Source organism: Ochotona princeps, chromosome 8 (genome assembly GCF_030435755.1).
Source record: "Ochotona princeps isolate mOchPri1 chromosome 8, mOchPri1.hap1, whole genome shotgun sequence".
NCBI classification, from domain to species: domain Eukaryota; kingdom Metazoa; phylum Chordata; class Mammalia; order Lagomorpha; family Ochotonidae; genus Ochotona; species Ochotona princeps.
Genome location: NC_080839.1, coordinates 68,726,496 through 69,014,853, shown reverse-complemented (window position 1 = coordinate 69,014,853; position 288,358 = coordinate 68,726,496). Strand labels below are relative to the sequence as shown.

At 45.5% G+C, this 288,358-nt stretch overlaps 3 protein-coding genes and 1 long non-coding RNA gene across 5 annotated transcripts; 2 read left to right on the top strand and 2 right to left on the bottom strand.

The window, feature by feature from the left end:
* Positions 1-8,430: 8,430 nt before the first annotated feature.
* Positions 8,431-31,753, bottom strand: HS1BP3 (HCLS1 binding protein 3). Its single transcript, XM_058668224.1, has 7 exons — positions 31,639-31,753; positions 27,292-27,457; positions 24,187-24,394; positions 21,215-21,449; positions 14,352-14,527; positions 13,423-13,558; positions 8,431-9,968 (listed from the first exon to the last, which is right to left on the bottom strand). The coding sequence occupies exons 1-7, from the start codon at positions 31,668-31,670 to the stop codon at positions 9,704-9,706; spliced, it is 1,218 nt and encodes a 405-aa protein (XP_058524207.1). The 5' UTR covers positions 31,671-31,753; the 3' UTR covers positions 8,431-9,703.
* An 11,626-nt stretch (positions 31,754-43,379) lies between these two features.
* On the top strand, positions 43,380-47,728 carry GDF7 (growth differentiation factor 7). The gene is made up of 2 exons (XM_004582855.2): positions 43,380-43,858; positions 46,336-47,728. The coding sequence occupies exons 1-2, from the start codon at positions 43,477-43,479 to the stop codon at positions 47,301-47,303; spliced, it is 1,350 nt and encodes a 449-aa protein (XP_004582912.2). The 5' UTR covers positions 43,380-43,476; the 3' UTR covers positions 47,304-47,728.
* Positions 47,729-60,072: 12,344 nt separating this feature from the next.
* On the bottom strand, positions 60,073-172,346 carry LDAH (lipid droplet associated hydrolase). 2 transcript variants are annotated; one of them, XM_004582629.4, is made up of 7 exons: positions 172,216-172,346; positions 158,360-158,512; positions 157,840-157,980; positions 144,133-144,302; positions 97,551-97,785; positions 79,917-79,999; positions 60,073-60,762 (listed from the first exon to the last, which is right to left on the bottom strand). In XM_004582629.4, the coding sequence occupies exons 2-7, from the start codon at positions 158,508-158,510 to the stop codon at positions 60,571-60,573; spliced, it is 972 nt and encodes a 323-aa protein (XP_004582686.1). In that variant the 5' UTR covers positions 158,511-158,512; positions 172,216-172,346; the 3' UTR covers positions 60,073-60,570. The 2 variants fall into 2 exon arrangements, with proteins under 2 accessions (XP_004582686.1, XP_058524206.1); XM_058668223.1 differs by lacking the exon at positions 172,216-172,346 and adding an exon at positions 161,981-162,097.
* Positions 172,347-172,490: 144 nt separating this feature from the next.
* Positions 172,491-186,214, top strand: LOC131481035 (uncharacterized). The gene is made up of 3 exons (XR_009246001.1): positions 172,491-172,661; positions 174,573-174,691; positions 186,117-186,214. It is a non-coding gene; the product is annotated as an uncharacterized LOC131481035 (long non-coding RNA).
* The last annotated feature ends 102,144 nt before the right edge of the window (positions 186,215-288,358 follow it).

Genomic DNA, 288,358 nt, shown 5'->3' with positions numbered 1-288,358 from the left:
AAGCCCTGCTTCGGGAGCTGCCAGAACGCTGACACACGTGGGCCTTGACTTCTCATGGAGCTTGCTGCAACTTACCTCCTTCAACTATGACCCCTTGGATTTTATGGGTCTGGGAAGGTTCTAGCAAGCAGGGGCTCCACGAGTTTCTGCTCCGGGAGCCCGAGAGGTGGCTGCTCACACATCTGTGGTCATTTCACTGCAGCTTTCTGGACCACACCCTGCAGCCCGCTTCTTACTTCCTGCAGAGGCACCTGCTTTCCACACTCACCCTGGGTCTGCACCTGTTAACAAATGACAGCAAGTCGGTTCCAGGCTCCAGAGGTACAGGGCCCTGCCTGCTGGGTTAATTCTCTGGGGGGATTTGGGGGGCATTTCCTGAGGCCTGCAGTGTGCCAGACCCTGCTCCTGTCTCGGGTACTGAGTCCCAGACACACACCATGAGCTGGACATCACTTCCCTTTTGACCAAGAACAGAAGATGTGCCAGGGGTCTTGAGAAGTTGAGCAGGTGGCAGTGGAACCCAGGCTGTCTGGCCCAGAAGCAGCGGTTCCGGTCAGAAACCAAGCAGGTCCCAGAGGTGACCACACCCACTCATTGTCCCAGAGGGCCAGACCTCTGGGGTCTGGGTTTGCAGGATGTTTTTGGGCCTGGCCTCGCTATGCCAGCCAGTGTCTGGCTCCTGGCCCAGTCCCTTCGCTCCTCACTGCTGGGCTGTTCTCTGTAGTCCAGGCTCCTGGCAGGTGACCACCCTGCATGCGGCAGGGGCAGTGGGGAGGGGGTGCTGTAGGAGGAACTGCAGCCTCTGTTGGAAGAAGAGGAGCCAGCATTCTGGATGTTCCCAGTTCTGGGCCTTGTGTCTGTCCCTTGGGATGCCTTTTGTGGCCAAGAAAGATGAAACAGATGTCCTGGCAGAGGCTTCGAATGTTCCCTGCCAAGGCAAGGGAAGATTTCTCCCCAGCTTCAGCGCAGCCGAGAACGACAAACCCAGTCCGTGCTTTCACAGGAAAGGCACAGGCACGCGCGCGCACACACATACATACACACACACACACACACACAGGCTTCCTGCAGCTCCTGGCAGCCCGTCCTTGCCTGCTCAGGATCTCCGCATCTACAACAGCAACTTCCGCTTGCTCCTCAGCCTCATCCTCCACACGCCCTCGACTTCCCGTATCACCCGCTGCTCCACAGCCCCCGTGACTCCACGGTCTGGCCAGCTGGCAGGCATGGCCACCTGCTTCCCCAGGCTTGTCCTCCTCCTGCCATTTTGACCATGGTCAAGTGCCTGTTTGAGTGAGATCATGCACTTCTGCAACATTGAACAATCATCACCACTGCCGACTTCCGGAACACCCTCACCCCAAAGGGGACACCCAGACCCTCAGGCAGTGCCCTTCCACCCCTACTTCCCCAGGCCCTGCAGCTCCCTGTCTGTGGCTCTGCCTGCCCCAGCTGTTTGATGTTGGTGCCGGTCTGCAGACACATGGCCTGCTGTGCTGGCCCTTGGGCTCAGCTTCACGCCTTCTGGGCCCAGCCCGCTGTGGGGTGTGTCAGTGCTCTGCCTACTGCTGCTTACGCCTGTGCCCCAGGCTGGAGCATCTCTCCCTGCACAGCTCTACTGCTTTTGGCTGAATCACTCAGCAGCTGGTGGGGTTTGAGCTATTTGCCTCCTTGAGCCCCTGTGAATAGGGCCACCATGAATTGTCTCTCTCTATTTAAGTCCTCAACTCATGTGCCTGTATAATATGCATGGGGTTGCCAGGTTACATTGTAATTCAGGGTAACATTTTGAGGAACCACCATGTTGGTTTCCATAGTAATTAAACCACTTTCCACTGCTACCAGCAACTATTTCTCCACATTCCTAATCATGTCTTTCGCTATCTCCATGCCACTTTTTAAAAAAAGATTTATTTGTTTTTATTGGAAAGGCAGATGAGATTTTTTTACAGAGAGAAAGCTCTTTCATCTGCTGGTTCACTCTCCAAATGGCTGCAATGGCTGGAACTGGATTGATCCAAAGCCAGGAGGCAGGAGCTTCTTTCTGATCTCCCACATGGGTGCAGAGTCCCAAGGCCCCGGCTGCTCTACTCATAAGCTCCCTGCTTGTGGCCTGGAAAAGTAGCAGAGGATGGCTCAAAGCCTTGGGACACTGTACTTAGGTGGGAGATCTGGAGGAGGCTCCTGGCTGCTGGTTTCAAATTGGCTCAGCTCTGGCCATTGCAATCACTTGGGGAGTGAACCAGCTGATGGAAGATCTTTCTGTTCTCCTTCCCTCTATGAACTTGCATCTCCAATAAAAATAAATAAGTCTTAAAAACATTGATGTTTAAAAAATATTTGTATCTATTTGGGCCCGGTGTGATAGTGTAGTGGTTAAAGTCCTCACCTTGCACGGGTCCCATATGGTCGCCAGTTCTAATCCCGGCAGCCCTGCTTCCCATCCAGCTCTCTGCTTGTGGCCTGGGAAAGCAGTCACGGAACACCCAAAGCCTTGGGACCCTGCACCTGCATGGGAGACCTGGAGGAAGCTCCTGGCTTCGGATTGGCTCAGCTCTGGCCATTGCAGTTACTTGGGGAGTGAATCATCTGACAGAGGATCTTCCTCTCTGTATATCTGACTTCCCAATAAAAATAAGCCTTTAAAAAAATAAAAACTATTTGTATCTATTTAACTGGGAAGAATTACTGAGAAAGAGAGTGTCCATCCACTGGTTCACTCCCCAGAGCTGAGCCCGTCTGAAGCTGGGGCAAGGAGCTTGTTCGGGATCGCGCACATGGGCAAGGGACCTCAGGACCTGAGCCATCCTCCACTGCTTTCCCAAGCCATCAACAGGGCACTGGATTGGAAGTAGGACTCGAACTGGAGCCCATATGGGATGTCGTTGCTAGAGGATTAGTTTGCTACACCACTGTGCCAGCCTCTCCTCATTTTTAAAGTACTATTTTAGGCTCACAGCAAAATTGAGCACAAAATACAATCCACATCCACCCCTTGTCCCACCCATGCACAGCTGGGACCTCCATCACATGCAGAGTCCACGGTCGACCCTGCGGCTCCCCTTGGGTGTCTCCTTCCCCAGGTTTGAACAAACGTCTGACACCATGGTCACACCACTGCAGTGTCGGAGTAGTTGCGTGGCCAAGAGTCCTTGAGGCTTCCGGTGAATGGCTGCCCAGCCACTAGCCAACACTGGATTTTTCCCTTCTCCGCAGCTTCGGTGATCACACAGCACTTTTCCCGGCAGCCTTGCTTCCTGGACATTTGGAAGGGGAGTTCTCCGTGGGTGTGGGGGAACCGTTAGGGTTCCTGCTCTGTGATCCTCCAGTTTAGGCAGGTGGCTGTGGGGTTTTTTGTGAAGGAAGTGGCAGGCGGTGCATAGGGCTGCCTGCAGCCTCTCTGTGTGAGTGGTCCCTCCCTGGGGCCTGGCCAGCTGTGACCCGAAACAATAGGTCAGGGCCAGGAGAGGGAGGGTGGTATGTTTATTTCCCCATCTCCATGGCGCTGGGCAAGCACAGTGGGGTTGGGCACTACTTCCCACTTGTTGAAAGGCTGCTGTCTAGCACGTTCCTTCTACCTCCCTCCCACAGTCCTCCACGGCTCCCTGACATGGAGTCCCTCCTCCATCACACATCTGTGAGCCTCCCAGACCCCCTGGATGGGTCTGGAGGGCCTTTGTCCTACCCCCACTCCACAGCGGAGTGTGCCAAGCTGGCCCCATCACACCGGCTGCTCAGGGGACACAGCGGGACTAAGGAAGTGGGGGAAGGCATCTGGGGACCCTGCCTCTCCTGCATCGCTCCCAACTCAGCAGGGCACTGCGGTTCCGTGTGCCCTCCTTATCAGAGGAAGAGGGGGAGCCCCGAGCCCCAAGAGTTCCTGTTAGCACAAGAGACCGATGGCCAACAGATCCACAGAAATTTACTCACAATGGAAAGGACTCCAAAAAATCACAGAAAATATGTCTTATAAAAAAAAAAGAAACAAAACCCACTATGTGTGGATTTCAAAAAATTTTCACACCAAAATAAATTTGCCTTTTACTTCTGTTTTCCCCCCACACTCTTGAAGTAGCCTCATATACGATTTGTATGACCCCCCAACGGTCATGATGGCCAGGGCAGGGTCAGCTGAAGCCAGGAGTCAGGAGCCTCTTCCAGGTCTCTCACGTGGGTACAGGTGCCTGAAGTGCTGGACCATCCTCCACTGCTTTCACAGGCCACAAGCAGGGAACTGGATCAGAGGTGGAGTACCCAGGACTAGCACTGACACCTGGGATGCTGGCACTGTAGCACAGAATTATTTTGCTATGCCATTGTGCTGTGCCCTAATTACAGCACTTTACCAATATCAATTCTCTGATGATGAGGCAGGGACAACTGTTCCGCTTTTCTTACAAGGAAGGAACTGAAATCCAGAGAGGTTAGGCATCTGGCCTGGGGCCACACAGCCAGGCGGCCACGGATGCAGGCTCTGGCGTCCACGTAGAGCCACTGCATTCTGCTACCCACTGCTTTGCTTCTTCTACAGTCGTTACATTTTCCCCGTAGTTTTATTTAATAAGTTGTAGCTCACAGCATTTGTGCATTTTACATGGACATTTGAAGGACTTCAGTGAACTTTCAGAAGTGGGCAAGCTTCTGATTGCCCTCGTGCCCATCCCTACCCATGCCTGTCACCACTGGCTCCAACGCCCAGCCCAGTGGACTCTGCGCTTTGCTGAGTGGGGCGGCCTCCCTCGGTGAGGATTCGGGGTGGGATGTGATGCTGAGGCACACACCCCTACTTTCCCGTCCCAGGCTACTCAGCGGCCACTGTGTGACCAGACCACGCTCGCTCATCCCCTCGCCAGCTGGGCGACTCAGTTGCGTCCAGTTTCTGGCCGTGAGCACAGCTGCTGAGAGCATCTGTGCAGAAAGCTACACGAGGACCCAGACCCACGAGACATTCACTTTGCTGAGAATCATTTGGGAATCCCGGCGTGGTTTTTTCATGATCTACATCTCCCGTGAGTTTTTGGGAAGATTCAGCGAGTGTTTCCCTTTTTCCTTGGGTCTATATCTAAGAGTGGAATTGCTGGGGTGTATGGCTAATTTACATTCCATTTCTTAAACACCAGCCACACTGATTTATTTTTCAACTAAAAGTACAGCTCCATTTTCCAGTGTCATGCCCTGGGTTTGTAGAGCCCCAGACTTGGTTTGAACTCCAGACCAAACCAGGCCATGGCAGGCAGGCGCTGAGCCCCCTGGCTGCTGCCATTCACTCAGAAGCAGGTGCCCAAGTCATCAGCTGTTCTACTCTCCCTTCTGAAAGACCTCGCCCTCAAGGACCTGGGGCACTTGTGAGGGGATGTGTGCCAATGGGGTCTCCAACCAAAAGAAAACCCAGGAGGACACATGTGGAACCCTCAAGAGTCCTCTCTCCGAGGCCACGAAGACCTTGGGTTTCCCTGGAGCTTTGCCGACCTCCTCACAGGCCTAGTGGGAGGACGATGGGGGAGATGGCGAGGGCAGCCACAGTGGCCAGCTTCCTGGGAAAGCAGCCCAGTCAAGGCTGTGAGCAGCAGGTGTCAAACGCCTTCCCAGAAGCTGCACCGCCCTGCAGGAAACCAGGAAACCAGGCTGCTGCCCCACTGTTAGCCAGGACAGCTCTGCATTCCGGGCTCCACTTGGCACCCCATGCTGCTCTGTAAAGCTACTTCACCAGGCTGCAACTTCTGATTGACAGGCTCTGCAACCTCAGGACGCAAACACCGGAAGGCATCCAGCCATGTTTCTTCCTGATAGCGCCCCCTTCAGGCAGGGCATGAGCATGCAGGCAACTGCCCATCAAGAGGCCCAGAGTTTGGCAGGACAGGATGGGATGCTGTCTGGGTCAGTTCACTCCTGAATGCCAGGCAGGTCTGCAGTTTCACCTTCAAAGCCACCTGGAACAGGTGAAGATTGTTTTCTTTGGAAATGGGGGTCAGTGTAGATAGAATTGAAGCACCATGAGATTAGGGCAGATCTAGAACTGCGACTGATGCTATAAGATGGGGGTGTGACACAGAGACACGGAGGAGAAGAAGGGAGCAGAACAAGCCCAGGACCACCATGGGTCCCATCAAGCACCGGAAGCCAGGGGGGGCAAGCCTGGCCTCCCTGCCCCCAGGGCCTTCCAAGGGACCACAGCCCAGCCCGCACCTTCACCTGACTTCCAACTCCAGAACCGTGGGAGAATCTGTTTCTGGCATTTGAAGCCACTCAGCTTGCATAGCTTTGTCCTAGAAGCACTAAGAAACGAATGCCAGGCCCAAAACCTGAGGCCTGAGTGCTGGCAGGCGGTAGAGAGAAAGGATTGCACACAGAGAGGGCTGCATGGAGGAGGCGGCGGCCAGAGGCCAACCTGGAAGGAGAGGTGGGTATTTGCACTGTGAGTCACAGCACATTCCCTAGATTGCAATCTGTGCTCAGTACCTGGGCTGGAAGCCAGGCTGCGCTCAAGTCACTTCGCATCAGTGACCAGCTAGCCAGTCCTGGCCAGGCTCCCTCTGTGGGCAGTGACAACGACCCACCTGCTGAAACACCTGCAGGCACAAGGACTTCAGGACTACCTGCCCCCTCCCACGAGCCCAAGTGCACCTCCTCACTTAGCACTGTAAAAACACAGGCACAAGCAGTCCCAGCTGGACCTGAACCCAGCTCCTTCCAGGTCCATGGAGCTTACCGGTGCTTTACCCACCACCCCAGCCCTGCTCAGCTTCCTCCAACCGCAAGGCCTGCTTCAGAGGAAGCAGCAGATGGCAGTTTGTAGAACCATCGGAGCCTGGCACTCACAGCTTGGCACTCACAGAATTGCCTGTTCTGGCCAGTCAGCACCCTCAGAGACAAGGAGCACTGGGAGGCACCTGCTGTCCAGCCAGGGCCACTGTCCGGAGGACATGATGGTAGCCCTGCTGGGCCTCCTCTATTCCAGCATGTGCTGAGCTGAGTTGCTGCTGACCTAGGAAACTAATACTGGCTGCTCTATCCACAGCCCAAAGTTGTTGCCCACCAGGGAACAGAAGCCACAGGGCCCAAAGAGCTGCTGGACTTTGCCCGCTCTTCTGTATCCGGCACGAGGGCTTGCACCTCAGGGTCATTCAGTAGGCAGACACACGACACTGACAAGCTCATGGGTCCCTACAGTTGGACAGGTGGACGCTTCGCAGTAGAGCCCACAACACGGGCCCAGCCAGGACCCGCCCCAACTCGGGGGCTTTCCAGGAGAACTGGCCTGAGTTTATGGCTTCCTGAGAGGACAATGGTGGGAGGGGAGGAGGGAGCGTGGGACGCCAGCCACAGACGGCACATCCTGTTCACAGCCTCGCAGCAGGCTTAAAAACAAACAAGTGTTACTGTCCCAGATGAAGCTGAAAACTAATAAACCGTCAGCTGCAGGCTCTCGGGCAGGGCGGTCACTTCCACAACAGCCCAGCCACGCATTCCAGGGGCCCAGACCCGAGCCCAGGAAACGGTGCAGGAGCCAGGCCAGTGCTGGGGCAGAGAAGCAGGAAGAGAGGACTGGGGTGACAACAGATGTCCTGGCAGTGCAGTCACCAGGCACTGGGCCCCTGGCTCGGGACATACATGGACAAAACTGCCCAGTGCCCTCCCTCTCCTACTCAGCAGCAGCCTGGGAGGTGGAGGCACGGCTCTGGTTGCATCCATGGTTTTGTTTAAAAATGTATTTATTTTGTTAAAAACATTTAATTCAAAAGGCAGAAAGGGTGGGTGTGGGTTGAGCAGAGAGAGAAAAAAAGAGCAAAAGAGAGAAAATCTTTGTTGGTTTACTCCCCAACCACTAGAGCTGGTCAGACTGAAAACCAGGCACCTGGACCTCAGTTGGATCTCCCACATGGGTGGCAGGGATCAGAACGTGAGGTTTCCCTGGGTGCACATGAGCAGGAAGCTGGGTCAGCAACCGGAGCTGGGACTCCAATCAGGCACTTGGCTATGGGATGGGGCACTTCTGGCGACAGCTGAAGTGCTGCCCCAAGCACCTGCCCTGACCCCACGGTTTTCAAGGACAACCCCTTTTGGTCCCTCAGCTCAGGCACAGGACTGCACGGGATGACTGGGTCAACTGATAGGACAGCATCCCATGGGCTTGTGGCAACAAACTACAACTGGAAAATGCGTCTTTGGGGAGCACACGCTTCACCCACATGTCAAGAGCACACGGCACGGAGGAGGATGGGCCCACGGCAGGGGGACCCAGCAGAGGCCCAGGCCCTGTACCAACACCCTGCTTCTTTGTTACATCATCCAGTGCCGCTGGGAGGTGGGAGGGGAGAGAAGGGGAGGCTGAGGGAGAGCTGGGGTCAGAACCAGGGGGGTGGCCTCTTGTGGAGTGAGCCAAAGTGTGGGGCCTCAGGCTGGATGCTGGGAGGTGAGAGGTGAGGGAGTAGCGGCCTGGGTGGTTGCTGCCCTCAAGCCAGCTCCAACCCTGGGAGGGGCACCCTGAGTCCAGGGAAGACAGGCGGGGCAGGAGTCAACTCCACTCCTAGACCTCTGATATCCTCTCGCTCTGGGCAGGTGACAGGGGACAGCTCAGACTCAGGACTCCCAGTCCTGCAGGTCCTGGCCCAGGGAGGTCCTGTGTGACCTAGGGGCTCCTTGGGGCTGGCTCTGGGATTGCAGGGTGGCAGGTCAACAGCTGCGTTTCATTAAAAGTCAGTGTTGTATGTGAAGAACATACCCATGAAGGTATGCTGAGGGCCTCCTGAGCATGTATGGTGGTGCCCAAGCCTGTGGGCTGGGCTCTGGGGGCCTGGGAAACGTTTAAGGCATTGGCCTGCCTGGCACAAGGCCCCAGGACAACCCTGGGGACAGGTTACCCAGCAAGTCTAGGACCCTGGACCAGGAGGCCTTGGAGCAGAAGCCTGAGGGTATTCTGTCCCCTTGGTGGCAGGAGGGTCCCAGAGCAGGAAGCCCATCCCCAGGCCCAGGCCGAGCTACGGGGAGTGCCACAGGCTGCTCCGCTGCAGGGGGCAGTGGCAGGTGTTGGCTCTGTGCACAGAGGCCCAAGAAGGCTGTGGGCTGGGTCTGAGGAGGCCAGTGGCTGGCCAGGCCCTTCCTGAGAGAGGAAGAGGGGGAAAGGGGAGGGCCTGGCAGGAATTCCACTCATCCCCTTAGTAACTGTATTTGGAACAGGAGCAGTTCGTATTAACATGGCCAATGGCTGGGCTCCCTGCCCAGAGGCCCTCTCCTGGGAGGCTCTGGCAGGGGCTGCAGGCCTCCAGCAGCCATCCTGAGCAGACTCCAGTCTGGCCTGGCACAGAGACCTCCCAAATCCTGCCCCAGGTCCAAGCCAGCCTCCCTTACACTGGGTTAGCAAAATCAGAGGGCACAGGTGGGCAGATCTCCCTGTTTGTAGGACACCCTCCTAGGGTTACCCATTTTCCAATTTCAGCTCATCCTGGGGGCCGGGCTCCCGGCTCCTTTCCAGGTCCACGTGGACTGGAACAGGGTAGCCTTCCCTCCTGCAGTGAGCTTTGCTGTCTACACCTGCCAGGTTCCACCCAGACCTCCACCCGGGAGAAAGAGAGCAACGTGGCAGAGGGTCCTAGGGCTCAGGGTTCCCTCCCCTGGGAGAAGTCCTGGCCTGCCAAGGGTGCCTCCCCACTCACACTGGCATCCACAGCAGGGTCACCAGACCAGGTCCAGCATCAGGTGGGGGTCAGAAGAGGCTGGGGGCCTCCTGGGCCGAGGTGTCATGGTCCTGGATGTATTGCAAGATGTCCATCTCGTCCATGGCGTGGACCTGCGGCTGCTGCTTCGGCAGCTCTGCCATGGCTTCCAGCGGACGTGCTGTGGGGGGCACAGCTGGTTTCCTGGGTAGTGCTGGCTTAGCTGCCACCGGCGGCTTGGGCTTTGGCTGGGGCTTGGGCTTGGGCTGGGGGTCAGCCCCCAGGTTCAGAATCTGGTCCAAGTCCTCTTCAACCCTGAGGGACCAAGGGGAGTAGTGCTGAGCATCATCATCCTCCACCAAAACAGTAAGACCCCCAGAAATGCCACTCCCTGCGTGGGTGCTGGGCCTACCCTGGAGAGGAGCCAAAAGGCAATACCCATCTCCTCTCTCCCCTGTAGCATCCAGCCCCTCATCACCTCCAGAGGGATGCTCCTTTGGCAAGCCCACTGCAAAGGCGCTGGCCCCTGCAGCCCCATCAGAAACAACTACCACTGAGACTGTGGGTGGCTCTGTGCCTGGTGCCTTGGATGCATGATCTTCTTCACCCTCACGGCCCCTGGCAGACAGGAAGAGGAGCCGTGGGGGACAGTGCATGGCAGTGCCTGAGTCCTGGGGTCCAGACTCCAAAGCCGAGGTCTCAGCCAGCCCAAGTGCAGCCAGAGAGAACCTGAAGGAGGGGTGCCGAGCCACTGAGGCACCAAGGCTCTGACATGGCCCCTTGGTGGGCAGGACCACAGGCCATGGCATGGTGCTGGTCCCTGGTACAGACTGGCAGGAAGGGATGCTCCGCCCATGGCCCACACTCTAGCAGGGGGAGCTCTTGGTAGCGGCAGATGCATGGTGAAAGTCACACAGCCCACTACACCCCCCAGCCACGGGATCCCTGCCACAGCCAGGGGTGTCCACGTGCCTTGACTCATTTCATCTCAAAACACCTGTCAGTCTCATTTCACAGATGTGCAAACTAAGGCACAAGGTGGTGCCCCACAGCCAGAAAAATCAGGAATGTGGCCCCTGTGTGGCAGGTGTATACGGCATCTACACAGCGGCCAGCTGCAGGCCAAGCTTCTCCTTGTGTCTCATGGTACCAACACCTGCCACACTGGGGCATATGAGGGAGGGCTCGGGCACGGAAGGCGGATGTCCTAAGGGCCACTTGGCCATTGCAAGTGTCACATTTGTCATCTGCAACACAAGCAGGGCGGCCCCGCCTGGCACAGAGGCACAGCCCTGCCTGGCACAACCGGTTCCTCTTCTGCACCTGTGACTCCATCACCCCTGGTCCTCCATCTCCTCTGCCTGGGCCTCAGTCTTCTTGTCTATCAAGTGGGGCTGGCTCTTGCTCTGCCAGACTCCCAGGATCTCCTGTCTGGATCAGCTCAGTCAAGAATGGAGAGAGTTGTTGCACCCGCTTTCTGGGGGTGCAGGGAAGGCTCCCTGCTGGGAGCGGGGGCTGCACAAAACATGGTAAGATTTTAAGGAGTGACCACCTCGATTGTCCATGTGGAGCACACTGGCCCAGTAAGGCTGAAAAGGGCCTGAGGAGTAGCTACAGGAGTCCAGAGAAGGGGCTGGCCTTCACAGAGGGTCGGTGGATAGGGTGGGTGGGGGTTAGTGCACAGTAGTCTGGGCCAGCTTCCTGGGAGCTTGCGCCCAGCAGGAAGTGGGAGCGGGAGCGAGCTGGGAATCTGGAGGTGGAAAGGGAGCTGTGGGAGGAGGCAGGCAGGCTTCCTGCCCAAGCCAGGCATCCCAGGGCAGCATGGATGCTGGAAAGGCTGGCAGGGGGCAGGATAGAGGGGGTGTCTTTCAACAGAATGGCCCTGGTTCTGCAAGACCTGGAAGAGGTTGTGTGCATGGTGGTGGTGAGGGGTGGTGCTTGACACAGCTTCCCAGCGGGGCTGTCTCCCAGTGCTGCTCCAGCTGTTGAAGCCAGCCCTGTCTGCTCCCCCAGTGTCCTGCACAGCCCTCCTGAGAGAATCCAGAGCCCTCGTGGGCAGCAGGGAAATGGACATGAGTGTCCTTCTGGTCCAGAGGCAGCCCAGCCTAGGCCACCAGCCCACCTCAGGTTCCACTGCATTCAGGAGGCCAGGCTGATCCTGAAACCCCAGTTGTGCCTTCAGTCTCTCTGTGCAGGGACAGGTACCACTTGTCCCTGCATCCTCCCTTGGAAAAGTTCAAATTGTCCTCAAACAGAGGCCCTTGCCGAAACAAAGTGGCAGCCTGTGGCATGTGGCAGAGTCCAGCATGACACTGCTTGGTGCAGCAGCAAGTCCCCAGGAGACCAGAACGGAAGCTGCAACTGCTTGGAGGTGGGTGCAAGTGGGTGACACCCTGCGACCCCCCTTTCTGAGCACCCTGCTACCCCTGGGCTCCATGGGTCAGGGCTAACAACAGGTTCCATGGACGCCAAGGCCATGGCTCTTCTTTAGCCAGGTCTAGCTGGGGAGAGGTCAACTGGTGAGGTGCCAAGTTCAAAGTCAGCAGTTGGCCGGTATGGCTGGAGTCATGCTCAGCACCACCGTACACTGCCTGAGGATAGCCAAGGCCATGGCCAGCGATGCAGTGAGTGCAGATTTGGAAGCCCAAGCCACTGGGGAGGCTTTCATTACAGGGAGCTGACCACTGCTGGCCTGGTCACAGGCTCCAGCTCTCAACAAGTGGCTTCCGCACTGCAAGATGTCTGTGAACAGAAGGGGTATGGGGGAGATTTGCCAGGTGTGCTGTGGGAGGTTCCTGGGGCCCAGTGAGTACCTGAAGTGCCAAGTGGCACCACAGGACAGCCAGCACCGTGCTCACCATGCGTGTCCCTGACCCACCCAGCCTCAGGACCCCCTTGCAGGTTGCTGTCAATGCTGCACTGCATGGACATAGAGTAAGTGATGCCACAAAGACCCCACGTGCACAGCCCCACAGGCACCAGTGCATGCTGGCCCTGCCACCCCCCGGGGCTGGCCCCCACAGCCGCTTCCCTGTGCCTTGGTTTCTCCCCTCCCCACTCACCCCCCAACAATACTCCCTGATTACTCCCTGACTGCCAAGCGTCAGGGGTGAGGCCATGTGGAAGCGGGAGATGCCAGAGGCCTTGGGGACACAGTGACTTAGGCTCATTAGCCCAAAGCTGCTGATGAGGGGAACAGGGGACCGCTTCCTGGGACTGCATGCGTGGGGCTCCTGAGGCTGAGCTTCTGGTCAGTCGGGTGCCCCTGCAGCCTGGGGACATGCACACACAGAAGCAGGGAGAACCTGCAGCCTCTTCTCCCCAGATTCCCAGAATCCCCCACAGGGAGGAGGGGCCAGCACAGGGCAGGGACATGGCAGCTCAGCCATCATTCCCCACTCTCTCTCTTGCAACTTCCTCCCTGTTCGTGCTCCACAGCCCACCCCTGATGAACAGGCCACTGCACATGACATCTGTGCTTTGCTCCCTCAGGAGATCCGTGTGCCACCAAGACTTGCTCAGCCTAGTGACACTTGGCCCTGCCATTATGTCGCTTCATGATCCTTTGTATAAACTGTGGTGTGCGTGAAACTCACTCTCTCTAGCTGGAACTGGCCAGGCTGCTCCAGGGTGAGCTCCTCCTAGAGCCGCACCCCACTTCTGGGCCACGCAGAGGCACCACCTCCTCCCCGCAAGGCCACTGAGACCCCCTGCAGCAGCAGGACAGGCAATGGGTCCTTAGCTCTTCTGGAGCCGGGACTGGCAGTACCTGAACAGCTCCTCCGTGGCAGCCCCAAGGCCCAGGCCAGATGTGAGCACTCCTCTCTCCCAGGCAGCTGGCAGCAGTAACGGGTCACCCAGGGGGACAGCCCCGCCAAGGTCAGGATCCTCAAACAGCTTCAGGGCTGCGGGTGGAGGCAGCGGCAGAGTAGTAAGAGGGAGTCCTGGACTGGCCTCGGTGCCAGGTGCAGGGTCAAGCTAGCCGCGCTTGGCTTCACAGGGCACCCAGGAGACTGCGTGAGAAATCCAGAAAAGCAGGGGCAGCTGGGATAGGAGGAGGATAAGCAGGGGACGATGGCTCGCTGAGGGCCAGGAACCCCTGCCCTCCACCACCTGCTCCAGTTCCCTCTGCCTTTTGTGCCCCCTTGTTCAGTGCAGCCAGGCCCCCCCCAAGGTTGCTCTGCCTTTTAGTGCCAGCCACTGAGTTCACCCAGTACCAGGGTACAGGGCTGCAGGGGCACAGACACGGCTCCCACCACACTCCCTGCCTCCCAGCAGCCTGGACTCCCCCAGCCCATCTGCCTGCACTGCTCACAGCTTCCCCCACAACACTAATTGTGGCCTATGTTCAGAGACCCCAGAAACCTTGGCCCAGCTCAAGTGCAGCCCCGCCCTGCAGCGCCTCCACCAGGATGTCTGTCACAGTGCCCCAAGGAGGGACTGGTGCTTGGGTTCAGCTTTGCTCTCACCTCCGGCTCCTGAACCATTGGCATGTGACGACCTGGGTCCCCACAGCACCCTGAGACCTTCAGCCTGGACAGGAGACCTGTATTCAGTTTGTTCTTGGGGCCCAGCCACTCCAGATGGAAGCCAGGCAACACAGAGGGCTGTCTCTCCCACGGCAGAGTGTAGCTCTCAAATGTTCCACGCAGTGGGGAAGCTTCTGAGGCCGAGCAGGACACACCCCAGGGTACTTACGGTCTGTGCTGGGCTCCTCCTCTGCAAGGCCCCGGGGGGAAAGCTTCTTGCCCGGGTTGAAGAGCTCCTGGTCAGGGTCCACCTCCTCATCAAAGAGGGTGAGCCGGGGCCGGGGCCGGGCCGAGGGCTGGGCTGTCGCCATGTTCCCCTTAGTGTGCTTCTTGGGCTTCTTGGAGCTGGGCACAGACAAAACTCAAGGTGGGGATTTCCTCACAGGAGCTCAGGAGGCCTGCCCAGCCCAACCAGGCACCCAGCCTCAATGGGGGCCTGCAGGACACTGAGGGTTCGCGAAGCCCAGGACCGTGGCAGGGCTCAGGAAGGCCTGGAGGGGCCTGAACAGGGCAGCCTAGAGAGATCAGCAAGGCTGTCCTCAGAGGGCCAGCCAGCAGTCTGCAGCAGGCAGGCCTGAACCTGGGCCAAAAAGGGACTTACCAGTGATCTGCTGACATGGTGCTGAGACCCTGGCTCTGGGCGGTGGCCACGGTCGAGAAGAGCCACGAAAAGCGAGCACCTGGCCTCAACCTTGACCGCTCGGCCTACTGCACGGAGGACACGCTCTGTTTCCCAAGAAAGGGGAGGCTGCCTGGTCCCAGCCTGCAGGGGCCAGCACAGAGAGCCACACTCCACAGCCACTTGGTGATGGGGTACATGTGGTCAGGCCTGGGCCCAAGGGCAGAAAGTAACAGGTGCATCCCTTTAGCCCCTTACCGGCTCCTTGGAATCATGTGGTCACTGTCTTCCTAGCAGATACTTTGGTTCTGCCAGGCAGTCCTCCTTCAGAGGGGCCCTCTGGGAGTCAGCTCCCCTTTGGTCCTGTTATGGAGGGAGTTCTGGGGCAGAGAAGTGGGTGTGGCTGCCATGCTGGGTATTCATGGTCCATTGTGAGCAATACAGCCTATAAGCCAGTAAATGAGTGAACAAGCATGGCTGTGCTTTTAACAAACTGAGCCAATCTCTGCTTTTGATGCCCACATCAGCCATGCAAGGTTCCTGCACAGAAAAAGAAGCTTCTTACTGGAAACTGAACTCCACATGCCCGTCTGCCTGGCGGGCCGTTCCACTGGACTGAGGTCACCGTCTGAGCTCATGCTGGCAACACTGTGTGGCCAAACCGGGCTGAGCCTGGCGCTGCCCTCAGTGTAACACAGATTAAGCTATGGTGGAAAAATATCCAGCGTGGGTGCAGAGGGCGGGCTGCTTAGGAGGCAGCTTTCCCACAGTCCCGACTCCAGACTGTGGGGGACAACCAGGCGTGCTGGCCTCCTGCCGCTGCTGCAGGATGGCTGTGGGACAGAACAACCTGGCCAGGCCCCACAACTTGCTGCGGGAGAGAATGGCAGGTTAGAGCTGTGGAGTATCCGCCGGGGCAGGCTGGGAACGGGGCACAGGCAAGTGTACTCAGGGCTCTGTGCTCTGGCCTGTCCCCTGTGATGTGTCATGAGCAGGCAGGGTGGCGAGGGACGATTCTCGGCAGGGACAAAGCACAGGGACCTGAGGCACAAGCCTGTAAGGAATGCCCAGCCCTCAGCAGAATGTCACGTTCAGAGGGGCTGTGAGCCACATGGTCAGCCCAGGGGCTCAGGAGCTCTGCCCGCTGCCTCTCTGTCCCTGAATTATCCACCACAGCCTCCCTCTGTTTGGGCCCTGTTTCTGGATCCAGCAGGGAGAGCAGTGGTAAGGGCTGGAGGCAGCCCCAGGTGCACCAGCACCTGGACTGCAGGCCCAGTAGGGCAACTTCATGACCCCCTTCCACCCAAAGCTTCATCCCCATGCTCCCCAATACCCAGGTCAACATCAAGCAGGCCCCACCCATGGCTCCTGCACAGCAAAACCACATCCTACGTAGCCACTGGGCCCTATGGGGCAGCCTGCTCGCAGCTGTTGCCATTCAACACCAGCCGTCTAGGAACAAAGGCAGTGAGACAGAAAATGGCTGCAAGCTGTCTCCAGGGAGGCCATGCGCATCTCCACACAGGACTTTGGGCCCTGCTAGCACAAGCCAAGCCTAGCTTTGCAATGAGGCGAAGTCCTTGTCTTTTTCCCTGGAGACATCTGATATAAAGTACATGGCTGTCACGTGGGGCTGCTTGAGAAGCATGTGCGCACACACACAGACACACACACACAGAGACACACACACACAGACACACACACACAGACACACACAGACACATACACACACAGACACACACAGACACACACATACACACACACAGACACACACACATACACACACAGACACACACAGACACACACACAGACACACACAGACACATACACACACAGACACACACAGACACACACACAGACACACACAGACACACACACAGACACACACAGAGCAGCCCACTCCAAACAGCCAGGGTACTGCAGCCAACCTGGTCTAAGAACTAAAGGGAGGGCCTCCTGGAGGCAGTGATGGCCTGGCATGCAGCAAATTCGAAGGCTAAAGGCAGAAGCATGGGTGTTTCAGACAGGCGGGCCCACCAGTCACTCTCCAAGAAGTCCTGACTTGGGTATCGATGGGCATGAGTGCCCCCGCAAGCCTCCCAGGATCTCTCAGATGTAAGGCAGGGGCGGCATTGGGATGGGGAGGGCACAGTGGGCTCAGATCCTTGTGGCAGCTTTTTTGGTGCCCTGTCTGTGGGAGCAGAGCCTTATGTGGGGTCAGACAAGGCCCAAGTAAACGTGCCCATCGGCCGTGACAGGGACGGTGACGGGGGCAGAAAGACCCACCCAGGGTGACGCTGGTCTCCGACCTCAGTGACAGGGTCACAGACTGCATCCGCAAGGCCCCTCACTCAGGCCTCCAAGCCTCGGCTTTGCCTCGCTCTCTGCCCCTTCTCCTCCTCTCCTGCTACATCGCCCCACACCGACCAGAAACAAAGCGCTCACCGACGTGACCACAGGCAGGAAGGCCCACAATGATGACACTCTGGTCAGCAGGGGCACAGCGGCATTAAGCATAGCGTGCAGCAAACACGCCTGCAGCTCCTGCTTTCTGGGGTACACCAGGGCTCCCCTGAACTTAGGATGCTCACAGACCTCCAGCTCTCCTGCCAGGAGGGTCTGTCAGGAGATGGAGGCGCAAGTTGTGCCGCACTCCACAGGCAGCACACGGGGAGAGAGGCACCGGCTACTGAGGCTGACAGCTCCGAAGCTCCTACAGGCCAAGCAGGGGCCCCACTCCGTGCGGTGTAGGCATGCTCTGGTAACAGTGATCGGAGGACAGGCAGAGGCTTGTGATGATGCCAGGGAGGACATGGCCAGGCCAATAGCAGGGCAGGAGGAGGAGGAGGGTGTGAGGGCAAGTTGGCACGACCCACAGGGCAGGGGGGACTGTGGCCCTTGCCAAGGGGTGAGCAGAGGACAGGGCTGCAGGCAAGTCAGAGGCAACCTACAGGCCATGGGCTTCATGGAACGGACTTCCTTACCTGGTCAGTAGGAAACAGCAGGCCAGCCAGCACCGCTGTGCAAGCTCCAGGGGGAGCAGGAGGTGGGGACAGGAGGTAAAGGACGGGCCCTGCACAGCCCTCTCTGAGGCGCCACGCGGCGGTAGGCTGTAGCAAGTACAGACGGGGCTGCCAGTCTCCACGCTTCCCTTTGGGCATCTCTGAGACTGGTGGGATCTGACTTCTGGGGCTTTTAAACATGAACTTGCATGGGAACTGCCCCAGAGTCCAGGCAGTCGGAGAGGCCCAAGAATCCCAGCTGGTCTAGGGGAGGCCCGGGGGCCGGCAGGCAAACTGGGACATCAGAGAGGACCCCCGTTCCAGGAGCGATGGCAGTGCCATTAGCCAAGAGGAGGGAGCTCCTGACACCTTGGGGACCACCTCACTGTGGTTAACAAATCTAGAGGCATCCCAAACAACAGCCCCATTCTGCAGCAACCCTTCCATCCAAACACAGGGAAGAAGATATTTTTATAGAAGACCACATGCTATTTTAAGGACAATTAAGCAAAACCTATATGTTAAAAAAAAAATAAACATGCAACAGCACAGCTTTGCAAAGACACATCTAAGTGTTACCACTGAGGCCACAGGAAGGCCACCCCTTTGAGGGGATTTGGGGAGCCTGGCTGAGGTGTGTTCACGCGGAAGCCAGCCATCCCGGGGCGCTCAGGGACCCGGAGATGGCTCCTGTGGTCAGAGAAGTGGCAGGGCGACAAGGAGGGCAGGGGAGGCCTTGGCCAGGTGGAGTTTAGAGGAGCAGAGGGGCTTTGTCCGAAAGGAGTCAGCTCTCCTTCTAGACCTTTCCTGGGGTCCCCAGGAAGCAGGAGTACCGAGCAATGGGGTATGCATCCGGGAGAAGCTGTACACAGCACACACGCGTGCACTCACACTCACACATGTCCCTCCTGTTCCTGTAGCGGCCGGGCCTTGCCCTTGCAGACGGGGACCTCAGCGAGCAGTCCAGACACTCAGGAAGGCACGGTCTGCACAGCCTAGCACCCAGACTACAAACAGGGGAGTCACAGAACAGCACCCCCTGCACTGCTCAGCCCCCAACACCTGACCCCAGCACCAAGACGGGCTCGCTCGGAGGGCACACGGCCTTTGCCCCGTGTCCCCGTTTCCACATTAACAGGCACCACGGTCTGGCAGAGTGTGGTCAGCAGAAGACTGACCAATGAGAAAAGAACTTCAGCTTTCTCAGAACCGTGAGGTCCCTGATATGGGAAGCTAAACACAAAACCAGTATCCAACCAGGGAGGCGCTGACCAGGGAGCACTAAGCGAGGAGGCCGAGCAGACAGCAGCCCCCAGGCAGCTCCATGTCTGCAGTCGGCAGGATGGCACAGGGACAGAGGAAGATCCCGGTGAACGCAGGCAGCGGCAGTGTCGAAAGGGCCCAGGTAAGGTTTTCCCAACCTCTGAGTGCTGTTTAAAGAGGAGTCACGGCCCCCATTTCCCCCCCTCAATCCAAGCCAGGCTGGAAAGACAAAGGAACACAGGCCCTGCTTTGTGTGGGCAACTCCCACCCTTTCAGGCGATTCTGCAGTGGAGCCACATCGCCTCACTGTGGCCATGACCAGGAACGACCGGCACCTGACGTGCGGATACTGCCTGCTCCAGAACCAGGCCAGGATAGGGTGCAGTCACAGCTGGGGATGAAGGCTGCTGCATCTGCAGGGGAACTTGGGGTGTAGGATGGAAAAGGATGCATGCAGAACGTAGGTGGCTGGGTGGATCCCCTGCAAAGAGCAGGCTGCTGCCCACCTAATGGGGCCTGGACCCACCTAGTGAGTGCAGGGGGGCCCACGAGGAAACCTGCTCTGAACCTTCTGCCCTTGCTGTTTCCATCTGTGAAAGGGGGACACCTGCGGGGCCCTGCTACCTGGGAATGTGGGTGAGCTACCTGGCTGCAAAGCTCCTACTACATGAAACGAGGGTAAGGCCAAAGTCAGCCTCCCAACTTCCATTTCCCAAGCAGCATCCATGATGGATCCCAGGGGCAGCCTACTAATGCCCACCTTCTCCAAAAGGTGAAACAGAATAGACACCCCCCGGCTCACTGCTGTGGGGAAGCTTCCCCAGGAGCTCTGGACACATGTGTGCACAAGCATGTCCTGGGTCATGGCATACCTTACAATTCATACTGAGAGTCATGGCAAGAACATCTCAGAACTGCTGACTCGAGGGTTAAACAGCACCAAGCGAGTAAATGCTAGCCCAGTGCCCTGAAATTAGTAAGCTTGCAAGCACAGCACCTGTTACTCCTGAAAAATGTAAGAACTCCAGGCAAGTCCAGGGTCCTGTACAAACATGGCCAGGAGAGGGTCTTGGCCCTTGCGACAAAGCTTTCCTAGGGTTCAGGAATGAGGCTCAGCTGGTGTATGGGGCTTGGAGCTGGTGGCAGGTGGTCCCAAGCCAGTGGGCACATTCCCGACCATGTGGATCACTACCAGACCCCATGGGAAATTCAAGGAGACCCAGGCCAACCCCAAAGAGCATTTTCCTACCCCAAAAAGGAGCCGTTTTGCTCAGAGCATCTTGCAGTCTGAGGCTGACACCAGGCCGCCTCCATTTGGCACTGTGAGTGGTTACTTGGAGCAACCGGAGCAGAAAGGCAAATGCCTCTCCCTTAGCAAAATAAAGTTGGAGAGGGGTCGCGCAGTGGACAAGGCCTCTCCCCACATTGGTCCACCATCCTAGCTGCCTCTCCTTCAGGCCTAAGCCCTCCTCCAGAGGAGGAACCTAGTCTTGGGATCGACTGTGTGCCAAGGTGCTCCAGGACACCGCTCTCCGTCCTCCCCTGGCCCCCTGCAGCCTCCAACTCCAACCACGGCAAGAGAAGGAGCAGGAGCGGAGGCAAGCAGGGCTAGCCACGGGGTTTGTGCCTGCAGGTGTGAATGTATGCAGGTGTACGAGTACAAATGTGTATGTGATATGTGAAGGGGACCCAGTACACTGGCCAGGGCACCCCAACGCATGGCCTCCTGGTATCACGTGCAGTGAGCACCAACAGTACAAGTCTCCTGTAGCCACAAGATTCCTGAGGCCCTACATCCACCCTGCAGGGATGCAGGGCCGGGCCAATCCTCCAGCTTCCCAGGCACGAGTGCCCCGGCTGGAGAACCAGACTTCCTGGGAGAGGGGCCCAGGCCACAGGGCTATCCGGGGGCAGCTCTGCCAGGCCTTAGTACCAGGGGTGGGTAGGGGGATAGCCTGTGACCAGGGAGGGGCAGACAAGGACACAGCACTTCCAAGGGCATGTGGAGAGCAAGCCTTCTATCCCGGCAAGCCAGGATCCTAACCCTCAGGGAGCAGGTGGCCCAGGACAGGGGGAGGGTGCTGAGGCCTGTGTGCAGGAAGCTGGTATATAATCAGGAGGGTGTCCTGGCAAGGAGGGGAGACCTACCGCAGGATGCCTAGGGGATCCAGTGCCTCCTCCTCCTCCTCTTCCTCTTCTGCTTCCAGAGCCTTGTCTGTCTCCTTGCCCTTCAGGCCCAGGTTGGCTGGTCCCTCGCCTGCTGTTTGTTCCTGCGGCTCAAAGAAGTCAAATGCCTCCTCCTGGCCCCTGGCCTGGCTGTCAGCATTGTTCAGGATTGAGAACTCTCTGCTGGGCAGCCCCGCGGCCCCTGGCGATCTGGTCCCTGCAGAGGAAGACAAATGGGGTGCTTGATGCCCTCCGTACCTTGCCAGACGGCACCCTCCCTTGCTGGGTGTACAGCCCCAGAACCCCTGCAGCTTCCTAGGATCACCATCTGCCTGAGCCGAGGAGGGGGGCACAGGTGGACGGGAGGTGATGGGGTGGGTGATATGGCTGACAGCAGTAGCGAAGCCCAGATCAGAGCAGTCACAAACAGGAGCTTCCCAATAAGACAGAGGCAATGCTCCAGGAATGCTGCCAGCATGCCCACTGAGCTAGTGGTGGTGCCAAGCAGCTAGCATCCAGGGCAACTCCAACAGGCTGACATTTCAGAGCCCTGTGACAGCTGTGGGGCATGGCAAGGAGCTCTACCAGCCCCACCATGGGCAGGGACTGGCTCCATGATTCTATGTGGTTAGAGCGGCAAGGGCTGAGTGCACAGCGAGCACAGGGAAGGTCCCAGAACAAGTTGTGGTCACTCTGCTGCCAAGTGACTGAAATCAGCACTTCCCTGTAACCCATAGCCAGGTGTCCATGATGAGGTCAGCAAACAGCAAGTATCCAGAAACTTCCACAGCAGCCTGGTATGGCCACACACACACACACTCACACACCCAAGAACAGATGTCTCTGTGAAGTGGTAGGGCCAGTCCCACCCATAGAGTGCTTGAGACCCACCGGCTGTGACGTCCTGTTCATCCCCTCCCAGGGCCTGGGCAGTGTCCTGCCAGGCACCCACTTTCTAAAGCATTCGCCCCACACTGAAAAGCTTGGAGTGCACGGAGTGCAGGCTGCTGACAGCTCTACATTTTCAGTTCCACGTAAGGAACGTCTCTCGCAGAACCTGGGAGACAGTGATTGTACCTGCTGGAGAGGTGAGGACCCCAAGGGCAGGACAGAATGGTTGTGCTGCTGCACCCCCCAGCCCTCTCCCTCTGGAACACCGGCGAAGTCCTCCTGGGGACAGGCAGGAAGAGCAGGGAAGCCTGGGTGAGGGCACAGAGCAGCCCGGGCTCTGCGACCCTGTCCTGCCCAAGCCTTCTGTGGATTCACTGCCTTGGCTTTTATTCCCTACATGTTTCATAAAAAGTGTCTGTTGCATGGAGTTGGCTTCGTGATGCAGTGGAAGAGCAGTGCTGGTTCGAGTCCTGGCTGCTCTACTTCCTATCCAGCTCCCTGCTCAAGGCCTGGGAAAGCAGTGGAGGATGGCTCCAGTCGCTGGGCTCCTGCACCCACGTGGGAGAGCTGGAGGAAGCTCCTGACTCCTGGGTTTGTCCTAAGCTCACCCTGGATGTTGTCGCGTTCGGGGAGTGACCCAGAATATGTAAGCTCTTCTTGTCCTTCTCAGCCTCTTAAATAAGTAAGTAAATATTCTTTACAAAAACAAAAATGGGTTCATTTGCTCTCAACTTTCTCTACAAATCCTTGCTGGCCTTGGAGCTGGGAGGCTCTCAGTAGTCGACCAAGAGTTTCAATGAAAGCACTGCTCTAAAGTGAGACAGTCAGCCAGGGCTGGTCCTGGCCAAAGCCAGGAGGCTGCAGCTCATGCACGTGTGCCCTCTGTCTGGTGTCGCTTTATCCAGGAGCTCCTCCGTGTCCCAGCACCTCCTTCAGCAAGTGCAAGTGTCTCAGGTGCCCAGGGTTCATGTCCTGTGCAGAACAGTCCCCTGAGGACCGGAGCCCCAGAAAAAATCCTGTTCCACTTTCATTTCTATCCTCCCGGAGTGGGCAGCGCCTCCCTGCAGCCAAGGCTGACCAGGAGGGGTGCCTTAAATGCACAGGAAACGGCCGGCCCATGAGGCAGAATCGCCCAGTCATTATGAACAAGGCGCTGGGAACACGCTGAGCCCAGATCCCAGCCAAGCTGCCCGCTCACTGTGTGACTTTGAATAAGCCACTGTATGTCTCTGTGACTCGGTCACTGCCACCTCAGAAAGGCGACAATCAGAGTGGCCACTCCCTGGGATGATTGGGATGGGCCGGGGAGTTTCAACACCAGCTTCTGCTGGGAGTTGAAAACAGGCAGATGCACTCAGTGTGAAAGCAAGTGGGGGGATACCACATGGACCAACAGAGATAGAGGGCAGGAACACAACGAGGTGTGTACTGTGTGAACCCCCTCCATTGTACACAGGCACACACACACACACACACGTAAAAGGACATTCTGTAACACTCAAGGGCCTTGTGGCAGCACAGTGGGTTAAACTTCCATAGCAGAGTGTTGGTTCAAATCTGGGCTGCTCTGCTTCCAATCCAGCTCCTTGGAAATGAACCTGGGAAAGCAGCAGCGGATGGCCCAAGTGCTTGCAAGGCCTGTGCTTGGTCCCCACGTGAGAGTTTGCATCCACCACTGACTGCGTAAGAGCCCGTTCTAGGCACCCCACTTGTGAGCTTACTCATGGCATGCTCACCACCCCTCACGGGCTTCCAGGTAAGACTGAAAAGAGAAGAGGGGGAAGTTGTGCGCGTGCGCAAACATGCGTGTGCACACACAGGCCGCAGCGCCGTCACGACAGTGCTGGCCCGGAAAGCTGCGGTGTGGTCACTCCTTGCAAGACGTCCTAAGTTAAACACATGTGACCCCCCAGACCACAGGCCCTGGAAGTCTTCTCTGCCACAATGAGGCCTACAGGTGTCAGGGCCAGTGACCCAGGCAGCCAGCCGAGGGTCACCTCACCCAGCCCGGGGCAGAGAGGCTGGGGAGGCCTCGGGGATGGGCGACAGGGCCCAAGGGCTACCTAAGAATTCCAGCAGCTCTGGGCTGCTGGCCAACTCAGCATCCTCAGAGATGCGGCGCAGGATCTCATCAAACATGGCTCTCCTCTCCCGGATGTCCGCCTCTCCAACGAACAGCACCTTCCTGGGCAGCGGGGGAAGGCTGGCAGCCGCGGGGCGGGCACTCAGCTTCTGGTAAAACTCCTCAATCTCGCTGTACTTCTTGGAGACCTGGAATGGGAGGGGCAGGCTGTTACCTGAGTGAGCAGTAAGATGAACAACACCTGTTACCCCACCAGACACCACCCCCCCAGCAGCATGCCCAGGCCAGCTGCTCCTCTCCACGTTCCGGTTCCCTGCCTCAGTTTCCCTCCTAGTCAATACTGAAAGCCCCAGGAGTCCAAAAGAAAGATGTGACAATGGTATGATTCTAGGCACAGACTCCGGCATGCGGCCCCTGCCTGGCCTGCAGGCCACCACTGTCACCGTGTCCTTCCTAGACCTCCTGGGCATGCTCAGCAGGCCCTCGGCACATCTTCCTGCAGCAGCCTCGTCACCATTCCCCACCAGCCAGCGGCATCTTCCCACGCCGCCACACAGTGCAGCCAGACATAGCCAGAGCAGGTTGCAGCCTGGCCCACGGCAGCCTTTGCACACTGGAACCATGAAGAAGCCAGCCAGGCTCCGGCTGCCACCAGGAGATAGTATTGTGTACCTTGGGCTGACTGCCAGCCCTGCCTCAGCCTCTCTCCACATCTCCTAAGGAGCCAAGGGCTCGCAGGTCCATGCCTCCAGCTCTTGCTGTGTGCTTGGTCTGCTGAATGGGGACAACAGGACAGATCTCGGTGGCACAGGGGGTGGCAGCCATGGCACAGGTGTTCCAGTGACAAGGACAGCCACTGCTCTGTGTGTCCCCACCATGCCCCGAGCCCCTGACTCCCAGCTCCTCTGGCCTCGCCACTCTCTGTGGCAGGGCAGGGGTGAAGCACGGATGACTGAGAGGTCAGGTGTGCCCGTGCTCTGGGCTCAGGAAGAACCAGTGACTCTTGGCATGGGCTATGCACACAGCGTACACACTCGTCTAACCGGCGCTGTCCCCTGCGCTCACAGGCACTGCAGCAGCAGTCAGCTGGGACAGGAGCTGCAGCATACCGCTGTTGACCTGGGAACAGTCCTGCAAGCCAGGCCAGCGATGTTTTTATGGGGATTGGCAGCGTGGGCTCCACCTGGTCCTGAGCAAGCAGTGAGCAGGCAGAGATGGTGGCTGAGCGACCCCTGTTGGCCTGAACTGCTCCAAGCAGGCTGTTTCCACAGAGCCCATTAAAGCCAGGGCTGGCTGGGAGAGGAAGCTGAAGTTCTCACATGGCTCAACATTCATCCTCACGGTCCACCCAGGGCCTCTCAGCAGCAAGCAAAGGTCAAGAGAGAGAAACTGCGTATGAAGGGAACGAGGGAGAGTCTCGCACTGATCTGTTGCCCCGGTGTGCCAGCTCTGCTGGCTCCAGGCAGATGGCAAGGGCCACAGAAGCCCCCTGCACAGCAGCACATGCCGGGGCATTCACCAGGCTCATGGCACCGGCACTACCCGGACCCGGCTCAACTCCAGGGGTGGCAATTAACCACATGTTCATGCTAAAGCATTTCCATCTCCTTAAAGGGGACAGGTAAAGTGTTCATTCATTCTTTCAGCTAAGGCAGGACATATGAGAGGGAGTTCAAGTGTAGGCGACAGCCGCAGAGTGCATTTTCCTCAACCCCTGCAAGTGCTTTGGGACATGCCAGCAGCACAGCCAGCATGGCCAGCGCTGCAGGATGGGGGGCTGGCCCCGCGCTCCCCAGTCCCCAGAGTGCAGGGGGGCGGTGGGAATCAGCCTTCTTCCTCTTCGGCTCCTCCCCCTGAAGCCATGGGGGTGCTGACCTCCCTGCTAAGCCCAGGCTGTGCAGGGCAGAGGCCCCTCGGAGCCCGCCTGGACCTCACCTGCAGGGACAGCTCCGTTCTTGCTGACTGCAGAAGCCGCAGTCACCAAAGAACAGCACTGCCACTTGCACACGGATCTGCGTCCCACAGTCTTTTAGGACACTGTGTCATTTTTAATAAATCACCAAAGTCAGGCAATTCACTGTTCCCCTTTTTGGCTTCGGCTGCTGGGAGATTCAGAGCCAATGGTGTGCAGCCCTGCAGGAGGCACTCCTCTGCCTCCTTGCCCACTGACCCCACAGGGGTCCGGCTCTCATTCTCCTGCCCCAGTGGCACACTTCTCCTCCCCAGCCTCCTCTCCACCCTCCATGTCGGTTCTCCAGGCAACTCCATCCACCACCAGGCTTGGAGTATCACCTCCTTGCTGAGGCTTCGAGCCTTAGGCCTGACTCATCCTGAGCTCCAGCCATGTGGAGGGGGACCCTTCACACACACCACATCCCCCGTCGGATCTGCTCTCCGGTCGCCCAGCATCCTTTGGTGGAAGCAGTAGGTTAGATGCATGCCATTTACCCTGTGCCACCCTCCGCTGGTGCCCACATCCTTGCCGGCCACAGGTGTTCTGCTCCAAGCCCTCCACCTGGCGGCAGGGTGGGGGCGGGGGTTGTGACTGTCCCAACCTTATAACTGCGTTCCCTACCCTCAGCCTTGTTCCTTCCAATCCAGCTCTACTCTCCAGCCAGACTGGCAAAGGGGACCACGTCACTTCCCTACTTAAAGTTCCTCCTTGGTTGCAGGACAAGTCCAGGCATGCCCGGGATGCTGCCAGTTATCTAGCCTCACCTTCTGCTTCACGTCGGGACCACAAATGCACCTGCTCAGAGCTCCTGATGCAAAGCCCTGTGGCAGTGGCCACGCGTCTGAGCCACTGCGCCCCCTGCTGGACACTCTTCTCGGGCTCCAGTCCGACCTGCTCAGAGCTCACTCTTCCCCGGAAGGTCAGCGCCATCTCTCCACACGGAGAGTCTGCCATGTGCATTGGTCACTGACCCCATCTCTTCGCAAGTCTATATGTGGACTGCGGGCATCTGAGGCCCACCCATGTGACACAGTCTGACCCTCGGGAAGCGCGCAACATTGCTCACACTCTCTTGAGCAGCAGCTGCCCCCTGGGGCCCCTGGGTCAAACACAACCCCCTCCCCAACTCACCAAAAACTGGACAACATCGTCAGGCTTGTGCTTAGCCAACTTGAACGCCGCCAGCCGGGTCACCACGAGGATCTGGTACTCCACATGACCGGACATCATCTTGCCGCGCACCTCCTGGTGCTGGGGCACGCTCAGGTCGAGGCCCGTGTGGACATTCTGGACACGCCTGCCAATGGGAAAGACAGAAATCCTAGTTCAGGTCCCAGTCATGGGCTTCCTGAAGCCCACAGGACCTGGTCACTGTGCAGCCACCGGCCCTGCTACTTGCTGCCCCCTTAGGAGGCTTGCAAAGGCCTGGACCTTCCTTGTCTTTGGGCTGCTTCGGGACCAAGGTGAGCTCTCCGCATGAACAGATAGAGGTAGGGATGGATCCGGGGTCTTGCACACATCAGAAGTCTCACAGACTCTGAGGTGGTCCTGGGCCTGCATGGAGAATGCTAGGATAAAACACACCAGGGAAATAGGGAAGACAGGCCTCTTCAGTCAGCCAGAGGGCAACAGAGGTGCCAGGAGCCAGGGAGATCAGGGCAGGCCAGGACAGGCCCTGTGGGTGAGGTTGCAGGAGACAGCTATGCTGGTTCCCCATCTGGGCAGGCTGGGAGGGCACACATGCTAGAGTGCAGCTCTGCGCAAGAACTAAGGCAAGAAGCAGCTCAGACCAGACCAGGTTATAGTACCTACCGGCATAGGTGTGGCTCAGATCTGGGGGAGGGCCAGTTTATAACACCCACGGGCAGATCTGAGAACCAGGATAGGGTGCAAGACAGGCAGGTATGGTCGCAGCACCAGCCAGTTCACATTAGGGCCGGAACTGGGTACTGACTGCACCAGGATAGGTGGCTGTACCTGCCAGTATGAACTGGAACAGGGGTAGACTAGGCAAGGCTACAACACTGCCAGTAAATGCTGAGGTGAGACAGGCTACACTAGACTGGGCCATAGCATCCACCAGTACAAGCGAGACTGGGTGTGTGTATGTGTATAAGCAAGCCCAGTAGGGAAGCAGTGGGGACGCCCCTGCTGGGCCACTGCTCTTGCCAGTGAGCGTGAGAGCTGGAACTGGGGGCAGACCAGGCCAGGCAGGGCTATAACATCTGTTGGCCTACATGTGAACTGGGTTAAGGAGAGAGCCAGGCTGGGCTACCCGACTGTATCCACTGGTACAGGCATGAGCCAGAGTAAGGGCAGGAGGGTTGGACTTCGCTGCAGCATCAGCTGGCAAGTGCTGGGACTAGGGGCAAATCCTGTTGAGCTAGACTGAAGAACCATCTGGAGAGTGCAAGATCTGGGACAAGAAATGGATCCAGTGGGGAGGCTTTGGGCACCCCTCGAATGGGCTGTAACTCCCACTGTGAGCAAAAGAACCAAGACTGGGGTGGGTCTAGCTGGAGAGGCAGTGGCACCCACTGGCATGAGTGTGGGTTGGAGGGTGGAGTTGGCTGGGATGAATTAGGCTTCAATGTCCAATGATATATACAAGATCTGAACGGGATATGGGACATACCTGACCAGTCCACTGTACATGTTGGCAGGCACAGGAACCAGAGCTGGGAGCCAGTCCAGTGGGGGTTACTGGGGGTCACTCTGACTGGGCTGCAGCTCTCCCTGGTGTGTGTGGGAGCCGAACATGTGGTAGGTGGGGCGAAGCTGGGCCTCAGCACCCACTGGCTTGCAGAAGGGCTGAACAAACTGACCAACTACCCCAGTGAAGCTTGACAGCAAACTTCTGGGCAAATGGAGACTGAGACGGACTATGTCAGCCAACTGACCTTGGACTTGGAAGGATTTCCTCATCCTTGGAGTGGCGATATCACTAGCATCCCACACTATTGAAACCACTTGAACAGAACTCTCAGAACATGCTCCAAATGGGGACCTTGGGATGATAGGGTGGCTCTTCCCCATCCCCAGGTACTGAGGTGGTTGGAAGGCTCATTGTATACCTCCTCCCCTCCCCCCACCCCGGATACAGGAAGAAGAAAAAGAAAACAGGTAAACAGTGGTCTCACCCACTTTCCCCTGGTCCTTAACCTTTTCCACCCTGATCAACTATGTCACCATCATCATCATCATAAAAAAAAAAGGTACAGCTCTAGGGACTGCTCAGTGCAACTCCCACAGGCTGAGCTAGGCAGTGCACAAAGCCACCAAGAAAGGCTTCTCTGAGAAGACCGGGGCTGCGTCCCCCATCCCACACCAGGGCATGTGTAGGCTGCGTCCCCCATCCCACACCAGGGCGTGTGTAGGCTGCATCCCCCATCCCACACCAGGGCATGTGTAGGCTGCGTCCCTATCCCCATCCCACACCAGGGCATGTGTAGGCTGCGTCCCCCATCCCACACCAGGGCGTGCATGTGAGATTTCCGAATCTCACACCCCAGCAGGAAGCACCTGTCGCTGAGACACTCTCTCGCCTCTCCCTTGCCTTTGAAGCACGTTAGTGTTTTCTGCTTTTGTGATTACTGCCTTGCTTGCTCGGCTGGGGGCTGTGTGAACTCCAGGCCTGACAGTCTATGTGACACCTGGCAAGTCAAGTAGGCAGAGCACTGCTCAAGGAGCAGACCCCCTGGTGTGCATGTTGGATAAAAGTTGCTCACCACCCTCTAGCCCACCAGTTTGTACTTTTTGAAAGCTGCTTGCTTCAAACCCACCAACTTGCTCCTTTCAAAAGTTAACAGTTAAACTGACCAATCATGACCGTGGAATTGTGTGGAATTGGCCTGAAATGTATAAAAACCCTGTGCTGCTGAACCTCAGCCCTTTTTTTCTGCCCCTTCTGCCCTGTCTCCTGCTGCTGCTTCAGCTGCTGCCCCTCCCCTGTCCCGCTGGGCAGGCGTGAGGCTGGGAACCTAGGCCAGCCTGAATAAACCGCCCTTATGTGTTTGCATCAACTTCAAACTCCTGATGATTTTCTGAGGATCTCAAAATCTGGGTGCAACACCTTCCCCAGCCATTCTTGCTCAGCCTTCCTGAGTGGTCCCCCCATTCTTGCCCACAGCTCCTGCCTCTGACCTTGTCATTTGAGGCATGGCTCCCCAGGTAATCACACCCCGGTTCAAGGCTTTCAAGATCATTAGCAGGTGGATGGCTCCTAAACTCCAGTTAGTGCAGACCTTTGCCGCCATGCTCGCTTGGAACTGGATCCTGAAAATGAACATATCCAGACCAACACCACTGCCGCTTCCTCTTACACTTGCCCCCTGCCATCTCCCAGCCCCTCACTCTTGGAGTAACACAGGACAAGAGCCTTTCACTCACTGACACTTCTGTAGTCCCCATCAGCGAAGGGGAAAGCTGAATCTACAGAACCCGCCAAGAACCCAGTCCCCTGCCACCCCATGGAGTCTTGCAGGACCCCCTGATGGCTCTGCCTGGCCACAACCCAGGTCCACACAGCAGCCAAAGGATGTCACTGCAGCTCCCACAGCCACCTGTCTGCTCACCTGTCCCCTGCTCTCAGGCCCACCTGCTCACCTGACAAACTCCCCCTGCCCTGATCCTCACCCTCAGGCTCTTGCTGTCTTCTCTGCCACATTCATTCCACTCCCGCCACAGCATCTTTTGGGGGGCCTCTTCACTCAGCGAAGAGCCAAGAGGGAGTGGGTGCTGGAAGCCAACTGACCATACAAGCAAACCCCCATACCTACTGTCACCTGACAGTCACCTGGGTGAGTAACACAGCTGTGCACAACACACTGGCTTGCCAGCAGGTTTCTGAGCAAGTGTGGGGCACACACCAGCACACCAAGTAAATCCCTTCACAGCTTTTAACACCCAAGGCCTTTCCTGCCTTGCCAGGATGTGTCTTCCCGCAGTGCCCTCCAGATCACACCTCGGGTACACACACACTGCCTGCCACTGCCCTGAGGCTTGGGCTGTGCAGCCTCCAGCACGACACACAGGGGTTGGGGCTGAGGGAGGGAGCGCTGTGTTCCCATGGCAACCTCAACTTTTTGCCGGCCCTTGGCACCTGCAGCCTCCTTCCCCTTTCCCTCCTGCCCGGCACCCCGCACCAGCCGGGCACTCGCGGAGCGCTGCAAGGTGCTGTGGGTGTGTCTGGATTCCGGGAACCTTAAAGCACAGAAGTCAGAGACTCCCTCTAGCCTGCGCAGAAGCCGCTCGTTCCCGGTCTTCCACCGGGTTCTGAGCGCGCTCTTGACCCTCTGGGAACCTCGGTTTCTTTATCCCATACACTGGGCGCCGCGCCACCTCTCCCGCAGGACGGCGGAGGGGGCAGGGGCGCGGGGCGCGGGCTCTGGGCCTCGGCCGCCGGCGTCTGCCCCTCGGCCCAGGCGCTCCTGGCCTCCGAGCTGCCCGAGGGCGGCGCGGCGATGGGGTCCCGCTCACCTGGAGGTGACGAGCACCGCCGGGGACTGCATGGCGGCAGCGGGCGGGGCGCGCGGTCACGGGATCCGGCGTTGCAGCGGCGCCTTGTCCCCGCCCCGCTCCCGGCGGCCCCGCGCCTGGACTGAGGCGTGGCCCACGCCGCCCTGCGCCCGCCTGTGGTCCGCCCCGCCGGGGTTCCTCCTGCAACTTGGCTGCTCTGCTCTGTCGCCTGTGTGTTGTCGCTAGCTGGGCCCCTCTCCCTCTTGGCCTGTTTTTTCCCTCTGCAAAGCGCTGCGACTTTAAGAAGTTCCAGGGAGGTAAAGCAAAACGTTTATTTTGGTGCTAAAACAGAAAAATAAGAACCATGTGCATCATTTTTTGTTGACGTTAAGAAGACCCCGTTATATGCACCAACATAGTTGTATCTTTTCATTCTGTGTAACACTTGGGAGCACCAGGGTGCAGAGGCCCAGGAAAAGCCAGGCTGCCCCCAATCCATAGTCCTCCCCCTGGGGCTTAGCGGTGGGTCAACGCTTGGGGCAGCGCTGGCCACCAGGCTCTGCTCCTACTCCCCGCTTGCCGCCACCACCACCATCATCATCACCACCACTGGCTTTCTCCAATGTCGCTCCTGAATGGAGGCATCCATTCACACGCCTTACTGATTTGTTTCGAATGTGCCTCTGGAACAGAAGAGCAACAGTGGAGGTCAACCAGTGAATGGATGAGTCCCCAGGAGACTAAGGGTGGTGGGCGAGCACTGAGACCTGCGACAGGTGTGGCTCGGCCCCTCCCTGCCAGTGGCTGTATGCTAGCCCCCCTCTCTACAGCTGGGCAGCAGGAGGGTTAGGGTTAGGGTTAGGGTTAAGAGCAGGTTGCTGTAGGGGATTTGTTTGGGGGCTTGGGGCCACGGGGCCTCTGATGCTGGGCTTCAGGAGGTGGACCAGGCCTGGACTCCCAGATTTGGATGTGAAGGGTAGGAGAAAGGCATCCCACCCCCACCCCCTGAGCCAGGGGAGGAGACGGGGTGGGGAACCAGCGGCAAGTAGGGTCCCCCTCCCCCAGCGTTGCTGGAGCTGAGTGCTCACCCGCTGCTGGTGCCTGGGCAGCACGTGGGGGTGGGTCTCACCCTAGTTCTGGGGCTAGCAATTCCCTGAGAAAGACAGCCCCCATTGCGAGCACCCTGTGGGCCCTGCACAGCCCTCTAGGGCTCCAGCGCCTAATTGTAGACCATGCCCAGAATGTGGGCTCTACATCTGATCTGATCTAATTTGCTTCCTGCTGCACTGGAAGAGCCCCTCCCACGGCCAAGATCCCGGTAACACACACCACAATGAACACGTTCCTTTCTGTCCCTCCCTTTCCTGCAGCCCTGGGAGCTTGGCTCCAGGCCTCCTCCACCAGGGCGGTGGCTGGGCTGCAGGGATGGCGTGGTGTATGGGAGGGGCTGGCAGACCCCCGGGGAACGAATGACTGCACCCGAACAGCTCTGTGGCTTCTGGGGCGCTGTGGGTCAGGGCTGGTTGGGGGAGGGCACATAACGCACTCAGCCTGGTTGGAGAATTCCTGCAGGAGGCGGGACTGAGCCCTGAGGACAGGCTGGTGTCTCCCGTTAAGCCTTGGTCTTCACACGGATGAAATGAGTAGATGAGAAAGCAGTTGCTGTGTAGTGAACATGAAATGAAACAGGCAGGCTCTGCAGAGCAGGTAGCCCGGAGCTGTTCCTCTCTGCCTTCCTCTTGTTTTTCCTCAAAAGAGGCTCCGAAGGTAAAACCTCAAGGCAAACCCAACAGTGTAAAAGCAGGACTCACTTCCTGTGTGTCTGCCGCAGCTCAAGGTGTCCTTGCCTGCCCTTTACCAGTGCTGTCCCGGGGGGATTGGTGTAGAGGAATCCCAGGGCTGGGCAGAATGTAACCACCACCTTCAGGTAAGCCCCAGGACAACCGCAGCCCATCTGGCCATCATAAATTCCCCCAAAGCACAGCATCACTGACCAATCGAAGGAAGGTCAAGGTCCACTGACCAACCAGGAACTTGCACAGGAGTTGATCACCCATCTCTCAGCCCTGTTTGGAGCCCGGGAATTAAGCGCTAGCTGCCCAGCTCCTTGCTCTGTGCTTTGCAATAAGCACCTACTTCCTTTCACCACCCCAATGTCTGTGACTGGCTTTTTGCACACGTGGCAAATGGTCCCAGGTTGACGATCCTACAGTAATGAGTCCAACCAGTGGTATTCAGCAACAAGCCCATCTGAGCCCTTGGGGTTAGAACGGGCCATGGGGGCCCAACGCAATAGCGTAGTGGCTAAAGTCCTCACCTTGCATGAGCCGGGATCCCATATGGGCTCCAGTTCTAATCCTGGCGGCCACGCTTCCCATCCAGCTCCCTGCCTGTGGCCTGGGAAAGCAATTGAGGACGGCCCAAAGCCTTGGGACCCTGCACCAGCATGGGAGACCTGGAGGAAAGTTCCTGGCTCCTGGCTCAGCTCCAGCTGTTGTGCGGCTTGGGGAATTTGTAATTCGAATATCCCACCCTGGACCCGGCGTCATTTCCTCTTCCTCACAGCTCATGAAATTCACACCGGTCTAGCCATCCACTAATCAGATGTAACCTGACATTCCACCTGAGAATCCACCCCTGCAGTCGCCAATCCCCTGGGGCCTGCCCTCAGTCCCTCCCAATCCCCACCCCCCACACACACCTTGCAGACAAGCCCCCAGGTGCGGCTCTCCTCCTTCTAGCCTCCCTTCCCCTTCCGCTTTTCCCCGCTGATCTTCACCTCCTCCCACCTCCGCCCTTCCTGCCCCACTGGAATAAGCCTCCTAAGACACCTCATTGCGTTTGGTGACGGTAAAGAACCAGGTTGCGGGAATTAGCTGCGCGTAGTATCGTAGTATCATATGAACTAGAACTCAAACTGTTTTAAATAACTAACAGAATTAACGGAAGATCTTCCTCTGTCTCTCCTCCTCTCTGTATATCTGCCTTTCCAGTAACAATAAATAAATCTTAAAAAAAGGGGGGGCCATGGGACATAATTCTGACCATTTCTAAAAAGTCCCTGCAGAGGGCTTTGCTTGCTAGGACAAACACTTTGCCCTTTCCTGGTCTTTCTGGAAATGGGATAGAATGCTGGAGACACGGCAACCACTTTGTGAGCCTGAGGCATGAGCAGCAGCTTGAGCTCAGTGGCTGAGGTGTCCCCGGGAGCCTGCAGCCTTGCAGCGCCTGGTTCGAGTCCCGTCTCTACGTCTCAGCTTCCTGCTAGGACAACAGCTTGGGAGTTAGCAGGCTAAAGGACCTGGGTCCCTTCCACTCATTTCGGGGACCTGATGGGTAGCATCCCTGGCTCCTGGCTTTGGCTAGGCCAGGTGGGGGTTGAGGAGTGAACCAGCAGATGGAATATTTCTCTCTTCCTCGTCCTCTGCCTTTCAAATAAAATGAGAACAGATAAATTACTTAATTTGAAAGATATTAGGAGAGAAGCAATAACAAAATGGCTCCATCTCCAAACCCTTTGATGGCAGGGAGGGGGCGGGCCAGAGGGCATTCCTGATGAGGTGGTGCTGGGGGCAGGAGGCAGCTAACCCGGAGGCCGGAACACAGCAGGTTTGGAGATGGGCAGGGGTTACATACGCCCCGACCTACATCACCAAGCAGGGAGCCCCTGCGCTGCTGGATCCCACTGAACAATTCCCTGCAATTGTCTCCCCGATTCTATCCTCTGACTTGAGAGATTCTATTCTTGGCCTGAGGCATCTCTGTCCTTCTGTCTCCAGGGTGAAACGGGCATGCCTTTATTTTGGTATCTGAGAATGAAGACCCCCGTGAGGTATGTACTGGAATCAAAGCCGAGGAGGCGTGCGGGATTCCAGAGGAAGGCGGGACAGAGACAGACACAGTTCCATGGCGTGATTTTGCCTGCCCCTTCCCCTGTCTCCTACCTGTATCCCAGCGTCACCACTGCAGGCAGCCTCCCACGCTGTGCCCGCACATCTAACACAAGCTTATATATATAATTAATTACGTTGCATTATGTGACACAGTTTCATAGGCTCTGGGATTCCTCCAACCCCTCCCCATACCCTCCCCCCCCCCCATGGTGGATTCCTCCACCTTGTTGCTGTATTACAGTTCAAATTCAGCCAAGATTCTTTCATTGCAAACATATACCAAGCATAGAGTCCAGCATCTTATTGTCCAGGTAAATTAATCAGTTTCTTGGGGAGACCATCTCTGGTCTGAAGGCAGAGCTGGCAGAATATTATCCCAATCACTTTAAAGCCACAACATAACATCGACGACAATTTACAACATTATGGAATTAATTGGCATGGTATTGAGTAACCAATATGTTTAAAAAATGCAAGTTCTTAACCACATCCTGTGACTACTTCATTGACATTTCAATTTTAGTTTATATACTACCGGCTTCCATACACCTTAAAATGGCTATAGGGTACTATTCAGCTGTCTCATGTCTATTTTCATTTTAGTATTTAGCAGTTTATTGTGTTGAAGCATAATTTTGCTGGACTTGGCAGATTTTAGGATAGTCTAAACTGGGTTATAACTCTAACAAGGCACATGTCAACAATTGAGGTGCAGAACAGTTTTAGGAGGGGTGTGCAGAGAAATCTTCAATACCTTAATGAGGAGTAACTAATCTTTGTGTCCCACCTAGTGAGGTATGTGTGAGTCCACGCTGACCATTTCCTGTCTGGTTCTAAGCTTTCCTTGTTGTTCTCTGTCTATCTATTCTGATGTGTGTGTGTGTGTGTGTGTGTGTGTGTGTGTGTGTGTGCGTGTGTAACACAAGCTTCTAGCAGACATGTAGAGACCCACAAGGAAGCTCCACCCTAACTTATCTTGTCTTTAATATATGAAATGCCATGTGATCATGTCCAGTTTTCACTATTACAGCCATTTTTGCACAATTCCCTGTGATTTGTCTTTGTGCAAGCATATCTATAAATTCAATTTCTGCACGAACTCTTGAATCCAAGGATCTGCTGCTTTCAAATGTTGATGTGGGAGCCAGTGCAGTGGCACAGTAGGTGATGTCTTTGCCTGCAGCACTGGCATTCGATAGAGGCACCAGTTCAAGTCCTGGCTGCTCCGCTTCTGATCTATCTCCTTGCTTGCAGCCTGAAAAAGCATCAGAAGATGGCTCAGGGGCTTGGGCTCCTGTACTCACAAGGGAGACTTGGAGGAGACCCCTGCTCCTGGCTTCAGCTCAGCTCAGCTCTGGCATTGTGACCATTGCGGAGTGAACCAGCGGCTGAAGGATCTCTCTCTGACTCTCCTTCTCTGATAATCTGCCTTTCAAATAGTACAAACTTTAAAAATCTTTAAAAAGTGCTATCTCACTACACCTGCATTGATTTTCTGGTTGCTTCCCTTCCCAGGCCCCTTCCCCTCACAGTCTGGTGACTTTGACCCTGACTGGGTGTTTCCAGTAAACCTTCTGATTGTGTCCCCAAGGGGACAACCGTTTAGGTTAAAGTCCCATCACTCTTTATCCAAGCCACGGATGAGGTCTAGGCAGCCAGATGCCGGCCGAGCTGCTGTGCGGCATAAGCCATGTTATTTCAAGGTGGGTCGGCTGCCTGGGAGAAGGTGGGGGACACATGGGGTTGCCGTGGCCAGGGGCCTAGCCTCATGTGGAATGGAGGACCAGAGACACCCTCCCCCCAACTCACCTATCCCAGGCTCCTGGTCAGCCCAGCCACATGCCCCCACTACAGGAACCTCAAACTCGGGGCTGGCGGACACACCTTCTGCCCCTCCCACTGGCACCTGGTTCTGAGTCCTGGTTCTCCCAGCCTTTGGGTTCCTCGTCATTTTGTATCCAGAACAGAAACCCCAGCTCTTTGACCAAGATGGGAGGGCCCAATTTTCCAAACAGCACATCTTCTGTTCCTCAAGTTTTGTCTTTTGTGTCATGTGTCCACTGAGGTCTCCAAGAACAGCCAAGGGGCCCGAGCTCTAGAGTGCTCAGAATATAACCATCCTTTGGTTTCTGGGGGACACTGGCTCTGGGACTCCCTTTTGGTACCCAAATCCAGGGATGGTCAGGTCCTTGACACGAAATGACATGGTATTTGCATTTAACCACATAATCCTCCTACACACGTCAAGTAACCTGTAGATAATACCTAACACAATGTAAATGCATTGCGAGCAGTAGTTAAACCCTATTGTTTAGGAAATAGTGACAACAAAAATAGCAGGATCTGCCGAGTGTAGAAGTGGCTTCCCCTTCTCCCCATTATTATTTTCCACTGGTGGTTAGATGACTCCCAGGGTATAGTAACCTTGGTTATAAAGAACCAACAGGGCCTGGCATGATAGCCTAGTGGTTAAAGTCCTCACCTTGCGTGCGCTAGGATCCCATATGGTCGCTGGTTCTAATCCCAGTGGCCCGCTTCCCATTCCAGCTCCCTGCTTGTGGCCTGGGAAAGCAGTCGAGGATGGTCCAAAGCCTTGGGACCCTGCATCCGCGAAGGGAGACCCTGAAGAGCTCCTGACTCCTGGCTTTGGATTGGCTCAGCACCAGCCATTGTAGTCACTTGGTCCTCTCTGTCTCTCCTCCTCTCTGTATATCCGCCTTTCCAACAAAAATAAATCTAAAAAAAAAATAAAGAAAGAAAGAACCAACGGCACTATCTCACAATGGGTGAGTCCAAAGAGGAGAAATACAGACAAGACTGGAGGGACAGGTCACATTAACCAGCCCTCCAATTAAATTAGATAAGCCAGAACCCACCTGGCCAACAAGAAAAATGCCATTTGTTAAGCCAAGGGCTGTCACAATCTTTACTTGCTGTATTTCTTGTGCCTTCCTGTCCACTGCTGACAGGCATGCATCCTTGTCTGCACTGCTGAAGACACAGGATGATGGAGGATAACTAACTGCCTCTGGTTCTCAGAGCAGGTGCATTCCAAGGATGGCTTGGAAACTGGGTCCTTTGGTGTCTTCTTCCTGGCCCCAACGGAGACACGTGATCCTTGTATTATCCTCTCCTAGGTCACCTTACAGCCCCAGGAAGGCTTGTTCACCTACGAAGTCCTGGGAACTCATTCCTGAGTTCTTTCCCTAACTGTTCAGGTCTAATTCCAGCCAGCAAGTTCAGTCACACTGCAATGCTGTTACAAGTAGTGGCCAGCAGATGGCAGTGGCTCTCAGTGTTCCTCTGAAAAGCTTGCCCAACTCTTTCCCCTTCTTCTTGGCTAATTCCCCTTCCCGGTCCCATGGCCTGGGGTACAGGAGCAGGCCAGGTCCAGTGGCCTGGGGCCAGAGTTACAGCGACCCCATTGTGGATGCCACAGCTGTTGCTCGGGGCAACAGGGGCCCAGGACAGCCATGGGTTGAACATGGGAAATTCCTTGAGCCTGAGGAATCCCAGCTCAGGGCATGGCAGGGGGCCCACTGCAATCCTCCCAGCCCCACAGACAGGACCAGTACATCTTTGGTCCAGCCAGTGGGACTCCCACAGGCAGGGGCAGCTGTCCTGGCTCCCCTTGGGAGCCCTCACCCAGAGCCCTGTAGAGCCCTGTTCACTCTGCTACCCTCTTCACCTCTGAGACCATGGTGGGTCCAGATGGAGAAGTGACCCCTGGCTGGGTGCCCTCAGTGGACTGAAAGCCAGGCAGAGCAGACAGCGGGGAGGCAGGGTTGGCAGCCTCGGGCCTCTTGACTTTGTAGTGCAGTGGAGCCTCAGGGGCCCAGCAGCTGCAAAGTGGACAGTGTGGAGGCCGATCCTCACCCTGCCTCACCTCTAGGGTGCCCTAGGTAGAACCCAGCATCCCACAGGGGGAGCCCCGGCCCTGTATGGGCTGAGAGGCCAGGTGGCAGACGTGGCTTCCTGTGGGGTGGCAAGCAGGCCATCTCCAAGAGATCCTTGAGATCTGCTGTGAGCAGACATGGAGGGGGGGGCAGCAGGTGTCCAGCTGCGGCAAGGAGAGCCTGCGCAAGGCCTGAGTGAGGTTCACCAGGATGGCAGAGACACACCCTGCAAGAAAGGAATCGCTGAACAAGGCGGGCTCTATCAAATGCCACCCTGGGAGAGAGCACCCCAAACCCTCAGGGATACGAGCGCAGCCTAGGCAGAACTGGTCTGGACCCAGGCGGACCATGGTCTGGACCCAGGCGGGCCATGGTCTGGACCCAGGTGGGCCATGCAAGTCAGCCTGAGTGAGTCCCAGACTGCTTCTGGGTCCCAGGAGTGTGTGACCTGCATTGGGATTGTGGTATGCAGAGAAAGCCGCTGGAGTCACAGGAGAGGGCTGGACAGCCAAGTGTGGAGCCCCCCCTCACCTCTTCTCTCTTCCAGGAACACAGGTTCTGGGGGTTCAGGGGGCTGTCAGAGGGGTGGAGGACCCCAGTTGGATCATGGGGCCCTGGTGCGTTGAGTGCTGTTCCTTCCATCTGTGCCCCCCACAAGATGGAAGGATCCCCACGCTGTGGAACTCGGTTTCTGCATCTCCAGGCTGGGAGTGTCACCTCTCTCCTGATCAACCTTTGGACCAACAGTTCCCTGCACCCCAGGAAGGATGCACCCAAGCAGGACTGAGCTGTGCTGGACAGCAGGCCAGCAAGAGCCACCTGCTCCCAGGAGGGCTTGAGCTGCACGGAGCAAGGGGTAGTGAGCTCCTGGTGTCACCTGCCCCGTTTTCACTGCAGACAGCGGATGCTCAGCCACAACCCTCAGGAAGTCCTGGGCAGGGCTCCTGGCAGCCTGGGTCATGGGCAGGCCCTGCTGCTGGTCGGAGAGACTGCATGCCAGGACAGGTGGTGTGAGCTCCATGCTGGCAGCAGTGGCAGAAAGCAGTCCTCTGGGAGCATGTCTCATTTCCCCTGGGGCCTGGAAGTTCACTTCTCTGCCGAGTGAGGGGGTAGGTGTTTGGCCAGGCTGTTGGAAGAATTCACACTGGGGTACTTGGAGACTTAGCTAGGGCTCCCTACTACAGCTTCCCACTAGTGCAAACCCTGGGGGTAGCAGGTGATAGTTCAAGTAGTTGGGTGCCTGGTCACCCACATAAAGACCTCGGCTGAGTTCCCAGCTCTCTGCCTCAGTCCAGCAGACCCTGGTCATTGCAGCCATTTGGGGGAACAATCCAGGAAGATGGGAGCCCTCGATCTCTCCTGTCTCCTTCTTCTCTAATAAATACAAATAAAAAATCGAAGTAATCATGGTTTTTTATGTTAGTTTTCTCAGAGGTCCAGAGGCAAGGCAGACGCCAGAACCAGGACAGGGACGCGCGTGCTTCCCCTGGCACCCGCATCTCTCGAGATAGCCAGTTGGCGATGCAGGCTTTGCCGCTCAGCCGGGGACTCTGGATAAACTGCTGAGTTTCTTGGAGACTCAACTTTCCTTGCCTATAAAATGGGAATGATGCCTCCTCTGTACTGGCCAGGGTAGTTACAACAGATTGGCCCCCCCAAGGGCTGACACCGCCTCCTCCTGGTACTTAAGGGTTAAGACAGGGACCCCGACACAGCGCCAGCAGCCGTCCTTCCTGGGCTTGGCCCCAGTGTGTACTCTGCAGGTCAAAAAGCCCCCAGGCCTGATTCCCCCACTTTTTTCGGAGTCACCTGACAGCACACTGGGTGGACTGTTCGCCATCTCTTCTGCCCACAGAAATGCGCTGTGTGTGTGTCCTGGGAGAGCAGCTGGTAGTGTTGACACAAACGAAGGAATTAAGGACTGGATGAAGCAACTAAAGAACAAATGCCCTTCCATTACAGGTGCCAAGGGACAGGTAGGGGAGGGACTGGCTGGGCACGCCCAGCTGGTGGACAGTGGCTCCAGCAACCATCCACTCCCAGCACTGTTCCAGAGCTTCCCGTACACAAGCAACCTCTCTGGACCACTGGGCACAGGGGGAGCCCAGGGAGCTTCCGCTGCACCAGCCTGCTCTCTGGGCCGCTAGCCACAGGTGAGGACATTCAGTCTTAGCGTAGCAGGGTGGTGGACAGCAGGAGCCCCGGAAGGGACGCCACCCCGGTCACTCATCCCTCCACTGTCCAGGCTGTCTTGTAACCCACGCCTGTCGCCTGCTGTGCCAAACCGCGCTCATACCTACTGTTTCTCCCGCAGGTACAGCTGCGGAAACTCAAATCCAGACAAAGGTAGAGGTCCCAAGTGCCACCTAGAGCCAGGCGCGAGTGGCTGCAGCGCAAAAGGGGTGAGCGAGACTATGGAAGGTCACTAGGGCGACAAGACGCGTGCCAGCCGGCCTGCGGGGATTCCTGCAGACGCCAGCACCAGGACAGGGACGCGCGTGACCAAAGCATTGCGCCACACGCCTCAAACTCTGTGCCAACGGCAGGGCGGGCTAAGGCTGTGGGCTCAATCTGGCACACCACGGCCACGCCCCCGGGGCGCCCGCCCTGAGCACCCGGAGCCCCTGGGGTCGCAGGCTGCAGCCTGGCCAGGGATCAGTCCTTAGCATCCCTGCCTCTCTCACCTTTCTCCTGCGCGCACTGGACCCTCCCTAGGGTCAGCCTGACTTCTCCTTCCAGCCCCAAACCTCTCCCAGGACTGAGCGGTCCGCAGCTCAGTTCGCAGCTACCGACTGGGAGGGCGCCGCATTCCAGCAGGGGTCCCCAAATGCTAGACCTTAAGGAGGATTTCGCTAGGGACTATGTGGCGGTGCCCCCGGGGACTCAGGGCCCAGGTGTTTCCCTCCACGCCCTTGCCAGCTCCCACAGCTCCTCCTTCCCGCTCTGTGGGTCAGCGCGCCAGGATCCCACGGCTCTGGATCCGGGGCGTCCGGTTACACTGACCCCTCTCAAAGAACTCACGATAGCTCCAGGGACAGCTCCAGGGTCTAGATCCGCACGCGTTTATCCCACTTAAGGGCCCTCCTCCAGGGTGCGCGTAATGTCCGCGCGTGGACTCTAGAACCGAGGCGCGGGTGTCCAAGATGATCAGACATCGACCTGACTCCCGCCCCCTCCCTCGGCCCTGCACATCCTGGCTCCCACGCCACCCCACGACTCGGCACCCAATGGGGGCCGCGAACGCGCGCCGAGGCCTCACCCCCGCGGGGCCTCCAGTTCACCGCGCTGCGCACGCACTGCTTGCCGGCTCTGGGAGAAACGAGTCCGGGGGCGCCACCTGGGGGCTTCAGCCATTGCAGAGCGTAAGGGCATCGGGTGGCTGCGAGTGGGCGCTCCGAGGGCGGGCAGGAGGACTCCACCTGCGGCCGCGGTCGAACACGGAGCTCCAGTGTGAGGCAGTCCTCTGGTCACCTCAGGGCTGCTGGCGCTGTGGCCGATATCCTCGAAGAGTTTGGTCCCGGCTGTAGCGCAAATTCCACGTCCACGCTTTCCTCCCAGACGGCCGGACCTTCTTCCAGTTTCTCGCCCGCCCGGCCTCGCTTGCGAGTCCCCTCCCCTGCCGTGGTCGCGCGGGGAGCGGCCTTGGGGGCGCCCCTCGCTCCCCCGGCGGCCTCTCGGGGCGCGCCGGCCACGGGCTCGCGGCGTGAGCGGCCTTTCCACGGCCCCACCTCGGGCGTCCCCAGCCCCCCGCGGGGCCGGGGCGTCCCCACCAGGGAGTGGGCTGGCAGCCGGGCGCCCGCGGGCGTGGGGACGGGGGGCGCACGGGGAGGCGGCTCGCGCCCTGGGCTCGCCTGAGGCCCGCGGAGGGGGCGCGGCGCTGCCCAGAGAGCCTTCAGCAGGGGGCGCTGCTCCAGGCGCCGGGCGGGGGTGGGGTGGGAGAAGAAGGGAGGGGGGGGCCGCGGCTCGCCGCGCACACTTCCCCCATTATTAAACACTATGTTCAAAAGGCGCCGGGGGACTTCCCGGAGCCACGGAGCCCGCGCCGCCCGGCCGCCCGGCCCTCGGAGCCCATGGACCTGAGCGCCGCCGCCGCGCTGTGCCTCTGGCTGCTGAGCGCCTGCCGCCCTCGCGACGGGCTCGAAGCGGCTGCTGTGCTGCGGGCGGCGGGGGCAGGGCCGGCCCGGAGCCCGCGGGGTGGCGGCGGAGGCGGGCGGACCCTCGGCCCGGCTGCGGGCGCCTCGGCCGTCCCGGGCGCCGCGGTGCCCGGGGCCCGCGTTGCGCGCCGCGCCGCCGGCTCTAACTTCAGGAACGGCTCGGTGGTGCCGCACCACTTCATGATGTCGCTCTACCGGAGCCTGGCAGGGAAGGCTCAGGCCGGAGTGGCCGCCGCCTCCGTCTCGGGCCACAGCCGCGCCGACACCATCACCGGCTTTGCAGACCGGGCCATCCAAGGTACTTAATGAACTCTTGCCCCGCGCCAGCCCATCCCGTCGGGTCCTGGGCTAAGACCAGCATTCCCGGAGCCGGGCTCCGACTGCATCCCATTCAGGACCGCAGTCCCCGCCGTCCCTAGCCTCAGTGGTTAGCAAAGCACCTCGCTGCGGCCAGCGCCCCCGGACTGGACCTGCCGCGCCTGGACTGTGGCGCGCGGGGAGAGCGCGGCGTCTTACACCCGCCCCGGCTCCCGAAGGCTAAGCGAATCCCTTGCCCGGCCCCGGTGGCCAGCGGGTCCCCGCTTTCTCTTGTGGGAGGATCTGGAGTTGCCCAGGGCCCAGAGCTCTCAGAGAAGAGGGGCAGGAGTGGGAACTTTGGAGGGTCGCGCTGAGAAAGTGATCAGCCGCACTGATAGTGACGGGGGCTGCTTCCTTGAAGTTCCCAGACTCTGATGTGGGGGTCACATCAATTAGGGGTAGCCCAGGGCAATCGGGCAGAGGCCAGCGTCTGGCTGGATGGCTAGGAGAATCTGGTGGCATCAGTAGGTATGAGGGGCCCTGCTCAGCAGGCTGCGGCTGGGTAGGTACGGCTGGTTTGTGGAGGTATGCAGGCTGCTGTTCCTGCCCTGGGCCCCTGGGAGAGCCCGAGGCGCAGGCCCCGTGTGTGGGCAGGCTTGGACGGTGGGGAGAGACCCTGCCGCTCTGGGCCCTCCAAAGGTAGGACATGGGTGAGGCCGCATGATGTTTGCTGTGTGTCATCTGGATTTTATTAATTTCCATTGAAGCCATTATAGCGAACAGATAGGGAAATTTTAACTAATTTCAGGAGGAAATGCAAGTAATTTCGGCCTTAATTCTGTCCAGCCAGCGACCCAGCAGGGAAGACGGGAGGGAAAGAAAGGCACATCCAGCTGGAAATAAGCGCTGGGGGTCTGAAACAGACTGCATGGCGGGCCACGAACCGCCTGCACATCTCGGGTTCCAGCCCTGGAAGGCTGCAGGGGGCATGCCTAGACCAAACTGTCCGCCCTGTCACCACCGCATTGGTGATGCCGCCTCATCTTGAAATTCTGGGCCCAAACGAGCCCATGGTTCCCCTAGGCCTGCTAAGCATTCTCCCAGGGTCTGACACTCGCTGGGATGCTCGCTGGGAAGGCCTGGTCGTGGCGCACAGGGTCCCTCAAGGCCTTAGCCCCAGGCTGCCATCCCAGCTCCCAGCTGCAAGCCAAGGGGGTGTGTGGCGTCCCAGATAAGGCATCTCCTTTGGGGGAGTGGGTCTCTCCAGGTTGCAGGGGTACTAAGGCCTATGCCGGGGAGCCCCACCTGCCTGGCAGAGCTGGGGAGCCCACCTCTCCTTTCTGCCTCTGTGGATGGATGCAGTGACCACTGGTGGGGCAGCGAGAGGTTCAGGCGCTTCAGGGTTGCTGCCAAGGAAGGAGGTAGTGAGTCCTGGGAGAAGCCAGGGGCAGGGAGTGCTGCTGAGCCTCACCCTGGGCGCCAGTGGCTGCACCCAGACCTGGAACCCCAGGCACGGGGTTTCCTCCAAGAGCCAATCCCCTGCTGGTGGTGGTGCGGGTGGGGGGGAGTCTGAAATCTTTCGAGTTTGGGGAAAAACGAAACCATATGATCTCCTTCAAAGGGAGTTCCTTATCTGTTGTTTGGTGGAATTTTAGCTTTATCCCCCTCAGGAGCCCCCAAAGGGGGAAAAACATGCCTCCTGGTCAGAAATAAAAATCCAAGCCCCAGAAAAGTCACAACGGAGCGAAGGCCCCTGGAGGCGGGACCCCCGTTGCACTCCAAGCAGCACTGCCTGGAGCCCTGGGAGCTGTGTGGGCTGCACGAGCCTGGGGTGCTCCCTTGCGACCAGCGGTGCTCATGGCTGAGAACGTGCAGGAGCCCGGCCCCCATCTGGGCCTCCGCTCCCCCAGGGCTCACTGGAGGGTCCCTACAACCTAGTGCGTGGATGTCCTTCCTTGTGGACACTCACAGGGCCCGGTGCTTGGCAGGGAAGGTGAGGCCGGGGTCGTGGAGGTGGGGGCAGGCAGGCAGCAGAGGAGCAAAGAGCTGTCGGGCCTCGAGCCTTCTCGCTTAGCACAGCCCAGACTGGGCAAGTGAACTTAGTGCCGCGCGGGACCTCAGCCAGGGGCGCGCGACTCCGGATGCCCGTGCCTGCTGGAGGCCCTCTGACTCCATCTCGGCAAACCCAAGGCTAGCAGGCAAGAGCCGTGGCCTAAAGTCGTGGTCCCAGGTGCAGAGTGAACCTGTGGTCCCGCGGCCAGGGCGATTTGTGGATGTCTGGTTGTCTCGTTGGCGAGACGTCTGACAACCTGAGCTCCGGGGCAGGCTGCGGCTATCTCGCGGAGACAGACACCAGGCCTTATTCCGGCTAAGCGCGCACGCAGCTGGGCCATTTGTCCCAAGAGGCTCCACTGTGGGGGAGTGCGGACTTCGCTCTCATGCTTTTTTTTTTTCTCTGTCTCCGCCGGTCCCTTGCAGACGACTCGGCAGCCGAGAGCGGCCAGAGCTTCGTGTTTGACGTGTCCAGCCTTCCCAACGCCGACGAGGTGGTGGGCGCCGAGTTGCGGGTGCTGCGCCGCGAGTCCCTGGAGCCCGGGCACAGCATCGCGACTCGGCCGCCGCCACTGCTGCTGCTGTCCACGTGCCCGGGCGCCACCCGCGCCCCGCGCCTGCTGCACTCGCGGACCGCAGAGCCCCTGGACCGAGCGCGCTGGGAGGTGTTCGACGTGGGCGACGCCGTGCGGGACCACCACCGGGAAGCGCGAGCCACCCGCGCCTTCTGTCTCCTCTTGCACGCCGTGGCGGGTCCGGGAAAGAGCCCGCTCGCCGTGCGGCTGCTGGGCTTCGGCTGGCGCAGCGGCGGAGGCGCAGCGGCCGAGGAGGAACGAGCCTTGCTGGTCGTCTCCTCCCGCACACAGAGGAAGGAGAGCCTGTTCCGGGAGATCCGCGCCCAGGCCCGAGCGCTCGGGGCCTCTTTGGCCGCGGAGCCGCCGCCGGACCCGGGACCCGGCGCCGGGTCATCCAGGGTGGTTCTGGGTGGTCGCAGGCGACGGCGGACGGCGCTGACCGGGACGCGCGGACCGCAGGGCAGCGGCGGGGGCGCGGGCCGGGGCCACGGGCGCAGGGGCAGGAGCCGCTGTAGCCGGAAGCCGCTGCATGTCGACTTCAAGGAGCTGGGCTGGGACGACTGGATCATCGCACCGCTGGACTACGAGGCGTACCACTGCGAGGGCGTTTGCGACTTCCCGCTGCGCTCGCACCTGGAGCCCACCAACCACGCCATCATTCAGACGTTGCTCAACTCCATGGCGCCCGAGGCGGCGCCGGCCTCCTGCTGCGTGCCCGCACGCCTCAGCCCCATTAGCATCTTGTACATCGACGCCGCCAACAACGTGGTCTACAAACAATACGAAGACATGGTGGTGGAGGCATGCGGCTGCAGGTAGCGTGCGGGTCGCCGACGGGGCAGCCGCGCTGCTGAGGACACCCGCTGGAGAGCGGATCGGGCCGGGCCGGTGGCCCCCAGTGGGCATCGGACCCTGGCCCCCCGCACCAACCGCTTGGAGGAGCGCACGCGTTCGCACTGACACACACTCGCTCACGCACTTGCGGTGGACCGCGCCTGGCGGCCTAAGGAGAGCTGGTCCGCAGCTGCCAGAAGGCGCGGCCACGCATGTTTTTCCGAACGGATCTCCGTTGCACCCAGAGTCCCATTTTGGGGAGAGGAAGGTGTTGGTGTGGATGTGGCAGTCACAGGCACTAAATCGGGTAGAAACGGGTTAGGTAGGGGAGCTCCAGGGTGGGTGCACGAGAGGGGCACGCAATTGCGTTTTTGTTTGTGGTGGGGCGTGGAGTGGCGGAGTTCTACCCGGGGCTTGTGAGGGATGTAGGGATGTGCGGTGGCATGGACGCGTGTGTTTGGGAAGGAAGCCCTGAGGACTACATTTTTTTTCCCCTTTGAACTTTCGGCGGTAGACTTTCTGTCTGAAAGGATGGGTTCGGAACTTCAAAAGTACCTGCCACCGTCCGCCCCCCCTCCCCTTAAAAAATCGATTCCAATTGGGAATGAGCTGGAATGGAAGGGGTACTTTTTCTTTTAGGAAGGAAGTGGAAATGGAGGGCTTTCTAAGGACTTGCGCTGGGGGTGAGGTGGTCACTGCCAAGCAGAAGCTCTCCAGCTGGTCAGGGACAGGTGGTTCTGTGGGGGAAGAGGGCAAAGGCTGGGAATGGGGAGGGGAGGGCACTGTCGCCTCTCCTTAGAGACCCGCCCCAGCAGGGGGCCGCAGGCTGGGCTTGGGGGAGGGGAGTTAGGCCCAGCCCCCACCGAGTGGCGTGCTGGCGCTCAGCGATCTAGTCGGCCTAGGCTTTCACAGGCGTTGGCTGCAGTGCCATAGTGCGTTGTTTTTTTTTTTCGGTCAGGATGAGCGCCACCCAAGAATGCTTATGGATAGACGTTTGAGTCTATCAAACCCATATTCCAGACCTTCGGAGCAGGAGCAAAGCTTGCTTGCTGGCACTTCAGGCTCAGCCTTGGAGTGGGGAGTAGGGACGCCTGTACTCCCCCTCGCTCCCCGCGTGTTTCCCCCACAGTTTTACAGGTGGTGGGATTTTTCTGGCCGTGCAGTGCTGTATTTGATTGGCAATGCTGGGATCCCTTTGTGGCCCTCTGTGAGTGGCTGGGAGAGGCACCTGTTCTGCCTTGCACACCGGTCTTTGAGCACCGTGCTGGGTACTTCCTTTTAATGCTTTGCTGGGCTTTCTCCCCAGGCATCTTTCAGTAGGGTTAGTCCTACTTTGTCCTGGCTGCTGAGATCCAGGAACTTTTATACGCATTTTAGTTCTTAGTGATGACACTTTGGAGCGAGACCAGAGACTTACATGTAGCCAGTTTGTTTAAGCACCCCTCTTGAGTCCCTTCTTATCCATGAAATTATATACAGTTATTTTAAAAAGTCTCCCTCTTGAGGTGTGAATTTATAGGCCAGTAGCTATAAATAACGAGAATATGAAAAGGTGTCTAAAGGCTAAATTTAAAAAAAAAGTGACCACTTGGTACAGTTTTATCTTATTCCAATGAGTTGGGCAAAGAGGTGATTCCCAAATTAGAGGTCTGCTATTTTTCTTCTGGCTAAAGGGCAATTTATAAGAGTGATTGCTCTTGTACTTGGCCATAATGAATAATTTGAAAGATGACAACAAAATATTAAAAATAATGCAGCCTCAGAATGTTCCAAAGAGGAAGTGAATAAAAACTGCAGCTCGATGTGATTTTGAAGAAATTCTAGCGGATCTCCTATCCTGGGGCAAAAGATCATTTTGATACTTTATTAGCAACTAGGGAAAGCAAATTTGAGGACGAAGAGAGGTCATGATTTTAGCCCCTGTATTTTACAAATGCAGGAAAAAAAAATCCCCTTGCTCTGGCACTTCATGGTGGCATTCATGATGCTCCAGGATGTAGGAAGTGGGCTTGAGGCCAGGCTGCACCGGGCTCGGGCTCGTTCCCTGGCTGGCCCTGAGGCTTTTGGCATGTCTGTGGTCCGCTGAACCAAGGCATTGCTTGGCACTTCCCAGTGTTGGAGCTGGTGGGGCCAACAGAGGCTGGGGTGCCCCACTCTAGCTCTGCCCCACTCTCTGGCCTTGGATCCGATTCACCAAGTGAACAGGTGAAACTCACCCAGCTGTTCAGGAAGGCATTGTGTTGGCATGCTTGGTCTCCTGCGGCACTCCCTGGGCTGCAGGCAGTGGAGTATGGGTCTGGGCCGTCCAACGCGAGCCTGGCAGTCCCCCACCGGAATGTCCAGTCCCTGCTGATGGCAGACAGGCAAGCATCATGTGTGGCGTGATCAAGTGAAGCTGGCCACCCCTGTCTGAGGTCACCAAGGCATACCTACTGAAGCACATAGGTTTTTCCATTTTGCTGGGAGCACTGAGTTGAGACCAACCGAACCAATATTTCCTGTGAGTGAATGGGGTTTGGCATCCCTGCTTGGGGAGCTTGGGGCAGGCCAGTTGGGGCCCTAGGGGTCAGCTACTGGGTCTGCCAGACACCAAGATAGCCTGGGCAGCCCCTCCAGGAAGCCAGGGTTCTGGGGTCCCTGTATTGGCAGAAGGGCGTTGCCATGACTCCCAGGGACCACCTGGTGGAACTCTAGCTTCTTGTACTGCTGCTCTGGGTCTTCCACAGGAGGTGATGTTGTTGTCTTAGCTCAGGGGGCTCATTTATGGTCTCCCCTTTCACCAAGCTTTCTTGGCATCTTACCTAAAGTGCCTTGGGTGCGGATTGTGTATGAGTGCAGTGGAGGCCCACAGACTGTGTTCCTGGTCACGAGAGGTGATGGGAAGAGACACCCCCGCAGATGGAAGGAGTGTCATTCCCATCCTACCTGTTCTTTTCCTGGCAGCGAGAATTCTGACGCGCAGCAGAAAATAACCAGGGACTACACACTGATTGTCCTGCTGCAGCAGAAACACACACTGAATTCTTTCCAAAAGCAGAGTGTGTGTGCAAAACAAGCCCATGCTCCAAGTCTGCTCCTGCAGAAAAGCCAGGGGAAGGAGGAGAGAGGGCTGCAGCTGGCTCGGGCCTGTGGGGAGCCCTGCAGGTTCCCATGAGAGCATGGCCTCTCGGGGGTGTGGGCCTCTGCTTAGCTGGAAAGCAGGGCCCTCTCACTGGGCCCTGGGCCAGGGGGCCTGCAGCAGGGTGGGCGGGAAGGTCACGACTTTCCAAGCAGCACTCCTGAGCAGGAGCTAAGGGCCTTCATTTGCCCCTCAGGGAGCATCTGGATTGAGGAAGGAAGAGAGCAAGGGCTGAGCTGACACAGCCCCTCGCAGCCAGTTACAAACCCCGGGGGAGTGCATGGACAGCAACGCTGTGCCTGCCTGCGTGGGCTGCTGTGTCTGTGCCTCCTGCTGGCTTCTACCTGCCCCCCTTCTGCCTGCCCCCCGAGAATGCCTCCCTTTCCAGCCCAGCTGGCCCCAGGCCCATCTGGAGGGAGGTCGTGCCAGTGTGCTGGGCTGCACAGGATGGCCTGAGAAAAGTCATGGGCAGTTACCTCCTTGCTGCCACTTTGAGGTCTGCCCTTCACAAATGAAGACCCAAGGGCTTTAGGGTTCTCCTCTGCCAAGTTCAAAGGCAGAGTAAATGGGCCTGTTGCTAGCCCAGCCCCAGAGCCCCAGCTCTTAGTGTTACAGCTCTTGGCACGGATGTGTATGTGTCCCTCTTATCCCTGGGCTCGTTGGTGCATCTGGGGCAAGGCAAGATCAGGACTGGGAGCAGGGGTTGAGGCTTGGCCCACCCAAGCCAAGAGCTGTGCTGTCTCTGGTGCAGGGGCACTGGCAAGGCAGCTGGAGGGTACTAAATAGAGCCACATGTGGATTGAACCTGAGCTGGGAGAAGTTGCCACCTGCCGCAGTGCTTCTATAGGGGTGACAGAGAAAGAGCAGGCTGGGCCTTGCTGGCAACCACACAAGGACCTGGGGAGGAATCAGAAACCCGACCAAGAAGAGAAGCATGTCTATCCCAAGGAGGACTGCTCTGTTAGGTCCCCATCAAGTCCTCACTTCCATACCCTGCCTATCCCAGCTTGCCACGGGCAGGGCAGTGGGAGCTGAGTTTTCTTCCTCCTTTTGTGCTGTTCTGAACTTTGACCCCTCCCCAGATGGGCACAGATAGGCCAGGCAAAATAGGGCTGCAGGTGAGGAGAGCCTGTTCCTTCCCAGAGGGGCCCTGCTTCTGTGTGAGGAGTCCCCTATGCAGACCAAGGCTGCAGGGAGAAGGCAGGGGTGGGATTTGGCCAGGCAGCGATGGGGTGGGGGCGTTTTTTGTCAATGGCGGCAGGCACAGATGTGCACCTGGGTTGGCAGGGATGGGGTTGAGGACCGAGGTCACAGACAACTCAGGCCTGTGTCCAGCAGTGGCCTGAGCCTCCTGGGGCACGTGGCTGCAGAATGGAGCCTGCCTCTGGGTCCAAGACTGCTCCTGGCTAAGTCTTGCTCGTAAAAGCGCTGCTGAGTCAGGAGGAAAGCCAAGGCTTCCAAACACACAGGCCACAGAACTGTGCCTTGAGGGGCTGCTGGCCACCCTCGCCAAAAGTGGGAGGAGGAGTTCGGTGGAGGTGAGTCTGGGAAGCGGTGACCAGGTGTGTCAGGGCCTTGCTTTGTCTGCAACTTGGGTGCTGAGTGACAGCTGCTGCCTCCGGCTTGTTCCTTTACAGCCAATTTTTCAGTGTGAGGGCCTGTGAGAGTGACAGCCAGCTTTCTGTTTAGCAAATGACATGGCAGCATGGACAGAAAGTAAGTTCCAGGAGAAGCAGGCTTGCTGGCTGGGAGATGCGAGAGTGTTCCCAGCCAGAAACACACACTCCCATAGGGGACTTTCCCTGGCATTCTCTGCTCCAGCTACATCATGGATTAAATGTGAGCATCCTTGGAGGGATTTTACTTCGGCGTTTCACTGTGCAGAGTCATGCAAGCAGCTTGTCTATTCTTTGACTAAGAATCATAATTGGGTCACTTTCAGTTTTCAAGCCAGAAGTACTGTACCCACCCCCAAAGCAAAGTTAACACTTTGGGGGGTGGGCAATAATTAGCACACCGACTACAGCAAAAGACAGTGGGGAGTCTGAAAAGTTTGGGAAGTTTTTTTGTTTTTTTCTCTACTTGAGTAGAGCGACCGCCCCTCTCCCAGTTGGGCTCCGGTGCTAGCTTGGGACATGCTACCTAAGGCAGGCCCTGAGTGACCAGCAACCTTCTGCATGCATTGAGTAGCCTATGGCTGAAGAGGCAGATTTATTCTGATTCCAATACTGTGATTTTAAGAAAATGGCCAAACTCAAACTGATGGTAATGCCGTCAAGGTTCAATTACACGCCATTCCCTCTGTGACTCAAGACAAAATTATCTGGGGGTGGGCGAGGAAAGAAGGTGCTTTCATTTTGCTACAACACCCACTGCTTCTAAGTTGGCCGGGGGTGGGGGTGCAGGAGGGCGAGGCAAGGGGATGGAGGAGGGAGAGAGAGAGGTTTTAACTCATTTAATGCAGCCTGAAATCCTCTTTGTGATCTTCCAGCTCAGACTTGGCCAGGGCAGAGCTCTGGAGCAGGCAGGCTGCAGACCGGGCCTTTCGGCTGCCCAGCCAGCAGGGAACCCTTCAAGGGCAGGTATAAGTCCACGTGTATAATATGTATTCTGAAATTTACATAGATTGTACATATTGAAATGTAAATGACCTGTAAAACAGCAATTTTTTTTTACTATTATATAGCAGAATATATTTGTTAAACAGGCTGGTATACTCCTCATTAATCATTTTAATATTTTGTACAGATAAGTTGATTAAATATTTTATGCATAAGATGACTCACGACTGGTCTTTGGAGATGAATGTTTTGGCTTGGTCTAGTCCTGTTGTCCCTCAGCTGAGTGCCACCGTCAGCCATCATGGCATTAGAAATGTACGCCCTGAGAGGGGAGCTGGCTTTTCCATCCTGAAGCCCCAAGGCTCTCAGACATGAGCTGTGGAGGAGGGGACTCAGGCCTGGAGCTGCTGCCTCCTGGGTCATGGTGACAGGCACAAAGTTATGTAGGCCGCTGCATGCAGATCCGGGCTGTGTGAAGTCACTGCGCAAGAAGGAAAAGATCCAGCCTGAGGGCAAAGAAGCTGAGGCCCTACACAGTGGGAGACAATGGATCATTTTGGCCAAAGCACTGTAACTGCTCTGGAGTGGGCGTTGTCCTTCTGAAGCCTCTTGGAGGCTCCTTTCACACAGACCAGAAAGTGGGAGAGCCCATCTCTGAAGGCCGGTCCTGTGGTGGAGCCCTGCTGGAGCAATTTCTCCTGCAAGGCCAATGGCATGTTCCCCACCACAAAGTCCACCTGGCACCTTTATGACATGTGCAGAGACAACCCCGCTCAGTGACAATGTGCCTGAGGTTTTACTGCATCTCCCCAGGATGGCCAGGGCTGACCACAGGGGCCTCCATGGCTTTCCTAACTCTCACACCCGATTTTCCTACAGATGCAGAGAAAGTGGTTCCATCTCTTCCTAAGTTTTCTGAGAGAGGATGTGAGGCAGAGCAGTAGCTATGGGGAAGTACAGTCAAACCTCTGTAGAGTGATGGTGGCATGGGTCCCCTGGAAACCCAGCGTTCCCGTGTCTCTGTTAGCCCAAATCTCTGGCTCTGTGTCTATGGTGAATGCCATGTCATGAAACTTATGCTTTCTGCTCCTAAACTTTATTCCTGTTTAATGAAGGGGTCTGTTAGGAAGAAAAATAGTGTTCCCTTTTCAACTTCATTGGCACATCAAATAGCAGCAAATGGTGTCATTTTGGTGACCCTTAATGGAAAAGCATGACATCACGCTTTGTTGGCAATCATCTTCAGTCAGTTCTTCATTTTCTCATTTCTCAGTCTCTGTTGGATCTAGTCCAGCATTCTATGCTGAGAGGATTACATAGTCAGTGGAGAAGGGGGAGCTACAGGGAGTCAGGGATGGCATTCAAAACTTTACCCCATTTTCCAGACACTGATGCGAGCAAGCATGCAGTGGCTGATGCTGAAAGGAGAACACATCTGTCACACTTCCTTGCTGGCCTTGGAAAGTCCAGGTCTGCCCCTGGTGCTTGCTCTTCTTCAAGCAGGCCGAGGCTATGATACTTCTAGGCTCTGTTCTCGGAGGCAGTGCTCCTGTACCCTGGGAAGTCTACACTCAGCCGCTTGGAGGGGACAGCGATCTGGCGAGAACCCCGTCTACTGTGACGTGTCGCCAGTGCTCTGGCTGCCGCTGGTGGGGCTGTGGGTGTCTGCGGGGTTCTAATGACCTGCAGGTGTGCAGCCCTAAAGCAGTGGCCAGTAGGAGGAAGCCCAGATGTTCTGCAGAGCCTGAGCAGGGTGGATTTGCAGAGGCGGAATGCTAGTCCCTCTGTGAGGGAAGGCGACCGTGCAGGTGCACCCGCATCTCCTGGCGGTAATGGATGTCCAGTCACAGGGCCACATTCTCAGTTCAGGCAAGAGGAATGTTCCTGTAGACTTCCTCAGCAAGGAAATCCATCCCACCACGGAGAGGTCAGCACAGGCCCTTTTAGCCAGAGTGCTGGAGGAATGCAATTCAAAATGAGAAACTCTGCTGTCCCCAAGCACCGTCACGTGCATTGTTGCATAAAATTCCCACTTGGGGTGCTGCATGAGGTTAGCGCTCCACAAATAATAAACCACATATTTGGTAGTTGCTAATACCCAAACCCCAGAGGCTTGCTAATCTGGATGAATGGAACTAACAGTTGTAGCCATACCAGATGAGATGAATGGGTCACGGGGTACAGTGGCCTTGCTTCGAGGCAATCCTCTGGTGCCAGAGCCAGCAGTCAATCAATGCCCTTGACTCTGTGGCTCAGGCAAGAAGAATTCTACTAAGGAAAAGTGCAAAGGGTAAAAGAGTGTGTGTCCATGGCCATGCTTCCGTGGACATAGCCGGTCTGAGGAAGTGGTGGAATTGTGATCCTTTGATAGTTTGATGATGTGGATTGCTTGCCTTGATTCAGGCAATTGTACTTACAGATGGATCCATGAAGCAGGCCAGTTCCCCTAACCCCGGGAGTCACAAAGTCACAAAATTTTCATGTGATGGCCAGGAAGAGGAGCAGACTGGCTTAGCAGAATTCCTGCAGAGACACGGCCAGGTGGTCACGGCAGCTTGTAGGAAGGGAGGGAGGGGCTGCTGTGGGGACCAGTTGTTTGTGTGGGGGGGTGAGGTTGAGTCTGGGCACTGACAACGCTGGAGCAGGAATTCCCAAGGACTGTTGGTGCAGAGGAGGGAAGAAGTTGCCACATGCTGGGTGAGCACCCCTGGCTCTGAAATAGCTAGAGGGGACAAGAGCAAGAGCAACTCAGCACTCCCTCCCGGCATGCACCTCTCCTCCCATCAAGCCCTACCTGATGCAGCTTTCTCCTCTGAAAACTGTTCCTGTTGCAATCATCTTTAAGCTGCTCAGTTGTTACCAGCTGTCCTTGGCCAGCCAGTTGGGTCCTCGTGTATCCTTCCTGCCTTTGCTAGTCCTGGTTCTGGCTGGGCTTGCCCACTGTGGCCTCCAGGAGGCAGCATGGTGCAGCACAGAGAAGGGATGAAGTGAAGCTCTGGAGTAGATTGCCAGTAGCCATGAGATCTCTGGCTTTTTCCTTTGCTGCTCAGTGATAACCTGTGGAATGGGGATAGTGAGCATCCCCCAGGTTGGGGAGAAGGTTGTGACACTGATGGTGCAAGCATCTTCTTGATTCTTTCTTCTTTGTTCCAAACTCACCAAGTTCTGTCGTGGGAAAGCGTTCTCTTCCACGCTACCCAGGAGCTTACTGTGCCCAGAACTGTGGCAATGCAGAGTGTCTTCTGACCTCAGCCCTGTCACCTGGAGGCTCTCATGGTATCAAGCATGGCGACACCAGCCTTCTCTGGCAGTGCCCATGTCCTGTAGCCACTCTGCTGTTGCAGCAGTGTGACCACTTACCTACCTTTCTGTGGGTCCAATTAGAAGCCTCAGTCTGCTTGGAAAGCAAATAGAACACTGAGAAACGCTTTTCTGCCCTCAGCACTCTGGCAGGGGGGTTCTATTGCAAGCCTCCAAGACAATGTTTACAAAGCACGCTTTGTCCCAGACTTTGACCTCTCCTTGTGCTCTCCCCGAAAGGGAGGGAGCAGGCCCAGTGGTCCCTTGCTCTTGTCTCTTGCAAGAGAAGGCTCAAACCAGCTGAGAAATGCCATTGCTCCCCATATCTCTTTGAAGTGAACTCCACAGGTAGCCTGGGTTGGCAGGCAGAAGGCAAAGCCAAGTATGCGAGTGCTGACTGCCCAAGAGAAGGAAATGCCAGTCTGCAAGGAGCAAGTTACAGGCTGGGGAAAACCATGCAGAAACAAGCTCCTGCACAGCACCAGAGAGAATGGATGGTAATGGCAACACAAGTTTGCTATCCCTTTCCTTTAGGTACTATTCCACAGAGCATCCACTGTAAGCCAGGCAGGATGCTATTTATCTCCAGCGAAAACAAAGCAAAAGCCCATGCAAAAATCCACACAACAGAGGCAGGTACTGATACCCAGCTTGGCAGAGGAAGCTACTTAGTGGTTGCTCTTTACTTCTTGCCTGCACCTCTAGTTGGCCCTTCTTTTGTCCTTCACTTTCCAGCCCTCGTTCAGGCCATGCTTGTCCTCTGAGGCCCGCAGGAGGAGCCAAGGAAGGAGAGCAATGAGGGTGTATTTAAAATTTTTAGAAACTCAGAAACCATTGCAAACTTCTAAGTACAAAAAACATGATTTTCCTGTGAACCACTTGGGCGTCACCTGATCTGAAGGTCCATTGCCCCCAGCTGCTCTGGTAGTTTCTGAACAAACAGGTGTATCCAACTTACTCACAGCAGCATCACTGAAATCAGAACACTGATGTTGGTGTTTTGCCCTAAGCTCATCTTCAGACTCCATTCAGCTACTCCAGTGGCCCCAATGACTTCTTCTGTAGCAAAGACATTCCAATCCAGCAGCAGACTTGTGTTGTTTCTCCAGTCTCCTCTAACGGGGTGTCACACTAAGTAGGAGGAAGGGAAATCTAGCCTTTGCAGGTCGCTGGCTCACCCAGGGTTGGAGTGAAGTAGACGGTGGTGGGAAGGGTTGTTGGTGGTGGGTGGGAAGTGCTGGTGGAGGAGGTTCTGGGTAGGAGGGGTTGTTGTTGGTGGTGCTGGGTGGAGGGGTTGGTGGTGGTGGTACTGGGTGGAGGGGTTGTTGGATGCTGGCAGATTCAGGTGTGAAGTCCCTTGAGGCTCAGGATGCTGTCCTTGGAGATTCGCATGGCCCAGAAAGACCATGGGCCTGGGTCAAGGCCCCAACTTTCCTTTGCCAGTTGCACTAGAGAACTCTGTAAGAAGTTCAATGTTTGACAGAGATGGGCCATGTTGCTGAATGAGACAGACAGGTAGAACTGCTTTTGGAAAATGGATTTTATCCACTGTTTGTCCATTATAGTCTTTTGTAGCTCCTAATGAAATAAATGAACTTTAGACTTCTGAAATCCAATTTTTCCCTCTATAAAAGATGCCACGAGAATGTGCATTTTTACTTTTTTTTTTTTTTTTTTTTTTTTTTTTTTTTTTTTTTAGCAAGGATTATTATCTGTATTGGAAAGGCAGATTGAGAGAAAGATCTTCCATCCGCTGGTTTACTCTGCAAGTGGCTGCAATAGCTGGAGCTGAGCTGATCAGAAGTCAGGAGCCAGGAGCTTCTTCCAGATCTGCCATGTTGGGTGCAGGGTCCTAAGGACTTGGGCCATCCTCTACTGCTTTCCAAGGCCACAAGCAGGGAGCTGGGTGGGAAGTGAAGTAGCCGGGACACGAACTGGTGCCCATATGGGATCCTGGCATGTGCAAGTAGAGGATTTTAAGCATTTGAACCACTGTTCCAGGATCACCTTTTCACTTTTGCAGATTGTCTGGAGCCTGACTTAGAGACCTGCTCAAATTATATCCCCCTTTTCCCATCTCACATGCCCCTGTTCAAACATGCAGAGACTGGGCAAGATAAGGCATGAGGGCTGAGAAAATATTTATTTTAAAAATCATATGGTGGCTCAGATGATTAACAGGAATCTTTGTTAGAAAAACAAAAATAAGATAGTTTCATGTGAACAGATTTTTGAATTACTGAGTAAAGTAGAGTAACACTATTTGAATAATAGATCTAGTGGCCCCTAGAGGCCCACGTGTAGGAGATTTGATTCCCAAAGTCTTCTGTCAGTAGCTAATGGACTAAGGGTGGACACTTGATCTAATTATGGCTTATTTATAATTTGTTATTATTCTAATTTAGGTCACTGGGGTGTGCCCTTGGAAGGGGCAGATACGAGGGTTGGCCGTAAGGCTGAGTGGGGCCTCGTGGCTCTCTATTTCCTGGCTCACTGCAGGTGATCTTCCCTCTGGACGCGTTCCGCCTCTAGTGTCCACATTAGATACCAGACCAATGAGGCTACCACAAGTGAGAACAAACCTTTTTAAGTTAGCTGCTCTCAGGTGTTTTGGTTAAGGCAATAAGAGAGCTGACTCATACAATGTCTAAGAGAAAAGGTGGGCGTGTTACTCTCAGGACTTGCCTGTAGGCTTGGATGGAGCACTGCTGAGCAGCTCCTGTGTGCAAGGTGCTCTGAGCTGAGAATCTCCTGGCTTCTAACATCACATCTCCAGAACATCTCACACAGATGCCGGGAAGGACTTTGCATGCTGCCCAGAGCCTGGGCCTGTCTCTCTACTGGCTCTGGCTCTCAGGCTGACAGCATTCCTTGTCTAGAGCACTGCTTTTCTCCTCAGGGAAGACTGTTCTGATGTGGAAGCCATGGCAAAGGGCGATAACTCATTCAACACTGAGGAGTTGCTGGCATATGAGGATGGAATCTTTCATTAGGGGCTTTAGGTTTTGAGAAGGAGGCCAACATCTCATGGCTCTTAGGATGATAAGTCCATGAGGGACCTCCTCTCAGAGAACATGGAATGTTTCTGATCAAGCATCAGCTTGATCATGGCCAGTGGAATTCACTGATTCCTGAGGTCTTGGGATTCAGTCACTGTGGGGAAGGTAACTGTACTGTCAGCCCACCTAGACAACACGCTGCGTCTCTCTAGACCTCGGGGTGGACTGAAATGAATTCACATAACAGATATGGCTAATGCAGAGACAGAGAATTAATCTAAGGTAATGTTTCACTACTCAGCAATTAATATAAAATACCCTTTCAAGAATTATTTACTTTTCGGAAGAAAAGGATCACAGAGTCAGTAAGAATGCTATCCTCCTTGGCCAGCACACACTCGGCTCCCTGCTGGTCTTGACAGAGTTTTACTGTAAGAAATTATGGGCGGAGAACTGCATGGTGGCACGCACGGCCTGAGTCGGGAGCAGCCAGTGCAAGAACAGAAGCCTGCAGGGAGCTTACAGCCTGCCAGGTTGAAGCTCAGCACAGAGCCTTCAGTCTGTTCCATGATAGGAAACATAGTTGGGATCCTTCGGTAACTCTTTGTATTCTAGAGAGTTGAGCAAAATTATGTCTGGCAAACTTTATTCTATGCCTAACGTGGGTAGATCAGGCAGTCACTGCAATGAGCTCTGCCGAGCTGTGCAGCTGGTCTGAGCTGATCATCTTTTGTCCTTAGTGGAGACCGAGGGCCACTGCAGCATCTGCCCCTGCTGTTTTCTGCTCTTGGGACATGCATGCCTCTTTATCATGATTTCCTACCCTGCAAATACCTAGCTCTATTTCACATTCACTGAATTAGCTCACATTTTCTGTGCGTATTTCACAATTTTCTCCACAAGAGCCTATTCTGCTTTGTAACTCAGTCTAAATAACTACATCTAGAGTTTTCTTTTGGCTGTGAAAATTCTGCCTACCAAAATATACCTCAGGCTGTCACGGGGCAGCTTGCACAAATACGAAACCTTGTTGGGGTCACTATGTTCCTTGGATCTTGGAAATGGCGTTACCCCCATGGAACCGCCATCAACAGTCCTCACTTCAGTCTGAAGTGTTTGGAACTGCGAACCAGCAGTCTGGAAGTCAAGAGGTTCTCAATCTATCTTTTTTCCTAACATTATATATCAAAACCTGACAGTTGCTGATTAAGTATGTATAGGATACCCTGTGCTTCAGCACTGGATGGAGGTGCTTATCGTCAGTATTGCACACATTACAATTTGGATAGATCATCCCCAAGCCAGTCGGCCACCATGGTGGCCATTTCCTTGCTAAAGCTGATGATAAAAGCATGGGGAATGTTTTTCTCGCAGAGTCGAATATCTCCTTCTGGAAAATCTTTCTTGATGTCGTCATAGTACTCTTTTGGACACCAGCGATCTGTAGTACCATAGTAAAATGTAAGCTACAAGAAAAGACAAAGAAATTTAATTAGCAAACACCTTTCCCTTCTTACAGAGATACGATGAGTGGTTGGCAGGCCATGGCCCAGGCTCCCACCACAGAGTGGCCCTCCCAAGGCAGGCAGCCAGCCAGGCTTCATGGTTTCCAGGGGGATATTAGGAGAAATCTGATGGAAGGAAACTCATCAAGGGGGACTTGTGTATGACATAATTCACTAAAGGAACTCACCAGTGCATTGAGGATGCCAGAGAGAAGGCAACTGAGGACGAGGAAGAGAGCTACTGAGTCATGGTCATTGAATGGCTAAAGGATCATTTAACACACTTAACTAGCTAGCTGTTCTACAGTGATGGAATGGTAGGCCCGCGGCCATGCTGGCTGAATGAACATAATGATGAATTGGATACTCAGGAGTTTCAATGCAGCTGACCAAAGGGGATCAGCCTCCATGCAGCCGTATGGCCCTGCTGACTCTAACAGTGAGCAGGCTGAAGGCAGGCAGCCTCTTCTGAGGCTGAGCGCCTCACTAGACATCTTCTACCGTGACCTGCACTGAGCACACACACACATACATACACACATGCATACACATATGTGTATGTATACGAAGGCATCTTGAAAAGTTCGTGAAAAATGTGTATTATGAAAACTATGCATGGGTGGGTCTCAGGACGGGGCGTCTCATGCCTGGATCCCAGATGCTGGCTACCACGTGCACATGGTGAGCTGTCCCCGGGTTGGCCAGTGTGCCATTTGGTGCCAGGCTCCACCTGCTGGCCACCTGGCCAGGACCTCTGGGGTTTTGGTTCTTTGAATGGCTGCTTAGGTAGCTCCAGGTTGAACCCACTGTGCTTCTGGGACGTGAATCAATCCTAAAGATTCCCAATGACAGTAACTCTTCCTCTGAAGAACTTGTAATCACTGAAAAATGCTGACCACCAAACACCAGTCCATGCAAAAGCTATGGCTCGGGGCTTGTCCAGCAGAATCATATCCTATTATCTGACATGATGACGGATCAGAAGGGTCACATTGTGCAAGGCCATTACATTAACTAGCACTCGAGAACCATATCCGGTGGTAGATTCTGTGAAGGATTTGGGGGCCAAACCCTGTGGAAATTCTAGCTTCACTGGTTAGCTCAAGAGTTGGGGTGGTAATGGACTAAGCTAGGTGTGACCAAGGAGCCTGTCATCAATCACAGGTAAAGGAACCGACAACAGTCTGGACTGGTCAAGGCAGCAGCACCCGAATGTGCATCCTGAATAGGGTGTGGGGTGGGCCAGGCTGCAACGTTCACCAGCTCAAACAAGGCCAAATGGAAGGCCAGACTTCGCCAGAACCTGGCCTAAAACCCAATGGCATGTATGAGAACTGGGTCTGGGAGTGAATTAAGTGGGAGGAACTTGCGAAACTCCCCTGGCGAGTCATAGCTCCCGCTGGTGAACATGTGGTCCAGACCTGGGGGTCGGACAAGCTGGGCATAGTAGCTCCAACAGCTGGCTAAGTGTCAATTGGTAATGGAACAGGGTGGACCAGGCAGGACTGAGCAAACCTTAGCCCACAAGCGATACTAGAGACCAGGATGGAGTACAGGTCATGCCGAGCTAGGCTCCTGCACTTACTGGTCTGCATGAGCCAGGAATGCTAAGCCAGTGTCTAAGGCAGAAGTCGGGACAGGTGAGGGGCTGAGCCAAGCTGAGTCAGAGCAACCACTGGCAGGCATGTGATCTATGGTCGCGAACAGGCCCGGTTGGGGAGCTAAGGGGACAACCCTAGCTGGGTTGATGTTCCCACCAAGGGGTGCATGGGGAGGGATGGGGGCTGCGTTCTGATCTGGATACGATTGTAGTCTCCCTTGGCACAAGTGTGGAGTGTGATTGGATGTACCGAGCCGGGCCAGATTCCAACACCCTCTGGTGTCCTGGAGGACCAGGGTCGATGTGGGATGGACTAGGCTAGGTCTCAACCCCTACTGAGCCATGTGTGAGCCATATGTGGGTATGGACAAGCCATGGCTGGGCCGAAACATCCAACAGCAAGGACCAGTTTGGGTTGAAGGCCAGTCAGGAAAAGCCACTGTTCCTGCGAGGACAGGAGGTGAACTGAGTAGGACTGGCTCATGGACCCCCTGGTATGCACAAAATCTGGCATTGGGAGAGGTTCTGATGGAGGAGCCTGGGCAACTCCTCTGGCAGGACACAGACCCGGCAGGTAAGTGCAAGAAACATGATAGGAAACAGCCCAGAACAGGCCATGGAAGGTTACCCACTGGCATACATTTGGCAGGAGTCGGGAGCAGACCAGGCTGAATCAGTTCACGTCATCCATTGGCAAATCCGAGCACCAGAACAGTGTGGGTCAAGTGGGGTTCGGTTGTGACAAAAACCAGTGCACAATACGGAATGCCAAGGTGAGGTTGCCTGTACCAGATGTGACCGCAGCACCCAACCAGCACGCGTGAGAACCAGGAATGGAGGGGGCAGAGCCGGAAGGGGGAACTGGGGGGGGTGTCCCTTGCTGGATAGCTACTTCCACTGGAGAGTGTGAGCTGGGATGGGGGCAGACCAGACTAAGCAGGGCTGTAACACCTGTGCGCCTCATGTGGACTAGTTCAGGGAAAAGCCAGGCTGATCATTCCTACTGGTGTAAACAAAATTCAAGTGGGTGAGGGTTGTTGGGGCTTAGCCACAGCATCAGCTGGCAGAAGCTGGCACTGGGGTCTATGTCTGTCAAGTCAAATCACAGAACCACCTGGAGAGTGCATAATCCGGGAGTGGGAGAGGCCTGGGAGGGAAATAGTGGGCTCCTCCCTCTTGGGTTACCACTCCCCATGGGAGGGCATGAAAACTAGGACAGGGGCTGGGGTGGCTAGACAGACACCCAACAGCATCTGTGTGGGCTGTATAGTGGAGCTGGTTAGATGGAACTAAGCTTTAATACCCATTGACATGTACGAGAGCCGAATGGGGTGTGGGACAGACTGGACTACTGCTACACATACTGGCAAACTAGGGTAGGGGGCGGGCCTGGTGGGGGTTATTGTAGGTTGCTCCGACTAAGCTGCAGCTCCCACTGGTTTATGCGAGGGCCGAGTATGTGCTGGGCAGAACAAGGCTGGACTGCAACACCTACTGGTTCCAGTGGAAGTTGGGGCTGAAAACAGAACCAACCCAGCAATTGCAACCACCAGCTGATTGGGGCGATGGACTGTGCCGGGCCCTGCACCTGCTAGTACATACAAGAATCTGGTCTGAGAACAACTCAGACAAAGTTTCTTTGGAGATCTCCCCAATCGAAATGCTGGACTCAGAACCCTAACTAAGATAAGACAGAAGACAGAACAAGTCAATCAACCATCTCAGCTATATGTTGGCAGCGAAATACAGGGCAAACGGAGACTCTATGATGGACTATGTCAATCAGTGGATTCTTCAAAGACCTCATCGTGCTTGGAGTGGCAAGATTGGCAGCGATTCATAACTGTTGAACCATCAAAACCACTTGAGCAAGACCCTCGGAGCATGCCCTACATCCGGGACCTGGGTGGGTGGGAAACTGGGTGGGCCTTCTCCCTTAATATCCCCCTTTAAACATGAAGGAAACAATATGGAAATAATAGTCTTACCCACTTTCATTCCTCTAGCCCTTGAACCTTTTTACCCTAATTAACTATGTAAAGATTGTAAAAAAATATAATAAAAAAAAGAAAACTATGCATGGATTTCAGATTTTTCTGTACAAAAACATTTAAAAATTTTCAGCAATTTTCATATGTTTGAAAGGCAGAGAGACAGTGACAGAGACTTTCATCTGCTGGTTCACTCTTTAAGTGTCTGCAACAGCTGAAGCTGAGCCAGGCTGAAGCCAGGAGCCAGAAATTTCATCTGGCTCTTCCACGTGGGTGATCGGGGCCCAAGCACTTGCATTATCATCCACTGCTCCCAGGGTGCACACTGGCAGGGAGTCGGAACTGGAAGCTGTCACAGGGGTTGTGTGGCATGGCAGGTAAAGCTGCAGCTTTTGACACTGCATCCCACATGGAAGCCAGTCTGAGGCTGCTCTACTTCCAATCCAGGTCCTTGCTAATGGCCTGGCTCTCTGCACCGACATGGAGACCCAGAAGACACTCCTAATTCCTGGCTTTGGCCTGGCACTAGCCAGGTTACTGCAGCCTCTGGGAGTGAACTGGAAGGTCTCTTTCTAATTCTGTCTTTCAAATAATAAATATATCTTGAGGAAAAAAAAAAGGCAGTGGGGGCAGTACTTGAACCTAGGTACTCCAATGAGGAATAGGGGTGTTCCAAGTGGCTTCTTAACTTCAGATTAAAACATTGTTTTTACTTATTTTAGGGCCCAATGTGAAATCCTTGCCTTGCATGAGCTGGGATCCCATATTGATATCAGTTCTTATCCCAGCTGCTCCACATCCTGTCCAGCTCCCTGCTTGTGACCTGGGAAAGCAGTAGAGGATGACCTAAAGCCTTGGGACCCTGCACCCGTGTGGGAGACCTAGAAGAAACTCCTGGCTCCTATCTTCAGATTGGCTCAGCTATGGTCATTGCGGTCACTTGGGGAGTGGGTGAAAGATCTTTTTGTCTCTCCTTTTCTGTGAATCTGCCTTTCCAACAAAAATAAAATAAATCTCGGGCCCAGCGGCGTGGCCTAGTGGCTAAAATCCTCGCCTTGAATGCACCAGGAGCCCATATGGGCGCCGGTTCTAATCCCGACAGCTCCACTTCCCATCCAGCTCCCTGCTTGTGGCCTGGGAAAGCAGTTGAGGACGGCCCAAGGCTTTGGGACCCTGCACCCGCGTGGGAGACCCAGAAGAGGTTCCTGGTTCCCGGCATTGGATTGGCGCGCACCGGCCGTTGCGGCTCACTTGGGGAGTGAAACAACGGATGGAAGATCTTCCTCTCTGTCTCTCCTCCTCTCTGTATATCTGACTTTGTAATAAAAAAATAAAATAAATCTTAATAAAAAGTAAATTTTTAAGATTTATTTTATTTTTTTTAAAAGATTTTATTGTTATTGGAAAGCCGGATATACAGAGAGGAGGAGAGACAGAGAGGAAGATCTTCCAGCCGATGATTCACTCCCCAAGTGAGTGCAACGGCCGGTGTTGCGCCGATCTGAAGCCGGGAACCAGGAACCTCTTCCAGGTCTCCCACGCGGGTACAGAGTCCCAAAGCTTTGGGCCGTCCTTGACTGCTTTCCCAGGCCACAAGCAGGGAGCTGGATGGGAAGTGGAGCTGTCGGGATTAGAACCGGCGCCCATATGGGCTCCTGGTGTGTTCAAGGTGAGGACTTTAGCTGCTAGGCCATGCTGCCAGGCCCAAATTTACTTATTTTTAAAACAGTTATATAGAGAGAAGGACAGACACATACAGAGAGTGAAAGAGAGAGTGAGAGGTAATTCCCATCTACTTGTTCATTGCCCAAATGGCTGCAACAACCAGAGCTGTGCCAGGCCAAAGTCAGGATCTAAAAGCTTTCTCCGGGTTCCCCACGTGAGTGGCAGAGGCCCAAGAACTTGGGTCATCTGCTGCTTTCCTAGATTAGCAGAAGCACAGAAGCAGAGCAAATGAGACTGCAACTGGTACTCATATGGGCTGCTGGTACTTACGCCATGGTGCCAACCCCCAGGTTTATTTTTTTATTCCTAATACCTGTTATTATTGTTTAACACTGTGCCCATTTCCAGTCTTCAACTGGTCAGTTCAATTACTTGTAGCTTCCCATAACTTACCAAATTTGCTTATTCAAATGCTTAATCACTTATTAGTCTGTTCAGTAAATGACTATTGAGTATCTATTTTTTTAAGATTTACTTATTTTTATTGGAAAGGCAGATTTATAGAAAAGGAAAGACAGAGTGAAAGATCTATGTGCTGGCTCACTCCGCAAACATGACAACAGCCAGAGCTGAGCTGATCCGAAGCCAGGGGTCAAGAGTTTCCTCCAGGTCTCCTGCATGGGTGCAAGGGTCCTAAGGCTTTGGGCCGTCCTCTACTGCCTTCTCAGGCCACAAACAGGGAGCTGGATGGGAAGTGAAACATCTGGGATACAAATCAGCTCCCAAAGGTGAGGACTTAGTCACTAGGCTATTGCACCAGGCCCTGAGTATCTACTTTGTTAGGAAGCTGGAAAACTGTCTTGAGAGGAGATTCGAGAGCCCAGAAGAGGGTCAACGGCTGAGAAGAAGCAGAGGGCAGGGAAGGGTCCTCATGGTGGAGAGGCCAAGTGGAGTCTATAACATGGGGGAGCAGACTAAGCAAAGTCAAAGGCATGAAAGAGGGAGGCCTATAGTAGAACTGCAATTAACAGCAAATGGCTGGAATACTGGGGTATTCTAGTACATAAACAAACCTGGGTGGTGGAGCAGACGGAGATGGGGTAGCAGACAGCTCTCCTCTGTCTATGTTAGGGAAGCTGCACATCATTTTGAAATCCACAGGTGCAGTGCCTCGAGCAGGTAGTCGATCAGGGAAATTACTCTGCTACAAGTGGCAGTGTATGGGATGGGAGAAGGAAGGTAAGGGCAACTGGTCCTAATGCCTACTGGATAGAATCACTATATCCACTGCTGTCAAATCCCACGGCAGGGCAGGTGAGACTGCGCTCCTAAAGTCACTGCTTATAAGATAATAGCATTGTGACTTAATCAGTGTTGGAAGAGGTGACTAGTTCAAAAACACTTTACAGAGGAAAATAATTCACGGAGTACTACAGACAGTACTGATTAACGACTAAGCCTTGAGTGGCAGACTTACTTCTGGCTTACATCAGAGACTTCTCCGGCTGTCACCTGGGGTTCAACCAGCTTTGAAAGCTGCACAGGACCTGGGACTTACAGATCTACCACTTCAGTCATTCTTCCCAATTCCTGTTTTGACCTACTCCAAGCACTCTTGGGCACTCCTGAGTCCCTTAAAGCCCAAATTCACTCTGTCATGGTTCTAAGCAGTATAACTTCTGGTTCCTGCAGAGCAGAAGAGCCCAGCAGTTGCCCGGTCTTCCTTCTGCTCTCAGCTCGTTTGCTAGCGATGATCTCACAACCAGCGGCCAACTAGTCTGGCCAATCACAGGAAAGTACACTTCCCCTGTTCTCTAACTACTCTGCCCTAGCTTCCCGGGAAATCCTGCTGACAGAAACTGCTATCTGCAGGTATGGTGAGTCACTTTATTTTCTCTAAATTACTCCTCCATACCTATGCCATTAGGAATCTCTCACATTATAATCGGGGGCAGGTATGGGTATTTTAACATCCCATGTTACAGCGACTGGGTTCAGGTCTTGTCTCTGGCCCTTGATTCCAGTTTCCTGCCAGTGTGCACTTGGAGGTGCAGCTGGCACCTGGCCCTGCCCCTGTGTGCCTTTGGGGAGTAAACCAGAAGATGGCATCTGTCATTTTAAGGATTTATTATTCAGTTACTTGAAACGCAGAATTCGAGAGAGGGAGACACAGAGAAATATTCCATCTGCTGGTTCATCCTCCAAATGGCAGGTGTTGGGCCAGGCTGAAGCCAGGAGCTAGAAGTTTCTCCCAAGTATTCCACATGAGTGCATGCTTGGGTCGTCTTCTGCTGCTTTTCCAGGAGCATTACTAGGGAGCTGGCTCAGAAGTGGAACAGCTGGGATTTGAACCAATGCCCATGATGCTGGCTTCACAGAGGCTTCATTGTGCTATGCCACAATGTTGGACTTGGGCAGGCCCCTTGGTAGATACTTCTTCTAATAGAAAACAATAAATAATAATTCAGGAGGTAGCATATTCAATACTTATCACGTATATTCTCAAAGAGTCTGAATGGTGTCAAGAAGTTTGGAAGTTCAGACATCAAGCCCCTCTGGTGTCTTCCTCTTTCCCAGGGTATGATCATGCAAGATGCTGGGAAGCCACCTTGGGGCACACACTCTCACCAATGCTTGGGATAGAGAGGAAATCCCGTGAAAACTGTAACGTACAAGGTCAGCTACAAGGACACCTTTGGGTTTCAAGACACAAATCATATCCAAGTAGTTACGGGACTTCCAGTGTACACCACATGTACCGGGAGCCTCAACAGGAAGTGGTACCACCTCAAGATGCAGAAAACTGAGGAACCCAGAGTCCCATGTCCGTGACTTTTCTTTTTACTTTTGTTTTATTTCTTTCTCCTTCTTCTTCTATTCTTTTTTTAAAAAAGATTTTACCTGTTTTTATTTGAAAGGCAGAATTACAGAGAGGAAACAAGAGGGGGAAGAGGAGAGAGCAGAGAGACGGAGTAAAAGAGAGACTCTTCCATCCTCAAATGGCCACAAGGCCAGAGCTGAGCCAATCCGAAGCCAGGAGCCAGGAGCCTCCTCTGAATCCCCCACACGGGTGCAGGGTCCCAAGGCCTTGGGCCATCCTCAACTGCTTTCCCAGGTCACAAACAGGGAGCCGGATTGGAAGCAGGGCTGCTGGGACACGAGCTGGGGCCCACATGGGATCCCAGTGCACGCAAGATCAGGAACCTAGATACTAGGCTACTGTGTTGGGCCCTGGCTTTTTTTTTTTTGATTCTCCATGACCAGTAGCCACTTACAGTGGGCTGGATTTGGGAGGCCCTACCTACCTATTTGATAGAAATGTCAACTTTTGAAAGTTTGGTTTTAAAGTTTCTTCTTTCAGCTGTATTCACTGAAGGGCTCTCTGAAAACCTTGGCTTGCAAGCAAAACACACGGTTATCTGATGCCTTTATGTACACTGGCTCCAGACACTTCCTGTCCCCCCCGTAGATTATAAATCACAGGCAACAGATCTACCAGAGGACTCTGCACCTATAACTGTAAGCAGGAAAGTGAAAAAGTATGAGGTGTGTGGAGGTAGTGGTGGGGGCGGGAAAGGACAGGTGAAGTCGAAAGAAACAGAATCGACTAGTTATCCAAACATGTGCTTAAGATGCAAGCTCTTACTACGCTGGTATGTAAAAACGAATCATGAAGGAAGCAGAGAACAGCATGCCAAGCTTGTGTCATACACTTTCGACCTGTTCACACACTCTGTCCAGGCAGCAAAACTCAGAGGAAGGTGTTTTACCCCTGTGTAACAGAAAGAGAGACTGAGGCTTCGTGAAATTACCTTGCTTCAGCTGAAGCAATGGACGAACTGCAAAGCTGGGTCATGAACCCAGAGATAACCTCCCCCAGCAGCACCTTTCACTAGCATTTATAATTTGCAGGGAGTGGATCGATGTTACTAAGACATGTTGTGAAAATGAGCGAAGATCTACGGAGTACGATGATGAGGGACAGCCTGAGTGTCCTTGCTGTGGAGTACCCCTGAGGTGCCGCATGGCATGGGCTGAGAATTGCTCCGAAAATGCCAGTCATTCACCAAGACTGCCAAGCCACCAGCAGCATATTACCATGCAAAGGTTTAGGAGAAAGGAAACTATCTCCTGGAGTCCACTTCTCCTGAGCTTCTGTTTTGTGACTCTGAGCTGACACAAAGCACACGTGATTGAGAGGGACATTTTTTTCCCCGAAATTGTTGTCACGTTAAGTAGCCCATTCTTTTCTATTAGAAACAAAATTTAATGTTCTCACTTCTTTTAGATTGTGAGGCCCAGGACGGTGCTGTTGTTTTGCCTCTTGTGTTTTCTATAGGAAAGTGGTATAATGGTTACTACAGACTCTGTTCCTTTTTTTTTTTTTTTAAGATTTATTTATTTTTATTGGAAAGGTGGATATAGAGAGGAGGAGAGACAGAGAGGAAGATCTTCCATCCAATGATTCACTCTTCAAATGGCCGCTACAGTTGGAGCTGAGCCAATCTGAAGCCAGGAGCCTCCTCCCGGTCTCCCACGCGGGTGCAGGGTGCCCAGGCTTTGGGCCATCCTCAACTGCTTTCCCAGGCCACAAGCAGGGAGCTGGATGGGAAGTGGGGCTGCCAGGATTAGAACCGACGCCCATATGGGATCCTGATACATTGAAGGCAAGGACCTTAACTGCTAGGCTATTGCTCTGGGCCCAAACTCTGTTCCTAAATGCATTTCCCCCCACTGTTCAGTGTGCCCCTTAAGACAGGGGGGAAGAACTTCTGGCCTGCAGGGCATTAAGATCCAGGAAATCATGTGGTCTGGTCTTGCCAAAGCTGGCTCTGTGGCTTAGTGTGTTAGGTTGTGGCACAGAGAATTAGGCTGCTGTATGCAGTGCTGGCATCTCACATGGAATGTCAGTTTGAGTAATGGCTACTCCCCTTCGCATTCAGCTCCCTGCTGCTAATGCACTCAGAAAAGCAGCAAGGGAGAGTCCAAGTACTTGGGCCCCTAAAGCCATGTGGGAGACCTGGAAGAAACTCCTGGCTTCAGACTGGTCCACTTCCAGCCATTGCGGCCACACAGCCATCTGGGGAGTGAACCAACAGATGAAGATTCTCTTTGGCTTTGTTTCTCCTTTTCTTTCTCATAACTCTGCCTTACAAACAAACCTCTTTAAAAAAAAGAAAGAAAAAGAAAAAAGAAAAGTTAATAAATCTGTGTCAGGATAATTTTCAAGTTGGTATTTTTGCATGACTCTGTGAATGATACTGTAATTACCCAAATGGCCCTTGGTGGAGAAAAGGTTCCCCACCCCTGCCAGTTCCAATGGGAGACATGTCACTCTTAAAATGTACCTGCAAACTGTATAGCTGGATCTCATACAGAAGCCACATTTGCCGTTTCTCCTTTTAAACAATTATTCATTTGAGACAGGGAGGGGGCAAGAGAGAAGCGTGCACCCTCCTGACTCCTGGTTCCCCCAAACACCTGTAACGGCTGAGGCCCACCCAGAGCCACGGACCCAGTGTCTGAACATCGCTGGTGCCTCCCAGGGTGCGTAATGGCAGGAGGCTGAGACTGGGCGCTGAGCAAAGCTCAAACTCGGACACTCTGACATGTGGACATCCCAAATAGCACCTCGGCCACTAGGCCACCTCCATGTTTACCTTTTCTTCTGTTTCCACCCTGGCCCCTTTTCTTTTTGGTCTATCAACAGGCAACTCTGAGAGCCACAATGAGCTTCTATGTCTCCCTGGCCGAGAGTCAAAGATCCTTAGGCCTTGACTTTGCAACCTTAGAGGAAACCTCTTCTGCAATACAAGCATCTCCTTTTAGTTATTTCAACATTTACTCCTTTGCGGACACAAACAGCCAACAAGCTGAAAGTTTCACTGGGGGGAACTCCTGTGATGCCAACATTCCTTATGAACTTCAGTTCAAGTCTCCACTGCACCACTTCTGATCCAGCTTCCCGTTGGCGTGCTTGGAAAAGCAGTGGAGGATGGTCCAAGTGCTTGGGTCCCTGTACCCAAATGGATGTTCTCACTGTTGCTATCATTTGGGGGAGTGAACCTGTGGATGGAATATCCATCTCTCTCTGTTACCCTCTGTTACTCTGTCTTCCGAACACATAAATGAGTTAAAGAAACTCATTGTAGTTTTTCTGGACTTTTTTCTGGAACTTGCAAAACTGCTGAAGAAAGGGAGAGTTTAGAACATTTAAATTCTAATTTATCTTGTTTCTTTTCTTGTACCTTTCTCATTTTTTTTTTTTTTGAAAATAAGAGTTAAGCTCCTCTAGGACTGAAGGAAGTGGGTGAGAACAGAGATGAAGCCACAAAGGCAAGCCCTTAAAAAGAAGGAGTTGCCCCCAGAGCCCCCACCTAGCCCATTTCCCACAGCTGGAAGAGCCAACTGCTCCAAAGAGTGGGGGTCCTTTCTTTCTAGCCTGGCCAACAGGCAAGGGACAGGACCATTTAGTGACATCCGCCCTCATCTCTTTCTTACATGGGACTGTAGCAAGAAGCTGACCCAGGGCACTGGCTTCCCCCCAGGCAGCTGAGCAGGAAGCACTTAGAGCCGGTGCACACTCCTAGGTTCTGTTCTGGTTTGACACTACAAGAGAGTAGTGGGAGTGCTGTAAAGATCTTAAGTGAGAGAAGGTCAAGTCCAACTCATCAGAATTCTTTGCTTTACTATTAGATCCAAGTTTTGATGAAAATGAATCGCTACTGTATCTTCCCTCATTATGGCTGTTTTATCACAGGTTCCTATGGCACCTTACAGGAAGTGGTGGCTGTGACCTAGAAAGGGACTGGGGCATTCCAGGGTCCCCTGTCCACATACTTCCCATCACTAACATCTGCTATGACAGAAGGAAATTATCTGGGAAGGGTGGAGGTGTGAGCAGGAAGTTAGGCAAATAGTCCTTAAAGAGACATAGTGAGGCAGTAGCTAACTTTGTAACAGTCACAATGAACATCACTGAGTGCTTAGTACATGCCTGACACTCGGACACTTGCGTAAGGTCTGAATTTAAAGGTACGAATTATAGTATCCATTTTTAGAACTGAATGATAATAAGCCATTTTATTGGGGAGGTCCAGCAACTTAAGTAAGGTCATGTTACCAACCAAATGGAAGAGTCAGAGTGGGAACCGAGGCTGTGACTCAGAACGTTGCTCCCCACACACTCAGCTTGGTCCTTTCCATCAGGTACCGACTGAACTCAACGGTATGTTACTGCAACTGCCTCGAATGAAGCTCTCAAGGTCAAAGTGAATGAGATAAAAACAAACCTATGTATTTCCAGGATGCTTATGACATGCTGGACAGGCTTCAAGTTAAACAGGCAGAACTAACAGAATCTGTTTCAGATGGAGCCTTGGCGGAAAGGCAGCCCTGGTTAGCTGGTCCAGGGAGCACTTCCTACGCTTCACCAAGCAGGGCGTGTGCATGTCAGAAGGATTTGCATGCCCAAATCAGCAAACAACTACACAAGGTCTGCTCCTAAAGGTGGCTTGCACCCCTAAGATGGACCAAGACAGGGCCAAAGTAAGGGTTCCTGCTTCTAGGGACACACTGGAGTCATGGCCTGGCCCTCCAGGGCAGGGCCAGCGCCCCCTCTGCCACTGCCCAGCTTCCTCTGACTGCTGCAGCCACGTGTCCTCCCTTGGAACAAGTCCAGATTCCTATGGGCCAATAGTGATGCTCAGGCTCACTCTGGCAGTAGCACACACCAGCTGTTTCCATAGGCCAGGGCCAAAGATGGTCATGGCAGTTTAGAATTTCCCTCCTCAGTGAGTTTGAAATGAAAACTTCAAGTTTATAAACCCAACACTAATTCACTTTTCCATGAATGAGACAGGCATCCCCTTGTAACTTAGAACAATGACAGACCGAGGCAATGCTGACCTCCTATTTGCCATGGACACACCAGGTGCCTCCTGAAGTGCTGCAGACCCCAGAGCCCCCAGACACATTGGGACTGGGGTGGGGGAAATGTGCAGCTGATTGGGTTCCCTTGACTTATTCCTTCCTGCTCGTGTTCCCACCCCTTCCTCTCCATTCCCATCTTATTAACCAGCTCCTTTTCTCCCTACCCAAACACTTGAGTTGGTTTCCCAAGGATCAATCTTTGGATGCCTTTGCTCCTTACACTGAGATTTCCTGACATATCCTCATCCACGGCCATGGCTTCTACTTCAGCCTCAACCACCGCACATCAGAATTGAGTCAAGACTACTCATCCCAGCTGTCAGTCATGTGCCTGCTGGGATATCCCAAAGCTATCTCGAAGGCAAGGACCTAAAACAACGGCTTTCTCAACTACCTCCCACAACTTACTGCTTCATCTCCATCAGCATCTCCTACCTTGTTAGCAAACCAGATACAGAGAAATCGTCTTAGATCACTCCATCCCCATTCACTGATAGCCTGCTAATGCCTTTGATGCTACTTCTTACATCTTTTACAAAAATTAATTTACTTTTGTTTCCCATTATACTGTTTTGTAGGTATAGGGCTTCCCCCTTTCCTCCTCCCCCTCCTCCACCTCACCCCCATTTTCCTCTCTATTTTACAACTGCATAGTCCTACAGCTGCAGCCAGTTTCAGCCTTCTGCTACTTACTATGTGTCATGACACTGCTGGCATAGGCAATGGTGGGGAATCTAGTATCTTGTTGTCAATGTATATTTAAGTTTCAATGGGGGGGTCCTTCTTTTATTCAGGATTACTATCCCTTAAGCCTTTATACCCCAAATCTACTGCCCTAATTATTACTATTTTTTAAAGATTTACTTATTTTTATTTGAAAGGCAGATTTACGGAGAAAAGGCGAGGAAGAGAGAGAGAGAGAGAGAGAGAGAAAGAGAGAGAGAGAGAGAGAAAGTGTTAGTTCTTCCATCCATTGGTTCACTCCCCAAATTGCCACAATGGCAGGAACTGAGTCAATCTGAAGCCAGAAGCCAGAAGCGTCTCTCTAGGTCGCTCATGTGGGCATAGGAGTCCAAGGATCTGAGCCCTCCACCTCTGCTATCCCAGGTAAGCAGGCAGCTGGATAGGAAGTGGAGCATCCAGGACTCAAACTGGCACTCACATGGGATACCAGTGCTGCAGGCAGTGGGTTAGCCTGTTATGCCACTGCATCAGTCCCTACTGCCTTAAAGCCAATGAAAACCTCATAAATAATTTCCCCACCTAAATTTTAATTCATTCTCAATATTTTGACACATATTCCCCCAGAAGACTGGACATGAACAGTTGGCATATGTTGTGACTCATTGGAGACTGTCTCGTGGCTATCAGCCTCCTGGCTATCTCCTTGATTATTTCCACAATCTCCTCAGTGCAGCATTTCATGGCCTCTTGTCCTCAGACCTGCGGCCACATCACAATACCATGAGACTTCACCTTTTCTGGCTTTCCTATTGCTGAAACTTTTCACTTGGGCATCTATAGATCCATGAATACTCGTGAAACTAGAGTTGAGAGATGGGGAATGTTCTGGAAAAAAAAAAGAATATTTATACTTTTATTTTTGTTAATTTTTTAAAAGATTTACTTATTTTACTGCAAAGTCAGATTTATAGAGATGAGGAGAGACAGACAGGAAGATCTTCCATCCAATGATTCATTCCCACGTGAGTACAACGGCCAGTGCTGCGCCGATCCAAAGCCAGGAGCCAGGAACTTCCTCCAGGTCTCCCACGCAGGTACAGGGTTCCAAGGCTTTGGCTGTCCTCGACTGCTTTCCCGGGCCAAAGGCAGGGAGCTGGATGGGAAGTGGGGATGCTGGGATTAGAACCAGCGCCCATATGGGATCCCGGTGCGTGCAAGATGAGGACTTCAGCTGCTAGGCCACTGTGCTGGGCCCTTTGTTAATTTTTAACTAAAACATATTATTTTCTACTACTATGAATACAAGCAACAAACCATAGAACAAGGGTACTTTAAAAGTCTATAGGAGGGTTCTGGCGCCATGGCCTAGAGGCTAAAGTCATCACCTTGAACGTGCCAGGATCCCATATGGCCCAGCTTCCCATCCAGCTCCGTTTGTGGCCTAGGAAAGCAGTCAAGGATGGCCCAAAGCCTTGGGACCCTGCACCTGCTTGGGAAACCAAGAAAAGTCTCTGGGCTCCTGGCTTCTGATTGGCTCAGCTCTAGCCATTGTGGCCTCTTGGGGAGTGAATCACTGGAGGGAAGATCTTCCTCTCTGCTCTGTTTCTCTTTCTCTTTGCATATCTGACATTCCAATAAAAAATTTAAAATACCCTAAAAAATTCAATGTGTATAGTTTATGCATTTAAAAACATTACTCTGAGAAGGGGGTCTTTATGAAAGAGCTAAAGAGATTCACAATATAAAAAGGGCTTAGAATCTATACTCTAGTGACTTTCCTATTTCTACCCGTCCAGATAGTGTGTATCCATTTTTTCCAGGCATCATGGATTATGCTATGTCCTGGGGAAATCAGGTTGAGAAAAAACAGTTCATCATCCTCACTGTGGAGAGAGGGGAGGGCCAAGGGTTAAGCCCTTAGTGATAGATGCATTTTATAACTCTATGGGAACAGAGGGAAATCTAACCAGAATTAGAGGCTGGAACAGGCCTCCTGGAGAAGACAGTGTAGCCACTTTTAAAGGAAAAGTAGGATGTAGTCAAGTAAAAAAACCAGCAATCTATCCAACAGTGGAACTTTCTTCTGGAAACAACCAGGAGGTGGATATATTTGCTTCAGGTAAAGGAACTAAATAAATCCAACCACTTAGAATGTGTGTGGACTTAAGAAAGAGGACAATCAGGGGCTGGTATGTTGGCTCAAATGGCTAATTGTTCACCTTTAAGCACGATATCCAAGCAAGTTCTGGCTGCTCCAATTCCCATCCAGCTCCCTGCTTATGACCAGGGAAAGCAGTAGAGGACAGCACAGTGCCTTGGGACCCTGAACCCATGTGGGAGACCTGGAGGAGGCTCCTGGCACCTGGTTTTGGATTGGTTCAACTCCAGCCATTCATTGCAGCTATTTGGGGAATGAGCCAGTGGATGGAAGATCTTTCTCACTTTCTCTTGTTCTCTCTATAAATCTGCCTTTCCAATAAAAATAAATAAATCTTTTTTAAAAAGCCTAGATTTTTCAGAGTTAAAAAGGTTCACTGTCCTCAATGAAAATCTTTCTTTATGTGCCCAATGGGAACCCACTGGTAGAAAACTCGAACTTTGAACCCAAGCGTGCTGATTATACTGACAGTTTTCTTTTCTTTTTTTCTTTTTTGACAGCTTTCTAGGGAAGGAGAAAATATAAGAAAGTCATCTGCATGATCTAATGAAAAGGCTATTTTAATACTAGCATTCCTGTGGCTTCCTGGTTGGATAGTCCAAAGATACATTTTTAGCCACTGTTTTAGATTGAATAAGATGCACAAAATAATTTTCCAACAAAACATGTGGCTCAAAATCTCCTCACATGGGACAGCTCTAGATGGGTACGGAGCTTCTGAATGCCTCTTCATGAGCAGAAGTGAACACATCAGGAATACTTCTAATCTTGGGAACTGGTTTCCAGGTTGGGCTGGAAGGCAGAAGGGCATGCCCACCAGCTTCCTGGAGCAATATGTCCTGTGAAGTTTCTTTATTTTCTCAAGCAGACTGGGACATATTATGTTGATTCAACTTTTACCAATATTAAATTACAGCATGCTTCCTCTTTTTCATTGCAGAAACAAAACATTGCAATAAACTTCCCGTTTCTCTGTACCTAGTTTCACTTAGCAATTAGAATTGCATTATACTAGTAGAGAGCTCAAATTTAGCTGGTAGAAATGATAATCAATTAACTGCAAGATAGGTTTGCATCATTACACGAAACAATACTGTGTTTCCTCAAATTCTACATGTACACCTGCTGCTATCTTACAAAGAAAACTGTTTCCTGGAGTTGGAAAAGCTTACTGCTGTGACTGCGTTAATACCAATCTTGAAATGTCTGCCATCCACCATTATACCTGTATGTTTATCCTAGAAAAGTTTCAGTAAACTTACAGTCCTGACACAGTTACCAGGAACAGACCTCTATCTGGGAATGATTACACTGACATATGGATTTAACTTAGCACAGGAATAAGTTAGCACCTTGCTTTGACCTTTTTCTGAGCACAATGTACAAGTAGAATCCAGAATGATGAGCATTTTATAGCAGCTGGCTTCCACAGGTGGTAAGACAGGCTCTGTCACAGGATGTGTCCAGTCATTCAGCAAGTGTAAATTTTGAAAGTGTGCATCTGCCAGTCTTATTATTAACTGGGAAAAGTCAGTTGTTTTATGAACTTCCAACACAGAGAACTTAAATGTATTCCTGAAACAGATTCACTTATTATTTAACTGAAAAATATGTTTTCCTTGTACAACCCTCAATGAGTGGAGGCACTGGAAAGCCTGAAGAGAAGGTCCTCACAAAGCCCCAGCCTTCCCCATTCAGCAGGTGAAGGCATCCTTCAGATTTCAAAATTTCCATCTCCAGACAATTAATGCTTAAGAAATATGATGGCCAGGCAGGCATTGTGCCACAAGACATCTGCATCCTGCATTGGAATGCCTGGTTGGAGTCCTGGCTACTCTGGGCTTCCAGTCCAGCTTCCTGCTGATGTGCCTGAGAGTGATGACGGCCCACGTACAAGACCTGGAAGGAGTACCTGGATCCTTTGGGTATTTGGGTGAAGAGTCAGCAAGTAGCACATCTTTTTCTCTTGTCCTTTCTTTATTATGCAGGGCAGGGAAGGGAAGCGAAAGAAAAGGAAGGGAAGGAGAGATAGAAAAAGAAAGGGAAAGGAAGGAAAAAAAAAAAAGGAAAGGCAAAGAGAAGAAAGGGAGGGAATGAGTGAAGGAAAGAAGGAAAGAAGGAAGGAAAGAGAGAAGGGCATGCTAAAATAAAAAGAAAAATAAAACAAAAGCCCAGAAATGACAAAGACTGTCATTTTCAAACTTCTTCTCTGGGTGTATTATTTTCAATATTCTGAAACAATTTCTTGCCTTACAGTTCTTTTACTGGGCAGTTTAGACATCTGGATTAACACTGCAGGTGAGATTAAGACAACATGTTAGCATTCAGGAAGCGATTCCTAAGTCAGCTGGGGTTTACGCGCACTTGACAGCTCGGCCACTCATCCTGGCACACCCAGCCAAAGCCAATGTTCAGTACCGACGCAAGAACAACACAAGGCACATTGGAAATTTGCAGTTTCTGGTAACTACACAAAAAATGTATAAAGGAATAGGTGAAATTATTTTACTAATATATTTAATGTATCTAAAATATTATTTTGATACATAATCAATATGAAGTATTGGTGAAACATTTTACTTTCTTTATACTGAGTTTTTTTTTTTTTTAAACCATCTCAATTCAAACCAGTCACAAGTAATCCCATGTGGCTGGTGGCTGCAGGACTGGTCAGTGCCACTCCATCCTCCACAGGATGGAGAGACAAACGATGCCAGCAGAGCCAACACAATCACCCAACTGTAGGGTGTTTAGACTTATTATCATTTCATTTATATGTCAATGCAACTCACTTATTTTATAGATATTACAGAAAATCTCAGTACCAAGGCTACAGACACTAAAATGCATGCACAAAATGGAAAAATATTGATTCCAAAAAGAAATTTAACAAAAACAGGCGGCAAAATATACACCACCAGGCCATTGGCTTTACCTTAAAACATAACCTGAACTTGAAGTAGAATTCTGTCTGACTCTATGAACTCCTGAGGCATTACAGATCTAAGTCAGTTCTAATGATTTGTCTTCAGTGAACATTTCTGCCCTTCAACTTAGATATACTGTAGTCCCTAAAGTGACTTACCTTAGGCAAATTTTCCTTTATGATTTCATTGTCTCTCTTCACAACTTCCATCATTTCTTGGCCTCCAAGGTAGACAACATTAGCTATAAGAAAAGATAAGCGAAGTCACTTAGTAATAATCATAAGAGACATAGTTGTAAAATTAGTTTTTGGTAAATTCACAGTCCTGTCTTTTCTTTTGGCCATGTGTCATTTGATACACTGGTAACACCAAGCAAGGCAGGCAGCCAGGCGGCGTGTATAGTCTAGACGTGAGTATGTCCTACGAAAGCATCTTCTTTCAACCTCACCTGAGTCCCCTGTAGCTAAGTTTAGAGGTTCAGTAATGTAACACAGGTAACACAGCAATGATAGCATAATGGAATTAACCAACACACGCTATTGTGGCTTAAGGATGAGAAGTTCAGATTGTTTTGGATTGAACATGTAAACCAACACAGTCACTAACATGAAATTATATAGGCAGGTGTTTTTATTCATTTATTTATTTTAAAGAAAACATCTGAAACAAATGCTTACTTTGCAGGGGTAGGGGACCTTTTTTTTCTTGCCAAGGGCTATCTGGATATTTATAACATCATTTGTGGGCCACACAAAATTATCAACTTAAAAATTTGCCTGCAGTGGATGTATTGGGTTTCCAGTAACACATCTGCAGTTGCCTTGGCAGAGCTGCATCAGATGATTTCTTGGTCTGCATTTTGGATAATTTCCCACCCCTGAAGGACAGCTAAAAGTTGTTAACAATTTTTCATTTTATTTGAAAAAGAGTGTGTCTGTGAGAGAGAGAATCTTCAATGTACTGGTTTACTCCCCAAATGTCCACAACAGTCAGGGCCAGGGCAGGCTTGAGGACAGGAGCCTAGAATTTCATTCAAGTTGCCCATGTGGGTTGGCGGGTTCCAAGTACCAGAGCCACATCCTCTTCCCAGGGTGGCATAGTGGGTAGCTGAGTCAGAGGCAGAGGATCTGGGATTCACACCAGCCATTCTGGCATGAGATGCAGGTGTCCCAAAATGGCTGCAATGGCTGGACCTGGGCTAATCTGGAGCCAGGACCTAGGAGTTTTTCCTGGGTCTCCTGTGTAGGTTCAGGATACCAAGGCTTTAGGCCTTCCTCTTCTGCTTTCCCAGGCCATCAGCAGGGAGTTGGATGGGAAGCAGAGTAGCCAGGACACAAACCAATGCCCATATGGGATGCTGGCACTGCAAGGCAGAGGATTAGCTAGTTGAGCCATGGTGCTGGCCTCACAGGTCTCCTTTTTAGGTTTTTCAATCTTACGAAAAGAACCTTTCTTTTGGTTTACAGATCGGAGGATACCTGGCCACTACATGTGTAATGCAAGATGGTAGAGGTAGGAATGAATGATTGTAATTAGACTTTGTTGCTTCCTTACTTATAGTGGCATTTTGAGTCTCAAGTTTTTAGGGCATTCTTCAGGGGTAGTAGATGTGTTGTTTAGCTATATTTGCTATTTTCTAAATCAGTGTGTACAAGTGACTTTCCTGTGATGATGGAGACATGCATGGGTGGGAGCAGCGGGTAGGTTTTTCCAGGCTGATGCACCTGTCAGTGCACAGGAAAGTCAGGTCTGAGGATAAGCCTAACAGGAGGTCTTTCCCACCAGACTGCTCTACAAACATTACATGGACATGTGGTCCAGCCTTGGAGCACATGTTGGAAGGTTGGGCCAAATCCATTGCCAAATTCTATGTAAAGATGAACAATGTGCCCAGATACACATGGAAGACAGCATGGCCAGCTACTTTAATTCAACAGCAGATCTCAAGTATCTCACCATAAAGAAGAAAACGGGGCAGACTGAACACAATAGGGCAATTTCTCCAGCAAGTACCTAAGCCTGTGGACACACTGAGACAGACATGGACATCCAACAGGCATTAGAAGTAATTTCTCCACCTCTCACACAGTGAAGCCAATAGCATCTCAGAGCATTCACAACTACCTGAGTAACATTCTCAGGGCATTCTGCCTTTTGTGAGTTTCCTAGGATGACATTGGGGAAACATCTTTGTCCCCTGGTGCTGATGTGATTTGGTGGCAGGAAGAGGTGCAACATCTCATGGTCACGAGGGATGATGGAGACTTTTCCCTTACTCACCCTCTCCCAACCCACTCCTGGACCTCTCCACCCTGGTCGGTAGCCCACAAGGGTCTGAAATTCCCTCTATTAAAAATAATAAAAATGATTCCAAAAAATGAGCAAAGGATTAGAACAGGCAATGTCTCTAAAGGAGAATATGAAATAGTTAATAAGTTAATAAAAATAAGTTAATAAGGTAATAGAGAGAATAAGTTAATTAAAAACAAAAACAACGAGTCATGAAGGAAAGGCAGTCAAATCAAAATGAGATCACATGCCCCATCTACCAGGATGGCGAGAGGGCCCAGTGGCTAACTCCTCAGGCCTTGAACTTGCCAGGATCCCATGAGGGATGGTTTGTGTCCCAGCTACTCACTTCCCATCTAGCTCCCTGCCTGTGACCTGGGAAGACAGTGGAGGATGACCCAAAGCCTTGGGACTCCGCATTTGCACAGGACACCTGGAGGAAGCTCCTGGCTCCTGGTTTCAGACATTCTGAGCTCCAGCTGTTGAGGCCACTTGGGGAGTGAACCAGCTGATGCAATATCTTTCTATCTCTCCTTTTCTGTAAATCTTCCTTTAAAAGAAAATCAAATAAATCTTTAAAAAAAGATGAATAATAACCAGTATTGACAGGGATGTGCAGCAACTGGAACTCTTTTACTTTGTTGGTGAAATAGTAAAACTGGTACAGTCAGCTCCTCAACAGGTTAACTATAGAGTTACCAGACACCCAGAATTTCTACTTATAGATGAATATATACCCTTCCAAATTTAAAACATAAGTCCACGCAAAACTTGTATATGTAAATGTTTACAGAAATATTATTCATAGCAGTCCAAGCTTGGAAACAATCTGTATGTCCATCAATTAATGAGTGGAAATGTAAAATGTGATATAACTATATAAAGGAACAATATTCAACACTAAAAAGTTATGAAGTACTGGCATATTAAAACATAAACGAACCCTGAAAAACTATCCTAAGTAAAAGAAGTAAGTCACAGGGACTGGCGTGATGGGTTAATTGGCTAATCACGTGCCTGTAAACTGGTATCCCATACAGGTGCCAGTTTGAGTCCCGGCTACCATGCTTCTCATCCAGCTCCCTGCTTATGGCCTGGGAAAGCAGCAGAGGACAGCGTAAGGCCTTGAGACCCTGTACCTGTGTGGGAGACCTAGAAATAAACTCTTGGCTCCTGGCTTCAGATCAGCTCAGCTCTTACCATGGTGGCCATGTGAGGAGTGAACCAGCGGATGAAAGATCCTTGTCTCTCCTTCTCTCTATAAATCTTCATTTCCAATAAAAATAAAGTAAATCTTAACAAAAGTGAGTCATAACACAAACATGTCAAAATTTGTGATACATGGCCAAAGCAATACTTAGAGAAAGTCATACCATTAAAAACCAGTGTTACAGAAGAAAATGAATGCAAAACAATAGCCTCAGTTTTCATTTTAAGAAACCAGAAAGAACAATTAACTCCAAAATAAAGCTAAAAGAAATGATAAAGGTCAGAGTGAAAATTAATAAAATTCAATAAAGAAAGTAAGAAAATAAATGAAACAAAAAGTTTTTAAATAAGACAATGAGGGCCTGGCGCCGAGGTCTAGTGGCTAGAGTCCTCGCCTTGAACGTGTCGGGAGCCCATATGGGCACCGGTTCTAATCCTGGCAGCTCCACTTCCCATTCAGCTCCCTGCTTGTGGCCTGGGAAAGCAGTTGAGGACGGCCCAAGGCTTTGGGACCCTGCACCCATGTGGGAGACCTGGAAAAAGTTCCTGGCTCCTGGCTTCGGACTGGTGCAGCTTCGGTCGTTGTGGTCAGCTGGGGAGTGAATCATTGGACGGAAGATCTTCCTCTCTGTCTCTCCTCCTCTCTGTATATCTGACTTTGTAGTGAACATAAAATAAATCCTATAAAAAATAAATAAGACAATAAAATTGCTAAACATTTAGCTAGAATGATTAGGCAAAATAATGTAAGAAAATAGAAGACATCACAATGTCAAGATGGAGAGAAGTTAACTCCTGTAGATTACATAGATATTAAAAGGATAACTGGGTGACTCTGTGGACAAATTTATGCCAACAAGGAATCTGGATGAAACGGGAAGTCTACAAGAAGACACATGCTTTATGCTTATTAAAAAAAGAAACAAGTAACCTGAAAAGTTTTATATCTGTCAAAGAAATTTAATTTATAATGGAAAGTGTTTTCACAAAGAAAACGTCAGGCCTTTGTGATTTTAGTGCTCATTTTACAAAATATTTTAAAAAATGGGAAAGAAAGAATCCTGATGCTACATAACCTCTTCCAGAAATAACACCACAGAGAGAGGGATATTTGATCTGACAAAGGTAGCATTTTAGAACAGTGGAAAAAAGGGGGCTAGTGGTGGGCAGAATTCCAAGTTGACTTGTAAGTATTCCTTATTCCCCTTTCTTAGGAGCATGCGTGGAACCTGTGAGGATGACACAGCACTCTCATGATAGGATACATTATCGGGCAAGGGAGGGAGCTCCCGGGAAGACGTTCACTCCCACGAGTCCCAGCTCAGTGTTTTCTTCGGGTGGTGATAGCAGAGCAAGGTAAAGATTTGAAGCTCTGCTGCTGGCTTGAAGATGGAAGGGATCTGACTGGCCCTGAGGAGTAGCAGTGGACTTCTGGTTTAGAGCCAGCAAGAAAGTGAGGACCTTACGGTAAGGTCACAGGAGCCCTCTGTTCTGACAATAGTGAGAATGAGCTCAGGAAGTAGATTTCCTTGCTAAGCCCCCAGACAAGAACTCAGTGAAACTGCCAACTTGAGTTCCACATGGACTTCTGACCCACAGCCTGGGAGCCAATGAATGGGTGCTATTTTAAACTACTGAATTAGTGACTTGTTACTCAGCAACAGAAAATGGATACCTAGTCTTTCACCACATGATTACTGGGTCAACTGGATATTCATAGGGAGAAGAAAACAAAAGCTTAACTCCCACCTTGTCCTTTACATAAACAGTCAGTCTCAGGTGAGCGGCAGATCTTAACATCAAAGGCAAAAGAATTAAATTTTCAGGCAACAATAGGAGAATATTTGATCACCTTAGGTGTTAAGATTTTGGTATACCACTGATTTCTTCAAAAACACTATCCACAAAAACAGATAAATTGAATTACATTAAAATTAGGACTTTTTTTATTCAGCAAAAGACAATATTCGTGAAGAAGTAAGCCGCTGAATGGAAGACTAGTGTGATGTGACAAAGGTGCTGGTATCTAGAACGTATTTGTAAAACACCTATAAACCCATGAGAAATGGCCATGCAACCAAGTATCAAAATGGGCAACAGACCTGAGCAGAAATCTCCAAAGATAATCAAACTATAAAAGGTACTCAACATCATTTCATGGTACTATAGATTTGAAAGTCTGAAACTCTTGGGATATAATCATGCTAGCATGCCAAATAGGCTTCTAGATAAGTTAACTGCACAAGATATGGTCAGTTTTAAATTTTTGTCCTTTTCTACCTTTATAAAAGAAAAATATTATCAAAAATTTTAGTTTTTTATATGAGGATAAATTATCTCAAAATACACTGAAATAACTTAACACACACACAATGAGGTTCTACCACTATATACCTACAGAACTAATAAAAATAAGAAACAGTTTCAATTGTTGGCAGATAAATGGAGCAGCATAAACTGTATCATAATACTGATGAGAGTATAAATTGGTACAACCACTTTAGAAACCATATCTGATAACATTTAGATAACATCTGAAGTTGAACATGTAAACACTTCATTTTCTTTTCTAGATAAAATCTTAACAAAAATATGCACGTAAGTTCACTGAGACAAACATAAAAATGTTTTTGACTGTTCTTTATAATAGTTCCAAATATCCATCAACAGAACAAATACATTGTAGGTCGCATAAATTCATCCAATAGTAAAGATGAAGGAATTAAAGCTGTCTGCCATTACATGGATGATCACTACAAATACAATAATGAGGGAAAGTCAGACATAAAAGAATACAGATAAAATAATAATTGTGGTATAAAGTTCAAAATCAGGAAGTCAGGAGAGTGGTTACATTCAACAAAAGGAGAAAGACAGACTGACAGGGACATAGGGAGGCTTCTGAAACACAGGCATGGTGATTCCCGAGTGAAGTGTTGGCTAAGGGAAGTGTGTTTTGTGATAGTTCAGGGAGGTACTTTTCTGTCATTGTGAAATTGAAAAAAAATCCTAAAATCTCACATAATTTATAAGGAGTCATCTATTTCTGATAATACATTTTTAATCATGGGGTGTGCTCCATTTCAGCTTTATCCCAGCCCTTATTATTTTTCTGGGAATTTCCCATCTCAGTCTACTTTTAAAACAGGAAAAAAAAAAAGCCACAACAACATACCAGTTTGATTTCCAGTAACTGCTCTAAGGAAGACATCTTTGTCATTCCTCAGAAATGCTCATGATATAACACAGTGGGTAGAAATAATAATACCAGATAGAAGCGTAATTTCCTAAGTGGAAAACACATTTCTCTTGGCAATGGTTTGTCAACAGCATTCCTGGAAACCCAGCAGAATTTCAACGTTTCAAGCACCACAGTGAAGGAAATGTCTAGCAGCGAGAGATATGGAAACAAAAACACAAGGGAAAGGGAATGACGTGGACGAATGTTAATTATTTATTTTTGTTTCATTAAAAAATCTAAATATAATGTAAAAAGGGGACTGAGGAGCCTCCTGTTCTGTTTTATTATCATCTTCTGAAATGCTTAATGCTCAAATATTACAGTAAAGCTTCCACTTACAGCGAAATACCTGAAAGCTTTGAAATCAAAATAAGGCTAAAACTGGAAGACCTCAGGGAATTCAAGTCACAGGTCATACGTTATCAATGATTTCTTGCAGGACAATAATTACAACAGAAGGTTGCCTCGTAATCCACCTGTCATCTATCATTTTTTTTAAAAATTACTCATTTATTTCTTTGAAAGGCACAGAGACACAGGGAGGGAGACAGAGATCATTCATTTGTCGGGTTACTCCTCAAAATACCCCCAGCTGGGCCTGGACTGGACCAAGGCATGGAGCAGGGGATACAATCCAGCTCTCTCACATGGGCGAAAAGACACAATCACTTGAGCCATTACTGATTGCCTCCCAGGGTGTGCCTGAGAATGAAGCTGAAACTGGGAGAGCACCCAGGACCTGACCCTATGCACAACCCTACAAGGAGGTGGAGAATCTCAAGTGATGTGTTGACCACTAGGTCAACAGCCTTCCTCCTACCACCTATCTTGATGCCATTGTGCATGCCAGAAGAAATTTTCATTCATCTCCAAGTCAAAACTCATTTATCTCCTCCATTATTTTCTTTAAGATGTATTTTGTTGTTTTGGAAAGTCAGATATACAGAGAGGAGGAAAGACAGAGAGGAAGATCTTTCATCTGATGATTCACTCCCCAACTGGCCAAAGGCTGGAGCTGTACTGATCCGAAGTCAGGAGCCAGGAGTTTCTTCCAGGTCTCCCACATGGGTTCAGGGTCCCAAGGATTTGGGCCGTCCTTGACTGCTTTCCCAGGGCACATGCAGGGAGCTGGATGGGAAGTGGAGCTGCCGGGATCAGAACCGGCGCCCACATGGGATCCTGGCACACGCAAGGTGAGGACTTGAGCCACTAGGCTACCATGTCAGGTCCCATTACATTTTTTTTTTAAAAGATTTGTTATTTTTCTTTTTTTAAAAGATTTATTTATTTTTATTACAAAGTCAGATATACAGAGAGGAGAGACAGAGAGGAAGATCTTCCGTCCAATGATTCACTCCCCAAGTGAGTGCAACAGCCGGAGCTGAGCCGATCCGAAGCCGGGAACCTGGAACCTCTTCCGGGTCTCCCACATGGGTGCAGGGTCCCAAAGCATTGGGCCGTCCTTGACTGCTTTCCCATATGGGCGCCGGTTCTAAACCCGGCTGCTCCACTTCCCATCCAGCTTCCTGCTTGTGGTCTGGAAAAGCAGTTGAGGATGACCCAAAGCCTTGGGACCCTGCACCCATGTGGGAGACCTGGAGGAAGCGCTTGGCTCCTGGCTCTGGATTGGCTCAGTTCCAATGGTAGTGGCCACTTGGGGAATGAATGATCGGCTGGAAGATCTTCCTCTCTGTCTCTCCTCCTCTATGTATATCTGCCTTTCCAATAAAAATAAATAAATCTTTTTAAAAAAAGGTGAAGTAGAGTAGCTTCTGTGAAAAAAAGTGGGATGAGTCATTATAGACAAGAGGACAAGTCTAGAAGATTCTACTGAGAATGGAGAAAAGTAGCCCCCATAAGCATTAATCACAGCAATGAGGGGCAGTAGAGAGGCAAGGAAAACTACAGTTGATAATAAACTAGAATACTTTCAGGAGACATGGGAATAGTTTTCTAAAGTACAACTTGCGGATGAGAAGCCAAGTTGGTCCACAGTTTTGGTGGCTAACAAGGATTTCACAGGAGAATGCTTTGGTTGGTTGTTTTTGTCATGACATTGGGAGGGAAGGCTGTAGGTGCTGAAACAAAGAGAACTACTGAGACAAAGTGAATGACTGATGGTGGGCATGATTTAATAAGAAAGGTGAGTGTTGGAGGCAGGAAATCTACCAGATGTTCTAGCTTAGTCTGATATAATAATAAAGAGTTCATGGAAAATGCATGTTACAAAAAACTGCATGAATTTCAAAGTCATTCGGCATTAAATAAAATTATTTATCGGTTTTAATGATTTATTCACTTACTTGCAAGGCAGGGGTGGAGGTGTGAGGACAGTGAGTTCTCTCATCTACTCACTCCCCTAATTCCTGTAACAGTCCTCAGACAGGGCCAAAGCTGGCTGTCAGGAACTCAATGGAGACCTCCAATGTGGGTGGCAGGAAAAGGACGATGGCAGCCATCAGTGCTGTCCACCAGGGTGTGCACTGGCAGGAAGCCAGTCAGAGCCAGGAACTTACCCCTGGTCCCGTACTATGGAATGTGGATAGCACAACCAGTGTCTTAACTACTAAGCTCAACACCTGTTGCCAAACTTACTTTTAATTCCATTTTTCCACAATCATTTTGAAGCAGTTCTATATTATTTCTAGACATTCTGAGTTTCTTTAAAAGGATTACATTCTGTATGTCCAAAATATAACAAGATATTGACAAGGAAAACTCAGTCTTTTTTAAAAAGCAGCCATTCAAGACTTGCTGGACAGAGAATCTGCCACCTCCATGATGGCAGTGAGTGTGGAGAGGAAACACACAGAGTTGAAACAATGAGAAGTTTAAATTTCCTCTAAAATAGTGGATAGAATAAACTCAGGAATGGAGATAGGCTGTATTATGTATAAGTTTTTCTAGACATGATTTGAAAAAGGCCTGTCATATTAGGGTAAAAAGCTGTAGACCTGGTCTAAGGCTGTCTTGCCAGGGCTAATGAAGCCCAAACGCATCCTGGAGCAACATGGCTTTGGTAGATTTTAGCTATGGTGAACAGAGAGCAAATGTAACCTTTTCAGCTAGGCGTCTGGTAGGTGATTAAGTCTGTGGACCCAAGCTACTATGTCTGAGAACATAGTAGTAGGGACATGGCAGATGTGTTATAAACACCCAAAATCCAACACCCAAAAGTCCTTTACTTTCCTTGCCTTCCTCCACCAAGACATAGGAAAGTCAGAACATACAACGACTCTTTGTCCTTTACAGTGAAGGATGTGCCTCGAACAGCTACTGATCTACAGGATGATATGCCTGGAGGAGTACCATTTTCATTAAGTCAGAGCTTCATCAGGAACGAAGCTGTTGCTCCCCCTCCAGTACAATTCTTTTTGTTTGAATGTCAGTCATGAGACCTGGAGTTGCAGAAGCTAATATGCAATCTTATTTTTAAAAAAGATTTATTTTATTTTTATTGGAAAGGCAGATATACAGAGAGGAGGAGAGACAGAGAGGAAGATATTCTGTCTGCTGAGTCACTTCCCAAGTGGCTGCAATTACCGGAGCTAAGCTGATCCAAAGTTAGGAGCCAGGAGTTTCTTCTGGGTCTCCCATGCAGGTGGGTCCCAAGGCTTGAGGCCATGTTCAACTGTCTTCCCAGGCCACAAGCAAGGAGATGGATGGAACGTGGGTCTGCCGGAACCAGAACCAGCACCCACATAGGATCCCGGCGTGTTTAAGGCGAGGACTTTGGCTACTAGGCCACCATGCCAGGCCCTAACATGTGATCTGGAGATGACAAGAATGAAGATAAAGGCCTATTTGCTAAGGACAATGGAGTGGAGATTCAGAAAGAAAGTACATCCTTGATGAGGCTGCTGACATATCATTGACCTATGCCCAGGTTTCTTAGTGCATAAGAGACATGGACTCCTATTTGTCCTGGCTTCTGTAACTTAGTTTTGTGTTGTCCATAGTCAAACATAACCCTAGCTGATAAAAATGAACAAAGTTCTGGCCTTTTTTCTGGGTGACATGCAGTTAGCCAAAGTGAAACACTCAAGGCGTTGTGTAATTTTAAGAGATTTTAAGAATTTTAAGAAATTTTAAGAATTTTAAGAAAAATGACTTTTTAAACTGGCAGGTAATTTAAAAGTAAAACTAAAAATTTATTTAGAGGCAGGTGTTTGGTGCAGTGGTTAAGGTGCTACTTGGGGTACCTGCATCTCCTATGGAAATGCCTACATGAGATCTAGCTTCCTGCTTCTGGGTACTCAGGGACACAGCAGGTATAGGCAGGGACCCAACACGTTCACTACATGGGTCCTGGTCACCCACATGGGGGACCAAGGAGGGTTCTGGGTTCCTTTTCTGGTCTGGTTCATCCATGACTATTCAGGACATTTGGGGAGTAAATCAGTGAATGTAAGATTTCCCTCTGTGTTTCTGAGTTTCAAATAAAATGAAGAATAAGCAAATAGAAGTAAATGTATTACTTAAGGAAATTAGGAAAAATAGTAAAATATTCACTATATATTTCAGTAAGACATTTATTGGGCCATTTAAGTCTAAGAGAAGCTGTCCTAGTACCATATTGAATCACCTTTTGTTCCAAATCCTAATATTGCTTCCCTGCTCCCACTGAAAAAAAAAATCTATCCTTTCATTCCTTAACTCTAGCCTATATTTGTACAGATGAATAATGACTGTAGTTAGGTTTTACAGTCAGATTTTCACAAGCTACTCACATGCAAAACAGAATATGTAGCACAGTAGCATAGAAATCTCACTGCATCTCATGAATTCATACTATTTAAAAAGCTACTCTGGGATTGAGTTTAAAAATATTCTGAGAAGACACTTGTGATTCATTAGTGAAATTTATGTTGTCAGCTCGTTAAATAGTTCAATTTATTTCATATAAGTATAAATAATTAAAAAATGTATTGCTACCCTGATTAAGGAAAGGAAAGACTCTGAACGTTTCTTCTACAGGAACACATTCAACAAAGCAATGCAACCCACCAGCAATTCCCTATTCTCTGTGCTATGTTTTTCTAGTTAGGTAACTGAAAGGAATTAAAACATCAACCTGGCCCAACCAATGAAAAGACCCTAGAATATTTTACAAAGTTAATTATTTTGACCTGTGATACTGTTGAGTTAAAATATATTTTCTTTCAGCTTTGATCAGAAAACCTAATTTAGCTGTCTTGGTGAAGTATTTCTCATGAAATGGAAGAACAGCCACTCTAAAGAAAATAGGTAGTAGGCAACAGTTCAGATTTAAAATTAAAGTTGAAATTTCATGTATGGTCTTAAAAAAAACTAACTCTCTTAAGACAACGTAATTACACAAATGACTCTGATGCACACTGGCGATGTGCATGCTGTTGACGCTTCCAATGGGTACTAGCTGACTAAGGGCTGCTATTCTCTGACTGCTCGGCAGGGTGGGAGGGTGCACTTCCTCACACCTGAACGGAATGCCAATGCCAGAGCCCTAGAACCTGCAGGAAGGGATGTGCCATCTTTGTTCAACAGGCTGCAGTATTTGAAATACTTGAATTTTTCTGAGCTTACAACAACAACAACAAAAAATGTGTGTATAAACAAAAGGATACAGGAAATCAGTTTTTTTATCTAGATAAGGCAGGATTTATTATCCATTACTTGGACTAGGAAACTTCCTCCCTTTGTTTCCCTAAGATTTCTACTGAAGCACAGACATTACATAACGTACAAACACTGCAAGGCTTCCTAAAGCCAGGCCGGCAAGTTAAGGCCATTGTCTGGATGACAGTCAAAGCCATGGAGACGCAGGCCCGAGGGGGGAAGAGTCCAGCCCAACCAATGGGACCATGGTGAATGATCTCTGACCTGTACTGTGCTTCCCCCTTGATGACTTCTCTCTCTGTGTCACCTGAAACCACACCACTGCCCAGGTAGCTGGTATGAATTATGGTTACCCTCTTTCTTGGGGCATGACCTCTGACAGAACTCCCTGGTCTCCTGTAAGTTAGGTCTTCCATTAGGAGGCATGATGTTCTCTCTCAGCTGGAACCTTCTGCAGAGTAAGCAGGGGACTAGGACTCAGGAATAGCCAAGGAAAGCAGGAGCAAAGATCTTCTGTGATGGCTGCTGCAGCAGGAGGCAGGGTGTCCTTGGAAATCCTAAGCAGGTGGGAAGAGGCTGGGTAAGATAATTAAAATGTTTGGTTACTGGATATGGTAGGTCACTACTAGGAGAGTGAACTAAACACCAAGTAGGGAAAGAAGCAAGAACCCCAAGAAGGAAAGAATATAGGTAATTCTTGCCTACTTTCCCTTTAGCCAAAGTTGCAAAGATTAAGTGCCTACTGGGAAGAAACCAGAGACTCCTGAAGTAATGGTTAACAGATATGAGAAAGCCATTTCTAGAGGCACAGGATTAGGAGACATGAGAAAGACATGATGTTAGAAACCAAAGGGTTGTGCTCCCAACGTGTGCCCAAGTTGGCTGCCGGGAAGGAAATGTGGCTGAATGTTCAGTCTGGTTTATAGTCTATTTTGCACAAGGTGTAACATGACTCTTAAGGTTCTGGGCTAAAGAAAGCCAGGGTTCCTCAAGCAACAATGTAGCCTGAAGGCTCCTACAGGGAAGACTGTGTCAAGCTCCCTGCTGTCTGCACTTGAGGCTACTGGACAAAAACAGCAAATCCATCACTGCAACAAAAGGAAGAGAAATAACTGCCTGTACCCTTTATGCAGGTTCTCCTAATGGTAGCATCTTGCAAAATTATGGTATAATATTATCAATCAGACATTGATGCTGGCATTCATGAAGGTAAGAATTGCATCACTGCAAGGATCTCTCGATTTTAGTTCTTCTTACTTTCTCATCCACTTCCAGTCTTAATTCATGCAACCACTAATCTGTTCTTCATGTCTGTATTTTCATCATTTCAAGAATGCATAAATGCAATCATACACTGTGTAACCTTCAGAGATTTTTTTTCCCATTAAGAATTAATTCTCTGGAGATTAATCCCAGCTGGCTGAGTGTATTAATAATGTCTTTTTATTGCTGAATGTTACTCTATGGTATGGTTCTTTGGTTTGTTCAACTGTTTAACCATTGAAAGGCATCTCGTTGTTTCCAGTTAGGGGCTATTATGAACAAAGATGCTTGAACATTGATGTACAAGTTTTTGTGTGAATGCAAATTTTAATTTTCAAGGATGCAGGTCTAGGAGTGAAATTGGTAACATGGTAGTTGCAAATTTAGCTTTTGTAGGATCTGCCAAACTGTTTTCCAGAAGGGGTATGCCATCTTACCAGGTACAAGGTCTGAATGATCCAGTTTCTGCATTCTTAACAGCACCGCTGTTGCTAGTTTTGAATTTAGCTACTCTGACAGGTATTTAATGATAATCTCATTATAATCTTCATTTGCATTTTATAATAGTTAATCATATTGAACACCTTTTCCTGGGCTTATTACTGCTTGACAAATTGTCTATTTAAGTTCAAGTTTTTAATTCCATTTTCTAATTGGATGGTTTGGCTTTTTATTATAGCTTAAGCATCTCTAATCCATGCTGAAACTTGGAAAGCTTACAAATTTGGAATATTTGAGTTTTCCGATTTTTGGATTGGGAAGCTGGGAAAAGTCTAATGCAAATATTCTAAGGTTTGAAGTACTTCTGGCCCAAGCATTTAGGATAAGGGACATTCAACCTGTATTGAGGTATAAGAGCAGATAGTACATTCTACAGAAACACTTCTTTGACAGGCATGTGTTCTGTAAATATTTTTGAACATTTTTATTAATTGTTGCTGAAGTATGTTCATAATGGTTGCTTTAAACTTTGTCAGATGATTCTAGCATCTGTCATTTTGGTGTTGGCATCTATCATCTTTTTCCACTGAAATTGAGATTTTCTTGGACAAGCAATTATTAGCTAAGAATGGGACACTTCAGATATTATAAGACTCTGGATCTTCAAATTTCTTGTTTTTCCTTTTTCTTTGAAGACACTGCTCTGGAAGGAGAAGGTGGTACATCTCACCACTGCCCACAGGGTGAGAGTCCTTGCTGCTTCTGCACGAGAACTCAGGCTGACATCACGGGCTAGGTGTGGCAGCTCCATGACTGTTGGGCTGAGGTGAAAATCCCAATTATCTCCTCATCCCTGTCTCGATAGTACACCAGCAGGTGGGGACCTCATTGCTGCTGGCTAGGCGGAGTGAGATGCCACTTACTATGAGACCTTTGCAGATGGGGGGACAGGAGGCCACAGTTTTTACTATGGTATACAGCAGGAGTACAGCAGTTACTGTCTAACAATTTTAGAAGGTGTAGGAGATCAGAATATGGCACACCCGAATATGGCTGCAGGTGTCTGAAACATGCCACCCTCAAAATATGCCTCTTTTTAGCCAAAGGGTTATTTTAAGCTAAATTCTTATTTTGAAAAACTGCAGACACAGGGAAAAGTTCAAAAGAGTAGGAATTTGCCTCTGCAAGGAAAATTCATATCTACAAAGGAAATCTCCACATTGCCTTCATTTCTGTACCAGGAGGAGCAGGCTGCTTCACAATCAATAGACACCAGCAAGGGAGGAGACACCAACTTAGATTTGCTAAACACACCTTGCCCTGTTTGCCTTTTTCTTCCTCCCCACCTTGCAGTACTGGCCTGCCCAGCCCTCTTTCTGCCTTGTTTTGGGTAAAGACAGTGTTGAAGCCTCAACTTTTCCTGGAAGCCATTCTGGGGTTTACTCACTTTTCTGGGTATCTCCCAGGTATATGTGAGCTACAAGAGAATATGGTTTCATGTTCTCTTATTAATCATTTTGTTACAGGATCTGTCCCAAATAAACACTGTGAAGGATGCACAGAAAACAATTTTTTTTTCTTCCCCTACAAAGGCTGCCCCTTTTCCTGGCCCTTTGGTTACAGGTAGTGGGCTTGTGTGTGTGTGTGTGTGTGTGTGTGTGTGTGTTTCTGGGTTGCCAGTGCCATGTCTAGGATACATGTGGCAACAAGAAACCTAGGGAACTTACTGTTAAGTCGCTCCCTGGATCTCCAGGTTGCTAAGCAGTCTACAGTCTGTACTCTTGCTCCAGAACTTCTATGTCTGTTTGATATGGGATTTTCAGTATGTAGCAAGGGAAATCAGGAAAAGTACATTCACTCCACCTTCCCCAAAGCAGAAATCCCATTTAGGAGACTGGTATTTGTTTTGTTTTGTTTTCAAAATCCATTTGATGAGTTAAAAGGGGGTGGGGGAACCTTGTTGATTTCATCAACAGCTGGCAATCCAGGAGGGTAAGTGATGACTCCGAGGCCACGGACTAAGTCCAGGGCAGAATTGAAATGGGAATCAGGGTTTCTGTCGCTTTCACCTCCTAAGTCATTCCTTTCTGATACTGTGCAGGCAGGATGCAGAACATCTCTCCCTCCCACCACTGTGGCTGTCTGTGACTGTCCACAGGCTTGCTTCTGCTCTCCTTATCGCATCCCTTTCTACTGCTATGCAAAACCTGTAACAAACAGTGGGACGTGGAGACAGCATGGAGAAAATTATTCACAAACAGAAAAGATACTGAGCCTTATCTCTGATGTCTTTCTGTGACTACATATTGAGAAAAAACTAAGGAAATCTGAAGCTGTGTAACTACAATAGGCAGGGTTATGACAAGTTCCTAGATTTTACTATGCCCCAGATCTTGCAGCATTTTTAATACAGATAAGTTTTGTAAACCTAATTCCTGAATCCTGGATTTCTCCTTAAGTAGTGTAAAAAGATAACAGCAGCACGGCAAAAAAAAAAAAAAAATTAATATTGTGGAAGACTGCCTGATTTGATCATCACCCACTGTCACTGTAACTTTGCACAAATCATTTGTTTGCATTTCTATTTCTCCTTCAGAGATACACATCCAGTAACAACATCTAAATCTTACTTCTTCTGAAGAATCTGAAACCTGAAACACTGCCACCAGCTGGGGTTGCAATTAATATTGTTGTATCAATAACAACAGATACAGACTGTCACATGTTTGACAGTTCCATAACTGCATTCAAGCCTAGAACAATCTTTTTCTTTATGGGAAATTATTTTGCTCCAATTGTATAGGCTAAGAAACTAGGATTATTTTATTATAAAAGCCATTTATAAATATAGAATAAAGTGGTATTATAAAAATATATTATATTTAAAAACACCTTGTAGAGCCAAAAAGTAAACTGGCAAAAACATTCTCTGGCATAAGCACCCAGTACTAAACTGCACTGCCATTTCACCACAGTAATGCTTGCTTTTATAATTTAACACCCCTTCCCAACACTTAAAGGAAGAAAATAAAAGCAGTCTACACAGACACAATGGCTCTGGTTTCCTTGGGCTGAATTCCGCAAAAACACTGAACAAGCTGCATCTTGATTCTGGTGAGGCCCCCATCCACGCTGTGTCCTATGCAAAGCAGAAGCATTTCTCACCATCCTGAAGCTAGAAGGGAGAACTGGAAGCATTAGGTAAAATATCAGCTTGATAAGCTTTCTCTCTCTCTCTCTTTTTTTCTATGCAGAACAAATTCCTCCTCTTTATTTAAAATTTTCATTCTTTCTCATCTTAAACTCTTTGCTTTTTTGGGTGGTGTGGGCATTCAACCTGGTTCAGCTGCAGGCTGATGCCCACACCCTACATCAGAGCTTAGGTTGGAGTCTTGGCTACGCTTCCGACTGCAGCTTTCTGCAACGGTGCTCACTGTGAGGCAGCAGGTGATGGGTCCAGTGATCGGGTCCCTGTCTCCTAGATGGGAGACCTGGTTTGCATTCCAGGCTCCTAGCTTCAGTCTTGCCCAGCCTTCATTGCTGCAGGCCTTCTGAGGAGTGAATTATCAGGTGTGAATTCTGTTTTTCTATCTGCCTCTTAAATAAATAAGTAAAAATTAAAAAAAAAAATTCCAGTGATGAAAACAAATAATTACCTGTTTTATATTTACCTACTGCTTGAGATTATTCTGTAAATATTTTGACACAAAAACAAACGTATACATTTAAAAATCATTTAAGATGTGCTTACCAATGCAGAACGGTTCTAATATATTCATCTGTACAAATTCATTTTTCACGTTCATTGCTTGAAGGCTCATTCTGCATACCATGGACTTGATTGTCTCAGGACATGGTTTAAGTAATAAGTAGCTAATAAAATAGAGAGCATATCGAAACCAGCACAAAAGTGGAGTGGCAATCCTGCCATTGGGTGACTCAGACATTCGCTCAATTGTTGGAAAGAGCAGCAAGGCACGGATTACCTACAAGAAAGAAACAGACTTAGATTACCTTATTTATTCCTTCTACAGAACACTGAAAAAAATGGCTAGACTTTAGAATATGGCTAGAACTCTGTTCAGACTGGGAAAAACCATCACCTACTACCCTCCTGGAGCCAATAAGAATCTCTACAGCAAATGAGGAGATCCCCTTGATGCAGGCAAGCAGGAAGCCAATGAGGAGGAGCTGAGATCTATAGCAGCCTCATCTGCTTTCCTCAACACCCCACTTAGCAAAACTCCTGCTTAGAACTGGTGCTGGCCAAAATGGTCTTGCAATGATCTTCAGCTACTCTTATCATGCACTTGACACATGGCACTTCAGAGATTTCCAAAAAAAGGCAAGGAAATGGGTGGCACTCCAATTGAGAAAATCCAGTATGGTGTTGGCTCTTAGATCTTAGCAATATCTTGTCTTTCTAAACCCAAACACAGACTGTCTATGCACTTATTTAGTTCTTCCTCGATTTTGTTCATTAGAAGTTCATAGTTTTCCCTCGTACAGTGCTCTTATATATATTTTTACATCTGTACCTAAGCATTTCATTTTGGAGGGGGTGTGCTAATATGAATACTGCTACATCTTTATTTTTAAAGATTCATTTATTTATTTTTATTGGAAAGGCAGATATACAGAGGAGGAGAGACAGAGAGGAAGATCCTCCATCCAATGATTCACTGCCCAAGTGGCCGCAAAGCCGGAGATGAGCCGATCTGAAGCCAGGAGCCTGGACCCTCTTCTGGGTCTCCCACACAGGTGCAGTGTCCCAAAGCTTTGGGCTGTCCTCAACTGCTTTTCCAGGCCACAAGCAGGGAGCGGGATGGAAAGCAGGGCTGCTGGGATTAGAAGCAGTGCCCACATTGGATCCTGGAGCGTTCAAGGCAAGGACTTTAGCCGCTAGGCTACCATACTGGGCCCCTAAGTCTTTCTTTTCTTTTTTTTTAAATAAGAAACATTCCAGCAGTCTAGAATTTAAAAAAAATATTTATTTATTTTTATTGGAAATTCAGATATACAGAGAGGAGAAAAGACAAGAAGATCTTACGTCTGATGAGTCACTGACCCAGTGGCCACAAAGGCTGGAGTTGTGCCAATCTGAAGCCAGGAGCCTGGAGATTCTTCCAGGTCTCCTAAGTGGGCGCTTTGGGCCATCCTCATCTGCTTTCCCAGGCCACAAGCAGGGAGCAGAATGGGAAGTGGGGCAACCAGGACACGTATCAGCACCTATATGGGGATCCCGGCACGTGCAAGGTGAAGACTTCAGCCACCAGGCAACTGTGCCAGGCACAAATACTACTAAGTTTTAAGCTTCATATTTCACATCTTTATTACTGGTAAATAAGAAAATTACTGACTTTTGTATGTTAAGCTTGTATCCTACAACCTTGATGTACCTGCTCTTTCTTGGGTTTCATTTTACTGATTGATTTGAAAGTTATAGCACATATACACAGACACAGACACACACACACACAGAGGAGGAAAAAAGAGAAAGAAAGAGAAAAATAATTTTTTTTGTTGTTTGTTTGAAAGGCAGAGTTATAGAGAGAAGGACACAGAGAGCGCCTCCATTCACTGGTTCACTCCTTAAATGGCTGCAACAGCAGGAGCCAGGAGCTTCTTCCAGGTCTCCCACATTGGTACACAGGAACCCAAGGCATTGGGCTACTATGCCAAAGGTTCAGGCTTGGCCTCCTACTCTGCCATGGCGCTGGATCTGGAGAGAGAATCTTTGATTCACTGTCTTACTCCCCAAATGGGCTGAAACAGTCAGGACTTGGGCAAGTGAATGTAAGGAAACAGGAATTCTACTTAGATTTCCCAGAAGGTGGCGGGAAGTTCCCTCAGAAACAGAGAAGCTGGGACTTGAATGGGCAGGTAAATACAGGTTGAAAGCACTGCATGCTGCGCCTTACCTTGATGTGCCCCATGTAATGGCTAGCTATTTCTAGGATTCCTTATTGTTAATTCTGTAGATTTTCTACATAGACAGTAATGTTAAGCTCAAAGAAAATCTTATCTCTTCCTTCCCAATCTGTATTTCTTTGGTTTTTCTTTTCTTACTTAATGGCATCAGCAAGAACTCCCAATATGATGCTGAAAAGGACTGGTCAGGGAAGACATCCCTACCTTCTTCCTGATCTTAATGGAAAAACTGAGTTTCTAGCATTAAGTCTACTGTTACCTGCAGAGTTCTTCCTTTTCTTTTTTTTTTTTAAGATTTGTTTATTTTTATTGGAAAGTCAGATATACAGAGAGGAGGCGAGACAGAAAGGAATATCTTCTGTCCAGTGATTCACTCTCCAAGTGACTGCAAAGGCCGAAGTTGAGCCAATCCGAAGCCAGGAGCCAAAAGGTTCATCTTCTGGGTCTCCCACATGGGCACAGGGTCCCAAAGGTTTGGGCCATCCTCGACTGCTTTCCCAGGCCACGAGCAGGGAATTGGATGGGAAGTGGGGCTGCTGGGATTAGAACCAGCGCCCATACGGGATCCTGGTACGTACAAGGTGATGACTTTAGCTGCTAGGCCACGCCGCCAGGCCCCTCTTCTTCTTTTTTTTTTTTTAAGGGTGCTTATGAAGTTGATAATGTTTCCTCTATTTCTAGTCTACTAGAATAGATGAGAATAAAGACAGAAATAAACTAGGTTTAAACATCAACTAGTATTAAAAAACTGGTGAGTTTATTTAACAATCATAAATGGGTTTTGCTAAACACTTTTTTGCATATATTGATAGGATAATGTGATTTTTTTGCTTTAGTTTATTGATGTCATAAATTATAGAATTTTGCTTTTAAAATTCTGAATTACTAAGCTTGTCAATTATAGTTGTGTATATTTATGGGATCTAAAATGACATGATTTAGAAATTAGGTCAGAATAATTAGATCAGCCTAATCAACCTCAAAGAACTTTTTTTTGTGGGAACCTCTGAAATTTACTCCTCAGGGACTGTCAAATGTATAACACCCTAATGTTAACTATGTTCTCCATTATATGCAATATATTCCAGGGGAGGAAAAACACTTATTCCCTCAGTGTAACTGAGGCTTTCTATTCTATGACATCTTCTTTCCGTTTTCTCCATATCCCTTTCACTCAGTCTCTGGCTGCTATTGCTTTACTCTGTTACTTGTTTTAGATCCCACGCACAAGAGAGAATCTATGGCACTGGCCTTTTTGTGCTCGACTTACTTCACCGAGCATACAGTTCTCTGGTTCTATGAATGCTGAAATTGACAAAATTTCTATTTGAAAAAGCCTAACAGCATTGTACTGGACAGTAGACTATATTTTATTTATCCATTTCTCCATTGGTAGATACCTGGATATAGATCATAAACTCATATCTTCATAAAGAAAAGACCATTGAAGAATGAGTAAGTGAAAATAAAATAAAAAATATTATTTTTTATATCCATAAGTGATCTAACAGGTAAATTACATTCAAAACAATAACAACAATGTTTTTTTATGTACACACATGTACATCTTATGTATATGATATACTGAAGTGAAATTATGAGAACAACAGTGTAAAGAATGGGCAGGACTGAAGATTATTGTATTATCACAATGATAGTGTTATTTGGAAATGTTTGGACTGGTTATTAACATAGTTTGTAGGAAGAAAAAAGAAATTAACCACACCATGAAGTTAAATAAGATGCTACTGAATGATTAATGTGTTGCTGAAGAAATGAAAAAAAAAATCAAGAACCTTCTTGAATAAAACGGTGCTATTGTATGATCTATGAGTCATTGAATCATTTAATCAGAAGAAACTGTTTTGAAGAGATGAAAGTAACAAAAACAAAAACATCAAAATCCATGATATATAGCTTCCGCTGAGTTTTGTTGGTGAAATATGTCTCTTTTAGACATAGCATTAGCTATAAGACCTACATGAAGTCTGACTGGACAAGAAAAGCCAGTAAAGGAATCTTCCCTTTTGGAAATCATTTTGGCGTGAAATCTGTCATGCACAGACCAAGAATGGGATCAGCAGTGGATTCCCAGCACTTTTTCCATACACTTTTCTAGCTTAACAAAGGAGAAAGATTGCTGATTCAGCAGTAACTACTGAGGACACTGGGCAAGCAAGCCGTATAGCACAAGCATGGAATTACAGCTTATCTTAAACTGCAGGAAGTCTGGAACAATTCACTTAAAGACTTTCAGTGCCCCCAAAGCTGTGAAACACAAACCTCCCTGAACTTGACTTCCACATACAAGGTACATGCCACCTGCTCATGTTTGCGTTTTGTTCAAAGACACTCTCCAGGATTGCCGTCCATGGGTCAAAGCCAATGTGACTGGTGTTATTTTTTTTTAAAAGATTTTATTGTTATTGGAAAGCCAGATATACAGAGAGGAGAAGAGACAGAGAAGAAGATCTTCCATCCGATGATTCACTCTGCAAGTGAGCCGCAATGGGCCGGTACATGCCAATCCGATGCCGGGAACCTGGAACCTCTTCTGGGTCTCCCACGCTGGTGCAAGGTCCCAAAGCTTTACGCCGTCCTCGACTGCCTTCCCAGGCCACAAGCAGGGAGCTGGATGGGAAGTGGAGCTGCCGGGATTAGAACCAGCGCCCATATGGGATCCCGGGGCTTTCAAGGCGAGGACTTTAGCTGCTAGGCCATGCCGCCGGGTGTTACTCTTATAGATAAGGTATATACCCTTCGGACTGGCAAAAGAATAAGAAGTCTGATGATGTCAAATAGTGAAGAAGTGAATCAAGAGAAACTCTGAAACTATCACAGAATTCATCAAATACGCCCTCTTCTGTTTTGGAAAGCAGTCACCTTAGGTATCCGGAGTTAACAGACAAAATACTTCATGCAATGTTTAATGTTAACAGTCTGACTTAAGGATGTGATATTTCACTTGGATACCCAGCAGGATGCTTGAGTGAGAGGTAGAAATGATGAAATATTTCAGCACTTGGAGTGCTGTGACAAACATTGATTTATACTTTCAAATTCAGAATTCTTCCCCTATCTCTTAGGAAATTCCAATATAATTAGTCTTTTATTCTTGGTATTCTTCCAATATCACGAGCCCTTTTATTTGTTATGCTACAATTGAAACGGGTGGATTTATACAAAGCAATATCTGGTACTAAGAGAAGAAGGGTTTCTTTCTGCCCTGCTGAGGCCTGCCCAGTAAAGGGCTAGGGCAGAAGTACCTTCCTCATTGCACAGGAAGTGCCGTCCCTCTGGGATGAAGAGCAGGCTTCTTGGCAGCTGCTGAGGGGGCAGCAAAGACAATGACAAAGTTGACTTCTCAGCTTTAGCTGGGTTCTGGTTGGTTAGTCCCACCTGGAGCTGTGGAAAATGAAGCCGGGCAGGCTGCAGGTAATAGTCACTACAGTCTCCTTGGCAGCTGATATTCTGCAATAACAGCTAGAAAGCCTGGCGGTTTTGGCTTTCACATTTAGCTAAAACTGATTTCCACCTATGGTGTGAAGTATGGGTCCAATTTAATTTTTATCCATATGGAAACCCAATTGTCCCAGCTCTATTAACTGCAGAGATTGCCCCTGCATGCTTTTCTGTGGTGACTGCTGCTGTAAATCCTGAGTGTATGCTGGTGGACGTGTGTCAGGACTTTCTCCTCTCCCCACTGGCCTACACTGCTAACTCTGTGCCAGGAACACACACTTCTTACTTTCTGAGGCTTCATTATATATCTGGGTTCTGGGTAGACTTCATCTTGTTCTTCAAGAATGTCTTGTATATACTCAGATACATTTTATAAAAAGCTTGGAACTGGCTATTCAAGTTCCATATTTATTTTACGATTCGGACTGAAATTGTATTGTAGTTAGCAAAAATCTTTACAATCTATGGATATGCGATAATTCCTTATTGTAAATCTTCCTTAATGTCTCTAAAGACATTTTATATATTTTCCTTGTAGTCATGATGTGTAACTTGTCAGATCATCAAGTTTTTCTTATTATTTTTTATTACAAAATACATTAAAAAAATTCACTTCCTAAATGGCAGCTGCTGATCTATATAACATAAGTGATATTTTCAGGTTGAGTTTGTACTTAGCAAATGCACGAAAAATCTGTTATTAGTAGTAATACCTGTCTGTAGATTCCTTTGGATTTTCTAGGTACACACTCAACATCATCTACAAATAATAGTATGGTTTCTTTCTTTTCAATCTTTTATTTCTTTTTATTTCCTTACTGAGCAAGTGAGAACTTTAAATAAAATACTAAATGTAAATCATTCTTGATCTCAGAGGAAAAATTTCTATATAATCACTTGAATTAACTAGCATAATAAAGCAAGTAGATAAGACTTACCCTAGATACACTTTATCAGATTTTTAAAACCTCGTTTGTTAATTGTTCATTGTAATCATAAAGGGTTGGGGCTGGGCAGGCTAATGCTCTGATCTGTAATGCCACCATCCGCATGGGTGCTGGTTCGCATCCTGGCTGCTCCACTTCCCATCCAGCTCCATGTTGAGGGTCTGGGGGAAAGCTGCAGAAAATGGTCAAGTCTTTGGGACCCTGTACCCACATGGGAGACCTGAAAAGGAGCTCCTAGCTTTGGATTAGCTTAGTTCTGGCTGTAGCGGCCATTTGGGAAGTGACCCAGTGATGCAAGGCCTTTTCTCTCCTTCTTTCTCTTTAAAATATGCTTTTTAGAAAAAGAAAATCAAGAACCTTTTTGAAGAAAATGATGCTACTGTATGACTTATGAGACACTGAAGAATTTAATGAGAAAGAGTTATGAAGAAATGAAACTAAAAAAAAACATTCACTTCTTCAGAGACACATTAGTCATTCTGTAGCATGTTACTTAACTTCATGGTATTGTTAATTTCTTTTTTCTTCCTGTAATTGATTTTGTATTGTGGCTTTTCATTTAAGGGGATGTATAGTAACTGCGTAACGGACACAATCATATCCAGATGTAAGGATACAATGTAGTATGCATCTCTACTTCCAGACCAAAGAGGGACTCCCAATGAAACTGTTTACTATATCTTGACAATAGGATGCTAGACTCTGCCCATTGTCCATGCCCGCACTGATGGACATATGACTATTTATGAAGACCTATACTATAGTAATAATATAGGTGAATTCAGTGAGGGGAGAGAGGACTGGAAAGAGGTAAGGGAAATCCCAGGGCCTATGGAACTGTATCATAAATAATAATAAAATAATAACAATAATAAAAAGTAAAAATATAAAAAAGCAAAAAATTTGCATTTTAAAAATACACATTTCTTAAAAAGAAAGAAATCATAGAGATGCTTTTTTACATATATGTAGATGGTCATGAATTTTACTAATTTTATATATTAATATAGTGAACAACACCATATTGAGCTGTTTTTTTTTTTTTTGTAGGGAGATGTTTAGCCTTTATTTGGGGTTCCCTGAGGTGGAGGGACAGGAGGAAGACCGTGGAGGTGGACCTGGGGGTAAACATCTGGGTAAAGGCCGTGGGAGTCTTGGCATTCCAGGTGATCTCAAGTAGTGGAGGAGTCCCTGGAGGTGAATTAACAGGAAGGCCAGTAGGGGGTTCAGAAGGTCCAGAAGGCGGAGCAAGTGGTGGTCCAAGAGGAGGGTATGCTGGTTTGGGAGTGCCTGTAGAGACGCTTGGTGGCGCCGGTTTATTTTTTCACCTCCTAGGCAGCAGTCCACAAATAAGACTATTGGCCCAATGCACCAAGTTTGCCCATGAACAGGGACTTGAAAGTAGATAGAAAGTACAACTGACATAGTGACTTTTTAATGTGTCCCTACCCTTCCAATCTCAAGATAAACCACTTTCATATATGTGCTTTTAGTATTCTATTATATTTGGTTTCTAATATGATTTTTATACAATGATGAGTGAGTCTAGTATGTAACCTCCTTGTGTTATGTTTAAGTTTGGACATAAAATTTTTTGCCAGTTTGAAAACCTGAATTGGAAATCATGTCCCTCTTCTTTCTCATTCTTTGGAAGACTTTGTAATAATAGAGTAATTTATTCCCAGACTATTTCAGAGACCTTATCAATACAGTCATCTGAATCTGGATTTTAATTTTTAGGAAGAATTTTTCTACTGATTGATTCAAAGCAGTAAAGCCTTTGATTTCTTCTTGAATCTGTATTCATATTATTTTTTCAAAGAAATTTGTCCATTTCATTTACATCTCCAAATTTATTGGCATTAAGTTATTTACAGTATCCTGATGTTTTACTTTAATCTTTACACCACTAGCAGTGATGTTATCTCTCTGGTTTCTGATGCAAGTATTAATACTTGGTGCAGTAAACTTTTTATTAGTAGTAATTTTATAATTAGTAAGTAACTGTCCTCATCTCTAAAAAGGTTTCTTTCTTTCTGGCTTTTGTCTAATGTAACTTGTAGCCTTCTTTTGATTAGATTTTGAAAGGTATAATAATCTTTCCAACTTTTTTATTTTCCTTCTACCATTTTATACATAGATGATATAGTTGTGCCTTTCTCCTCTATTTATTCATTTATTTTTAAAGATTTATTTATTTTTATTACAAAGTCAGATATAGAGAGGAGGATCTTCCGTCCAATGATTCACTTCCCAAGTGAGCGCAATGGCCGGTGCTGCGCCGATCCGAATCCAGGAGGCAGGAACTTCCTCCAGGTCTCCCACACAGCAGCAGGGTCCCGAGGCCTTGGGCTATCCTCAACTGCTTTCCCAGGCCACAAGCAGGGAGTTGGATGGGAAGTGGAGCTGCTGGGATTAGAACTGGCACCCATATGGGATCCAGGTGCGTTCAAGGCGCCAACATTAGCCGTTAGGCCACGCTGCCGGGCCCCCTTTTATCCTCTATTTAAATCTGATAATCTATTTAAAAAAAATTTATTTATTTTACTTGGAAAGACAGATTTATGGCAAGAAAGAGAGACAGATGGAAAGATCTTCTATCTGCTGGTTCACTCCCCAAGAGGCTGCAATTGTGAAAGCTGTGTTGATTTGAAGCTAGGGGTCAGGAGTTTCTTTCGGGTTTCCCACGTGGGTGCAAGGTTGTAAGGCTTTGGGCCATCTTCTATTGCTTTCCCAGGCCACAGGCAGGGAACTGTTGGGAAGTGGAGCAGCTGGGACACCAACTGGTATCCATATGTGATCCTTGTGCTTGCAAGGTGAGGATTTAGCCATTGAGCCATTGTGCCGGGCCTATCAATCATTTTTAAAAACATAATTCAATAATTTAAATACATTCTCATATAAACTAACTGTTAGCATTTTGGATCTAAATCTGAAATGAGTATGTAAAACCTTATTCAGCACTAACATTTTTCCAGATTCCTCCTTCCCATTTTGTCTTCTTTCTTACCATCTTTATAATAGGAAAGGTATAAAATAATAAAATAATGCTAATCTACAAATATGATGCAACACATTATTAAAACAATGGGCAAAACCCATATGCTCACGTTATGGATACATAAAAGCATTAGGCAGGGGCCTGGTGTGGTAGCCTGCAGCTGGAGTCCTTGCCTTGCATGCGCTGGGATCCCATATGGGCACCGGTTCTTTTCCCAGTGGCCCTGCTTCCCATCCAGCTCCCTGCTTATGGCTTAGGAAAAGCAGTTGAGGATGGCAAGCCTTGGGACCCTGTGCCTGTGTGGGAGACCTAGAAGAGGCTCCGGGCTCCTGACTTTGGATTGGCACAGTTCTGGCCGATGCAGCTGCTTGGGGAGTGAATCAACGGACAGAGGATCTTCCTCTCTGCATATCTGACTGTCCAGTAAAAATAAAATTTAAAAAGCATCTGGCAAAATCCAGCATGCTTTCATGGGAAAAACCCCATAACAAATTGCACCTAAAGTAATAAAAGCTGTAACTGACTAATCCACAGCCAATACTATATTCAATACTGAAATACTGAAAGCTTTTTCTGAGATCATAAATGTGATAAACCTGTTCCCTCACCACTTGTAGTTAACACAGTACTGCAAGTTCCAGCCAGAGCAATTAGGCAAGAAAAAGAAGTAATCCATTTGGATGGAGAAGTTGTTCCATATGAAGACAACATGATAATTATAACTAAGAAGTGATCAGTAATGTTTGTATACACGAACTATATGAAAAAGAAATCAAGAATTCAATCCCATTTATAATAGCCACTAAGATAAAATAATAAGCAACAATTTAAGGAGGTGAAAAACCTTCAGACAAATTATAAAATACTGCTGAAAGAAAATAAAGAAGACACAAGTAAATAGAAAGATATTCTGTGTTCAAGAATTGGAAAAATACTGTTAAGATGTCCATAATACCTAAAGTAATCCATAGATTCAAGGCAATCCCTATCAAAGTTCCAATGATCTGTTTTCATAGAAAAAGAAAAAACCCAACATGTAAGAATTACAGAAGATCTTGGATAGTCAAAGGAATCTTGAGTAAAAAGAACAAAGCTGGGGGCATTATATTACCTAACCTCAAAGTGTAATATGAAGCTATAGTAATTGAAACAGCATGATATTTGCATCAAAATAGTTTCCCAGACCTATATAGAACAGACATTCCAGAAGTGACACCACTTATGGCTAAATGATGTTCAGCAAAGGTGCCAAGAACAGACAATGAGAAAAAAAAATCTCTTTCATGAAAGAGGTTGGCACAAACGGATATACATGCCAAACAATGAAATGTAACCCCTTTCCCACACCATACATAAAAATCAACTCAAAATGGATTGAAGATTTGAATGTACTACCTAAAACTGTGAAATCTCCAGAAGAAAACATAGGAGAAAAAAACTCTAGGACACTGGTCAGGGAAATCCTTTCTTTGGGATATGATTCAAAGGTATGGGAAACAGAAGTAAAAGTAGACAAATGGGATTATATAAGAAGCTTGTACATGGCAAAGGGAAATAGACAGAGAATTGGAGAAGATATTTTCAATTAATATATCTGATAAGGGGCTAATATCCTAAATATGTAAAAAAATTAAAGTAACTCCATAGCAAGAGCAAAATGATACAATGATTAAAAATTGAGCAAAGGACCTAAATAGACATATCTCAAAGGAAGACAAATTAGTGGTCAACAAATACATATGAAAAAATCCTGTATCATTAATCACCAGAGGAGAGCAAATGAAACTGACAATGTAACATCACCTCCCACATACTGGTAAAAACAGATGCAAGGTAAGAGCTAGCAAGAAAAGGGAGAAAGGGAGCCCTCATATGTTGGGAATGTACACTGGAACAGCTGTGACACCTACTACAAAGAACAGTGTGGAGGTTCCACAAAAAAATAAAAACCAGAACTTCCATATGATCCAGCAATCCCAGCACAAAGCAAATGACAGAACATGCTGAAGAGATATCTGCACCGTCATGTTCACTACAGCTCTATTCATAATATATCAAACATGGAAACAACTGCGGTGCCCACCAACAGGTGAACGGGCAAATGTGGTGTGTGTGTGAATGTATACATGCATACACAAATGGAGTCCTATCCAGTGTTTAAAAAGAAGAACATTCTGACATTTACAACAACATGGATGAAGCTGGAATACTTCAAGTTACATGAAATAAGTGAAGGTAAATAACACGATTTCACTTATGTGTGGAATCTAACAAGTTGTACAGAATAGAAGTAGAATGGATACTAGAGACTGGGGCTTTAAGTGGGGATGAGGAGATAATGGTCAAAGAACATACAATTTTAGTCAGGGGGAGAAAATTAAAGAGATTCACTATAAAATATGGTAACTGTCACTAATCAACGTATTCTAAAAAATTACTAACAGTAGATTTAAATGTTCTTATCACATAAAATGTAACTCATAAGGTAACGCACATGCCAATTAGCTCAGTTTGGCCATTCTATGACATGTATATGTACATGTATATGTATATGCATATGTATATGTATATATTTCAAAATAAGCTGTATAAAATAAAAGCCAATGCATTTATTAATAAACAGAACATAATTAATACTAAACATAAAATGTTATGATTAAGTAAAACATACATTAAGTCATGGCCAGCATGGTGGTATATCATACTAATCCTCTAACCATGGCCGCTGGCATGTAATATGGGTGCCAGTTTGTGTCCTGGTTGCCTCACTTCTAATATAGGCCATCTGCCTATGGCCTGGGAAAGCTGTGGAGATGGCCTGGGGCCTTGGGTTCTTGTACCCGTGTGGGCTCCCCAGCTTCAGACCAGCTCATCTCTGGCCTTAGCAGCCATTTGGAGAGTGAACCAGTGGATGTAAGATTCTTTCCCTGTTTCTCCCTCTCTCCCTAATTCTGACTTTCAAGTAAAATAGATAAATCTTAAAAAAATACATTAAGTCATCATAAGTAGTATGCAATAATTATTCAACACTACTTACAACTTAAGCAATAAATAACTGATAAAACACATTAGAGGGAGTCTTCAAAGAATTTATGGAAAATGCTTAATATGAAAAAACTATGAGTGGATCTGCAATTTTTTTTACATTAAAACAAACTCATCTTTTAATTCTATTCTCAAATTCATGTTGCAATCACAGAGGAAACAGCAGAGATGATGTGGCGTCTACCAGATTTTGGACTTCACTGAGTGAGCTGGGGAGTCTCTGAAGGATTTTGAAAATAATAATAACATATTTAACTTCCATTTATAAGGGATTGTTCTAGTTGTTGTATTGTTAATACTGCCATGGAAGCATTAAATCAATGTTTTCACACAGGAAGAAAATGATAATTATGAATACCAGAAAGGCAAAAATTTTATTTATAGCTTATATTTAAAACATTTTAAAATGTTTGATGAGGTCCCAATTGTTTATTTTGGTCTTAATTTCTACTGCATCTGGAGTCTTTTTTAGGAAGTGAGGGCCTACCCCTAAGTGTTCCAGTGTGTTTCCAACATTTTCTTCCAAAAGTTTGAAAGTTTCTGGATGTAGGTTTAGATCTGTTATCCATTTAGATCTGATCTTAGTGTATGGTGAGAGATGTGGATCTATTTTTTTGTTTCTGCAGGCTATCAACCAGTTGTCCCAACAGCATTTATTGAACAGACCTTCCCATTTGCCTGGATTGTCGTTTGTCTTTTTGTCAAAGATTATTTGGCTGTATCTGTGTGGGTTTCCTTCTGGCGTTTCTATTCTGCTCCATTGATCTTCCTCTCTATCTTTGTGCCAGTACCACGCTGTTTTGATAACCACTGCCCTATAGTATGTCCAGAGGTCCGGAACTGTGATTCCCCCTGCTAACTTCCTGTTCTTCAGGATAGTTCTAGCTATCCGTGGTTTTTTGTGCTTCCAGATGAACCTTTGGATCATTGTTTCCAGTTCCATGAAGAATGTTTTGGGCAATTTGATTGGGATTGCGTTGAATGTATATATTGCTTTTGGCAGTATAGACATTCTGTACAGCTAGAGAAACAATCAACAAAGTAAAAAGGCAACCCACAGAATGGGAGAAGATCTTCGCACACGACATAGGTGATAGAGGGCTGATCTCCAGAATATACAAAGAGCTACAAAACAACCAAAATGCCAAAACAAACAAGCCACTCAAGAAATGGGCACGGGAAATGGGCAAACACTTCACAAAGGAACAGCTGTGGTTATGCAACAAGGTGGAGGAATCCACCATGGTGGGAGGGTTTGGGGAGGGGTGGGGAGAACCCAAGTATCTATGTAACTGTGTCACATAATACAATGTAATTACTGAAGTTAAATAATAAATAATTAAAAAAAAAAAAAAAAGGAACAAACCCAAATGGCAAATAAGCATATGAAAAAATGCTCAAGTTCCCTGGCAATAAGGGAAATCCAAATTAAAACATCAATGAGGTACCACCTAACGCCAGTAAGACTGGCCCACATGAATAAAAGCACCAACGACACTTGTTGGCGAGGTTGCGGGGAAAAGGGAACCCTACTCCACTGCTGGTGGGGCTGCAGGCTGGTACAGCCTCTATGGAAATCAGTATGGAGAATATTCAAACAACTCAAATTCAACATACCGTATGATCCAGCAATAGCACTCCTAGGAATATATCCAGAACACTTGTTTTATGAGAAACCAACATGCACTCCTATGCTCATAGCAGCACAATCAGTAATTGCAAAAACATGGAAACAACCAAAATGCCCATCAACAGAGGATTGGATAAGAAAGCTATGGTTCATCTACTCCATGGAATACTACTCAGCTATTAAAAAAAACAAAATGCAGTTCTTTGTGGCCAAATGGACCAAACTGGAAACCATAATGCTAAGGGAAATGAGCCAATCCCAAAAGGTTAAATACCACATGTTTGCCTTGATTTAAGATGATATGATGTTATGTATAACATGTTATGTTTTGAATGTTATATGTTGTGTATAAACTAAAATTGAAGTATAGGTGAGGTGGTCACAGAAGGTGGCTGGGAACTCGCATTTACTTTTAACATATTGGTTACTCATTACTATGTCAATTAATTCCATAATGATGTAAATTTTTGCTGATGGTATGTTGGAGCTTTCAATTGACTGGGATGATACTCTGCTGGCTCTGTCTTCAGACCAGAGAGGGTATACCTAAGAAGCCGTTGAACTTGACGGGACAATAAGATACTGGACTCTATGTTTGGTATACGCTTGCAATGGGGAAATCTCAACTGAACTTGAGCTGTGGTTATGCAACAAGGTGGAGGAATCCACCATGGTGGGAGGGTTTGGGGAGGGGTGGGGAGAACCCAAGTATCTATGTAACTGTGTCACATAATACAATGTAATTACTGAAGTTAAATAATAAATAATTAAAAAAAATAAAACATTTTAAAATGTGCAAAAATAATAGCTAAATGAAATAGTAAATGAAATATATCACATTTATGTAAAAAGAACTTTAAGACTTGGCAGGGTAGTTCTTCGTTCTACTGTTTTCTTTTTTCTTTTAATTAATGTTAATTACTTGTAAGGGAGAGATTGCAATTATTTGAAAGGCAGAGTTAGAGAGAGGGAGAGACCAACTGAGATCTCCCATCTGCTGGTTCACTCCCCAGATGGCTGCTAATGCCTCGGCAGAAGCCAGGAACCAAGCACTCCATCATGGTTTCCCAAATAAGTGCAGGGGCCCAAACTCCTGGATCATCCTCAACTGCTTTCCCTGGCTACTTACAGCGAGCTGGATTGGACATGGAACAGTTGGGACATAAACCAGAGCTAATATGGGAAGTCGTTGTGACTATAACCTGCAATGCCACAATTCTGGCCACTTTTCTAAAGCAAAACAAATATAAACACCCCTATTAAATCAATGTATTGATTCCATCCTGATTAAAATACTACAAGTTTATACTTATTTTGGAATTTGACAAATTATGTTAATGTTCAACTAGAAAACAAAATGTACTAATAACCCAGGGATTAAAAGATAAATGGCAGGGCTCTAGTGAGTATTATGCATATCAGGAAGTTATAATAGTTAAAACTCTTTGGTATGAAACAGATCACATAACTAAATGGGACACAGAAAAAGAGAGACTGAAAACAGATCTAAGTAGATCTAGAAGTTAAATTTATGATAAAGGCATCCGTGGGGATAAAAGAGTCACTTGGCAAATGAAATTGGGAAAGCTGGAAAGCATAAACTGCAAAATTCCAGTATTTTCTGTCTACAAAATACTGGAATTGAGCGCTCATGATTGGAAGTGGTCACACAAATTAAGACACATCCTTCAATGGAATACATCAGGTCATAATGAAACACGAAGCGGGTTTGTATTAAGTTAATAACAAAAGAGGTATAAGTTCCACTTCTCCTTTGAAATCAGCTTGTGAATAAAAAGGAGGTGATGATCTCCAAACAAGACATTCTAAACAGAAGAGCACAGAGATACTTTTGCTTAATTTTAGGTTTCTCAACCACATGTCTGAAGTGAGCCTTGGAATACTGTTCTCATTATTTAATGAAATCTCTGCTAACCAGAATTCAACTACTCAATGCTCAAATTTGTTCTTCCTCCTCAGACAACTTAAACAAAATACTAATAAATAGCCAAGTCAACTACTCATCTCAGGAGATGATGTCAAGTTGGCGTATCTATTCCCAACTCCCTCAGTCTCTGCATTTATAGCATCACCGTAAATAAGATAAAATACTGAGACCTAGGTAGGGCTCTAGGAAAGTAAAATTAAATTAGGTCCCATGGAACTCTGTGAATGCAAATATGCCAAAGCACACTAGAAACATTTTAAACAGCAAAGTTAAAAATAATTTTTTTGGGATGTGGAGGCAGATGGTAAATCTATAGTTAAAAAGTATAGTTAACCAGAAACCAATGAAAGGAAAACTGTTTTCCAAGAGGTCTGATCATTGAGTCCTGCATGGTAACTCATTGTTAATTTCAGTTTCAAGTTTATGCAGTTAGAAATAAGGGAGCTTCGTTGTGTTTACTAAAAAGTCCTTAAAGATTTAAAGAGTGGCCATGCGGCCCGGGTGCGAGGGTCCCTGCCACGATTCCAGCCTAACACAGCCAAGCTTTCCACCACCTGCGCAGGTACATGGGGTGCGAGGCTCTCGGGCAGCTTTCCGATTTGCCGGGGTCCTGGTCTGATGGCCTCCTTTTGGGGCGGGAAGGTTGTCCCAGGACCCTGAGAAGCGGGTTGGGAACGCCTCTGAGCCGCCATGCCAGGGGCTGGAGTAGGGGAGGAGCTAGCTAGCACGATCCAGGCGGGGGCCCAAGCAGCTTGGCCCCGGGCCGCCATGTGGCCCGGGTGCGAGGGTCCCTGCCACGATTCCAGCCTAACACAGCCAAGCTTTCCACCACCTGCGCAGGTACATGGGGTGCGAGGCTCTCGGGCAGCTTTCCGATTTGCCGGGGTCCTGGTCTGATGGCCTCCTTTTGGGGCGGGAAGGTTGTCCCAGGACCCTGAGAAGCGGGTTGGGAACGCCTCTGAGCCGCCATGCCAGGGGCTGGAGTAGGGGAGGAGCTAGCTAGCACGATCCAGGCGGGGGCCCAAGCAGCTTGGCCCCGGGCCGCCATGTGGCCCGGGTGCGAGGGTCCCTGCCACGATTCCAGCCTAACACAGCCAAGCTTTCCACCACCTGCGCAGGTACATGGGGTGCGAGGCTCTCGGGCAGCTTTCCGATTTGCCGGGGTCCTGGTCTGATGGCCTCCTTTTGGGGCGGGAAGGTTGTCCCAGGACCCTGAGAAGCGGGTTGGGAACGCCTCTGAGCCGCCATGCCAGGGGCTGGAGTAGGGGAGGAGCTAGCTAGCACGATCCAGGCGGGGGCCCAAGCAGCTTGGCCCCGGGCCGCCATGTGGCCCGGGTGCGAGGGTCCCTGCCACGATTCCAGCCTAACACAGCCAAGCTTTCCACCACCTGCGCAGGTACATGGGGTGCGAGGCTCTCGGGCAGCTTTCCGATTTGCCGGGGTCCTGGTCTGATGGCCTCCTTTTGGGGCGGGAAGGTTGTCCCAGGACCCTGAGAAGCGGGTTGGGAACGCCTCTGAGCCGCCATGCCAGGGGCTGGAGTAGGGGAGGAGCTAGCTAGCACGATCCAGGCGGGGGCCCAAGCAGCTTGGCCCCGGGCCGCCATGTGGCCCGGGTGCGAGGGTCCCTGCCACGATTCCAGCCTAACACAGCCAAGCTTTCCACCACCTGCGCAGGTACATGGGGTGCGAGGCTCTCGGGCAGCTTTCCGATTTGCCGGGGTCCTGGTCTGATGGCCTCCTTTTGGGGCAGGAAGGTTGTCCCAGGACCCTGAGAAGCGGGTTGGGAACGCCTCTGAGCCGCCATGCCAGGGGCTGGAGTAGGGGAGGAGCTAGCTAGCACGATCCAGGCGGGGGCCCAAGCAGCTTGGCCCCGGGCCGCCATGTGGCCCGGGTGCGAGGGTCCCTGCCACGATTCCAGCCTAACACAGCCAAGCTTTCCACCACCTGCGCAGGTACATGGGGTGCGAGGCTCTCGGGCAGCTTTCCGATTTGCCGGGGTCCTGGTCTGATGGCCTCCTTTTGGGGCAGGAAGGTTGTCCCAGGACCCTGAGAAGCGGGTTGGGAACGCCTCTGAGCCGCCATGCCAGGGGCTGGAGTAGGGGAGGAGCTAGCTAGCACGATCCAGGCGGGGGCCCAAGCAGCTTGGCCCCGGGCCGCCATGTGGCCCGGGTGCGAGGGTCCCTGCCACGATTCCAGCCTAACACAGCCAAGCTTTCCACCACCTGCGCAGGTACATGGGGTGCGAGGCTCTCGGGCAGCTTTCCGATTTGCCGGGGTCCTGGTCTGATGGCCTCCTTTTGGGGCAGGAAGGTTGTCCCAGGACCCTGAGAAGCGGGTTGGGAACGCCTCTGAGCCGCCATGCCAGGGGCTGGAGTAGGGGAGGAGCTAGCTAGCACGATCCAGGCGGGGGCCCAAGCAGCTTGGCCCCGGGCCGCCATGTGGCCCGGGTGCAAGGGTCCCTGCCACGATTCCAGCCTAACACAGCCAAGCTTTCCACCACCTGCGCAGGTACATGGGGTGCGAGGCTCTCGGGCAGCTTTCCGATTTGCCGGGGTCCTGGTCTGATGGCCTCCTTTTGGGGCAGGAAGGTTGTCCCAGGACCCTGAGAAGCGGGTTGGGAACGCCTCTGAGCCGCCATGCCAGGGGCTGGAGTAGGGGAGGAGCTAGCTAGCACGATCCAGGCGGGGGCCCAAGCAGCTTGGCCCCGGGCCGCCATGTGGCCCGGGTGCAAGGGTCCCTGCCACGATTCCAGCCTAACACAGCCAAGCTTTCCACCACCTGCGCAGGTACATGGGGTGCGAGGCTCTCGGGCAGCTTTCCGATTTGCCGGGGTCCTGGTCTGATGGCCTCCTTTTGGGGCAGGAAGGTTGTCCCAGGACCCTGAGAAGCGGGTTGGGAACGCCTCTGAGCCGCCATGCCAGGGGCTGGAGTAGGGGAGGAGCTAGCTAGCACGATCCAGGCGGGGGCCCAAGCAGCTTGGCCCCGGGCCGCCATGTGGCCCGGGTGCAAGGGTCCCTGCCACGATTCCAGCCTAACACAGCCAAGCTTTCCACCACCTGCGCAGGTACATGGGGTGCGAGGCTCTCGGGCAGCTTTCCGATTTGCCGGGGTCCTGGTCTGATGGCCTCCTTTTGGGGCAGGAAGGTTGTCCCAGGACCCTGAGAAGCGGGTTGGGAACGCCTCTGAGCCGCCATGCCAGGGGCTGGAGTAGGGGAGGAGCTAGCTAGCACGATCCAGGCGGGGGCCCAAGCAGCTTGGCCCCGGGCCGCCATGTGGCCCGGGTGCAAGGGTCCCTGCCACGATTCCAGCCTAACACAGCCAAGCTTTCCACCACCTGCGCAGGTACATGGGGTGCGAGGCTCTCGGGCAGCTTTCCGATTTGCCGGGGTCCTGGTCTGATGGCCTCCTTTTGGGGCAGGAAGGTTGTCCCAGGACCCTGAGAAGCGGGTTGGGAACGCCTCTGAGCCGCCATGCCAGGGGCTGGAGTAGGGGAGGAGCTAGCTAGCACGATCCAGGCGGGGGCCCAAGCAGCTTGGCCCCGGGCCGCCATGTGGCCCGGGTGCAAGGGTCCCTGCCACGATTCCAGCCTAACACAGCCAAGCTTTCCACCACCTGCGCAGGTACATGGGGTGCGAGGCTCTCGGGCGGCCAGTGCGCCATTTGGCGCCAGGCTTCGCCTGCTGGCCGCCCGGCCAGGAAGTTCTGGAATTTGGTTTCTCTGATATGCTGCATGAGACGCTCCGTGCTGAACCCACAGTACTCTGAGAATATGTATTAGTCCTTAAGCTTTTCAAAGGCATTTAATCTTCCTCTGAAGAACCTGTAGTCACTTTATAGTGCCGATCGCCAACAACAGCTCACTTAAAAGGCAAAATTCCGGGCTTTTCCAGCAGGATGCCTCATTACCTGATAGGATGAGGGATCAGCAGAGGGGTCACAGAAGGCATTACTATGACACTGACTGGCATTCAAGAACCATACTCGGGGCTAGAATGTGTAAGGCATACGTGGACCAATCCCCTGACACTCTGACCCCATTGGACGGTTTAGAAGGGCCGGTGGAGTCTATGCAGGAGGCATGACACTCTATAGGACGCTCTGGGCTGACCAGAGCAACCTCTGGCATAGTTAACACTGGCTGGCAACAGGCCTGGTTGGAGAGCGTGGTGGAGGCCTTGGCTGCGTGGAGCCTACCACTAAGGGGCACAGGAACTGGAGGGAGGCTGAGTTCTGGTCGGGTCACAGTTGTAATCCCTTGGCACAAATATCAATTCGGCTTTGACGCACCATGCCGGATTAGACCACAGCACAGTTTGGTGCTCCGGAGGACCAGGATAGACGTTGGACGGGCTCAGCTAGGCCTCAACCCCATCTGAGCCATATATGAGATATGCGTGGGTATGGACGAGCCGTGGCTGGGCTGAAACTCTCAACAACAGGAACCAGAATGGATTGAAGAGCGGAGCTGGCCGAAGGACCTGCTGGAATGCGTGAAGCCCGACACCATGAAGGAGTCGGAGGGAGGAACCTGAACAGATCCTCTGACAGGACACTGACTCTACAAATAAACGCAAGAAGCATGGAGGTAAATAACCCAGAAGAGGCTTTGGAATGTGACCCACTGGAATACACTTGGCTCGGGTTGGGGCAGACCAGGCTGAGTCGGTTCACGTCATCCACTGGCAAGCCCAAGTGCTGAAACTGTGTGGGGGCCTGGCCGGGTTTGGTTGCGATAAAAAAAAAAAAAAAAAAAAAAAAAAAAAAAAAAAAACAGTATAAAACACAAAATGCCAAGGTGAAATGGCCTGTGCTAGCAGGGATTGCAACACCCGACCAGCACTCCTCCCACTGGTTTAGGTGAGGGACGAGAGTGTGATGGGCAGAGCCGGGGAGAGATGCGATACTCATTGGTTCCAATAGAGGTCGGGGCTCAGAAGAGAACCAACCCAGGGGTTAAAACCATCAGCTGATCGGAGTGATGGACGGTGGCGGGCACTGTGCTTACTAGTAGTACATGTAGGAGCCTGGACTGGGAATGCCTCAAAGTTTTTTTTAGGGGGATTCCCCTGAACAAAATGGAGGAATCAAAGCATTAATCAAAAAAAGATGGAAAATGGAGTAGATGAATCAACCACCTCAGCTTTATGCTTGCAGCAGAAAACTGGACAAGGGGAAACCCTAAGACGGACTATGTCAATCAGTGGACTCTGCACCAGCCTCATCATACCTGGACTGTTGCTGATGATATGTTGGAGCTTCTAATTGATCGAGGTGACGCTCTGCTGGCTCTGCCTACAAACCTGAGAGGGCCTCCCTAAGAGGCCGTTGAACTTGAACTGGACAAGTGGGATGCTGGACTCTGTATGGTGTAAACTTTTAATTAGGGAATCTCAACGGAACTTGAGCTGTGGTTATGCATCAAGGTGAAGGAATTCATGATGGGGGAAGGGTTTGGGGTGAAGGGGGGGGGAATCCCAGTCATGTAATGCAATGTAATTAATGAATAAATGAATATTAAAGAAAAAAAAAAAAGATTTAAAGAGTGTAAGTGGCTAATGCAGTTACTGAAAAACTAAAAAAAAGTACCACACAGATTCCATACTAGTTATGCAACCCTATATAAGGAATTTCAGACTGATCAAATCAGCTGGCAGAAACAGGAAATAATACATTACTTTTATAAATGATCCTTTACTGTGACCCTTGTTAAACAAAACTGCATGCAGGGGAAACTAAAAATACATAGGCAACCACAAGGTTATATTTGCTTGATCTGTATCAGTAACAAATTGAAAATTAAGTGCATTCTGAAATCATGGGAATGGACCAAAAACAATAAGGAAGTTCTAATGCAGACTCTGAATGGCTCATTGCCTCTGAAAAATAGGAGACCGAAGACTGCGTATCACAACTAATACTTAGCTTACCATATTGGTTTTCCTCTCTTGCCTCTGGAGATCACCAGCTATTATCTGATGCATGCAACATAGTTTCCTGAGATATCAATGATAATTTCAATTAAACTCCCAGTCTAAATTTGCCATGCTAAGTCATAGTAACAGAAGTTGCTTTTATGTTTCACATAGAAACTTACTGGTGAAAAAAAAAAAGAAAAAGAAAACTCACCCAGGTCAAAGAAGTGTATCTGATTTTATAACACAGCTGTGCAGAGATTTCCACATCTGTATACATGACACATTTTCTTATGTTTCTCTCATTAAAGAAAGGGCTCCCAGGTCTTTTCCAGAGCAATTCTTTCTGCTCTAAGAAAACATTTTCACATATTTCACATTCTCCTTTGAAAGCTTCCAGAGCGATCTTGATAATGAAGTACAACTGAATAGTTCAGGAAAGTCAATATGCACACGGGCTTTCCATACTGGATGTCTTTATGGGGGAGGGGTGCACACAGTCTTTTGATGTTTAATTTTCTTAAATTAAATAACTTTCCAAAAATGCCATCTAGAAACAGTCGAGGCATGGTCATAAGGAATGGCTTGTGAGCTGTTTCTTTATATGGGCTGTCCTGCTCAGGCAAGGTGCAAATCCAAAAAGTCCTTCCTCAGTATATGAATTAGATAGCTTATATGAATGCATCCACTTTGTGTGTGTGTGTGTGTGTGTGCGTGTGTGCGCAAGATCAACACTGATGCCTGTAAGTGACCACAAAGTCAAGTCATGACAAATGGTATTCAGATATTATCAAAAGAACTGTTACTCTCCCCCTTTTGTTTATGAGGTTAATCCACTTGTTAAAATAATGGCAGGGTGCTTCCCCATTGTACAAGTGGAAAACAAAAAAACATAATATACTATACTTCTTTGTATATGATTGCCAACATCGTTAAAGTACATCTCAGTGACCATGCAAGATAAATTAGCTTTCAAAGATAAATGTGGTAGCTAGTTGCCAAAATACACCCAGCCATAAATCTAGTTTAACTTATGCATTCTCCCTATAAGACCCATTTTCCTCTCCTGACAATTGAACTGGACACATAACTCTATTCAGCTTACTGGATAAGTATCCAGTTTGTAAACTGCAACTGTTGTGATATTTTAGTCATTAAGAACTTGCAATTTTGAGATCTTACAGCCTATCTTGAAACTCGGACACTCAGTAAGATAGTATTATATTCCACATAGGGGGAATTTTTAGACTAAGAGTAGTAGTGACAGCCTACTAGTTCCTAGGTCCCACACTATCTCCCTTAATACACACAACAATCCTATGAAATAAACTCTTCATTCCATTGATTAGAACACTGAGGTTCAATTATAAAATGACCAAGACTTCACAGCTCTTGCCACTGGTCATCATATATTCTAGTTACATACAAAACAATTTCTTTGGAGTCAATTACCTTATGATTGAACCAATCACGGCCACTGTTGTCAGACATGAGTGAGTCTTTACAATGGCATCTACTCATTTAGCTTAAGAAATAAATAGCTCTGCGTCCTAAGACGTAAAGTATGAGATTCTTCAATTACTGATTACTAGGACAAAACTATGCCATTTGAGTAGGTTTTGGCTAAGACAGTATTTAAGACACTGAGTTCTCTCTTTTTTTTTTTTTTCCAAGATTATATCTAACAGTGATGTAATTATTCTTTTTTTTTTTTGGCTTTCCCTGCCCCCCCCCACTTTTTTTTTTTAATTAATATTTAGCATTATATGACAGTTTCATAGGCTTTGGGAATCCCCCTCCCCCTCCCCTCCCCCCTGGTGGATTCCTCCACCTTGATGCAGCATTACAGTTCAAATTCAATCAAGATTCTTTCCTTGCAAACATATATTAAGCATGGAGTCCAGCTACTTGTTGTCCAGATGGGTTGAACAGTTTCTTGGGGAGACCATTTCTGGTCCGAAGTCAGAGCTGGTATAATATCATCACAGTCAATTAAGAGTCCCAATATAACATCAACAGCAATTTGCAATATTATGGAATTGACATAGTTTTGAGTAACCAGTATGTTAAAGAAAAAAAAAAAAAAAAGAACAAAATAACAAAAAAACAAGTCCTAACCACAACCTATGATTAGCTCATTTACATCTCAATTTTAGTTTATATACAGGACCGGACCGGCTGCTATATACCCCGAAAAGCCCACTGGGTACCATTCAGCTGTCTCATGTCTATTTCATTTTAGTATTTAGCCATTTGTTGTGTTGAAGTATAATTTTGTTGATCTTGGCAGATTTTGGGATAATCCAGACTGGCTTTTAACTCTAAAAAGATATTTGTCGACATTTAAGGTGCAGAACATTTTTTTTTTTTTTTAGGGGGGGGTGTGCAGGGAAATCCTCAACACCATGGTGAGGAGTGACCAATCTTTGAAGACACTGAGTTCTCTTACCATTTCTCATTCATGTGAATTAAACTTTCTGGGGGAGAGATTTTTTTCTATATTTTAATGGCCTCAATGTAAAACTTTTTTTTTCAATTTTATGCATGTTGTTAATTATAAGCAATACTTGTATATTTGCAGAAAACGTGATTTTATAAATACCTGAAACTTAGTTTCACAATCTTCCTACACCTCTTACTTCTCATCAAGATATTATAATTTCACATACTTTATTTTAAGTGAAAAACGCTCTCCAGGACTTAAAATCTCTTGGAATCTATTTCATTTGAGCCATTCAGATTCAAAATCACTAAGAATTCCTTCAGGAAAATAATGCTGCTCAACGGCTCATAGCAGACTGTTCTTCACAATTGTTGCTTATGCAGCACCTGTTACATTTTACTTAGCATAAAATGGGCATGAAATCTCATTTCTTTTGTGACTAGGACCTCTGAAAAGTGCCTGAGAAAAAAGAACTTTTGATCAGCATGTACTAAGCACCTACCTGCTTGAGCAAAGTGCTAGTCACGATACACAGAAATCAGTAAAAGTTCTTTTCCATCTAACACTGCTGAAAGACTGTGAAACATGCACCTTGCAGTTCCATACACTGAGATACTGTTTTTATGGTTGTCTAAGATGAGGTTGTCTTCTTCCCAGATTCTCAGACCTGGACAGTGACAATCCAGAGGCACATACCTAGTGCAGAGCATCAGGTAACAACAGATTGCTGCCACAGAAACTACCCCCATTAGTTTGACTTTCTTGGGGATAGTGTTGTGGCACAGCGTGTTAAGCTGCTACCTGTGATGCTGGTATCCACATGAGCACTGGTCCAAGTTCAGACTACACACCACTTCCAATCCAACTCACCACTAAATGTACCCACAGAAGCAGACAATGATGGCCCACGTGCCTGGACTCCTGCCTTCCATGTGGGAGGACTGGATGGAATTCTAAGTTGCTGGCTTCATTCTGAACCAGCCTTTGGCCATATGTGGGATGCTGGTGTTGTAGGCAAAGGATTAGTTTGCTATACACACCAATGTGTAGGCCTCAAATTATCATTGGCAACGTTTTTCAAGTGGTAGATTTGTTACTCTATTTTATCTGAAAAAAGCAGGTCCATCAAGAGGGCCATTAAAACTGCATAGAACAGAGACTGCAACTTGGGGAATACAAGCAGTTCACAGGTTAGTGGTCAGGCCCCAGTGAGTGAAGAAACAGCATGAATCCCCAAGCAGCTGACAATGAAACAGTTAAGGATCTGTCCTGTTCAGTTCGGTACAAATAATGATGTCTCCAAATACATTCTTGTTTATTTCCCTCGCATAGGTCCTGGATGGGGGTATTCATCTTTCTACTGATTCCCAATCCCAGGTGCCCTGTGGGGGCAGTGTCCCTGTGTAGGATACCACGGTCTTGTGGGCTCGGGGATCACCACTGGAGTGGGTTTCTAAGTCTGATCTCTGCCTCACTGGTCTCCTGGGCTCCGCTTCTGCCCAGCGCAGAGGAAGGCCTGGTGCCGTGTAGAAGAGCCTCCGTTTCCCTCACAGGTCTGGATAGCACATTACCCAAAAGAGCACAAGCTTTAAACGGGGAAGCACATACTCTCTTCCCAGTGCAAATCTGTCTCAGCAATCAAAGAATCCATCCAACTAGCAGAACGGATGCTTTGCAAATGCAATGCATACAGGGAAAGTTCATGCTAAGGTATTAAGCAATCTACCACCATTAGATCAAAGCAAACTAATTTTAAAATAATTGTGATATTCTCAATTAAGTTCCACTTCAGTTTAAGGAACAAGTATACCCTTTATTTTCAATACTGTGCAATCTATATGGGGAAGAGTCCCAGGATACAGTTTCTATTAGCAGAACACAGTCACTGCAAGAATGATGACATTCTTTTTTTTTTAATTTATTTTAAAGATTTATTTTATTTTTATTACAAAGTCAGATATACTGAGAGGAGGAGAGATAGAGAGGAAGTGGAGCTGCCGGGATTAGAACCAGCGGCCATATGGGATCAAGGCGAGGACCTGAGCCACCAGGCCACGCCACCGAGCCCAAGAATGATGACATTCTATAGGTCAGTGCTTGTGACTGCTTCAAGCTAGTCCAAGAGATCACTGGCTTCCGACTTTTATGGTAAAGACGCTTCCTTTCGCCCTTTGAAAAACTGCTCAGAAGCGAGCAGGCTGGGAAATAAACCTAACTTCCATCTTGGAACATACTGAGGAGACATCTATAACAGCCAGCTACAATACAGTCTCAGGCCAACCAAAAGCTCCTCCCAGTGCTTATCCAAGAAGTTAAACAATGAGAACCATTTGTGCATTGATCTTGGGGGTAAAAATGATGTTTTCTCAGGACCTAAATTAATATATGTGTTTCCAAAATATTAAGTTCCACTAAAACAGACATAATTGCTTCAGTGATTAATGGTCCTCCTCCTGGATTGTGCCTTTACAGGAGTGATGGTGTTGGGGTCGTAACACTTCAGCATATAATAATTCACCCCATCAGCAGAATATTTTACTCTGCCAGAGTTAAATACCCCATAACTCTACCACGCTAACATTTGGGGTCCTTAAAAAAAAAGTGGACTTGTATCTAAACACTCCACAATGAAGGCCAGAAGTGCAACTGCCAAAAAGCTCAGCCCTCCCAAAGAGAGCCTCCAGATGTAACTTTACATACAACCTGAGGCATAAATAATAAACAACAGACTGACAAGCATTAAAATAAAGCATCTACTGTTGACAAAAGCAAAATGAATATAAAAGAAACTCAGAGCAAAAGATGATGAAGAACCAGAAGTAATTACAGCATGCTTGGAGATTAAAAAAAAATGACATTGGGCCCGGTGGCGTGGCATAGTGGCTAAAGTCCTCACCTTGAAAGCCCCGGGATCCCATATGGGCGCCAGTTCTAATCCCGGCAGCCCCACTTCCCATCCAGCTCCCTGCTTGTGGCCTGGGAAAGCAGTTGAGGACGGCCCAAGGCCTTGGGACCCTGCTGCTGTGTGGGAGACCCGGAGGAGGTTCCAGGTTCCCAGCATCGGATCCGCGCATTGGCCCGTTGCGGCTCACTTGGGGAGTGAATCATCGGATGGAAGATCTTCCTCTCTGTCTCTCCTCCTCTGTGTATATCTGGCTGTAATAAAATGAATAAATCTTTAAAAAAAATGACATTAATGCAGGGTGAGGTATGAAAAAAACATGCAAGTTCAGTTTAGACTAATGATTACACTAGCATCACTCACAGTGGAATGCCTGGGTTCTAGCCCCGGCTCCTGCTCCCAACTCCGGATTCCACCTACTGCAAAGACTCTGGAAAGCAATGGTCATGGCTGAAGTAATTGGGTCCTTGATTTCCACATGGGAAATCTGGATTGAGTTAGCAGCTCCTTGCTTCAGCCCAGCTCTAGCCATTGCAGCATCTGTAGAGCGAACCAGCCAATGGGGGTTCTTACTCCTCTATCTCTATGTCTTAAATAAATAATATTTTTAAAAATAAAAACTTCAATTAAAAAATGAAGTGAAAATTTGAAAGTGAAAGAAACCCATTGAAATATGCCTTTGTCTACTTTTCTGTTGGCAACCGGGACACATTAATGCAAGTTTCAATTTTATGCTTCCTCATCTCTTTACAAAAAAGTTTTAAAAAACCTAAATTATTTAAAGATTTATGTTATATATTTAAAAGGCAACGTGACAGGGAATGAGATAGACAAAGAGGGATACAGAGAAGGAGAGGGAGAATAAGGAAGGGAGAATGAAGGAGGAGGAGGGAGAAAAGAGAGTGAGACAGTTGAGAGAGAGAGAGAGAAGGAGAGAGACAGGGAGAGAGATAGAGAGGGAGCGAGAGAGAAAAGGAGAGAGAGAGAGAGAGAGAGAGGAGGAGAGGGGGGAGAGAGAGAGAAGGAGATGGGGGGGAGAGAGAATGAGAAAGAGAGAGAGAGAGAGATCCTCCATCTGTTGGTTCGTTCTCCAAATGACTGCAGCAGTCAGGGCTAGGGCAGAGCAAAGCTGGGGTCGGGAACTCCTCCCCAGTCTCCTCTGAGGACGGAAGAAAGCAGGTATTTGGGTCATCATTTGCTGCTTCCCAAGCACATCAGCAGGAAGATGGCTCAAAAGTGTGCAGTAGTGGGAACATGAAGCACCCATAGGAAGGGCTGTGGATATCCCAAGTAGCAACTTCATTTTTTTGTACCACTAGGCTTGCTCAGAATTTTTTTTTTTTTACCCAACATTAAAATGTGAAGTCCATATTCGTGTTAGGTTGATTCAGCCACTGTCCACCTTTTCTAAGCGTAGTCAAATCCTGTATAATTGTTCAAATAAAGGTGTCTAGAATAAACCCAATGGAAATAAAAATATCAGTGACTGATTGGATGTATTTTCAAACATAGACATCTGTATGTAGCCATCTGGATTTTACAATATACAAAATAAATTCAAGCAGGTGATTTAATGGCAGGTTTCACCCATGCATTTGTTTGCCAGGTGGGAGGGTATATTTAAGTGTGTCTGCTGGACAGAGGATATGGTGGGAGAATGTGGGAGAGGCAAAGATGTGGAAAACACACACACACAGTAAAAGTAGTACAAGTTTTCCATTCTTAACTGTCTACAGCCTTTCACATTAATTGCAGCTACAACATATTACTGTCACGGGTTAAAGAACAATTTGCACTTATGGCTAAAAACACAGATTGAATTTACTCGCATTTACCTCCGTGTCTCTCAAAATCTAACTACAAGAAAAGTAAGAAATTAAATAGATATAAACTCACTAGAATTCGGCTGAAAAGAAGCCAAAGAGTTTTTAGTTGGGACACACACAAAGGAAGAGACGGAAGGACAACTGAAGGAGCAGGGCCTCCACAAGAGGATAAAATAAAAAGAATGGTTCATTCACAATGCTGAAGTAGGAGGATGAGCCCCAAGGCACAAAACACAATACTATTTCACCTAAAAAATCTTTCATTTTTCATTCTGAATCGAAACTGATCAAGGTTACCAAAGACTTCTACATCACTGAATCCAGTCAATTCTGAGTCTCATCTATTGTAAGCTATATAATGCTTCTGACAAGAGTTGATGTCTTGACACATTTATTTCAGTTGGTTCCAAGGATCCCACTTTCACTTGATGTTCTCGCTCACTTTTCTGGTCTCTATTCTGCAATCTCTTTGACAGCGGACATGTCAGACTATTTTTATCCAACTTTCTACTCTACATTTTCATTTGAGCTATCTAAAGAACATCTCAAGATTAGTATTTTAAAACTAAATTTCCAATCTTCCACAAACCAGTCCACACAATCTTAACTCAGCTGATGGCAGCTCACCCCTACTCTTGCTCAGTCCAAGATTTTTTTGTGTGTTATTCTTAGTGTTCTCTCTATCTCTTCCTCCCTCTATAGAATCAATCCCTTTTTCTCATCCTGACTGTTATGTCCAGGGGTCTAATCCACATGCTCACCTGAATTACTGCAATTGCCTCACAGCTGGCTTCCCTGCTTCTATTTTTGTTCCCATGTTGTCTATTCCAAACACAGTGTCCAGAATGGTCTTTCTAAAGTCTAAAATGTCCCTGTCCTGTTTATTTAAACTGAAAGCTAAACCTGTTAGATGACTATCCTATTACTCCATATGTTATTCACATTCACACTGGCCCCTATGCAAATTTCTTGCCTTCAAGCTTTTGTAATTTCTATTCCTTGGAATCCTATTGTTCAGTAAGACCTGTAGCTAATTCCACCTCCAGCAACTCACTTGTCAATACAATTTAATGGCTATTCTGCATAAAAGTATAGTCTACAATAGTAGCCTGGATGAAGGAGTCCCCAGTGGCCAGATATGAAACAATGTCATCATCAACATAATTAGCAGAGAAAAAAATTAGGTACTTTTAAAAATAAACCAGAAGTTGAGAAATCTGTGATGACAAACACATAATACGCACATAAATGAGAGAAAGGAGGGCTCTTACTGAGCACACATGGAAAGAATACTGGAGTCAGAAAGCCATTTTATAGTCATTACAGTGAATACTGAGCCAGGCCAGGACAAACAATGGGGATAAAATTTGGGGAAATCTCTGAAGAAGAGCAGGATACCTATAGATGTGCCACTCCAATGACACTCCAAGGACTTAGACAGGAATTAACCTCAATCTAACTGTAAGCAAATATGAGACAACCACAAGGTCAAGGATGTTCTTTTCTTATTTTTAAATTAAGGGACTATATTCTTCAAAATGTCAGTTTTATTTAGAATACAAAGGAATGTTATTGAAATGTTTCAGGCTAAAATAGAATAAAGAGAAGCCAATTCAATGTGATGTTTAGTTATAGAATGGGTACTACACAGGAGAGAGAACTGCTGTAAGAGACAATGACATGGAAGGTAGTGAAAAGTATCAAGTCAACAGTATATTTACGGATGTTGGTAACTATTCTGTGGCTAGGTATGAGAAAATCTCTATTCTAGGAATAACACATTTAAGATATGTATTGAAGCATTAAGGGGTCATGATACGCTTAGTATACCCCAAAATAGTTCAGTAATAAGTGCTATGTGTATACATGCCTGCATGCATGTCTACAGAAGAAAACATTAAAGCAAATAAAATATTAATGGGAAAATTTGAATAAAGTATATATTCTTTTCACTCTCATTTTTCCTTAAACTTTTCAAGTACTTCCAAATGAAATGTTAAAGCAATCACTTGGAGTCCACCACTGCCCTCTATTCCCTACTCAAGGCAGTTTCAATCCACTTTATCTTGTTATACTGTTTTTTTTTTTTTAAATCAAGGTAGTACTACCTTGTGAACATAAAAATGTATGCATCTTTATACTTCTGTCTTCCTCCCTCAGGAGATGATAAATTCTGTGAAGTTTTTTCTCTTATTTTGTTGACAGATGCATCTATGAATGAAAACTATGAAAGAAAAAGGAATATACAGAAAATGAACAGAAAATAAGAAATTCCTTAGAAACTATCTGTATGAATGCTGAAATCAAGTTTAATTAGATGATCTGGAAACTGGAAAACAAAATCAAATATTCCAGATTTCTCCTCAAAACACTTAAAAACAAAAGATGGATGGAAATGAAATAAATGAAGAATGGGAAATAAAGTAAAGCAACAGAATTATTCCTTTAAGCATAGTATTGAGCAATGAGAAGGTAAGAGACAGAAAAAATAGAAGAGACATTCTTAGTTTATAAATATGCCATTTTCAGATTAAAAATAATAGTATGAGAACTACTATCAAAATATGAGGGATAAATTAAAGATACTAACCCATCCCAGAGAACAAAACAGTTCTAACAGAGTGAAGAATTCAAAAGGACACACTTGTCAAGAGCAGAGCTGCAAGAATTTAAAGCTAGGCCACGGCTGATAACTGTGTGGACGTGGGTGGGGTTGATGGACCGTTACCATAGAGCAATCTTCCCACCAACAACAATGAGAAAATCCGGGGAAATACTTTCAAGGGTTTCTTTGAAAACATTAAGGGATAGGGAATCTGAAGGGCCAAAATCCTAGGGAAAAAGGAACTCAGAAGAGTGTTGAAATACCCTTCTTAGGTATTTGTTGATTTGTGAGCTTCTAAGAATGCAGGCTTGGGGAACAACACTTGTGGCAAGGTGCCCTAGGTTTTCAGCGGGAACTATGGGCATGTTAAGTAATGATGAGCTACAGACAGACTTCTGGATCCATAGCTTTTCAACAAGAGATCTTAGGGGATTTGTCAACCTCTCTAACTCATGACCCCAATTCCTTAAAATAAATCTCCTGAATGTATATACATCTCATTGGTTCTGTTTTTCTTGGACTTCCTAATATGCAAGGATGTTGATGAACAAGCCCATATTACTACAACAGAGTGGGACAAGGCAAAATGAGAAATGCAACCATACAAGATTTTGATACTGGAATTATCAGACATTTATTTTCAATTCAAATAAGTCATCTGCAAATTTTGAGGAATAAAAGTTACTTTAAATATTATTAATGGTACAAAGAAGAATAAAATCAGATATGGCTTAAAATAATATGATCAAGAAATTAAGCAGAAAGACAGTAAATTTTAGGAATTAGTAACTAAAGTTAAAAAATAAAGTGGAAATTTCATAAGCAAAGGAGAACAGAAATTGAGACTTTCCTAGATGAATTTTAAGAAGTTTATACACAGTTCTGTTGAGGACTAGTGAACTTGAATATAGGCCAAAAGAAGCAAGGAGAATTTAAAAAAGGGTTACTGTAGCCAAATCATATCTTAATTTTTTAAAAAAAGCTAATCAACAAAAATTAGGTCAATACACACTTCATAGACCACAAGATGGCAAACAAATATTACAAAAAACAGTATTACGAGGAAAAGGCATAGTAAAAGCAACCAGGAAGAACTGGAAAGAGCATGTAGCAGCTCCTATTTGAGATGACCTGAAAACAGAAGGCATCACGTGCTGAGGACAAAACAGAAAGGAAGTGGTTCAGCAATGGCACAAGATGGGAAAGTGCAAAGCTGACCACAAGAAATTACAATTAGGATAAAGCCCTAGGTCTGGGATGACAAGTAGGAGATAAACTGAGGCCACCTGTCCTCAAATGACCTTGAGAATTCACCAGCATCCATACAATGAGAACCTGTTCCTACATTTTTACAAAATCCCTTGTGAATCAGTACAACCAACACTAACACAATGCCAATGTCCTCAGAGGCTGTCTCCTTTGCTGAAGGGCACAAAAGCGTCCTAGATTATGAACGAAGAAAAGGCTGAGTCTCAAACCCATAATTCAGCTGACTGCAGAACTGAGGTGTAAATTATAATTATTTGTTGACACAGGGTTTCTGGACTGTCTGTAATCATTCATGCACACTCTCTATCCCTCTGATGCTGCAGGATGAGTTACTGCCTGGTTTTCCAGGGAGAGACTACCAGAAATGATGCTGGCTTCTCTTTCATCCACTCACCAACATACTTCCCTGATAAATGACAACCTTGCTTCTTTAAAACCAAACACGATTAATCTGAATTGGCCTGCAAGCAAGAACTCAAAATACCTATTTACTCCTGTGGGTACTCCTTTCTTTTAGTGCTTTCTAGGATCTTTCTCCTTCAGGGAATTTGTGTGTGTGTGTGTGTGTTGTACACTGTATAATGTTTACAGATTTTCTACACAAGCAAGAAATTACTAAAACAAGCTCACACATTCTGGATCGCCATGTTAGGGAGCCTTTTCCTTTCTTAAAGGTCAAATTCATATTTTTCAACTCCACAAATAAACTGGAAAAGAAGCTTCTGGCTGGATTAAACAATAGCCACAAAAAGGACATTTCACAGTATTTTGATCATGTTTCCACTGTCCTCATTTCTTCTGAGTGTTACGCTCCACCTGTTGTGACAGCATGAGTTTTCTCTTCTGTGAACAAGTCTTAGGTATGGCAAGGTGCAATCTCTATTTCCCAGGTCTGAAACCAAGCAATTGCAAGGGTCACAAAAATAAAAGCTTGTCTTGTGGTGAGTCACTCACTCCTACGCCACCATCTGATGATGTCCTACTATTGTGAACCTCACAATCAGAAAACATTGCGTATGACTGTATTTTTCATGTAAGGCCTATTTTGACCTCACATTTGGATGAGTGATGCTAATCCTAACACACGACCTTATTAGGATATCAAAGTAATGAAGCAGGCCATAAAAAGACGTAACTAACAGCAACCCAAATTATTTTTGGGGGGAAGAGAAAGGCAGTACTAATACAAACTGCAAGGAAGATGAAAACATAGTTAGATAGCCAGAGGGTGGAACAGTAGGTAAAACGAGATAGGAAGAGGAAGAGAGCAGGCTCATCAGCTAGACCAGCTATTCCTAACAAAGAAGCTGAAACTGACACTACCACTACTCCCTTAGGGGTAGATTCTCTCGAAGAAAAAGCAAAGGTTTGCTATTATTTTTAAACATTCCTCTTTTTATACTACTACTCTGTAACAAACTACTAAAAATAAAAAACTTGTCAGGTTTTAATGCAGAAATAGAATTTGCCTTAAAAACAGGCTGAGCATTACTAATTCAAAAACCCCAAACCCCAAATGCTCCCAAATCCAAGGGTTTATGAGCACTGAAGGCATTTCACACTCCATATTTTCAGATCAGAGATGCTTAATTTGTAAAATCTATGCAAACATCCCAAAATCTGTAAAACTCCCAAATCTGAAACATCTGGTTCCAAGTATTTTAGACAAGGAATAACCATCCTGTATTTAGTTGTCATTTTGTTTGTCTATAGTCTACATTGTGCCCAAAAGGTTGGTAAGTTGGGACCCAGCGCAGGGCCTGGCAGCTAGTCCTCGTCTTGAATGCGCCGGGAACCCATATGGGCACCAGTTCTAATCCCGGGCACCCCACTTCCCATCCAGCTCCCTTTGAAAAAAAAAAAAAGGTTGGTAAGTTAATGTTATTGTGCCAGGATAGGGACTGATCTTGACAACAAAATATGAGTTATAAAGATTTCTTCTGGACCAGTTTTCTGTTTAGTCACCTAGCTTAAAAATTATGACAATTAAATAACTATAATAATGCCTCTACTGGAGATTTACAAAGCAAAAAATAAACAGGAAAATAGCCACCCTTAAATTTGCCACTGAAACACAAGAGTGATTTTTTCCAAACTTTTCCATATATGGTGTTTTCTGATCTAGTGATATTCACAAATTCTCTCCAAATTTTCATATCTTCCTTAATATGATATAATTAACTTCTGTGTATTATCTTTTTTTTTAAAGATTTATTCATTTTATTACAAAGTCAGATATACAGAGAGGAGGAGAGACAGAGAGGAAGATCTTCCATCTGATGATTCACTCCCCAAGTGAGTCGCAACAGGCCGATGCGCGCCGATCCAAAGCTGGGAACCTGGAACCTCTTCCGGGTCTCCCACGCGGGTGCAGGGTCCCAATGCCTTGGGCCGTCCTTGACTGCTTTCCCAGGCCACAAGCAGGGAGCTGGATGGGAAGTGGAGCTGCCGGGATTAGAACTGGTGCCCATATGGGATCCCGGGGCTTTCAAGGCGAGGACTTTAGCCGCTAGGCCATGCCACCGGGCCCGTATTATCTTTTTTTTAAAAAGATTTATTTATTTTTATTGGAAAGGCAGATATACATAGAGGTGGAGAGACAGAGAGGAAGATCTTCTGTCCAATGATTCACTCTCCAAGTGGCCGCAAAGGCCAGAGCTGCACCAATCCGAAGCCAGGAGCCAGGAGCCTCCTCCAGGTCTCCCACGTGGGTTCAGGATCCCAAGGCTTTGGACCATCCTCGACTGCCTTCCCAGGCCACAAGCAGGGAGCTGGATGGGAAGTGGAGCTGCCAGGATTAGAATCGGCGCCCATCTGGGATTCTGGTGCGTTTAGGGCGAGGACTTTAGCTGCTAGGCCACGGTGCCGGGCCCTATTATGTCTTTTGAAAATTTTAATGGTTACATTTTACATGCTCTACTTAACTTGTCCTTTAGAGTTGGACATTTATATATTTTCAACGTTTGAATAAGTGCTTTCTGTGTCTTTGAGATTATTTTCCTAATACAGATATCAAGAAAATAATTAATAGGTTAAAGGGGCAGCAACTCTTTTTATGAGTTTCACTTTTTCTGCTAATATCTGATCACTGTAGAAAAGAAGAAACAAGAGTCCTCACTTTGACTCAGCTTCCACCTGTTAGCCACCACAGGTAATTACTATCAGTTACCTGGCCACCTGTTCAACTTTCTAAAAAGACATGCAGACGTATACACACACATGCAGCTAAACTTGCAAGTTCTGCAATAATAGCAGTTAATTTTGATAAATGTTGAGTTATAGTCACCAGCCATTAGTTAAGTGCTACTATTGAAGGACTATTACAGGCTAGTTAATTAAGCACCGTGTCACTCTGTACGAGGTATGCATTTTTGTATGTATTTTCTTAGCTAGTTCAGAGGATCACCTGTTTGTGCCTTTTGCATCTGCAGCTGAAATTCTGACGTTCTTTGAGGAATTTCTACAAATTCTGGTTTTTTTTTTTGGTAAAATTTTAAAAATTCACTTTCTTTATTTGAAAGGTACAATGACAGAGTTAACAGGAAGAGACAGAGCAAGAGAGACCTTGTAACCATTGGTTCATTCCCTGAATGGCCAAAACTGTCAGGGCTGGGCCAGGCCAAAGGAGCCTGGAACTCAAGACTGGTTTCTTATGTGGGTGGCAGAGGCCTAAGCATTTGGGCCACCATCTGCTACTCCCCCAGGTACATTAGCAGGGAGCTCAATCTTTCAACTGCTTCAATTCCCTTAGACTATGTCTAAAATCCAGTCCTTATAGATTGGAAAACCAGTGATAAAGGGTCTCAACGGGCTAGTGATTACTGTAACCAGGATAATGTTCTCAAAATTAGTTTAAGTGCCCTATACTACTTCAGTGCCTAAAGACACAAAAATATACACAATGGAGTTGGTGGGAATGTAGAAGGCCACTCCAATGTGAGGTAGACTGAGAACCTGGACACACAACAGCAGAGCTTAAGTCAGCTTTAATCAACAGATCCAGTATTCTTCATGTTGAAATCTTTGAATTCACAATTTAAATAAATAAATTATAACGAAATACACTGTCATATTCCTGGTCTGACCCTGATAACTCAAGGAAATGAGAAAATACTTAAGAATTTTGCTGTCAGTCTGAACAAGCTGGAGACAGCATCTTTACCCAAGGGACATTCTGTGCCGCACAGTCATAGGTAGACACCCCAAGGCTTATTAACACAAAAAAGTTTTCCTCCAGAGGAGTTGCTTAATATTAATATTTTTGCTTCAGAGAGATGACACGAGGAGACACAGTTGACATGTCATAGAAAAACCAAGGTCACACTTAGCTGTTCACAGTGTTTCAATATGCTGTATGTTCTAAGCTTCTGGAAAGCTCAGCTGGGTGGTTCCCAAGCAGTACATGCATTAGAATTACCCACAGTGTTGGTTCAACATTGCTTAGTTGGCCCCACCCTAAAGCATCTTATCCAGCGGGTCTGAATAGGACCTGAGAACTTACATTTTAAACAAGATCTTAGGTGATGATGGTATGTCCTGGCTGAGTTATGGCTGACATACCTCAACTAGTGCATAGTGTCCTCCCAACAGGCAGTAGGCACAATGTCTCTCTAGTCAGCTCACTTCATTGGCCGTATTTGTCTCTTTAGAAACACTTCATTAACTCACAGTCAGAATAAGGGAAATTTTCTACATATTTAGCCGTGTATCAAGGACACACACATATTAACATGGATCAATATTAAATGAAAAGTGCTCAGAAATTTTCAGGTGAAATACATTAAAGTTCTAAGCAATAACATGCATGAAGAATGCACTATTATGAACCCCTGCTTTCACTTTCTTGCAGCTTTCCAAAATATCAGCCCTTTGTGGTGAAATTTTCCATGCTTGGTCTCAGCCCAAAGGTGATTTTTAAAAAAAGTTTGAGAATATTAAATAGTTTTTGAGTTATGAGAAGATGAAAAAAAATCCCACACAATTTTTCCACTTTGAAAGCAATTTCTGGATTTTTTTTTTTAAAAACATGCAGATAACTAAAAAAATAGCTAAAGTTGAAAAGTTGAAAGTTTCCATGTGATTAATTTTCAGCAACATATTCTCCTGGATAACTTATAAAATATAACGTGTGTGTGTGTATACAACACAAATAAACACAGATACTAAAGCAATGCATTAGTGATTGCAAAAATAGGATTAAATATACTCAATTCAAACTTTTTTGGATTTACTGCTTTCTGAAAGGGAGAGCTTAACTCAGGTGCTGCCTTCCTGACCCCTGGGCCTTCCACACACCAGGGTTTATCTCTTTCTTCCCCGTGACTCAGGAAACTAACGTCCTTTCATTTCTCCCATTTCTTTCCAAGCTCTCCCCTCTCACCAAAAGCATTTACCCGTTTCCCACAATAATCAGCTCGGTATATCTGAGGAATCAAATACTGAAGAAATAGCAATATAAATCTTAAATTCAGGTCACATAGGCTTTGATGGTTTGTGAAAGTAACTAACTATATTTATAGCCTTTCTAATTGACTGGAAAGCAGATAACGGGAAATTTAAGAAACAGAATACAGAGTCCTGGAGTTCTGGCCCTTAATAATAATTCACAGTGATACATAACTTCTTGGAACTTCCTTCTCATCTATAACATGGGAAATGGTAGCTGTTGAATGACTTGTTGCCTGTGCACCTGTTCTTTAGATTTCAAATGAATATAAGGTACAATTACTATTAGTTGTGATAATAACATTAATTAAAAATTCATTCTGGTTTCTAGACTGAAATGATTAAGTATAATCACATATGATTACTACTTACCAAGGCTGGAGGGTGAGTAGGGAGAGACACATTTTTTTTAAAGATTTATTTTTTAATTTTTATTACAAAGTCATATATACAGAGAGGAGTAGTGACAGCGAGGAAGATCTTCCATCCAATGATTCACTGTCCAAGTAACTGCAAAGGCCAGTGCTGCGCCGATCCGAAGCCTGGAGCCAGGAGCCTCTTTTGAGTCTCCCACGCGGGTGCAGGGTCCTAAGGCTTTGGACCATCCTCAACTGCTTTCCCAGGCCACAAGCAGGGAGCTGGATGGGAAGTGGGGCTGCCGGGATTAGAACTGATGCCCCTGATATTAGAACCAGCGCCCATGTGTGATCTCAGTGAGTTCAAGGCAAGGACTTTAACCATTAGGCCACCACGCTGGGCCCGGAAGACACTTTTATAAAGACAAAATATTGTCTTTAAGGTCTTCTGTGATCCTCCAGTTATTAATACTGGAAGCCTGAGATTCTCATTGTCATGCAGAGGCATCTCCCGCCATATAGCATAGCATCTCCTGCCATTTAACATAGCATCTTCTGCTATATAACATAGCATCTCCAAACTTAGAGCTTACTGCTATTCTGTCTAGCTGTTCTGTGAGCAAGGAATTCAAACAGGGATTAGCTGAATGGTTTTCTGCTCCATATGGCATTGGTTAGGACCACTGACTGACTTGGCTGTATTCAGTGGCAGATGCGCTGGAAGGCCCATGGTTTTACTCATATGTTTGGTGTCTCACAATCCTGCTCTGTGGTCTCTGTGGCCTTTCTCACAGCCACACAGGGTAGTTGGGTTTCTCACACAGCAGTTGGCTTGCAAGAGGGAGCAAAGAGAAACTCCTAGTCCATTTAAGGCTGGACTTAGGAGCATGGGAACATAATCTCCCTCACATCTTATTGGTGAAAACAAGCCATGTGGCTTAATTTGCTAGTCTTACACTTGTGAAAATTTTCAAGGCTCTTAGCTCTAATTATGATGTGTAGTGAGTCTAAAATATTGAGTGTTGAGACTGGTATTGTGGCATAACAGGTTAAGCTGCCACCTGTGACACAGGCATCCTTTGGGTACCAGTTCATGTCCCAGCTGCTCCACTTCCAATCTAGCTCCCTGCTAATGTACCTGGGAAAGCAGCAGAAAATGGCCCAAGAGTTTGGGTCAGTGCACTCATTTGGAAAACCCAGAGGAAGTTTCTGACTCCTGTCTCTCTCAGCCCTGGCCACTGAAGCCATATTGGTAAGTGCACCAGTAGATGGAAAATCTCTGTCACTTCACCCCACTCCTATGTAACTCTGATTTTCAAATACATAACTCTTTAAAAAATATAAAACTTTGAGTGTCTATAAAATTTCAAACCCTTTTGAAGGATCCTTAAAAGAAACAAAAGGAAAATATAAAGGTTCTGAATAATAAAAACACTCACATATTTAATTTTGTCAATTTTACTCCTGTATCTATCATTAGGACCAGTTCATTTTAATTTAAATTATAACACAATCATCTGTTTTCTCTATCCATAGCAAATGAACAGCAATACACTAGAAGTAGGAAGGAAATGTAACACCTAACACTGAGAGAGAACACAGAAAACTGTAACAAAGAAACATGAGAAAATTTTGAAAAATAGGAAAGTACTATCACCTAACAAGTTTCAGGGCAAAGACCCAAATTTATTTTTTTAAGATATATGTATTTTTTAAATTGAAAAGTCAGATATGCAGAAAGGAGGAGGAGAGATAACGAGGAAGATCTTCCTTCTGCTGATTCACTCCCTCAAGTGACTGCAACGGCCAGTCCAAAGCCAGGAGTCAGGAGCTTCTTCAGGGTCTCTCACGTGGGTGCAGCGTCCCAAGGCTTTGGACTGTCCTCCACTGCTTTCCCAGGCCACAGGCAGGGAACTGGATGGGAAGTGTAGCAGCCAGCACACGAACCAATGCCACACAGAATCCTAGTGCATGCAATGCACTTGGCTCTCAAAATGGGGTTATTATGGCTAGCCTTAAATAACTATGAAAAAGAAAATCCCTCTGTCATCAATATACATTGTTGAAGAAGTCATAGAAGTGCACTTTAGGTAGATTTTAAAATCTAAGTAGATAAAGTACTTTTACATGAAAGAAATGGATTTCACCCTTTATTTTAGAGGGATTTTTGCCAACAAAGGAGTTTCTTGTTATGATGCATTTTCCCTGAGGAATGGCAATGTAAAAAATGAACTTTGTGAAGAGTATGGTATCTCTGGAAGCAGAGGACGTGTTGTTAAATGCTAACTAAAGTTGAGAGGAAAATAAAAGCTAGGGCTGGTTATGGCACTGGTATCCCACATGGGTGCCAACTGGAGTCCTGCCTGCTCCACTGCTGACTCAATTCTTTTAAAGAGCCTGGCAAAACAGTACAGGATGGCCCAGATCGTTGGGTCCCTGCATCCAGGTGGCAAACCTGGAAGAAACGCTTGGCTCCTGGCTTGGGACAGGCCCAGCTTAGGCCGTTGGTGGCAATCTGGGAAACCAGCAGATGAAGGCTTCTCTGTCTCTCCCTCTCTGTAACTGTGCCTTTCAGGGAAATAAAACAAATCTTAGAAAAGAGAAAAAAGGAAAAGAAAAGAAAGAAAACTGAACTACTTGAAATTTATCCCAAGTACAGCTCCCAGGTAAATCCCAATCTTGAACTTCATGCAAACAAATTTGTTGGCAAAATCAGCACATTTTTATAAAAGATTTACTTTTTTTTTATTGGAAGGTCAGAATTACAGAGAGGAGGAGAGACAGACAGGAAGATATTCTATCCGCTGATTCACTCCCTAAGGGGCTGCAACAGCTGGAGTTAAGCTAATCCAAAGCCAGGCGCCAGGATTTTCTCCGGGGTCTCCCTTATGGGTGCAGGGTGCCTGGCTTTAAGCTATCCTCTACTGCTTTCCCAGGCCACCAGCAGGGAGGTCGATGGGAAGTGGAGCAGCTAGGACATGAACCAGCACCCACATGGGATCCTAGCATGTGCAAGTTGAGGACTTCAGCCACTAGGCTACTGTGCCAGGCCCCAGACTGCACATTTTAAACACAGAGTACTGATGATTAAAGAGGATTCCAGATATTGAGAATCCACATCATGACCAATTCCATCCCCCTTACACTGAGAGGGCATTTTTGGGTCTCCTCCCTCTTTAGCAGCAACACGAATCTCACCCCACTGCAGGGACACCCCATCACCGCTGTGGGTCCTACTAGCACTCCAAGGCTCGAAGAACCACCAGATAACCTCTGAGATTCTCTTCACACCCCAGCTAACAAGTGCATTTCATCCTGGGAGTCAGACAGAGCCAAGATCATCTCCTGATATGATACCTTTCTCTGATTTTCCCACCTATAAAACACAAGGTGGGGCTAGACTCTCTAAAGCTCATCTCAGTTTTAAGATCCTGTGAGTCTAAAAGCAACTATGTTTATTAACGCAATTTGTGATAGCTAATAATGAGCTGTTTTGACTTAAAATTCCCTGCTCTGCATAGTACCGTAACTAAAGAATTTCTATAATTGTGTCAACCCTGTTTAAAGAACTAAATTTGAATACTAGATTTTTAAAGAGAATTATTTTTTCAGGGTGTTAAAATATAGATTAGACAACATATCTGACATATGTAATAAATTTCCTAAATGAATTACGGTCAGAGTTACCTATAATTAGTTACAAAACTACTTCTAAGAACTGGATCAAAATAAAATTAAACAAACCAGCTACTAAACTACACATATGTCCTCAAAATCGTATGGGAGTCAAAAATTCCAGTAAAAATAACAGAAGAGATGGAAACACAAGTTTCTTATTATCACACTTCATACGTTATAAAACATAACAGCTAACTTGTTTTTGGCAAAATGATTAGGGATTGCAACACTCTGGCTTGCACAAACTTATTTGATTGTTACATATAACTTAAATGGAGCATGTCATGCTAACTTGAGGCATGCAGGCCCTGTGTTATCATAAAGTAGCCCAGAAGACACTGAAATTTCAACACTCCGGCAGGGATCACACCCCAATATTAACTGGTCCAGGTGTTTGATGGTGGTGGTGGAAGGGGGCAGAGTTGTGAGCGTGAGAGGCAAATGTCAACAATGTAGTTAACTGAAACCAGACAAAGTGTTTGGATAGCAGAAGAAAAATCACACAGATGGTCACCTTCCCCCACAAAGTGACCTTTATGAGCAATTTATTGCACACATTTTCTAGAATATACCTATTTTCAGAAGATAAAACATAGTTTCACGTGTCTCTCTGAAAACTGTATAATCACAGTACAAATTATGTCTCCTCAACAGACAAGGTTAAGCTCATGTTTCATCTTTTACACCCCTTTTCACCACTATTCCTGCAAGGGCAAGAACACCTGAAAGCATGGCAATAATTGGAAGGTTCTCAAGTTGAAGAAGCTGAATGGAGGCAGATCAGACTTAACATGTACTTCTTTCTAACAGACTTTGTGAATGCAAGCCCAAAAAGAAAGATGCTCAAAACAAACGTTTTGAACAACTTTTCAAGCATAAACAAAGAAAAACCAAAACGACAGAGCTGTGATTAGGCTAATAGACTGTGACAACTCCTAAATGAAACATTTTTTTCCTTATGTTTACAGAATAGCAATGCTATTACCAAATATACAAGTATAGTTTTTAAGATTTTTAAAGCTTTAAAACAACTGGAATAATTAAGAACTCCAAGTTATATTTCCTAATACCTTGTTACGGCTCACAATGGCTCTCATCTCCTAGTTCCATTCCATCCCCTTGTGTTTGGGTTGGATCCAATGAACTGATTCCAAAAGAAAAGAATACAGCAAAAGTGATGAGACACCACTTCTGTTGTTAGGTCACGGTCTGTGACTTCTATTTTGCTAGTTGGCTCTCTCTGGCTCTTCTGCCAGGCTTGCTCTGACGAAGCAAGTGAGAAAGGTTGACATGTTAAAGAGGGTAACCTCAACCCAACTGCCAGAGACAAACTAAGGCCCTCAGTCCATCAGTCCTTGAACTGAATCCTGATCACAATCTTGTGAGTAAGCTGGAAGCACATGTGACTCAATTCAAGTTCTCAGATGAGACCGCAGTCCTGGAAGACACCTTGATTAGAATCTTGTGGGAGGTCCTAAAGAAGAGGACTCAAACTGTGGCCAGAAACTGAGAGAACACATAGACACTGTTTTCCACTATTAGGTTTTGGAGGAACTGAATACTCAGCAGTACATAACAAAACGATAGGTAATCTAATGACTGTGTTGATGATTCAAATGTCATTTCCATAAAAATAATTAGTTACACAACACTTCAACGTTTTAGACATCACTCTTTGGAAAACAACGACAACACTTACTTGAAAGACAACATACAGCCAAAGAGAGCCAGACAGATGGAGGCACAGTTATCTCCCATCCACTGCTGTGTTCTCAACTTTCCCCACAACTGGGGCAGGACCAGGCTGAAGAAAGTAGCCAGGAATTCAGTTTGAGTTTCCCACTTGAGTGTCAGAGACTCCGCTACCTGAGCCATCATCACCTGCTCCCAGGGTACCCGCTGGCAGGGAAGATGCAAGCAAGAGCAGAGCTGGCACTTAAACCTAGACACTCTGACAAGGGACACAGGTGTCCTAAGTACATCTTAACCACTCTGCCTCGTGCCCAGTCCTCAGGTACAATTCTTATATAGCATTGCTCGCAATAACCTTATGAAGAACATGCTATTGTCTCTATTTTACAGATTAAGAAACTGAGGTACAGACTCTGTAACTTGTCCAATGTCAAAGACAAAGAATGACAGTGAGTATTTGAACTTTGGTGTTTTCACTCTAAAAGCCAAGCTTACACAGACTCTACAAGTAGAACCAGTAAGAGGCAGGGCTGGACACTAGAGGCACCACAGCCCTAGAGGAGAGCTTTCCAATTTTAGTATATGTGCTGCTGACGAGAGTACCCTAGAGGAGATCTTGGAGCACAAAAGCAATTAGAAGTTATGCAAAATGCTCGGGCCCGGTGGCATGGCCTAGCGCCTGAAGTCCTCGCCTTGAAAGCCCCGGGATCCCATATGGGCGCCGGTTCTAATCCCAGCAGCCCCACTTCCCATCCAGCTCCCTGCTTGTGGCCTGGGAAAGCAGTTGAGGACGGCCCAATGCATTGGGACACTGCACCTGCGTGGGAGACCAGGAAGAAGTTCCGGGTTCCCAGCTTTGGATCGGCGCATACCGGCCCACTGCGGCTCACTTGGGGAGTGAATCATCAGATGGAAGATCTTCCTCTCTGTCTCTCCTCCTCTGTGTATATCTGGCTGTAATAAAATGAATAAATCTTAAAAAAAAAAAAAAGATCTCTGTCAGTTTGACTTTCAAATAAAATTAAAAATAAGTAATGTTTAAAAAAAAAAAAAGAAGTTATGCAAAATGCTAAAGGAAAAACCAATGCCTGTTATTTGATGAAGGTGATTTATCTAGGGAAAAAAACAGAGTAGAAACAAGGTACAGGAAACAGAGTGTAACTTCCAGTTCATTGAATTCATACTTAGAAATGAAAAACATTTTTCTTATAACAAGTTACAGCAAATTCAAAACCTCTATTTGGAATTAAAAACTACAGCCAGGGAAGCTATAGCTTTGCTTTTCCTTAAGAGTATTATCAGTAAGGAGCAGGAAAAGGAGCAAATCCATAGTGAGCACTGAGATTCCCCTGGAGACACCTTACCATATGGAGTTAAAAAAAAGCCAGAATCCTAGGACAGAGATCCCAAAGAGATCACTTCCCATCTTGCCTCAGATTCCTAGGTTAAACAGCATAGGCTCCCTCACCCCTTGGGTTCAAACATGCAAACTGGCAGCTATGACAGCCATTGCTTAGTTGGCTTCTTCCTTGAGATTCTTCAAAACATAGGAGTAGTGCCTGACATCCAAGGCAAATGTATAGTATGTGTTGGTTGAGTGAAGAAATAAATTATTTTGTGTATTACTGCATTCATTCATTGGTCATTAGTAAAAGTTGGAATTTCTAAGTCTCTTATAGCTAACTCACTTTCTTGATTTCTTCATGTCTCTAGTGTCCCTCACTTAATATTAGGCACATGGGGTACCCAACAAGTTCTTAAGAAGGAATGAATGAATGTTTGTCTCAAAAAGGCTACAAGTCTTTGGAACAGACAAATAGGGCTTAGAACTAAGTAAAGACCTCATTTTCCACAATGATAATTGTTTACCTATCAATGATGACAATTTCTTCCTTCTGCAAAGAGACATGTTTGAGAAATTCCCATGAAGACATTTTCTTGTATGTCTTAGCTATTAATTGCTCTTAAATATTCTTTTATAGAAGATAGCAAGTTAAATGTAAAATCTGAGCCCTAGAGTCAAAGGTATCCATTTACAAATTTCCTTCCTCTTCTTCTATCAGCATTATTCATGGAAACATGAGTATTTCATAAACATACATTAGATAAGCCTATACTAATACGGAGATAAGAAGAAAGGCAGCTGTATTGTGTTTACCCACTAACCAGGAGCAAAGGAAAGCTGAGGAGGATCTGTGCAGTTGCGCAATCAGGCAGAGTCACTGCCTAAAGTGTACTTACTGGGAGCTCAGGCGCACGCTTCAAGATCTGAAGGCAAATGTAGCTGCCTATGGAATGGCCAATAAGCACCAGCTTCATTTCCTTTGGTACATGAGTTCTGAGGAAGGCTAGTTTGTGTTCTATTTGGCCACTGAGTCCATAGATGTCCTTAATTTCTTGAGCATTTGGATCTAAATGCAAAAATATGAACGTGCATTCATTCAACAACTAAACATCACTTCACTGGAAACAATCTAAAGAAAAAATTTTAGTGACAATAGTTAACATAAAGAAAAAGCCTACAGTATGCTACAGTAGAAAGCAATAAAAAGTGTGTCAGTCATACAACAACCCTGGAAAGGAAGCATTGTCATTTTCATTTTACAGGTGAAAAATCTAATGTGATCCTAAAAGGACTGATAGCCACAGACTTACTGAGGGGGAGCATGGAGAGTCACACCCAGGCCTCTTGGTCCTTAAAGCCCTTGACCTTTTAATATTTTATTAATCCTTGCTATCTTAAGGCAATGTTTTTCAAACTTAAGCATGAAAGAGAATCCCCTGGAGGGCTTCCTAAACCAGAGTGCAGTATCTCCTCCCCTCCCCCCGTCCAGTCCAGTCAATAGGTCTAGGTTGGGATCTAGGAATTTGCATTCTTTAAGTTTCCAGGAGATGTTAATTTGTTGATACCAGGACCACATATTACGAACTGGTGGACTATGATGATTTATGTAGAAATGTTTTAAGCTTCCTTTTAACTAGCATAGTCCTGATTTGAAATATTCTTCCTGCTACAATTGAACAGTTTTTTAGATTCTTCAAAACCTAAAATATGAAACTCTGCATAGTTAATCTGCAAAAAATATGAATCTTGCCCAGTGCTTGAATAACATTCCACTCTTTCACCATAGCACTTTCTCAAACTTGAACACTGTTTTTATGCCTACTTCCTCTCTTAAGCTGTGAGTTCCTGGAAGACACAGTCCACCTTTTCCATTTCATGTCCTCTGTTACTAGTACACAAAGAACAGTAATGGTGAGTCAAAATATGAATTTACTGGATTATCTCTGAGGATACTAGAAGTTAACATTGTGAGGACCAAACTTTTCAACAAGTTTTGCTTGAGAATATATGTAGAACCTCAATGACAGACTATTGTAAGATATTTGTCATGGAGCAAAGCACTTCTAGGCCATCACCTGTTTCCATACCAAGTGCCTCAATAGGAGACTGGATCAGAAGAAACAGCTGGCATTCAAACTGGAACTCGAAAGTGCCATGCAGTCACTTCAAGTATTTGAAAAACAAAAAACAAAAAACACCACAGGTTGCAAGTATTCTAAGCAATTTTTTTAAACATCAGAGAATATTATCACCTTTTTATGGAATGATAAGAGAAGATGCATAGCATACCTGTAAAGTATTGGAAGTTCAGTTCCAGACCATTGCAATGAAGCATCTATTGCAGTCAAGTAGGTTACAATTCTTTGGTTTCCCAATGAATATAAAAATTATGTTTACACAATACTGGAAGCTTTTAAGTCTATAATAGCATTGTTATGGCTTTTGGGATTTTTTTTCCTCACAAGTACTCACTCCTGGAGACCTGTACTCCCTTTGACTGTAGCACCCTCAATGGCCTATGGGCCCTACCAGTTCAACACTACCACACTGAGGACCAGGCCTATAACACATGGGCTGTTGCAAGCATCATCCACTGTTTCCCAGACACATTAGCATGAAGTTGGATTTGAAGCATGGAGTAGTCCAGACTCTAGCCAGGCACTCTGATCTGGAAAGTAGGTGTCCCAAGAGGCAACCTAACTCACTGTGCCACAAAGCCTGCCCCACCATTCAAATAGTTATTATTCAGGATAAGTACAGGAGGCTCAGGGGAACTTTTGGATTCATGCTACACCTCAGTGAGGTGGTTGGATGAGACTGGTGATTCCTAATTCTATCGCTCACAAAACTTACCACTTCGGAAAAATGTTCTCTGAGTTTACAAAGCTGATGTGAAAGCAGCTGTACCTAAAGCTTGCTGTTGAAGTATGAAGCATGGTGAGGGGATGCAATGTAGGCATGGTATTTAAAATTGCCATTTTACTTAAAACAAAGAACTAAATAAAATGACCTTCTAGCATACGTCACATGAAATAACTTTTAAAAAATCTACCTCCTTCCTTCCTGCCTTCGGCAGAGTGACAGGGAAGAGAGGTGGAGAAGAGTGATAGCTTCCATCTGCTGGTTCATTCCCCAAATGCCTGCAGTGGCCATCTTCATCTCCTATGCAGGAGCCCAGGACCAATGCACTAATACGCCATCATCCATTTCCCTACCAGGTGCCTCAGCAGGAAGCTGGATCAGAGGTAGGACAGCTGGAACTCAAACTGGAACTTGAATAAGCAATGTAGTCACCTCACATGGCAGCTTAACTTACTGCACCACAACAGCTCCTAATTACTAGTCTCCAAATAGATTGTGAAAATCAGGATCAACGAACTGTGCTTTCCATCTAGTGAAAAGCAAGGACCTGCCAAGGATTTCAATAGGAGAAACACGGGAAATAGGAGAAAGAAGCAGCAAGGAGAACAAAATGTCATAGATTAGGCAAAAACAAAAGCAAAAGGCATGAAAGAATGAAATATTACTTTAGAAATAGCCATGATTTCTGTTGTTTCTTTGTGGCTGAGTGTAAGACAAGCAATTGGGCTGGGAAGGGAAGGCTGTGACTGATCAAGGCCAGGGAGATCCACACCCAGGGGTCTGGGCCCTGTTTGGAGCAGTGGGAAGAAACCCAAGGACTGCTGGGAGAGATGCAGCAGGACCGACACGCTGACACGCCAACACTCGTTTGTCCTTCTCTGGCCCTGGGAGGCTAACAATTCGCTGATTCCTAACTTCTCCTGCTCTGCCTTTTGGTTTTCTGCTTCAGATCTAGACTTACCGTTTTCCTGTCTAGTGACTGCGAGCCCTGACAATTGACTGTTTCTGCCTCAGGCCAGTCTGGCAACTCCATCTTACCTCCACATTCTTCTGCAGTTCCTTGTCCTGGCAGAGAGAAAACTCTACTGGTTTTTCTTTCTGCCAAGGGGACAGCAGTGGGAGTAACATATTGTTCCTTTAGGTAAAACATGGTTCAAATTTATTGTTAGCTGCCAAGACCGTGCAAATTTTTTAGGTAATGCTATCTCCTAAAAACAAACTAATATGATTTCTAGCTTCTTTATACCTCTTGAGAAAATGAGTTGAAATAATTGGTAATGCATTTGTCATCAAGTAAGCTGATTCTGGAGAATCAAAGCCAGAAAACAGCTTATACTGTTAACTCCTCAAATTTTTCCAGTTTCACTCTCAAATCATCCACTTCTGACTCTAAGGAATACCTCATCTCCTAATTACATTCAATTTATGATTGTGATAACGTGGTACACACAGACCATTATTTCCAACTGTTCATAACTTTAATACACTTTCAATATTTGATGTGTTATTGTAACTTATGTTCTTTCTCTCATTATGTAATTTTCATGCCATATTTTGCATGTTAGAGAACCTGCACATTAGGACAGTAATTCTGGATGCAGAATAATACATCTGTCCTGTCTGTACAAAGTAGTTTGGTGCAGTAAACACTTGCAAATGTACCTTCAACCTCATGAAACAGGTAAGAGTAGATTTTTTTAAAAAGATTTATTTGTTTTTATTGGAAAGTCAGATTTACAGAGAGAAGGAGAGACAAAGATCTTCTGTCTGCTGGTTCACTCCCCAAGTGGCTGCAATGGCCAGAGCTGAGCCAATGTGAAGCCAGGAGCTAGGAGCCAGGGGCTTCTTCTGGGTCTTCCATAGGGGTTCAGGGTCCCAAAGCTTTGGGCCATCCTTGACTGCTTTCCCAGGCCACAGGCAGGGAGCTGGTAGAGAAGTGGAGCAGCTGGGATATGAACTAGTGCCCATACGGGTCCCAGTGCATGCAAGGTGAGGACCTTTAGCCACGAGACTACTGTGCCATGCCCCAGAATTATTATTTTTAAATGGGGGATTGGGCAAGGCCCAGAGCTCTACTTAGCAAGCACAGAACACAGCTAACAACACACTGTCCTAGATGGTGGAGCCTGGCATTTCCATTTCTTCATATGCCGGGTGCAGAACCACACATCATCCATTCATTCATTTGGAAATTCTGGGCCAAAGTGAGCCGCCCTCTCACCCTCTCCATGCTTTTGGCTCTAGTGGTGGCCCCGTGAGCTAAGGCCTCTAGATGGCACTGTTCTCATTAGGTAGCAAAGAAGTTATTAACTCAATAGGACACTTGCAGCACAAAGAACAATAAGTATACTTCGAGTAAAGTTATAAGTGGTAAGATGTCCATCTAAGACAAGAATTGAAAACATCTAGAAGTTCAGACACATGACAGACACCCTTTTCCTCGCTCTCAGTGTTTACTGAGACAGAACTAGAACATGGTGTTGAAAACATACTTCAGGATCCAAAGCATAAACATGACCTGGGAGCTTCATCTAAACTCTCAGGTCTGAGAGTCACTAAATCAACAACCCAGAACTCCTGATCTAGCGTTAGCCTTCAAGGTTAGCTTCAGTTTTCAAAATCAATTTTAGCATCTTGTTCAAATGCTTACTTCTGTCTTTAGCACAACAGCCTGCTGTGACAGCTCCATATTGCTCTCATACTGTGTCAATGTGTAGCTTCTTTCTACTACAGGTGACCTTTTTTACTCAGGTAAGAAAGCAGGACTAAGACTCACCATTAAGAAGTTTAAATATAACAAAACAGGGTACCCAGCCTTCACTGGGTACCATGCAGTATTTCCACTACAGGCTGAATATCCCTTATCTGAAGTGCTGAGAGCCAAAAATATTTCAGATCTCAGTTTATCAGGTTCTGAAATATGTGTACACACTGGACCTGTTGAGCATTCTTAAGTGAAAAATCCAAAAGCTGAAATGTTCCAAAATATAAGGCTTTTAGAGAATATTTTGGCACTGAAAAATTCTCAGGTTTTGGAGTATTTCGAATTTGGATTTTTGGATTAGGGGAGCTCACCTATACTTCCAGGCTCTATCTGTCCTTGATTTTTCTTTTGATAGAGTTGAAATTAAAGATAAGGCAGCTGGCAGCTTTCAGAAATTCAAGCTTGTCAAATAAAGAAGCCTCTTTTCTAGGAGTAAGCAATTTAAAATCAGGTGTTTCAAACAGGTATGAACCTAGTATCTGAGCCTTGAATGCTGCCTCCAGAGATATTAGCAGAATGTTGGGGTCAGGAGCCATGTTCAAGGCTAAATGTTCCTTCTAAAATTGATGTCAAAAAGTTTAGGAAAACCCATACTATCAAAAAACTGAGGGAGAGACAAAAGATGGCCAACTGTGGAAGACTGGTGTAGCTGAGTCTGCAGAGGGACAGGGACAGGATTCAGTGTAGCGGATAGCGAGAATCGCTGGGTAAAGTGTTTGAAACTCCCCGGAGTCGGCGGGACTGCGGCAGGTCCCACGCAGGCAAGGGAAAACTGTATAAAACCCTCGAATCTGTAATCTGCGGCCTGAGTAGGTGAAGGGGACACCATCCAGGACAAACAGGGTCTTGGGTCAAAAGCTGGTGAGTCACGAATTGACACAGGGAGAATCCCAGCTGGAGTCTTCACCTGCCCATAGGAGGCACAGGGAGGCAGAAGGACCCTTAGGACAGGACACCAGTGACAGAAAACCAGCCTGAAGAGAAAACCACAGGCATGGTCCTGGGCAGCCCCTGCCGGACTAGGGGACGCCGCTGGGGAAAGGGTAACTGGGTAGTGATTCCTACAAGTTGGAGGCACACAGGGCGAGGTCTGAACCCATCTGCACCAGAAGGCTCTGAAGCCTGAGCCCCACAGAGGGACATTGGAATCCCTGAAATGGAGATACAGAGTCTCTCGGAGGGCAGAGGTTTTTCTTGGTTGCTGAGTGGCGTTGGCGCGGATGCCAGGAGAATGGAGCAGAGGCCACAAGGGAGTCCAGGGGCAGCAGTGTGAAAACTGGGAGTGAACAGGGGTGTAGCCACTTGCCTGTTGGGGGTGAGGTAAGGCACAGCATCACTGGAGCCAGAGAGTGTGCCTGCTGACTGTGCACTGTACAACAGTTCGGACATACTCGCTCGGGGTGCCCGCCCAGCAGTGGAGGCTGCAGAGGCACTGTGCAGTGAAGGTGCTTGCATGCAGAACAGCAGCTGCAATGCACTCACCCTGAGTAATAGTCCTGAAGTCAGAGGTCGTGTGAAACTCCAAGACTCGGTGGCTGGCTTACTGGACCTGCATCAGCCCGTGAGTGCCACCTGCTGCCTGAGAGGAGCAGGTCAGAGAAACACCCTCCTCCCCTCGCCACTCCCCCAAGCAGGGACACAATGAATCTCCTTGTGAATCACCAGCCTTACATGCTACAGACAAATAAATCAGAAAACGCTAGCAAACCATCAGAGATAGAAGGCACGCAATTTGACGGCCATAAGAAAGCCCACAGATCTGAAAGATCATGGGGAAAAGTAGAAAAATAGGGAACACCTCAGATGAGGGGGCCAGCATTTCCCTCAAAAACGAGCAAAAGGCCACTTCAATCCTAGAGCTGCAGGACAAAGACACTGAAGAGCTCCCAGAAAGAGAATTAAGAAAAATCATCATGAAACTTTCCAGAGACAATGAAAAACATTGGGAAGAGCTTAAGGAATTCAAGAATAACAACATCACAGAGATAAAACAGGTCCAAACTGAAATACCAGGGCTAAAGAATACAATAGAAAGCTTAATAGAATGAATATTGCAGAAGAAAGAATATCAGAAGTGGAAGATAACCAAATGGAGAACACATAACTAATCAGGCATCTGGAAGAAAATCTGAATAAAGCAAAAAATCTATCCAAGAAATGAATGATAACATCAAAAAATCAAATATTAGAATCATAGGAATTCCTGAAGGAGTGGAGAGGCAGGACTTCAGGCGGTATTCAATGAAATTATAAAAGAGAAGTTTCCAATACTGGGAACATAAGGGAAAGCCAAATAAAGGAAGGGCAGAGAATATCAAATAGATTAGATTCAAAAAGTCCCTCACCCAGACACATTGTGGTCAAGTTTCCCTAAATTGAACATAAAGAAAGAATATTGAACCAAACATGAAAAAACAGAGCAAATAACATTCAGAGAAAAACCAAACAGAATCAACGACAACTTCTCAGAAGAGACCCTTCAAGTAAGAAGAGAATGGAGTAGCATTTTCCAGATGCTAAAACAGATGAACTGTCAGCCTAGGATAATATATCCAGCAAAGCTTTCATTTGTATTTGAAAATGTAATAAAATATTTTCATAGTAAAGAGAAGTTGGAAGAATATGTCAACACTCAGCAAGCCCTAGAAACACTGCTCAGAAAAGTGAAGTCAGAAAAAGAAGAAGTTAATTACAATTAACGATGGGAAAGGGGAAGATCTTCCCAATAAAGTCCACAAAAGAAACCAAAGTTAAGACCACAACACACACACACACACACACACACACACACCCACACCAGTACTAAATCACAACCTCTCAATAACAACTCTGAACACAAACGGCCTCAATTCATCAGTCAAAAGATGTAGATTAACAGAATGAATAAAAAAGATCCATCAATCTGTTGCCTACAAGAGACAAACCTAATCAACAAATATGCAAAGAAACTAAAAGTGAAAGGATGGGAGAGGACATTTCATGCCAATGGAAAGGAAAAATATTGGTATAGCTGTTGTAATTTCTGATGATATCCACTGTGAAAAATACTAAAAGATATAAAAATGGGCACTACATTATGATAAAGGGAGCCATCCACCAAGAAGAAGTAACAATAATAAACATTCACATGTCAAACACAAGAGCATCTAGCTATATGAAACAATTATTGACAGACTTAAGGGGAGACATAGACGCCAATACAATAATAGTGGGGGACTTTAGCACCCCATTAACACCAATACATCAACAAGTCAGAAACTCAGCAATGAAACAACAGAACTCAAACAGACAATAGAACAAATGGAATTCATAGATAATATATAGAACTTTCCATCCTATGGACACAGAATATACATTTTTTTTCAGTTGTACATGCCACCTTCTCCAGGATCTACCACATGACAGGGCACAAAACAAGTTTCACTGACTTCAAACAAACTGAAATCATACCATGCATCTTCTCAGACTACCATGGAGTGAAACTACAGATCAATAAATCAAAACACCCAAGGAAATATGTAAATTCTTGGAAGATGAACAACATGCTTCTGAGCAAACAATAGGTCAGGGAAGAAATTAAAGAAGAAATCAAAAAAATTCCTTGAAACCAACAAAGACTCAATACAAAACTTGTGGGATACTGCCAAGGCAGTGTTAAGAGGTAAACTTATTGCAATTGGTGCTTACATCAAGAAACAAGAAAGATAGCAGATAAACGAGCTAAGCACTGACCTGAAGGAAATAGAAAAACAGCAGCAAAATAATCCCCAAAACAACAGAAAACAAGAAATAATCAAAATAAGAGAAGAAACAAACCAAATAGAGATCAAAAGAACAATATACAAAATCAATAAATCAAAATGTTGGTTCTTTGAGAAAATAAACAAAATAGACACCCCCACTGGCCCAGCTGACAAAAAGTGGGAAAAAACAAGAGTCAGTAGTATCAAAGATGAAAAAGGGAACATAACAACAGACACCACAGCCATAGAGAGAATAATTAGAAATTACTACAAACAACAATATGCCAAAAAATCAGAAGTCCTCCATGAAATGGATAGGCTCCTGCTCTCCCACCATCTACCAAAAAATTAGTCACGAAGCAATGGAAAACCTAAACAAACCTATAATGGAGACAGAGATTAAATTAGTAATTAAAACCCTCTCAAACTTTCATATGTGGAAAGTTATTCATTTAACCTTCCTTTCCTCTACCATTTCTAGCTTTAATCCAATATTTTGTATTTTCTTTCTTCTTCTATAAATTACATTTAAATGTTTTTTTTTAGTGACTGCGGTTCAATTTACAAAATACACTCTAACTAAATTAATACAAGTAACACTATCCCATGGCACTTGCTGTCTGAGTTCACTGAAACTATTATTTCTGAGTACATTGAAATGAATATTTCTGATTCATCCCTTTCATCATTTTACAGATCCATATTTAATAATGATTATATATTGTTACTTTCGCTATTCAGAACAATCAGCTATCAGGTCAATTTAGGATATGCAAAATTAACATATTTTTTAACGTTCATTTATTCCTTCTCCAAGCTGTTCCCTTCTTTACAAAGATGCAAGCTTCCAAACGATCATTTTACTTTTCTCTAAACAACACTTTTCAATATTTCTTCCAAGTTAGATGTTATGGCCTCAGCTTGTCTGAAAAAGTCTCTGATTACCCTTTAAATTCAAAAGATAATTCCATTACGTATATAAAATTCTACACTAGTGGCATCTCTCTCTCTCTCTCTCTTTCTCTTTTTGAGAGGAGATACAGAGAGGGAGATCTTTCATCCCCTGGTTCACTGCCCAAGTGGCTGTAACAGTTGGAGCTGAGCCAACCCAAAGCCAGGAGCCAGAAGGTTGTTCTGGGTCTCCCATGCAGGTGCAAGGTTCCAAGGCTTTGGGCCATCCCCTACTGCTTTTCCAGGCCACAAGCAGAGAGCTGGATGGGAAGTGGAGCAGCCAAGACAAGTACTGGTACCCATACGGGATTTTGGCACTTGCAAGGTAAGGATTTAGCTTTTGAGCCATTGTGCTGGGCCCAAGATTTATTTATGCTTCTTGGAAAGGTAGAGGGCCTTTTAGGCTGGCATTAAGTATTTCCACTATTGCAGTTCCATTCTATTTCTTCTTGTTTTAGTATTCCAATTATGCATAGGTTATACCTTTTGAAACTGTCTGATAGTTCTTGGATTTCTCCCCCTCCCGCTCTTTCTGCATTCTACATTTCTTTCCTTTATGTTTTAGACTGATTTTCTCACTTGCATATGTTCTACTGGTGAACCAAACACATTTTTTATTTTTGTTGCAGTGTTTTTCACATTTCTTTTTGCTTCTTTGTTTCCAATTCCCTACTTACATTACCCATCTGTTTATGCAGCTTACTTCTTTCATTGGAGCTGACAATATATTAATCATAATTATTTTTTCCTAATCATTTCAAAATCAGTAATAAGCAAATGTTCCAGTCTGATTCTGATGCTTGCTTTACCTCTTTAGACATTTTTCTTGTCTTTTTCAATTTAAAGCTGGATACCATCTATTGGATAAGAGGAAATAAAGCAAGCCGACCTTTGATACAAGGCTTCATGTTAAGTAGTTAGCAGCCAGACTGTTTAATGTGTGCTGTAGCTGTAGGTGCCAAAAGGTACTCTTTCCTTTAGCATCCATATGTGGGGTATGTTTGTGTGTATGTATTTCTGTTTCTTTTTTTTTTTCTCCCTTACTGTTTCTGGTTGCACTAAGTATTCTAAGTTCGAGCCTGTGGAGACCTTGTGATAGGGTAATAAAACATGGGGAGGGAAGCATTGCATAGTATTCTGTGAAATCTCAGTGTTTCAGTGAACTTGAGATTTCATGCTATAATCTTCAAAAGTGTCAAATGTTTCCTTGATTATGTGAGACAGGAAGGCTAGAAAAGGCTGGCGATGGCCACCTCTTCTACCCTGGTTGGAGAAGGCCCTGGCTAAGCATTTGTCTTTCCAGTGCATGCACATTTGTCTTCCTCCCTGGCAAAAATGCAAGGCAACTTTTTCTGTTGCCTGACAGAAGAACCTGACAGGTTTTCACGAAAGTGGGAAAGTTTATCCCAACTAGGCTTGCAGAGATTGCTTACACTCCAGCAATTCTGCAATTTACCTCTAGCTATTTATCAAATAATTACTTATGTATTTCAGCAGTTTATGGCTTTGGTGTCCCTGCTTCAGGGGAGCTACTAGTCACTGTATTCCCAAATCCAGATTTCAAGAGGTGCTTTGTGCTATGACCTTAACTCTCTGACAGATCTCAAAAAAATCACTGGTTTTCCTCTTCCTCAGCCTTCTCTTTGTTGTGATAACAGCCGGGGCAAATTCCATGTCATACATTTTAGAGCTGAAAATGGAAGCCTACTACTTGTCTCTCCAACAAATCTCTACTTACTGCTTTCCTGGTGTATTTCCCAAGTCAACTAGAATTTCTGGACAGGTAATAAGATACAAGTAAACGTCGGGGGAAAAAATACCCTCAAAGGCAAAGATAACTATGTGACTCCACTGTCAGGAGAGACAAGGGGGAAAGAACTAGAAATGCAGTTCCTGGTATTATAGATCCTAGGTGCTCACTTCAGTCTGAACAAAACCCTTGACCTATTACACAAAGTGCTACAGGCATTGGGTGATCACAGCTCTCAGTGCCAAGTGCTAATGTTCATTTAATTTGGGTTTGAAAATGTTTAGACATAATTAAAGCAAATTCTATAAAGTTTCAGTATACATTTTAATCTTTAAATTATAGAAATATTATTTTTAAGTTTCCTACAATATTCTGCATTAATTTTTAACAATAAGCACATGTAAGTTTTAAATAGAAAGCATACCAAAGAAGGTTAATCTATTTTGAAAATAAAGGGGACAACATTACCCACTGGAGCTAAAAATCATCTTCGAAGTGTAGGGTTAAAAAACACATAAATTACCTAAATTGATACAATTTACTTGACCTACAACATGATCCCAAAATTAGTAATAATATAGATTATTAACTAATCTTGGGAGGGAGTTTAGAAGAGCTAACATATATAATGCTTATTGCTTCTGTATTCAAATTTTAAAACACAAATTATATCTGAGTGATGATTAGAAGGTAAAGACAGTTAAAAATATCATTAAAAATATCAAAACTAACCCTGGGGAAAAAAAAACAAACAACTAACTCTGAATATCACTCACATCATTCAGAGTACAGGTTCTGTGTAGTAAAACTCATACAATAATGTCTAAAACGATCATGAATAGACAGACAGAGTACAAAAGAGGATCAGTAAGCACAAGAGCTGCTCACATAACAGCAGGCATAGAAGAGCCAGCAGCACAACCAGCAACAGGGCCAAGACCATCTCTCATCTCCAATCAATTAAGGGGGACTGCTAAGACAAAAGGTCCTTAAAAGGAATGACTGTAGAAAGTATGTATTATATTTTTCTATTATCCCCTCTTTATTATTATTACTATTACTATTATTATTATTATTATTCCTCCATTCCCACTAAAGGGTCAGCTTGTGGCATAAACAGTAAAGCTGCCATCTGCGATACTTGAATACCATACAGACACCAGTTCAAGTCCCAACATTTCAATTTCCAATCCAGCTCCCTGTTAATGGCCTGGGAAAGCAGCAGAAGATGGGTTGGTCCCTTGCCACTCTTGTGGGAGACTGACATGAAACTCCCGGCTCCTAGATTTCATCCTTGTCCAACACTGGCCATATGGCTATCTGGAGAGTGTCTAGAAGACTTCTCTCTGTAACTGACTTTCCAGCACAAAATAGCTTCCTGCAGTATACCACATGGAGATTGAGCTCTCTTCCCAGGTCTCAAGATTTCTTTCAAACTGACCTTTCACAATAGTAACTCACCTGGACTGGAAGCACAGCATCTGGAACTCACACTGGTACTTCATATGGAATGACATCGCAAGTGGCAGCTTAATTGTTGTGCCACAACACTGCTACGTGTATTACTTCTCTTAGTGCAACTCCATAAATAGAGTACTTGAATAATCAGTACATAGTGGATTACTAACTGATAGAAAAGGTAAATCAAAACATTGATCCATCCAAATTCCCACAGAAAATTGCCCACAGTAGAGTAAAAATGTCTCTAAAACTTTTAAATTTCTGGGCCCAGTGCAAAGGCTAAATTCTTGCCTTGCATGCACTGGGATCCCATATGGGCGCCAGTTTATCTCCCAGTCACTCCACTTCCCTTCCAGCTCCTTGCTTGTAGCTTGGGAAAGCAGTAGAGGATGGCTCAAAGCCTTGGGACCCTGCATCCATCGGGGAGACCCTGAAGAAGCTCCTGACCCCTGGCTTCCAAATAGCTCAGCTCTGGCTGTTGTGGTTGAGGAATGAACCAGTGGACAGCAGATCTTCTTCTCTGTATCTCCTTCATCTTTAAATATGCCTTTCCAATAAAAATAAATAAATCTTAAAAGAATACTTCTAAATTGCCAAAATATGGTACTGTGGACTGAATGCCACAAGCAGAAATTTTCATTGGTGTTAAATTTTAACTTAGCGGAGCCCGGCGGCGTGGCCTAGCTGCTAAAGTCCTCGCCTTGAACGCCCCAGGATCCCATATGGGCGCCGGTTCTAATCCCGGCAGCTCCACTTCCCATCCAGCTCCCTGCTTGTGGCCTGGGAAAGCAGTCAAGGACGGCCCAATGCTTTGGGACCCTGCACCCGCGTGGAAGACCTGGAAGAGGTTCCTGGTTCCCGGCTTCGGATTGGCGTGCACCGGCCTTTGCAATCACTTGCAGAGTGAATTATCGGACGGAAGACCTTCCTCTCTGTCTCTCCTCCTCTCTGTATATCTGATTTTGTAATAAAATAAACAAATCTTTAAAAAAAAAATCTTAACTTAGCAGGCTTTCTTAAAACATAAATAGCCACTCACTGTAAATGAAGGTAAATCATAACATGGACATACCCTCTGATGTCGTAATCTTCTTTTCTTTGGGGGCCAAGACATGTCCAGCGTGACTAATGATCCAAACTGGGAAGCGTTTGTTTGTTAAAGAGTACAAATCTTTTGCAAATGGCACATAAAAGGATGAAATACCCGGGTTACCTAAGAAAAGAAACAGAGACCTCAGATTAACCCAAACAGTAAAAACGCATGACATGATGCTGTAGACTAGAAGGTCAGTTTCTCCTCACATGTTCCTTAACTCTACACCACAATGCCCACAATGCCTAGTTCTCCCAGTAGGGAGGCAGAAGCCCACACAACTGGACCATAAGCTGCTGCCTCCAAGGATGCACACGCAGGAACCTGGATCACATGCAGAGGAGTAGGGACTTCAACTGGCACTCTGATACAGGTGTAGGCATTCCAGGGAGCACCTTTAGTATACAGCACAACGCCCACCCTACACAGTAGTATCTCTAACAACAGAAATAATTATGAGCATCCGTATAAAGCTTCCTCATTCAGATTTCTAACCTACCAGGAATAATGAAAATAAGCAGCTTAGGCTTGTCGACACTTGGATCATTAAAGTCTGTCCAGGGCCCACACTTCAGGACTTGCGTCTCGCCTCCGCCACATGAAATGAATTCCTCATGCACAGGAATTTCTTCCTCAATTTCTGAGTCCATTTCTAAATAAGGAGAGAAAAGCAATATGGAGAGTCAATAAAATGTAAAACCTTGAGCCAAAGACAATATTCAGGAATAAGAAATGTGAATTTCAGTATACCTAGAAGGAAATAGCACAAGGATGTATGGAAGATAGAGTATTCAGTTACTCTGTATTGCTGAATTGCAAGATAAATTAAAACAAACCACAAGAGCCGTTAGGAACAGGGAGACACATCTTTTATGAAGTCAAGGTCTACAGAGGGGTTTGCATCAAAATTAGATTCACCTTTTCTGTAGCTCTCTTCTCCAGTTACAATCAACAATAACCATGGATAATTTCCACCATGGAGAGGGCCTCGCTGCCTGCACCTGGTAGGGCAGGTACAGAGGGCAGAAGTAGACCCTGGCCCTGCATTCTCCCCAGTGGATGAGTGGGAGGGACAGCGAACTCCACGGTCTCTTATTTTCCTCCCCTAATAATCCTTTCCTGTCCCAAATACTATAAGCATATTGTATATATTACTAAAGTACTACATTATTAAATTTTGAAATGGGTGGGTGGAAAAAAAACAGGATATGAGATAACGCCATGAACAATTTCCTGTATGATCAACATTTGTGCAAAAAATGCAAGCCCGAGTTATTTACCTCACTCCCCGCTCCCTGCTTGGCCTCTTCTGTCCACTGAACACAGCGCTCCAACCTCCGATGGGCTTGTCTTCCACTGCTCTTCACGCACTCAAAGCAAGACGCTAAGGTTCTCCTGCTAGTTTTTCTCCTCTTGCTACTTTATACAGACCCTGCCCCGTGTCTGGCTTTTTCCCCTGTAACCTTGCTTTTATTTTATTTCCCCACCACTCCAGAATACTATCTCCTGCTATGGCAATTACTAATTTATTGCCTCACAGCTTCAAATTCATCAGTCACCGCCTCTCTGGGATAATGAACTGAGGCTTTAGGCTGTTAGTCCTTTGTGAGTGGACATGTTTTCCCCTATCAGAAGAGTGTCCTGGAGAGCTGCTGTGGGAGGAGAGAGTTCCTCCAGCTCCTTCCAGTCTCAAGCCAACCTTGGGCTAGAACTACTGCCTCCGAACCCACGTGAGGCCTTAGCCAAAGCAATCACGCACACTCCTCCACTTTTCACCCATGGGCTCTACCTCAACGTCAAAGCGGTCTGAACTCTCGTTCAAATTTTGTCCTTACTTGGGCACTAAATTTCAGCCCTGGGATACCTGTTAAGAGTTTGCTTTATAGTTTTTCTATCACATCTAAATAATTCTTATGTTGGGGGCTGCTGCTGCGGCAGAGTGGAGTAAGCTGCAGTCTTTGATGCACATATCCTATATGGATGTCAATTTGAGTCCTGGCAACTCCACTTCCAATCCAGTGCCTTGCTAATAATGTACCTAGGAAAGGGGTCTGTCACCTACATGGGAGACCCAGATGAAGCTCCTAGTTCCTGGATTTGGCCTGGCCCAGCCCTGGCTGTTGTAGCCATTTGGGTAGCAATCTAGCAAATGGAAGTTCTCTCTCTGTAACAGCCTTTCAAATAAATAAATAAACCTTCCACAAAATAATTCTAACATGAAGCCAACCATTTAAGTAACTGTGTGGCTCTTGTCTTCTAATTTGATCCACTAACACACTCGTTTGCCTATGCAAATTTCTGTATAAATCTTTCTCACTTCAACTGAGCTCTAATTCTACTTGTTCCATGAGGCCTTCTCTGAGCATTGCAGGAAATATTCCTCTACACTCACGATGCCTGTCCGTATCCTAGGCTGTCAGGGGCAAAGGCAGCCAGCTAAATTCTACCTGGCAAAACTTGTTACTCATGTTAGGCTGTGCTTTCTCATGGCACTGCAGGCAAACAACTTGCTGTGAGCACCACCTGTCCCTGTCCATGCTCAACATCTGAAGATAAAAGCAATGCTGGCTGGGTGTTGTGAAATGGGAAATCCCACGTACTGACTGATGTGAATGACAGTAGCTATGCAAAGCTACTGAGCAGCCTGAACAGCATCTACAGAAGGTATAAATTCTGATTCATTCTGATGAATCAACTCTAAAACAACAACAAAAAATTGAAACTGATGCATGGAATGTTATTTAAGGTATGGAAAAGCTAAAGGATTTAACTGGTTATTACAGAAGAACGGTTTAGTCAATTATAACAAAGCCTTACGCAAAAACGAAAAATCATGAAGATGACTAAAAAAGGGAACAATATTATTACCTGCATGTAATAATTTAATTGCATGTAAGAACTAACAGCTACCTTCCATCAAAACCTCCCTGCTGGGCCCCGCGTGGTAGCCCAGTGGCTAACGTCCTCACCTTACACATGTCGGATCCCATATGGGCACAGTTTGTGTCCCAGCCACCCCGTTTCCCATCCAGCTCCCTGCTTGTGGCCTAGGAAAGCAACAGAAGATGGCCCAAAGCCTTGGAACCTGGCACCCGCATGGGAGACCCAGAAGAAGCTGGCTTCAGATCAGCTAAGCTCTAGCCACTAGGATCACTTGGGCAGTGAACCAGCAGATGAAAGATCTTTCCATCTCTCCTCTGCTCTCTTAATCTGACTTTCCAATACAAAAAATTAGAATAAACCTTTAAAAAACAAATGTTAAAAACTAAGAGATTTATTTTTATTTGAAAGGCAGAACTACAACAGAGAGAGAAGAGAGACAGAGAAATATTTTATCTGTGGGTTCATTCCAAAATGTTATCAGTTGGAAGCCAGGAGCTTCTTCCAATTTCCCACATGGGTATAGTGACCCAAGTACTGGTTCAGGACTTGAACCAGTGCTCCTCTGGGATGCTGCAGCTGCAAATGAGGGCTTAGTCTACTATGCCATGGTACCAGCCTTTCAAAATTGATGTCTTAAAATAATATTCAGAAAAATGAAAAACTGCCACTGAAAAACTATGGACTCTTCTTAATTGAAAGTATGTATATGACTCATTAATCAGTGTATCCTTGTACATTTTTCATTTATACACCTCCACACTCCAAACTTATCACAAAATATGGTATATTTATAAAAGTTTTCTGAGATTTATAATGTATTAGAAACCGTATGAGATGGAGCTGTCATACACAACAATAAATTAGAGCACTGATTTTGAAGACACTGGCCTCATTCACTACTCTCACCATAAGAAAATTTAAAGTTCTTTATAAAGTTATTATACACAGTCAACTCATAAATACTTAACTTCAAGTAAATGTCATCTTGGGAGATTGATGACCAATAACAAAATTAACAATTCGAGTAAATCCGAAGCTCAAGCAAAGTTGATAAAAATGGGGAAACAGAAGAGCAGCCAGAACTCTGAAACACTTAAGATATACCTGAGGAACCTTGAGATAACACCGATGTATGCGAGGCATCCTGCATTTCCTTCGTCCTCACACTTCTGAATCCTACACAGCCAGGTACAAGCAGCAAAGGAGACCACGAAGTGTAAGATTCAAACTTGCTCACCTAAGAATCCAAGGTAACTCAGTTTTGCAAGCAAGCATCAGATTAACAAGGGACAGCATGCTGTAACTATATACTGGCAAAGGTGATAGCTCCACCTTCAGCCTTAGCCTATTAACAATCTTTCATGAAATCCATTTTGATAAGCAGTCAGAGCTATGCAGGATAACAAACAATTGTGGATACAATCTGTGTGCACTCGGACACACCCATTTACCAATCAGGAAGTACACTCTCATTTGCTTACAATAATGTTTCTAGTTTCACTTTGTAACAGATTTTTTTTTCAATTAACTCTTACATAATCTTAGTCAAGATTTAACAAAGAATGCAGCCTCTTGGTATAATTTTTGATTTTCAAATTATCTTTCTTATGAATTATTTAGAAGTATTTATATATCATAAATTCACTGTTTGACCAAAGAGGAAACAGGCTGTTCTAACGAACAAACATATTTAAAAATGGACATAAATACATCTTACTTATTAGCATCCAAATAATGTCTGCATTTTATTTGCTACTCAGTAAGAATTCTAATTTTCCAATGAAATTAGATCAATACACCCCACCAAAAACAAACATCAACTCAAGATGAATCAAAAAACCTAAATGTAAGACCTTGGATTATGAAGTTGTTTGAAGAAAATACAGGGAAACACTGCAAGTCATTGGTAGGGGATGATTTTCTGGACAAGACCCCCCTCCTCCAAGCAGAGGCAACCAAAGCAAAATGAAACAAAGGGGATTATGTTAAACTCAAGTGCTTTTGCACAATAGAATGAAGAGAAATCCAATGGAATGAGAAAAATATTTGAAAACCATCTATCTCACATAGGATTAACATCCTGGATATGTCAGCAATTAAAAAAAACTGAACACCAAAAAACAACAAATCCCCAAGAAATGGGCAAAGGACTTCAATAGACAGTTTTCATAACAAGAAATTCAAATATATGAAAAAAATGTTGTATAATACTAGCCATTAGGAAAATACAAATCAAAACCACAATGACATACCTTCTCACCCCTGCTGGAATGCCTACAATCCAAATCAGAGAGAGGAGTGAGTGCTGCTGAGGATGAGGAGAAAGGGGAAGAATTAACCCACTTTTGGTAGGAACGTGAATTAGTGCAGCCATTCTGGAAACCAATGTGGAAATTCCACTGCTTGGTATACACCCAACAAACTTGAACACAGGGAATCAAAGAGGTACCTGTAAGTTTATAGCAGAAATGTGCACAACAGCCAAAATTTGGAATCAACCATGGTGCTCACCAAGAAGTAAATGGATAAAGAAAATGGGTAGCTACACACAATGAAATGTTATTCTGCTATAAAAAGAATAAAATTCTGCCATTTGCAGCAAAATGGACTCAACTAGAGGACATATTGGTTGAAACACGTCAGATACACACTGCGTGTTTTTCCTTACATATGAAAACTAAAATTTAAAAAACACAAACAGGAAATATCTGTGTGTACTGATCATTGCAAATAGTTTCATAAAATGTTATTTCATATCTTTGTCTAGCCAAGGATTAATGTTATATTGCTACAAAAATAACTATTTTTTCCTGAAAGAACTGCATATGATAAAAACTTTTAAATTTATTTATGCATTTATTCAAAAGAATTAACAGAGATGGTGAAACACAGATCTTTTATCTGCTAGTTTACTCCACACATGGCTAAAACAGCCAGGGTTGAGCCAGGTCAAAGCCAGGAGCTTCATTTGGCTGTCTCACGAGTGTGTAAGGGCTCAAACACTTGGGACATCCTCCATTGCTTTTCCTAGACCATTATCAGGGAGCTGGATTGGGAGGGAGGCAGTGAGAACCTGAACCAGTCCCCTATGGGATATTAGCATTGCAGACACACCGCAACATCAGCCTTGATAAGAAGTTTTTAGAAGTTGTATCACGTTGTAGAATGCTATTCAGCCACACAGAAGAATGAAATCCAGCCTTCTGCAACAAAATGGATGCAACTGGAAATCATTAGGCTTAGTAAAATAAGCCAGCTCCAAAAAGACAAATACATGTCTTCGTAATCTGTGGTTCCTAAAGTATGGAGTACAAACAAAAACACGCAATGTGTGTGAGCAAAACTGACATTCTGAGACCGATTACTATTTACAGCCTTTGACTTTATTCTTGAGGAATGGTGGTTTCTTTTTATTTTTTTTCTACTTGTTATTTGTTGAATTCCTTACATATTGGAGTGTTAAGCCTGTGATTGTGAAGCCAATTGAAACCAAGTAATTGCAAAAAAAAAAAAAAACCTTTTTTTTTTTAAGGAAGTCAGGAGGGAGAAGGGTGAGTAAGGGGTCATGCTTGCTCTTGGGTCTGTATTGTGAAATTTGTTCACTTTTTATAAACAAAGTAATTAAAACAAACTGTCAATATTAAATATACTATGGATGTTATACCTGTTGTTCCTGTTTATGATGAAAATTTTGTTTTAATGGAACAATGATGCACTAGCTTGTTTCCAAATAAGCCATTAAAAACTGGAAAAAACAGAAATTTTCTAAGTCTTCAAAAAATTATTAGCCACTGAAAGAATTACACAGAAATGTGTGACTAGTTTATAAAAAAGGAAATAGAAAATTGACATGAACAATAAGCATTGAAACAACAGAAAACAAAAACTATGACATTAAAACATACAAAATATAGGCCGTCTCTCCCTCTTTCCTTTCAAAGGACACCCCACCTCCTGGTTTTCTCTTGGGAGGTGCTTCCCCTTCCCTCCTCTTTCCCTGCTCACTTGGTCCCTGCACAAATAAACTTTCTGTCTGAAAAAAAAAAAAAAAAAAAAAAAAAAAAAAAAAAAAAAACAGAATATAGATAAAGGTATGACTGCAGGAAAACTGAAATTAGTGCAAGGCATTTGTAAAAGAAAAGGACTGAAGACCAAGAATATAACCATCTTGTAGAAATGTGAAAAAACAGATAAATCCAAAGAAAACAGCAAAAGGGTAATAATACAGAGTAGAAGTTAATGGGATAAAGGAAAAGTTTATCTGAAAAAGGATGAACAAAAATGAAAAGGCAAATAGTGTCAGCAGTAAAAAAAAAAGTATATCATTTCAGATTCTACATGTATCAGAATAAAATAATCTATTTTTTAAAGACTTATTCATTTTACTTGAAAAAAATGACAGAAAGAGAGAGACTGATCCCCAGAGGCAGATCCTCCATCATCAGGCCTGAAGTGTTTGGCCACTGCCCGCTGCCTCCCCAGGCCACTAGCAGGGAGCTGGATCAGAAGTGGAGCAGCCACACACTAACTGGTGCTCATACGGAATGCTGGTGCATAGGTGAGGAATTAGCCTTTGCCATTGCACCAGATCCAATAAACATTACAAAGAACTTGGTGACAATTATTTTGACAAGCAAAAGCTCCCTCCCACCAAACACATTAAAAATGGTAGTACAAAACAACTAGCAGAATAGATCTGTATCTTTATGGATATTTTTAATGTCACTAAATTCACAGGGCTCCTGGTCCACTTGGTGCTGGGGGCATTGTATTCACATAGCAGATCGGGATAAAGCTCCTGGCGCCCAGGCCCAGGACCATGCCTACCCATTGTGGTGATTTGTCTCTCCCTTTCTCTCTGTAACTCTTGCCTTCCAGATGAATAAATAAATAAATAAATCCTAAACAAACAAACAAACAAAAACTATAAGCAGACCAAATTTAATGGTATGTGAGGGTATTTCAAAAAGATCATGCAAAAATGTGGAAATAAGAGGAATTTATTTTGACATCATATATTTTTCATCAAATACATTTTCATAAGCTTTTGAATACTCCTTAGATACATTTTAAATGCATTCTCCACACACTTTTTGAAATACCTTCATAAAAGGAGTGACAGATGAAAACCAAATTATATAAATGTCAGAAATGAAAAGCTGCTTATGTATTCAAAAATGTCATTAGTTTATCACAATAGCAAAGGAGTAAAATCATACAATTTTCACAGTTGATAAAGAAACTATCTTTCTTTTTTTTTTTTTTTTTTTTTTTTTTTTTTTTAAACAAAGACCACCTTTTTTTTTTTTTTTTTTTTAGATTTATTTTATTTTTATTACAAAGTCAGATATACTGAGAGGAGGAGAGATAGAGAGGAAGTGGAGCTGCTGGGATTAGAACCAGCGGCCATATGGGATCAAGGCAAGGACCTTAGCCACCAGGCCACGCTGCCGAGTCCAGAAACTATCTTTCAATGGTCTTTTAAAATCTTCAGCATCATGCCTCCCTCTACTTCTCCATCCAACATGACTCCAAACTTATCTTATTAATTTGTTATATTCTGTGGAGTAGGGAACTACAGGTTACAATTATGTTGTCAAGAACTAAGAGAGGGCTTCCAAGGTTCACAACATAATAAGATGATAAATATTTAAGGAGAAGGAAACATTAATTACCTTGATGTGATCACTACATAAGATCTACATGTACTGAATTATCATAATGTTGTTCATAAACAGGTATAGTTAAAATAGAAAGGTTGCGACATCAAAAATAAATCATTTTTAAAAGAAAGACTCCATTTTAATAAGAAACTGTGAAAGAGAACAAAACACAAAAAACAGTCCAGCAATACTAAAAATATTTGTAATTTTCTATAATCATGTATATAAACATTTATATGTTTTTGCATAAACAATTGTTATTGTTGGATAAAGCAGCTTGCCATATATACACTTCCATGCACTTTGTTTTCATCCTTAACAGATGGGAATTCCACCAAAGCAAGTAGTCCAATTCAATATTAATGGTTCCAGAGTGTGTATACATTACAACTCATACGACTGTCTCCCTGCTGACAGGCACTCAGTTGGTTCCCAGGTTAGAAGGAGGCTTCAGTAAGTATGGTATACCCTTACGTGCTGTTTTCATAGGCCAGATTCCCAAGCATGGAATTACTGGTTTGAATTTTATAGTTAAGTGCTGCCAGATTCTTTTCTGAAAAAAGATGTTAAGAATCACATTTCTTTTAGAGAGTTAGGAAGTTCTCTTTCCCTTTACAATACTATTATGAAATGGTAATGGCATTTACAACCTTTGGTGTCTTTGGGTATAAAATACTTCACTCTTTAAATTTGCATGTCTTTCACTACCAGTAGTGTGGGCATCTTTTCATTCTGTTAACCTTTGGGTCTCTCTTTTCTGTGAACTGTCTTCATATTGTTTGCCCAGGTCCCCAGTGAGTTATTTATTTTTTTGATCTCCAAAAAGTTTTGTATGCCACAGATAACAACCCTTTTCTGAATTTCTATATTTCTATATGCTCAATTTTTACATTAAAACTTTGAATCTTCTTACATAAAGATATAATTTTATTTTCCTTCAGGTAAGGAGCTACCTATGCTACTACCATTTAATAAGGAAAATCACCATTTCCTATTGTATATCCATACCACAGATGTTCTCCATATGTTAGTCACCTGGTCACCATCTAGGTCAGCAGGTTGAGTGTCATGGTTTCAAAGTGCTTGTTCCCAAGTAACCCTTTTTTACTCAATCGTTTATCTGTATGCACAAGTTGGAAACAAGAGAATATACAGTGGTTGGTACTACTGGTGGTTTCAGGCATCCAGTGGGGGATACTGGAACACATCCCCCACAGGTAATAAGGGACTATTATACCTAAAGGAAACAGGATGATATTTAAAGAGCAGAAAAGTTAAAAGTTCCTAAATGAAAGTAAGATTTCTACATTTTACTTAAAGTGATTAAAGTTAGTACCAGTAGGCTCTGAGGTAACTTAATATATAGTTACATTAAGAGCAATCGCTAAAACAAAGCATACTAAGTAATACATTCAGAAACAGTTTGGCAAGTCAAATACAAATATAATAAATGAACAACAAAAAGGCAAGAATGGATAAATGGAAGAAATTAAAACAAAAAAGAAAATGGCTGACTTAAATCCTACCATCAACAATTACTTAAATTATAAATGCTCTAAACAAACCAGTTAAAAGACGAAGATAGGCAGGACAGATGGAACTATATCTTGATAATAGGATACTGGACTCCATGCATCTTACAATGTCGGGATACACGTAAATAACCAAATGATGAGCTGAGCGCATGATTGTTTATGAAGGACCATACTATTGTAATGATAAAAGGGAAATCAATGGGGGTGGGGAGGATATCTGGAGAGGAGAGAAAGGAAATTCCAGAGCCTATGGAACCGTATCATCAAATAATACATAAAAATTTTTAAAGATTTATTTTAAATTTTTTATTGGAAAGTCAGATATACAGAGAGGAGGAGAGACAGAGAGGAAGATCTTCCATCCAATGGTTCACTCCCCTAGTGGCCACATGGCTGGAACTGAACTGAGCCAATCCTAAGCCAGGAGCCCAGAGATTCTTTCAAGTTTCCCACATGGGGGCAGGGTCCCAAGGCTTTGGGCCATCCTGGACTGCTTTCCCAGGCCACAAGCAGGGAGCTGGATGGGAAGTGTGGCTGCTGGGATTAGAACCGGCACCCATTTGAGATCCCAGCGTGTGCAAGGCGAGGACTTAAACTGCTAGGATACCTCACTGGGCCCAAGTTTTTTTAAAAAGTAAATTGTCTATGAGAAATATACTTCAACATACTGACACTGATAGTTTGAACATAAAAATATGAAAAAGATGTGTCATGAAGGGATGGCTGTGAGTTAACTACTAGTTAAGATTTTGGACAGCAACCAAACAAAGCAACAAAACAAAACAAATATTAATTCATTAAAACGCATGCCAAATGTGTATGCACCAATCAGTGGAGATTCAACATACAGGCAGCCAAAGCCAACAGAGCTCAATGGAGGATAAGAAAAATCCGTGATTATAGCCTCACCTCTCAGCAACAAAATGAGAACAAAACACTACACCACTGCAGGACAGAACACCAGCAACCACTAAGAGGCTGTCAACCTGCACAGAACACTCCACATGCATTTCCAAAGATACAACACACTAGTTACAAGACAAACCTATTTAAAAGAATTAAAATGATACAGCTTATGTTTTTTATACACTGTGGAATAAACTTAGGAATCACTAAGAGTTAAATACAAATTAAGTCTATACACAGAACACATGCCTATCCTATGAGACAGAGGTTTCGGGGGAAATTTAAAACAACACATACACACTGAGTGAAAATGAAAATACAAAATACCAAAATTTGTGTGATGCAGCTAAGGATTGTGAAAGTGGAAATAACAGTACTAATACTTACATTTCAAACAGTACTACTGGTTGGGTGTACCTAATTAAAAAATTTAAATCCAAATGTTTCAGAATCTGCAACTTTTTGAGCACTGACATGATATCTTAAGTGTGAAATTCTTAGTTTCCTTCATTTGACAAGCTGTGATCAAAATGTAGGTGTGCTATAAAGGTAGTATCAGGATGTGTGTAAATGACAAATGAAGCATAAGTGAATTTTTCAGTTTAGTCTTTAGCTCCATCCATGACATGCAAATATACTCAAGTCACAAAAAATACAAAGCCAAAGCACTTATGATCCAAGTATTACATATAAAGGATACTCAACCTAAAGATCCCTAAAGATCCCACAGTCAGTGAGTTTTACTCCGGGCTACGCTCAGCATTTGAAAACCAATCAATGTACCTCTCCACATCAACAAGTAAAGAAGTCAATATCACAAAAGTAAACAAACACCCCATCTCTATAGCTGTACTCTTGGGCATTTATTCTGGAAAAAAAGATTCAGGATCACTCAAAAACTTGTACACAAGAGTTCACAGCACCTGTATTAATAGTTCAAAGCTGGACATAACACAATATCGTTTACAGAAACCACCTCATAGAATGCTACTCAGCCATGAAAAGGGAACAAGTGATTGATACATGCAACTTGTATGGGTTTCCAAAGATCCACTCTGAGTGCAAAAAAGGCAAGTTGAGAGATTTACATACTATATGATGCCATTTATACAATTCTCTTAAACAACAAGTTACAGCAATGGAGATTGGAGGCTGCCGAGGCGACTGTCCTCTTTGGGTGGGACATGACGGCTGGAATTACAACAGCAGCACCCCAAAGCAGCCTTGCAATGATGGGCAGTTCTCCATCTGGATTATTACAGGTGGTTACTACAGGTTACACCTGAGAAAATTGCAAAGTCATGTGGATACATACCAACGTGTGTCCCTAAAACTGGGGAAATCTCAATGAATAAACTGGACTGCGACGACGCCAACGTCCAGGTGTCATGTATTACTATGGTCACCACTGGAGGTGGCTGTCTGAAGGTGAAGAGGGATCTTTCTGAACATTTTTTGTCACTTCCTAGAAATGTATAATTACTTCAAAATAAGGTTTCTAAAAATTAGGAAAAATTAGTTACTTATATAATCACATATTTAATTGCAATGGGTATACATGATACTAACACAGAAAAATCAGAAACCTTGCCACATAATTCCATGTAAACTTGCAACAACACAGCTGAAAAGTCCACATGCAATATAGATGCACAGATGGACTCTGGACAGTGAGCTGCAACTGTTTAATCTGTAGCCATTCTATCTTTGTGTAGAGTAAAATGACAAAAAAACGAGTGTTTTTCTATATCTGGACCGGGATAGTAATATGGCACCTGCAACAGAACTATGTTCTTTTTTGTAGTACTTTTTGTTTGAAAAACGTGCTCTGATCCCCTATTATAAGATGAGCAAATTGGGTAGTACAGTTGTAACATCCGAAAAAGACTTATTCTTTGTTGAAGGTCACAGGATTTTAAATGGCAACATTAACTCTATAATCTTCTGCCTCCTATTCCTTATTTTTCCAAATACACATTACTTTGAATATTCATATAATGCGAATCAACTGTGGAATACTGTAGGACCAAGTGCAAATAGACATGAGTGAGGTGCATATCACAGTAAGGCTCTGTGCTGTCATCTTTGCTGCTGCAACTTTAAAATTTTTGAATAACTTCTATGTTCTAATTTGCTATCTGAAATACATGATTCGTGAATGAGTACACTAATCCCTCTTTTGCAATCTGTGCAATTGGGTCAGAAAGCTGAGCTTATATGAATAATACAGAATCCATCGATATCCCTGAGGAAACATGAAGGTGACAGTACCTCACTATCACATAGGAGAGATTTGCCTAATTTCCTTGACAAAGGCCTATTTCCTTTTTCCATAGTCCATTGCAGCCCCTAAGCTAACAACCATTGCATCAAACTTCATCGTAATCACATATACAATCTATTTCTAATGCACTAGAAAGTGGTTTTTGGCCTCGAAGCATCAATGAAACCCAAGATTTTTTTTAGGTGTATAGCTACTTCCACATTAAATATACTCATTAAACATTATATACCTACTTCCTTTTGGATGAAGTATATTTAAAGTAGACGTGGGAATTCAATGTGCTGAAAGGAGATCAATAACTTAAAGCCTTAGGCTAGCAGAACATGAAATATTAAAATTTAAAAATTTAAAGGAGCATCCATGTGTTGTCAGGATAAGCCCCCAAAACTTATCGGCTGGAAAGAACCACGGCAAGCCTGCACATCTTCCATCTTTATGTAGAAACAGGAGGAAAACACCCAACTGAATTAAAACTTTGGTGAGTACATTTGCTGGAGACTTTTTTCTAAGTTTCCATGGGGTTCCTTTGTTATACCCATCTTCCTCCACAGGAATTATCTGCTTTTAGAACTGAAATGACTAAGGGGCTACGTGTTTAGATGATGAACTGTGAGCTCTCAGGGAGTGGCGCTGCAGACACTGCGAGGTGTCATGGGAAGATACGAATTTCGAGACGACTCCAGCAGTAAACCATGCCTGGTGCACCCTGTCCCAGTGAAGGAAGCACAGCCCCCAGGCATTTAAAGGAGGAAGAGAGGGTACAGCCGTGTAAGCCCCAGAAGCTGGCTATGCTCCCGGCCACTTCGGCCGCTCCAGGTCCTGCCCCTGGCTCCCAAGGGCATTCTCCCGCCCAAGCGGGCTCTGCTTCGCAGTGGGGACACTGGTTCTTCAGCTCTATGGACAGAAAAAGTAGCCCCAGGGATCCGCCCCCGAAACAAGCGATACTGAAAAGCCTAAACTCTCACACCGTTATTTCCGCCACCACGGGCTGCCTGTCCACCGGCGGCTAGCAGTCAGCGAGGAGAGCGAGCACGGAGGGGTCCTCGGCCAATCCCCCCCGCGAGCGCAGGACCCCGAACCTCACCTGCCAGCCCAGAAGGCCACTGGCTCTTTGAGGGTCCTCGGAAGGCGCTGCCGGACCGGATGTTCCACCTCCCGATGACGTCACGTCGCCGCGCCGCGCGCTGCTCCCGGGAAGTCTCGTCCGTGGTGCCTGCCGCTTTTAGGAAGTTAGGTTTCGAAACTTGGCTGGGGGCCGAGGGTGTCGGGGTTCTTTGCTTTCTGTTTCATTTTCTGTGCATCATATTGTCTGGCATCCTGGCCTCCTCTCTTTTCCATTCTCTGTTCTCTCCCGTTGGTTCTCTCGGCCTCTGTGAGAACATTCCAAGGTGTATTCTTGGTTGACCTGTTCGTTAGCGGTAGTATGCCCGTATCTGAAACGCCGCACATAAGAGAGGTGCCAAGTATGCCTGCCTCGGAGTTACTTGGTGCTCACCGCCCCCAACAGCGTGAAAAAAGTTGGTCCGTGAGGTGAAGAGTTGCGCGATAGCGTGGTGCCTAGGGATCCGTGCGTGTGAGGGTCTTCAGAAAGTTCACGGGAAGTGTGTCTTGTGGAAAAATGGCACGTGGTTTCAACTTTTTTACATTAACATAAACTTGCCTTTAAAATTCTGCTTTCTTGAACTTTCTGAGGTGCCGTTGTGTTTGCTCAGATAGTCCCAGCTTATGGATATTACGGAATAGCACTAGTGTGGCTATTCCTAGATGTCCTAAAAATATAATATTCATAAGGCTAGAGGGAAAAGTGCACTAATGAGCCCGCAGAGCATCAGTGGTCCTCAGAGAAAAACAGTTCTGCGTTTGAATTCAGTGTTTCACTGGAGGTACCATCGTTCAGCCTCATCTCTTTTTCCCCAGATATGGTACATAGTATTTAGTGAACTCAGAAAAAGCCACTGTGTCAACTTTTCATATATTAACTCATCACTGCAGTGCAATGGACAAATCCCTAAAACAAGTGACTGACAGCCATGCTGTCATGTGTGGGAGGTGTACCGCTCATGAAGACTGCTCCCTTCAGTGTCTGTGTGCAGATGTTCGTGAATGTGTTTCATTAATGCACCATTTCAATCCTTGCATAGATATCTGATTCATTGCTGCAAGGAACTTATGTCTGATTAGATTGAACCCTGTACCAGAAATATTAACCACAGGGACAGGTGTAAGTCTGTAGAAAACCAAGCCTGTCCTCCCAGACTTTATGGCCAATCAGTATTCTCTCTATTTTCCTCACAGTGTAAAATGAGGCAAGGAGAAATTCAGTGTTAATTATTTGAAGTGTACCAGCAATTATGTGCCAGTTGGGGCACACTTAAATAAGAGACTGATAGAATTATGATTCCTATGAACAACTATACTATTGTAGCAACATGAGAAAAATCTATTGGGGCATGGGAGTTTGGGAGGGAATCCCAGTCTATACAAAGTTGTACCATGAAATTTGAAAATTCAAAATAAAATATATATAAAAAACAGGGCACAGTCTGATGCAAAAAAAAAAAAAAAATCTCCCATTTGCTGATTGGCATACTCCCCAACCCACCTCAGCCCCCAGTACCTACAATGTCCAGGGCGAGGAGGCCTAAGCCAGGCGGCCAGAGCTCAACCCAGGTCTCCCACGTGGATGGCAGCGATCCAGTTACGCGAGCTGTCACCAACTGCCACCCATGGTGCACATTAGCAATAAGCTGGAATAACAGCCAAGGCCCTAACTTGCACACTGTCACTTGGCTCATTAGGCTGTACTTTGTTTAGAAGCATATGTAAAAAAGAAATTCCAGGAAAGTGCAACTAAATACTGTTTTGTTTTGGTGCAGTTAATTTTGAAATCATAAGGGATATTCAAAATAGCTGTTAAAAATGCATATTATGAAAAAGTTATGCATGGTTTCCAAAGTTTTTCTTTTTCAACACTGAAGTACGGCTACCTTTCAAGTTTAATGTTCACAAACTCTTTGAAGTACCCTTTTGTGCTCTGTTGCTCTTGGATGAGTCCTCATTAGTTTAAGGATTTTCTGCCTGACAACTGCACTGCTTGGAGCACCTTCTAATGGTTTTCCATGTCTTATTCATTTCCTTGTGGTTTCTGGAATGCCTACATTCTCTGGAAGTTTTTCTACTTTTGTGCACGCTGTTCCTTTACCTAGCATGCAATTCTCCTTCCCCTTGCTTCTGTCTTCTCTGTCTGCTAACTCTGCCACATGATGTCCACTGTTGAATGGCTTTCCCTGGTGTTCCTAGATGTAGTGAAGTCTCCTGTTTATATTACTGTATCACCATGTGCATTCTTCTGTCGTGACACTTATTTGTATGTCAGTAGCACAGATTGTGAGATCCTACTTGACAAATATCATGTCTTTATTTTATCCTTATATTTCCTAGGTCTAGAATAGGGTCTGAAACAGGATCAGCATGCAGTAAATTTATGGTTAAGTAACCACTCAACTGCAGAATTGGAAAGACCCTTGAAACCTATAGAACCCATTCAACACCTGTTCCAGGTAGGCTTGTATTGTTGAGCATTTATGTGAGAATTTTCTTTTTGATAGTGGTTTCCAATTCACGTTAAGACAGCATTGCCCTGTACTTTGTGTTCTGTTCAGTCCTTGGAAACCATGTTAAGTCCTTGTATATTTATTTATTTGTTGGAAGATGGGGGGATTATCACTTCTCAAATATTAGCCTGCACAACTGTCATTCAGAGAGTTAAGACGGAAATGTCTGGTTTAATATGCAGAGTGGGGAGCATCCCCATGATCACAGATTTTACCAAAAACATAGCAGCTTAATCAAACATTGGTTACCTCGCATGGCTTCTAAGGATTAGAAACCCCAGAGCAACCAGCTGAAAGGTTCTGTCTCAGGGGGTTTTGTAAGTTTGCTGAGAAGCGCTCTGAGAGGGGCAGCAATCAACAGGTAGAATCTGTTACACAATCCTGTGGTTGTCAGCAGGTCAGTTCCTTTCCAACTGTTAGCCAGAGGCTTCAGTTCTTTCCCAGTGGGCCTCTTCATGGTAGTCAGTTTTCTGAGAGAGAGAGAGAGAGAGAGAGAGAGGGAGAGAGAAAGAGAGAGTCTGTGTGTGTCTGTGTATATGAGAGACAGAAAGCCACAATTTTTTTTTTGTCATTTATAACATAATCTCACAACTGACATACATCTCCCTCAGTGACAGCTGCTATGTGGATGCTCCCCAAAACTCATGTTGAAACTTAATCCCCCAAATCACATGTAATGGCACATGGAGGTGAGCCCTTTAGGAGGTGATCAGGATTACATGAAACTGCCAGGGTGGGCCCCCTCACCCATGAAGAGAGGCCAAGTTATTTGTATTTCTCCACCTCATCACGTGATATCCTTTGTGGCTTCAGGTTCAGCAGAGTCCCCACTGGTAAGAAAGGGCAAAGCAGATGTGGTCCCTCAACTTAGGCTCCCAGAGCTCCAGACCTGCTAGAAATAAATTCATTTTCTTTAGAAATTACCCAGTCTGCAGTATTCAGTTCTATCAACAGTAAAAGGACTAAATGGCACAGATCACTTCCCTTCTTATGTTGACAGATTACAGAGCTGCATCATTATAGAGGGTAGGACTATTGGGGCCATCTTGGAGATTAGTTAGCACCATGGCATTATTTTGTATCATGCAGGCAAAAAAAAAAAATCCTCAGATAATTTTGAGAAAAGTGCTTCCAAGAAGTAAATTTAGGGTGGTTGTTGGTGGTTGAATTTTGGAAGACTAAATTCTAACATACCTCTGATTTTCTTCTTGAACTCATAGCTTCTAGTTTCTGAATCATCATAAACCAATCATATATTCCTTTGATACTATTCTTATGGTATCATTTGAGTTGTTACTTAATTACTATAAAATTTAACATTTTTTTTCTGCAAAGCTATGCATTTTAGGAAATACTAGTCATGTTAGTGGCAAACCGTGGAGCTAAATTAATTGATCTAGCCCATTTTAAAGTTTGTATTCAAGCCAGAATAAAGGCAAGAACCTGGTCCTGATCTGCCACGTGTGAAGTCTGCCCTTCTCTGCACTTGCCAGTTGCATGAGCCAAGAAAGCCCTATGGTTAAGCCAGTTTCATTTGTGCTTTCTTATTTCTGGTAGAACACCCTGCCTGATACATCTCATCCTGTGCCCAGGGAGCCTGAGGACTCATTATAACACCTTGGGGGCTGACTGTTCCTTCACTTGTTGGTCTGGGCGTGGTCACAAAGACATGGCAGTGAAAAGGTTTCTGAGTAACTTCATGACTAAGTGGCAAGAAACAATCGATGGAAGGGGAATCCCAGAATATAAATTGATACTTGTATTGAATAGGCTAATACATAGCCTAAAGATCAATGCTCACAGAGTCTTTTGGGTGGAGGAGGAGGGAGTAGTGATATTTACTATGTACCACATTTCTGTGTTAAATGTTTTACATGGATTTGGAAAAAGAGAAACTTGAGGGCAGGATTGGGAGTGATGGTCCTGGATTAAAGACTTCTTTTCCAGCCTCTATGAACTATATCTCAGTCCTGGAGAGAGAAGACTTCAGCAATAAGCAAAAAGAAGTAATTTTTCCTACAGAAGCTGTGACAGAATTTCAGATCCTGAGGTAGGGCAGTGATCCCACTGTGGCAGCTTGTAGTGCCAGGGAAATATGGAAGACAGGGAAGCGAGTTGCCTGTTGTAGAGCAGAGGAACTAAGAATAGTATCTCATGAACATGACGTGATTTAAGAGTTTGTCATCCATGAATAGCACTTCCATGGAGGAGTCAGAGTAGATAGTAATGAACTTTTCAGCATCTCATGGGCATGAATAAAGAGGAAGAGGGGGGAAGAATGCATTAGGGCTGTGACTGGGGGTTGGCTGAGCTGGGCTAGGCTGTAGCACCTAGCAGCATGAGCTGCAACCAGGCATAGCCAAGCTGGGCCAGGTTACAGCACCTGCTGGCAAATGCCAAGGTGAATTGGGCCATGCCAGATTGGGCCGCAGCACCCACCAGTCCACTTGAGACCCAGGGGTATGGGTGTGAGCCTGGTAGGGGGCAGCATTGGCTCCCCAGCTGGACCACTAATAATCACTGGTGAGCGTGAGAACTGGGAGTGGGAGCAGATCAAGCTGGGCAGGGCTACAATGCCTGTTGGCCTGCATGTGGACTGGGTTGGGAGGAGAGCCAGGGTGGGCCAACCAACAGTACGCACTGATGTATGCAAGGGCCAGAGTAGATGCGGTCTAGTTGAGCTTTGCCATAGCATCAGCTGACAGCTGCAGGGACTGGGGTCAAAACCTGTTCAGCTGGACTGCAGAACCACCTGGAGAGTACAAAATCCAGGGCTGGGAGTGGGCCCAGTAGGGAAACTGTGGGAACCTCTCTGATGGGCTACAATTCCCACTGGTGAGCAGAAGAACCAGGGCTGTTGGTGGACCTTGCAAGCATAGGAACCAGGGCTGTGAGTGGGCGTGGTGGGGTTTGTCGGGGGTTGCTCCCACTAGCATGCAGCTCCCACTGGTTATGTGAGAGCTGAGTGTGTAGTGGGCTGGGTTGGACTGGCCACAGCATCCATTAGTTTGTGTAAGAGATGGGGCAGGAGACTGAAATGACCCAGCAACTGCAACTACCAATGTAGTGCATAGGCAGATGTGGGTGAAGGACTGAGCCAGACCCCATGCTGTCAAGCACACACAAGTATCAAGTCTGGGATTACTTCAGATGACGTAATCCCACTGGACTCAGAAATCCAGCCATGGGGAGAATGTGAGATCTGTGGTCTGACTGTAGAGTGCATGTGTCAGAACTGGGCCTTCTCAGTAGATAAGATGGAGCAGTGGACAGCATGCCCAGATGCACATGGAGGATATGGCAGTTCATTAGTGTCTGCAGAATAATCTGGTACCATAGCAGAGGAAGCAGGGAAGAACAAATTCATCAACTCTACCAGCCACTGGCTGCAAGTATCTGGGCAAATGGAGACTCTTAAGGCGGACTGTGTCAGCCAGTGGACCTTGGAAGGATTTCCTCATCCTTGGATTGGCAAGATGGAAGGCATTTCAGAACTATTGAAATCATATAAGCAGAACTTTCAGACTGTGCTCCATACTGGGGACCCTGGGATGACATCTGGTGGCCATTCCCCATCCCTAGGTAATGAGGCAGTTGGGAAGCTGGATGTGACTTCTCCCTTCCCAAGATATGGGAGGAAGAAAAAGAAAACTTGGAAGCAATGGTTTCACCCACTTTCCCATAATCCTCAACCCTTCCCAGTATAATCAACTATGTAAACAGTATAAAAAAGTAGTTTAATTAATTAAAAAGGAACAAGAGGAAGAGAAAGCAAAGAAGTAAAAGAAAAGAAAATCAAGATTTTAAAGACAACTTAGATTTCTCTTTGATGAATATTTTAGGGATATGAGGCATAAATATTGGTGACTTGAACAATGGCTTTCCTTCTTTAATAATTTTTTTATTTGGGCCCTGCACCGTGGCCTAGCGGCCAAAGTCCTCGCCTTGAACGCCCTGGGATCCCATATGGGCGCTGGTTCTAATCCCGGCAGCTCCACTTCCCATCCAGCTCCCTGCTTGTGGCCTGGGAAAGCAGTTGAGGATGGCCCAATGCATTGGGACACTGCACCTGCGTGGGAGACCCGGAAGAGGTTCCAGGTTCCCGACTTCAGATCGGCGCACACCAGCCGTTGTGGCTCACTCGGGGAGTGAATCATCGGACGGAAGATCTTCCTCTCTGTCCCTCCTCCTCTCTGTATATCTGACTCTGTAATAAAATAAATAAATGTTTTAAAAAATAATTTTTTATTTGTACTTTTGTAAGTGGAGATAATTGTAAACGTTTTCAATGTGCAGTTGTTTAATGCAGCAGCCACCATATGATACCAGCTGTATTCTGAGATCCATATTAATTCTTCTTTGAATACTTTAGATCAAGAAAACAGTCTCACATAAAACTTTATCCTAAAAAAGCCTCAAGATGAATTTGTGAGAGTATATTTAAAAATGTATGTAAGATAAAGATGATAGCTAAAAACTGACAGTTATACTATTATTACTAAACTATTTTTCTTGTCAATTAATTATACACAGATCTAGAAAATACATGATCCTTAAGGCAGTACTTTGGCTGTGAGACTTGGAGCTTATTGCTAAAACATGGGTCACTGATAGTACTGCTCCCATAGAAACACTTGGCTTATAAGAAGAATGAGTTTAAAAAAATCTCATAAACATCAATATTTAAATATTCTAGCCATCAAAATTATCCAAAACATGTGTACACATTTGCACATATATATATACATATGTGTATTAAAATGCCAAAGCAATATTGTTATTTTAAGACTTTCAAGGTAGTTCTTCACATTTAGTGTAACTGAGGCTCCAAATATTTTAATCCATTAGGTGTTCCTTTAGTCCCCTCTGAGGAGCCATACCAAAAAGAAGCTTTTAATGGCAGGACAGGATAGAATAAAGATAGGAAAAATGAAAAAACAAAGTAGGTTGGGATTTCTGTGAACGGGTATCCCCTTAGAGTACAGTATGTTCCCGTTTTATTGGATTTCTCAGAAACTAACTGCTTCATTCAATAAAGTTTTAGTGGACTAATTATTGTGCTCTAGGACATTTACGAATCTTTCTTTTTATTTTTAATGGAGACTTTGTATTCCCCAGTAAAATAAAAACGGAATTTTTTTCATAGGTCAAAATACTTTTCCATGTTATCCATCGATCTGGCTGTGGTAGACTGAATAATCCCCGCCCCAAACATGTCTGTGTCCTTACTCCAGAACTTATTACGCGCTGTATCGCATGGCAAGAGAACTGTGCAGATGTGATGAAGATGTTTTACGGATCTTGAAATGGGAGTGGGTTTCTATAGGGGAATCAAGTGGATCCAGTGTAATCACAAGGGGCCATGAAAGAGGGCCAGAATTAGAGACGATTTAGCCTCATCAGAAGCAGGCAGGGGAGGAAATGCAGTGGTGAAGGCAGTAGTTAGGGTCGGAGGCGGCTCTGCCGCTGGCTGAAAGGTGGAAGAAGGGTCCACAAACTAAAGAAATCAGGCAGCCAATTGCTGAGAGAAGCAAGGAAACAAGTTCTGCTTAGAGCTCCCAGAAGGAAGGCAAGTCTTCCCAATACCTTACTTTTGACCCGTTGAAGCTGATTTTGAAGTTCTAACCTTCAGAACTATAAAATAAACAGGTTGTATTGTTTTAAGCCACTACATTTATGGTAATTGGTTACAGCACACACTAATCCATCACGTAAAGGCTCTGGCCCTTTTCTGTTTTGAAAAACAAATAAATGATAACTAGGTAGATTTTAAGCTTTGGAGTGCTTATTACTAAAATTCTTGTAGGCTTTTTCTGCTATGTTTTTGCTTTTTTGGGTTTGGATACCTTTAGGAAAATCTCCAGTATCCTTCCTTTTCACATTACTGCTCTTTTTAAGATTTATATTTATTTTTTATAGGAAAGGAAGGCATAAGGAGAGGAGGAGATCCAGGAAGATCTTCCATCTGCTGATTCACTCCCCAACTGACTGCAATGGCCAGAGCTGCACCAATCAGAAGCCAGGAACCTGGAGCCTCCTCCAGGTCTCCCATGTGGGTGCAGGGTCTCAAGGCTGAATGGGAAGCGGGGTCATTGGGATGAGAACTGGCTCCTATATGCGATCCCAGCGTGTGCAAGGTGAGGACTTGAGCTGCTAGGCTTCTGTGCCAGGCCCACAGTACTGCTCTTAATCACCAAAATAAAGTCACCTTGTTAACACAGAGCTCAAATTCATTCTAAGGTCCCATTTTCATTCATGGTCAACTTGATGTGGTCATGTAATCTCAGAATCCCAGAATCAGTGATGTGATGTTTTAGACAGATGAGGAAGGACACATTTAGAAATGGAAAACACAATGAAGAATAAAATTTCAGCTGTGAATATAACATAATCTTCTGGGAGCAGCATCCCCCATAGTCCAGTACCTTCCCAAAGGATGAGCACAGTCATCACTGGTGTAATGGCTCTGTGAGGACAGGAACAGACGCCACCAATGAGGCTACCTCTTGAGGGCATGCACCATCACGTAATGGTTACGGCAAATGTTGTTGAAAAACAAAACCAACAAGCTAGAATACATTTTCCACTTCCAGTGTTTCTTTTTCATGTTGAAGGATCTCAATGAATGTATTGTTCCTGGCCTTTGGCAATCCTTTTTCTTACTCTTCTTCAGGGAAAGTGGAGTGGCTGGCCTGACAGGTAAAGATTGGAAGTGTAAACCTCTAAATGCTTAAATCATATGTGTTCTTTTTTAAAAAAATCTTTTTATTTATTTATTATTATCATTTTATGATACAGTCCATAGGCTCCTGGGATTTCCCTTATCCCCTCCCCAATCGCCCCAACCCCAAGTTCCCCTATATCATTACTAAAGTATAGTTCTTCATATACAGTCATATGCCCATCATTGCGGGCATGGACAATGGCAGAGAGTCCAGCATCCTATTGTCAAGAAATAGTAAACAGTTTCATTGTAAGTCCATCTTTGTCTGGAAGTGAAGATGCATACTACATTGTATCCTCACATCTGGATATGTTAGTCTCCATTTCACAGTTACTATATATCAACAATGAGAAGCACTTACAGATTGCTGTTACCTGAATGCTGCTGGAGTATCAGTCACTGCAACACAACACACACACCACTTTCCTGTGTCTGTCAGGCTCCAGGTACCCCTCTGGTGTTATTCTGGCCTCTCCTATTTCCTGGAATGTGCCCTTTCTTCACACTGGCAAATATTTCTCTGTCCGTTTAAACTGTCCTTACCCTATTCCGCCATCTTGATTCCTCCCATATGTTTTCTTCATCTTGGAATCAGCTTGCCTCTAACAGTAGGAGGGCTTAGCCTCTCCACAATGTGATGACCTGGGTACATCCCATCTTGTTGATAAGTCTATCCAGTCTGGGATTTGGTTTGCAGGCTCCTTCGATACTCAACAGACTCCATTATAGTCTTTATTAGATAGAAATATGACATTTCATCTTCATGCTTAATTCCTAGTCTTTTTTTTTTTCCTCCTTTTTTTCCAGACTCCAAAGACAAGGAAGAGTACTGATGTGGGAAGGCAGGAAACCAGAGGAAGGAGCTGAGGTTGGACAGCTCTGAGCAGTCCACATGGCTGCTGCTGCCTGCCTGGAGATGGCTCTGATGGTGCCACCCTCCAGGGGGCTGGGGTGAGCTGTGGTGGGGCAGCTGGGGTCACCCAGCCTAGCCTGAATGACAGCTTTCCTTATGTGTACTATCCAACCCTCCCGTTACGTGCACCAGCTAGGCCCCGAACTGTTTGTATACTAGAAACCATAGTGTTGTGACTATATAACTAGCACCAAGTAGAAATATCCAGTATGGCTGTAGGGTATGTCTCTTTGGTGGCCTTGTGTCATTATAATAAAATTGCCACAGCAGGCACTCCCACTTTCATCATACACCTGTCACCGTATTTCCAATATTTCCAAGAAAAGATCAAGGAAATAGATGATACCCAACTCTACCCCCAAGTGCGAGCTGCTTTTGGATATTCAACTAAAGCCCACCCTGATACCACCTTCTATGTGTCCTGAAATTACAAAAAGATGACCAAATTTTGTTAAGATGTTTTATTTTATTTGTCTTGAGCTTCTTTTTGGGACATATTTTGTGTTTTAGTTGAGTTGACTTATTTCTTGAATTTGCAACTTTTGCTGTGTTTCTGCTTTGACTTCTTTCATATGGAGGGAAAACTCTGAAATAAACTCAGTTGAGGAACTTGTAGCCAGCAACAGTTGTATTTTGGAGTTCCCCTCAGGGATACAAAAATTCATTAGGAATTATTTAACATGCTGCCACATTCTGTTTTCTTATTTTTTTTAAAGATTTATTCATTTTATTACAGCCAGATATACACAGAAGAGGAGAGACAGAGAGGAAGATCTTCCGTCCGATGATTCACCCCCCAAGTGAGCCACAACGGGCTGATGCATGCCTATCTGAAGTCGGGAACCTGGAACCTCTTCCGGGTCTCCCACGCGGGTGCAGGGTCCCAATGCATTGGGCCATCCTCAACTGCTTTCCCAGGGCACAAGCAGGGAGCTGGATGGGAAGTGGAGCTGCCGGGATTAGAACCAGCGCCCGTATGGGATCCCGGGGCGTTCAAGGCGAGGACTTTAGCCGCTAAGCCACGCCGCCGGGCCCTGTTTTCTAATATTTTATATTAGATTTCATACTGATATTCTTAAGAGGGATTAGTTTGTGGCTCTTAGGGTGTCTTCCTTTCAAAATTATAGTAGTTTAAAATAATTTAGAAATATTTCTTATTTTAATTTTATTGGCTTTGGAAAACTTATATAATATTGCAAGCACCAGTAATTTGCTTTTTCCTAAAATCATTTTTTTAGTTCAAATCTTCAGATTTGCTTACAGTTGAATAAAATGTTCATTATTGCTCTTTCAATTTCTCCTTTACTTGTAGTTACTTAACTATCATTTCCAACTGCTGAACTTTTTTGGTAACATTTCTCCGTTTTAGTAGATGACCTATTGATTTATATTTATATATGTATTTAATGTGTTTTTGGCAATGGTTATTTTTAACCACTACTTCTATGCATTTCTTATTTTAGAATGATAATTGAATACTATGTGATTTATGATTCTGCTTTTCTCAGCACTTTTTAAACTAAAATCTTATTTATAAATTTAAATTTTCTGTGGATTTTGCTTTGCTTATATGCCATGTTTCTGATGTACTCAGATACACTGATAAAGTCAATCAATAAATAAACAGATTTGTCTAGTTGAACCATCTTTGTCCTATGAAGGAGGTAATTGAATGGCCTATCCTTTGAAAAAATATTTTTACAGAAAATATCTTAAATGTTAAAGTTATCTCAATGATTTAATGCTTTTCTCAGTGATAGATCATAGTTTGTGCACCACCAACTTCAAGATTGGCCACAGCTTGTTTTAGAGAGTGGAATGTTAACAGATGGTTCCTTGTTGGACTTTGCAATGTAGAATTCTGCTATTCTGCTTGTCTCTCTGCCCCAAGATCAGCATGTACCAGGATGGGATGTAACTTTGCCCTGGGTCCCAAAATGAAGCAGATGTGGAGCTGAGATATAGCCAACCATCAGAACTTATGTGGTGGGAATAAGAAATAACCTGTGATCATAGACTGAGATTTTGAGGTTTTGTAATGCAATAAGATATAGCAAAACTTTTTGAAACATACATGTACTGAATTATGGGGTATAACCATTATATCTAGCTTTATTATATTTTATAGATAATAACACACCGTATATTATGAATACCTAAATATGAATAGTAACTTTTCTAAACAAGGTATGAGCACATCTTAATAAACTCAAATATAATTTTTTAAAATTTCCATTATAAAATTTATAGTTGCGTTTTTGCTTTTATGACATATTTGTGACATAGGAATGATTTGTTTCCTGCCACAGTTTTGTTCTACAAAGTCCCCCTATTCCAACTGTTTGTTGTATGTGCTATAGAAGCCAGCACCTAACTCTGATTCTTTAAGGAAATCTGCTCTCTTTATTCCTACTAGATTATGTTTACTAATATGAGGAAAGAGATACTCCCTCTTTTTTGTGAATTTTAAGTTCTTATTTTTATTACTACTTAAAATCAGTAGAAATAATCTACAATCATAGCAACACAATGCATCTTTATAAATGTCTCATGGGAGAAATATAGTTTTCTGTAACACATATAAGAACAGTGTGAGATATGAAGATGCTTTAAAAAAATTCCTCTGTGGAAAAAGAAGAAAATATTCTTTTTTCATGCTTTGATTTGGCAAATACTTGTGCAGTTTCACAATTGCTTTAACCTTATGCCTCATTTAGATGAAGGAAAAAATAAAATGTCAAAGGTATTTCAAAATGGTGGTTTTTTTTTTTTTTTTTGGTTTCTTACCCACTGTATTTTATATTCTTTATTTTACGTGGCAAAATGGGCATCAGTGAAAATTTGAGTTGTCTGATGTTGTTCTTATAAATTCAGAATTCTCTGTTAGGACAAATCTGAGTTTTAGTATGCTAATCTCTGAGGAATCAAATATGTCTAGGAAAAATAATGTATAGGGAAACTGAAACATCTGATTTGCATTATTAGTACTTTCCATGTAATGATTCTGCACATTGTTATCATTAGCAACACTATTTCAATCATGAATATCACCAAGTTCAGAAGAAATCATCTCTGAATTGTCTCTATTAGACCATGATCAAGAGGAAAAAATACATGACTGAGTTTTCCTTTAGTGTTGTATCTGACATTTTTAAATAGACTCATTTTCTGTGGTTTCATGTGACCTATTACATTTGTCACTGGATGGCAAGGAGGCCTGTCTCTCATTAGCACTTCCGCTAGTACTTGAGAAAATATCCTGGAAGAAAAAAAGATTTAATTCCCCTCCCACCCCCAGATTTGGAGGCATTTGATTTTTTGAGAATTTCAGGGGCCATCGTCTGTAATTGTAGTTGAATACTCTTTACCATATGATGTTACAAGATGTAGCTAACATACTATCTGCCCAGAAATATGTTTCTCTTTGATCCTAAAAATGGCTTTTGATTAAAAAATTGGCCCTCTATTATATTAAGGGTGAGATAGGATTTAAGTGTGTAGGGGGAGATTGATCTATAGAAGACAAAACAAAAGAATTGATCAGAGTTAAATGTTTTGCTAAAATCAGTCCTTTGATTTCCTCCCTCCTTTCTGCTTATCTGAGCACCAGCATGTACTGTAGCACTTTTGTGGATCGTGTCTAAACCGGATTGTGTGTAAATTGAGTGTGTTTGTGTGTATATTGTCTTTGCAAGGATGACCCGGTTATTTGCTCTTCTTTCTTCCATTGGCAGTGATGTTCCTAGCATCTCTTAGTGACTCTTCCGTCGTGTGAACTACCGGGATGAGACAGAAGACCCCTTCTCTCTTGCTGATCAGTGTGCCCTAGGGTAAGTGTGGCAAGATTCTTTTTTTTTTTTTAAGATTTGTTTATTTTTTATTGCAAAGTCAGATATATAGAGAGAAGGAAAGACAGAGAGGAAGATCTTCCATCCAATGATTTACTCCCCAAGTGAGCGCAAAGTCCAGAGCTGAGCCGATTCAAACTCAGGGGCCAGGAGCTTCTTCCAGGTCTCCCATGTGGGCTGTCCTGGACTGCTTTCCCAGGCCACAAGCAGGGAGCTGGATGGAAAGCAGGACTGCCAGATTAGAACTGGCACTCATATGGGATCCCGGTGTATTCAAGGCAAGGACTTTAGTTGCTAGGCCACTGTGCCATAAAACGTCTCAGAAGGAATGCAGATATTTGACATAGGCCCTTTTTTCCTCCCAACACAGAATATGGATATATTAGCTGTAGCTCTATCCTCTATATTGGGCCATGAGACTCTATTGAGAACGAGTACTATGCATTAAGGATTGTGGAATAGAAAGATGGAAAAATCTGGAGACTGATACTGTGAAGCTGCTATATTAGCTTTGATTCACATACTTCTGAACTTGTTTTACTTCATTTATTTTGTTTAACCTGCTCTTAAATAAGTTTTTTTTTCTTACCAACACTAATCCTAATGCAGCTTAATAATAGCAGTGACCAAACTGTAATAATGGCCTGTTTTATACCCTGCCCTGTGTGAATGCTGTGGTTACTGTGACTTTTTTACTAATGTGATGTGACTACTGTTCTGAGTCTCCCTGGGTCATGAGACTTGAATTGGTGAAGGGAGGGTAGAAAGTAAGAGTGGAATCTTCTCAAAAGTTCATTTTGCTGTCTTTCATCTGAGTATAGGCTGAGTGTCCAGAGAAGACTAGAAGAAGGCAAGCCTCAGTTGGTGAAAAACGTTGAGCCTTTCTCGTTCTCTCTGATCCTAGGTTTTGAGGAGTGTAGGTGTCTGTAAAGACAGGTGAAAATTGTTCAACTGTGCTATTTTATTCCTGGAGATAGTGGGGGACTTAGACTTAGTAGGAGAATAAGTTATAACTCACAAATGCTTGTTCTGGATGCTTCCTACTCTCTGCCTGTTTCCTCATATTCAAGAGAAGTAGAGCAAGGGCTGTGTCCATCTGGAGCTTGGGGATATTCAAAATCTTCTGAAGTCAACATGATGGCAGTGGCAAGAGTTAGTCAGGAACCATAGGCTTATAAGGGATAACTCAAGAGGATGGTATTAAGAAGGTTGCCGGTGTGTTCCTACAGCAAGAGTCACTGCTTTTAGTGCAAGGTTCTCCTTTAAGGAATTCCATTTTTCCCCCCAGTTGTGAACACGCATGAGGCTAATTCTAGAAGAAGTTGTAAAAATCATTTGGTCCATTTCACAGATGAAGAATTGAGACCCTTAAGGTTTACATGAACTTATCTATATCACTGTCATAACCAAATACATTTTCAATGAAAGAAAATAAAAATTTAAAGATTATGTTCGCACATATCTTATGGGGAAGAAATCTTTCGGATTTTTCAAAATAAAATTTGCAAAGCTGTCCAAAGACCATCTCAACAAGGAATACACATTCCTATATCAACCAGTTCTCACCTGAGGGCAAGAACCATTTGTGTCAGTGATATGTTCTTGCATTGTTGTCTCACCTTTCTGTACTTAATGATTCTGAAAGAAAAATACTTTTACTGAAGCATACACTCAATCTAGAGTGATTTAGAGTTTCCATGACTGTTCCTATCTACAGAGAAATAAGAGTTTGTTCTATACATTGACATGCCTAGGACTGCTCAGTGAATTCTGATATGTTTCTTCATTCGTTGAAAGTGTTAACTCAGTTCAGAGTGATGATTTAAATCTGAAAGCTAGCTTATCAACTATGTTGACTCTGAATCTTATGTTCATTTCCAAAATGATGAGTTTCTTTTAAACAAATAGTTATTTGATATTTTATGTGTTGTACTTTAGTTATTCAAAGAAGCTAGCAAACTTCATACTGTTTCAGAATGTTAATGTCATTGAACAAATGAATAGTATCTGAAAAGAGAAACATTTTCTCCAAGTGCAGCTGCAGGTAAAGTTGTTACATTGCTGCTCATCTTGACTGTACTGTTGCTATCACACATCTGCTTCATGCTTTTAAAAGAAATGTTTTCAGTCTGATCTTTTTGAGATAATAGATAATACGGATTTGTTACCCATGTGTCACTCTGGCCCTTCTCTATGAAGTTCAGTGGGCATTTCATATTCTAAGCTTCAGGACAAGAAAGCAGAAAACAGAAATGAAACAGTCCTTTTTATTTTTGAAAAATCTAAACAACGAAAGGGAGAAAGTTAAATGGTTTGACTTTAGACTTGGAAGACTATATAGGAAGGGGAAAAGACTATATAGGAAGGGATGTTCCTTAGCTTGGGAAAGTTGATGGAAAGCGGAAGCTTTGGTTAGGAGGAAGCTTAGTGTAACTGAGCCAGTATATGGGCAGCAAAGAGATGACATCAGAGACCATTCAGTGTCCTTCGTGAACAAGCAGCCAGAGTGTTCACAAATCATAAAGGAAGTAAAGACAGTGTCACAGTGTCCCCCAATTCAATGTTTCTTGAGTATTTAAGAGTTTAGTGATACTCTTTGAGTATTCCCTGCATTGAAGAACTATGCTACTTGTTCCTGGCTTACTTTCTTACAAATTTCCTTGGCAGAGACCAGCATATCACTGATTACCCTCAGCAAGAGATGTTATGGCATTCTTTTTGATTAGCTTTTTTACTCAACCTTTTTCTCTGAGTTAGTACCTCCTGCTTGATGTCCTGGTTCACTCATAATCCCTCTGAATTGGAAGGCAGGGTCATGAAGTCTGGTGATGATACCAAAAGTCTATGACCTTAGATTTAGATTTAACTGAACAGAATTAGCTCAAAATCTACACCATGTATTTGAGTGTGCTACAGTACACCTCAGTGGTCTGACTGTATTAGAAAGTTGCAGAAGGATTCAGAGTTATTGTTTACAATGACAGAAAAGTTTCAGAGTCATGAGTTGGCGTGCTCACCTATGTCCATTCTTGCCATTTACTTGGATGTCGGCTTGTTGGCTTGTTGGCTTGACCTCTTCCCCTTTCCTTCTTTGATTCTGAAGCTGTGGCTTATCGACTAGAGACTGCCATGCCTTCTCCCACTCCCACTTGTTTGTGAAATGTTTACCAATAGGAACCATCAGGAAAAATTGTCTAAGAAATGAAAGTGGGTGAAAGAGATTCCTTTGTGTCCTTTCAGTGGAATGCTGGATATTGTGTCTTGTGCAATGGAGGGAGTATGTGATTGAAAACAGTTGTGTTCCTTTGAAGGGTTTTCTATCAGCTTTCTGTAGAAGTTGTCTTATGAAAAACTGATCATAATAATATGATGTGAGTTAATTTTGTCTAGTAAAGAGAAAATTGACTTCTTTACTATTAAAAAGAGAAGCCTAAACATCAGTATCTTACAGAACCTTAGAATATCAATCTTACAGTATTTGCACATTGATTTCAGCATTTCAAAGATATTTCAGATATGATTTCAATGCATATTTAGACATTTTACAAAAATATTCTATTGCTTTAAATGGTCAAATATTACATATAAACAGAGGAATTTGGTTTGTTGTTGCAAGTATTAATTTTAGTAAATCATGAAACATAAAATGCTTTTGTCCTTTTTGCTTTGGCATTATAGGACAAGGTGTACTTATAAATCCAACCAAGAACTTTTCCAAAATGTAATTACAAATTTGATGGAACTAACTTTATTGTGAGAACAGATTAAAAGCATCCCTTCTCTCTTCTGGTGATTATACCTAAGCTGAGCACTGTAGATGACAGTAAAATCTTTATTAGTACGGGATAAGGCATTGACTATCTAGGGTAGAAAATCAGTATAGGGAGAACATTAGAGGTTATGAGCATTGGAGTAATCCAAAGCAAAGAAAGGTTTTTTTTTTTTTTTAAATTTTATTTTAAATTCATTTATTACATTGTATTATGTGACACAGTTTCATAGGTACTGGGATTCTCCCCACCCCTCCCCAAACCCTCCCACCATGGTGAATTCCTCCACCTTGTTGCATAACCACAGTTCAAGTTCAGTTGAGATTCCCCCATTGCAAGCATATACCAAACATAGAGTCCAGCATCTTATTGTCTAGTCAAGTTCAACGGCTTCTTAGGTATACCCTCTCTGGTCTGAAGACAGAGCCAGCAGAGTATCATCCCGATCAATTAAAAGCTCCAACATACCATCAGCAAAAAAAAAGTTCATTTACATCATTATGGAATTAATTGACATAGTAATGAGTAACCAATATGGTAAAAGTAAATGCGATTTCTTATCCACCTTCTGTGACCACCTCATTGACATTTCAATTTTAGTTTATACACAACATATAACATTCATAACATAACTTGTTATACATAACATCATATCAAATTAAGGCAAACATGTGGTATTTAACCTTTTGGGATTGGCTCATTTCCCTTAGCATTATGGTTTCCAGTTGGGCCCATTTGGCCACAAAGAACTGCATTTTGTTTTTTTTAATAGCTGAGTAGTATTCCATGGAGTAGATGAACCATAGCTTTCTTATCCAATCCTCTGTTGATGGGCATTTTGGCTGCTTCCATGTTTTTGCAATTACTGATTGTGCTGCTATGAACATAGGAGTGCATGTTGGTTTCTCATAAAACAAGTGTTCTGGATATATTCCTAGGAGTGCTATTGCTGGGTCATACGGTATGTTGTATTTGAGTTGTTTGAATGTTCTCCATACTGATTTCCATAGAGGCTGTACCAACCTGCAGCCCCACCAGCAGTGGAGTAGGGATCCCTTTTCCCCGCAACCTCGCCAACAAGTGTTGTTGGTGCTTTTATTCATGTGGGCCAGTCTTACTGGCGTTAGGTGGTACCTCATTGATGTTTTAATTTGGATTTCCCTTATTGCCAGGGAACTTGAGCATTTTTTCATATGTTTATTTGCCATTTGGGTTTGTTCCTTTGTGAAGTGTTTGCCCATTTCCCGTGCCCATTTCTTGAGTGGCTTGTTTGTTTTGACATTTTGGTTGTTTTGTAGCTCTTTGTATATTCTGGAGATCAGCCCTCTATCACCTAAGTCGTGTGCGAGCAAAGAAAGGTTTTACAGCTTGGGTAGAAAGATTTAAGGGGCGGCAGTGGAATTTAAAGATGGCTAAGTAAAATGGAGGTCCTTAGAATGCACCCTTCAAAAAAGGGATACTGGCAATTCTGTGGTAGAGGAATGTTTGGAAGGAGTAATTGAAGAGTACTGTCAGGAGGATTGGGATCACAAGTGGCTGGTTATGCTGGGCACCGGAAGGCAAATGAAACAATCTGAAGGATATTCTAAATTGAAAGTGAAGGAAGAATAAACAAGACTTTTTTAAAGGTTTAGTGATTTTGAAATAGAAAATGAAAAAGAACATGTTTTTATTTTTTTAAAAGATTTATTTATTTTATTACAAAGTCAGATATACAGAAAGGAGGAGAGACAGAGAAGAAGATCTTCCATCCGATGACTCACTCCCCAAGTGAGTGCAAAGGCCAGTGCTGTGCCGATCCGAAGCCAGGAACCAGGAACCTCTTCCAGGTCTCCCACATGGGTGCAGAGTCCCAAAGCATTGGGCCGTCCTCGACTGCTTTCCCAGGCCACAAGCAGGGAGCTGGTTGGGAAGTGGAGCTGCCAGGATTAGAACCAGCGTCCATATGGGATCCTGGGGCATTCAAGGCGAGAACTTTAGCCGCTAGGCCACGCCGCCGGGCCCAAGAACATGTTTTTAAAATTCAAAACTGTGAATCTTAGTTTAGAACAGTAGATGGGTCATTTCATTGAACATGAACAGATACAATTTCTGATTGTGCAGTTTTTCTCAGTGTCATGCTGATTTGGCAATATAATTTTTTCATTTGTATGGCACTATTTATTTCTTTTCATTATTTTTGAAGTTTTTTGGGACATTATGTCCAGTTATCTCGTTTGACAGTTATAACACGAATGCCTATGAAACAGGCATGGTGACTGTCATCTTAGGACTATTACTTTCACAGAAGAAGAAATTGAAGTTCAGGGATGTTGTTGATTGAAAAATGATTTATTCAATTTCATGAAAATGGCCTAATTTAGGGAGACAATGTTTTTAATGAAATGAAGTGGATGAAGTATAATGTAAGCATCATAGAGCATCAGAAAAAGGAGTGATGAGAGAGTTTCATGTGGACAGTGAGAGGAGGTTGGCCCTTGTGGATATATTCTAACTTTGGGATGTAGCTGTCGCTGGGTAGTGAGGGTCCAGGTATCTAGGATTTGATTGTCTAGAGTTAGTCCAAGTTGGATGCAGAGTCCTTTTTGGGTGCAGGACTTCTGTTGGGGGTAATAAAATGTTCTGGAAAGTGAACATACGGAAAGTCACTGGATTGTACACTCTAAATGGAGCAAATTATATGGCACATGAATTATGTCTTAACAAATTTGTTTTTAAAAATAGATTTCCATGGTCTCCCACCATTTCTATTACTACTAAGATAGAATTAAGCTTGTTCTGCTAATTATGCACATAAGACATGGTGTTTACTTATACATTACATTAAATTTAATATTCACATGCATATTTTAACTTTACTGTCTTTTTAAAACTTTCTTGTGGGCAAAAATATGTTATATATTGTTATCTTTCCAAGTTTATGGTTCCAGCTTTAGAAGACATTGAGTTAACTAGTTAAATGAGTGAATTCAGTAGTCTCATAAAAACCACAAAGTTTTGGTTATCTGAGAGATCTATTTATGAAGAGAATTTTTAGGACTCCAAGTTAAAAGGAGTTTAGCTTTGTCCTTACTCTGTAAGTGGAGATAAAAAGAAAATGTTGACTGGCGGAGAATCAGTGCCGAGGCATGGGTGGCGCAGACACTGCTGAAATTGTAATCAGCTTCAGGATCGGCCTTTAACATTTGATAGCTTTGGGTGGCATCAGCTTTTTTGCCTCAAAAAAACCAAAGATAAAATGTAACAGCAGGTAATATGGGTGCCTTGTAGATGCCTGATGCTCTGAGATGGAAAGGTTCCACCTCTGTGCACTTCGGTGACGAAGTAACCTTAAATTTTTTCATTCCCTTACTCAGTGGTATTGATCATCTGCACTTTTCCAGGTTGCTAGTAGTTTCTGCAGATACAGTGGGAATGACTAATGACAGGTACAGTGAATTGTCTTTGCAGACTCTGCTGTCCTGTGGCAAACACTTGTGTTGCCCAGGGATCCACCTTTTTTTTTTTGTGATTTCTTGTACATGTTATTTTTGGAAGAGGTCATATATTTTTGTGGTGGTACTGACCTTTAAACACTAACGATTTCTGTCCCACATCATCTGCCAACATTGTTGATCTGTATATCTAGTGCCAATCAACCATCTCTACCAATCTACCATATATCTCAAATGCAGCATGCCTATGGCTTACTCCATTATCTTTTTTCAGTGCCCAGTTATCTTGATCAGGTCCCAGCAAAGGTTATCACCTAACACTTTAACTGAAGTTCCTGGAATAACCAACTTCATTAAATATTTCCTGGGAGAATATTAAAATATATAATCAATCTTCAAGAGATATACAGAAATTTCTATTATCCAAAAACTATACATGGATTTAAAATTTTTGTACCAGAATATAATTATATTTTAGTTAAATTTCCATAAACTTTTTGAGGTGCCCTCAGGCATTTCTGATCCTTAACTTTTTCTTCTTAATCCTAGCCTTTCCAACTCACTTTTCTAGGTCCAACCTGAGTCAGTCTGATAAGTTTTATTGCTATAAATGCTTATTTCCTTTGTAAAACTAATAGCCATATTAAGGTTTTCAAAGACCTCTAATTTTTACCATTGAGATGTCTCATTACTCCCTGCTTCTGGAGTGCTTACTGAATTGTCTCATGACCTCTCTTTCTTTCTTTCTTTTTTTTTTTAAGATTTATTTTTATTACAAAGTCAGATATACAGAGAGGAGGAGAGACAGAGAGGAAGATCTTCCGTCCGATGATTCACTCCCCAAGTGAGCCGCAACGGCCGGTGCGCGCCAATCTGATGCCGGGAACTAGGAACCTCTTCCGGGTCTCCCACGCGGGTGCAGGCTCCTGAGGCTTTGGCTGTCCTTGACTGCTTTCCCAGGCCACAAGCAGGGAGCTGGATGGAAAGCGAGTTTGCCGGGATTAGAACTGGCACCGATATGGGATCCCGGGACGTTCAAGGTGAGGACTTTTAGCCGCTAGGCCACGCCACCGGGCCCAATGACCTCTCTTTCTTACAGAATAAATTCCACATCCAGCTTCCCATACTTGTTCAACATCCTCTACCTCAGGCCCGGCGCAGTAGCATAGTGGTTAAAGTCCTCGCCTTGCACGTGCCGAGATCCCATATGGTTGCTGGTTCTAATCCCGGCAGCTCCACTTCCCATCCAGCTCCCTGCTTGTGGCCTGGGAAAGCAGTCGAGGACAGCCCAAAGCCTTGGGACGCTGCACCCACGTGGGAGATCTGGAGGAAGCTCTGGGCTCCTGGCTTAGGATTGGCTCAGCTCCAGCCATTGTGGTCACTTGGGGAGTGAATCATCGGATGGAAGATCTTCCTCTGTGTCTCTCCTCCTTTCTGTATATCTGACTTCGCAATAAAAATAAATAAATCTTTAAAACAAAACAAAACCAAAAAAGTAACAAAAACATTCTCTACCTCTTACCCACATATCCTAGGCTTATTCCCTTCTCTGCCTTTCTCCATCCCAGTAGCAATGATTGATTCACTTCTTAAAAAATAGGCCCCCGATAATCTCTGCTATGATATTTTGCTTAAAGCATTGATATTTTCAGTGGCTTTTCTCCTGTTTTATTACAGGTACAGCTCTGCACCCTATCGTCTCAAGACTTCTGATATATCCTTATACTGTAGTTACCTCTCTCTGCTCTGAATTTCTGGAGAGCTCTCTTTATATTGTGGTGGTCACAATCACCCAACAGATACTTAAAGGGAAGTGCTAGAGGAGACAAGTTCTATTTAGAATCCAGCCTCTCTGGTTACGCTTCTTAATTCAAATAGCACATTATGTGAACGATCACAATTCCTATGATCTTTGGTTAGTGTGCCTTGAATCTGTGCGAGGAGAATATCTTCAGCCAGTACACTTCTGGGAATTTTGCCGTTTGATCAAATTAAAAGGGAACGAGTTACTTAGAACATATTCATGTCCTGTGACAACAAATAAAACAAAAGCTAAACAAACCTTGTACCAAGTATGGTAGAATCTGTGTGGGAGTTTAAAGGGAGAGGGCAAGGAGTGGCTAACTAGGTTAAGGGATTTTTGTTGGAGAGCATAGTAGAAAAGAGTGATTATAGCTGTAATAACATCAAAGCAAATCCTTACATAATTTTCATGCCATTTGTTGAGCGAGTATTAGGTAATTGTCCTACTTTGTCCCAGCTGGTGTGAAACAAAAACTTGGCCATGATTGTTGTGCAAAAACATCACAGCACCATGGCAATGGTGGCTGCAGAGAATGTCTGAACTTCTGGATTCAGAAGAACTTTAATGCAGTGTAAAAATCAATAAACTGAAAAAAGAGAAAATAAAATGTAATTCCAGAGAAACCCACAATAAAAAATTTTCATTCTCTCAGTTATAGTTTACCACCTCCTCAAAATCTGGGGTTTTCTGGTAAATCACTGCTCACTAAAATAGCAGTGACATTTAAGTCATTCATATAGTGAGAAATGAAACTATACACAAAGCTAGTGGCTTATTAAAATAAACGTTTCTCACCTACAATTATTTAATTATGATATCAGATAATACCTACTCTGTTATGTCTCAAATTCTTCCTGCCACCCTGTCAAGAGAGACTTTACCTTCATTGGGATCTCAGAAGTTTTGTGGTCGTATGTCCATAATAACAGCAGTTCTCATACTGCATTTCATTGTACTTCTTGGTTTCCCCTCTAGGCTGTGTGAATTTCCATTCCTGAAATTTTTTTTCCCAACAATGAAATTTTAAGTTTTGTGTTGCCCTTTTATGATCACCTTCACTTAATGAGGGAAGAGAGCAGAGTGAGAATGGAGACTGAACTATTGCTATTGAATATCAGAAAAGAATGAGAGGAAAGAGAAACATGCAACTTATGAAGGTTGGAAGGTGTTTTTTTTGTTTGTTTTTTGTTTGTTTGTTTTTGTTTGTTTTGTTTTGTAAGGTGGCAGGTAGCTTCATTTTTCCTCAGCTAAGAGCTAGCCTGGGTTGTACTGCAAGGCTTTAAACCTTCTTCCAGCAGCCAGGACCTCTTCATTGGGAGGCTTGAATCTCTCAAGCCCTGTGTGTTTTGCAGACACCAGCAGCAAAAAGGTATGGGACTTGAACTTCTGTGTATGGCTCTTCCATGTTCCAGTGGGCACTAGAAATCCCCTGCCTTGGAAAACATATTTGACCTAAAGGTTTAGATGCCAGATGAGAAAGACATTCCCTGATCTGTCTTCCTGCTAACACAGACTGGGAGGCAGCAGTTACGGCTCAAATCCTGGCACACATGTGGATTGACTATGTGGCTCCCTCACCCTGGCCCTTGTGGGACTTTGGGGAGTCGGTCATCCAGGAGATGACATCTCTCATACACACACACTCTCTTTCACAAATATCAAAAAATAAAAAACAACTCTGCTGACTTCTCAGTCTTAGAAATGAACTCTGGGGCCTGGCACAGTGGCCTAGCGGCCGAAGGTCCTCGGCTTGAACGCCCTGGGATCCCATATGAGTGCTGATTCTGATCCAGGCAGCCCCGCTTCCCATCCAGCTCCCTGCCTGTGGCCTAGAAAGGCAGTCAAAGACGGCCCAAAGTTTTTGGGACCCTGCACCCGCGTGGGAGACCTGGAGGAAGTTCCTGGCTCTTGGCTTTGGATCAGTGCAGTTTCAGCTATTGTGGTCACTTGGTGAGTGAATCATGAGATGGAGGATCTTCCTCTCTGTCTCTCTTCTTCTCTGTATATCTGCCTTTCCAATAAAACTAAAATAAATCTAAAAAAAGAAAAAGAAAAAGAAATGAACTCTAAAAACCAATGCAGTAAATGATGGGAAAGTACTTTATGTGAGGCAACTTCAAAAAGCTCATGAAAAACAATGTACAGATTTCATTATTTTCAACACTAAAACAAGCACTTTTTGATTTCCATTTTTCCTATAGCCTTGGTGAAGTCCCTTTGTATTTTTCTATTCCGTATCCCACTATGAGCACTTTACTACTTTGAGCTTTTAAAGTGAGATCTTTTGTTACAAGTAGTTGTTCCTGGAAGAGGTCATACATTAATTGTTAACCATTAATTTTTTGAATGTTCCATTGTGACCTTCTCCAAGAGTGTAGTTTAATAGGACAATAAAGAGAAGTAAATCTGAGATGTCAACATTGGGAGGGGCAGAAGTATAGGTAAGGAGTTCACTGGTTGTCAGAAGAAAGAGTGATGGAAGAGAGAGACAAAGTAGTTTTAGAGACAGTGCGAAGAATGTTGCTAGAAAGAGAGTGGAAAATGCGACTTTTCCTTGGTTGGTTTCTGGCTGGCAATGGCCTGAAGAAGAAATAGATTGAGCCAGAGGCCCAGCTTGCCTTGGCTGGCCCAGAGGCCTTGCCCAGACAATGGGTCTGGGAACAGGGACAAACTTGGAGGCAATTATGGTTTTTATCTCCACTGAGAGCTGGAGTGAAGCTCATCAGGAGAAAACTGGTGGAATGGGGATTGTACCAGAGGAAATACCTGAAGAAACAGGAGCTTACCTAATGCTTCAGCTTGAGAAAATGAACATGAGAAACACAGAATTCTCCTGAAACAAAAGCATGGGCATAAATGGGAAAATGCACAAAGTCCTGCTACGGAAATTATTTGCCTGTTAATATGGTTAAGTCTATAAAGGACAGTGTTAGTCTTTAAAGTACACCCCATGTTTACCTCTTCAAACATACATCCCTCTCTGTAACTCTGACTTTGAAACAAACAAGTTAAAAAAAAAATCCACACAGGATTCTCAACCTCAGGCCTATTGATACGTACTTCCTGTAGAGACCATATAGGTTGTTTATCAACGTTGCTGGACTCCACCCATTGAGTGTCAGGAGCACATCCCCCCCCAGTTGTGAAGACCCAAACAGTATTACCTGACATTGCTAGATGCCTAGTGAGGATGCACACCTCCCCAGCTGAGACATAGAGTTTAAATGTTCTCAGGGAAAGTGAGTCTTTGAAAGCATGTTCTGCTGTTTTCTGATCTTGCTTTTTCTTTTTTTTTTCTTTTTTATTACTGGACCAAATATTTAAACCCTGCTTTATATCATTGATTGTTTTATTGATTCAGCCAGGTTTCCTCCTTATTAAAGTGATAATGATAACAGGGGATGTAATTTTTTTTTTAAAAAGTTTTATTTTTATCGAAATGGCAGATTTACAGAGAGAAGGAGAGACAGAGAGGAAGCTCTTCCATTCATTGCTTCACTCCCCAGGTAGCTATAATGGCGCAAGATGAGCTGATCCGAAGCCAGGAGCCAGGACCTTCTTCTGGGTCTCCTATGCAGGTGCAGGGTCCAAGGTTTTGAGCCATTCTCGACTGCTTTCCCAGGCTACAATCAGGGAGCTGGATAGGAAGTGGAGCAGCTGGGACATGAACTGGTACCCATATGGGATCCCTGAACATGTAAGGTGAGGATTTAGCCTTTGAGCCATTGCACTGGGCCCAACAAGGGATGTCATTTTGGAGGTTGAAGTCAGACAATGAGAAAAATATTTTGTCCCTCATATAACTAGCATATAATTAGCACGTTTAATTAGCATAACCATCATGAAAGTAGTGTAGTATGCTTAATTGCAATACTGGATTTAGACTGAGAAAACATTTGGTCAAGTTTCCACCCACATCTGTGAGCTACAAAAGTACAAATCCTTTAATCCTTAAGACCCAGGTTGGTCTCATATGGTCATGTAGTAGTTAGTACAGGTTGTGAAACTTTATTCTCCACTTGTGTGAACCTAGAAGCACCTAGTAAAAAGTGATGCTGCCAGGAAATGTTCTGCAGAATAGTTTGCATTTGTGGAGGCATATTATTATTTTGTCAAAAACTGTACTGTTTTTCCAAAATAGTAATATATCCCTCTTTGCGCCCTACATAGTTGGGACTCATTTGTGGTAATATACCTGTGGAGACACCTCAGCGTGAAGATGTGAACTGTAAAAGAAGCATAAAAATTATCTCACAAAGCATCATTTTGATGCCTCATTAGTGAATAACTATGTAAAGGTTTTTTAGAAAGATAAAAAATGCCTTTAAAAAATGACAGAAACATGAGATCAGAGCTGCCCTACTTCATAGGAAATGCTGTAAAGCTGAAGCAGTAAAGGAAAAGTAGGGGAAAGTAGCTGTGTCCAAAGACCACTGAACCAGGCAGTTACAGAGGAATGAACTTGAGGCCAACTTGTTTTAAATGGTTTCCTTAGAAAGCTGCACTATTCTACAGTATTTAGAGTTAAAAGGTAAGTGAAGTAAAAAAGAAAAAAGAGTGCAGATAGATACAGGGCAAGGAAAATAATGCAGTGTCAAAGGACAGATTTCTATCCAAAGCCTATATTCTGTAAGGCATAGCATTGATAAGATGCAGACAGGGCCAAAGGTTACCTATCCCTGGTGGAAGTCGCTTCGGCTGCCAAACTGTCGTGGCCCATTTTCTTTTTGTTTGTCTGTTAAATTTTTATTTTGAATTTTTGGATTTCATGGTACTTTTTTGTTGGCCCGTTTTTTATGATTACAGAAAATATGGTTTATTAAGAGTGGAGGTTTACTAACTTCATAGTTCTTCTGAAAGTCCAAGTACATGTTACTGGTGTCTGCTTGGTTTCTGGGGAGGGCTACATGCCTGGTATGAAAGTGAAAGGGAGAGCAGTGTCATGGCATAGTAGACTAATCCCCAGAATGCAGCATTGACATCGCATATGGGTGCCAGTTTATGTCCTGGCTGCTCCACTTCCAATCCAGTTCCCTTGTTGTATCTTTGAAAAGCAGTGGAATATGGCCCAAGACCTTGGTTCTCTGCCTCCACATGGAAAACCTTAAAAGAAGATCCCGGCTTCTGGCTTCAGATCAGCTTAGCTCTGGCCAGTGTGGCCCACTGGGGAGTGAACCAGCCAATGGAAGATCTCTATCTCTGTTTCACCTTCTCTCTGTAACTCTGCCTTTAAAATCAAAATAAAATGCATCTTTAAAAGTAGAAGGGGATTTAGGTCCATGTGGAAGAGAAGGGATAGGCAGAGGCATTGACTTACGTTAAAACAGCCTGCTCCCACTAGAAAAAGTCTCTTCATACCAGAGGCAGCTCAGGCTCTCATGAGAGATTAATCCTCTCAAAGCTCTTGCCACCCTCCTCCCCCCGACACTGCCACCTTGGCAACAGATTTCAGCCCGAGCTCCCATGGGGATCAACCACTTGCAAACCATAGCAGGTGCCTTCCCCAGCCAGTCTCCCCACTTGGCTTCTTACCAGCTCCTTATCCCGTGTGATGTTCTCTCACGGTACTCTTCTCACCCTGAGCTGTGTGTGTGTTTTCTTGTACATGTCTGTCTCCCCACCTGTCTGCATCCCTACAATACACACATTCACAAGCAATTTAAGCTTTTTTTTTTAATCACTATACTTTGGGGTTCTTTCTTTCCCTCCTGTCAGAATTCCTAGGATATGAAAATTTAATAATTGTGATGATTGATAATTCAGTAGTGATGATTACATAATAATAAGAAGAATAATAAATTTGATACTAACTGCTAGACTGCTTAATCCTGATTTCTGGATCCATATAGTGACTGTCATCACATCCTCAAGAAACTCACAGACTTGGTGGAATGATTGAAGTAAATGTATGTACAATAAACCTCATTTTCAAATATGAAGAAACTGTTTAGAGAGATACAGAAATATACCTAAATATACACAGCTAATAGTTGTCTTAGCCAGTATTTAAATATATAATTATTTGTTTACTGAGAGGCAGAGACAGAGAGAGTTTATTCATCCACTGATTTATTCCCCAAATCTTCCCCACAGCCAGAGCTGGGCTGGGTAGAACGTGGTAACCAGGAAATCAACCCGAGTCTATCACATAGGTGCTAAGGACACAGTTGGTTAGCTACAATTTGCTACATATTGGGATATGCATTGACAGGAATCAGGAGCGGATCTGGGACTCAAGTCCAGGCGTGTTGATAGGCAAGATGGGCATCCCAAGCTGCATCTTAACCACTGCATTTTAACCAAATATGCACCCACTCTGCTTGCATTGTAAAGCCAAAATCTTGCCAAAATGCCATAGTGTCCCAAAGAATCATGAGCATCAAGGAAAAATAAGGCTTTTTTTTGTGCTCCAAAAATATCCTTAAACTTCTGCAAGTTTAAGGAACATTAGATGTGTTCCATGCTCAGGTGCAGAACAGAGCCTTGGGAGACCCTTGAAAGAGTACAGTTTTAGCATTATGGTTTCCAGTTGGGCCCATTTGGCCACAAAGAACTGCATTTTGTTTTTTTTTAATAGCTGAGTAGTATTCCATGGAGTAGATGAACCATAGCTTTCTTATCCAGTCTTCTGCTGATGGGCATTTCGGTTGTTTCCATGTTTTTGCAATTACTGATTGTGCTGCTATGAACATAGGGGTGCATGTTGGTTTCTCTTGAAACAGGTGTTTTGGATATATTCCTAGGAGTGCTATTGCTGGATCATATGGTATGCAGATTTTGAGTTGAAGTTAGATACCACATGTTTGCCTTACTTTAAGATGATATGATGTCAATATGAAAAATAGTACCTGTAAAATGTAGTATTATCTCAACCTCAAACAGCCTATAGCACATGCAATAAGATATTGTGAAATAACCAAAGAAACAACAATCAGTGTGAGTCAGACTGTTTATGAGCTACATCAAAGAACTGTAAAACCTAATATACTGTGTTATTCCATAATGGAGCGGGAGAGCAGAGAAATCTTCCATCTCCCTAGAATGTGTGAGGTAGACGTGAATTACAACCTACCAGGATCATAACTGGTAACTCATAAACAACAGACTCGAATCAGAATTAGACAATAGTTGAACTACAAAGACATATAGGGGGATTCAAGAGCGATCCCGACAATCTCTTAACAGGAGGTCATATGCACAGAGCGGGGGGAGGAACCCCAGAGCAGAGCAGGGGGACAGGAGGAGGCTTGTATCCCAACCCTGAAGACTCCCGGATCCTCACCAAGGTCTATCAGTACGAGCACCAAGGACTACATCCCAACTACCAAGGAGACCATGGGGAATTGGAGTGCCCTCGGAGGCCAAGAACTCTGAAGTCATCCACTCCCGCTTGAATCTACCACATGGGGTGGAAGAAGTCCAAAGCCTCCCTCACAGGATCCAAGGGCATCAGAACACAGCCAAGAGCCCTGAACAGTCCGCAGAAACAGAAGAACAGTAAACTTCCTTTGGGACTAGGGAGGGGAGCTCTCTCTGGTCCTTGCTTGGTTCCAACTTTGAGTCCACACCCTCTCTGGCAATGACCATCAGGATCGCTCCAGAAACCCCTCAAAACAAACAAATAACCAACCAAACAAACAAACAAAAAAATCTAGAATCGGACAGGAAGTGGTCAGCGTGGACTCACTTATATCTTACTAGGTAGGACACAAAGATTAGTTACTCCTCACTAGGGCATTGAAGATTTTTCTGCACACCCCTCTATAAAACTGTTCTGTACCTAAACTGTTGACATATGTCTTGTTAGAGTTATAAGCCAGTCTAGACTTTCCAAAAAAAAAAAAAAAGCCAGGTTCACCAAAATTATGCTTCAACGCTATAAAAAGCTAAAAACTACACTGAAAATAGACACGAGATAACGGAATAGTAATCTATAGCCATTTTAAGGTGTATAGAGCCTGGTTGTATATAAACTAAAATTGAAATGTCAATGAAAAAGTCACAGGATGTGGTTAAGAACTTGCATTTTTTTTTAACATTATTGGTTATTCAATACTGTGTCCACTAATTCCATAACGTTATAAATTGTTGCTGATGTTATGTTGGGGCTTTTAATTGATCGGGATGATACTATGCCGGCTCTACCTTCAGGCCAGAGATGGTCTCCCCAAGAAGCCGTTGAACTTATCTGGACAATAAGATACTGGACTCTATGCTTGGTATATGCTTGCAGCGAAAGAATCTCAACTGAACTTGAACTGTGGAAATGCAGCAAGGTGGAGGAATCCACCATGGGGGGGGGCTTGGGGGGAGGTGGGGTGAATCCCAGAGCCTATAAAACTGCGTCACGTAATGCAATGTAATATATATATATATATATGTATGTATATATATAAGAGTACAGTTTGCGTGGTTTGCTTGGCCCAGGTGGGAGACAAGTGCCCAAGGTCACCAGCTCTGGGTCCAGCACAGTTTGAAGAATATGGAATAGTGATACTTTCCAGTAGAAGCATAATGTGAATAATAATGAACTTATAATTATTGGTAGCTACATTAAAAAATAAAAAGATGAAATAGATTTTAACAATATGTTCTATTTAGTATAACATGTTCCAAATATTTCAATATGCAGTCAGAATGAAAAATACATATCATGTTAAATTAAAATGAACTGAAGTTGAACATTTAGTTCTTCAGTTGTCAGACGCATTGCAAGTGCTTGACACCCACATGTGACTGATGGTAACTTCAGTGGTGGCAGAAGTGCTGCAGAAACATCAGGTGCTGGTGGCAAGAGAACCTTGGAGCCTCTCCAGCACCGCCTCCCAAAAGTGGTTGGACTGCTTATTCAGTGACCCAGTGTCCTAGCAAATGAGGCAGAAACTGCATGTCTCTTATACCCTGACCTGGAAAGTCACCTGTGTCCCTTCTGATGTGCTGTATTGTTCAACAAAGCAACAGGGTCACCCAGATTCACAGGAAGGACAACAGACCTTCTCTTGATGGAAGGATTGTCAAAGATGTTGGAAGCATGTTTTAAACTTCTAACCTCTCACTAGTGGGGCTAATTTAAAGGTTTGTCCACATCTGAACCCCTGGTACTGGCAGAAAAGCGTGTGAAGATGGAGGAGAGACAGGAGTGCTGCTGCCATAGCCAAAGAATGAGACAAGCGGAAGCCAGAGGAACCAAGGAGGCACGTTCCCCTGGAGCGTTTGGAAGGAACCAACTCCTCCAACTCTGGTTCTCCACTTCTGACTTCCAGACCAGGAGAAAAGAAATTCCTGATGTTCTAAGTCACCAAGTTTGTGGTTTATATGGCAGCCCCAGGGTACTAATGTACGCTTTCCAGGGAATCAGGGCTTGTGGCTGGGGATTTTCTGGTTTTACTCTTCCCCAACAAGTAGAGACAAGTTTGCACAATAAGGCACAAAGGTTGTAAATATGTGTGTATATTGGGGGGGGGGGTGGTATCTCCAGTGAAATCAAATAAAAGCATTTCAACTTTGTGGGTGCAGGTAACTCTCTGAGTACCTTAAAAATACCAAAGTGTTTCCTGGATTTCAACTATAATTTCTCCCCCTGTGTAGGAAGCAAAATCACACTGTAGGAGTACACTCAAGTGTCTGTGGGAAGATTTTGGAGTACATTTTTTGAGGAGTAGATTTAAAGTTTGTGAAAACTACTAATTATTGAATCAATGTAAAAATTCAAAGACAACATTGCTATGATCTTTATAATCTTCCTACATTCATATTCCTTTACAAGTGATACCAGCGTGGAAGCAGCTGTCTGATCAAGGATTGGAAAATTTTTAAATGAGGCATGAATCCTGCCAACTCAATACCAGGTCATCCTGACCGAGCAGTTGGAACCACAAGAAACAGTTTGGAAACCTTGGAACTTTGGGAATGGTTACTTCAGACACGAAAAGAGGCAGGGTGGAGCCCATCAGGCCAAGCACAGCTGATCTCGGAGTGTGCTTGCCACCTTCTTTGGGAGGAAACACAGAACCAAGAAGCCTGGGCAGACTGTTGGCAATAGGAAGGGAATTGCAAGAATCACATGGAAGGACCACAGGAAACAAGGACGGTCGGGCACAGGAGATGAATGCTGCCAAGGATGGCCTTGTGCAGGGCAGTCTGATAAAGTGGCAAGAAGGATGAAATTCTCTGCCATGTAACTCACCACAAACATGGTTACTTAGAGCAACCAGCACTTATTTACTTGTAGAAGTAAAAAGCATGGCTCCAAGGTTGTGGAGCCATCACAAGCTAGTGTTCCCGGGAAGGGGCAGCAAGTGGAAAGGACCACATGGAATCTTGGGATAACCGAGCTTTATAGGGCAGCCCTGAAACTACCTGGAAATACCAATTGAATTGTGGGTGAACCAGATGAGAGAGAAGTATGTGACCTTGCCCTGAAGGCTATGGTGCCTTGTTTGGCCTAGCCACCTGCAGAGAAGGAAGTGCTGCCTTACTCTGCCTGCTCCTCCCACGCCCGGTGCAGGGGCAGCTAGAACACAGCCACTGGGGGGGTGTCTGGAAACAAGACTGCCCTCTCTTGCTGTTTGATCTTATGCACTTCTTCTAAAACATGTTTTGACATAAATAGAAGGGATCTTCAAAATGTTCATGAAAAAATGCGCAGTATGAAAAACTTGTGCATGGATTTTAAACTTTTTACCCCCAAATAAATGTTTTTTGTTTGTTTGTTTGTTTCATTTTCCATGAACTTTTGAAGCACTTTCATTTTTCTTTGGCTGTGAATCTTCATGTTCATAATTTTGCCAGCCTTGCTGCTGTGATTAGTCTTTTCTTATTGATTTATAAGAGCTCTTTGTACACAGCCACATGCATGCACAATTAAGCCTTTCTTGTGTGTATGTGTTTAATCATAAACTGGAGACATGGTTTTCAAAGATGCAGATGTTCCTTCTGCTGTGTGGAGATTGGCTCCATGGACTTCTGGCATGCTGTGAGTCACAGTGTTCCATGAATGTGACTTCCGTGTAAGAAAACAAACCGAGCTTGTGCTCCCGGGAGGCAGCAGATGTTGCCTCTGGTGCTTGGGACCCTGCCACCCACATTGGAGACCAAGATGGAGTTCCTGGCTCCTGGCTTTGGCTTGGTCCAGACCTAACTGCTGTGGTCATTTGAGAGTGAACCAATGAATGGAAGGTCTCTATTTCCAATCAGTCAATAAGTAAATGTAAGGAAGGAAAGGAAAGCGGGAGGAGAGGAAGGAGAAAGGCAGCGGGGAGAGAGTTGGAGGGGTATCAGTCTTCCATCGATCTGCTGATTCACTTCTCTCAGATGTCTACAACAGTTGGGGCTGGGCCAGACCGGAAACCAGGAACTCAATCAGGTCTTGAAATGTGCGGCAGAGGTACAAGTACAGGAGCCATCATCTATTGCTGCCAGTGTGTGCACTGGAATGAGGAGCCAAGAGCTAGGATTTGAACCTGGCTCTCTGATTTGGGATGTGGGCCTCCCAAGGATGTCTTAATTTTGCAAAATGCTTGCCCCTCAGAGGCTCATTTCTTACTCTGAGTTTTCTTTCTGAATCTTGGACTACGTCATTGCTGTGGACCCTAGGGAACATGGCAGGAAACCCAGCAAGCTCACATTGGGAGGAGAGTTTTTCCTGACAGCATGATGAGAGTTCCTTGGAGCCATTCTGGTGTAATGCTCCCTGGAAGGTGTTGTAGCATGGTTGTGATTAGCACTTTTTAAAAAAAAAGATTTGTTTATTGTTATTGCAAAGTCAGATATATACAGAGGAGGAGAGACAAGAGAGGAAGATCTTCCATCCAATGAATCACTCCCCAAGCATCTGCAATGGCCGGAGCTTAGCTGATCCGAAGCCAGGAGCCAGTTGCTTCTTCTGGGTCTCCCATTCAGGTGCAGGGTCCCAAGGCTTTGGGCCATCCCCTACTGCTTTCCCAGGCCACAATCAGGGAGCTGGATGGGAAGCGGGGCCGCTGGGATTAGAACCAGCACCTATACAGGATCCTGATGTGTGTTCAAGGTGAGGACTTTAGGCTATTGCTCCAGGCCCTGATTGACACTTCTTATTGAAAACCTCTGTCCCTCTGTCTTATTGAGGGTGGCAGAATAATGGAGGATGGAACCCCTAACTTACTTGCATGTTAGGTTTCTGCGAGGAGATAACTGCAATTCAGAATCAAATTGCTAACAAACAAATCTCATCTTCTGACATTTGTGACATTCTTATGTAATTAATGGGCAAAAGTGAAAACTTAAATTGTGCTCATAAAATGAAAATAGTTACTGGGACGAACTTTATTCCCCCCACTTACTAGGAAACATTAGGCTTTTGTTTTACATGGCGAAGAGGGATCAAAGGCATTAAAGGCCAATTATTTAAAATCAAAACAATGTTTTATTGGATTTTTGTGAATTAAAATAGATGAAGGACCTCTGAAAGCTCAGAAACAAAGTGAATAAATTTAAGAAGAGGATGTGATGTGGAAGGGAGGACTGTTAAAATGCTAGAAGTTCTGTACCTAAAATAATAGCTGTCCCCACAAGTCTTCAGTTTGATAGAAAAACAGTGATGAATTGTTTTCATTAGCTAAGCATATTCTAATGTTTTATTAGTTAAATGGAAATCTTATTATAGTCCCTAGTGGAATAATTTCAGCCATTATTCTTTATGTGTCTCTGCATTTAAATATCTAACCACAGAGTTTTAACCAGGGTCCAAATCAAACAAAATTAGTGAATTTCGTCTTTCAGTAAGACATTGTTCAACTAACATACAGGTGTACTCTTTGGAAAGAAGCCAATTAGAAAATATTTGAAACTGAGTACAGAGAAATTACTAAAATTTACTAAAGACCATAGGTTACATTTTTAATTACTTGAAGACCGATTTATTCAAATAGCCAGGAGGAGTTTTTAATCTTAGTTCAAAATGTTTGGGTAGGTTCCCTTTTACTTACTCTTTCTTCTAGAATTTAACTTTTTTTGTGTTGTATTTTCTCCCAAAAGTACCAAATTGCTTCTTTTGGTCATGCCAATAAGTACAAAGTTCTTATTTGCTGAAGAATGGGTAAGCACGAAATACTCACTGTCTAGGCACTCTGGAGTCACATGTCCAAAGTACTTAGGATACCTCTTTGTTCTGCAAACAGAGCCGAAAATCTCCAAAGATTAGATTTTCTTGCAGAGCTTCCAACAATAACACTAGATTCCACAAAGAACTAGATGCAATAATAGTTTCAGATAATGATAGTGCTTCACACTGAAGCGTTTGCAATTTGCATTGTGTTTTGCCTTGTCCAATTCTCCTCAAGCCCTGTGTGGTTGAGGTAGGCTGCAACAGAGTGCATCTTTTCCACTTTGTAGTCTAAGTACCTGACCCCTGTGCGTCTCCTTTTACAGCCCTTGCATCCAGCTGGATTGCATGAATTTTGAAAAACGCCTCCTTCACCATTTCATTTTGTGTCACATAAGCCAGGAAGCTAGTAGAATGCTGCGCTGTTTGAACTTTTTATGGCTTTTTTTCGTGGGTTATAAACAATAGCTCAATTGACTTTACGAAAATATCTATTGAGTTCCTTTTGCAATGCAAGTGAAATGCAGTTCCAAAGCTCTGCCTCCTACATTTGGAACACTCGATTTGGGGGATGTCTTTATTCCTATAGTAGAATTCCTTTTTCTGGAAGAATAGTCTGGAAGTAACAGGAACTTTGAACATTTAGAAGCTTTTAAATTTCATCAAGATAAAGGATTGAAATTTGAGAAGATTTTTGAATAGGAAAATAGTGAAACATTTTTTAAAGTTGTTTCTTGATTTAAAAAATCAATTTGAGCAAAGAAGCACTGAATGCAATTATTGACCCTAAAGTTTAATGTTCCTGGCTCTAATTTCAAAACGTTTGTTGAGGTTTAAATTAGAGAATTACAAGGTAGAGTTACTATATTAGCTAGGTTAGGATAGGTTTGCTGTGATCACAAATTAATTGCAACATTCCAATGGCTTAACATAGCAAAGGCTCACCCCTGTCCACTAAGCCAGAAAAGTGGGGTGTGTAGAAGAGAGACACTACTCTCAGGACTCAAATAGCAGATGCACCATTGTCTTATGGCTACATCGGACTAGAACATTCAACATCCATCAGTGTAGGAGTAGTGAGGAGTAAAGATAAATCGGCTTATTCTTCTATATTAGGCCTAAAAAGTGACATGGATTGTTTATCACCAGAATCCACTGGACAGAGTTAGACCAGAAGGAGAGCAATGACTTTAGTGGTGCGCATTATTGCCTCTGGTTCAGTTCCAAGATCCTTGCAATTTGTTTTTATACACCATATTTTGCCATATTCTAGTTGCTCACCACATTTAACAGAAAAGCCATGATTCATTCATACTCTGGAGAATGCCATTTCACAAACTCAGTATTCCACATCGAGGCAATGGTGTTCTAAAGTAATAACCTAAGCATTATTTATTTATATGGGAAGCAGAGTGATGGGGGGGGGGGAGGAGAGAGAGATTGCAAGAGTGTGCACACAATGCAAGAGAGATCTTTTACTTACTGCCTCTCCACAAAAGGCCACAAAGACCAAAACTGGACCACGCAGGAGCCAGGAGCCAGGGATTAAGTTGAGTCTCCTGCATAGATGGTAGGAGATCAAGAGCTTGAGCTACCACTGTTGTCCTCCCTGGCATGTTAGCAGGGACATGGATCAATAGTGGAGCATCTGGAACTAGCACTGGCACTCCTATATGGGATGTGGGTGTCACAAGCAGCAGCTTAACTTGCTGTGCCACAGCACCAGTCCTGCATCTCTTTAGGAGAAAGCCCAGTTATAGTCTCTGAAGGTATATGACTGTTTTGCATTGATCATCTCTTTATTCTTAGCATTTTAATATAGATTTCTTCACTTTTATTAACTTTTGTGCCACCCTTTCCTTCTGATAATGTTCTTCTGTGCCATCCATGTAAAAGTTTACCTCATTCCTGTGTTTATTTTTTCCTTTTAGAAACCAATTCCTATTCTCCAGCATTTTTCTGTTGACAGCCGACTCCCTAAGCTGTTGGTGATAGTTTTAGGAAGTAGAACCTTTGAAAAATGGTTAGTCCCCTTATGATTGGGATTAGTGACCTTATAAAAGACATCCTTAGAGCTGCCCACTGGCATGTGAGAACACAGTAAGAAGCCACCATCTGGGCCTTCACTAAGCATTGGATTTGCTAGAACTTGGTATTGGACTTCCATCCCCCCAAATTGTGAGAAATCAATATATTATTTTAAGCCACCCAATCTGTATTTGATTATAGCATTGCAAAATGACAAAGATAATGCCTGTCCAACAGATAACACAAAATTATAGCTATTCAGCATTCAGAGTAAGGTCTCCTTAGGGTCGTTGTGTGCTAAACATGTAGATGTGCAAATTTGGGTAATACATGCATGCTTCTCACAGCGAATTGTTGCATAAAGGGGGACTGGCAGCATAGGAGGCTTTACTCAGAGTGCAGAATGGGGTGGGGTTTAGAGTGTGAGTTTCCATGCTGCCTACTCAACTCTGGAGCTGTAGCCACAGGTACACCGAATTTCTGTAGAGCCAAGGGATGCTGCCGTGTCTCTCCTCCACCCCTAACCTCCAACCCTTGCCCTCCACCCCCAACTCCCCATCGTCCAAGGAAAGCCCTGGGAGGGAGACAGTTTACCTTTTCTCAGAGGTTTGCTTCTGCAGATTGAACCCAGACCCAGAAATCTGGAGTCAGGACAACCAGATTCACAACTGATAACCTTTGACCAAAGCTAGATTCACTGGAATGAGCATTTCCTCATTCCTTGTGACTGCTTGGTGAACTCAGTACACACATGCAGGCAAACACCTGCTGCAGTATCACAGTCGGTTCCAATGTGTCTGCTACTCCAACTCCTGTATCACCCCAGTGGCTTCACAGCACCCTCATGAGGGCCTCTAACACCCTGCTCCCCACTCTGCTTCATCTGGCTTTGAAGGAGAATGTGCGTCCTCTCCTCTCCCCACCCCAGGTCAGCTGCTGTGCTTTGCCCTTGACTTCATTTTCCCTATTCTTCTTTTGAACCATTGAGTCCTCTGTCAAAAATATTTCACAAACCTTATGAAATATTTTTACATTCTTAGTAACCTTTACTTGGTCTAAAACACTGGAATTTTATGACCACTTATCTCTTCTATTTCTATTTTATTTCTCTTTATCTTTCATTATCTCTCCTCCTCTTTTTTTCTATCCCCCACATCTCTCCCCATTGTTCTATTATGTCTCTGTGTGATTAATGTACAGTAGGAAGTTCAGGGGCATGGAGTACTTTCCATTGTTACTCAACCATTCTCACCATCACTTCCTCCTTAAATCCCTCAGTCTAGCTGCTACTTGTACCACCCCACAAAAACTGCTGCTGCTGAGTTGGTTAACAGTCTCCCAATTTCTGAATCCATGAGTTGTGTCTTATCTAACTGACCTCTTTGTGATATGTGACACTTAGTGCCACTGCTTCCTTTTGGAATGGCTGCATTGTGAGATTTCCTTCCACTCATTTCCCTCCAATTTTCCAACTATATCCATTGTTCGTCATGGGATACTTCTCCCCTGCCTTGGATTCTGCAGCTCCTTGGAAATCAGCCAGAGCTCCCTGTTTTTTCACGCCATTACCAATGAGCCCCTGATACTTGGCCAGAAACCTTCAGTGAAGGGCCCATTAAGACAACCTTGGGGCTTAATGTCCTCAGCTGATTACACCTGAGAGAAGCTCCTGAGAACATGATGCAATCTGCCTCCTTCCTATGGTGCTTCTCAGGTGTCGTTTCTCAATTGCTTCCAGGTAACTGAAGATCTGGCTGATAGAGCAGATGAAGAGTTGAGAAAGCTGCGAGACTTAGTGACTAACAGCACAATCTAGGATCAACTAAGTTAATTTTGAAATTCTTTTGGAGTGGAAAGAAATGCTCTGTTAATTAAAGACAAAAACAGATGGCCTACATATGTGGGAAAACACATTGCCTCCCCAGTTTACACTATCCTCAAAACTTAGCCTCACTCCTGTATTTGATATTATCAGCTCTCTGGCTGCCAGTCTTTTATTATAATTGTTTTTTTCTGTTTTTTTTATTATTATTATCCTTACTATCATTTTATGATACAGTCCCATAGGCCCTGGGATTTCCCTACCCCTTCCCCTGATCTCCCCGCCCCCCGACCCCACTGAGTTCCCGCACATCGCTACAACAGCATAGTTCTTCATAGACAGTCGTAAGTCCACCATTGTGGGCATGGACAATGGCAGAGAGTCCAGCATCTTTTTTTAAAGACATATGCTATAATTTCACTGGGAGTCCATCCTTGATCCGGAAGTAGAGATGCACACTGCACTGTATCCTCACATCTGGACATGACAGTCTCCAATACACAGTTACTATAAATCCCACCAAGTGAAAAGTCTCAAAGCAAAACCAACAACAGGAAGAAAACCAGAAATTTACAATGCCATGAAGTTAAACAACATGCCACTGGGTATGATGGTCTCCATTACAAGTTACTATACATCCCCTTAAATGAAAAGCCACAATACAAAATCACCAACAGGAAGAAAAAAAAGACTTTTACAATGCCATGAAGTTAAATAACATGCTACTGAATAACTAATGTGTCGCTGAAGAAATGAAAAAGAAAATCAAATACCTTCTTGAAGAAAATGATGCTACTGTATGATGAGTCATTGAAGAATTTAACGAGGGAAAAAATGTGTTTTGAAGAAATGAAGCTAAAACATCAAAATGCATGAGATGGTTTCCACTGGTCTTTGTTGGTGAGATGTATCTCCTGTAGGCAACAAATAGATGGGTTTTGTGTTTTTAATCTGGTCTACTACTCTATAATATTTGACTGATAATTTTAAGCCATTTACATTCAGGATTAATATAAATAGGTGGTAATTTGGTTGCTGGTGGAGCTCCCGTTGCTGTTGGAGTTCAGCTCGCCACTTGCTGGCTGCTGCTAGCGTATGGGGTCACTACAGCATCACATCATTGTGTCCGCTGCTTTCCTGTGAGTATCAGTCTCCAGATACTCCTCTGCTGTTGTTCTGTCCTCTTCTATTTCCCAGAATGTGCCCTCTCTGCTTCACCCTAGCTAATGTTTCTCCATCTGTTTAAACATGCCCTCACCCTCTTCTGCCATCTTGATTCATGCCAGTCTTACAGTTCATTACATGAGGGAAGAGGTAAGGATGATCATGCTCAGGGGACTGTGAGAGTAGCTACGGCCTTTCACAAAGACTTAGAACTATTTCCTACATGTTATGTACTGAATTAATTAGTCTATAATAATGCTTTTTTTTCAAAGATGATTTTAAGATGATCAGGCTATTGAAGAAAAAATGGCTTCTTTCCCATAGTTCCTAAAATAAGGAGAGAAAGAGGGAAAGAATTCAGATTCTATATGTGCTGGGACAAAACGAAGAAAGAATGGATGGAAAAAATTTAGAGTTCTTTGTGAAGACTCTGTCATCCTGGCCATGAGGTTTGAAGGTACGCTCTGGAGCAATGGGAAGAAATAGACCTCAGATTCTTTGCTCCTGGTGGACTACTTAGCACCCCAAGTTGGCAGTCTTGGGGCTGGGACAGCCTTGCAGCTTTTACATTATTTTGTTCGGCTGTTGACAAACATACAGAAACCATCCACAACTGGGCGTCGATCACATTTTTGTCTTCAAAGGCATGGCAGGCCTGTGTCTCCTGGGAAAAATTATCTTAGTCCCTCACTGACTTCTCACCCAGCCTCACATTTTCCAGATTTTCTTAGTCATGGTGTTCAGAAGGTTTTGATTGCTCTTCATTCTAGAACACTTTGCAATGTTTACCCTTCTCTTCAGTCCTAGGGTGACAAGGCAGGGTGACAACTGAGCTGGCATCATCCTGAAGCTAGAATCCTTGCCTTTTGTCCCATCAGGTGTCCCAGTCCCTTCCAGGAGCCATCACTGCAGAGGCAGAGGTAGCGGTCCTCATTAAGTTATGTGTGCAAAACCAGAATGTTCTTTATCAGACTAAGTTCCTAGACTTTCAGCATGTGGATTTCTCATCCTCCCTAAACTCCATCAGATCCTTATTCAATATATGCCCTTTCTTTCACTGAAGCTGTCTAGCAGCACCAACTGTATGAAGTATAAGAAATTCGTTTCTTCGATGTGCATTTATAATGGCAGTACCTGTGTTCCACACTTAGAAGAATGGAAGGGATTGGTGCTGTGGTTTTGTAGGCTTATCCTCCACCTGAAGCTCCAGTACCTATGCAAGTCCTAGCTGCTTCTCTTCTGATCCAGCTCGCTACCAAAGGCCCGAGAAAGCAGCAAAGAATGGCTCAGGTCCTCGGGCATCTGCGTCTACATGGGAAACACAGAAGAAGCTCCTGTCTCATGGCTTTGGATCACTTCAGCTCTGGCCATTGCAGCCATTTGAGGAGTGAACTAGCAGATGGAAAATATCTGTCTGTCTATCTGTCTCTTTCTCAATTTGACTTTCAAATAAAACTAAATAAATAGATATTTTGAAGAAGAATGGAAAGATGATCAGTCAGTGTGCTGTTTCCGTGATTCAGATGGACATCTGTGATTGAGAAAGGCTGGCAGAGGCTGCGTGCAGCAGCAGTGGTGTGAATTCTGAGCCACCCCTGGACACCCCATAAGGAAGGGACTGGTGTCTGCTGTGTCTGGAGGACAAGACTTCATCAGGAAACTGATGACAGTTACGCATCACAGGAAACCCTCGTCATCTAAGTGCTAGGCATGTAGCAGTAAATAAAACAATTATTCAAGCTTACATAATTTATGATGTAAGGGCATAAAACAGACATTAAAGAAACAAAATACTAAAATAAAATAAAGGCACAAACAAAAATATAAATACAATTGTTTGTGTTTGATTTTTTTTTCCATGAAATCTTCAGTACACAAGTCTTATACTCTAATTCTTTTAGATGCTTTATAAATGAAATTCTTTTATTACTTTACTTTTTGGATTATTCATTGCTATTGGAGAAATACAATAGATTTTTGTGTGATACATTTTTTATTTTACATGTATCTTATAGCATTCAGTATTTTAAATGTGTTGCTTTTATTTATGGGTGTGTGGGTGTTATCATGTCCAGGCAGATTCTTATTTCCAAGGTCATGCCATCTGTAAATATGGCATGATTTTACTTCTTCATTTCCATTATAAGTGTTTTTTGTTTGATTCTGTTTGCTTATTGATCTGGTGTGAGGTAAAGGGGGGTGAATGGAGTGAGCAGTCTTCTCTTGTTCATGATCTTCAGAGCAAAGTTTTCATTCTTCATCATTAAGAATACTGTTAGCTTTGGGTTTTTTCATAAATGCTCTTCAATAAGTTGAAAGAGTTAGCGTAGTCTTAGTTTGTTGTGTTTTTTTTTTTTTCTGTCAGAAAATGTTTGGATTTTGTCACCTTCTTTTTCTGCATCTATTGAGGTGGTTGTGGGTTTTTTTGTTTTTGTTTGTTCTGTATTATATTACCACATTCTGTATTATATTATATTTCGTTGCTGTCCTTGACCGCTTTCTCAGGCCACAAGCAGGGAGCTGGGTTGGAAGTGTGGCTGCTGGGATTAGAACCGATACCTATGTGGGATCTCAGCACATGCAAGGCAAGGACTTTAGCAGTTAGGCTACTGCGCCAGGCCGGAGAAGTGTCAGTTTTTAATTCAATTCTTATTTAAAGCTTTCACAGGATTCACCATCCAATTCCTGTGATCCTGGACTTTTCCTTGAGGGGAGCATTTTGACCACAGATTGGAACTACTTGTTGTGAATCTAGTTAGATTTTTCGTTTATTTTCAAGACAGTCTCAATAGTTTTTACTTCTCTAAGAATTTGTCTATTTCATCTAAGCTGTCTGATTTCTTGGCTTGTAATTGTTTAGAGTTTTCCCTTACAAGCCTTTTAGTTTCTGCAGGGCCCTTCATTCCTGACGTCAGCAATTTCAGCCTTCTGTCTTTTTTCTTGGTCAGAAGTTTTTGGCAAGTTTTCATTGCCATCTTACAGTGTTTCACTACTTCATTTGTAATTTTAACTTTATTTCACTGGTTATTGAAGAGATTGTTTAATTTCCACGTATGAATGTATGTTAATGGATGAGCTAATGGGCTGTTTCTCCCTCAATTCTGTAATTTTTTGCTGCATATACTTTACAGCTCTCCTGCTAGGCACTTTTGACTGTCGCATCTTCCCATGGACTGACACTTTGTTCATAGGTGTTGTTCTTTGTCTCTACCATTTTATTTGTCTTAAACTGTTTTCTGTCTGCCTTAGTTACTCTGTTCGCTACTGTTTATATCTTAATTATTTCATCTTCTACCTATTTTTAATCTTTGAATTCAGTGTATATGTCCTGTGATAAGTATATTTTAATACTAAAAAAATCTTGTCTGAAAATTTTTCTTCAGATAAGAGTATTTAATGTAATTATTTCTGTTAGCATTATCATGTCATTTTCTAATTTTATATATTATGTCTTTTTTGTTCCAGTATTCATCTGTCATTGCTATGAATACTCTACTGTTTCATTTCAATTTTTTGTCACTTTTTACATAATTCCCTTTATTTTTGTGAAGTGTTTAGTGTTCATATGTATTCATATATATTGTTATAGTTTTGGCAGGTAGAGAATTCTTGATTAACATATTTTTTTCCTTCTAGTACTTTAAGTATGTCATCCTATCGGCTTCTGGCCTCCAGCCTTTCTGACGAGAAATCAGCTTTAATCTAATTGGGGAACTTGTATGTAATGAGTCATTTTTTGCCGCTTGTTAGAGTCTCTTTGTTTTTTGCTAGTTTGATCATATGTATTTAGATATGGGCTTTTTTTGCTTAGTTTTTTTTTTAGTGTGTCATAATTGTATTTCATTGGATCTGAAGATTCATATTTTTCATAATTCTTGGAAAGTTTTACTCATTATTTCTTCAGGTGTTTTTGTCCATATCAAGTATGCATTGGAACACCAGATACTATTCCTTATGTCTTTGAAGATTTGTTCAGTCTTCTTCATTACTTTTTTGCTTCCAAGACTGAGTGGACTCCATTGTCCTGTTTTCACGTTTGCTGGTCCTTTATTCTGATTGCTCAGATCTGTTCTTGAGCCTCTCTAGTGAATTTTTAATTTCAGTTATTTTGCTTCTCACTTCCAGCATTTTCTATTTAGTTCTTTTAAATAGTTACTTGTTCAGGAAAAATCCTTCTAATTTTTAAGACTGATTGCTGAATTTCAGTTTAGTTCTATTGAATTCTTTCTTTGTTAGATGACACATAAGCTAATAATTGGATAGAAATTATTCAGATGTCAGGAACCAGTAATTTTCCCAGTTTTTGCCTGTGCGTTCTGCATAAGGTTTAGGGAATGTCTTCAACATTTGGCTAAGCAGTTGACAATCCTGCCTTTATCTTCAGTTTATGCTTTCCTAGAGACCAAGATCAGTCTAACATGAGAGGTTAGGACTTTCAAAGTTTTTCTTATGTTGTGCATAATCTGCACACTCATTTCTCATTCCCAAGAATATGTCATGGCTTTTCAAAGCCCCTACGGACAGTTCATTATGGTGCTGAACAACACTTTAAACTAGTTGGAGTCGTGTTGTAGAACCCCCAAACTGTGTCTGCACACCCCATGTGTGGAAAGCCAATCGCTGACATCCAGGTGGTGGAAGAAAGTAGGTATTTATTGCAAAGAGGAAGGCAAGGAACTGGGCAGCTATGGCTTAGTTCCCAAGCTCCCCAAAGAGAAATACATGTTCCTGTAGGTTGAAACTGGGACCGAGAGATACATGATCAGCTCATGTTAAAGTTCCTTATTGGTCAGTAGAGCTTGTGACCTTCCCTTGATTGGTCTGTGATACTGTGCTCGTCAGGAAGTTTATGATGTCCAGATGGACTCTAGTTGGTTTTTTGGTTATGTGAATTCAGCAGTTACATTCTGCCTAGACCTGGAATTCTAACCCAAATCACCCCAGGACAGTACTGGCCATTGATGTTACTACCTGTTTTGAAGCCAATGATTCCTTGAGTTGGATGGTTAGAACCTTTTGCAGTCAGCTGGAGCACTCCCTTAAGCCTATGAATCCCTTTTGGTAAAGGGCAAGCAAAGACACCTTGTGCTAAGGGAGACATATAGGAGGCTGGGTCCTGCTTTTGCATTATGGGGGTTTGGTTTCAATTCTTATCTTTTCTTTTCAAGCTTTTTGACTAGCATATTGATCCCCCAACTGTTATCCATTGTCTGAGCTGGAAAGTTAATAGATTTCTTCTAATTTATTTTAATGAACACTACAAGCTGAGAATATTTTTGTATCTGACAAGGTATGAGTCAGATCAAGTGAAGACAGTTGTAATGGAGTTTTACAGGGAACACCCATACATGTCAAATAGTGACAGTTCTACTGGAATCAAACTTTGAAAGAGTTGGTCACATTCTTCCCCATCCAGTGACTGTCAGGCCAATAGTTTCAGTGTGATTTGAGGCAATTGACTTTTTTTAAATTACCATGGAACTGGAGCCATTTGATGGCAACAGGACAACTTAGGATGCTCGAAAACTCTTCTGTTTGACACCCCAAATAAACATTTTATTTATTTATTTTTCAAATAGACACTTTTAATTGCAGCAAATATTTGATTTATTTTCGGAGTTCTGAAACAATTGGTTTTCTCATTGCTTTTAAAAATGTTTTGTTTGTCTAAAAGGCAGGAATATGGGATGGGGTAGTAAGAGATCTTCCATCCACTGATATACTTCCCAAATGGCTGCAATGGCTGGGGCTGAGCCAGGCTGAATCCAGGAGCTTCATCTGGTTGTTCCCTGTGGGTTCAGGGACTCAACGACTTGGGACATCCTTCTCTGCTTTACCAGGCACTGGAATAGCTGGACCCTGATCTGGTATCCATTTGGAATGCCAATTTTCTGTTACTTCTAAATGTTAACCCTTCTCATTGCTTTTAAGACAGACATGTTTCAGAAGTTCTTACTCTATAATTTTTACCCATGCCAATTTCCTTCCTTCTGCCTTCCTTCCTCCCTCCCTCACTCACTCCCTCCATCTCTTCACTTCCTTCCTCCCTCTTTTTTCACTTCCTTCCTTCTTTTCTTTTTTCTTTTCTCTTCCTTCCTTTCTCTTTCTCTTTCCTCCCTCCCTCCCTCTCTTAGTCCCTCCCTTGCTTTCTTTCACCCTCGCTCTCTACCTCCCTTCCTTCCTTCCACCCATCCATCCATCTTCCCAAGGAACATTAGGAAAACACTATGGATGAGGCAGAAGGAGAGAATATAAAGGCCAAAGAGGCAGTGGGAGCCCAGAAATGCAGGAAGGACCTCAAGGCCATTGTAAGGAATCTAGATTACTCTCTGGGGAATTTTTGAGCAAATTGATGGCACATGTTGCATGTTATAACATAGTTACTCTAGATGCTGTTAGAAACTGTAACACAAAGATTTTGAAGAGGGAAAGAATGGACTCAGAGCTCCCTCAGAGAGAACTGAGTCCTTTTCTTGGCCTTACAGCAGCATATGCAATCTGTTTTTTCTGGTCAGCCCTTAGATTCTGCATCTTGCTACTTGGCTGTTTTTTAATTCATCTATTGGATATCTAATTCTCTTCAATTTGTGTTCCTGTCCAGAGATGTTACACCTGCTCTTTCCTTTGCCTGGAACATTTTTTTCCTGCAGATGTTTGTAAAACTCAATCTTAAAATCTTTTTTCAAATGTCACCTCATCAGAAGAGCTTCCTTGACTGTTTTCAAGCCATTCCTCCCCCTCTACCATTCATCTCCTTACCCTATTTTATGCTTCCTCAGAGCCCCTATCATCACCTGAAGTGTTACATATTGATTTGTCTGGCCATGGATACCTTCTGTTAGCTTCCAGGAGGGGGAAGTGGAAAAAGAAATAATTCCTCAGAGAGGAGAATATATGTCTTTCCCACTTTCTTAAAGACTCCATCTCAGGAAGCCCCTTGTTATGGAAACATCCTCTTCAGCTTTACAATCTATCATGTCCTATAGTCCCCTTGGGGTTGAAAGTATGCTGAAAGAAGAGCCAGGGATAAGGGAGAACCAATTGTCTTTCAGCTTAAATGGTCTCAAAAAGTCACTGTATTAGTCAATGTAATTTTTTTAGCATTTTGTTTCAGAATAGATTTAAATTTACACAATAAAAATTCTGAGGGAGTAATATAAAGTCCTCATATGTTGCTCACTGCAGTCCCCCCCTGTTAACTTCACATATGAGTAATTTGTCCCAATTAGTGAGCCACACCAGATACACCCCCCAGTATAGTAATTCACATTCTGTGATGAAATTGAGTTTTTAAAAAAAGTTTTAGCTACCAGATATGCGGAAGAAACACATATCTTTTTCTTCCTCTGTCTGGCATATTTCACTCGAGATGCTGTTCTCTACTTTTGTGCACTCTGCTGTGAATTTTGTGTGTGAGTAGCATTGCATTGTCCATCTATACACATTTTCTGTCTCCACTCATTAAACGATGGACATCCTGAGAATTCCATATTTTGACTATTTTGAACAGTGCTGCTATAAACATGGTGAAATTAATATCTGTTTCTTTGATATGATTAATTCATGGCTGTTGGATTTATACATAGTAATGAGATTGCTGTACCACATGACAGTTCCCTTTCTGTTTTTTCTGTACATTTTTTTTGCAAGTCAATGTAATTTTCACTAACTTAAAACAAATAATCCTACAGTCTCAACCACTTAACACAAAACAGGTTTATTTCTTGTTTGTGTGGTCTGGTGTGGATCAGAAAGCTCTGCTTGGCTATCCTCTTATGTGCAATAATTCAGGATTCCTGGCTCCTTCAAGTTGTAATGCTGCCATCTTAAAGATGTGGTCTGTGAAAGAAAAAAAAAGAAGTGGTGAAGGCACACTAGCCTTTAATAGCTATAAGACACAAGTGCCGCATATCACTTCCACTCACATTTCGCTAGACAGACTTAAACACTTGCCTCCCTTAACTGTAGAGAAAGCTGGAAGATGTCATCTTCCTGTATGCTCTCAAAGACGATATTGAAGTAGTATCTGGCAAACATACAGTGTTACTGCTCTGCCACAGTCACTTTGAGAGTAGGGGGGGAAGCTCTCCTGAGAATCTGCTGCAGGAAGCTGTTGGTTCAGACAAAGATCCTTGAGGGAAGTGGCAAACCAGCAAACCTTCCTGGGGTCTGATATAAGATTGGTGAGTTCTAGTAAGACTGGATAAGTTCTCCATTTGGGGCATTTCCCTGCCATATGAAACAGTTCCCAGAGAGCTTTCAACTTGGGTCCTCACTGGCTCACTCTTTGGCTGTGGCTTGAGACTGAGGCCACCCCATTATGCTTCTCAAAGTCAAAATCAGAAAGTCCTCAAGTGGAGTAGCTCATTTCCACACTGCAAATAGCAGCCTAGAATCAAATTAACTTGGCAGCTTGCACAGTGACTTTGCACAGGGTTATTAGGAACAAGGGCAGGGTTTTTTGGAGGTTTACTGTTCCCTAAATATTGATTCAGGCTTCCTTTGAGAGTGCCTACCTCCTCATCCCCATAAGCTGCACATGCACAGCCTCCTCATGTGCTGTGTGCGACTTAGATGATCCAATGTGGAAAGTATTATTACAACTATGCAACCACCTTTGATTAGAAGCAGCTTTGGCTTCAGATATGATCTATGTTAACAGAAAATTGGGCATGTGCAGGGGCTAGCTTAACTTTATTCTTTTTCCTGCTTGTTTACCAGTTTTTAACCTTGGAAGGTGAATTGAAGAGCTCTGTATTCCCTTATAAAGTGTCCTGTGGCATTTACATTGAAGAGCAGAGATACAAGGCACATGAAAACCATTTGAAACATCAGGCTAGCTTCTGAGCATAGCACTTTCGGAATGCTTCATTTTCAAGTTTTGGCTTGTTCTCCAAGAGGTGGGAAGGACTTCCGCCCCCAAATCAAGCCAAAGCTGGATGCTCAGAAGCAGAGCCAACATCTATCACCTTGTTCTTCTGAGCTTGAGGTTCCTAACTGCCCATGATTATTCAGTGTGGAACCATGCCCTCTGAGCGTCCCCTTGTAATCTTATTTAAGGCACAATCTGGAGTCTGGCATTGGTTAAGCTGCATGGAGGGATGCCAGTGCCCCACATCAGTGTGCCTTGGTTTGATCCCCAGCTCTGGTTACTGAATTCAGCTTCTTGCTGATGCAGACTCTTGCAGGCAGCAGTTAATGGCTCCAGTGATTGGGCTCCTGCCACACCTGAGTGAGAGACCTGGCCTGAATTCTTGAATCCTGCTGGCTGTTGTGAGCATTTGAGCATGGGAGTTTTCATCTGTCTCTCTTTCATTGTCTCAGAAATAAATAATTTAAATATGCCAGCATTAAAAATATGGCCTGCTTTTGTGTTTAAAGGTAGCTGGGTTCCCACTTAGGGTCATGTGGTTTGTATGAAGGAGGGGACTATTGAGTGTGGGTGAGGGGTGAGGCAGAGCCCTGATGTTGCTGAATGTGAGGCCAAGCTGAAGAAATGTATCTGGGAAAGCCAGCTCTGTTTAGGACTTCCCATGCTCCTTTGCCCTGTGGCTACTGAGGCAGAGGCTCATGTTAGCACATCAATTTCTTTGGCTTTGCTCTATCAGGCATCCTCTATCTAGAGGCATTCATTTGGCATCTAGGGTTTGAACAAGAAGGCCTCTCCTACCTGCGAGTCCAGTAAACCCCTGAAAGTCCAGCAAACTTCAGATTTTGGCAAGAAGTTTGCTCACAGGGCAGCCGCTAGGGCCAGGCTGGCCCAGGTCTGACTGACCATGTTGGAAAGCACTGGAGAGGCCATCAAGAGCCTGGCTATGGCCCTGGCCCTGGCATCAGCTGGCTGTAAGATCAGCACACATTCTCCAACTTCTCTGACTCTTCCATGGAAGCCCATGGGACTGGAAAACCTTGAACGTTTCTCTGCTCTTTCAGGATCTTTAACTTTGTAACAGTCTTTCACAATTTTTCTTTTTGCTTTAGGGATGTGCTTTTCCCTAGATTTTTATTAAGGTTCATTTCCTTCCTCCTATGATGGTAACATTTCCTCCACAAATAGGGCTTGCCTTCCTTCCTTCCTAACTTCAAATGGCACTCACGCTTACATGAAGTATTTTTACAGCTCTCTGATGACAAATGTCATGTGCATTTGTGAAAAATGTAAGGATGTTGAAACTTTCCTGTAGGTGGGGCAGGTGAAATTCTGTTAGGGTTTGACACACCCACTGCCAACCTTGGCCTCTGTTCTTGGCCTTGGATTTTCTGTCTAGTGACTGGGATTCCCATCGTCATTATGTTGACAAGATAGGACTAGGCACAGGAAGGCACGAGTGGGCAGTGACATTTCTGAGCAGTACGCATTTGCATTGAAAAAATGTAAATGTGGCAACTGGGTGAGTCTATATAAAGGAAATATGGATCAGGTATTTATTTGCTCTGCAAATACCTGGCATGCAGGTGAGTGAGTGGGTGGATGAAAGCTGGCCTTGGGCCCTTTGTTTCTCAGAATTAAAGTATGTGGGTCACTTAACTGATGTGATCCAAATGATGGGTCAGAACACACCTTGCCAGCTCTGCATCTAGGGGCTGAAGAGGCAAGGGTTCTGGTTGCTTGGACTGTTTGCCTCTAAGGGTCTGCAAAGGGAAGCCCAAAACAGAAATGGGGCAAAAGTCCGCAAATGAGAGCATGCACATTCCAGTTCCTACTGTTTCCTTTGGTCATAGAATTCATCTGGAAGTTGCTGCTAAGATCATCCTCTGGCTTACATGTTGTCATGGATCTTGACTTCATTTCTGCTCTGCCCCAGATCAGCAGCAGGAACTTGTGTTATTTCAGATTCTGGTGGACTCCACCAGAAGAGTCTCCAGACTAGGCATGCTTCTCTGCTGTAGTGGTGGAGCCTTGGCAACTGGGATGGAGTTGGAATGGTAACAGATAGAAGAGACAAATGAAGAGACCCCCTCTCTGTCCTCAAATTTTGGATCTTTGGATAGCTGCATCTGACTTTCATGTGAGTATACACCCCCACATTTCAGTAAGCACTTGCTTTCTTATTTCCTCATCTGAACTTCACAACAACCCGATTTGTATGGAGTGATATTCAATGATAGTGACTCAGAGGTGGCATAGAGTTTGCCATACGTTTCCCCTGACTACCATAGGCCTGAGAGAAGCTGGCCAAGACATGGTGAGCCAAGCCTGCAGCTGAAACAGAGTAGGACTGAGTGGTGCCTGGCTTATATCCACTCTAGAGCCTTGACCTTGGTGTCTCTCTATGGGAGGTCCTGGTGGAAGTTGTGTCCTGGTGCTCTGGGGCACCAGATAGCATCAAAACTACCTTCTGTAGGTGATCTTGAAATTTCTGTCAGCTCACCAGAGTCAGGCCTCCTCCACTCTGGTGCTGACATTGTCTCCAATGGTGGAAGCCGGAGGTTCAGGCTCATACTGTGACAATTGCAAAGAGGGGCTGGGCCAGGAGATAAGCTGGTCTGAAGGTCTGGAGTCACAAACTCTAGGGATTGGTGAAAAGTCCATCAGAAATGAGAACAACAGTCCCTATGCCACCCCTGAGTCACTATCACTGAATATCACTCCATACTGTCCAAATCAGGTTGTTGTGAAGTTCAGATGAGGCAGTAAGAAAGCATAATGAGCAGTGTGAGGGCTGTGCAGACAAAATGTTTGGTCAAACGCTAGGCTACTTTGTCACCAATAATGTGAAATTAGAGATGTTTCTTGGTAGTGTTGTTGTTCCAGGAACTTATTTTTTGGAATTGTTGTAAAATATATAGCACAATTTGCCGTTTTATTTATTTACACTTTTTAAAAAAGATTCATTTATTTTTATTGAAAAGCAGACCTACAGAGAGAAGGAGATACAAAGTGAAAGATCTTCCATCTGCTGGTTCACTCCCGAAGTAGTTGCAATGGCTGGAGCTGAGCCAATCTGAAGCCAGGAGCCAGGAGGTTTTTCCAGGTCTCTCATGCGGGTTCAGGGTCCCAAGGCTTTGGGCCATCCTCCATTGCTTTCCCAGGCCACAAGCAGGGAGCTGGAAGGGAAGTGGAACAGCCCTGCGATATAAACCGGTACACATATAGGATCCTTACTCATGCCAGGTGAGGATTTAGCTACTAGGCTATCATGTTGGGCCTAACCTTTATTTATTCTTAAATAAAACTTTTTTTACCTAAATTATACATATTTATGGAAATACTATATGAGGTTTCACTGCGTGAATACATTGGGAAATTTCCAATCAGCAAATCAGCTCCTCAAACATTTAACATTCTTTTATGACAAAAACATCAAAAATACTTTTTCCTGTTTCTTTTTTTGATAGAGAAATACATAGAACATAAACATTTGTCCATCAAATTGATACACATGACATACTATTTTTAAAGATTTTGTAACTATTTTAACATTTATTTGAGTGAAGCTGAAAGTATCCTTTGGTTACTCTGTATAGTGCTTGCGTATTTTCCAGCTGGATAATGTTATTTTCATTTTTATTTGTTGAACTCTTAAGTTAATGAAGCCATTGAGCCAATGAGTAAATTAAAAATTAATTATCTCAAAAGTAGTAAATAAAGAAAAAAATGATTGTGAGTGTACATAATCATATTCAAAATCTTACACAGCAATCAAAAGCATCTACTTGTAGAACTTTTTTCATCATTCTAAATATGTGGCAATAACTCCCAATTCCTACCTTTCCCACGTTCTAGCCTCTAGTGTACTTTCTGTACCTATAAATTTCCTTATCCTAGACTTTTCATGAAAGTGAAATCATACAAGGTTTGTCTTCTTGTGTCTGGCTTGTTACACTTGGTGTAGTATTTCCTGGTTCATCTGGATAGTGGCATGCATCAGGTCTTTCTTAGTGTGACTGAAGACAGTACCGTTGCAGTCCGTGCTTCTGCCACATTTCGTTTGTGTTCACTCGTGTGTTGGTGGACGCTTGCGTTGCTTCTGTCTTGTGGCTATTGTGAATAAGCTTACAATTACCACTGGTTTACGAGTGTCTAAGGCAGGTTCCGCAATGTCATTGTCCCTCAGTTTCTTCAGGGTTTATAGTGGGGATTACATGAGGTTGCTTATGTCTCACCTCTACTATGATTACAAACATAAGCCAGGCACAGTAGGGATAGATTTTAGTTAGTATTTCAAGTGAGACATTAGTCCTTGAACAGATAGAATTGATCTTTCAGTGCTTGCAGTGTTCAGAAGTTCACCTACTGTGTGAAATGAGAAACATCTCTATTTCTGCCTTTTCCACATCAGGTTATTTTTGTAAATAAAATATTTATATTTGTTCTCTTTCCTGTATTGCTACACATGTCTGTGCTCCTCTCTTTCTTTCCCTTCTCTTTCTCTGCTGACGTAAAGGGGGGCATCTCAGTGCTGATTTTGACTTCTGTAGAGTGGTGGGAGAGGAACACAGTGGGAGGACAGCCAATGTGCATGGGATTGCAAAATGCAGTTAGCTGTGGCTTGGCACCATGTCAGGGCTGTGGAATGATGTGTCTGAACTCAGCCACAGTTTCTTGCTTTGGTAATGTTAACAACAGTGAGAATAGCATATTTGCTATTTACTTGATATTTCTTAGGTACCAAATGCCATAGAAATATTGTCTCATTAAGACTGCAAGCATGTGACATAGGATTAATTACTGACACCTCTCTAACTTGGCGAATAAGACCAAAAGAAGCTAAATTAATCAACTCTGCAGTGACCCAAATTGTACAGACAGGTAGGTAGAGAGTACCAAACCTCGGATAGCCAGCCACATCTGCTGCTGGCTGGCTGATGCCATGCTATGTGGACGATCCAGTAGATGTGCAAACACTGGCTGTGCTATTTACATGACACCTGACACTCCAAACAAGAGTGATCTCTAATCCCTAGATACAGGTGAGGTATGCTTTTTAAAGATCTTAGCTGTAGAGTTTCATATTTATCCTTGAGTCTAAGTTAGATTCCCTGATTCAGTTGGGGCTTTGACACTGCTCTGATTTGTATTACCCCGGTAAGGATTCCAAGCCTTTTCTTTTCTTTTCTTTTCTTTTCTTTTCTTTTCTTTTCTTTTCTTTTCTTTTCTTTTCTTTTCTTTTCTTTCCTTTCCTTTCCTTTCCTTTCCTTTCCTTTCCTTTCCTTTCCTTTTCTTTTCTTTTCTTTCTTTTTTTCTCATTTTATGATATAATTCCATAAATCCTGCGATTTCCTTTATCCCCTCCCCAATCCCCCCCACTGGGTTCCCATATATCATTACTGTAGTATAGTTCTTCATACACAGTCATATGTCCATCATCTTGGGCATGGACAGTGGCAGAGAGCCCAGCACCCTATTGTCAAGATACAGTAAAAACAGTTTCATTGGGAGTCCATCTTTGTCTGGAAGTAGAAATGCATACTGCATTGTATCCTCACATCTGGATATGATAGTCTTCATTACACAGTTACTATACATCCCCTTAAATGAAAAGTCACAAAATAAAATCAACAACAGGAAGAAAAAAGAAATTAACAACACCATGAAGTTAAATAATATTTCAAACCTTTATTGTTCTTGTGGTATCTTTAGCGGTGCCTTCCCATAGCACTGGAAATAGGTGACCTCTCCTTTTACAGAAATGAGGCCTGGAGGCATGAGTTAATCCAGCTGCCTGTCCTGGATGCCTTACAAATGTGTTTTCACATACACTCACACTCACACTCACAGTCATCTTCTCCATGGCTGTACAGTTTTTGGCATTGCTCCCCTCGGTCCTCTGTTTCTCTCCCCTCCCTTTGCTTCTAAGATCTAGCATAGTTATTCTTGTTCTGATTCTGTGCTCTCCACCCTCTCATATCACTGTATAAACATGCCCAGATTTCTTGGACATTAAATAAATAAAACTCCACAAAAATTAGTAGCAACAGTGCTAAAGTCCTCCTTTTACATTGAGATAGCCTTAGTTAAACACTCAATCCCCCTTCTCAGTCAAATGTTTCCAAGGATTGATAGTGGTCTTTATTTCTTCACTTCTAGTAACTTCTTTCTCTTTTAAAAAGTTAAGGTTTTAAATGTCCGATCAGCATGAAATACTTGTTCATTTTGTAGGATACAATGTAGTATTTGAACATGTGGACATGGCCTGAACCAACTATATCAGGCACCTAGATTTTCCATTTCCTTATCATTGTTTTTTGGTGTCAGTAAGCTCCTCTCTTTCAGTTATTTAATACTGTTCATTATTACCTTCTATCAATCTAATAAAAATAGTTAAGGTCACCAGTCAACAACTATTAGTCTTGCCTGGCTTGATTTTTGGCCCAGTTTTTTCCTGGGACTCTTCCTTCCCTTGGTTGTCCTGCTGTTCCTGCCTTTTCCTTCTTGGTTCTTCCTAAGGAGGTGTCTTCCTCATTTCTCTTGTTTCCATGAGTTCTGTCCCAGTCTGTTCTCCTCTGGTTTTAGCTACCACTTACATGACTTTAAAATTACTAGCACCAAAGTAAACTTAGTTTTAAATTCCATTTTGCCCCAGGCTTCTTGAAGCATCCTTGCACTGATGACTTTTCGCAATTCTGTGGTCATATCTCTTGTAGCTTCCAACTTCAGTTGTGTACTGGGCCTTCCGCGTTAGATGTCCTTGGGCCTCACAGGTTGAACTCGCACAAACCTGCGGGATATGGTCCCTACAGGTCCTTCTTATCAGTCGATGGAGCCACTCTTCTCTCACTCAAATGGCAATGCTGGACATATTCTTCACTCAAAAAGCCTATCAACTACCAATTCTAAGAGATATTTTATCTCTTAGTTCAGGCCTCATTATCACCTTCCCTGTTGTGCTTGCCCCATTATTGACCTTTGTGTCTAGTTTCTTTAAATTAATTTTCCAAATTGTAAGACAAATTATTAAAAACAAATCTGACCATGCCACTCTTGCACTAGAACCTTTTCATTGTTTTCCACTCTCAATATAAATCATGTAAAAATAACCTCCAGGGTAGATATTTGGTACAGCAGTTAGGTGCTGTTCGGAATGTTTGTGTCCCGTATTAGAGGGCTGAGGCTGGAGTGCTGACTCCCTCCTCCACTCCAGCTTCCTGCTGATATGTGCCCTTGAAGGTAGCTGATGATGACTCAAGTACGCGGGTCCCTGCTGTGCATTTTGACAGTCCCAGACAGTTTCTGAATCCTGGCTTCAGCCTAGTGTAACCCTGGCTGTTGCAGGTATTTGAACAATGAACTAGCAAGCAGGGAGATATCACTGTCTTTCTGTCTTTCTCTGTTTCTGTCTCTGTCTCTTTCTCTTGTCTGTCTTTAACATAAATAAAACAGGGCCCAGTGGCATGACCCAGCGGCTAAAGTCCTTGCCTTGCACACGCCTGGATTCCATATGGGCGCCGGTTCTAACCCCGGCAGCTCCACTTCCCATCCAGCTCCCTGCTTGTGGCCTGGGGAAGCAGTCAAGGATGGCCCAATGCTTTGGGATCTTGCACCCACGTGGGAGACCCGGGAGAAAGTTCCTGGCTCCTGGCTTAGGATCGGCACAGCACCGGCCGTTGTCCTCATTTATCGGACGGAAGATCTTCCTGTTTATCTCTTCTGCTCTCTGTATATCTGACTTTGTAATAAAAAAAATAAATAAATCTTATTAAAAAAACAAATAAATAAAACAGAAATATGGTAAAGCAACCTTCTTCCAGCTTAAATGTTAACCCTTTTTTCCTCTCCTTGGGCTCATGGTAGCCTTCATTTTCTGTCTGTGTGCACTCATCACATAATTTACGACCAAGGCCCATCTCAGCCATCACTTCTCCTGGGAGTCATCTTCATTCATCCCTGTGGGATTCTGTAACCCCTAGAGCTCTGGGTTTGGACTTGCTGTGCTGGGCTCCATGCAGTGGATGTGGGGGACACAAAGGTGTGAAGAGTATTGTTCCATTGCAAGCAAGGCTGCAAGGAATTTCCCACAGCATGGCAGGGCACAGCTGATATCTCTACAGCCACCTGAATGCAGCTCCACCTTCCTTTGCATGGACACTGGACCACCCTGCGGAAGAATTCTAATCCTTTCAGGCATTGTTTGCTGCTGTAGAGCTGGCTTTTTACTGTCAATGTGAGCTTGGAGGTTAATGTCAATAATAACATCTTGCAAAAGGGCCTTTTATTATTCATGCTGTCTTGGCTGTCCACATTGACCTTATGCTAATCAAGGGATCTGTTTAGGGTTTCATTTTTTCCTTGATCTTTAGGTTCTCCTTTTCTTTGTGATACATGATTGAGTTGTAGAATAGGAATTGTAGTAAGAGCTTCTATTGAGGTTTTAGGTGAAACAAATGGCAGAATTATTCTTGGATACACCCACTTGACCATGACCTCAAAAGTCTGTGCCAGAGCTTGTGAGGGTTTCTGTATAAATAAAGGGGACAGCTTTCTTGCATTTGTCCATTATGATCATGAATTTGTAGTGGCCCTTTTCTTTTCTACTGCTAATCCACGCACCCTTCTCGAGCTCCAAACTCGGCTGGAGCTGGACTCTGGCATTGCTGGGTGTTTTCTTCTGTACCATAACTGGCTGTTTGCTTTACCACTGCAGGTGCTGCTTACCAAGTTAGTCTGTGCTTTATCTTTCTCGGTTTCACCAGCAGCGAACTGGGAGCTACCATATAATTATGCTCAGTAAATATCTGAGTGAAGGAATAATGTGACAAAATTCTTCTGTAGTACCGATTGTTGAACTTTTTGGTTTCAGGAACCCTTTACATTAAAAAAAATATTAAAGACCCTGAAATCTTTTGTTTGTGTGGTTTATATTTGCAGCTTTTAACATATTAGAAACTTAAATTGAGAAGTTTGTAAGTACTTTTCAATTCATTAAAAATATCAACCATAAACACATACAATTTTGATGAAAATAACATACCTTGATTAAAAACAATTTCTCTTCCTGGGACAAAGTTGACATTGCTTTATATTTTTATGTCTCTTTTAAAAAAGTGTGATTTAATGAAAGACTGTTCAGTTCTCCAGTGTTCTACATTACACTGCCGAGATAGGTTTCAGTTGGTTGGAGTCAATGAGGAAAATTCAGCTTTATGCAAGGGAGAGGGAGGAGTGCTTTATCAATCTTTCTATTCTGTCATTTTGCATTTAGTACCTATAAGTTGGTAAAATGTGGACTCTGAGACCACGTTAATGAATATTTTTTTACTGTATTACAACAACATCCATTGGTCTGCCTTGCCCTTTGAATAGAAATTTTTCCCATGTTTGATTTTGTGATAAACTACCTCTGTCATTTTGAAAACACTGGTCCATGATGGCTCAGGAGCTAAACTCTTGCCTTGCGTTCACCAGGACTCCATATGTGTATAGGTTCATGTCCCAACTGCTCCACTTCCAATACAACTCCCAGATTGTGGGCTGGGAAATCAGTGGAGGATGACACAAGGCCTTGGGACCCTGGACTCACATTGGAGACAAGGAGGAGGCTCCTGGCTACTGACTTTGGATTGGCTCAGCTCCAGCAACTACAGCCACTTGAAGAGCAAACCAGTGGATGGAAGACCTTTTTCTCTGTCTCTCCTTTTCTTTATAGATCTGTCTTTCCAATAAAAATGAATAAATCTTTAACAAAAAGATGTAAAGTACTAATACTTGATTTAAAGGTCCAATAAGCTTGTTTGAGTCAAAATATCTTCCACCCTTTCCACAATCACCTTTCATTTTATATTAAAAATATGGTTGGAGGTCCAGTGCAGTAGCCTAGTGGTTAAAGTTCTCCCACTGCAATAGGACTGAGTCACACATTGGTGCTGGTTCATGTCCTGGCAGCCTGCTTCCTATGCAGCTTCCTGCTTGAAACCCAGAAAAGCAGTCAAGGATGAGCCAAAGGCTTGGTACGCTGCACCCAGGTTAGTGACCCAGAAGTTCCTGGATCCTGGCTTTGGAATGGGTGCAGCTACAGCTGTTGTGGCCATTTGGGGAGTGAACCAGTGGACTGAAAACCTTCCTCTCTGTCTCTCCTCCTCTCTGTATTTCTGCCTTTCCAATAAAAATAAATAAATCTTTAAAAAAAAAAAAAAGAAAACACTGGTTCACTATGGTATGCAGATTTACTATAATGGAAGCATTTCATTAAACAGTATAGATTAGAATAATATTCACTAATAGTGCCACCTGTCTCTACAGAAAACAGTGTAAATATTTTGAAAGTGTCAAACTGGGAAATTCAAGTTTTCTTATTCTCTGTTTTTTGTTTGAAAGTTTGAATTTTATCATTAGCAGCCAAAACTGGCCCCTTGAATGGCGGGCTCCCTTCATTTAATTGTATTTTTGTTTGTTTGTTTTAAAGATTTATTCATTTTTATTGGAAAGGCAGATATACAGAGAAGAGGAGAGACAGAGAGGAAGATCTCTCTGATGGTTCACTTGCCAAGTGGCCTCAGTGCCTGGAGCTGCACCAATCAGAAGCCAGGAGGCAGGAGCCTGTTACTGGGTCCGAAGGTATCGGGCTGTCCTCGACTGCTTTCCCAGGTCATGAGCAGGGAGCTGGATGGGAAGCCCAGCTGCTAGGAGTAGAACCAGCACCCATATGGGATCTTGGCGTGTTCAAGGCGAGGACTTCAGCCGCTATGCTGAGTCGCTATTGTGCCAAGCCCTCCTTTCATTTATTTTAAAGAAGGTGTCAGCTATTAGTCTGAATAGCTTTGGGTCAGTGTTCCTGCAAAGGAGAAGTAAAAACAGAAGACTTGTAAGTTTACAAGCCAAAAGCGTGGATGTTCTTGAGCCAGTCAGGGTGCTGTGTAGTGTGGGTATGACAAACATGCCGGGGGAACACCTCCTGCCTCAGCACAGGGCAGCACGAGAAAAGCAACCTAGGGCGCAGGTGTTTGGCACCAGGATCCAAATGCTCTGCTGGAGGTTGTCATCCTTTACTGGAGTACCTCGGTTTGAGTATAGGCTTTGCTCCTGATTCCACCTTCCTGCTGATGTGTGCCCTTGGAGGCAGCAGGTGTTTTGCATCCCTGCTACCTGCATGAGAGTCTCACAGTGAGTTCTGGCCTCCTACCTGGCCCTGGCTTCTGCGGGCATGTGGGAAGTGAACCAGTGGATAGATATTTTTCTCTCTGTGTCTCTCTGCCTGTCAAGTGTGTAAGTGAGTAAGTAAGTAAGTGAAAAAGTAAATAAATAAATATGTTTTTTAAAAAGAGATCAGCTTTAGCAAAATAAGTGTCTAGGTTATTTAAGACCATTATTTTTTTAAAAAAAACATTATTTTTTAAAGGTTTGTTTTTAGCTGAAAGGCACATTTACAGTGAGAGGATAGATAAAGAAAGATCTTCCATCTGCTGGTTTGCTTCCTACATGGTCATAAAGGCTGAGGCTTGGGCTATCTGAAGCCAGGAGCCTGGAGCTTCTTCTGGGTCTCTCATGTCCCAAAACTTGATCCATCATCTGCTTATTTCCCATGCCATAATTGGGGAGCTGGGTTAAAAGTGGAGTAGCCAGGATTCGAACTACTGCCCATATGGGATTCCAGCACTGCAAGTAGAGGCTTAACGTATGACACCATGTTGCCATCCTCAAAAACATTCTTTTAAAAATAATATTAGAATATTCAAAATAGAATTTAACATATAATTTCAATAATTATTCATCATTTAACTTTTATGTTAAGTCTCTAGTGCATATTTAATATTTACTGTACTTCTTAATTCAGACTAGACACATCTGGATATGATACTAGATAATACAGGAATGGTGTTTTTTCACAACATTCTTAAAGCTTTCTTTCCCTTTTGAGTTTCCTGCAGGTGCATGGAGGTGAGGAATGCAGTGGCGTTCCATAATTTTATTCTCATCGCCTATACCTATTGTGTTTCTGTTGCTTGCTGTTGTAGTATTACCACTGTTACTATTTTTTTAATTAATTACATTGCATTATGTGACACAGTTTCATAGGCTCTGGGATTCCCCCTTCCCCTCCTCATTCCCTCCCCCCATAGTGGATTCCTCTACCTTGTTGCAGTATTGTAGTTCAAATGCAGTCAAGATTGTGTCATTGCAAGCACACTGTTACTATTGAAACATCAATTCAAAGGCTAGCACAAAAGGGCATACAATGTATTGGAATTATTATGAAAATATGGTATTATTATGAAAATAGCCTTAACTTCATGGATTTTATTGGGTCCCCAGGGCTCCATAGACTGTTTCAGGAGCCACTGGACAAGTGCCTTGAGTTTGATATTTTGCTGCCTAAATAGAAGACCTACAATCAGGAACTGTGTGTTTCAAGAATAAATATGCACATTTGTTAATTCTGAACACATCTGACTTACAATTGTAACCTGTAGGGAAGAAATGAACTAGTCACAGAGAGCTACCTCTGAGAGTTGATTTTGGTTCAACGGTATATCCTTTCTGCTCATCTGCCAAATGGAAACACCGCAGAACTGGTTGAGTGGCTCAGAACACGATTAGGAGTTCTGCTGTGGCTTCCCCTTCAAGGCAGAGAGAAACACAATGTCAGCGCCATCGCCAAGGGAAACAGCCAACAGCTTGTGGGTCATCGGAGAGGAAATGTGGGCCACCTGAGTAGGGCAGAGTGGTTGCACTAGGCCAAGGGCTGGAGGGGGTATGTCTGGCTTCTGTCCATTAGCTGCAGAAGTGCCATCCCTTCTAGCCATGTGGTGTCCTTGTCTCAGGTTTTGGGAAGATCCAATGCAGGAGAGATTGTCCTTGCTGTCTGCACTGCGTTTGCCCAGCACTTTGTGTTTCCAGGTTCTTTGCCACCCGCTGTCCTGCAGAGCATTCAATCCATTGTGAGAGTCTGGCAATGCAGATGGCACTGTTATGTGCCAGGAAATAGAGGCTCAGGAGAAAGGGGGCTTGGCCAAGGCCACACAGAATCTTACAATGACTTGCTCGAAGACACAGGCAGCTGAAGGAATGTGAGTGGAACTTCTAAAGGCTCTCTCCATTTTTTCAGATATGAATACTCAGGTTTCTCTAAATTCTAAGTGTGTGTGTGTGTGTGTGTGTGTCTGTGTGAGAGAGAGAGAGAGAGAGAAAGAGAGAGAGAGAGAAGAGAAGAGCAGAGGAGAGGAGAGGAGAGGAGAGGAGAGGAGAGGAGAGGAGAGGAGAAAAGTTTTCCCTGGAAACTCTGTGCCATATGTGGAAGGAGTGTGGAGACAGGCCCCCTCCTGACAGAGCAGGCTTTATTTGGAGGGCAATGCGACAGCTCCAGTGACCCCCATCCCCCAGGGGCCCAGGCTGGAATGAAATATCTGCAGTTGCTATTCTCAGCCTTGTCCTTGAAGTCTAGACATCTGGAAGCTTCTAGATGACAACCTGCCCGATTGTATTTTATTAGGTGCCCAGGTCTTTGTGTCATTCCTGTGAACTCCAGAAGGCACCTCTACCATCTTTGAAGGGAAAGGTGTCTAAGTGACAGAAAAAGCAATTCTTGGCTGTGCTGGGGGCCTTGAGAGACTCTGCCCAGGCCAGCACCTCTGCTCTGGTCCCTCACACAGTCCAGCCTGCCTTGCCACCCAATGGGCTTAGCTCAGCCATTGAATTCCTTTGAAGTTTTATTTCCTTCTCTTGTTATCTCAATGGCAATCACTCCCAGGATGTTTTGTAACAAATAGCAGTTCTGTTCTGTTGCAAACAGACCCTTGGCCTGCAGCCTGGTTGTGTTTGAGAGCATAGCTCATCCCTTCTCCCACCCTCAGCCTCATTCTTTCACTTCTTCTTCTTTTTTAATGCTATTATCCACTTCTGAGGGCTTCTAGGATACAGGGCAAAGATCCTGTTATACTGACATTAAGGCCCGTCTCGAGCTTTAACTTTACCCCATCTCTATCCTGTCTCCCCCTCCATAGGAAAACACCTGTTTTAACTTCTGACAGTTCCACGTGCTCCACGTTGACATTTCTTCCCCAGTGGCTTAGCTGTGAATCTCCTTGCTGGCAAAGGCTGCTCCCAGCAGGGAAGGTTTCCCACCTGGCTAGACTCCCTAGGTGCTGGACCAGCTAAACTCTACCTGTTCTTCAATCTGACAGGTTTCATCCCTTGCCAGCCAATGGGCTCCCTGTGGAATCCGGGGTCCCCATCCAGTGGCCTTGCGTAGTATGCATGGAACTTTGCTGGGATGGGTCTTTGTGTCTTCTGTCCAGTGTTGGGGGACCATCCTGTACACTGGACTGGATAGGATGTGAGCAGAATGGCTCTCTTAGAGTGTTTAGGGGGTGTCTCCATCATCTTTCACACTTTTGTCCTGATGTGCCCATCCCATTTAAGATCCGTGGTGCGGTTTTCTTCTTCAGGAGGTAGCACAGTGCTTCTGCTTCTCCCCAGAACATTGCTCTCAGTATCCGGTTCCTATTCCTTTGTCAGTCATTATTGCCAGATGTGCCAGAGGTTTTTCACTGCATACTCCTGGGACTTCTCTTTTTCTTTCTTTCTTTTTTTTTCAACTTATTTTATCTTTTATTGGAAAGTCAGGTATATGGAGAGGAGGAGAGACAGAGAGGAAGATTTTCCGTCTGCTGATTCACTCCCCAGGTGGCCACAGTGACCAGAACTGTGTTGATCTGAAGCCAGGAACCTCTTCCAGGTCTCCCACATGGGTGCAGGGTCCCAAGGCCTTGGGCCATCCTTGGCTGCTTTCCCAGGCCACAAGCAGGGAGCTGGACGGGAAGCGGGGCTGCTAGGACACAAACTGGCACACTTATGAGATCCTGGCGCATGCAAGGTGAGGACTTTAGTCACTAGGCTACCACACCGGGCCTTTTTTTTCTTTCTTTAAGATTCATTTATTCAGTCAGTTTAAAAAGGAGAGAGATTGTTCTCTTCCCTTCCATCTGCTGGTTTACTACCCACATGACTACTACAGCTCCATCTGGGCCAGGCCAAAGCCAGAAGCCTGGGACTTCGTCCAGATCTCCCTGGTGTCAGGGTTGCAAGTGCCTGTTTTCTTCTGCTTTCTCAGGTGCATTAGCAAGAAGCTGGATCAGAGGTGGAGCAGCTGAGATTGGAAGTGGCACGCGTGCGTCATGTTGGTGTCACAGCCATACCTTAACCTACTGTTCCCCAGCTCTGGCCCCTCCCAGGTTTTGAGCTGGATAGGCTGGCCGTGCTGGGTATTTAGCACCTCTACCCTGTAGCTGCCCTTTGTTGACGTGCCTACAGCAGCAGCTTTGCTGTGACTTGGAGGTCTGCCCTCAGCAATGTCCTATAGGTCTCCAGTGGGACAGATCTTGGTTCTCCCCAGGGGTGCCCACTCATTAACTGTCTCTCACCTCCCCTTCTGTGTCTCATTTTCCAGCTTTTCTGCAATCCCTTTCTGAGTGCTCACAGCCTTGTCTTGGCGCCTACTCTGGTTGCCCCTGCATATTACACTGGACAAGTCTACTTGTTGTCATCTGGACATTTCAGTATCTCTGTTCCTTGTGTGGAACCTCGATGTGTGCTTGCCATTACAAGTTACATACTCACTTGCCTGGGCACAATGAGGCTTCCAGTAGCGCACCATTTCCAGAGTCATGCTGGGCTGGCCTACCTGGCTGGTTCTGCTTGTGGGCAGATGTCTTGGGTGAGCCTGCTGCTCAGAGGCACACGTCCAAGGCTGGAGTTGCTGGCATTGCTGGAGTTAGGGAAACTGCAGCTTTATCTCTGAGTGTCATCTGACTTCAAAGTAGCTATACCAGTTTATTCTCCCAGCAGCAGTGGGTGAGAGTTGACTTTCCCTGGGTCCTTTCTGAGACGCAAATCTGAGGATATACCTTAAGTTTTGTCTTTTTAAAAAGATTTATTTTTTTTTTATTGGAAAGGCAGATTTATAGACAGAAGGAGATACACAGAGAAAGATCTTCCATCTGCCAGTTCACTTCCCAAGTGACCACAACAGCCAGAGCCGGAGCTGAGCCGATCCAAAGCCAGGAGCCAAGAGTCTCTTCTGGGTCTCCCACATGGGTGCAGGGTCCCAAGGCTTTGCCAGGATATAAGCAAGGATGGGAAGTGGAACAGCTGGGGTATAAACCAGCACCCATATGGGATCCTGGGCACATGCAAGGCAAGGATTTCAGCCACTAGGTTACCATGTCGGGCCCATACCATAAATTTTTAAAAGCATTCCCAAAGTCCTCAATGCCAATAGCACAAAAAGCCCAAGAGCCAAGGTCCTCCCTCATCCAGCCCCAAACTCTGCTGCCTGTCCCCCACCTCTACCTTTTGTCCCTCCTCTGTCCTTGAACCAGCTCTAGGCTTCCACATCCCTGTGCCTTTACTGAGCTAGCCTTCGCTTCCAGGGCAATCCCTGTCACCTCCTCTGTGAGGTTTCCCTGACTCCTAGTGGTCAAAACGAGTGGCTTTTTCCATGGAGCTTTCCCAGCAGGCAAGGCCTGATATCCAAGCTAAGCAATAAACCTGATGTAGTGAAGGGAGATTAGAGAATGGTGTTCCTGGCTAAGGGAACAGCACAAAGTCCAGCATGGAGCTAATGAGGAATATTCAGTTGCTGGCAGGTGGTTCACAGCTGAATAGGAGTGGCTAGCCAAGGAGGTGGTGGTGTGCATGTGTTGAGAAACCAGGTGAATCAGCCAGACATGAAACCAAAGAGCAAAGCAGAAGCCTGTCAGCTGAATCTCATCCTGCCTTCTGGCAATCGGAGCCACTGAGTGAGTCCAGCAGATGACAAGCTCATATAGTTGGGTTCCTCAGCCGCATTCTAGCTGGGCTCAGGTCCAAAACTGGAACCTTTCTCTACAATTCTGTGTTGCAACCAAGTTCCACTCATTCTGGCCAGAGCCACTGGCCTTTCTCAGCTGTTAGCAACTGGCTGCTATGCTAACAATTTTGCTCCAAGGACAGCTGGACACAGGTAAACCCTGGATTTTCTCCTGAGGCTCTGGCCCTCATTACTATGATCCCTTGTCTGAGTGGGATGATCTGTCTCTAAGGAGACAATGCATGGGCATGGAAGCCTTTGGCCAGGGTGAGGCCACTGTGAAGCTGAGGCTCAGTGGTCTTTTGTGTTCTTACCAAATGCACCATTAGCTTCACTCAGCAGCTTTGAAATTCAGACTGACCTAGAGGATGTGGGTCTGTGGGGGTGGAAGCAAAGGGCAATACCCCCACCTGAGCCCAGAATCCTGGTGGGAGTGAAGCTGGGGAGAAGAACTGGCTCTCTGGGGGCCCACAGAAGCCTGTGTTTTCATTACTAAGCAACTTTAGGAGAAATGTGTTTTGGGGGAAAAAAGACAGAGGGGTAATAGGTCTGTAATAATGGGTGCCATGTGGAGCGAAGGCAATGTTACCCAGCAAAGAAATAGAAAACATGGGTTATATTTTCAACAGTTGGAGAAAGAAACGAAAACTGAATATTTGCTGCACCTGTGAAAACATATTTGATCATGGTGGCAAGTCCAGCATTCTTAGTGCGGGATTCATATTTCATAACTCGTGTTCAAACAAGAAAAATGATTATAATGTTAAGTATTTCCTGAGTTTATTTTGATGGATGACAGAATAAGTACTGTATCTTTCACTCATTAAAATACAGATTGGTGTAATTTAATAAATGAACTTAATACACAGATGTTCCAGGCTGTTTTAGCAGGGTGTATATTAATCAACTTCTTTATATATGATCCTCTTTTATATTTTTTAAAGAAACTTGCAGGAGCCAAGAATTTATTAGATTTGCATGCTATAGGACTGGTATCAGATGTCAGGTACCTGCAGGAGTGTATTGAGACGAAACAAGCCAGAGTCTGTGGAGGGGCAAGGTCCTGACCAGGGTCGTCTCTGGGCTCCTCATAGTCTCTGGGTTGGCCAGGAGCCCCCTTCTTGTGCCAGATCACAGATTCTTGCTGAGTATGCTGTTGCCACTGCTTCAGGACAATCAGAGGTTCCCTGAAGACCAAGATGGGAGGTGGCAGTAGTCTGGGGTACTTAACACTTTACTGGTCCAAACTGGACAGTGACCTCTCCCTGGGAAGTGGCCAATAGCTCCGTGGGGCCTCCAGTGCCCTTCCCACGTTGCTGCCTCACCTGAAGGCCTCTCAGCCCAACACCACTGTCACTCCCCCCCCACTCCCTGTTGGCAGCACAGCTTGGATGGGTGCTTTGTTCTGAACTTGTTTCCTATGAGCAAGACTTGTCTCATTAACAAGACTACACATCTCTGAGGGCACAGACTATGCCTTTTCTATCCCACACAATCCCTGCTCCCTGAATTTGCTGGGTCTGTACCAAATTCATGCCACAGAGAGGCAGGGTTTGTATGTAATGGATCTGACTTTGGAGGGGGAAACGGAAGGCCACTTTCAGCTGACTTAAAGGGTGCAGGTTGGGAGGGGCCTGATCCTATGAAGGAGAGAACAAGTGTGAGTAGGGACTTCACTTGAGCCCCCAACATCCCCCCCCCCCCGTCATTTTCTGCTTTGTGAATCCCAGTGGAAGTGATATGGGATCCAGAGCTGGGATGTGGGAGTACTTTGGCATGCCCTAAGCCACACAATGCAGCATTGCAGCCTGGTGTCTATTCCCATAGTGCCTTACACCTGCATTTAACTCCTCAATGGCTGCACTGGACAGTGATACCTGCAGGGCTCAACTCCTCACTCCAGTACCTGTCTCTGCATTAGATCCCTGCACCTTCCCTCATTGCCCAGGTAGTTAGTTGGTGCTGATTGGCTGCTGGGTATTCCTGATCCAAGCTGCTGCCCAAAACATGGACATAAAATTCCTCTAGCTCCCACCAGAAATGGGTGCTTCGAGGTGGCTGCAGCCTGAGCTGGTCTATTTCTCCTGCAGGCCCCTGCACCCCTCAGGGGCTCATCAATCACACGGGCAGGTCCTGTGGGTACGTAGTGGTCCTGCTGTCACATGCCTGTTTGCAATAAGCTCTGGCCATAATCATTAATCATTCATTGAGGCTGTGGTTAGCGGCCCTCAGTCAAGTGGATGGTTTCAGGTTTTCCGGGCTAAGTGCCTCTCTGCAGCCAGCATTGTCCTCAGCCCTTTCATGTCCAGTCATTTAATGTTCTGGGCATGCCAAGCAGGCCTCTAGAAAGCTGCTTGAATGCTCCCCTCAGGTCTAGGGGAAAAGTCCTGGGTTCAGGCTGCATGTCTGCATGGAGAGTGAGGGCTTGGAGCAGGAGTCTCCTCAGATTTCGACCCCAGTGCTCAGTGCTCTGCTGTGCGTGAACATGAGAGTAGAGCAGGAACTCACTCTGCCTGTGTCCTCTCTACAGAGGTAGCTCAGGCAAAACAGCTGGCCAGTGAGATGGAATTTATTTGGCTTAAGAAGACTAGATTTCTCACAGGGGTAGGGGCTCAGAGGGCAGACAAGGGAGGGGGAGAATGGAGGGGATTATAAGAACAGAGACCATGGGCAAGGGCAGCCTGGGCATGCCTTGCTGCTCTGTGGCCCTATCATGTGGTCTAGCTGAGCTTTGGATGCAGGCAGAAGCCACCAGAAGATGGCTAGGAAGTGAATGGCATGAGAATTATTTTCCCTAAGAGGAAATTTAGAAAACCAACCTTACTGTTAATCTGAAGATAACAATGTTTTCTGCAAGTTGTGAATACAGTCACAGGCAGGCATTCTTCAGTTACTCAGAAAGATGAGCAATACATAGGGAGTGTGATGGAACTGGAGAAGCTGGGGCCTGAGTTTGTTTGGGATAAACACACATTTCTCAGGTGCTTCTTTGATGCTAGGACCTCTGCCACTGGGAAATATCTCAAGAATGCGGAGACAGGAGAGTGGGACCGTGCTACACCCAGGCCCTGCCTAGCCAGGATGGAGAGCAGAAAACAGGGGGTGTGGGTCTTGAAATGCCCACAGAATTGTGAAGTTGGCATAGAGATGTCACATTCTTATGCCCTAAGCTTCATTTCATTATCTTTCTCCAAAAATATTTCTTTATAAAAAGGTTCGCATTGGCAATAGCTTGGCAACTTGTCTGGTCCAGAGCAATGAGCCAGGAGCTTCTTACAGATCTTCCACATGGATTCAGGGGCACAAAGACTTGGGACATCTGCTGTTTCCAAGCACATTAGCAGGGAGCTGGGCCAGAAGTGGGGGAAGCTGTGACTGGAACCAGCACAACTTGGGATGCTGGCATTGCAGTGGTCGTTTTACCTGCTACACCAAAACATCGGTTCCAATCCAAGAATATTTCTTGACAAGACAGTCTAGTCTCTGCATGCTCGTCTACTAAAGCCTCACGCTGATCCAACTAAAAGAACTGTGCGTGTTCAGAAGCAAGGGTTTAGGAGGATTAGACAAAGGTGGTTGGATGAAGCAGGGCAAGTCAAAGTTAATATGAAGAACCCAAACAATTGGTTGGGCTAGAAGGCCAGCAGAGACTTCCTGGGAAGTAAGGGGGCTAGGCAGAGCTCTCTGAGGGTTGGGAAAGACAGGGTAAGGCACACAGGCCAGAGGAAAGTGAATGGCTGGCACGCAGAGTCCTTGGACAAGGATCATGGGAGATGAGGCGGAGGGATGGGAGATGTGGCTGGGAGAGCAAGATGGCATCCAGGTCTGGGATATTAGACTGAGTGTTTAGAACTTGGGATCCTGGCCTGATCTGTGTGATGGTGCATCATGCACCATGCTTCTCATTCCTGCTGCACACGGCATTTCTCTGCCTCGTAAACAGCCATTCTTTCCCTCTCTGCTCTTCTCACACTCCCTGCTCCACTTGGTAAAGTTTTTCTCTATCTCTTGGAGAATTTCCCCCTATCATTCATGATTTAGCTCAGATGCCAGCTCCTCTCTGCAGCTTCCCAGGATGCCGTAATGTGCATGGCCCCACACTACAGGGCCTTATTCTTCCTTATTCATTGGGAACTTGTTTCCTTGTAGACTGAGACCTGTGTCTACCTCTCCATGCCTGTTTATCCACCTTGGTGTCTTCTTTTGAAGGAAGGAAAAAATATTGCAAAGAATTCTGAGTGACAATCAATGGAAGAAATGAAATGATGTGTCTGGGATGGAGACAATGCTCAGGCACAGTTAGGCATCCTCCTCTGGCTGGTGCGTCCCTGTCGTGTCCCTGTCAGGGCTTTGTGGGGGGAGATCCTGCTGGGTGAGCCCATGCTTCTGCATATGGCACAGTGACTGGCATGGAGCCCGGGCTCATCCCTCCAGGACCACCTTGAAACCTGCCTTGGCAGAAGCCCCTCACCATCAAAGAGGATCAAAGCTGTCCAGGGCAACGTGTAGATGTGGGAATCAGGCTTGTTTATTTGTTTTGCTTATAAACGTTCTGATTAAACCAGAAACTTCCTGAAGTCATATGATTTTCTTATCCCCAGAGAGGGATTTGGATATCACGTCCTCTTGCTGGAAGGAAAATTAGAGATAATTAGTTCAGTGGTTTCAAACTCTGTAAAGAACTGGAACTATTTTTTTCCAAATGAAATTTTATATGAAACTGTAAGTTAAGAAAGCAGACAAAATATTATTTTGTGAATATGCAAGTAAATGGATTCATTACTGCTTAATAATAATTAATCAAATCATGGTGACGTATGCCTTTATTTTGTATTTTCGCGCATCTAAAGACAAAATGAATCCCACTGACATATGTTTTTACTTATTGACTTAAGTTTTTAAATGCATTTGTTTTATACTCTCAAACTTGTAAAAATCAAAAGGCACAGTAAGACTGTTTTAGTCAGCATTAAAGTTAAGTAAAGTTGGGATTGTAGTCATTTTTGTCTTGTTTTGGTTTCAGAACCCGACTCTCTCCTGTATCTCAACATGTTTTTACAATCTGGAGAAAATTATGACTTACACTGCTAAGTGAATGTGAACGGTTGGTGTTTGCGACAGGTCTCCTAGTAGTCTAAATGCCCTTCAGTTAATCAGACAGGTGGCAGAAGGAGCTCTGTATCAAGACCTGAGCCAAGCAGAGCAGACCCTGGTCATGTAGCAGAGGAGACCCTGTAAGTCTGCACAGTGTTAGAGAGGAGACTCCATGTATTATGTATTAAAAGCATAGTGTGATCAGTGGCTCAACATAGTGTTTAAATTGCCTTAAGGTGATTTCTTGGCTCAGTCTTTTAGGGTATAGCACATATGATGTGAACCATCTTTTGAGGGACTGGCATTGTGGCAGAGAGAGTAAAGCCATTATTTGCAGTGCTGGCATCCCATATGGATATTGGTTTGAGTCCCAGTTGCTCCACTTCTGATCCAGCTCCCTACTAATGCACCTGGGAAAGCAGTGAAAGATAGTGCAAGTCCTTGTGTCCCTTGCACCCATGTTTGAGACCAGCTCTCCCTGTTGTGGCTATTTGGGGAGTGAACCAGTAGTAGCAGATCTTTATCTTTCAAATAGATGAATGTATTTCTAATGAAACCATTGAATCTACTCCTATACATCACAGATAAGACAAGTAAGGTCTGAAATGTGACAGGGACATACTAGAAAACTGAGAAGGGCCTGGAATGAGAATGCAGGCCTTCTGCATGCTTTTCAGACCCTGTTCAACTACAGGCCCTCTGGTATCTACAGTGGATGGATTCCAGGACCCTTTCAGGTTCCAATGTCCACAGATGTTCAAGTTTTTTTTTTAATATAAAATGACAATATATTTGCATGTAACACCCTCTCCTGTAAACTTTAAATCACCCCTGATTACTTTAATGTAAATAGTAGATGTAAGTAATTTTTTGTGCTGTTGCTTGGAGAATAGTAAGGAAAAATCTGTATCATTTCAGCACAGAGGCATTTTTTAAAAAATATTTTCTATTTGTTCTTAGTTGAATCTGCAGAAAACATCCCATGGATATGGAGGGCTGGCTGCATTCTCTTTTTCCCATTTCCCACCAGAGAAAATGTTCTTATTTTGTTTTAAATAAGTTAGGCACCCCTAATCGGTTGGTTGGTTGGTTGGTACCCAAGGACTTCTCGTATTCGAAGGATGAGCCTCAGACAGGTTGTTTATCAGAATCAACAGTGCAATCTGGCAATCCCCATGAGTTTTCCCTTCTCACCGAGAGAATCCTGCCCTGGTGATAGATAATTGAAATGGATCTGGCCAGAAGGGCCTATTTAGCAATGATGATTTTATGTTTGTTCATCTGTCAGGAAAGTCAAAGGCATAGCTGGTCATGTGTGTTAACTAAGCACCCTCATTATAAGAACTCCAGGGAGAGGGTGGGGAACAGCACAGCTGCCCCGGATCCTGAGGATGATTTGTGTCGTTAAGGAGAAATTCTAATGATGTTGAGCGTATGGAAAAGTTTAAGGCAAAGATGGGTCATTTTCCAAGTGTTCGGGTTGAATATCAAGAGCTGTGCAGCTTCCTTTCCCAAAATGCTGTTTTTCCTGGCTGGGACATCTCACGTTGTACCTGCTGCAGGCTGTAAAAGTGACTTTCAAGAGATCTAAGCTTTCAGATGGTATCTCCCTCCTGTGAGCCAAAGCTAGGGAGTGAGTGGAACCAAAATTACCCACTCTTAACCCAAGAAGACAAGGCTTGGCAAGATCTTGCTCTCGACACCGTTGGGTGCTCCCAGTTGCCACAGTATTTTCCTCCACTTTCCACTCTTGACTGCAGATTCTGACTGGCAGGTGCTCAACAACCAGTTCCAGGTGGTATTTTAAGTGTGACCCCTTGTTTCTTTAGACAATCCTTCCTGGGGATTTTCTTAACAATGTGAAGAACAGACTAATGGTCCCCATCAGAATCTTTTATTCCCCAACATTTCTATTCCATCTGCTTGTCCAAGGAGTTTTAAAATCCTCTTCTCAGAAATCAGAACCTTGGTTACCCCGGCTGGAGCGAGGGCAGGGATGCTGATGGAGCGAAATAGTTGCTAAGGGTCTGCTTGTCATACTTGGGCAACTATCTGAATTACCTATTCCTGGAGGTAAACATGTCTACAGGATACAAAAAACATGAGGGCCTAGAGCTGGAGTACAGGACCTTTGAGAGGAGAGGAAGTAAGCACCAAGACGTCTGAGAAATCCAGATGGGCCAGGCTACCTGACCTCATTTGTCCTGGGGAAATGGTGAAGAAAGAGCACAGGCATTCTGGGGTGAGATTTTGGTCTCCCCTTGGGACAGGGAAACCCTTTTCCAGACCACCGCTTCTGCCCCAACTCACACAGGTGATGACAATTCCCCTCTGTGCAACAGAGATCCTCTCTTCCTACAGGGTTTCAGAGCTGAGCTTTCTCATAGCCAACTTCAAATAAGATTTGGCTCACATACTCAAAAAAGTGATTTACTCTCACCTCCAAGAACTCAACCATCATGGAAAGCAAAATTTTAATTGGGTCTCAAAGGTAATCAAACAGAGAATTTTTCTTTTCTTTTTTTGCTTTGTAATAAATGAAGGTCTTCTTGCCCTAAAAATAGTCTTTGCTGATTCTGAATGATGCTGTATTGGTCTTACAGATACAGGATTCGGTAAAGAAAGAGGGAAAAAGGAATCTGAGTTTGTTGGTCCTCAACTCAGGGTGTCCCATTGTGGCCCTGAGTTTCTACTGGACCAGTATGGCTAAAGCCCCATGTGCCCAGTGATGGCTAGAAGCACCATAAAGGGAAGCACTATCCTTTGAGACCAACATGTGTATCATCCCAACTGCTGCTGACCACAGCTGTGGCTATGAGCCTCCTCCCCAACCCCCACACAATTTCCTTGGCTAATTAGGAACATCTTCCCTGCATGGCTAAGTGTCTCAGACATTGGGACATGAGGGCACCACTGCATGCCTCTTCTTTTATTGGATGCAGAACCTTCCTGCAGAGAAGGCTATGTAGGGAAAGTTAAAGACAAGCCTGTCAAGATAAACAGGGATGGAAATGTTTGCTGATGAGTCTTTTTCAGAAATACCACTCTTTATTTTGGAGCCTTGGGTGACCTTTATTGTGTGAGAGGGTGGAAAATGTCCCTATGAAGTCTCAGAGAAAGATTTTGACAGACTTCCAGGAAACTGGTGCATTGTTTGTGCTCTGCAGTCAGAGAGTAACAGAAGGACATTGGGGTAGTGCAGAAAATGAGTATAATGTGAAAGCAAGTTTGTTATTTTGGTGGCGGAGGTGGGGAGGTAATAATTTTTTTACTTTCTGTTAGTCGCATTACAAGTCCAGTTGAAGTGTTTCAGGGCACCACAGTAGGGTCCCAGAATATTAGTTTGATTTTAAAGAAATTACAAAGAACAGTCAGCTGAAGTGCAGTATGTTAAGGCATATTACCTAGGGTCACACCCTGGTTCTTGCACCTTAAGTCAAGTGAAATACTTTTCATGAGGAAAGTATCCTCCACCCCTGAGCCCTTGTGAAAACTGGAAGGAGCGTGGGAGAGTGATACACTTTGTAGGCAAGCAGAAGGCTGCAATTACTTGGCTGCAGGGGTCCAGGAGGGCAGGTGGGAGAGCAACAGTTCAAGACTAGTTTTGGGAGAGAAAGTGAGAGTAGGGGAATTAGAGTCAATGCCAGAGAGACATTTTTTCTCTGTCACCACAGGGATAGACATCTTTGCTTAGAGATTCATGTCGCTTTTATTGCAGTGTTAGAGACTTCTGGTCCAATAGAAATGAGCAGTAGCTTCTGAGAGTGATCCAGAATGTTAATCACAAGGTTTCCTAAGGATGTGAGCAGAGACAAAGATGGGGAAGGCCCTGTTCACTTGACTCAATATGAAGGTCATATTTGACTTCTGTCTCCCTGAAGTTTTCACTGTGCGGTGCCTCCAGCAATGTGGGGCTGAGGAGGCTGAAGCATCCACAGCTAGGACTTACCACACACAGAACCAGTGGCAAGAGCTAGGAAAGATGTGGTAAATTCCAAAGGTGGCCAAAATCCTGAAAGGTGATGAACTCATTACAGGCTGGACCCAAAACCATGGGGAGACACTAGTGCTCAGACTCAAACTGGCCTGGCTGTGACTCAGGCTAATGACCACCAGTCTCTTTTGGAGGCAGTAGAGCCCCTGAAAGAAAAGTCTTGGTCAACATCAGGGCCATCAGAATTTTTGAAATCCCTGAAATTATTGAATTGGGTATCTGGCTACTGGAGGGAGCTAGCATCAACTTTTCACCCTTCTCCCTTTCCCTGGCCTCTCCCAAAAGAATCCAGGATGTGGTCCAGTTAGCTCCCTAACAAAGGTCAGAACTGGAGCTCTCCAAGGTGCTGATGGCCTGGGCCAACTCCCCCAGAGGGCATATTGCATCACAGAAGAATCTTGCAGCCCACCCAGGGCACCTGGGAGGGGGATGGAGTTTACCTCCATTGTTGAAAGTTAGGAGAATCTGCTGTTAGGATTGAGTGGAAGAGATGTAGCTCCTCACACATGGGAAAGGTGACCAGTACTTCAAGCAGACCTGAGAATATAAGCATGTGGCTTTCCCTTAATATCTGGAGGAATCTGGCTTGGGAAAAGTATTAGAAGTAGCTTTCCTAGAGTCAGCTATATCAATGCCAGTGAATTTTCATCTTCTTTGAGATGTAAGAAAATGATGCTGACAGATGTGAGAACTAGATGGGGTGCCAGCTTAGGTCCTGCCACTAATGTAAGGAGACAGCTTACATTAGTGACAGGACCTAAGCTGCAGTACCTGCCAGCATGACCTGGAACTGGGGGCAGGCCGGGCCGGGCCAGGCTGCAACACCTTCTGGCAAATACTGGGGGTAACGTAAGCCATGCCAGACTGGGCTGCAGCACCCAGCAGTACACATAAGAACCTAAGAGCAGTAAACCTGATAGGAGGCACTGCTGTGCCAGTGCTCCTGCTGGTGAGCATAAGAGCTTTTGGATTTGGGGCAGACCAGGCTGGGCAGGACTACAAAACCCATTGGCCTGAATGTGATCTGGGTTATTGGGAGAGCCAGGCTGGCTAAGAGACAGTATCTTCTGGTGCATGCATGAGCCAGAGTAAATGCAGGCTGGCTGAGCTTTGCCACAGCATCAGCTGATAAGTGCCAAGAATGGGGATCAAGTCCTATCAGGCTAGACTGCAAAACTACCTGTAAAGTGCAAACTCTGGGGCTGGGAGTGAGTCTAGTAGGGAAACTGTGGGCACCCCTCTGGTGGATGGTGGCTCCCACCAGTGAGCCTGAAAACCAGGGCTAGGCAGGTGGTTGCACCCACTGGTGCAAGTGTGGACTGGATAATGGAGTTGGTTGGGTTGAGCTAAGTTCCAGTACCCATTGATGTGTACCAAAGCCAAATGGGATGTGGGACAGACTAGACCAGTCTGTTGCACATACTGACATGCATAGGAACTGAGGCTGGGGGCAAGATTGGTAGTGGTTATTGGGGATTGCTTCAATTAGGCTGCAGTTCCCACTGATGCTTGTGCAGCAGGTGGTATGCCTACATGCACATGGGGGATATGATAGATCATTGAGAAGATGTCAAGTACCATGTCAGAGAATGGAGGGTAGAACAAATTGGACAACTCTCCTGGCCAACCTTTGAAGCAATTATCTAGGTGAGAGGAGATTCTAGGGTGGACTGTGTTAGCCAACGGACCTTGGAAGGATTTTCTCAACCTTGGTGCAATGAAATTGACAGCATCTCAGAGCTATATAAACGACTTAAGCATTACCCTTGGGACAAGCTCCACATTAGAGACACTGGAATGACATTGAGTAACCCCATCTCCTGGCACTGATGCAGTTAGGTTGTGGGGTACAACCCTCTCCCCTCTTCTCCCTCCTTCTCCCAGATACAGGAAGAGAAAGAAAGAAAATTAGAAACAATTGTTTCATCCACTTCCCCTATTCCTTAACCCTTTCCATCCCATCAGTGGTCCACATGAGCATGCTTCCTTTTCCACTGTGTAAACATCATCAAAAATTAAATTTAAAAAATGGTGCTTTTAGCAAGAGCCTACACATGGGCCTGGGGTGGGATTGCATGGGGAAATTTCTCTCGCTCTCTTTTTCAAGCAGAATAAATAATTTTAAAAACAAAAAAAATATGAATTCAACTAGAGAGATAAATACAAGAAGCAATAGGAATTCAAAGAATTGATGCTTTTTAGCCCCTGAAGATAATAGAGAACTTCCTGAGGCATAAAACTTTGAGAAAAGGCTTAGATATGGAGAAGCAAAACAATGAAATCCTGGAGGGGTTAAGAAGAGGATAAATAAAAACTGCTGTGATAGGATATCTTTGAATGGAAGGAATGAGGCCATTTTCACAGAGATTAAAAGGAGGTAGTTGAAAATAAGTACAAATATTGGATATGTTGGCAGTCATAACTATGGATGTAACAGGAAGATATTGGTGTGATTTCATTATGATGGTTGTGACTCTGTCAACATGAATACCACCTCTGAATCCATGTTCTCAGGTGTGCCAGGACCAGTTGGGATACCATTGTTCTAGTGCAGTAGAAAAGAATATCCATGGTAGGCAGTGTCAAGAAATGGAAAGGACTTCCTCATTCCCTGCTGTATCTGGTTAGGATCCCTGCTGAAGGGCTAGCGATTTGAAGTGGACATTATAAGCCCCTGGCTTTAGGTTCTTCCTAGCACTGATGCTTCTTCATTCTTCTCATAGGAGAGGTTCAGCCCTGTGAGATTGTCCTAGTGAGGTGTGCAATAGTCAGAGTTTTCCAGAGGGAAAGAATCAGCAAAATAAATAAATACCCAGATAGGTGGACAAGGAGGTATAGATAGTGAGGTAGGGAAATAGAGATGTACATGAGAGAGAGAGAAGGAGGCAGAATGTTTCTCACCTCGCTCTCCCCTCTCTCTGTCATCTCTCAATCTGAATATCTATTTTAAGAAATTGGCTCGTGGGAGGGTTTGGGGAGGGGTGGGGAGAACCCAAGTATCTATGTAACCGTGTCACATAATACAATGTAATTACTGAAGTTAAATAATAAATAATAAAAAAAAAAAAAAGAAATTGGCTCATTTGATCGAAGGCTGGCAAGCACAAGATTTGTAGAGTGACTGATGGCTGGAGACTCAGGGAAAAGTTGACTGTGCAGTTGAATCTGAAGATTACATGAGACGGAATTTTTCTTCCTCAGGAGATTTTGGTCATTTTCCTCCTTAAGGTTTTTATCTAATTAGATCAGATAGCCCACCCAGATTTTAGAGGGTCATCTGATTTACTCTAATTTAAATATTAATTACACCTGAAAATTACCTGTACAGACACAACGAGATTAGTGGACACCATGGTTAGGGAAGTTGAAATAGAGAATTTGCCTTCACGGGGGTGGGGGGGGTCCTATGGGCTGCTCACACCCAGGTCAGCTGTGGCAGGTTATTCTGTTTCTCTTCCCAGTGGTTTTAATGGCTCAGTTGTCTCCCCTTCTTACCCTGCTTACCACAGACATTCACTCAGGGATGGAATGGCGGTGGATGTTGGTGTTTTTCTCAGACATTGGTCTTCATCCAAACATATTTTACCTTTCCAGATTCTCCAAACTAAGTTTTAGTTCTTGTTCCTTCTCTCTGACATCCCATTTTGGACATAATTTGTTCTCTGCCTAGGGCTTCTCCCTCATATTTGATTCTGGCATTGAGCACATGCTCCCTTCCAGCAGGTGTGGCTTGCTCCTGCTCTGTCTGCCCAGACTCTCAGGTATAGGAAAATTAGAAGAAAGGGAAAAAATTCTCATTTCCATTTCGAACTTTAAAGATGCCAGACAAATAGAAATTAAATTACTTGCCCAGAAGATCTTCCAGAAGCTGTCTAGTGCCGCCAACAGAGGGGTTTTCTGCATAGCCACACCATTTGCCATCTGTGTCGGAATCCTCAGTGCATTTTTCAGGCTTAGTGACCAAGACATCTCTAGCCTAATAAGAATTAGGTGCCCTGAGTTGGTCCCCAGCCAGGAAGGGAATGAGCAGATACACATTCCTTTGAAACCAGTTTCAGATTTTGGAATGCTTTACTGAAAACCACACAATCTCAAGAGATTCATCACCTCCTTAGGCTGTCTTTAGACTAGGTCAGGACATGGGCCTGTGAATGAGACAATGTCTGCCCTGATGAGTGACTTCCTGTATGGTAGCTGTAGGATTTATTCAGAGTTGACCTAGGGTAGATCTGGCTGAAATCCATAGTGTACTCCCTACCCCAGCCCTTTGCTCCACATGCCTCCTCTTTTAGTATCCTCATACTTTGGCTCTTACATATATATGACCAAGATCTGCTTACAACTTAAGGCTGGGCACTCAGGACTTGGATATCAGGACAGAAGCCTCAGGACCAGAGACGTAGTAGAGACAATCTTTTCTGCATGTAGACCTAAAGAAATTTTCCTGTCCAGGATTTGGAAATAGGGTTTTGTCACCCTGCTCTTTGTTGAGGCAGAGGTGGGTGTTCTGGGCAGACAGCTGTGCTGGCAGTCACATGAGCACCAGATGGGAAGTCATATATCCCAAGACTGCTGATTCTGCCATTATTCTATTCCTGATGAACTCAGGCAAGACAGTCAGTCATATGGCAGGGATACCAGATGTGCTCTTCTAGAGTGAGGGAGGCTCCAGGAAGGTTCTAAAGTGAAGTGGTGTCAGAACCAGACATAGTTGTCATGACCTGATTGATTTCAATTGTCATCGTTGCCTCCATCCCTCCTTAGTGTCCCTGGCTTTACATTTCTTCACTTTTCAAAAAGGAGTCAGCAGCACCTGCCTCTGAGGACCACTGGAAAAAGATAAGACACTCATTTGTAGAGCAGTTCTTCAAATGTGTAAGTGTTGGGTTCTCAAGAGATTCTTGTATCCTGGGAGTGGCACCTACTTAACGTTGTCTAGACCTGGCATCAGCTTCCAATTGCAGTCCCATATTTGGTTCAGCCCAGCAAGAATGGGATTGCTGCTTGTGGCTGTTTCCGTGGATGCTAAAATACTGAATCCTCTCTGACTGCCCATCTGTTGCCTTTTCCTGTCCCCTAGTAATTGCTGGAGTTCTCCATGTTCCAGGAGCTCAAAATGAGTATCAAACATGGAAGGTCTCCAAAGGTCCCTTTTCCAACCAGCACCCATTCTGTTTAGTTCTTCCCACATTCTATTGCTATCTATTTGATATATTTGATATTTTATTTGATATTTAACAAACTGCCCTGAAACTTATTATTTTCCCAAGTCCTGTGGGTTGACCAGGCACAGCTGGATGGTTCCATTTATAGATTTCTCTTTTGTGTAGTCAGATGCTTGGTGGTAGTGGGTTAGGTTATCTCAGATTCAACAGGGATAGGCATCAAAGGTAGCTCAAAGGTAACTCAAAGGTAGGTAGAAGTGGATGCTGGCCATCAGCTTTGAGTTCAGGGAAACTGTCAACTGGAACACATACATCTGGCCTCACCACATGGCTTATGGGGTAGCTGATTTCCCAGTAGGAGCATCACAACAATCAGCAGCCCAAAGGCAAGAAACAGACCCGGTCTCATGCACTTCTGTATTCTACTCATTAAAGAAGTCCGGGCTCACCAAGATTCAAAGGGGAGGATGAGTACCAAGATCACATCACAGAAATAGAAGATTGGGTGGGGGGACATTCAACTTTGGAAAACCCACTTACTCCAATCCGTGTGGGACAGTCCATCATCAGGCACTCAGTCTGCCTAAAGTCTCCAGTGCTCACTGTTCTACATCTGTCCTTCCCAGGCCAACCTCGCTCTGTCCTCCTTCACTCTCCCTGAAAGTTCTCTTTCTTCTGTTCTCACTTCTCTATTCAAGAAACAAACTGAAAGTTCTTGATTTTTTTCACCAAAGACTTCCTCAGATCCCTTTGAGCGTATTTGCATCATCAACAACGTGGTGCTTTATTTATTAGCCAAATCAGAGGTTGATTTCAATGTTGGGGGTGTAAAGGTTCCTCTGTGTGTTTTGGTGAAAATTAGGAATTGTGGGGCAGAAAGCATTGCTGCCTGAGCCTTTGGAAAAAGTTTGGGCTGTGTCATAGGAATGAATTCTGTGATGAGGCCTGAATACAGTGTGCATCAACAATGAACTATCTGAAATAGTTTTGCTGTATCAAACCAGTTCAAAGCTTCCTATCTTTGACATTGAATCTGATCCATGTATGAAGGATTCTGGCTGCCTGATTGCCTTCTGAATGTGTCTGCACAGTTCGTGTTGCTACTGGGAAAGGCTCTACCCTCACATTCCATGGCCAAGGCAGGGCTTGGAGCTATCATCAACCATAATTGATACTAAAGCTGTTCCATTTGCCTCACTTCCCCTCTCCTGGTGTGAAGTGTGGGTTCATGAGCAATCTGTTTCCCTGCCATGCACTTCCCTAGCACCTCTCCCTGTTGAACTCCTGCCAACCTGTCTTAGGAAGAATTTGTATGCTCTTCTGTTCGACTAAGGAAAAACTAAGTGAGTCTTGGTCTCTCTCCCATGTAACCCACCCCCAATGTGCTTTTAAGCTAAGGGGAAAGTCTGTTATTCATAAAGAAAAACAAAGGATGATAAATTATAGGACCTTGTAAAATATATTAACATGAATCCACACTTTCTTCTAGATAATTGAATTTAGAGCAACATCAGCCAGAATCTGCTGCTTATGCAGGAATGCCAGCCTCCCTCAGTTGTTTTTCATTCTTGAATATGATCCCACTTAGCCTGGCTAAGTCCAAGGGCCTCCATTGTCTCCAGGCCAGCCAGTGTTATAATCTTGTCTATAATTTCATTACTTAGTTTGAATTAGGAGCTTCATTAAAATGATATGTCTCCCTTTGAGTTGTAAATGACAAGTGACCTTTCAACAAAATGTGGCCTCATTAGATGACAGGAACGAATTAGATGTTATGATATAGGATGGTAAGGTTTGATATTTATGAAGGTCAAATCAAGGGTGAATAATGTAACGGAGTATTCCACTTAAAGTCAGGCCAGTTCCCAGGAACAACTGTAAAAAATTGGTTTTCTGTAGTCTTTGCTTATGTTGCAAAGTTTAGGGCTCTTTATAGTTTGCATGAAATCAGTGCCATATTTTAATTATAATTGGATGACTGGTTGGGGAACACAACTGGAAAATGTCCAGATATAGCTCATTTCTGCCAACTGTCTTAATCTTCCACACCAGCCACTTATTCATTGATCAACTGGCATGTAGCCAAAGTTCCATCTCAGAAGATAGACAGTGCTGCTCATCTGAGAATCCTTGTGATTTGACTCTATTGGGCTTTTTGTCTTTTTAGACCTTGTTTTTTATCTCTTCAAATAGTAGACAAAATCCAATTTTAAAAATTAAGCCTGGGGCAATCCATTGGTCTGGTGCTACTCATTGAAAGGAGTGAAAGACCTTGGATTTATGTGAATTTGCCATGACCCCCATGATCTGGGGGCTATTGGAGCAAGGGGGATGGGGGCAGGATGCAGGACAGTCCCTGCATCTAAGTCATAGAAGTTTATCTAGAAGTCCTAGAAGCTTGTCTGCTTTGGTCTTTAGTATCTTGGGGATTCAGGGCAGGACTGCCATGTATGATTGTTAGGTCAAACATAAGGATGGTCAGTCAAAGTGATGGGTGGTGGATGAGTTTTCACTTGTGTTCTGTTTGCTCATTCTGGTGAGAGTCTGTGTCCATTCCAAGTTGGGCTAGGTAAACCATAAGTCCAATCAGGCGTACTACCTGCTTTGATAAATAGAAAATATTTTGAAACACAGCTGTGACTGTAGTTTGTGATTGCTTTTGTTGAGTTAGATGTGTTAATGAGTAGATGTTAAGGAGACCCAAGATCTTACATATTTTCAAAAAAATTTGCAGACAACTGATCTAGTGGTAGGGGTACCTTTTTCTAATTTGCAGGAGGCTGGCTCTGCTGCCAAATTGGAGTTGTGGTTTCAAGATAGGGATATCTTTCTAATTTGCACAAAGGTGCTTTATGCACTAGCAAAGCAGTAAAGAGCAGATCCCTGTCATGGCTTTGGGGGCAGGAGCCTCAGGGGTTCCTGGTCTCCTGGGACCTCACCCCAGCCTGTTGCAGGCTTTTGCTGGGATCTGGAGCCAGCTCCAAGCAGCAGAAGAGCCATAGGCTTGCTCAGGCTGTTCAGGGAGCTAGGATCTGGTTGTAGCAGCTCCCAGAGGTAAAACAAATGCTTTCCTTGTTCCTTTTCCAAATAACCGTAAAAGAGAAGGTTTGTTTTTGGATCTTTGTCACTGGCCACTCCATAAAGATATGCAAACTGTCTCATGACTTATCATCAATCACTTGTTTACACAGCAGGGTTGATTGACACAGTTTATTTTTCTGCGGTTTTTCTTCTCATCTAAAGTGAAACATGAACTAGAGGATTCATGGAGTTCCTTTTTGCAACCCAGAACGTGCCAATGAGGTGCTGCTGCTCCTTTTCACTGCCTGGTGACTGTTTGCACATATGTGGACAGTGTATGCACTACTGAGATTTGGATGCATACATTAGAAGATAGGGCTAGCTGTCCCTGTCAACCTGCAGGAGACCTCATCCTCTCCAGGGAATGGACGGACACAGCAGGGCCAGTGACTTGTAGAATGTGAGACTTGAAGGGAATAGAGTTAACTTTTGGAAGGTCTGAGTTGCCTTCACGGAGCAGCCTGCAATCAGCCCTGGTGAGACAGAGGGCTTTCCTAGTGCTGCCCAAGACTTGGACCTGTCCTCTTTGATCAACTTCCAAAGGACAGTATTTGGAGTCCAGGCAGGAAATTGTGCCCAATGGTGGTTGCAGTTGTATGGAGTGGGGCCTGGTGGGAATCCATGTGTTAACGATTGGAGCAGACCCCATGGGTGATCCTGCACAAAGCTACAAAGCTCTTCTTGATCACAAATCTGTTTATCCCTTTCCACTTTTCTCTGAAGCTGATGCTGGTACCCTGGATCAGTGAATTATTGTGTGTAATTTAGAAGTTGTCTCTAAAAATCTGATTAGGCTGCAGTGATAAATCTCATGGCCTGTATGTTCAATACTGTGCTCATCTGAGAATCCTCAGGATTTGACTCTGTTGGGATTTCTGTCTTTTCAGACCTTATTTGTATCTTTTGAAATAACAGACAAAAAAGGTGAACAAATTAAAACAAACAAATAAACATAATGGCCTTGGCCTTGATAATTGTGCCACAATGTATTTTGTAAAAATTGATTATACAAAATCAGGACAAGGATGGCCTGGGTAAAGAAAAGGCCACCAGAACACCTGGGAAGCTGAGCTGTGAACATGCCACAAAGCTGCATTTTCTGAAATACCAAGGCCAGAGCTGCTAGCTGCCGCTCCCTGGAGGAAAGAGACTGAATGATGGATGAGAATCTCAGAAACCCCCAACGTGTCCTAGACACTTCCGGAACTACAGCCACCCTCAGGCCCCAGGAAGTCACACTTCTCCCTTCCCTTCTCCATGGATTTGGGCTGCCAACCTTTAGCCCATACCATATGTGTTACTTTTAATTTTTTTCTCATTTATTATTATTATTTCATGATACAGTTCAATAGGCTCTGGAATTTCACTTACCCACTCTCCAAATCCCCACTTTCCTCCCTATTTTCCCCCTTATTACCACAGTATATAGTTCTTCATAAACAGTAATAAGTCCATCATCTTGGGCATGGACAATGGCAGAGAGTCCAGCATCCTATTATCAAGATATAGTAAACAGTTTCATTGGGAGTCCATCTTTGTCTGGAAGTAGAGATACATACTGCATTGTATCCTCATATCTGGATATGATAGTTACTGTACATCCCCTTAAATGAAAAGCCACAATACAAAATCACCAACAGGAAGAAAAAAAAGACTTTTACAATGCCATGAAGTTAAATAACCTGCTACTGAATGACTAATGTGTCAATTAAGAAATGAAAAAGAAAATCAAGAACCTTCTTGAAGAAAATGATACTACTGTATGACCTATGAGTCATTGAAGAATTTAATGAGGAAAAAATGTGTTTTGAAGAAATGATACTAAAAACATCAAAATCCATGAGATATAGTTTCCACTGATCTTTGTTGATGAGATGTGTCTCCTATAGGCAACAGATAGATGGGTTTTATTTTTTAATCCAGTCTACTGATCTATGATGTTTGATTGATAGGGTTAAGTTATTCCTTTATATGTTAATTGATTTTTATCATGTGCACATTTAAGAATCTTTTCCTTATGTTTGATTGAAGAGAGCTTGATTTTCATGTGCTGTGGTGAGGATCATTTTTGGTCAACCCTGTTGGCAGTTCCGTGCCCTCCTGGATGTTGTTTCCCAATTCTTTCTCCAGATTAGGGAAGTTTTCTTTTATTATTTCATTGAATACATCTTTACTTTTATTTATTTATTTTTAAAGATTTATTAGTTTTTATTGCAAAGTCAGATATTCAGAGAGGAGGAGAGACAGAGAGGAAGATCTTCCGTCCAATGATTCACTCCCTAAGTAACTGCAACGGGCGATTTGAAGCCAGGAGCCAGGAACCTCCTCCAGGTCTCGCACATGGGTGCAGGGTCTCAAGGCTCTGGGCCATCCTCTACTGCCTTCCCAAGCCACAAGCAGGGAGCTGGATGGGAAGTGGGGCTGCTGGGATTAGAACTGGCGCCCATATGGAATCCCAGCATGTCCAAGGCAAGGACTTTAACTGATAGGCCTCTGTGCTGGGCCCTCAATATGGCTTCTCTTTTTCCACCTTCGAGAACTCCCATAACTCTTATATTTGGCCTTTTAATAGTGTCTTTCAATTGTTGAATACTGTTTTTTTTAGCTTGACCCAGCTCTGCTTCCAGCTTTTTGATTGTTTCCCCATTATGACAAGAAATATCTTCCAATTCTGAGATTCTTTCTTCTGCTTCCTTCATTCTATTCTTGAGACTTGCCACTGAGTTTTTAATTTGTTCTATTGCATCTTTCATTTCCAGTCATTCAGCTTGAATTTGTTTCAGTGTTGTTATTTCCTGTGTGACAAACTCCTTAAATTCCTTGAACTCTTGTGTGCTTCTCATTGTTGATAAGCTTTATAACAAGAGTTTTGAATTCTGTATCCCTAATTCTCTATGCCTAATGTGCCTCTGTTGGAGTTCTGGATCTGCTGGCTGTTAGGTCTGAGGGCTACCTGGACCTATTTTGGGTGGATTCTGTAGGATATCATGTTGGTACAATGCACTGAGGCAGAAATGAATTCACTCCCAGCTTTGTGCATGCACAGTCCTTTCCCATAGCCTTTGCTTGTCTACACAAAATGGCACCTGATGTGTCTCTGGTGGGGGTCTGAGCTGTAAAATCCACCCTGTTCCCACACCACCTGTTTGGGATCTGCTACTGCTCTCTCTGCTGCTGATCGAATCAAATAAATCAGCAGGACAGGCAGTTTTTTGCCTGCGTTCACCTGCTGAGCTCCCAGTGAACTCTCTTTCCCACCTGGTTGCTGGTGGAGCTCAAATCATTGCTTGCTGACTGCCACTGGGGCACCTGGTCACTTCAACACCATACCATTGTCTCTGGTGCTTTCCTGTGTCCATTAGTCTCCAGATGCCCCTCTGCTCTCGGCCTGTCCTCTCCTACGTCCTGGAAGGTGCCCTCTCTGCTTCACCCTGGCTAATGATTATCCATCTGTTTAAATGTAGCCTTACCCTATTCCGCCATCTTGATTCACCACATGCATTTCATTTGTGTGTGTGTGAAAATAAATGTATGTTTTAATTTTTTTCATGAACTTTTTAAATTACCTTGGATTTTAAAGAGATTATTTATGCAGCAATTGCTTATCTGTCCCTTGAATGAGAATTGTGACTACAGTTGCTAATACCCTTGCTTCCCTTTAGCCTCTGAGATGTAGGGACTGGTCAGGGTTTCTTGAGACATAGGGAGCCTCCGGGCACTGAAGACAAAGCAAAAAGGTGAGGAGGTCATGGAGAATAAGGGGATTATGTGAATGGACTTTCACCTATGATTTCTGAATGTCCTTTGCTATTGGGCATCACAAAACAGCTTTGACAGTGAGAATGAGGCAAATATCTCTTGCTGCCTGGTGTGAAGGCTTTTCCTCTTCTTTATTTGAGTCTTTGCTTTGCATAAACATCTGCATAATTGAAAGATATCTAAATGATTTTAAAAAATCTTCCGGAGCTCAAAAGCAGGCATTCCAAGATGCTCTTTGCAAACAGCACAAAACTAGTTAACAGCTGGCATGTTTGAGAAGCGCTTAGTAGTCTTAATAAACAGAGCCTACCAATCATAGGATGAGGGAAGAGAACTTGTTTGTGTTCTTAAGAGGGCAGGAGGGCACATGGATACATATTGTGTGGAAAAAGAAAGATTCTGGGGGCATTAATAGTGGTCTGCAAATCTCTCTTGGGGATGAGGAGAGGAAATAGGGTATATGGCTCCAGAAGGCAGAGGAAGGAGAGAACAAGATTTGAGGCCAAGAGAAGACAGAACTTTCTAACAATCACAGGGCAGTGTTGCTTTCAGTCCAGGTGGAAGATGATAGACCAGGGGAATATTCATCCATAATGTTACAAAAGAGGTTTCCCATAATGCAGGTGAGCAAGTGGCCAAATGTACCAAAAAACCAAACTAAAAGAAAATTAAAAAATCTCAACCATCTGGTGGCCCCTACTAAAGCTACACACACACACACTGATAAAAATATTTGACCTTAACATTTTAATGGTATTGTTCTTTTTTAGTGCAAAAATAATGAAGCAGGAGGATAGATGGAAGAATGGTAAAATTTAGAAATTTACAAGCTGTTTATCACACATTTTGTCGAAGCAGCAATGATGGCTCATCCACATGCTGACCAACGGGGCCAGAGCCTCAGCCTGTTTTCTCAGCATTAAAGAGGAAAACTGCTGTTTGAACAGCATCGGGCCAGCCTTGAGCAGTTAAAAAAAGGAGCCACACGGTAGGTTATTCCGGGGGACAAGGAAGGCTGGCGCATGCCCTCTCTGTACCTGCCATCCACAACTCTGCCTGCTCCTCGTAGGAAGGCGTCAACTGACAGAAAGAAACTCCCCCATGCCCGACTGCAAAAAAGAACCTCCGAGGCCACCGGAAGTCCCCCATGGGTTCCCACCCCTATCCCCTCATGCGAGATGAAGTGGGTGGCTGGGTTGTGCTCTCAGCCTTTTGCTGCTACACCAAGGGCACATTCAGGCAAACGAACAATAAAAACAACTCAAAGGGAGACCAGCTGTACTTATAAATAAACATCCCTAGCACATTAATCTGTTGAAGGTTTTTATGAGGGGAAGCATAAAATTTCAAATAAAGGGCTAATGGGAAATATGTCCAAAATGTTGGAATTAGTCGATGCTCTACAGTAGGGAACTGCCCAGCTAGATCCATAAAAACAAAATGTAGCTAACAACTGGTGCAGTTTTAAGACCCTTGGACCTTTCACTCCCACACCTGAGTTATATATTTTATCTGAAAGGCTGTTTCATGTCCCAGAATCAGCTCTGTTTGCAAGCGAGCTGTCATGGTTTTATGGCCTCAACTTTAAAGAGAAGGACATTTCTTTCCTGGAGAAGAAGGCTAATAGGAGGTAAAATGCAGGGATTACGAGCTCTCCCACAAATCCAGGAGAGCAGATGCGCCTCTTTTTGTAATCAAAATGAATGTTTTCTTTGGACCCAACAAGGAAGGCCCCTCTAAAACATCCCCAGTCACAGGAGACGTGTGCCAGGCCAAAGCAGATGGGAAGCAGACGGTGAGGAGAGCAGGTGTCTAGCTCTTTGGAGTACCTGCTCTGGCCCCACTTCAGGATGGGTCATTTTAAACAGTGCCAACATGGTCTTGTTAGGAGTGAAGGATGGGAGCTGGCATATGGTTAGCTTCACTCCCTGTCCTGGCCTTTACCTCGCTGTACAGTCTGCCTTCTTCCTTCTTCTGGGACAATACTGAACTCTGCTTCACATTTGTTTGTTCCTCCAACTTGTACCAGGCCAGCCTGGGCTGAAGAGGACACCCTGCCCACTCCTGCCTTGCCCCTGAACCCACAGGAGAGTTTTGGGGACAGGGGAAAGCTCTTGGATTGGGAAATGAGAAGGAATTCAGATTCTTACTCTGCTTTTCACCAGCTCTGTTTGACCTCAGGCAAGTCACTTAGTTTCTGTTCTTGTTTTTAATGAAGAGGGAAAAGACACTAACATCACAGGCTCATGATGGGCATCATACAAGGACATCATGATGGTCCCAGCTGACAGCATGGTCATGCTGCAGAATTCATGGCCATATTTCTGTGGCTATGTCACGCAACTGTAGATCCTAAGCACATACTGTCTTCTTTCCTGAGCCCCCATCACTCCAGTCTGACATCAGGACACACCCAAATAACAGAAATAAGACCAATGCTTTTACAACAGCAGTGGGAAGAATGACAGCACCAAAGCAAGTGCCAGTGGAGTCAAGTTTATGTCCCACTGTCAGTGTACTGTCCTGGAGGACCACCCCTCTTCTATGCCAAAACCAACTCTGCCCATCCCCTTTGCCTCATGTTAATCCCCTACGGTTCTTCAGATTTGCTTGCTGAGTTTTTTCCTATCATCTCTGGAGAGACACAGACGGGTTGAGGATGGATGTAGTTACCCCCACCCCCCTTCCCTTCTTATCTTCTGTCACCGAGCAGAACCTTGATAAAGACAATAGAGAAGGCAGCCAGGCCACTTGGAGAGGGTTGCAGGAGGTTCTCAGACCAGCAGCCACAGCACAAGTCCACATCTTCTCCACTGCTGGATATATGAGTGAGGTAACCTGCAGGACATCTGCTTTAGCTACTACCTGACTAGCTTCCTGAGGGACTTGGATGAGCAATTACGATATATACTCATTGTGTAGTCCCAGAAGGCTGAGGTGGCCAGTTGAGCTGCAATAGATACCTGCATCACTGATGGCTTAAATAGCTCTTAAGCAATTGCTACATCATGACAGCCACCAGGCACGCCCTTTGGTAAGTCACGCCCAGCTGGTGGCCTTGGTGGGAGGTGGCAACAACACTTCTCTAACCTTGGGCTGAAGGATGTCTTCAGCTGGAAATCTTTGCTTGAGATGGGGGAGGGGGTTGGCTGCCTGGCCCTTGGGGAGTGGCCCATCCTTCCTTCTCCGGCAGAGCTGGGAAGATGTCCAGGGCCAGCTGTGTGATTTGGAAAGCTGCTTCTCTGGTTCCCTAGCCCTCTCCCTGATGCAGGAGCATAGGATTAACCTCCAGTTTCACACCCTGGAACTCCAAGGACCATACAGGGTTCAGTGTTTTTCAGGTGCAAGTTCCTTACTTGGCTTTTAGCAAATAAGTACAATAACAAGCTACAGCGTGCAGGTCCTCAGGGGGGCGAGTCTGGGAACCACAGGAGTAAAGGGGTTTCCAGTTACCCTCTGGCTTGTGCTCAAAGTCCTCACTCTCCCCGAAGAATGGGTGTGAAGGCTCAGGCTACGCAATGGTCTGGGAATGGAGACTTGGAGGACAGGACTAAGGTTCACCGGAATCACAACACACGCCTTTAGCCAGCAAGCAGGTGGTCAGGCAAACAAGGGGGGAGGAGAGAGCTGTGCGGAGGGCCTGTGATAAGTGTGGTGTATGCCTTCACTGTGCATTGTTCAGCAACTGCTGAGCTGTGCTCTTCTATCAGCCCTGCTACAGCCTGAGTTTCTGCGTGCTCCCCAAATCCACAAGCTGAAACCCAGTGTGGTGGCATTTGCCAAGTGGGGACCCTTGGGAGGTAATTAGGTTTAGATGTGGCTGTGAGGGTGGCAGCACCTTGGCCAGATTAGGATCTTTTCATGAAGAGACCACAGCCTGCTCTCTCTGCCACAATGAGGACTCTTCAAAAAGGTTGTCACTTGCCAGCCAGGACACCAGATGCTCTGGTATTTTGATTGTGGACTTCCCAACCTCAACAATATGCTAAATCAATGCTTCTTAAACTTCTCAGTGGAAGTATTTTGTGTTAACAATGCAAGTGGACCTTGTCAAGACCTAAAACTCTGGCTCTACTTTATGTTGAGAGCCGAGACAAACACAACTGACAATCCCCTCCAGCCTGATCCTCACAGGTGACAATCCTCATGGTTTGGGGACTTGCCCACAGTTATGTGGGTGAGGGTGGCAGAACTCCCTCCACAGTGAGTGACCTGCCATGGCAAAGCCTCGACTTTCAAGTGAGAAAGACAGCAGCTCTTACTGGTCACTGCATCCGTGCACACCGAGGAAACAGACAAGGTAGAAAACTGCCCATCAAATCCACCCCACCCCATGTAGAAAAGAGAACATGGCAGGGACTCAGACTCCATAGGATTGGAGGTCCCTGCAGGTGTGCTTGAGATTCCAGGACCCCTTGGAGGAACAGAGCTAGACACAGGGATAATTGTGCCTCTGCTGGGAGAGTCTGGTTCAAGACCCGACTCTGTACTGCTAGCTGTGTGCCCTTGTGCAAGTTAGTTAGCACCTCTGCGCTTCAGTTTCCTCACCTGTAAAATCCCTTGTGGGATTGTAGTGAGGCTTTTCTCTGTCTTAGATAACTTCTGGGTTGTAAACTGCCATGATGTCATTGCTGTTATTTTTATCTAAACTTTAGTTTCCAGTGTAAACAGGCTTGGCAAATGTATAACTTAAAGAAGGAGGTTCAAATGGTTTTTTGAGAGCATGATACCGAACACAAATCCAAGTTTGAGTATGTTCAATGGGGCACACTCTCCAAAGTTTGTCACTAGCCCCTGACCCATACACTTCCAATACTTGCATGAGGAACCAGGGCCCTGAAGGCCCTATTGTATACATGTAACTTCTGATCTATTAGTGAGATAAATGAAGCTGACGAGAATATAGTCTTCCCAGGTGCAAGCGTCTCTGAGAAGGAAGGTGGTGCCAGAAGTCGGTGGAGCCATCTCTGGAGGGCACATGGTCAGGCGGAAGTCACGTCCCTGCTTCTTGCGCATCTGCATGCAAGCCTGTGACAGACATGATGGAGCTAAATGGGTCTGACGAGGGTTTTACCTGTGTGCAGACCCTTACATGTGTGCACACACATGTACTTCCATGCTTGCACACCCACATGGTTATAGCCCTATTTAGAACCAGGCAGCGCAAGCCTTGTGGCTGCTGCCCACTATGTGACTTCTTCAGGGTGCTGGATGTCCCTGCCCCTTCCAGGGCCTTGCAACGTGGTGCCTGTTCCTCTGGGGCACTTATCAGCTCCAGGCATGGGGCTCTGGGTCTGAGGCCTCCCACTGATGAATGGCCACCCTGAGCAGTTTCTCTTTGCTACAGTTTCTGCACAGGATGATTTTCTCCAGATTTCACTAGAATGAAAGGGCCTTTTCAGCACTTGCTGCAGTAGCTGAGAAGAGAGCAGTCAGAAGACTGTGGGCTTAAGGCCCTTGGCTTTTCCTCCTAGCTTCCAAACATGCATGCTGTGCAGCAGAACCCACCCTTCCCTTTGCTGAGATGTGTTTGTCTCAACTGCGGGAATTAAGCAGGCCTAGTATTTCTGCTGGGGAGGCTGGCCCTCATCTCAGAAGTCTTTTTAGCCCTCATATTTTGTATTTATTTTGACCTCTGGCTGCTCACACCCACCACCCCTATGGTCACCACCCTCTTCTGTTAAATGCTTCAGCTTGTCCTCCCCAAACCAAATGCACATTCTCTGTTCTTTCAGGGAAACAGATCTCAGCTCAGCCCAGGAAATGGGTGGAACCTATGACTAATCTTGACTTGCCCTAACACTTTCTAGAACCTTCTAGAACTCAAACATCACTCACATTGCAGTCAAGCTTTGCTATTCTTCTTTCTGCGCTCAGGGTCCCTATGACCCTGGACTGTTCAGGACTGTCCTCAGAGGAAGAAAAAAAGCTGTCTTCACTTTGTCTTCATAGTTGGTATGATGGAAGAGACTCAAGCCAGAGGAAACCCTCTCTCATCCTGCTCGTCTAGCCTGGGCAGGCTAGGTCCTCTGAGGACAAAGATGTTCATTCGGTCTGGGGGCTGTTATGTTTAAGCTGAGAAGGGCGAGGGAGGAAGTTGTGGGTGCTCTGTTTTCAAAGGCAGATTTTGTAGAGAGAGAAGGAGAGAGAGAGAGAAAGAGAGAGAGACATCTACTTGCTGGTTCACTGCCTAAATCGTCACAATGGCCAGAGCTGAGCTGACCTGCAGCTGGGAGCCAGGAGCTTCTTCCCGGTCTCTTATGTGAGCACAGGCACACAAGGACTTGGACTATCTTCTGCTGTTTTCCCAGTCCATAAGTAGGAAGCTGAATCAGAAGTGGAGCAGTGGGGACATGAACCGGCTCCCATATGGATGCCATGCTATCTGGGAGAGAATTAACTTACTATGCCACTGCACTTGCTTCTGCTTTTTAAGTTTTTAAATAATGCCTATATATGCTATAAAATTCAAAGGACACAAAAATTGTATGCCATTTCGCTCACATTTTTTTTCTGGAGGCAACCAGTGTTGTCAGTTTCTCATGTAATACAGTCTATTTATATATATATTTCTTAAACCAAATGATAACATTCTATAAAAACGTGCAGGGTCTGCATTTCATATTAATATGTTGTAAATTATTTCATGTCAGGACATACAAAACTTCCTTAATGTGTAGTTCTTTGCTATTTAATTGTAATGATATACTATTCAATTCCATATTGCTGTATAGTTGGGTTGATTGCAATGTTTTGCTCTTATAAAAAATGCTCTAATTTCATACAACCAAAATCTAGGATAAATGCCTATAGGGAGATTGAATGGGTGAAAGTTTTTAGGCTTTGTTTTTTTGCATTTGGATACATATTTATTCATTGTTGTCTATGCAGGTAATGCCGACTCCACAGCAGTATTGAAAATATCATTTGCCTTCATACTTGTGTCAATACTGTATGATTATAATTTGTAAAAATTTCACACTCTGCAGAGAATAGTGCCACTTAATTGTCCTAACGTGAATATGGGTTTGGAGTCATCTGAAATGAGCATTATCTTGCATCTTTTCTGTACACACGTGCATGTGTGCGCGTGTGTGTGTCTGAATACTGTGCTATGCACGTTGTTTACATCTTCTTTCCATTTCTTTCCGTTGTACTGTTCCTTCCCCTCACAATTTGTTGGGACTTATAGGAAACATGTTTTATTTTCTAGCAAAAGGACACCGTTAAATGTGATGCTGGTCTTCATTTTGAATCCCTTCCACTCACTCACTCACTCACTCCAGCTTTGGAAAGGAGTAGTTATCTATGGGTAGATCTGAGAAGAGGGAGTGTGTGTCCCACTCAGCCTCTTTCCTCTCTCCCCGTAGGATTTTGGGTCTGCCTGTGGAGAACATGTGCTTTCGCTGGCTTGTGGCTGTGCCCTAAGCTTAGCAGTAAAGGCCCCGTCCCTGCCAGGTGCATGGGGCTTTGTGGACAGGTTGGCTTCATTCTGAGATCCACACCTAAGTTCCCTTTTCCAGTGGCTCCATCAGTAATAATGCTAGTTTTGGATCCAGATTTTTCTGCTCCTTTATCAGCAGGGAATCTTACAAGGAAAAGGGATGTTACTTATTAGACTTCACAAACTCCAAATGAGCTTTCTAAGTATTAGGGAAATTAATCTTTCATCTGAACTATAAATTCCACATTTCCCCAGAGTTATACTTTTTTTTTGGTGGCTTGCTTTCTTTTATGGAAATAGAATGAAATTTGCCCATTTCATATTTTATGGATAGGGTGGCTTTGTGTCATGTTTAAAAAGAACTTTCCTAAAGTGGGAATTCTGTGACCTCGATGCTGCTTGCGATACCCACATGTGAGAAGTGCTCTTGCTCACGTGCCAGTGCCATTCCTGACTCAAGCTGTGTGATCATGCAGACCTTGGGGAGCAGCGGGGCATGACCCTGATCCCCCTGTGAAAGACCCAAATTGGGGTCCCGGCTCCCAGCCTTCTTCTGCTCCAGCTCTGGCCCTTATAGCCATTTGGGGGGCAGAACCAGTGACTAAGAGCTCTTTGTCGGCTTGCGTGTTCCTCTCTGCCTTGTAAATAATTAAATAATAAAAATTAAACAAATATTTTCTATTGATTGGTTAAAACCAAAATGAGGGGTCATCTAAAGTTAATGGAAAATATCTATTATTTAAAAAACATAGGCATGGACTTCAACAGTTTTTGCACTGAAATACATACATATATATGTGTGTGTATATATATATATATATATATATATATATATATATATATATACACTTCCATTTTTCATAGACTTTTCAAAGTACCCTAGTAATTTGCTCAGGAAGGTACCTGATTCAACTTTCACATTTCAGGCCTTGTGAGGTTCATGCTCACATGGCAGCTACCTGGAGCCTGGGCTGGCTGTTTGGGAATGGAGCTTGGGGAAGTGGCAAAGAAGGAGGACTATGCGAACTTCAGTCCTTGTGTCCGATTGGGGCGGGGGCTGCATACTTTTGTGGCCATGGTAGGAGAGGAGGAGGAGCTGGAGGGACCATCCTCTGGGCCCAGAAAGGGAAGGGCTGGCGGCCCAATCTATCAGTCAGGGGCAGTTGATGGGTTTGTCTTATGATTAGTGGCAGTCCAAGCCCAACTTGGTCTCAGCTGACCCAGGTGAGCTCAGGGGACAGCATATCTATTGTGGATCTCCAGAAGCCTTGCTGTGTGGACCAGGACCTGGCTGAGCCCAGACTCCTGCTATGAATGAAGATTATGCTGGAACGAACTGCAAAACTAAGGTGGGACAGCAGCACAGCATCCCAGAGAAAAGCAGGTGACATTTGCCCTATTTCTTCTGACTGGAATCAGCAGCAGGCTGTACATGTGGCATCACTTAGACACCAGTGTCTCCCTGTGCCAAGTGCTTGTCATTCTCTAAATCCCTTTCAGGTGACAGGAAGGAACGGGGACAGGGAAGCTGTGTGCTTCTCTCCTCCCAGCTTCTGACTGCAGACCGCATCTGAGCTGCTCAGGCTCTGCCGCCTGTCGACTGTAGCTCTGTGTGCTTGCCACGGCTTGTTCTCTCAAACAGTACAGCATACACTATGCATCGTTGGGACTGAGAAATTCTGTGATCTTTCTCTGATTCTTCTTGGGAGAACTAGTGTGGATCTGGACGAATGCAAGGACTAGTTACAAGAGGTGTTTTTATGTTCTGTGTTTATTTAATTTTTGTGTATGAAATCTTGTACTTCTTTTTCAAGCGCTGTAATCAGTTTTCTACAATTTTCGACTGTTATTTCCTCCCACGAATCTTTTCTGCTCAGGTAGCCCCGGAGATAGCCCCACTAAGGCCTCCGCATACAGTTGAATAGGTTGTGCCCTGCAAACCCCAGAGGATAGCACTGGTTGTTTAAAGAATGTGCAGTCTGCAAGGTACCCCCAGACTGTGGCAGCGCTGCTTCCACCCATCTTGTGGTCCCAATTTACATTGGTGATTCCAATTCCTTTGAATAATTAATGACTCACATGCTATATCCCAGAGCCACATGGAAATACTTTTAGGGTTACCTGCTGTTCTGTATTATCCATGCTATACTCTTGCACTAATGCATCTGATTAAGAGTCACTCCCACTCTCTTGGTTGAACTGAATCAAGAGGATAAGGAGAAAATGTCAGACTCAACTGATGTACACTGAGTCAGGAGTGACTCATCTACCACATGAGCCCTGCATAGAGCGGGAGGGTGTTCTCTTTCAAAGGGGTTTTCATTGGCTGGAAAGAAGATTCCAGCTGCGACATTACAAATAGGTGGATAGAGGAAAGGTGTAGGGGAAAGATTTGAGGACAGGACTTCTAAGGACCTCATTCCCTGCTTCAGTCTATGACCAGTTGACTCTGCAGCCCACCAAGTCCTTCTGCAGGGAGCATCCGCAGCATTTTGTGAGTTTGGGGAACTCAGCATGTATGAACCTTCCACTTCCTGCCACAGCAGCAGAAGGAGCAGGGAATTGACCTTTATGACCCAGTGCTGATGGCTGCAACACAGAAGGCAAAGTCTGTCAAAAGCAGCCCCCAGGACTGGAGAGAGGGAGGCCAAGAAGCAGGAACACTCAGAATGTGCTCTGGTGGAAGGGGGACTCGCCTAGGGCCCCGTGGCAGCAGGAACAGAGGCCAGTGTCCAGCAGTGTGGTGAGACTGGCAGTCCCCTGTTCTCTGTCCTGGAACCGGGCCTGATTGCTGGTGCACAGAGTCCAGCTGCCCTGTGCATTCTGTAAGCAGCCTGGCTGATTGTCTTCCTCACAGTGCTGTGTCTCCCAAGGCTTATCAGAGTTGGCTTCTGTTGTTTGCTGCAGGAGCTCTGGGAGGACTCCCCTCTGCTCACCCCCAACCCAAGGCCATGGCAAGGCAGAAGGACTCTCCAGCAAGTTGGGGTGTGTGGGAAACTGTCTGTGTAGAGAAAACAACAAAAAGAAAGTCTTAAATTGTGACATTTGGTGTTTGCCAATATCCTTGTTGTAAATACCCCCACCACTGTCAATTTCAAAACAATGGCTGACCCTCCACACTGAGGGTAAGCCAGCCACGAGTCGAAACTATTTGGAAAACAACAACAACCAAAAAAAACCAACAAACAAACAAACAAACAAAAAACTGTATCTGTACAGAACATGTCCAGGCTTTTTCCTTTTCACAGATTTCCAAATTAGTACAAAATAATACAATGCTACTATGAATTATATGATACATTGTACTGGGTATATCAGTGACCTACACATGATTTAAACTATATAGCAGCATGTGTGTGGGTTACATGCAAATATATTGCTATTTTATATAAAGGAGTTGAGCATCTACTGAGTTAGGTATCTATTGATTTTCTGCACTCAACCTCCTGGGGATATAATACTCATATTTAATAATTGGCTCCCAGAAGCCAGTAGGCCTACTTCTTCCCGGCATTGCTAAAGACAGCAAGAAGGACACCTTTGCAGTGTGGTGGCGTTGAACTCTGATGGTATGGAGCGTGAGGAGGGAAGTCTTAACCAAAGGCATACTGGTGAACTGAGGGTATTAGAGCCTCAGCAAGGCTCAGAGACTGGGCAGCCAAACCCTCCGGCCTGGAAGAGCCCCTCAAAGGATTTCTTTGGCTTAACTGTTTCTTTCATTTCTTCCGATCAGAGGTTGGGTGGCAACGGGTCTTTTGTCCTGGGACATGGTGGCCAGCTCTGCAGGGAGAGCTGGAGACTTTTGGGATGAGTTTCCCAGGAGCCTCTGGCTGCGTGTGCCTTTGGTGCTTGCATGATGCATGCCTCATGTGTGTCTGTGCCTTGTGTATGGTGTGGTGGAACTAGGCCCTGGGGACATCCCGCCCCTTGTGGCTCCAGGCATGTGTCTTGGATTAGTGGTCCCCAGCGGGTGAACAGACAACAGAATGCTGTTTCAGAGGAAGGGGAGAGGATCTGGGTATTTAATAAGAAAAGGATGGACCAAACACGCTTCAAGAAATCCACAAAATGTCTCTGGCATAGGCTGGCCTGCTCCCTTGGGCATGTGTTGACAGGGCTTTGTAAATAGTCTGATTAATCCATGTCCTCTTGTGACCTAAAAACTCACAATTAGGGTTTAGGTTTGTTCCTGGGACTTAACATGGTGCCAGCTGCAGTGAGAAGCAAAGGGGGTGCTGGCTGATTTCCTGGCCTCACATCAGAAAAGCCTTGTAGAGAGCTCATTGGCCACCAAAAGCTGCAGGCCTGCATACACCAGCAAAAGCTGTCCTCCTGGGAGGTCCACACACCTGGTGTGTCGTGCCCCACGGGTGCCCAACAACGTTCATTGTACAGCCCACAATTAGGACAAAGGCCACACTAGATGCTGCCCACTGCAGCTGAGGGATTTAAATGTACTCCTTAAATGCCTGCCCCCTTTGGTGCTTTTCAAAAATATTCTCTCAACATTAAATCCTAAAACACTGGATAGAAACACAGATCCTCAGCAGCAACTCTTACATCTAAGAACACCTTAATCCTACGTTCTGTTCCATACCTACCATTTCCCAAAACACACTGTAGTTAAGTTTGTGTTTACTGGTGTCACCGTATGTCTCTGGCTCTCTTGATCCAGGCATTCTCCACCCTCCACCCCAGCATCTATCAGACCTCAAAGCTGAGAGGGAGCTGGAGTGATGCTTGAAGGGTTGTATGGCTAGCAATCACTGTTGCCAGTGTCCCCAGAGAGCCATGGGACACCTGAAGGTGAGGATTCCTCAGTGGCCAAAGCTCTCTCAGAGCCCCAGGGTGTTGCCATTCTAGAGTCGTCAGAGCTCTGACAAACAGACCTGCTTGCCTCCTGCTTGTCTAATCCCTGAGCCTGCTGAGAACCGTGGGCCTCTGATTCTGAGGGGAGTTCGAGAAGGGGTTCCCTCAACTATAATTCAATTATACAACCAAGAAAAAGGCTCAAGGCACACATCTTAAAGTTTTATTTATGTTTATCTAATTTTATTTTTATGATACAGTTCCATAGGCCCAGAGATTTCTCCTCTCACCTTACCCGTTCCTCACTCCCTCTCCCCCTGTATTGTTACAACAGTGCAGTCCTTCAGCAACAGTCACAAGTCCATCATTCTGCTATTTGAGTGTTTCATGACACTGTACAGAGAGACAGTGGTAGAGTCCAGCATCCTAAGACACACATTGTAAAGGAAGGACATTTTCCTAACTCATTCATTTTTTCTCATACAAAGCACGCTAAAGCTATTCAGTAAGCCTTGAGTTAATGTGATTTCATCTGAAATTACTATTAGTCTGAGTTTACATCTTCTAAGGCTTAAAAAAATAATTTCCTTTCCCCAAAAATAAACATTACACACACTCAGCACCAAGAGCACAGGATTATAGACTTTGGTAACTGGAAGGAATCTTGCAGTTTATTTTACTGATGAGCAAACTGAAGACCCAGGGAGAGCTGCTGGTTGGCGGCAGCCGGGATGAAAGCTCAGGACATGGAGCTCCCAGGGCATGGATTTCTTGGGTTTGTCATTTTTTCCTGAGGACCTGAGAGAAGATGTGCCCTCCCAGGGAAGAAGAGCCGGGTACATCTCTACCACTTGGGCCTTCGTGGAAGAACCTTCATGATGCCAGTGACTCAGTGAGCAAGGCAAGGTGCCTGGTGAGAGGTGGCGGGTGAAGCATTAGGTTTATTCCTGGGATGCTGGAGGCTGTTCTCAAATGGCCCAGAAGGCCAGGTGAGGCAAGGAAGCCTGGCAAGGGGAGCAGAGTAACTTTTCTCAGCCCAGGAGAGACCAACCCAGAGTTGGCACAGGTGTTTTGGTGCAGAACAGGAGGACTTCTCATGGCCACGCAGGGCATGTGATATACTCATTAGATCATTCTGATACAGACATGTTGAAGAGGCAAAACACACACCCACAGACCAGGAGGTATATAACCTTTTTATTGTCTGCTTACCTAAATTCCCAAGTTCTGGATATAGAAGGGCTCACCTGCACCTAGCTAAAGACAGGTGAAGCTTGGGGGCTGGCCGATGGAAGGTGTGTGAGTCACACACAGCACTTGATAAAAAGAGAATAATAAAAAAAAACCTGAAATTTTGATATGTTGGAAAGGCATCCATCAAGAAGATTGATAACAAATGGCTGCATGTAACTCTTATGCTTCAGGCCTGGGAATAACAACAGTTCATGGGAAATCCCCTTGTAAAGGCTGTGATCCTCCTGGCCTCTTACTATAGTAACCGTTAGGTGCCAGCCACCCTGGGGCTCCCCACTCTGCTACCCCAAGCACCTCCTCCCCTGCCATGTGCACCCATGGCCCCTCTCCTGCTGTGCTCCTGCTTTGTATGGTTTTATCAGTTGGGATACAGGGACAGAGGCGACTTTGGACAGGCGGTTGGGAGCAGAGACTTTGGATAAGTTGGATGGAAGAGGGCAGATGACACAGCAGGGAGCTGGGTTCCAGTGAGCTCCTGGTGGTCATCAATCTGTCAGTCACTGGAGGCCACCACAGCAAGGGCTTTAGGATTGCACCATACTATTCTCAAAAAGTTTTCCTGGCTCCCTGTTCCCTCCAGCAGTGTCTCCTAGTGGATGTTCTGTGGGACATTTGTCACGAGATATTCCTTAAACATTGGCTTCACCTGTCCTCCCAAAGATAAATGTTTTCCCTAATCTGTGATAACTAATACACATTGTACAAAAATATAATCTGAAGATGTAAGAGTAATATTCTGGGATTGGTTATTTTGTACAGCCTTTGCACACCCAAGGAATAGTAGGGTTTTTGTTTTGATTGTTTTGTTCTTTGTTATTTTCTACTTGCTAGGTGTTGATATCTTTATCTAATGGAGTGTTAAACTGACAGTTGCGAAATGTAATGAAAGTATGCTATTGTAAAAACTAGAAATAAGGAAGGTGGGTGGGAAATGCAGGCAGGAAGTGGGTGGGGTAGGTTGGGAAGTGTCACTAAGTCCTTAGTGAAATATAAGGAAATTATATAAAATATAAGGCAATATAAGTGAAATTTGTCCACTTCTATAAACTAATTAATTAACTGGAAAAACCAAAATTTAAGATTAAAACTTTGATTTCAGTGAAGTTGTTTTGCTTCTCTTTTGAAGATACACAACACATAATGGCATGCTTAGGGGTTCTGAGAAGCCTGTAAGGAAGAAATCAGCTTTCCACACTTGAGCCCTGTCCCTGTCTTCTGTTCATGTGGCAGCTGTCCGCACAGGGGAGGTTGTGTAGTTTGGTGACACTGACTAGACACTACACTGTGTTCCCTTCAGTTTTCCTGTTGCAATCCTAGCCTCCAGGACTTCAGAATGTGACTGTGTTTGGAGGTAGAGCCTTCATGGAGGGAATTAAGTTGAAAGGAGGCTGCTAGGGTGGCCATAATCTAACCCCGTGTCTTTAGAAGGAGATTGGAACGCAGAGATGCCAGGCAAGCATGCACACCAAACGAAGGCCATCTGCAGGTCAGGAGGGAGATAAGCTCCTTGATCTTGGACATTCAAACTTTACAACTGTGTAAAAGTACATTTCTGTGGCTTAGGCTGCCCACCTACATTATGCTGCAATGCACCCCTAAAACTCCCCAGTCTCTCCCCAAGGTGCCTTGGATTTAGAGAGCTCCCCAGGCTCACGCTGCTTTCTCCTGGGACGCCAGGTACTTCCCCATCTTTCTTTCTTTAGAAATCAGGCAAAACTAATATAAAACGAACGCCATTCTACCTGTCATTTGAGGTCTCACTCTGAAGTCTCAGGCCTGATTCACTCAGCTGCAGTGAGTCCTGTTCACACCTGCGGGATGCTGTGGGGTCCATTCAGAGTTTCCTCCCTGCCTTCTCCGGGGGCGAGCTGTACACGTTTGTCTCCCACTGCACTATAGGGTCTTTGGGGATAGAAACGTATCCTACGGTCCAGTGTCTAGCATAGTGCCTGGCACGTGAGAGATTCAGTCACTGTTTTCTCATTGGAGTGGAAACTGCACTCATCATGTCCACAGGCAAGCGCAGCACCTGGGACCACCATCATCTCAGTCTCAGTCTCCCATGATCTCTGACAAGATCCCATGCAAGAGACAGGCCTTGGAGAATGTGCAAGAGGTAAAATAAGTCATGTCTCAGTGAGGGCAAACAGAGAGACACTTTGAGTCTCCAAAGAGTTGTGTGTAGGTTTCATTTAACAAAGCATGGCTGTGCTTGCAGAGGGGTCTGTAACTATGTGACATGGACACAGAGGGGGTGACATGCCAACTCATCGGTTGTCAGCCCTGCCCCTGGAAAGTTGCTTCTAGTGACCCAGAAGCACAGGTGATGGGGCAGCTGTGGATGCTTTGGGGCCTCCTTTGGGAGGCCTAGGTGGTTTGGTGTGAGGGCTGGACCACCAGCACCCAAATGGCTGGCCCTCGTGTGTGGCTTGCCAAGTGTGACAGAATCGCTCATGTCCACATGCCTACAGCCTTGGAGAGACAGGCTCCATGGAAAGAAGGGGAGTTTGACACCCTCCACTTTAATCTGAACACAGGTTTTTAATTTCCCAGTAATTTGCCCCCACTCCCTCTCCCCAGTTGTCTTCTCTGTCACTTCATTTCCTGCTGTGTTCTCATCTTACAGCAAAGGTGAGGCGCCTTGACCCCTCCTTGCCCCAAAGTGGAGTAAAATATAGAACAGATTTTTTTTCTGGGTAAAAATAGGCTTGAATACCACCAGCCTGCCACTTTGGGCTCTACACAGCCCATCTGGCCTTGTGTGTTCACTCCCAACCCAGCAGCCCACAAGGCAGAGCTACAGTGGAAGGCTACAGCTCCTGGGGCAGACAGCAGACAGGCCACTTCTCTCAGGGATAAGGCTGGGCAGGACTGCAGCAAGGCTAGGCTGGGCCAGGAGGGGCTGCTGGACACATGTGTTTTCTCACAAGTGGTCTTGGGGGTGTCCTCCCAGGTTGTCCTTGTCTGAAGAGTGAGGAGAAATTTTAGGCTGGACCATTTGGGAACATTTCCCAAGGGACACTGCAGAGGACCTCTTCTTCTCTGATTTTGGAGTCGATAGACCTCAGATGTGTCCCAGTGCTTTTGTGGCCAGCTCTGTAATCTTAGGCAAGGGAGCTCAATTTCCCCATCTGTAAGTGGAGTTAATGATGTAGTTTTTGTAGGTGAGCTTGAAGAGCAAAAAGGATAACGCTCACCAAGTGCTTTGCTGCTTAGCACATCATCTGTTTGCATGTCCTTATCATTCCATCTGAATTTAAGCATCACTGGGGCCACTTGGATTGCCCCATCAGCAGGAACTATGTCAGTCCTATGTGTATCTGCATAGAAGTGCCTTTCTTGGTTTCTTTACTTACGGACTGTGCCCCATGCTCCTAGAAGGAAGCCTGCGGAGAGCCAGCCCCTGGCCCTGGTGATCAGCATGCTGTCACAGTACCAGAGTGTGCTCATAGAGGAGGCACTTGGTGATCATTCATCAAAGTGGATGCACAGTGACAGCTATATTTATTACTGTAATTTGTTCACACATTACTGTATGTTTTACTCCTCCATGATTTTCCCTGTTTTCCATCTACTTTAAAGCAGTTTCAGGGGAGACTTGTGGCTAGGCTAAAAGCAGAGGCTCTGACACACTTCCTTTCTGGATGTTGGGTTCAAAATGCCTCAAGTCATTGCAATTGTGCTGGATAATGTTTGAAGACAGAGAGTACAGGAGGGAAGGGAAAGAGAGCTAGATGATAGATGATAGATGGTAGATGATTGATAGAAAGATAGATGGATGAAGATTGAGCAGTTGATTCTGGAGTAACATGAGTAGGGTTCCATCATCCATTCCCTCTCAAGTCTAAGAAGCGATTTCCAGCCTGGGGCAGGAGAGCCCTGTGAACGGGGTGGTCCTCACCCACCTGCCTTGATAGTCTAAGGGAGCACATCCCAGGTCAGCACATGGAGGAGGTGGCAGTAGGGCCCAAGTCGCCGGGATTGGGAGTGCACCAGGCAGCAGAGTGGATTGGCATGATTGGCATCATGGCCCGGCCAGCAAGAGCTGGTGACCAACAACCACAGGGTCCTCCTTGGTACCCAAATGTTGTTTCTAAGCCTGGAGAAGGCACAGACCTCAGAGGTTCAATGGTCGGTCTGAGAGATCAGAATCAGATCACAGTGGGAATCACTCCCACTCCCACTGTTCATTCACTGAGCTCCTTTCTAGAATTGATCATGGCTTGTGTTTGGAGGCCTGGGGGAACAGTGTCGTTGTGTGTCCTGGATCCTGAATATCTATCTGTGTTACCTCTGCCCTCTTCATCACTCCTAGGCTCTGCTAGGTCCTAGGCTGCCCAGGGCAGCCCACCTGTGAAGATTAGAGGGTTTCTGTATTAGGCACACATTCTCCCATGGGCAGTAAATGTCAGAATTCTTTATTTTTCCATACCACGTGGAGTTCTAGGAGGCCTTGTAATACTGTAGCTGCTGTGTAATGCCTGTCACTTTTCACATCCCTTCCCTTACTGCCCCTCTCGGAAATGCAGGGTGACACTGACTTGGTGCCCCTTGAATCTGCTGATGACACCCGTGAACTTCAAAAGCCCCCTGCTTTGTTCTCCCTTTCAATCACAGAAAATTTCCCCATCTATTCTTCAATAAATTCCAGCCAAAAAAGCCATTACCAAATCACTATTTCGTTACCGATTTTGGACCCTTTACCACCAACCAGGATTAAAGTTGTTCAGATTTAAACTGAGCAGTTGAGCTGTGCATGTGTAACAGCAGGGCCTACTACGAACCAAAGTTGCAAGCCTACCTGACGGACCAAAAATTGGAGAATAAGCGGATGCAGAAGAGTCAGACAGCTTGAGAGGGTCAAGAATCATGTCATGTGCTGACAGGACTTTGTCAGAGAACCCGGATGTGGGTCTGATGTGGCCTATTACTCAGAAATTGCCTTCTTCATTTTTTGCCCACAATCTTTTTTTTTCCCCTGATGGCGTAACACTCTGCTTGGATCCTTAGTAAAGATGTAATAGGTATAATGGTCTCTGTGCTGGTCAGCCACACACTGAAAGCCTTTCTTAAAAGATGGGTGCCATGGATTGGGTGTTGAAAGCATCGAGCACTGAACTGTGGCTAGTTGGAGACTTAAAGTTCAGGTCCTTAGATGTGAACTGAGTGGGCTCCTGACCAGGCCAAGTGGGCTGTTAGAAGGTGGCCATTCCATACTGGCTCTGCTGAGCCATCCCGGGGAGCTCCCGGGGTGGCCTCCGTGCTGGGGCTCTGGGCACATCTTCCCCATGCTGCCCCTGGGCCTTGTGCGGAGGGACAAAACTGCTTCCCTCCTCCAGCCTCTAGGTTGAACTCCAAAGGGACAGGCCACTTCCCTTGCCCTCCAAAGTACTGACTTCCAACACCTCCCCCATGGAGAAGAATCCAGGTGATTCCTTATGGACGCAAAAAGGGAAGGTCACCTTGTTTGACCTGCCGATGTTTCCTCTTGCTAATGAAACAGATTTAAGAGCACTTATTCCCAGAGTCAGTGACCAGCATCTGACTGCATTGTCCATCACTGCTGTGTTTGACTCAAGACAACTTGGTAGCTTCAAGCAGCATAACTTTCTGTCAAAGATTGCCACAGGCTGCTCTGGACTCAAATGAAGGTGTTGGCTGTGTGCCTTTCCAGAAGATCCAGGGATAATTCCATTTCCTGGCTCCCTCCACCTCCAGACTGCTCCTGATCCTAGGCTTCTGGCCCCTCTTCTAATTCCAAGGTGAGCAACACATCATCCCTCCAACCTGCTCATCAGGAAGTGGCTTTCTGTTTGAGTAGCAGACAGGTGAGCCAACAAGTATAATCTTAGGTTGTGAGGGGTAGGGAAAGGGAGGGGATGTGCTTGAAAAAGAGCTTAGGTGCCCTGGGAGAGGCAGCAAGGCTTCCTAGAGGAGTCAAGCCCATGCTTGTGTTAACTCCTCAGCTAGATGGTGAAAGAAATTGAAGGCCGGGTCTAGGCATCTCATCCTCTTCTTTTCCTTCATGCCAAGTTCATTGTTCTGCATCCTTCAGACTCCCAATAAATATTGCTGGCAATGAGCTGGTTCAGCTTTTTTAGAGTCATTTCTCTGAGACCACAGTTGCCCATAGGATATCGGAGACTGGTGCTGCATTGTGGAGCTGAGCCAACATCGCAGGGGCAGAGCCCTTGCTCAGAGTCTCAGGGCTTTTTGTCTATTATTATGCTTTTTATCTGCCCCACTCTCACCTCCCTCCTCCCATCAGAGACACACAGAATTGAAGTAGGAGGTTCTGGGTCCAGTTGTGGGACCTCACCAGAAATTTACCCCAGACTTTGGGGGAAAGAGATTTAGCAACCTGCCCTTGGGTTTAAGCAGGACTTTAAGATCATTTGAGGTTGATCAGTGATAGATGTCTCCTCCTTTGAGTTTCTTCATAAAATACATGCTGGGAGAAAGAGGATGAAATTGAGCAAGTGAAATACTTGGCAGAGTGTCAGGAAAGACATTCGAGGCAGATCTATTAGCTGTGCCCCTGGGGTGGAGGCTGCTGCCTGAGTCGGGGGATGCCTGGGTTGGTTGCAGAAGGGGGTGTCATGGGGCGTCTGCCTCTCGGCCTATGCTCTTAGATGCTGGCCTCCAGTCAAAAATTCACCCATGTAGATTTCTTCTGAGAAAGCCCCAGAGCTGTGAGTCTTGTCTGGCCCTCTGGTCTCGTGGACTGTGGGCTCTCTGCTCATCTTCTTCACACAATGTGAAGGTCTGAAGCAAAGGTCACCCGCTGGTAGGAGCCAGCCAGAGGCAGGGCTGAATTCTCAGGGGTGAATTAGTGTTTGCCAAGAGAATGAGTGAAGGAAGGATAAAGGCAAAATGAATCTACGTGGTTCCTCAGGTTTTCTCTGGCCGTTCTTAGACTGGAGAGCTCACCTCCCTAACACCGCTGCTATACTCTTCCAGATCCAGGATCTCCAGGCATGACCGGGTAGTAGATTGGATATCCAACCTTCCTTGGAGGGCCATTCTGCAAGCCAACCTTCAGACAAGACTGGAGACTAATTAGTGGGTTGTGGAATCAAGGTAGAGGAAAAAAGGGAAAAAGATATAGAACTGAAGAATTAGGGGGTTGCCTGTGAAAATTCATTAGTTTAGTATCTGATAAGCATTATTGGTTGCAGTGTGCAATGTATTTCTTATTGTGGGTTATGGTCAAAAAGCTAGAGCTTCCAGAATTACTGGGAGGTAATGCTCCCCGGGAGGAAGTGCTGAGTTCTGACCAGGGAGCTTCTTCAGTTATAAAATAAAAACGTATAAGCCATCCACAGCGTATTGTCCCTGAGTCATGGAGGCAAGTAAGTGGAGGAATGCTGTCTGGGAGTTCAGGCCATGGTTGTGCGCCTAGATCTGTGGCATGCTGAGCAAGGCTGGTGCAATGTGAACCCCTCTGACCGCCTCAGGTTCTTCTTTGTGTCTGTGTAAACTGGTGCCCTCTGGTGGCGAGCTTGCTAATTTGCTTCAGGCCTGACTTGTAACTTGGATTTGTTGTTTGTAAGTGGTGGTCCAGGCATCCTCAGTCCTGACTGGAGTGTGGAGCACCGCGGTGTGTTGTAGTTCTCCGGAAAGGCCCCTGCTGCTCAGTTCCAGTGCATGGATACACTCCTGTGTAATAATTCAGAGGAAAAGGCTCTGTGAACAGTGACCTGGCTTGTCACGAACAGTTTAACAAAATCCACCTGATTGGTGGTATTTTCTAGAATGCCAGGTACTCTGAATGCTGCTGGTGGGTCTGCACCTGCTGAGGGTTTGAGATCACATGTTTAGCAAGTGGAGGTTGTCATGTCACCTTTTTTATTTTTTAACCTGGGTCCTTAAAAAATTTTTTTTTAAAGCAGTACGTATTTGAACCTCTTATCAAGGTTGTGATTGAATTCCTGTCAGTTTTTGACAACCTCTCATAATAGAAATACTATTTCGAAAAAATTTCTTACTTAAGTCATCCTGGTGAAGTATCCTGAAATACATTTCTAGTAAATTAAACGGGGACAGAATGTTTCCTGCTGTTATCCCTGGACTGAAGAAGGCCTGCAGGCGTGTCGAACTGGGTCTCTCCCCCATGAGGGCTTCTTCTTCAGGACCCATGTGTCTTCGAATCCCCTGATGCAAATATCTTGTATCAAATCCAACGTGTGTATGGGTGTAGCCTCAGCAGCAGCTCTTGAGATGTCGTGTCTGAGTGTGCTGTCACAGAGCACAGTGCACAAATGTATGCACGCTAGGTCAGCCTTGAGCCAAGCCAAGGTATTTAACCCGTGAGGGCAGAATACCCAAGCAAACTCTTGGCAAAACTGGAAGCAAAACACTTTTCATTAAACTGTTACCTAACAGGGGTCAGGAGCCTGAGGTGGGAAGTTTTTACTTCTGACTTCAAGAATCCCCACACTGGTTTGGTTTGGAGGACACAGTGTGGAAGTATTGAGCAACGGTCTGTCTCAAAGACATGGGTCTGACTTCTGGCTTGAGGTCAAGGTAGGGTTCTTAGTGTAATAGTAATATGGTGTGAGCTTTCCATTCTGTGCTAGAACTGTTTTGGAAAAAAACAAGTTATTCACGGAAGCTGGGTGCAACAGTGAGGATATAGGGAAAACACCAAGCACCTTAGGGTTCCATCTCCATCCTCTCATAGTGACTGGTGGAGCGTTGCCTTGGAGGGGAATGTTGTTGCTTCTAATGGGACAAAACAAAGCCCAGCACTGATCCACATGCTGTGGTTGACGCCAGTGCTCATGGAACTATGGAGAAAGGATGTTACAGACCAGTGGATTGTTTATTGCCATGCTATTTACAGGGATCTAATCAAATGGTTGGAAGAAACATTAGCATTGTAAAATATCGATTTATTTTCATTTTATTTGAAGGAAAGAGACAAAAAAAAAAAAAAAACAGAGATAGAAAGAGCTTGCTTGCTTTCTTATCCATTGGTTCATTCACTTCCCAAGTGTCTGCAATAGCAAGGCCAGGTCAAAGCAAGGCACATGTAACTCAATCTAGCTGTCCCACAGGGCGGCAGGGATCCAGGAACTTGAGCTACCTTCTGTTGCCTCCCAAGGTGCATATTAGCAGGAAGGTGGATTGGACGTGAAATAGCCGGATGTACAGCCATAAACTCCAATGCGGAATGTGAGCATCTTAAGCAGTAATGGCTGAGCCACTCGAATTCTGCTACCAAGAGTTGTAGGAGGAGCATGAGCCCTCACTGCATCTCCTGTGGGACAAGGACAAAGGACCCCTGACTTGCCAGCTTCTCTTCTGTGCATCAGCACAATCTGGACGAAGATCTGCTTCTAAGTCTGGACTCCCTGGGGCACAGAGAGGCAGGGGCAGAGAGATGTTGGCACTGGAAAAAGCAAGTGGGCATCTCACTTTGCTCAGTCTGTTCATAGGGAAGGGACTCAAAAACTGCCCAGAGCAGTGCTAGGGATGCCATTTGGTGGTCTGGGAGTTGCTGATTGCTTTCTCTGTCACAAAGCCTTTGATTTCCACCGGCTCATGTGTACACATGTGGGTATTCTTGGTGGCCTGACCATTGAGCATAATTAAAAGAAATGATTGGCTTTCTCTTGATGCAAACATCTGGTTTTACTTGAAACAAGATGACTTAGCTGTTTCAGAAACATTCTTGTAACCCTGGATTCACATTTTCTTCTTAAAATATATATTTTCTCTATTCGGGCAGCATGTTAATGTAAACACTCCATGTAACTGACAACCGACAGTTTCAGAAGTATGTGGGGCTCCAAGCACCGGAGGAACCGCAAGAATGATTGCATTTTTGATTTGATCACTGGAAATCTGTTTCAACAGTCACTCTGGTTTTAAACAATTACTCTGATTTATACTCCAAATGCTGTAATTTGCAGAAAATGTAACCATGTGAGGACATTTTGGGAGAGTATGCCTTGGCAACTTTATTTTGTTGTGATGTCATTCCCTTCAGCTTCAAGGAAGCACAGAGGGAATAGAAGAAGGAAAACAGGGTCCTTCTTTTTGATGTGCTTTCTTGACTGCCAGGGAAAATGTTCTCAAGTCTTGCTGACTTACCACTCCTACTGCTTTGCACCCTCAAGGCCAGCTCTGCAGGGCTGTGGATGACATTGAGGGGCGAAGTAAGACCTGAAACGTCTTGAAGATGAAAGAACCAAGTCTGGGAGTGGCGGCGCCTGGTTTTGTTGCATGTCTGCCATCTCTGCAGTCAAGGCAGGACAGGTGTGCTGCCTCTGCTTGCACCGCACTCGCTTGTCAGAGGCCAGATGAACACAAGGCATAATGTTTTCACTGCTCAGAAGGAGGCTGCAGGCAGCTTACAGAACACTGCCAGGTTCTAGAGCAAACTGGTATGAGAGGCAGGGGAGCACTGGGTCCCCTGGTTTCACATTACCAAACTGCAAATGGAGGCATTTAGCTGCAGGTTGATTCTCTTTCATTCCTAGAAAATATGTGAAAGGATTCTAAAAAGTTCATGAAAAATGGAGTTAAAAGAAGCTTACTTTGATTCAAAAAGGTTGAAATCTGTGTGTATAAGAAATCTTGTTTAAAACATTCATCGAGTATGTATATCATGAAAAAATCTGAATAAATTAAATTTTTTGTGCTAAAATAGATTTACCTTTTAATTTATCTTCTACAAAACTTTATGATGTATCCCTGTATCAGAAAAGTGAGACTACAAAGTCCTAATTCAAAACGTTGGTGATTCGTGTTTAACGGGGTGCAGCTTAAGGGAGCTTACTAGCTCTGTTTGAATTCCTCTTTCAACTAAGCAATCTGGACCACTGATTGCTAGAGGCAGAGCAAGAAATGCAGAAAGCATGCTGCCTGTAGAGGAGGTCCAGACTCATTTCTGTGGCCAGAGTACAACAGCCCAAGCTGGCCATCCACGCCTGCCCTTCTGTCTCCAGCCTCACCCCAGCCTGAGACACCCACCACTAGGTGGCTCTGTCTAAAGTTCATCTCCGTGCAGCTGTGTACTCAGTTACTTTTTTTTTTTTTACTTTAGTTCTGTAATCTTTTTTTTTTTAATATTTTTATTAATTATTTTGCATTATGTGACAGTTTCATAGGCTCTGGGAATCCCCCCACTCCTCCACCTCCCCTCCCCCCTGGTGGATTCCTCCACCTTGATGCAGTATTACAGTTCAAATTCAATCAAGATTCTTTCCTTGCAAACATATACCAAGCATAGAGTCCACTTTTTAAAGCAGCTTTTAACATCTGAAATCTAGAACCTTAGCATGTTAAAATTCCATGCCTCTTGCTCCTGAGATCCAGTACCTCACTTTGAGTGCAAGCTCCACCTCTGATTTGCTGTGTGACCAAGAAGCAGTTTGGTTTCTTTGCTGTGCCTCTGTGTTCTCATTGGTGAGGGATCACAATATATGCTCTCTCCTACTTTCACTGTGTTTTGAATCTCTGACCCTATTATGTTGTTATCAGTGTCTCTTATTTAAAAAGTGACAGAGACACAAGTACTTCCTAAAGAATAGAAGCTTAGTCTGTTTAGTTGATGATTCTGGAGGCTGCCAAGTCCAAACTCATGGTACTGGCATCCGCTCACCATCTGGTTAAGGTGTTTTTGCTACATATAATGAAGTGAATGGCATCACATGGTGGGACTAGGCACTTGTTCCTGCAGGAGTCTCTCTTTTGTAGAAAACCAGCTTTGTGGCTGCATAATTTTGACCCACCTCTTAACGGGGTCCCTCGTCCAGCGAGTGAAGCTCCGACACAGGTGCTTGCTCTTATGAGGATTTATTGAAGGACAAACTAATTACATAACATAACAAAACAAGAAATCCAAGTATAATACAGAAGGGCAGTAACTACAGCATATTTACAGGCTTCCTCTTCTACTACTACTACTACTCTACCACTACTCCTCTTTGTTCTTCTTCTCTCCTTTGTTCTCTCTCAAACTTAGGTTAAAACCCTATCAACAGCCAATTGCAACAGGGCTGCTTGGCCACGCATCAAACACACCAATCACAGCCTTGATCACGCACACACACACCAATCACAACTCTGATCACGCGCACACCATGCAGACTGCATGAGACCTTGAACCAATCCTCTACAACTTCCTAAAACTTGTTTACTGCCTTTGTGCCGTGAGAAGACAATAACAAGCGCCATCTTGGGGCATAGTCCCGCTCTCCACAACCTCTAATCCTCATTCTTAAATACTCCAACCCCAAATCCTATTAATGTTTGAATTTGGATGTTAAGTCTCCCATGCATGAACTTTTTGGAGGCATAGTTACATCATAGCAATAGACAGTTTTTCCTACTCAGACTTCATTCTGTTGGAAGCTTGAGGTCTTCTTGCATGTCCTCCTTCCTAGAGGGACTGGAGGGTGGACTCTGAAAGGTATGGCTTGTAGCCAGCCCAGTGCTAATACACTGACTGCCAGTATGCTTCCGAGTTATGTCGGTCTCTGAAAAATGAAGAGGAGTCTGCCAGTTACTCAGCTTCTAAAATAGTAGTTGGCACATTGGTGGGACTCATGGGTTGGCTAATGAGCTAATACAGCATATGAAGCTAAGTTTACCATGTTAACTACATCAACAACATAAATGGTTCTTTATTTTTCTGAGCAGTGAAAAAATTGTGATTCAATTCATGTCTTTCAATCTGATTCCTTTATTTGAAGTTTCTCTAGCTAAGTGTCTCATCTTTTGGCTTTTCTGCTTTTCCTTTTGTCTGACCTCTGGCTTGTGTGGCATTTGGGTGTCTGAGCAGAGAAGAATAAGTTCCCAAACCCTTGAGGCAGTGATGGTTCTTTGACTTCTGGTGCAGTGTCCCTCTGTTCCTGCTTGCCTTGCTGGCTCTGCTGGCTGAGTATAGCAGGTGGCAAGGCGTGTGATGTTTCATGCTGTGGTCTTGGTTGCCCTCCCTGACTGGCTCAGTGTCTGGTGAATTTCTTATCCACCTCTGATCTAGTATTGCCAGAGGACCACCACGCTACATGCCATGGTGACCCATGCAGAGCCTCTGACTCCCAATTCAATAGCTGAATAAGTCTCCCTTGGAAAGTCTGTGGGAATGTCTGTGTCCCAGAAACACACTAAGAAAATTGGGTGTAACTCTGGAAAGATGACCTGAGTTTCTGGACTTCTCTAAGATTACCAACCCCTCTCTGGGGACATCTGGCAATGTCTAGTAATGTCTGTTTCGGCTGAGAATGAGGGCTGGGATGGATCTAATGGACTGAAGCCAAGGATGCTGCTAAAACTTCTCTACCAGGTACAGGATGATCCCTGCAACAAAGAATTGCTGCCCCCAAATATTAAGAGTGAAGAGGTTGAGAAACCCTACATAGGATTTATTTTCCCAATACAGTAGCCAACGTGGTCTTTCTAAAGTATAAACTAGATCATGTGACTTCTGTGCTTCCAACAATAAAGCTTTCTGCTGCAATAGGAATGATACATAAATTATTTATTGGAGTCCAAGGCCTTGTAGGATCCATCTTCTCTGACTCTCTTTTGATTCTGCTTCTCCACTCTACCCATTTACAATATTCCAGCTATGCAAATCTGCAGCCACTTCTCTGCTTTTCTAAGCATGTTCTTGTCTCAAGGACTTTGCACTCACTGTTATTTTGGCTAGGAACACTGTTCTCTGGGTCTTTGCTTGGCTAATATCTTGTAACTTAGATATCAGATTATGTGTCGCCTCTCCAGTGAATCTTTTCTGGCCTCCCTTATTAAGAAAGGTCCTGCTGTCCACCCATCTATGAAACATACACAGACACTACACCACCCAGTTTATCACTCAGTTTTATCTTTTTCATAGCACTTGTCAATGCCTACAGATACCATTTTTGTGACATGTTTCTCACCTGTAAGTTTCTAGAGAATAAGATATTTTTATGAAATCAGACAAGAAGGGGCTTAGTAGGCATTGCTGACTGCCTGATTGATTAATTGCAATATTTTGAATAGAAGCCAAAAGTGATTTAGCATACCCATTTCTCTCACCAGTGCCTTGCTTACAGGCCTGTTGTTTTATTGTGAAATTTAATTTCAGGAATATTAGCTGAGAATTAATTCTTTCTCTATGCATTCCTGTTATCACAATACTAGATTCTCCATGCCTCAGCAGGCTAGGAAATAGGTCATATACGGGGAAATGCAAAAGAAAAAATAGGTTTTTCAGATTGTTATTTTTCAAAATAGTATTCAGTTACAAATGGAAACACACAATCTTTTTTCCCTTGTGCCCATTTATTATTAAAAATAATACCTCACTTTCCCTTGCCTTCCCACTGGGCAAGAGGACTTCCCTTCATTGTTGGTGTGTTTGCTCTGGCTCCGGCGACTAAACGTTGATCAGCTGTCCCTACCCTGCCCCACAACTGTTCCCTACAAGTATTTCTACATGGGAGATGGATTTGTTCCCTTGGAAATAGTAGAGAAGGCCAAAGGCAGACGTGCTGCATTCTCTGGAACCATTCCCAAAGCAGGCTGCCCTTTGCCAGCAAAGAAGCAATGTCAAGTTTTCAGTGTGGTGATGTATGAGTGTGCTCTGTATGCATGGGTGTGCATCATGGTGCATGTGTGCACAGGTCTGCATGTGTGTATCAGGTGTATGCCTGTGCCCATGCATGTACCCCAGAGACCAAAGATTAAATTCTGTGCCTAAACC

What these genes read in the sequence shown, in the direction of transcription:
- HS1BP3 (XM_058668224.1), bottom strand. Translation starts at nt 31,670, where the DNA reads ATGCAGTCCCCGGCGGTGCTCGTCACCTCCAG. An exon ending in GCGGTGCTCGTCACCTCCAG is followed by an intron (nt 27,458 to 31,638) that starts GTGAGCGGGACC and finishes TCCCATTGGCAG; the next exon opens with GCGTGTCCAGAATGTCCACA. An exon ending in AGAGCTGCTGGAATTCTTAG is followed by an intron (nt 21,450 to 24,186) that starts GTAGCCCTTGGG and finishes CTTCCTCTGCAG; the next exon opens with GGACCAGATCGCCAGGGGCC.
- GDF7 (XM_004582855.2), top strand. Translation starts at nt 43,477, where the DNA reads ATGGACCTGAGCGCCGCCGCCGCGCTGTGCCTCTGGCTGCTGAGCGCC. An exon ending in TGCAGACCGGGCCATCCAAG is followed by an intron (nt 43,859 to 46,335) that starts GTACTTAATGAA and finishes GGTCCCTTGCAG; the next exon opens with ACGACTCGGCAGCCGAGAGC.
- LDAH (XM_004582629.4), bottom strand. Translation starts at nt 158,510, where the DNA reads ATGGACTCAGAAATTGAGGAAGAAATTCCTGTGCATGAGGAATTCATT. An exon ending in ATTAGAACCGTTCTGCATTG is followed by an intron (nt 80,000 to 97,550) that starts GTAAGCACATCT and finishes CTTTTCTTATAG; the next exon opens with CTAATGTTGTCTACCTTGGA. An exon ending in TAAAGGAAAATTTGCCTAAG is followed by an intron (nt 60,763 to 79,916) that starts GTAAGTCACTTT and finishes CTTTTCTTGTAG; the next exon opens with CTTACATTTTACTATGGTAC.